Genomic DNA, 237,689 nt, shown 5'->3' on the forward strand with positions numbered 1-237,689 from the left:
TGCTGATTACCATTAGTCACCCGTCACTATGAAGACCTGTCTGGGAGACCTCGAAATGTAAAACAGAATTATTGTATGAGCCTGCATTTCCATTTTAGGTATATGCCCACGAGAACTTAAAACATGTTCACACAGACTTTTATAGGAATGTTCACAGTATTATTCGTAATATGAAAAATGTATAACAACCTAAAATGTCCAGCAACTGATAAATGGATGAACAACATGTCGCATATCCATACAATCCATGCAGTGTATCACACGCTACAACATCGATGAACCTTGAAAATATTATGCTAAATGAAAGAAGCCAGGCATAAAAAGGCACATTTCATATTATTTCATTTATATACAATGTCCAGAACAGTCAAATCTACAGACAGAAAGTAGATAAATGGTTGTCAGGGGATAGTGGGCAGAAGGGAATGGGAAACAACTGCCAATGGATATTGAGGTTTCTTTTTGGATAATGAAAAATGGTGTTTAGGGCAGCTGAGAGCTATTCCCATCAGTTCCATGTCTAGGCCACTAAGAGCTATATTTTCTCTCTCTTCTTCTTTTTTTTTTTTTCTCTCTCTCTCTCCAGAGCCCAGAAAAAAATAGAGAAATACAGTCAGGGATAAGCAGTGACCATCCAGACTTACTGATTTTCTGACCACCTCAGTGAAGACAATTCTTTCATTTTTTTTATTATGAATTTTTTTCCTTCTTTTTCTTTTTTTTTTTTTTTCACTCTTGCTGTGCTGATTAGTTACTGGATACATATACATATTTCTGTCTCTTTCTCTCATTTTTAGCATTTTTATGATAGTTATTTTTCCTTATCTTCTGAGGGTTAGGGTTTTTGGTTTGTTTGATTTTGTTGTGTTCTATTTTGTTTCTTTTCTCTCCTTTCTTCTCCTTGCATGTGTGAGGCATTGGGTTCCATCCGCAGCACAACATAAAAATAAACAAATAAAATAAAAGCATTCTATCTATCTACAACCACAAAATGCTCGTTTTCTCTTTCTCCCTTTACTTTGTTTGTCCTGTTTTTCTCCTTCTTCTTTATAACCATCACTTGTGACATCTCTTCTGCATTCTTTGTTCACATTTTAAACATTCTAAATGTTCATCTATCTTCCTATCTCATTTTCTCTTCTCCTAAAGAACTATATTTTACCATCTTTTAGAACCAATTGGTTTATGTAACTCCTGCCCCCACCATTCATGTTACTGCAGTTATTACTACTGGACATGACACAGTTGACAGCTGTTGTTTAATGCCAGGTTGAGTTCATGGTTAGCTATTGTTTTTGCTGTGGGCAATTGCTGACCCCACCATTCCTGTTTTGTGGTAATTAGTGTTATAGATGTCATAGTAGGCACCAGGTAGTTATTTTAATGCTGTATATTGTTTACTTTGGCCGTTGATCTACTGTTTGTTTCCCCATTTTCTGTGAGTTATGGGAATCTATAGGGACACCACAAGTTCACAAGGTAGAGACTGCTGCGATACTAAACCCAGACAAAAGCACACCTTCAAACTTCAGCTATACTTTAATACAAAGAATAGAAGAGGGGAAAAACCCAAACTAATGGCCAGACCCCAGATAACATTGGCTGGGGGGATGTGCCTCAGGTCCCACTAACAGACACCTGCTGGTACAGCAAAAGCAGACTGTGGGGATTATACCTACAAGGGGTCTCAATCTAGATCTCACTAGGATACTTTGGATAGAGAAGGCTGGGCCCTAAAAAGGCCCACACATGAGAGTGAAAAAGAAATCCAACTCAAGAGATGCATAAAACCTATCACAGGCCTAACGACTCCATGGCATGAAACCAAGAAAGCAGATAGGCAGCTTCTCAGAAATGGGGGTGAACAACAACAAAAAAAAGGAAGGGGGCTTTACTGGAATTTAATAGTGGATATTCAAAGCAGATTGGGACACAGAAGGTTGGATATAATAAAATAAGGAAGAAATCTCCAGCAACATAGCCATTGCCATGGCTGGAGGCCAGGGATAAGGGAATTAAAGGAACTAACATTTTTTTGAAGGCCTGAGGCATGTCTGGGTATAGAGAGTTTAGATATCAAAGACACTGTCCAACTTAACTGAAAGGCAGATTCACAATATCCTAGCACAGAAAAGAAGCCCCATTTCTCCTGGCTGTGTGCAGAGGACAGAGGAAGGAACCATTTTGTAGTCATGGTACAGGGACCAACAGCTGGGGGAGCCAATTTCTGCAAACCTCAGTTTGGCCTGAAATATAGGCCTGCAAAACCACATTGCACAACATAGTGTATGCCCAATGACCAGGAGAAAAGCAAATGTGGAGAGAGGTTTACACAGGGTATAACTGGTTGTGGAAACCCACCTAGCTCTCCCCCCTCCCCCTCCAATCTGGCTGGGAGCAGAACCAGCTGAAAAAGACATGCCTGGCCAGGAATTTGAAAAGATGCAGGCAGGAGAGACTGAGTTTGGAGACTGAACCTGAGACTAGGAAATGGGGTCCACAGGAAATAAAGTAGTTAAAGCACTGTCTCCTCCACCACATGAGTGGAACCCAGGGGAGATTCTTGGGGATGCAGTCTTCCAGTGTGGACCAGCAACTGCCTGCCCTAGAGTTGCTCTGATTTAAAATCTCCAGACTAACTGGCATTCATCAGAGAGCTTGGAGCCCACCTAAATCTAAACCCTGCCTCCAGGCGTTCCACCTAAGGTACTACCTCTCTTCACTCATGCTCTGGAGGGTGGAGCATGCTTCACACTCCACACAACCTCACCTAACTGATAAGGAGGGAAGCCGAGAATCTTTTCCTAACTCCAACAGAAACAATTCTTTACATTTTCATCAAGATTTTTTTTCTCTGTTTAATTGTGACATTAATGGTTCATGGACATTTATACATATTCATATTTTTTCTCATTTCTAACATTTTTAAAGCCAGTTATTTTTCATGGATCAGTATTTTGAGGACTAGGAGGTTTGATTAGTATATTTCAGTTTTGTTTGTATTCTTTTATTTTTAATTCTTAAAATTCTTACTTTATATATATATATATTTTTTTTTCTCTCTCTCACTTATCCGTTTCCATTGATTCTCTCTCTTTTCTTCTGCTAACAGCCAGTTTCTATTGTTCTCTCTTTCACTCTTTAATTTTTTACTTATATCTTCCCTCTTCCTCCCTCATAATTATCACATACTACACTTCTGTTCTCTCCCTGTCCACCATTTGAAATTATAAAAACTTTTGCAAACTTACTGTTTTTATTATAGGCAATAACTGATCATATCATTTCTGTTTATTGGGACAATCAACACTGTAGACATCATAGCAGGAACTATTTGGTTTAATGCAGTATATTGTTTGTGTTGGTTGTTGTTATCATTTGTTTCCCCCTAAATGGTGAGGTACTGGAAACATTCAGGGACACTGTGTGTAAGCCCAGACAGTAGATCCTCTACTGCCTCAAATCCATACTGTTAGATGGGTAGACACACAAACAACATGAAAAACTATTCCAAACAAAACAAGACACTTCAATAACAGTGACACCATAGTGGAAGAAATGTCAGAGAAGGACTTTCGAATCCATTTGACATCACACTGGAAGAAATGTCAAAGAAGGAGTTTAGAATGCATATAGTTCAACTGATCTGTGAGGCGAAATCAGAGATAAAATATAGGTTAAAGATCACTTCAATAAAGACACAGAGATTCTAAAAAAAAAAAAAAATCAAGCAGAAATCCTCAAATTGAAGGAACCAATAAATCAAAAAATTCAATGGAAAGCATCCCCAACAGATGAGACCAATTGGAAGACAGAGTTTCAGGCAATGGAGACAAAATATATAATCTTGAAAATAAAGTGGACCACAGAGAAAAGATGTTAAGAGACCATGAATAGAAATTCCAAGAAATATGGGATAAACAGAAAAGACCAAATTTAAGATTTCTCAGGATAGATGAAGGCTTGAAGACACAAACCAAAGGAATACATAATCTTTTCAATGACATAATATCAGAAAATTTCACAATCCTAGAGAATGAGGTGGAAAATAAAATACAGGAGGCTAATAGGACCCCAAGTATACAAAATTACAACGTAACCACACCAAGGCATATTATTATAAAATGACTAACATACAGAATTAAAAATAGAATTTTAAAGGCTACCAGAGAAAAATGATAGGTCAAATTTAGAGGGAAACCAATCTGGATGTCATCTGATTACTTAACCCAGACCCTCAAAGCCAAGGTCTAATATATACCAAGCTCTAAAAGAAAATGGATGCCAGCCAAGAATACTATATCCAGGCAAAAATTAAGCTTCAGAATTGAAAATGATATAAAAACCTTCCATGAGAAACAAAAGTCAAAAAATCACAACTATTAAGCCTGCACTACAAAACATTCTCAATAAAAATTTCATGAAGAAATGAAAAATAAAAGTGAAAAACAATCCAAAAAAAACTCACCAGAAAACTTCTACAATTAATAAATGAATTCAGCAAAGTAACAAGATATAAAATCAACACCCATAAATCAAATGCATTTCTATACATCAGTGATGAACCCTTAGAAAGAAATAAGGAAAACACCCCATTCACAATATCCTCAAAAAAATAAAAAATTTGGGAATCAATTTAACAAAAGAGCTGAAAGACCTATACAATGAAAACCACAGAAAACTAAAGAAAGACATTGAAGAAGACCTTAGAAGATGGAAAGATGTTCCATGTACTTGGATATGAAGAATTAATATTGTCAAAATGGCTGTACTACCAAAAGCATTACACAGATTTAATGCAATTCCAATTAAAATCCCAAAAACATTCCTCATAGAAATAGAAAAAGCAATCATGAAATTCATTTGAAAATATAAGAGATCCAGAATAGCCAAAGCAATCCTTAGCAAGAAGAGTGAAGCAGGAGGCATTATAATACAAGACCTTAAACTATACTATAGAGCTATAGTAACAAAAACAGCATGGTATTGGGACCAAAATAGACATGTATACCAATGGTACAGAACAGAAGACTAGAGACAAATCCATATAAATACAGTTATCTTATACTAGACAAAGGCACCAAAAACATATTTTAGCAAAAAGATAGCCTTTTCAACAAATAATGCTGGGAACACTGGAAACCCATATGTAGCAAAATGAAATTAAACCACTATCTCTCACCATGCACCAAGCTCAACTCAAAGTGGATCAAGAACCTAGGAATTATACCAGAGACCGTGCACCTAATAGAAGAAAAAGTAGGCCTAAATCTTTATCATGTTGGATTAGGTCCTGACTTTTTTAATCAGACTCCCAAAGCACAAGGAATTAAATCAATAATTAATAAATGGGATGGATTCAAACCAAAAAGCTTCTTCTCAGCCAAGAAAACAATCAATAATGTGAAGAGAGTGCTCACAGAGTGGGAGAAAAGCATCTTAACTACACGCACATCAGATAGAACACTAATCTCCAGGATATATATAAAGAATCAAAAAACTTACACCAAAAAAATAAATAATCCAATCAATAAATCAGCTAAGGAACTGAACAGATATTTCTCAGAAGAAGATATACAATCAATCAACAAATATATGAAAAATTAGAGAAATACAAATAGTAATTAGAGAAATACAAACCAAAACTACTCTAAGATTTCATTTCACTCCAGTCAGAATGTCAATTATCAAGAATACAAGCAATAATAATTGTGGTGAGGATGTGGAGAAAAAGGTACACTCATACATTGCTGGTGGCACTGCAAATTGGTGCAGCCAATTTGGAAAACAGTATGGAGATCCCTTAGAAAACTTGGAATGGAACCACCATTTGAGCTAGCTATCCCACTCCTCAGTCTATACCCAAAGGACTTAAAATCAGCATACTATAGTGACAAAGCTACATCAATGTTTATAGCAGCTCATTTCACAATAGCTAAATTGTTGAGCCAATCCAGATGCCCTTCAACAGATTAACAGATGATGAAACTATAGTATACATACACAATGGAATATTACTCAGCATTAAAAGAGAATAAAATTATGGCATTTGTAGGTAAATGGATGGAGCTATGGAGAATATCATTCTAAGCAAAGTAAGCCAATCAGAAAAAAAACCAAGACAATGTTCTCTCTGATAAGTGGATGCTGATCCATAATGGGGGGAACTTTGATTGAGCAAAGAAGAGGGAGGGGAAGGGTGAGATAGGGGCAGGAACAATGGTGGAATGAGATGAACATCATTCCCCTAGGTACATTCCCCTAGGTACACGTGTGGTGCAACTCTACATTGTATACAACAAGAGAAATGAAAAGTTGTACTCCATTTGTGTACAATGAATTGAAATGCCCTCTTCTATGATGTATAACTAATCAGAACAAATTTAAAAATACAAATAAAAAATTTTAAAAGTGAAAATCAGCAAATGGAGGAATTATACTAGAAGAATAGTCAATCAAAGGAGAAACAAATTCAAATTAAAAGTCAGATGGGCTGGGTTTATGGCTGGTAGTAGAGTACTTGTCTAGTATATGTGGGACACTAGATTCAATCCTCAGCACTACATAAAAATTTTTTAAAAAAAAATATTGTGTTCATCTACCACAAAAAAATATTTTTTTTAAATATTAAAAGCCAAGGGGCTGGAGTTGTGGCTCAGTGGTAGAGCACTTATATGAGGCACTGGGTGTGATCCTCAACCTCACATAAACATAAACAAAATAAAAGTAATGTGTCCATTTACAACTAAAAAACTTTAAAAAAAATTAAAAGCCAAAAATAAATCAAAATAACAGGGATAAAAATCATTTGTCAGCAATAACATTAACTGTAAAGGGCCTAAACTCATCAACAGAAAGACATAAACTTGCATACTGAATTTTAAAAAAAGACCCAACAATATGCTGTCTCTAAGAGACTCACCTCAAAGGCAAAGACATCCATAGACTGAAGATAAAAGGATGGAAAAAAAATATTGTTCATATGGATCTCATAAACAAGCAGGAGTTTCTATCCTTACATCAGAAAGTGTACTTCAGGCCAAAGGTAATCAGAATGGACAAAAAGTACATTTCAAACTGCTTAAGGGAATTACACATCAACAAGACATAACAATCATAAATATTTATGCCCCAAATTGTGGGTGACCAACCTCGCATGTGACTGAGTTAACTCCCCTGCTGGGTGATGTGGTATCAGGCACCTATGCTGCTAGACTGCCCTGCTCTTCTAGGGTTCGAGTGACTATGTCTTCATGCCTGGGCGTGGCTTCCTACAGCCCCATGGGTGGAGCTATGCTCACCTGTTCCTTTGTAATATAACCCCTTGCCCTGTTTAGGATAGAATATTCCATGGAAGTGCCTTGTGTGTGTCCCCTTATCTTACTGTGCCCTTGGGTGTGGCCTACATAGATGTCAGTCAACCTGCTGACAGTGGACATCATGAAGATAGACTCAGCCCCCTGAAACCTGACCCCTTGCCTCATTTGAATAGTTTCTCCTCAATAAAAGGGGTCAGCAATGCGCGCGTGCGCTCGCGCTCGCTCTCTCTCTCTCTCTCTCTCCCCCCTGCAGACCCTTAAGGTCAGAGGAGCTGTCACAGAGACCCCAAAGAAAAAGGTGTTTGTGTCTCTAGTGTGGTTATTTTGCTCAGCCCAGTTAGCCCAGTTTACCTGGAGTGACCCCTGAGCCTTTTAGTCGCGAAAACAGAAACCCGGCAATAAAGTGTATTTCAGATCAAAGGTAATCAGAATGGACAAAAAGGACATTTCATACTGCTTAAGGGAATTATACATAAAAAAGACATAACAATCATAAATATTTATGCCCCAAACAATGAAGCCTCTATGTACATCAAACAAACCCTTCTCAATTTCAAGAACCAAATAAACTACAACACACTAATATTGGGTGACTTTAACACAACTCTTTCACTACTGGATAAATCCTCCAAACAAAAACTAAATAAAGAAACTATAGAATTCAATAATACAAACAATAACTTAGACTTAATAGACACATATAGAATATTCATCCATCAATGAATGAATACATTTTCTTCTCAGTAGCATGCAAATCCTTCTCTAAAATAGACCATATTTAGGCCACAAAGCAAATCTTAGCAAATATAAAAAAACAGAGATAATACCTTGCATTCTATTGGATCATAATAGAATGAAATTAGAAACCAACAATAACAAAAAAACAAAAGCTACTCTAACACCTGGAGACTAAATAATACACTATTGAATGACTAATGTATAGAAGAAGAAATCAGAGATGAAATTTTTAAAAATACTTCAAGATAAATGAGAATAATGATAAAACATAAAAATCTCTGGGACACTATTAAGGGAGTGCTAAGAGGAAAGTTCATTACCATGAGCTCATTCATTAAAAGAATAGAAAGTCAACAAATAAGTAACCTAATATTACATCTCAAAGTCTGAGGAAAAGAAAAACAAATCAACACCAAAAGCAGTAGAATACAGCCAATAGTGAAAATCAGAGCTGAAATTAATCAATTAAAAAAAATCCAAAAAATCGTCAAACTAAAAGTTGGTTCTTTTTTTTAATTTTTATTTTTTTTGACACAACATCTTTATTTTATTTTTATGTGGTGCTGAGGATCTAACCCAGCGCCACGCGCATGCCAGGCAAGCATGTTACCGCTTGAGCCACATCCCCAGCCCTAAAAGTTGGTTCTTTGAATAAATAAATAAAATTGATAAACCCTTAGCCAAGATAATGAAGTGGAAGAGAGGGAAAACTCAAATTACTAAAATTCATGACAACAAAGGAAATACCACAATAGACAATATTGAAATACAGATGATCAGAAACTATTTTGGAAATTTATAATCTAATAAAATAGAAAATCTTGAAGACATCAACAAATTTCTAGAGACATATAACCTACTCAAATTGAATCAGGAGGACACAGAAATTTATACAGATCAATTTCAAGCCATTAAAAGCCAACCAACAGGGGCTGGGGATGTGGCTCAAGTGGTAGCGCGCTCGCCTGGCATGCGTGCCACCCGGGTTCGATCCTCAGCATAACATACAAACAAAGATGTTGTGTCCGCTGAAACCTAAAAAATAAATATTAAAATTCTCAAAAAAAAAATCCTCTCTCTCTCTCTCTCTTTAAAAAAAAAAAAAAAAAGCCAACCAACAAAAAAAGCCTATGGCCAGATGGATTCTCAGCTGAGTTCTACTAGACCTTCAAAGAAGAACTAACTCCAATCCTCCTCAAATTATTCCATAATAATTTATGAACCTAGTATCACCCTGATACCAAACCAGACAAAGATACATCAAATAAAGAAAACTTAAGACCAATATCCCTGATGAACATAAATGCAAAAATTCTTAATAAAATACTTCAAATCACATACAGAAACATATTAAAAAGATAGTGCACCATGATCAAGTTGGGTTCATCTCAGGGATACAAGGTGGTTTAATATTGGAAATTTAGAAAACATAATTCATCACATTAAAAGGGTTAAAGACAAGAATCATATGATTATCTCAATAGATGCAGAAAAAGGCATTTGACAAAATACAGCATCCATTCATGTTCAAAACACTAGAAAAACTAAGGATAGTAGGAACAGACCTCAATATTGTAAAAGCAATATATATTAAACCTAAGGCCAACATCATTCTAAATGAAGAATAATTGAAAGCATTGCCTCTAAAAACTGGAACAAGAATGCCCTTTTACACCATTTATATTCAACATAGTCCTTGAAACTCTAGCCAGAGCAATCAGATAGAAGAAATAAATTAAATGGATACAAATAGGAAAAGAAGAAATCAAACTATCCCTACTTGCTGATAACATGATTCTATATTTAGAAGACACAAAAAACTCAACCAGAAAACTTCTAGAACTCATAAATGAATTCAGCAAAGTAGCAGGATATAAAATTAACATTCATAAATCAATTTCATTCCTATATATCAGTGATGAATCAACTGAAAGAGAAATTAGGAAAACTACCACATTCACAATAACCTCAAAGAAAATATTTGGGAATCAATCTAACAGAAGAGGTGAAAGATCTCTGCAATGAAAACTACAGAACACTAAAGAAAGAAATTGGAGAAGACCTCAGAAGATGGAAAGATCTCCCATGTTCTTAGATAGGCAGAATTAATATTGTCAAAATGGCCATACTACCAAAAGTGCTATACAGATTTAAAGCAATTCCTATTAAAATTCCAATGACATTCTTCAAAGAAATAGAAAAAGAAGTTGTCAAATTCACTTGGAAAAATAAGAGGCCCAGAACATCCAAATACTTACCAAGAAAATTGAAGCAGGAGGCATCACAATACCAGAACTTAAATTATACTAGAGATGGGCTGCAGTTGTAGTTCAGTGGTATAGTGCTTTCCTAGCATGTGTGAGGCACTTGGTTTGATCCTCAGCTCCATATAAAATAAATAAATAACATAAAGGTATTATGTCTATCTACAACTAAAACTTAAAAAAAAAATACTACAGAGCTATATTTACAAAAATGGCATGGTATTGGCACCAAAACAGACATGAAGACCAATGGTACAGAAAAGAAGACACAGAGTAAAACCCACATAAATACAATTATCTTATACTAGATAATGGTGCCGTAAACATACACTGGAGAAAGATATCCTCTTCAACAAATCATGCTTAGAAAACTGGAAATCCAGATGTAGAAAAATGGAATTAAACCCCTATCTCTCACTCTGCATAAAACTCAACTCAAAATGGATCAAAAATCTAGGAATTAGACAAGAAACTCTGTACTACCAGAAGGAAAAGTAGGCCCAAATCTCCATTGTGTTGGTTTAGGAACTGAATTCCTGAACAAAACTCCTAAAGTGCAAGAAGTAAAATCAAGAATCAATAAACGGGACAGTATCAAACTAAAAAGCTTCTTTGTGGCAAAGGAAACAATCTTGAATCTGAAGAGAGAGTCTACAGAATAGGATAAAATCTTTGCCACCTGCACCTGAGATAGAGCATTAATCTCCAGGATATATAAGGAACTCAAAAAACTTAAACATTCAGACAGTATTACAGAAAGGGAAATACATAACTATAAACAGACTATATAAGAACTCTGGGACAACATTAAGAGGCCCAATTTAAGAATCATTGGAATTGAAGAGAGTTATAAGATTCAGGCTAATGGAATAGATAACCATATCCAGGAAATAATAACAGAAAAATTTTCAAACATTGAAAATGAGATGGATATCTGGATACAGGAATCATTCAGAACCCCAAATAAATAAGATCAAAACATAACTTTTCCATGACAAAGTATAATTGAAATGCCTAACATACAGAAAAAAGGATAGAATTTTAAAAGCCTCAAGAGAAAAATGTCAGGTCACATTTAGAGGCAAGCTAATCAGAATTATTGCTGATTTCATAGCACAAACTCTCAAATCAAAGAGGGCTTAGAATGATGTGTTCCAAGACCTGAAAGAAAATAATTGTTAACCAAGATGACTACATTCAGCAAAGCAATCCTGCAGAATTGAAAAAATTAAAACCTTCCCAGGTAAGCAAAAACTAAAAGTATTTGTGACTACTAAGCCAGTACTACAGAAAATTAAAGAATACTTCATACAGAAGAAATTCAAAATAAACTCCAGAGGCTCACAAACAAGTATCATTTGAAGAGTAGCGGGCTAGGGATATAGCTCAGTTGGTAGAGTGCTTGCCGCAATCAGTTGATAGGCTCTCTCTTCACGTTCGTGATTGTTTCCTTTGCCATGAAGAGTACTTATCTCGCATGCACAAGAACCTGGGTTCAATCCTCAGAACCACAAAAAAAAAAAAAAAAAAGAGTAGTTAAGCAAATGAGAAACAGGACCAAATTAATCATTAGAAATAAGTAAGAATGTCAGGAATCCATAAAAATATCTGAATAACAATCTTGAATGTAAATGTTCTCAACTCTCCAATTAAAAAACATAGGCTGGCAGAATTAATTTAAAAACAAGACCCTCATGATATGCTGTTTGCAAGAGTTTCACTTTATAGGCAAACACAGCCAAAGGCTGAAATTCAAAATATGGACATTTTTTATACTATGCAAATACAGCCTAAAAATAAGCAGGAGTAGTTACTCTCATTGACAAAGCAAATTTTGAGCCAAAATTAATCAGGAGAGACAAAGAAGGTCACTTCATGCTAGAAAAGAGAACAATCTCACAAAAGACATAAGGATAGTAAATATTTATGCCCCAAACATTGGTGCACCTAATTACATAAATGTTGGTGCATCTAATTACATAACTGCACCTAATTCCTTCTCTTTCAATTCTGCATGATAGCTTTACTGGATATAACAATCTTGGTCACTACTTGACTTAAAGGCTCGGACAGACCTTTGTACAATAATATTGGTTGATTTCAACACATCTCTCTCAGCAAAATATAGATCATCCAGACATAAGCTCAATAATTAAGACTCTACAGAAATAAAAAATATATCATCAATAAAATGGACTTAACAGACATCTATAGAATATTTCAACAACAACAGTTGAATACACTTTCTTCTCATCTGTTCATGAAACTATATCCAAAACAGACCATACTTTAGGTCACAAAGCACTCTTAGCAAATAAAAGAATTATGTAATTCCTTGCATCTTATTAGATCATAAAGGAATAAAATTATAAGAACACCAAAAAACCCTACCAAAAATTATACAGATGCATGAAGATTGAACAATGTACTTTCATTTTTTAATTATTTTTAATTTTTTAAAATATCTTTATTTACTTATTTTTATGTGGTGCTGAGGATTGAACCCAGGGCCTTGCATGTGCTAGGTGAACAGAGCTCTGCTGCTGAGCCACAATGTACTTTTAAATGATGGATGGATTACAAAAAAAATTGGGAGAAAATTTAAAATTCTCAGAATCAAATAAATATAGTGATACAATATACCAGAACATCTGGGACACCATGAAAATGGTTCCATAAAGAAATTTTGTAGATATGGGTGCCTACATAAGAAAAACCAGAAAAAATCCAAAATAAACAATCTAATGATGCACGTCATGGTCCTTGAAAATAGAACAAACCAATTCCCAAACCATAGAAGAAAAGAAATAATTAAGATCAGAAATGAAATCAATGAAATAGAGACTAAAAAAAACAACACAAAGGATCAATGAAACTGAGTTCTTTGGGGCTGGGGATGTGGCTCAAGCCACATAAAATAAAATAAAGATGTTGTGTCCACCGAAAACTGAAAAATAAATATTAAAAAAATTCTCTCTCACGGCTGGGGATGTGGCTCAGGCGGTGACGTGCTCGCCTGTGGCATGCGTGCGGCCGGCATGCATGCGGCCTGGGTTCGATCCTCAGCACCGCATACAAACAGGGATGTTGTGTCCGCCAATAACTAAAAAATGAATATTAAAAATTCTCTCTCTCTCACTCTCTTTAAAAAAAATTCTCTCTCTCTTTAAAAAAAAAGAAACAGTTCTTTGAAAGGCTAAACAAGATTAATAAAACCTTAACCAAACTAACCAAAATAAAAAAGAGAGACAATCAAAATTAGTAAAATTAGGGATGAAAAGGGAGACATCACCACAGACATCACAGAAATACAGAAAATCATTAGGGACTATTTTGAAAACATATATATACTCAAATAAATTGGAAAACATAGAAAAATGGATATATTTCTAGATACATATGATCTGCCAAAATTGAATCAAGAGGACATAGAAAACCTAAACAGGCCAATAAATAGCAAGGATATAAAAGCAGTAATAAAATGCCTTCCAGCAAAGAAAATCCCAGGTCCACATGGATTCTTGGCTGAATTCTAGCAGATCTTTAAATAAGAACTAATGTCTATGCTCCTCAAATTATCACATGAAATAGAAAGGGATGGAACACTTCCAAATTTATTCTATGAAGTCAGTATCACATCTGTGTCAGGCAAGGACACACCAAAAAATAAAACTACATCAATATCCCTGATGAACTTAGATTTTTAAAAAATCCTTAATAAAATATTAGTAAATCATATTCAATAACATATTCAGTAGACAGACTGTACACTATGACCACATTGCCATCATGATGTTGAGGAAGTTTCCTTCTATTCTTAGTTTCTTCAGTGTTTTGTTTTTAACATATTTTTAGTTGAAGATGGATATAATATCTTTCTTTTTTATTTTTTATTTTTTTTAAGAGAGAGAATTTTTTTAATATTTATTTTTCAGTTTTCGGCGGACGCAACATCTTTATTTGTATGTGGTGCTGAGGATTGAACCCGGGCCGCATGCATGCCAGGCGAGCACGCTACTGCTTGAGCCACATCCCCAGCCCCACATAATATCTTTCTTTCTTTATTTTTATGTGGTGCTGAGGATCAAGCCCAGTGCCTCACTCATGCAAGGCAGACGCTCTACCACTGAGCTACTCAGCCTCTCTTCAGTGTTTTTTATCATGAATGGGTGCTGAATTTTGTAAAAGCATCTATTGAAATGCCTAAGCAACTCTATTTATGTGATGAATTACATTTATTTATGTGTGTATTAAACCGTCAGTGCATCTCTGGGATAAAGGCAATGTACAAAAATCAATAGCATTCCTACACACCAATATGCTGAGAAAGGATCAGAAAAAGAATCCCATTCACAATTGCCTCAAAACAAAACAAAAAAACTTGGAATAAATCTAACCAAAGAGGTGAAAGACTTCTACAATTTGAAATAATAAATATTATAGAATACCAATGAAAGAAATTGAAGAAGACTCAAGGTGGAAAGACCTCCCATGTTCATGAAGAGGCAGAATAATGTTAAAAATTGTCATACTACCAAAATCAACATACAGTCAATGCAATCCCCATCAAAATGACATTCCTCACAGAACTTGAAAAAAGTCCTAAAATTCATCTGGAAGAATAAAAGACCAAGAATACTGTTATGATTTAGATATGAGGTGCCACCAAAGCTCATGTGTGAGACAATGCAAGAAAGTATAGAGGTAAAATGACTGGTTATGAGAGTTTTAACCTAATCAGTGCATTAATCCCCTAATAGGAATTAACTGGATGGTAACTATAAGCAGGTAGGGGGTGGCTGGAGGAGGGAAGGTCATTGGGGGATGTGCCTTTGGGGTATATATTTTATTCTTGGTGATCCAGTTGTGTGTGTGTGTCCTTCCTGGCACCATGTCCTGAGCTGCTTTCCTCCACCACACTCTTACCATGATGTTCTGCTTTACCTCAGGCCCAGAGCAAAGAAGCAGGCTTCCTATGGATTGAGACCTCTGAAACCATGAGCACCAAATAAACTTCTTCCTATAAAATTGTTCTCATCATGTCTTTTTGTCACAGCAGCAAAAAAAAAAAAAAAAACTGACTGAAACAAACAGCTAGCAATTCTAAGCCATAAGAGCAATGCTGGGGGCACCATAATACCTGACTTCAAATTATACTACAGAGCTATAGTAATAAAAAATGCATGACACTGACATAAAAACAGACACACAGACTAACCATACAGAATAGAAGACAGAGAGACACACCACACATCTAAAGTCATCTGGTCCAACAATTGACAAAGATACCAAACTCTGGAGAAAAGACAAATTTAAACAAATGCTAGGAAAACTGGTTATCCATATGTAGAATAATGAGAGTAGATACTTATCTCTTACCCTGCACAAAAGTCAATTCAAAATGGGTCAAAGAGCAGTAGTGTATACCTGTAATCCCAGCAGCTGGGGAGGCTGAGGCAGGCATCAGGAGTTCAAAGCCAGCCTCAGCAAAAGTGAGGCAATAATCAACTCAGTGAGACCCTGTCTTTAAATAAAATTAAAAAAAAAATAGGTTAGGGGGCGGGGGCGCTGGGGTTGTGGCTCAGTGGTAGAGTGCTGGCCTAGCATGTGTGAGGCACTGGGTTTGAAAATAAATATATATCAATAACTAAAAAAATAGGGTTGGGTATGTGGTTCAGTGGTTGAGTGCCCCTGAGTTCAATCCCTGGTACCTCTCCCCCCAAAAAAATGGAACAAGGACCTAAGAATTAGACCAGAAACTATAAAAATTCTAGAAGAAAGTACAAGCACAGCAATGACTTTCTCAATAGAACCCCTAAAGCTCGGAAAATAATGCCAAGAGTTGTTAATAAGTGGGATGGCATCAAATGAAAAAGCTGCTGCAGAGCAAATGAAACAATTAGGAATATGGAGAACCCACAGAATGGGAGAAGATCTTTGCTAGCTATTCTTCCTCCTTTACAGAGGATTAATATCCAGAATATATAAAGAACTCAAAAAACTTAACACCAAAAAACAAATAACCAAATTAAAGGGGAAAATGAACGGACACTTCTTAAAAGAAGAAATACAAATGGCCAACATACACTTGAAAAAAAAATGTATAGCAACTAGGGAAATGTAAACCAAAACTACACTGAATGTTATAGGGGAGATGCCTCAGAAAGCACCCTAAGTCCGAATTCAAATCAAAAGAGAGCTTTATTTACCTGGCCAGGGACTGTCACCCACCACAGAGACTCAAGTTCTGTGGGAGGACACAGCTTCCTGGTCCAGCCAAAGAGTGACAGCAGCTTCCTGGTCCAGCCACAACTTAGTGACTTGCTTATCTTCATGTAAGCTAGCCAATCATAGAAATTAAAATATTAATAGAGGGACCTGTGGGATCTAGGCAGGACTGGAATTTTCCAGTCAGCAAGCAAGCAATGAACAGAAGCAAAAAAAAGCATTAGCTTTGCAGTTCTGTTGACCTCAGTCCTGGATTCAAGCAGGTGCTAGACAGTTGTATCTGAATTTGGGCAGGGGTCAGCAAGGCAAGAATCTACTTCAAAGTCATGTAGACCCACAAGGGCAATCAAACCCAGGATGTAGTCCACCATGACCACTGCTGCATCCTAAGAAGGGTACAATTTGTGGGATACAAAGTACAGAAAGACAATTTTTTATAAGAAAACAGCTTTCATTTCAGTTTCTCAGAAACAGCTCTTGTAACAGACGGCAGCAAACTGGAGTCTTAGGCCTGTCTATGACAGTTCTTGCTTTATAATTGCCTTATCTCACTTATCAAAATCTTATACCTATAATCTATATTTTTTGCTAGTCTATAACCTATAACTTATACTCTTATTGATTGTATTATCAGTTCACACCACAACATGAGACTTCATCTTCCTACAGTCAGAATGGCAATCATCAATAAATGCTGGGCAGAATGTGGAGACAAAGGAACACTTTTCCACTGTGGATGGGACTGTAAATTATTACCACCACTATGGAAATCAGTATGGAGGTTCCTCAAAAGACTAGGAATGAAACCACTATATGACCCAGCTATACCACTCTTTGGCATTTGTCCTAAAGAATTAAAGTCAGCTTATGATAGCAACACATGCATACCTATGTTCACAGCAGCACAATTCACAACAGCCAAACTATGGAACTGGCCTAGATGTGTTTAAATGGATGAATGGACAAAGAAAATGCAATACACATACACAATGGAGTTTTATTCAGCCATAAAGAAAAATGAAATCATGTCATTTGCAGGAAAGTGAATGGAACTTAAGAACATTGTCAAGTAAAATAAGCCAAACTCAGGACAAGGGTCTTATGTTGTCTCCCATATGTGGGGGCTTGAGAAGAAAAAGAAAGGTGGGGAGCATGTCTCATGAAAATCAAAGAGAGATTGGTAGAGGAAAGACACCATGGGAGGAAGGGAGGGGGAAAGAAGAATTACTGGGGAATGATACTGGCTAAATATTGTTTGTATGTACAAAACATTTTAAACATATAATTATAATGCACCAATAAAAACATGAACAATAAAAAATAAAAAACTAACAAAAAATAGTTCTTACCTTATAGGACTGGTCCTCAGTAATTAAATGAGCTAGTTTATGTAAATCACTTAGAATGACACTTGAATAAATCAACTATCCAAGCCTGGCTCTTCTATATGGCAGGTTGTTTTGTTTTGTTTTTTGTTTCTGTTTTTGTTTGTTTTGCTTTTTTGTCTTTTCTTTTTTGGAGCTGGGGGTCAAACCCTGGGCTTCATGCATGTATATGGCAGTTTTTACCGCTAACCATAGGGGCCTTCTGGCATCTAAAAGCTGTGAGAAGTAACAGGCTCTCCTCCTAAAAGGACTTCCAATCCCTCACCACCCTTACCAATGCCATTTAAAGAGAAGTTTTAGGTCTTCTGGAAAATTGATACATATCAATTGAATACTGAATATCATACAAAGTTCCCACCTACCTCTCTCCCCACAGGCTCTTGCCACTCTTTCTACTTTATTAGCATCTTACATTAATGTTGTATATTTGTTATAATTGATCACAGTATTGATACATTACTATTAGCTAAAGTTCATAATTTACATTAGTGTTCACTCTTTGTGTTGAGCATCCATGGGTTTTAACAAATGTTTGGTTTGTATCCACTGTTAAAGTATTATGAAATAGTTTCACTGTCCTAAAAAAAAAATATCCCCTGTGCTTGTTTCACCTATTATTCTCCTTCCTCCCTGCCCAACAATAGTTTTTGCCTCTTCCACAGTGTCAGAGAGGTAGAATCGCAGAGTAAGTAGCTTTTTTCAGATTGGCTTCTTTCACTTAGCAAGATGCATTAAGGTTCTGCCGTGTGTTTTCATGGCTTGATGGCTCATTTCTTTGCAGTGCTGAATAATACCTCCTTGTATGGATGTACCATTGTTTATCCACTCAACTATTAAAGGACCTCTTTGTTGATTCCAAGTTTGGGCAATTATGAGTAAAGCTGCTTTAAATATTTGAGTGCATATTTTTATGTGGACACAGATTTCCAACTCATTTGGAAAAATGCCAAGGAGCATTATTGCTGGAACATATGGTAAGACTATGTATAGTTTTATAAGAAGCTGCCAAAAGACTTAAATCTGTCATGTTGCTATTTGTTTTCTATTTGCATTATAGCTTTTTTGGTTCCTTATTTCCTGCATTACTCTTTGTGCTCAGCTGTTTCTTTATAGTGAAATGTTTTAATTCCTTTCTCATTTTTTGTGCATATTTTACATATATTTTGTTTGTGATTACTATGGGATTTACATTAACATCCTAAAATTATAACATTTTAATTTGAATTTATACCACTCAGTTCCAATGACATACAAAAACTCTGAGGCCCCTTTAGCTCCATTTCTATATCTTTGGTTGTTGATGTCACAAATTACATCTTTATACATTGCCCCCCAAATAAAAACTAATACTTCCTTTAAATTATGTAGAAAACAAAAAGTGGAGCTCTAAACCATCCTACAACAATGCTAACTTTTATAATTGCCTCTGTATTTGCCTTTGTTGAAATCTTTATTTCTTCATGTGACATCAAGTTGCTGCTGTCTAATGTCTTCCATTTCATCCTGCAGAACTCCCTTAGCATTTCTTTCTCCTCCCCTTCCCCTCTTTTCCCTCTTCTTTATCCCTTGGCTATTTCTTGAAGGGTAGATCTAGTAGTAACAGACTCTCTCCACTTTGGTTTATCTGAAAATATCTTACTTTTCTCCTCACTCTTCAAGGAAAGTTTTGCTGGATATAGGATTCTTGGTTTGACAATTTTTTTAGCACATTGAATATGAAGGTCTACTGCCTCTGGCCTTCAAGCTTCTGATCAGTAATCTGCTGATAATTTTATTGAAGAGACTTTCTCTCCCTTCTCTGTGACTCCTACAATGCATGTTGGCCCACTTGATGGTGTCCTACAAGCCCCTTGATCTTTATTCCTGTTTCCTCAATCTTTTTTTTTTAATTTCTGTTCCTCAGATCCAATACTTTCTACTGTTCTATCTTCAAGTTCACTGATTCTTTCCTTTATCTGCTCAAATCTGCTTTTGAACCCCTGAAATTTTTCATTTCAGTTATTGTACTTTTTAGCTCTAAGTTTATTTTTGGTTTGTTTTCTCTTTATTGATATTTCCATTTTGTTCATGTTGCTTTCATGACTGTATCCACATATTCCATTAATTATGGGGGCATCATTAGACAGCTCTTTAAAGTCTTTGTCTAGTAGATCTGCCATCAGGGATAATCTATTTCAGAGACAGTCTCTGTTGATTTCCCTCCCTTTGAATGGGCCATACTTTCCTGTTTCTTTTGTATGCTTTGTGATTTTTATTGAAAACTGAACATTTGAAGCAAATACTATGGTAACTCTGAAACTCAGATTCTCCTTCCCCAGAGTTCTCTGGCTTTTGTTATTGTTTTTAATAATTTTTTGTTTGTTTTGATTGTTATAGACTCTCTCTTTGCTAAGGATCTAGGTAAAGTATAAACATAAGGCCTTCTCAGATTTTTTCTGAGCCTATACCTCTCCTAAGTTTGCATAATTTTCCTTGTATGCTCAGTTGTTTCAAATGTCCAGTCTTATACCAAAAAGGCAAAAATGAGAAAAATGAAGAGGGAAGAATAAAGACCCTTTAATCCCCTGGAAGTCACTACAGCCGTAGGAGGAGGGGCTTGCAAAAGGAGGGGGAGATACAATAATGGCCTTCTGCTCTTTGTCTGAACTTTAATGATCAGAAATAGAAATTACTAATCAGAACATGCACGTGGGCACACGCGCCACTCTATTGTTTCTCTTATTTATTATTATTGTTATTTTTATTATTTTGCAGTGCTAAGGATCAAATCCAGAGTCTCACACATGCTTAGAAAGCTCTCTACCACTGAGCCTCATCCCCAGCCCTCATTCCACTATATTCTTGTATGTTTCCTAATAAAATATGATATAATTATTGTCCTTACTTTTCTTTTTTTAAAAAAATTTGTTCTTGGGGTCTGCAGTTGTGGCTTAGCAGTAGATTGCTCGCCTAGCATGTGTGAGATATATATATATATATAATATACACATACACACACAGACATATACATACAGATATATATACACGTATATATAAATATATAGGCATATATATATATATATATACTTGTATATATATATATGCCTGCATTATATAAATATATATGTGTTGAAGGACACCTAGGTTGTTTCCATAGCTTGACTATTGTGAGTTGAGTTGCTATAAACATTGATGTGGCTATGTCATTGCCCGTATTAAGTCCTTTGGGTAAAGATCAGGGAATGGGATAATTGGGTCAAATGGTAGTTCCATTTCGAGTTTTCTAAGGAATCTCCACACTGCTTTCCATAGTGGTTGTACCAATTTTCAGTCCCACTAACAATGTATGAGAATACATTTATTGTCACTTTTATTCTTTATAATTGCCACTCTAACCCTAACCCCAGGATCAGAGGAGCAGCCTGCCCTAGGCAGACCCAAAGGCTCTTTGGCCCAATAAACTCTGGAGCCAAACTGGGCTCATGTCCTGCCTCCACCACATAGCCACTGTGGCTTGTTTGGTTTCTCACAGTTCCCAAGCTTCAGTACTCTTAGCTGTACAATAAAGATATTCACAGTGCCCATCTCACTGGACTGAGATGATAGGTTAGCATATTTCCTGGCACCCACCTATGGCAATATCACTTTCAAAGGCCTTTAAACACCAGATGAATTCCATGGGAACTCCTTGCCAACAGTGGGTTTGGCCAGGCGAACCACATAAACCATGGTTGTGACATGGGGAAAGGTGAGATATAACAAAGCCTTCAGTACTGCTCATTCAACCAGCCAGAGCAGACAGCTTCAAAATATGAAAATTTTATTTGTAATCTTTGACAGCCTGCCAGATAAAACTGCTTCTGCAAATTATGACCTTCAGAGAGTGAGGAGAAGTCAGTAGTGTATATGTGTTGTGTGTATGTGCAATAAATCACACACAATTTTTTGGTACTGGGAATTGAACCCTAGGGGCACTCTACCACTGAGCTGCATCCCCAGTCCTTTATTTCTTTCTTTCTTTTAAGATAGGGTTTTCCCTAAATTATGGAGGCTTCTTGAACTCACCATCTTCCTGCCTCAGTCTCTGGAATCAATGTGACTACAGATGTGCACCACTGTACCTGGCATGAAATATAATTTGTAACTTTTTTTCACTCAACAAATACTTAATAGACACCAACTCTGTGCCAACCCTGAGATCCCTGCACTGGGATACAGCCTCTGTTCCCCAACTGACAGATTATGGGGGAGAGAACACATAAATTATCCCTACAGGATCAGCACAGTACTTTGTCAGAAGCATACAACAGATATAAACAAGCTCAGCAGGGCTTTTACTCCAAGGAAGAGCTTAGAAAAAGCTTCTCTGAAGAAAAAAACTGTGTGATGTTTTGAAAGTTGGGCAGAGGGTAGTAAGTAAGGAGGAAGGCCCAGAAGCAAAGGCCATGCCCACAGCAGCTTCTGCTCATACTTGAGCAGAGTTGGATCACACAGCTGAGGAAGTCACTGCAGGGGCAGATGTGCCCCAAATACTAAGGAGTATAATGAGATCCTTATTTACGTGAGAACTATGATTCTACCTTTACTGTGAAAGCTGAGCGGAGCCAGTGTGTAATTTATAAGTAAGATAGAACCTGGCAAATTATTATTTTTAAATCATTCATTTCCAAAAACAGATTTTGCATGAACATAAAACAAAATTCAAAAGATTCAAAAGGGTTTACAGTAAAACACAAAGTCTCCCTTTGATCCTTTCCCCCATTCATATAGCTCTCCAACCCAGAAGCCACCACTGCTCCCACTTCCTGTGGATCCCTCCAGAGATCTGCTAGATCACTCTAGATATGGGAAAATGACAGCATAGTAAATGGTGTGAGAGCTGTGCCTTACTTTTTCTTTTTAACTGAACCCAGGGGTACTTTACCACTGAGCCACATCCCCAGCCCTCTTATTTATTTGAGACAGGGTCTCACTAAATTACCCAGGCTGGCCTTGAACTTGCAATCCTACTGCCTCAGCCTCCCTAGTCGCAGTGTACCCCTGCACCCAGCCTTACTTTTAAAATTTATTTTGGAGGTAGTTTCTTATTAGTACATTGTCACTTACTGAATTCTTTTTAATGGTCCTCCAGTATTCCAATCAGAGATATTTAGACTGTTTCAGATTATCATTTCATAAGGTGTCTCCCTTTTGGTTGGAGCCTGGAGAACATAGGGAAGCCAGACTGGAACTGGGGCACCAGTGACAATGAACAAAGTTATAAGTGAGGAAAGGAGGACGGATGGTTATACGGAGAGGAAAGAACTCTGGGAGTCAGTAAGAAGCTGAGTGGTCAGATTAATCACCTACTGAATGCTGGAGTGAAAATCAGGATACAGAATGAGCAGAAGGCACAGGAAAGAAAGTCCACAAAGGAGGAGTATAATGACCAAAGAGTAGCTACAACAAAGTATGGGCCCATTAGTAACCAAGAAGGTTCAAATTAAAACCATGAGACAGATGTCTCACTCACTAAAATCCTACAAGTGAGATTATGTCTAACTAAAAAGTTTCTTCATAACAAAGGAAATAATAAAAAGTGAAAATATAGCATAAGAATGGGAAAAGTGTTTACAAAACACATATCTGAAAAGAAGTTAATGTTCAAAATACAAAAGGAGTTCATACTTATAGGGGACAGACAGACATGAGTGGTGGGAATCCAAGGATAAGTCAATAGTTCTATATATTGGGGCCCACTGTGCTGACCCCCACAGGCTTTCACTTTAAAAATTTTTTTTAGTTGTCGATGGACCTTTATTTTTTTTATTTATTTATAATGCAGTGCTGAGAATCAAACTCAGTGCCTCACACATGCTAGACAAGTGCTCTACCACTGAGCCACAACCTCAGCCCATGCTTTCACTTTTTTTTTTTTGGTAGTTGGTCACTACCAAAATTTTTATATGGTGCTGAGGATCGAACCCAAGGCCTCGCACGTGCTTGGCGAGCACTCTACTGCTGAGCACAACCCCAGCCCCATGCTTTCATTTTTAAAAAGCAATTTACCTAAAGTCTTGCCTGGTTTAAATCTACAGGATATGTTATATTTCTCAGCAAACTACCTATCATCTGCAAAATGTTAACAATATAATGTCCCAAAATGTAATAAGAAGAGTACAAGTTACCCTGAAACGTGAGACTTTTGTGACACTACACAGACCAGATCCCAGAACTCAGGGAGATAAGGATAATTCTTTTTAACCATAAAATTTGTAAGAACAGGGCTGGGGGTGTGGCTCAAGCGGTAGCACACTCGCCTGGCATGTGTGCAGCCCAGGTTCGATCCTCAGCACCACATACAAACAAAGATGTTGTGTCTGCCGAAAACTAAAAAATAAAAAAAATATTAAAATTCTCTCTCTCTCTCTCTCTCTCTCTCTCTCTCTCTTAAAAAAAAAATTGTAAGATAGGTTCCAATTAGAAAGGGTCAGCATGGGCCAAAGTGACGTAGAGTGTCATGGCAGTGGGGACTTGAAAGTCTGATGTCATTCCACTGTCAATCAAAAGTCAAGAGATGGACCTGGGAGGGACTCTGGAAACCTCAAGGGATCCCAATAAAACCAGAGGGCAGGAGAGGAGCTCCGTCCTTCTCCTCTCTGAGAGAACCACTCTCTCCTTAAGAGCGGTCCCTTTCCCCTTTCCTACCCCCTCTAATAAACTCATTCCTGTTATTCTGAGCAACATGGCTGAAATCTTTCTGGCCTGATCACAAGAATGAGGGTTTATAGGCATGGGGGTCTCCCTATTGCTTCAGTTTTCAGAATGCCCCAGGCTTGTAACAATATAACTCAATACAAAAAGATCAATAATCCAATTCAAAATTTGGCAAAGGATCTAAATAGATACATTCAAAAGAAGAAATTCAGAATGTCAACAAGCATGTGAAAAGATGCTCAATATCTCTAATCACAGGTAAATGCATATCAAAACCACCATGAGATGGGATTTCAATTATATTATTATCATTGACAATAATAAACATTAGCAAGGATGTGGAGAAACGGTACCTTGTACAATGTTGGTGGAAATATGAATTAGTAGAGCAATTATGGAAAATAATAGGGGGATTTCAAAAAATTGAAAATAGGCTGGGCACAGTGGTGCATGCCTGTAATCCTAGCAACTCCAGGAGGCTGAGGCAGCAGGATCACAAGTTTGAGACCAGCCTCAGCAACTTATAAAGCTGTCTCAAAGTAAAAAATAAAAAGAGCCAGGAATGTAGCTCATCTGGGAAGCACCCCTGGATTCCATCCCTAGGATCACAAAAAACAAACAAACAAACAACAACAACAAAAACTAAAACTAGAACTATAATATGATTTAGCAATCTCACTTCTGGGTTACATATCCCAAGGGGACTGAAAATAGGATCAAAAAAAAGATACTTCCACTTCTATGTTCATTGCAGCATCTTCCACAAAAACCAACATATGGAAGCAATCTGAATGTCCTTTTATGAATGAATAAAGAAATACACACACACACACACACACACGAACATTAGTTCTTAAAAAGAAAAAAATTGGGCTGGGTTATGACTACAGTGGAGTACTTGCCTTGCACGAGTGAGGCACTGGGTTCGATCCTCAGCACCACATAAAAATACATAAACAAAATAAAGGTATTGTGTACAACTAAAAAATAAATATTAAAAAATACTAAAAATATGAAAAAAGAAACAAATACGTATGTATGTTCCTGAACCAATCAGCAGAGCAAGAACACACCCACACCCACACATACACACAAAAAAGAAACCAAAATGAAAAAGATTCTTAATGAAAAATGAAGGAACTATCTCTACTGGGATAGTCAGACTGGTCAACCAGAATGGCTGGTCATTTCTATGCTTATCTGTCTCTTTCTGCTTCTTCTTGAGCACTGTAGAGAGAGTGAGCAAGGGCTTGGGGTTATTAGCTCCTTTCCTCTTTTTATGTTGTTTTCTGAGCTGCCAGTTGGAAGTAGGTTGAAAATAACTCTCACCAGTATGAGGTAGGATGGGATGGGAAATACTATCAGACGCAGTTTTGTCCACACAGACCAGACTGGGCACTCCCAAGGTGGAGCTGCTGCAGAGTTCTATGAGGGCAGTTCTGGCATGTGGGGCTTAGGTCTGATCAGACCTCAGGGGCTTTGTTGTGTAGTGTCTGACCTGGAAAGATTAGATCAACACCCCCATAGAGCCTAGAGTTGCAAATCTCTGATGGGAGTCTGGAGCCTCCCAAGAATTCTACTCTTGGAACAGGGAGTCTGGATCTCAGGAGCCTCCCAAGAATTCTACTTGGGCACAGGGGAGCAAATCCTCCACCCCTTTGCTGCCCAAAAATACAGCCTTCCCAGACTTAGCCCAAGTGTATTCACACCTGCCTGTTCAGATTCCTGACCTACTTCAGCTGGTCATGGGAGCCACTAGACTTAAAGGAGAAGGGAGGTAGGCTCCCCTTTGCTTTCTTTTTTCCCCCTTGGTACTGGGGATCAGACTCAGGGACACTTAACCACTGAGCCACATCCCCAGCCCTATTTTGTATTTTATTTAGAGACAGGGTCTCACTGAGTTGCTTAGTGCCTTGCTTTTGCTGAGGCTGGCTTCAAACTCATGATCCTCCTGCCTCAGCCTCCAGAGCCACTGGGATTACAGGCGTGCACCACCACGCCCAGCTCCCCTTGGCTTTTCTGACTTGAATCCCCCTGGTACAATCTTCATTATTTCTGTTCTGCTAGGTACATCCTAGGCCACATGGTAGGTGCCTGTGAGACAGTATGGCAGTGTTTATTATGATCTTCCAGCTCCCACAGCAGCTGCAGCATGGCCATGATGCCTCCCACCTCATCTCCCCATGGCCAGTTGAGAAACACCAAGCACTTTCAAATACCAGTGCACAGTATAACTGAATCATCTAAGTTCAAGTTGCTTTTCTGATCTCAAGTTTTTTCTATACCAAATAGTTTCTGTGTTCTCCCTCCCTCTATGCTGAATCAGCGCTGCTACAGCTGCTGCTGCCATTAACCATTTTAGCTCTTCAATGCACCCAAATTTCTGAGTCTCTAAGACACTCTGACTGTCCAATATTGAATTTTAGTAAAATCCCTCTTTTACCCACCTCACTGAGAAGCAGTACTCTTGCTTCTTGAATCCCAAGCCATGGAGAAACTAGGAAAGCATCTTTCCTCTAATCCGCCATCTTGAATCCTCCCATACAAGATTTTCAAGCAAGCAGCCAGGCACCAGACAAGGAAAATCAAACCAAATGTGAAGAAAAGGGATATTAGCTTTTGTGGAAACTCAAATCCTGAGATTAGGATTAAGACCAATGCTCAAAAAGTAGAGGGGATGCAAAGAGGATAGCAGGGAAATGAAAATCTGGGAGGTGGGGGAAGGAATTATGAGTCTCTCAAGGAGTAGGCGTTGGGCTCCTGCTCCACAGTCCTCAGGGGCAACATGGCGCATAGAGTTACAACTATTCATAATCTTAGGTTACAACTCCACCCAAGATTCTGGGGTAACAAGGAAAATGCCACACTCTCTTGATGGGACTGCCAGACTAGACAGTGCTGTTTCAGAAGTATTGTGATGACTGGCAGCGCCTTCTCAGCAACTTGACACCACATAAAATCTGGATACTTTTGCATAATCTTGGAATTTGTGAGGAACCCACCAACTAGGTAGATGATGGGAGGGGTCCTGGTAACAGAATTAAATTTAAGGAAAACAGACATGAAATATTTCTTTCTTCACCTAGTGTTCTACGGATTGAAAAAAATCACACCAGCTATACATTTTCCCTGATTCCTCATTGTTGAGAAAGAAAAGTTCTGGTTAACAGGCTGGTGGTGGGCATGCACTCACTCACGGAAAGGAGTATTTGGGGGTTCATGTTTTGGGTCCACTCTAGGACTAAAATGCCTTCTTTCCATCTCTGTATTTCTAATACAAAATGAGGAGACAGAGTAGACAATAGAGCAGTTTCTGTATCACAGCCAGGGAAGAGTTAGGAAGAAGAGTGGAATCCACAAGCACAAAAATAAAGTACCCAGGGGCTGGAGTTGTGGCTCAGTGGTAGAGCGCTTGCCTAGCATATGTGAGTCACTGGACTCAATCCTCAGCACCACATAAAAATAAATAAATAAAGTAAATGTATTAAAAAAAAGAAAGAAAGAAAGTACCCAAAATATCAGTGGGTGTCATAAGGACCCAATGAGTACTTTGAGATTGTAGCAGGCCCAGCTAAATTCTCACTGAGTTTGTCCTAAACAGAACAAACAGTCCCTTTGAATACACAGGACACAAAGCACTTCTCATAAAAAATACCTCTTATAGAAAGAATCTGACTCAATCTTTTGGAAATAATTGTACCAGGCAGTGAGAGCTAACAGTAGGTATGCCACACAGCACCATGTGGAACCAAACTTGGTTCTGCTTGGTCCCAAATAGCCAGCTTGGTGGAAAAATAGCAGCTTGGTGGACCAGGTGAACGGGCACCTTTAGCAGAAGAGAACATGAAAGTAAAGTCTCCCACTCTCAGGAGACTCAGGCCTGCTACACTTTCTAGATAATCGGACCTTACCTCAAATCTACTGGAAGGAAGAGGAGTAAAGTTGAATTTTTACCTTTTTAGATTTCAAGTCCCTAAATGTTTGCAAAATATCAGTTATTTAGAGAACTATTAAGGTATAAAAGAGGTCACACCCTGTTCCCAACTCACCGTCACATTCCAGCAGACACTGAAAAGTTGAACATGGGGAACCTTATTCCTGCTCTAGTTCAAAGATTCTCTCCTTTCTTCCTCTTTTGTCATTTTTGCCCATGTACAGTGGTTTGGAAGTAAGAAGAAACATTCTTATAAGAAAAATATATCATCAATTTCCTGTAAAAACTTTGGAGAAAGAGTCAGATCTGTGGCCTGTGTTCAATATGTAGCATGGTCTGGATTCCCTGTTTGGAGCTTTGAGAAAGGGTTATAGCTATGTTTTCCCTTCTCCTCTGTCCAGTTACCTAGGCAAAGTGGCAGTCTCCATGCTATTGACATTCCAGCCGCCTAGACCCATGACTCTGTGACAATACTTTCAAAGTGATAGCAGCAGCTACTTTCCATATTACCATATGTATTCTTTTTAAAAATATTTTTTTACTTGTAGATGGACACAATACTTTTATTTATTTATTGTTTTATGGTGCTGAGGATTGAACCCAGTGCCTCCCACATGAGAGTGCTCTACCACTGAGCCACAATCCCAGTCCATCATATATCTTTTTCAAGAAGGTCTCCCATTCTCTGTAAATTGGAATTGAAGTTCTTTTTCTCTGGAATGGGAAGAAGGTCTTTAACTTCTCTTCTCTGTTAGAAAGAGCTTTAAGGTTTAGCAACTCCAGACAGCTGCAATGGATAATAAGCCATAGGGACTGTGGAACCTAAAGGCCCAACAGCCACGGACTGGGCCATGGGAAGATACAGAGAGGTGCCAGGGATGCAGCTGACATGGTAGGGAATGTGGTGGCCCCTGGGTGCACAAAGCCCGGAAGACAGAGCTCTGAGTGAGCAGGTGGAGCATCAGCACAGGGAGGAGCCTGAGGAAGATGTAAGGTCTGAGGGTGTACCAATTCCCAGGAGGCTGCACTGGGTAGGCTGGCTGCATTGGATACTAACCTTTGCTGTTCATGGTAGCAGCGGGTCCAGTTTGACTTGGTGTGGCTGACAGTTATTTTTTTTCGTCCTCTTCCTGTTCAGAGTCACTCAATATCTATAAATCTTTGGAGATTAAAATGATTTCTTATTTCAGGTTGCATTTTGCTAACACTAGTCAAGTTGAGTATCTTTGGAAATATTTTTCAGTCACATTATTGCCTTAATTGGCAATTCATCTTTTTGTCCATTTTTTCCCTTTGGGGTTGATTTGTGGTTCTTCATATATTCTGACTATAAATCATTTGTTCATTAATCTATATGTTGGAAATGGTTTTCTCCAAGTCTGCTGTTGCTGCCCCCGACCCTCGCGGGTAGCTGAACTTAAGCTCGTATGAATTTCCAGGGACACCAAATAAAACACAGACAGACACTTTACCTTTAAACAAGCTTTAGGATGTTTCTCCTCTCTCAGCCTCAGGCTCCCCAAATTGGAGAGCAAGAGAAAGTCACGAGAGGCTGGCAAGAGAGAAAGAGAGCATGGTTGGAAGTGGGCTTTTATTGGGGTGGGGGGACTCTTGTTCTTAGAAAGTTCCATTCAAAAAAGGCCAGAAAGGGCAGGGTTAAAAGGGACGAGTATAATTCAACCCAAGGGGAGTCGCCTACATCTGAAGACACGCCCTCAACTTCCTGAACCAGGACAATGCCCAGATCACTACAAAATGTAGTGGTCAAAGCCTCTGGCTTCAGGATGGAAGGCGTGAGTCATTCAGAGTGGCTCCCCACATGCTGTCTTTTTTTAAAATATTTTTTTTTAGTTGTTGATAGACCTTTGTTTTATTTATTTATGTGTGGTGCTGAGAATCTAACCCAGTGCCTCACTCATGCCAGGCAAGTGCACTACTGCTAAGCCCCAGCCCCAGCCCCAGCCCCTGCTGTCTATCTTTTAACTTTTATTACACATAAGTTTTAAATTTTGACATAGTCAAGTTTAACACTCTTTCCTTTTCTTTTTGGTCTTCTCAAAAGCTCCTTTCTCTACCTCCACACATCATTTTCAACAGCTGCATAATACTTCATTGTATAAATATATCATAATGTATAAAATTCTCTCTTATTACTGGAAATTTAGGTTATTCCATCCTTTCATTAATGTACAGAATAATGTGGAAAATAACTGTGTTCATCATGATATTCTTAGCACATGTCTCAGTGCCTATAAAGAAAGCATAATAAATGTTTCTTGAAGAGGGATAAGGAGAAAAGCAGGAAGCTTTTCCAAACTCTTATACAAAATGTTAAAAATGCAGCCCAAAGTCAACCAAATTATTGGCAATATTGGGAAAATAGCCCTGTAATGCTCCTTTAGCCCAGATAACCAAAAGATGAGTCTGCTTCTAAAATCTAGGAGGGTTGGGGGAGCAGATATATAGCTCAGTGATAGAGCGCTTACCTAGCATGTGCAAGATGTACGAGGTCCTAGATTCAATGCCCAGAACTGCAATAATAATAACAATTAAGTAATTAGTTTAAAAATATAAAATATAGGCATAGAAATAAAGCCTAGCCTTACCTTACGATTGCCCTTTCAAGGAGTATAGGCCTGTTATCAGTATACCTGCATCCTCTCCCTTATTTTGACTTCAATGTTAGGGTGCTGCTTTGCTTGATAAGTAGTCAAGGTTTACATTTTAGAAGTGAGAGAATAGGCCGCAGAAGCTGAGGTAGAGGGAGAAGAAGCTTCATGTCCAGGAGTCTGTGCTGTTATAGTTTTGGGATTCTGGACTCCAGATCCAGCAGGTGGAGCTGGGGATCTAGAAGGGGGGGGCTACAGGTCTTGAGCTTCTCGAAGATGGGTCTTCATATCCAGGAGGTGGGACTCCATATCCAGGAGGTGGGACTCCATATCCTGGAGGGGGGGCTCCATATCCTGGAGGGAGGGCTCCATATCCTGGAGGGGGGGCTCCAAATCCTGGAGGGGGAGCTCCATATCCTACAGGAATGGCTCCATATGCCATAGGAGGGGCTCCATATCCTGCAGAGGGGGCTCCATATCCTGCAGGAGGGGCTCCATACCCTGACTGGGGGCCTCCATAAACCAAAACTGGGAATGACAAAGAGAGAAAAAACAATTCAGTTATTCTGGAGACAAAGAATAAATGAGAGGAAAGAACATCAAAACAAAAACAGAAAACACTGAGGCAAACTAACAGAAGAAGAGAATTCAGGTAGAATAATGCTAAAACATTTTTTCTTCAGCCATACCAGCTAAAAGCTTTATCATTTCCTATTGTGGAGAGACGCAAAAGAACATAAAAACAATCCTATAGTTAAATTGGTACATTATTTATAGTTGTGCACAGATACATATTTTATTTAATAAAGTTTGTTTTGATTATGAATAAGGTACTACATGCTCAGTGAGGAAAATTTATTTGGACTATAGAGGGTAAAAAGTGAATAAAGAAGAAAGTCATCTATAATTTCATTATCAAAAAACAAATACTAGGGCTGGCGTTGTGGCTCGGTGGTAGAGCGCTTGCCTAGCATTTGCCAGGCCCTGGGTTCAATCCTCAGCACCACATAAAAATATATTTTTTTTTTTTAAAGAGAGAGAGAGAGAGAGAGAGGGGAGAGAGAATTTTAATATTTATTTTTTAGTTTTCGGCGGACACAACATTTGTTTGTATGTGGTGCTGAGGATTGACCCCGGGCCGCACGCATGCCAGGCGAGCACGCTACCGCTTGAGCCACATCCCCAGCCCAAAAAAATAAATTTTTTTTATTGTGTCCAACTACAACTAAAAAAAAAAAAAAAAAAAAATACTAGTTTGATGTATTTCTTCATAGAATCTTGGTGAAAATTTTTATACAATCATGATCATATTGATATGTAATTTTTACTTTTTTGTTAATATTATTTAAAATTCTTTATATCATTAATTTACTTCATACATTGAAAGCAGGATGATAATTTGTTATATGGATTGATGCTACTTAATTTCCCTGTTGTTATAAAGCCTGCTGTTTCCGGGGCTGGGGCTGGGGCTCAGTGGTAGAGCACTTGCCTAGCATGCGTGAGGCACTGGGTTCGATCCTCAGCACCACATAAAAAAATAAATAAATAAGTAAAATAAAGGTATTGTGTCCATCTACAACTAAAAATAAAATTAAAAAAAAAGAAAGCATGTTGTATCCAAATTTCCAATTACTATTATAATAAACAGGAGCTTCATTTCCTTGGGCCACATTCCCCAAAGTGACTTAAATGGGCCAAGGTGAATGAACAACTATAAAGTTATTTTGGTGTAATTCATACATATATTTAAGCTAACTGATTCTATAGTAGATGACAAATATATAGTAGATAACAAATAAATAGCATTTCATTCATTCTTCATTATGAATTCAGCTCTTCTCAACTAATGTATTTGGTCTTATAAAATCTTTTTAAAATAAATCTTTCAAGTATTGTAATAATGACTCAACCAACAATTTCAGTGACAAACTTAGTGTTAAAGCAAGTAGCTCCAAATAGATTGATGCCTAAATGAAGTGTGTCTGGTGAAAAGCCCTTTTGAACTTGCCTCTCATGTGAACATGCGTAAGGTCATCACCCATTTAAAATGTCCAGCCTGAGAGATGTTACAAGCTTAGAAGCTAGCGTTTTCATTCTCAACTGAAAATCAACGACTTTTCCTACATCCATCAAAGAACTGAGGTCACAAGGCAACTTAGCACCCCTAAACATGGAGAGAAAAGTGAATACAGAAAATCACAGTAGAGATCACCTTACCCAGAGAAGTCAGTAACTGGACTTTTTTCCTATTTGATAACAATGGAGAGAGAAATGCAACACACTTTAAGATGGAGTTCTTACAGAAAACTAAAGACAACAGAAGGCATGGAACGGGGTTGGAGAGGAAACTAAGAGGAACTTAAGCCTTTGATACTACAACCAGAGCAAACACTAAACACTGTTTAACTCCTAGCCAGACTGATTTTTAAAAACTCACATTAAAAGCCTAAATACCTTAGTTACTATAACTTAACAGATCATGTCCAACTTTTCAACAAAAAAACACAAGCCTTAATAAAAGGCAAGAAAAAAAAAGCCTAATGAGCCAAAGAAAGAATAAAAACTATTCTCAGATGTGATGCAGAGTTTGGAACTATCATATTGGGAAATTAAAATAATTATGAATAATCTAGAAAGAACTCCAAAGGAAAAAACAGATATCACATAAGAACAGATTGTAGTGTATTCAGGGTGCTATCATTTGGATCTTGAATATCCCTCAAAGGTCCATGTGTTAAAGGTTTGGTTCCCAGGGTAGCACTATTAGGAGGTATTGTGAATCTTCAGGAGAAGGAGCCTTATGGGAAGACCTTGGTCATTGAGGGTAGTCAGAAGGAGACTACAGGACTCTCATCTCTTCCTCTTTCTCTCTGCCTCTGAGGTTTTGCTCTGCCACACACTGTCATGATGATGTGCTGCCTTGCCACAGGTCCAAAACAGTAAGGTAATTATCATGGACTGGACCTCCTAAACCATGAGTCCAAAAAAATTCTTTTATTTTTTTAAGTTAATTATCTCAGGTATTATATTACAGTAACATATTAACTTTCTGTTGCTGTGACCAAATACATGAAAATTTTAGCTTAAAGAAGCAAAGATTTATTTTGGCTCACAGTTTCAGAGGTTTCAATCCATAGTCATTTGACCCCATTGCTCTTGGGCCTTTAGCAAGGCAAAACATCATAGCAGAGAGCACAACATGAAACACAGCTGCTCACCTCATGGCAGCCTGGAAGAAGAGGGGGTGGGCAAGGACAAGGTATACCCTTCAAGGACATACCCCCAGTGACCTACTTCTTCCAGCTAGGTCTCACCTCCTAAAGTTCCACCACCTCTCAATACTGCCAACAGCTGGGGACCAAGCCTTTAATACATGAGCCTTTGGGTGACATTCCAGATCCAAATTATAACATGATAAAAAACTAACATATAGGGAGATGGAAATTCTTAGAATCAAATGAAAATGCCAGAAATAAGAAACAGTAAAAGAGAAATTAAGAATGCCTTCTTTTCCCCCATTGGATCAAACTAAACAAAAATGAAAATACAGCCTATCAAAATTTGTGGGATGCAGTGAAATTAATGCTGAAAGAGGAATTGATAGCACTGAATTTATAGCACTGTGAACACACACACACACACACACACATATACATATGGAAAACTTTGGAGATATAGATATATATATGAATGAAGCAGAGCTGGGCCCAGTGATGCATGACTGTAATCCCAGCAACTCTGACCAGCCTGAGAAACCATACAAACATATGGAAATTGAACAAGACTCTCTTAAATAAAGAATGGATCAAAAAATAAAGAGAATATAGGTGCTGGGGTTGTGGCTCAGTGGTAGAGTGCTTGCCTAGCATGGGTAAGACCTGGCTCAGCACCACATAACGATAAATAAATAAAGGTATTGTGTCCATCTACAACTAAAAAATATTTTTTTTTAATTTTTTTTTTTTAGTTGTAGATGTACACATTCCTTCATTTTATTTATTTATTTTTGTGTGGTGCTGGGGATTGAACCCAGTGCCTCACATGTGGGAGGCAAGCTCTCTGCTACTGAGCCACAACCCCAGCCACCTAAAAAATATTTTTAAAATAAAATTTAAAAAATAAAAAATAAATGAGAATATAAATCAAGAAATTCTTAAAAACAAATGAGAACAGAAATACAATGTATCAAAATTTCTAGGACAGTATGAAAGCAATTCTAAGAGAAAAATTAATAGCACTGAGTGCTTCCATTTAAAAAATAAATGCCAAATAAATAAGCTATGCCCTACCTCAAGGTCTTAGAAAAAGAAGAACAAACTAACTCCAAAACCAGTAAATAAATAATTAAGATCAGAGCTGAAATCAATTGAAATTGAAAGAATAAGAAAACAATACACAGTATCAATGCAAAGAATTGGTTCTTTGAAAAGATAAGACTGATGAACCCTTAGCCAAACTAACAAAAGAAAGAATGTGACCAAATAAATATGATCAGAGATAAAAAAGGAGATATCACCACAGAACCTTCTGAAATCCACAGAATTACCAGAATTTATTTTGAAAATTTATACTACCATAAACTGAAAAACCTAGAAGACATTGACAAATTTCTAGACACCTATAACCTGTCCAAATTAAATCAGGAAGATCTAGAAAACCTAAACAGATCAATATCAAATAATGACATTAAAACATCAATTAAAAGCTTTCCAAAAGGGAAAAGCCCAGGACCGCATGGAATCTCAGCTGAATTCTAATAGACCTTTATAGAAGAAGTAACACCAGTCTTTCTCAAATTATTCCATGATATTGAAAGGGAGGGAACACGTCCAAAAACATTCTATAAAGCTAGTATAACCCAGATACAAAAACCAGACAAAGACACATCAAGGAAAGAAAACTATAGACCAAGGGCTGGGGTTGTGGCTCAGTGGTAAAGCACTTGCCTAGCATGTGTGGGGCACTGAGTTTGAGTCTTGCTGAGACTCAATTGACAACTAAAAAAATAAAGAAAACTACACTAATATCCCTGATGAACATAAATGCAAAAATTCTTATAAAACATTAGCAAACTGCAGTCAAAAACATATTAAGAGGCTGGTGTCACAGTTCAGTCATAGAGCACTCTTCTAGTATGTGTGAGGCACTGGGTTCAACTCTCAGCACCACATATAAATAAATAAATTAATTAAATAAAGGCCCACTGACAACTAAAAAAATTTTTTAAAATATTAAGATGATAATACACCATGATCAAGTAGGTTTTATCCCAAGATGCAAGGTTGGTTCAACAAACACAAATCAATAAATGTAATTCACCACATAAATAGAATTAAGAATAAGAATCATATAATTATCTCAAAAGATACAGAAAAGGCCTTTGATGAAATCCATCACCCATTCATGTTAAGAACACTGGAGAAACTAGGGATCTATGGAACTTACTTCAACATCGTAAAGGCTACTTATGGCAAACCCAAAGCCAACAGCATACTGATGGAGAAAAACTAAAAACATTTCCTCTAAAATCAGGAACAAGACAAGAATGTCTACTCTCACCAATTTTATTCAATGTAGTTCTTGAAACATTAGCCAGTATGATCAGACAACAAAAGGAAATCAAACAGATACAAATTAGAAAAGATGTCAAACTCTCTCTGCCAATGACATGACCCTACATCTAGAAGACCCAAGAAACTCCACCAGAAGACTTCTAGAGCTAATAAGTGAGTTCAGCAAAATAGGAGAATACAAGACCAAACCTCATAAATATATAGCTTTCTTATACTCCAACAGTAATTCAGCGGAGGAAGAAATCAAGAAAACAATTCCATTCATAATAACCTCCAAAAAAAAAAAAAAAACCTTGGAAATTAATTTAATCAAGGGGTACAATGAAAATCACAGAACAGTGAAGAAAGAAATTGAAGAGGACCTCAAAAGGTAGAAGAACCTTCCATGTTCTTGGATAGGTGGAATTAATATTGTCAAAATGACCACACTACCAAAAACAATATACGCATTCAATGAAATCCCCATCAGAATACCAATGACATTCTTACAGAATTATAAGCAATTCTCCCCGCCCCCCCCCACTTTTTGGTGTATTATAGTTGTACATAGTGATAGAAATTGTTGGTACATACTGATGGGATTTGTAGGTACATACCATGGAGTGGTTCCATGCCTAGTATTTTGAGGAGCTTCTACTAATTTTCATAGCAGTTGTACTAATTTACAGTCCCATCATCAGTGTGAAAGTGTTCATTTTTCTCCACATCCCCTACAGCATTTATTATTCTTTGTAATACTGATGACTGTCATTCTGACTGGTGCGAGATAAAATCTCAGTGTAGTTTTTTTTAATATTTATTTTTTAGTTTTCGGCAGATACAACATCTTTGTTTGTATGTGGTGCTGAGGATCGAAACTGGGCCGCACGCATGCCAGGGGAGCGCACTACCGCTTGAGCCACATCCCCAGCCTTCACTGTAGTTTTAATTCTCATTCCCTCCTGAGGTTTAGGATTCTATAGACAAAGTCATTACCTGTACCTAAAATCTAAAATATTGACCCTACGTTTTCTTCTAGGAGCTGCACAGTTTCTGGTCTAATTCTGAGGTCTTTGATCCATTTTGAGTTCATTGTTGTGCAGGGTAATAGATAAAGGTGTAGTTTCATCCTTCTACATATGGATAACCAGTTGTCCCAGCACCATTTGTCTAAAAGCCTGTCTTTTCTTCAATATATGTTTTTGGCACCTTTGTCAAGAATCAGATGACTGTATCTGTGTGGTTTGTCTGTGTCTTCTTTTCTGTACCATTGGTCTATGTGTCTATTTTTATGTCAGTACCATGCAGTTTTTGTTACTATAGATCTGCAGTATAATTTGAAGTCAGGTACTGTGGTGCCTTAAGCATTGTTTTTTGGCTTAAAATGACTTTGGCTATTGCAATGGTTATTTTGAATTGCCGATTTGATTGGATTAAGAAATGCCAAAGACTAAGAGGTTTCTGGGTGTGTCAATGAGGGTGTGTCTAGTAATGATTGACATGTGGGATAGCAAACAGAAGTGGAGACCCTCCCTAAGTGTGGGCAGCACTGTTTCCACAGCTTGGGTAGAATAAAGTTGGAAGAACAAGAAAGCAGCAGTAGATGCAAACTTGATTCTTCTTTAACGGGTTCCTGATTGCTACTGCAATCACCTGAGGATATCAGACTCTCACTCCTTCACTCTTCCAAAGGGAACAATGCCAGTGATTCTCCAGGGAGTTTCCAGAGCATTAGGTCTGGGACTGGGGTAGCAGCTTTGATCCCTCTTGTTCTGAGGCTTTAGCATCTTGGATTGTGCAGCTACTAGTTCCTCCAGATCTCCAGCCTGTAGACGGCCACTGTGGACTATCCAGCTTCTAGTCATATAAGTCAATCTAATAAATTCCCTTTTTATAATTATACTTCCTATTGATTCTGTTCCTCTAGAGAACCCTAATACACCTATTCTGGGTCTTTTATTTTCCTAAATGAATTTTAGGAATGGTTTTTCTAGTTCTATGAAGAATGCCCTTGGTTATTTAATGGGGATTGCCTTGAATCCGTATATTGCTTTTGGTAGCATGATCATTTTGACAATATTAATTCTGCCCATCCAAGAATGTGGGAGCTCTTTCCATCTCCTGGGGTGTGGTAAGCCATTGTTATAGATCGTGGCCGCCATTAGAAGATGGCGCCGGCTTCCACTGTGGCCTGTGGTAAACAACTCCTTTTATGGAGAGTTGGCGCGCAATCCCTTACCACCCTATGAGAGAGATCCACGTGGCGGCTTGGGATTGGGCTGCGGGGGGGGCTTTATTATGCTGTGCTTGGGTGTGTCGGGTGCGGGTCGCTAGAAGATGATACTTGAATCAAGGCCTGAATAAACTGCTGAAAGAAGAATCCTGTGTCGTGTTTTCCCTTGCCGGCGAGGGGTCGCGACACTTGGTGGCCCGCACGGGGAATTAATATTCCTCGAACCCAGGATCCAGAACTTTCAGCAGTCAGGGTGGTGCACCAGTAAGTTCCGAGGTAAGTGGGAATCCGCAAGCTAATAGCGGGACGCTCCTCTGTAGAAAAGGAGAGAGCGGGGATTTCATAGAACGGGACGCTCCTCTGTAGAAAGGGAGAGAGCGGGGATTTTTGTACTTTCACTTTCATTATATCTTTGGAGACATTATGGGCGCTACCTCTTCAAGCCCAATTTTGTTGGCCCTAGATGGGTTGCTACGTTCAAAGGGACTTAAGGTAAAGCAGAGCACTTTGCAAATGTTTTTGAGAGAAGCTGATATAGCGGCTCCTTGGTTTGCCTTTTCAGGGAGTCTTACGATTCCTAGCTGGGACAAATTAGGGAAAGATCTAGATTTCGCTCGTGAGCAAGGCACCTTAGAGGGTGGTGTTATACCACTTTGGAAGTTAGTTAGAGGATGTATAGTAGATAGTAAATGCCAAGAAGCTGTGAGTGAGGGTCAAGCTGTTCTTGAGCAACTACATGAGGAAAAATCTGAAGGATCACATAGTGAAGTGGCAGAGAGTATTAAGAGTAAGAGTAGTGAGAAGGCAAAAGAGCCTGAAAATAAAAATAGGAGAAGGCTCTACCCAGACTTGACCGAATTAAAAACGCCTGAGAACACAAGCGACTCAGAGAGTTCTGAGGACCTTGATATATTGCTACAACTACGCAAGATAAAAATGAAGAAGAAGAAAAAGGAGATACAGGGCACGCAGGCCTACTTTAAGAAGGGGAAGGGATCTAATATCGGTCAACAAAACTCTGAGGAGGAGGAGGTAGAATATCTAGAAGAAGATATGGTGCCGGTTGCCCCACCCCCGTATGTGGGGGGAAGCCAAGGTTCCGGGAGATCTTTTCATGCGCAAGTTTGGAGGACAGTTAATACAGATATGGGACTTGCATACCCTGTATTTCAGGACAATAACAGGGGAAGATATCATGAGCCTTTAGACTTTAAGATAATTAAAACCTTGGCAGAATCTGTCCGCACTTATGGCATGGATGCCGCTTTCACCCTTACTCAGGTGGAGGGACTTACTAGATTTTGCATGACTCCTTCAGATTGGGCTAGTCTAGTCCGTGCTTGTGTTTCCCCAGGGAAGTACTTGGATTGGAGAGCATTTATGCTAGAGGGTGCAGTAGAGCAAGCTGCCCAAAATCATGCAGCGGGACGCCCTGCCTGGGATAAGGATATGCTTTGGGGGCAAGGCAGGTTTACTAATCAACAAACAGGATACCCCCCCAACATTCACGCCTTGCCAAGATCATTCTTGGGAGAAACATCAGGTCGCTAAAGGTTTCTCTCTTTCCCCCTCTCTTAAAAGATACTTGTATAATTCTTCCAACAATAATTCCTCTATAGGAGCAGGTTGGTCTTGGTTTCAATGGTTGATTTCCAATGAAAAGGGAGCCACAGCTGATATTTCCGCTTTGGCTCAATTACGAGGAGTCCAAAGTTGGCTGTTTAATGTTTCTGGCATTATCCAAGACTCGGGGCGAGGTAGGAGGCTTAAAATTTCTGCAAATAATTCACAATTATCTAATGCTACATTACCCTCCGCAGCAGTCTGTCTCCAATCTCCGTTCCTGTTTATTTTGGCTAATGATACACCACAGGGGATGCTTAATTGTTCTAATGTTACCTGCTATTTGTCTGAGTGTTGGAATGGCTCCTGGACTATGGCAGTGATTATGAAAATTCCAACCTTTGTCCCGATCCCGGTTACTGCAGATCCAGAATCTTTTCCTATTGTTGAACTGATTAGAGCCCGTAGAGATTTTGGAATTACGGCAGCTATAGTGACAGCTGTGGCGGTATCTGCTGTTGCAGCGGTTACAGCTGGAGTAGCCATGGCCAGCCAGGTACAAACTGCTGCCACTATTAATCAGGCTATTCAACAAACATCCACCATACTTGAATCTCAAAGTAGAATTAATCAACACATTTTATCTGGGATTCTGGCTGCTAATCAAAGGATAGATCTGCTTCAAGCTTAGGTTGAGGAGTTGTCTAATCTAGTACATTTGGGTTGTGTCGATCAACGTGTGCATTTATGTATAACCTCTGTCAGATTTAATGATTCCAGGAATGTCTCCCGCATCATCGGGGAGTATCTATCCGGAACCTGGTCCATGGAAGCAGAAAACTTGATCCAGTCTCAACTAACGCAGATTGCTGTTTTGAATAGTACCCGTGTCGAACCAGTGACTTTGGGTCAATTCACCAGTTGGCTATCCTCTGCTTTTTCCTTCTTTAAGGAATGGGTGGGAGTGGGCATTTTTGGTGCTATTTGTTGCTTCGGTGTTGTGCTTTGTTTGTGGCTTCTCTGTCGCCTTAAAACTCGCCATGCACAAGAAAAGGCTATGATTGTACAGGCTCTTGCAGCCTTAGAAAATGGCATTTCTCCACAAATCTGGCTTGCACAGCTTAAACAGTGATTTCTGGGCAAGGCCATTGCACCCCAAGTTAGTTTCACATTGCACTGGGATTGGCTTGCCCTCTTTCTTATTCTCTCCCAGTGCTGAATAGCCTTTGCACTCTGCAGGTCTTGTTACCATTGCACGCAGATGGGTTTCAGGACTGGTACTTCTTCTCTGCTATAGAATCTATACATTTCTCTAGGGCTTGGGGATGGTGTTGCCAACTTAAATTTTGTTATTTTTACCAGGCTACCTGTGTTATCCTACTTCTTCTCGCCGTCGTCACGATGCAGGATGCGAGGCAAGGCACTGCACTTGAGTGATCCCTCAGCGGACCTCAAGGAAAGCATGTCTTATTGCATGCGGGTTTGACGTCCACGCCCCGCCCTACGAAAAAAGGCGTCGGCTGATATGGGATCAGGTCTGGGGAAGGCGCCTCCTTAGGACTGAACCATACATTGCAGCCACTTCTGCAGTGGGATAGGACCTCTACTTTCGCCTGCATTGTTATATAAAATAAAAGGGGGAACTGTGGTAAGCCATTGTTATAGATCGTGGCCGCCATTAGAAGATGGCGGCCGGCTTCCACTGTGGCCTGTGGTAAACAACTCCTTTTATGGAGAGTTGGCGCGCAATCCCTGACCGCCCTATGAGAAAGATCCACGTGGCGGCTTAAGATTGGTATGCGGGAGGCTTTATTAGGCTATGCTTGGGCGCTCGGCGGGGGGTCGCTAGAAGATGATACATGACTCAAGGCCTGAATAAACTGCTGAAAGAAGAATCCTGTGTCGTGTCTTCCTTGCTGGCGAGGGGACGCGACACTGGGGTCCTCTTCAATTGCTTTCTTCAATGTTCTATACTTTTCGAGGTCTTTCACCTCCTTTAGATTTATTCCTTGGTATTTTATTTTTTTCAAAGCTATTGTGAATGGAATTGTTTTCCTGATTTTTTTCTTAGCAGATTTATTCTTGATATATAGGAATGCTATTGATTTTGTATGTTGATTTTGTAACCTGCTACTTTGCCAAATTTGTTTATTAGCTCTAGCAGTCTTTTGGTGGAGTTGTTTGGATATTCTAGGTATAGGATCATATCATCTGCAAACAGTGAACATTTGATTTCTTCCTTTGCTATTTTTATCCCTTCTCTTGCCTAATCGTTCTGGCTAAAATTTCTAGCACTATATTAAACAGGAGTTGTGAGAATGGACATCCTTGCTTGTCTCAGATTTTAAAGAAAATGCTTTCGATTTCTCTCCTTTTACTATGAGGTTGGCTTTGGGTTTGACATATATAGCTTTTAATGTTGAGATAGGTTCCTCTTATCCCTAGTTTCTTCAATGTTTTTTATCATGAATAGTTGATGAATTTTGTCAAGGGCCTTCTCTTGCATCTACTGAGATGACTAAGTAATTTCTGTCCTTAATTCTATTAATGTGATGAATTAGATTTATTGATTTGCATATATTAAATCATCCTTGCACCTCTGGAATAAAGAAAAAACAATTCCTAAAATCATTTGGAAGAATTATAGACCTAGAATAGCCAAAGCAATACACACAAGAAAAGCAAAGCAGGAGACACTACAATACCTGATCTGAATTATACTACAGAGCTGTAGTAACAAAAACAGCATGGTATTGGCTATAGCCATGAAGAAGACCAAGGGAACAGAATAGAAGACATAGAGACAAATCTACATACTCACAGCCATTTTATACTTGGCAATGGTGCCAAAAATGTATTTTAGAGAAGAGATGGCCTTTTTAATAAATGGTTCTGGGAAACTAGATAGCTATATTTAGAAAAATAAAACTAGACCCCTATCTCTTGCCCTGCACAAAAACTCAAATAAAAATGAATCAAAGACTTAAGAATTAGACCAGATACCTTGCAAATGCTAGAAGAAAACACCTCATCATATAGATGCTGACATTAACTTCCTTAACAAAACCCCTAAAGCTCAAGAAATAAAACAAAGAATTAATAAGTGAGATGCCATAGAACTAAAAAGCTTCTACACAGCAAAGGAACCAATTAAGAACATGAAGACAGAGCCTACAGGATGGGAAAAAATCTTGGCCAACTACCTGCTGATAGGGGTTTATTATCTAGAAAACACAAAGAACTCAAAAAACTTACACCAAAAAAACCCCCAAATAACCCAATCAATATCTGAGCAAAAGAATTAAACAGAAACTTCTCAAAAGAAGAAACACAAATGGCCACAAATACATGAAAAAATATCTCTAGCAATATATGAAAAAACATGAAAATATATGAATAAACATTTCTAGAAATCAGGAAAATGCAAATCAAAATTATAGCAAAACTTCTTCTTACTCTAGTCAAGAATGGCAATGATCATGAATACAAACAATAACAAATGCTGGCAAGGTTGTGGGGAAAAGGTACACTTGTACATTGCTGGTGGGACAGCAGACTAATACAACCACTCTGGAAAGCAGTATGGAGACTCCTCAAAACACTAGGGATAGAACCATCCTATGACTCAACTATCGAAAAGAAGAAGTCAAACTATCACTGTTTGCTAATGACATAGACCTATATGTAGAAGATTGAAAAACTTCCACCAGAAGACTTTTAGAGCTGACAAATGAATTTGGCTAAGTAACAGGATATAAGATCAAAACTACCATAAGATTTCATCTTACTCCAGTCAACAATGGCAATGATCAAGAAACAAACAATATAAAAAAAAAAAGAAACAAACAATAATAAATGCTAGCGAGGATGTGGGAATAAAGATGCACTCATACATTACTGGAAGGACTGCAAATTATACCACTATGGAAAGCAGTGTGGAGATTCCTCAAAAAACTATGGATCCGGGGGCTGCAGTTGTGACTCAGTGGTAGAGCTCTCACCTAGCATGTGTGAGGCAATGGACTTGATTCTCAGCACCACATATAAATAAATAAATATCCATCAACAAGTAAAAAAAATTTTAAAAATGAATAAATTTTTAAAAACTATGGATGGAACCACTTTATGACCCAACTAGCCTTCTCTTCAGTGTTTACCTGAAAGAACTAAAATTAGCATATTATAGTGATACAGCCATTACAATGTTTGTAGCAGCACAATTCACAATAGCCAAATTATGGAAACAACTCAGATGCCTGTCAATAGATGAATGTATCAATAAAATGTGGTATATATACACAATGAAGTTTTATTCAATCATAAAGAAGAATGAGATCATGGCATTTGTTGGTAAATGGATGGAAATGGAGAAAATCATGCTAAGTGAAATAAGCCAGGCTCAGAAATCAAGGGTCAAATGTTCTCTCTCATATGTAGAAGCTAAAGCAAACTAAGGGGAGAAAGGTTATAGTGGTAGAAGGAAGATAGAGGGAGGATGAGTGGAATAGAAGGAGGAGAAGGAGGAAGGAAGGAAGAAATGAATTTAACAAAATCATTTATATACATATATAAATGTACCAAAGGTGATTCCATCTTCTTTTTTATATACTGGGGATTGAACCCAGGGGTGCTTAACCACTGAGTTATATCCCCAGCCCTTTTTTTAAAAATATATATACTTTATTTAGAAACAGGGTGTTAAGTTGCTTAGGGTCTCACTAAATTGCTGAGACTGGCTTTGAACTCTCAATCCTCCTGCCTTAACCTCCTGAGCCCACAGCCATCGGGCCTGAAAATTCCATCTTTATATACGGAATATGTTGAAAGTACCAATCAAAAATAAATAAATAGGGCTGAGATTGTAGCTCAATGGAAGAGTGCTTGCCTAGCATGTGTGAAGCACTGGGTTCGATCCTCAGCACCACATAAAAATAAATAAAAGTACTGTGTCCATCTACAACTAAAAAAAATATTATAAATAAATAGTGGCTGGGGTTGTGGCTCAACGGTAGAGCGCTCGCCTAGCATGTGTGAGGCACTGGGTTTGATCCTCAGCACCACATAAAAAAATGAATAAAATAAAAGTATTGTGTCCAACTACAACTAAAAAAAATATTTTAAAAAATAAATAAATAAAGGAATGAAAGGAAGTACACTAGAATGGAGGGAGGAGAATAAGGGGAAGGAAAAGGGGAGAAAAGATAGGGGGGATGGAGATTAAAATCAAATTCCTTGCACGTATGATTTTTTTTCAAAATGAACCCAAATACTATGTATAATTATAATGCTCTAATAAAAAATTAAGTCTGAAATGCAAGCTCAGTCATCAGCTGACTTGCCACTAGGTTTCAGTCTGGAAACAGTCACAGATTCAACCATTTTCCCAGCCCCTGAACCTCTGCTGCTCTCCTACAGTAGAGCTGGGATAAGGCTTCACTAAATAGGTCTGTGAGCCTTTAACAGGAAAACCTTTCCACCATATCTCACCTTGACAAGGTGTCTGTTGAGTGCACATGTTTCCCTCTCCAGTAATAACATAAATTCCTGGAGTGGAGATCCAGTAATTCATAATTCGAAGTGGAGTTCCCCGGGCAGCTGTGAAGACAAATATGGTAAAATAGGAACTCTTTTAATTTTTGTAAGTCAGATACATAGCAGCAATCAACTGAATAATCAACAGCATTAAACACCATTTCACATGTATGTCCCACAAGACTCTTGGGATATGAGATAAAAAATATATATGACACTATCCTGAACTATATGCTTTGAGATAGATTGTGTCTCATTTTTCTATGATTATTCAAGGTCTCTACCTATCATAGTAGAGATTGAGAAAAAAACTTCCACATGATTTATTAAGATGACCAGACATATCCATTAAAGACGAATGTACCAGCAGTGTGGCAGAGAAAAAAGCACTTCTGTCTGTCCCCTCTATATATCTTAGAAGAGCACTTGTGACTGCATTTGTGGGCTGCTAAAATAATCCAGGATGATCTTGTCATTTCATGATCCTTAAACTAATTACATCTACATACATTGTTTTTACAATTAAGTTAACAGGTTCTGAAGGATTACGATATGGATATATCTTTGGGATCTATTATCAGTTTCCCACATTGAGTTCTGGGCTAAGGCATGTGACCAGAAGTAATGTACACAAGTTCCAGGCCTGGCCCATGAAAAGTTCCCAGGTAAAATCTTAACTCTCTTTCCCTCTCTGCTGGCTGCCCCTAAGAAGCCATGGACAGCAAATGTTGAAGATGGCAGAAATCCTATTAACCTAGGTATCCAAATGACTATATGGAACAGTGCCCTCTCTTGCCCCTGCTGATTAGCCTTTCTATAAGCCATAATATCTACAGTCTGAGCACTGTTAACTTGGGGTTTATCTTTTTCAGCAGCCAGCAGCATTTATCCTAACCAATTCAATATAGAGTTAACCTCTTTATCTAAATAACCTTCCTTTTCAATGTCTTTTATAGTATTTCCTTCAACAAGTAATTATTTTATTCACTTATATGTTTGCCTATTTTAATATGACTCTCACCAGACTATAAGTTTAAAAAAGGCTGGAAACTATGTGTGCCTTGTTAACTGTCATGTTCCCAATTGTCTCATCTAGGTTTTTTAAAAAAATATTTGAGGGCTGGGGTTGTAGCTCAGTGGTTGAGCTCTTGCCTTGCATGCATGAGGCACTAGGTTCAATCTTCGGCACCATGTAAAAAAATAAAAATATTGTGTCCATCTACAACTAAAATATAAATATATGTGAAATACATGAATCAAACACCCCTTACATACTGGGTGTGGTGGCACACACCTGTAATTCCAGTGGCTCAGAAGGCTGAGGCAGGTGGATTCAAACCTAGCCTCAGTAACTTAGCTAGGCCTTAAGCAACTTAGCAAGACCCTGCCTCAAAATTTTAAAAAGTACAGCCAGGGGCTATAGCTCAGTGTAGAACATTCCTTAGCACCCCATAAAAATGAAACAAATAAAATAAAGGCATGCTGTCAATCTACAACTACAAAAAAAATTTTTTTAAGTAGAAATGGCTGAGGATGTGGCTTAGTGGTAAAGCACCCCTGGGTTCAAACCTCAGTACCAAAAAAAGAGGAAAGAAAAAGAAAAAGAAAGGAAGGGAGAGAGAGAGAAAGAAAAGGAAAAAAAAAAAAAAGAGAGTGAGCCCTGACACGTCAACTCTGCAGAGGGGAAGGGCATCCTCCTGGTCACAGAATTAGATCACAAAACATGATTAGTCGTTAACTCCAAGGGTCTCAAAGGAGTCTATCTCACAAGCCCCAACTCAGGATGGGAGGAAGGGGATGGTAGTTTCCAATACTTAAGCCATAACTTAATCAGACCCAGAGCAGTTCCAGACACTGGGCCAAGTTCGTAGAAGTTGCTTAAATTCTTTCTAAGTGGCTATACAACTGCTGAGACTCTGCACCTAGCTTTGCAGGCCAAGAAGCAGATCTTAATGAGAACACAAACAGGAGTTGAGTTGCCTGACTGTTAGCACATAATTCTAAAAAGAGGCTCTTCTCAGTACTCTGAGGCCCAAACTAAGAGTGATTTCAACACTCAGTAAACTATTTTCCTGAATTCCCCAAACACCTCCAACATACAAGGACTAGACTTCCAAGTGTCCCCTGACCCTGAATCTCCCACAATGTACTTCCTCTATCTGCCAGGCACCTTGTAATCTGATTTCAGGCTCCAGATCTTGTCTGCCCTCTGTACCACCAGGGAGCATGCAGCTGGGTATGGTTTGTGAACTCCTCAGTCCCTCTCTCTTTATCCTGCATCATTACAGTAATTGTAAAACCTGTTCTCACTCCTCTTCTGTAATGTGGCTCTTCCACCATCTCCCTTCCTCAGCATTTCAATGAAATCTATTTCCACATGCAGTGCACACTTCTTAGTCTTCATTTTACCAAACATCTCTGAAGTTGCTGATCAGCCCATATTTTTTGAAAATTTCTCCCCCTTGGCTTTCAGATAATAAACTAACTTGATTCTCCTCCTCCCTTTCACTCGGTCCTTTTTCAATCTTTTTTTTTTTTTTTTTTGCATATCACTCATTCCCTTATCTTCCATTCTCTTCTTTTCCCTTTCCATTCCTTAAATTTTGAGGACTCTTGGAATCTATCTTCAATTCTCTGAGACAGCCCACTGCACACATGGCTCCAAAGAAGATCTGTGTGAGAAGATTTCCAAATGAGTTTGTAGATACAGCTCATTTTGGGACCCCCAAGCTCCATGACCAGTGGCCTCTAGCATCCCCATATACCACACAATTAATATGACACAGAGCTTAAAAGTATAAAGTCAAAAGGACATGACATCACTTATGTAGTATACTTGCCAAAATGCATGAGCTAAATATAATCATTAGGAAAGAAACAAACCCAAACCGAGGGTCACTGTACAAAACAATAAGCTCCTTTTGAAAAAACAGTGCTGGGATTAAACTCAGGGCCTCACGTATGCTAGGCAAGCTATATCCCCAACCCAACTATGTTCTTTTTAAAATATCAATGTCATAAAAGACAAACAGACCTAAGTTCCAGATTAAACTAGACAAAGGATGTAGGGCAATTAAATTCAATATGTGACCCAGGATTTGATTCTAGAGCCGGTAGGGGGAGTTCTATTAGAATGAGGAATAGTAATGAGATAATCATTTGAATTTGAATATAAACTATTAAATAATATTATATCAATACTAAAATTTCTGAATTTGATAAACACATTGAGCTAGGATAAGAGAATGCCCCTACTCTAAGGAGCTCACACTTGAATATTTATAAATAGTTCAGCAAAAACAAATCATTCAGCAAAACAAAAAGAAAAAAGAATATTATAAAGCAAATATGAGAATATGTTAATAATGGGTAAATCTAGATAAAGGGAGTCATTGTAACATCTTGAAAATTTTCTTTAGATTTATTTTATTTATTTTATTTTTATTTTGATGCTGGTGATTGAACCCAGGACCTCATTCTTATGAGGCAAGTGCTTTACCTATGAACTATATCTCCAGCCCCTAGATCTATTTTATTTTTTATTTTTTAAATTGCCAATGGACCTTGGGGTTGGGGATGTAGCTCAGTGGTAGAGCACTTGCCTCGAATGCGTGAGGCCTGGGTTCAGTCCCCAGCACCACGTAAAAATAAACAAATAAAAAAAGAATAATAAAAATATTGTGTCCATCTACAACTAAAAAAATACTTTAAAAATTGCCAATGGACCTTTATTTATTTATGTGAGTGCTAAGAATTGAACCCAATGCCTCACAAATGCTAGGCAAGTGTTCTACCACTAAGCCATAACCCCATCCTCTAGATCTATTTTTATAATAAAAAGTTTAAAGGAGAGGGGGGTGGACAGGTTGAGCTTTGGCTAACAGTATAGTCTTGGGAAATTATGTAAGCATCATTCACTCAGTTTCCCCATCTATAAGTGTAGATAATGATAGTACCTACATCATAAGATTTTTATAAGGGTTAAATAAGTTGACACGTATAAAGGGGCTTGGAAGACTACACAATATATGATAGATATTTAATAAGCGTTAACCAATGTAATTAGGTTCTAAAATTGAACTCATTTTTTTCTCCAACTTAGATTGATTCATATTCTTTTTTCTAATAGCTTTATTTTACATTCATGTGATGCTGAGGATCAAACCCAGTGCCTCATGCATGCTAGGCGAGGACTCTACTACTGAGCCACAACCCCAGCCCTGACTCATATTCTTGACCATGGTTTATAGCATCATGATCTATTTAGCCTTCTGAAAGAAACTTCATATCATCCTTCTCTTTTAATATTTTTTGGTTATTAATGGACCTTTATTTTATTCATTTATTTTATGTGGTGCTGAGAATCCAACCCAGGGCCTCACACATGCTAGGCAAGTGCTCTACCTCTGAGCCACAACCCCAGCCCTGACTCGTATTGTTAACCATGGTTTATAGCATCATGATCTATTTAGTCTTCTGAAAGAAACTTCATATAATCCTTCTTTAAGTCTCTAATACTATATGTTCATGCCATAAAATATAATATGTATCTGCATATATCTGTCTCTAATAGATTGTGTTTGCCTCAACTAGACTGAAGTTGGGGGTGGAAGGCAAGGGAGGAAGGGAAAGTGCATTCTAGACAAAACAAAGAGTATAAAGGTTCAGAGATAAGAGAATAAGACACAAAGAAGTCTATTTTTATTGAAAGTATAAGTCTAGTATAAAAGTTGAGAGAATCCAGGCATGGTGGTACACACCTGTAATCCCATGAGTTGGGAAGCTGAGGCAGGAGTATAGCAAGTTCAAAGCCAGTCTCAGCAACTTAGCAAGACAGTGTCTCAAAATTTAAAAATAAATAAATAAATAAAGAGGACTGGAGATGTGGCTCAGTAGTTAAACCTCCTGGGTTTGACCCCTGGTACAAAAAAAAAAAAAAAAAAGTTGAGAGAGTAAGGGACCTGGAGAGAGGCTAAATTAAATAAAAATACATCACAAAAGGAATATTTGTAGTCAAAGTTTGAAAGGGTTTTCTGGTACATCTATTAAATCAGTGCTGGAGAGTAGTAAGCACCTATACTCCCCTCTCATGGAAGACAAAGACTAAAGCTGAGAGAAGCAAAGACAAGGCCACAGAGAGCAGGGAAGATCAAAAGTCATGCCAGAGGCAGAAAAGCTAAGCCACCTGGGGTTGACCAAGAGAAGAGACTACTCAAAAGGTCTGTGAAACCAGCATCTAAAGAACAAATACTATCAGGTATAATTAGGCTCTGGGGTGTCTAACTGAAAGCTCCCTCAGACAGGGAGGGACAGAATAATCTTTGTGTTCCCAACACAAATTATGGGACTTGACACACATTAGGTAGGTCCAGGAAATGCCTGCTGAATACATGTGCAAATACCAACTGCCTGATCACAGAGGCCAGCAAATTTTAGCTAACAGTCCTACTTCAATTCCTCCAAACTCCACACTGTTTAATAGCTTTATCAGCAAAGCTCACCAGCAGCGGCAGCTTGTATCAGCAACTCAGCAAATTCGATGGCACCTCCTTTTTTGAAGACTAATTTAAAAGTAGCCTGTCCTTCCCAGCCACCTGTGGGAAGAAAGGGCACACACAGTTACTAAGAGACTGACACAGCTGGCAACAGAAGGACAACCACAGTCACTGAGGAAGCAATATTCAAAGAAGCAGGGCAGTTTCATGAATTCCAACACGAACCATGGCTGAATCTTAGCCTTCTAGATCATTTAGAATCTTTCAAGGGAAAAAAGAAAAACACCTGAGGTGAAAGATTTACCATCTGGAGCTGCATGAACAGTCCCTTGAATGTAGTTGGCATTAAAGAGTGGTTGTTCAACAGTGCAGTTCTTCATCAGATCAAACGGCATCATAAAGGACAACATGGGATCACTAACTGAGCATGAAGTCACGAAAATCACCTAAGTGAGAAAAGAAACTCTGGGAAAGGATGCAGAATTCCTCCATAGATTCAGACTCCTAAGAGCAAGGTCATTCTGGCATCCAAAGAACATCACCTGTTTTCTTCCATCTCTCTTTAACATGCAAAATCTCAAAGTGCAAATGTTTGAAAACTCTATGAAAGTCACAGTTTAAGTTCCATCCAGTTTTCAAAAAACCAAACATAGAATTAATTGGCAGGTCAAAAGAGAAGTAGAAATTACCCGGTATGAACTAAGAAACAACGTTCCCCTCTTTACACCACTAAAGAGGTTGGAGTTCTGTGGATGCTGTGGGAAGGAGAGTTCCACATCTGGACTCTGCTTCAAGACACTGGAAAAAAAGCAGACAGCACACAGTTTAGGGTTCACATAAAATGACACACACAATGTTCTTAGCACATCTTCTAGTTCAGGGCAAGAACTCAATAAATGTTAGCTACTGCTGCTATTTTAATGAAATAAAAAGGAATTCAATTGATCTTATTTTTGTCAATTCATTCTTAACTTCTGCCTTTTTTTTCAAGCAGGCTCATTTTACTCATTCTTCCCAAAACAGACATATTACTGGTAACATGGACTTTTTCCAGTCCTGGTTATATAATTTTTGGATTTAGATGCCAGACTCATGTTGCTTCTTTATTGAAAAGTGCTTCTGTTTTTCTTCTCCCTCTTTATCGCCAAATTAATTTTCTTTTTCTTGTTGAACACACATCTATTCTCAATGTTTGTTCATTAATTTTTACTCTTCTTGTGCAATAAATACAAAGCACTGGGCTAATAGAAATATTTTGTTGACTCTGGGAAAGAAGGTATTATGGTTTAGACATGAGGTGTCCTTCAAAAGCTCATGTGAAACAATGCAAGAATGTTTGCCGGTACAATGATTAGGTTATGAGCTTTCACCTAATTGGTGAATTAACTGGGTGGTAACTGCACACAGGTAGAATGTGGCTGGAAGAAGTAGGTCACTGGGTTTATATTTTGTTCCTGGGGAGCAGACCTCTGTCTCTACTTCCTGTTGCCATATACTGAGCTGCCTTCCTCCAACATGCCCTTCCACCATGATGTTCTGACTCACCTTTGGCTTTGAGCAATGGAGTTGGCCAGCCATGGACTGAGCCTTTGAAACCATGAACCAAAATAAACTTTCCCTCCTCTATATTTTTTTAAAATATTTTTTAATATTTATTTTTTAGTTTTCGGCGGACACAACATCTTTGTTTGTATGTGGTGCTGAGGACTGAACCCGGGCCGCAGCGTACCAGGCAAGTGCACTACCACTTGAGCCACATCCCCAGCCCCAACTCTATATTGTTCTTGTCAAGTCTTCTGGTCACAGCAACAAAAAAATTGACTAAAACAGAAAGTAGGAATACAGACTGCCTCAGCACCCTAGGACACTTTGTTCCCTTAGCCTCTCTTATTCTCCCTTCACAGTGAACCTGGAAAATTTAGACTCAGCTTTTCTCTCTCATAAAATCCTGTTGGGAGCTGGGCATGGTAGCACATGCCTATAATCCCAGCAGCTCAGGAGGCTAAGGCAGGAGGATCGGAAGTTCAAAGCCAGTCTCAGCAACTTAGCAAGGCTCTAAGCAGCTCAGCAAGACCCTGTCTCTAAATAAAATATTAAAAGGGTTGGGAATATGGCTCAGTGGTTAAGTCCTGGGTTCAATCCCCAGTACCAAAAAAAAAAAAAAAATCCTGTTGAGGTTTTTGCTTTCTCAATAATTAAATACTTATTATATAATAATTATGTAACTATTACATACTTATTAGTATATAATAATCATATAACTATTACATAATAATTATTAATTATCAGAGATATATTGTTCAATTTTTCCTATTGGCCCTGGCAAAGACTAAGTATTACCAAATATTTACTGAAAGAAAGGGATAGGTGATAAAAACGTCATAGCAGTTTAGTGGAAGTGTTAGGAAGGAGATATACAAGGCACGGGAACGGACATAAGAGGCAAACGAGAGGACATTTACACCTACGGCCGCAGCACTACCTGAAACTCCTGAGAGGGGAAACGGATCAGCCTGAAAGGAGGAAGCCAGACAACCACAGGGCGGATAGTGAAAGTCCCGGATCTTGGGCATGCGCAGAGGATGACTAAGTAAACCTGTTGCTAATTGATACATCATTAGCATTGTGGTTTGCTCCAATTGTGTGCGTTTTCTTGCTGGAGGGGAACTGATGCATACACAGTAGAAAAAGAAATTTTGTCAGGCTCAGCTGTTAATCAACCCCAGATCACTCAAGGGAGAAATGGTAGAACTAGCACAGGAATGACCTCATAGAAACGCTTAAGTTTAAGTTGCTTCTTAAGAGATGGGTAGTGTTTCAGTAAGCAGAGGTGAGGGTAGGGGACAATCCAAATGTGGAGCAAACAGCATTAATGGAGATACATGAGTGGATAATGGAAAACAAATTGCATACTTGGGAGAAGCTAGTGGCGTGGCTTCATCAAAGTATGTGAGGTCACAAGGAACAGTGAGAAATTTGGAAAGACAGGCTAGGACTGGAGCCTGGAGACATCATTTGACACACAAGGAGGAACTGTGAGCTTTCTCAGTAGGGAAGTCACAGATTTGAAGAAGCCCTGATATACTGGAGAGGTCAGTTTAAGAGTTCCTAAAATAGACATGATGTATTAAGAACTAGAACTAGAGTGGTATTGTGCAGCTAAAAAATAGATGAATTTTTTAGGTTTATTAAAGTATAGGCTATCAAAAAACAATAAAATAGGGAATTCCAAATATCAGTCTAGTCAAAGCAATGAACAAACTGGAAAGAAAAAAAACTGTCAGGAACAACTTTTTCAGAACAACTTGAAACTAATCAAAAGCTTACTACCAGACATAATGGCCCCTGCCTGTGATCCCAGCAACTTGGGAGGCTGAGGCAGGATCACCAAAAAAAAAAGCTTACATGTTCCTGCCACTATCATCTACCATGATATGATGTACCCGAGAGGTGGTCACACCAAAGGTTAGCAAATGTCAACAGTTTCACAGAAAAATCATATGTATACCAAATGATCTTCAGAATAACAGAATGGAATGGAAATCCCTAACGGATGAGTACCATGCAAAGATGAAGGCAAATGAGGAAGCAAAAAAGCAGGAAGCAGTAAACACACTGCAAAGCTGACAAAGATTCAGGAAGTGGTTCTGGGTGTGGTGGTGTAGGCTTGTACTCCAAGCTACCCAGGAGGCTAGGGCAAGAGGGTCACAAGTTCAAGGCCAACCTTGGCAACTTAATGAGACCCTGTCTCAAAAATAAATAAATAAATAAGACTGAAGTTGTAGCTCAGTGGTAAGAGTATCCCTGGGTTCAATCCCTGGTCACACATGCACACATACACACACAAAATAAAGATTCAAGAGGTGGAAGTGATGACAAAAAATCCAGAACTTGTTTAATGTTTGAATACAATCCAACTATCTAAATTTTGAATAGCATTTAACTTTCAAAGTAAAAAAAGAGGATGCAGAAAAGCTCAAGATGTGGGCTAGAGATGCTCAGCACTAGTGTTCTTAGTTGGAAAATAAGCAACAGGTGTCTAACTGCTTGTGGAGATGAGCAGCTGTGGGTGAGCGCTGGAAATTGATGACCCAGCAAATGAAACCTGCCGACTCCAGAAACTAGTGAGAATAACAAAGCAAGAGAAGTGGAAAATCCCAATTACTGACACCTGGGATCTTCGTCAAGGGAAAAGGATCGTCCAGGGAGATAAAGGTAAAAGAGGGTCATAGCAGAAGTCTGTACCTGGCAGACAAGCAGCTTAAATCAGTACGTGACCTGGAGCCTAAACAACAAGCTAGATACAGAGAAGACATTTACTGCACCTCAGCAAACTCCCAGAGTACTCCCATCCAGTGGTCATCTTGAGAAGAGCTCTTACGTTAGGGGTTAAACTGCTCTGGGCATCAGAAAACCCAGCACAATCACATGTCAGACTCCCACACACACCTCATTGCCCTGACTGTGTTGGCAGCGGCCACACAACTCAGTGGTGGCTTTCAGTATTCTGACACAAACTTGCTCAGAAGTTTATGCAGTGGAGAGCATAAGCTAGGATGGGGAAGGACAGGGAGGCCATCGTGATTCTATAATCCTGCCCTCTGTGTTGGGAAGCAACACTATTCACGTGTGGTTTCTGGTGGGGGGGCTAGATCTGAAGGCCATGGGGCTGAGGATAGCAAATTGTTCAGCTCTTGCTCACCTGCCCCCACGCCACAGATCCCCACCCCAGCACAGAGCTCAGTGGTTCAATTGCTCCCCTCACCCTCAGAGGCATCCCAGGGCCAACTTGGCCTAGACATTGCCATGCCCCTGCGTATGCAAACTAAAATCTTCCAGAGAGAATACACACCTGGCACAGTCAACATTATCTTAACCTGTTCAACAAGAAACAAGGGGTGCAGCCTGTACTCCATCCCAACTCACTTGGTTAGAGTTGAGAGGACTTGCAAATGCTACCCACTACCCACCTGCCACATACCTGGCATATTCTTACCTTAGAAGAATCCCAGCATTTCCAAAAACACCAAGAGGAGGATTTTTTGATATTTTTCTCCATCTATTCAATCTTTTATTATTATTCTTCATTTCTCATTAATATTTTCCTTATTTTATTTTACCTTTTTTTGGGGGGGAGGCTACCAGGGATTGAACTCAACCACTGAGCCACATCCCCAGCCCTACTTTGTATTTTGTTTAGAGACAGCATCTCACCGAGTTGCTTAGTCTCGCTTTTGCTGGGGCTGGCTTTGAACTTGCAATCCTCCCGCCTCAGCCTCCCGAACTGCCGGTTTTACAGGCATGTGCCACAGTGACTGGCTTACCCTATGTTTTTATTCTTTAGTTGGATTTTTCTCTTCTTTCTCATTTTTCCCTTTTTATTTCTATTCATAATATATATTTTTATTCTTTATTTTTTTTTAGTCCTCTCTTTGTTTTTCCTTCTGGTACTGGGATTGAGCCCAGGGTCTCATGTACATTGGGCAGGTGCTCTGCCTGATTCCCAACTCAGCAGAGAGGAGTTAAGCCCAGTTTTGACCACAACCCAGTCCACTTGAACCCTGGCACACACTTCTACTGAAGGAAAATGGGGGACATAATCTTCCAGCTGTTGACCCATTCCTAGGTAAGCACATATGGGTGAGGCTGAGGTCCAGCTCCTGAGAAGATACCCACAAAACCCCAGCAAAGAGAAAAACTTAACAGTAGATGATACTTCATCTTCACAGTTTCCTTACACAGCCATACCAGGTCAGATGGCAGAGAGATGATAAGTTTGAAGGTGAGAATCATGGAGGGGAGCTGTGATTTCAGCCCTGACCTCCCCCCATGAAGCACCTGGATCTTCACCAGTCTCCAATCTGAAGGTAAGCACTTCAGGCCCTTCAGTGCAACTGGAGCAACCAGCATCTGAATCACTTCTTTTTAAAAAATTATTTATTTGTTCTTTCTAGTTATAAATGACAGTAAAATGTATTTTGACATATCATACACACACAGAGTATGACTTCCCATTTTTATGGTTGTACATGATGTGGAGTTACACTGGCCATGTATTCACATAGGAACATAGGGAAGTGACGTCCAATTCATTCTTTCTTATTTCCATCCCCCACTCGTTCTCTTCATTCCGCTTTGTCTAATCCAGTGAACCTCTATTCTCCCCCGCCCATTCCCTCCTTAATGTGAGTTAGCATCTGCATATCAGAGAGAACATTCAGCTTTTGCTTTTGGGGAATTGGCTTGTTTCACTTACCATAATAGTCTCCAGATACATCCATTTACTGGGAAATGCCATAATTTCATTCTTCTTTATGGCTAAGAAATATTCCATTGTCTGTATGTACCACATTTTATTCATCCATTCATCTGCTGAAGGGCACCTAGGTTGATTCCATACCTAAGTTATTGTGAATTGAGGGGCTATAAACATTGATGTGGTCACATTACTATAGTATGCTGGTTTTAAGTCCTTTGGCTATATGCTGAGGAGTGGTATAACTGGGTCAAATGGTGGTTCCATTCCAAGTTTTCTGAGGAAACTCCATACTGCTTTCCAGAGTGGTTGCACCAATTTGCAGTCCCACCAGCAATGTATGAGTGTAACTTTTCTCCCACATCCTCGCCAACATTTACTGTTACTTGTATTCTCGTTATGGGGGATGGGGGTACCAGGGATTGTACTCAGGGGCACTCATCCACTGAGCCACATCCCCAGCCCTATTTTGTATTTTAAAGAGAGACAGGGTCTCACTAAGTTCCTTAGTGCCTTGCCATAACTGAGTCTGGCTTTGAATTTGCAATCCTCCTGCATCAGCTTCCCAAACCTCTGGGATTTCAGGTGTGCGCCACCATACCCAGCATCACTTGTATTCTTGATAGTTGCCATTCTGACTAGAGTGAGATGGAATCTCAATGTAGTTTTAATTTGCATTTCTCTGGTTGCTAGAGATTTTTTCATATATTTGTTGACCATTCATATTTCTTCTGCTATGAATTGTCCATTCAGTTCCTTTGCCCATTTATGGATTGGTTTATTTGGTTTTGGTGTTAAGTTTTTTGAGTCCTTTTATATCCTGAAGATTAATGCTCTATTTTAGGTGCAGGTGGCAAAGATTTTCTCCCATTCTGTAGGCTCTCTGTTCACATTCTTTTTTCTTTTTAAAAAAAAATATTTATTTTTGAGTTGTAGTTGGACACAATACCTTTGTTTTATTTATTTTTATGTGGTGCTGTGGATCGAACCCAGGGCCTCATACATGCTAGGCGAGAGCTCTACCGCTGAGCCGCAACCCCAGACCCTCTCTTCACATTCTTGCTTCCTTTGCTGTGAAGAAGCTTTTTAGTTTGATACCATCCCATTTATTGATTCTTGATTTTACTTCTTGCTCTTTAGGAGTCTTGTTAAGGAAGTCAGTTCCTAAACCAATGTGATAGAGATTTGGGCCTACTTTTTCTTCTAGTAGGTACAGAGTCTCTGGTCTAATGCCTACATGCTTGATCCACTTTTTGTGCAGGATGAGAGATAGGGGTCTGATTTCATTTTACTACATAGGGATTTTCAGTTTTCCCAGCACCGTTTGTTGAAGACATTATCTTTTCTACAATGGATATTTATGGTACCTTGGTCTAGTATGAAATAACTATATTGGTTTTATCTGTGTCTTCTATTCTATACCATTGTTTTTTATGTCTGTTTTAGTGCCAATACCATGACGTTTTTGTTACTATAACTCTGTAGTATAATTTAAGTTCTGGTATTGTGATGCCTCCTGCTTCACTTTCCTCATTAAGTATTGCTTTGGCTATTTTGGGCCTCTTATTTTTCCAAATGAATCTTTTTAAAATTTTTTTAAAATTTTAGATGGACACAATATCTTTATTTATTTATTTATTATTATGTGGTTTTGAGGATCGAATCCAGTGTCTCACACATGCAAGGCAAGCACTTAACCACTGAGCTACAACCCCAGCCCCCAGCACATTCTTATACATAATGTGAATTAGAAAAAAAAAAAAAAGATCCCAAACTGTGTATATGGTAACATACCAAATATGTTAAACATGTGTATTTATGTAGAAGAGAAAATGAAAGGAAACAAAATAAGATGCAAATAAAAATTAGAAAATAATATTTTGTATTTTATAAATGTTCTATGATTAATTCATTCCTTTCTTTAATTAATTTTGAAACAAGATCTTGTTCTGTTGCACGCTAGGCTTGAATTCGAAATCCTCCTGCCTCAGCCTCCCAAGTAGCTGGAATTACCATGGTGCCCAGTTCCTTGTATTTCTCTTAAAACTAGAGGAGAATAGATTTGAAGAAGGACCACCTGCTACTATAGCAGGTGGAAAGAAAACACCAGTCAGAGGTGCTCATCCTTTTTTTTTGACCTTTCCTCTTTTTATTAAATTATTTATTTATTCTAATTTGTTATACATGATGGCAGAATGCAATTCATTTCATATTACACATATAGAGCACAATTTTTCAAGTCACTGATTGTACACAAAGTATTTTCACACCATTCGTGTCTTTATACATGTACTTAGGGTAATGATGTCTAACTCATTCCACCATCATTCCTACCCCATTACCCCCTCCTTTCCCCTCCCTCCCCTTTGCCCTATCTAAAGTTCCTCCATTCCTCCCATGCTCCCTGCGCCCCCATCACCATTATGAGTTAGCATCCTCATATAAAAGAAAACATTTGGCCTTTGTTTGGGGGGGATTGGCTTGCTCCACTTAGCATTATATTCTCAAACTTCATCCATTTACCTCAAATGCCATGATTTTATTCTCTTTTAATGCTGAGGAATGTTCCATTGTGTATATATACCAAAGTTTCCCTATCCATTCATCTACTGAAGAGCATCTAGGTTGGTTCCATAATTTAGCTATTGTGAATTGTGCCGCTATAAACATTGATATGGCTGTGTCCCTCTAATATGTTGTTTTTAAGTCCTAGAGTATAAACGGAGGAGTGGTATAGCTGGGTCAAATGGTGGTTCCATTCCAAGTTTTCCAAGGAATCTCCATACTGCTTTCCCTATTGGCTGCACCAATTTGCAGTCCCACCAGCAATGTATGAGTGTGCCTTTTCCCCCACATCCTCGCCAACACTTATTGTTGTTTGTACTCTTAATAGCTGCCATTCTGATTAGAGTGAGGTGAAATCTTAGAGTAGTTTTGATTTGCATTTCTCTAATTGCTAGAGATGTTGAACATTTTTTTCATATATGTTTGTTGATTGATTGTATACCAAATGAATTTCATGACTGCTTTTTTATTTCTATGAAGAATGTCATTGGAATTTTAATAGGAATTGCATTAAATCTGTATAGCGCTTTTGTAGTATGGCATTTTGACAATATTAATTCTGCCTATCTAAGAACATGGGAGATCTTTCCATTTTCTGAGGTCTTCTCCAATTTCTTTCTTTAGTGTTCTGTAGTTTTCATTGCAGAGATCTTTCACCTCTTCTGTTAGATTGATTCCCAAATATTTTCTTTGAGGTTATTGTGAATGTGGTAGTTTTCCTAATTTCTCTTTCAGTTGATTCATCACTGATATATAGGAATGCAATTGATTTATAAATGTTATTTTTGTATCCTGCTACTTTGCTGAATTCATTTATGAGTTCTAGAAGTTTTCTGATTGAGTTTTTATGTCTTCTAAATATAGAATCATGTTATCAGCAAATAGGGATAGTTTGATTTCGTCTTTTCATATTTGTACCCTTTAATTTATTTTTTCTATCTGATTGCTCTGGCTAGAGTTTCAAGGACTATGTTGAATAGAAATGGTGAAAAAGATCAGCCTTGTCTTGTTCCAGTTTTTAGAGGCAATGCTTTCAATTGTTCTCCATTTAGAATGATGTTGGCCTTGGGTTTAACATATATAGCTTTTAGAATGTTGAGGTCTGTTCCTACTATCCTTAGTTTTTCTAGTGTTTTGAACATGAATGGATGCTATATTTTGTCAAATGCCTTTTTCTTTTTTTTTTTTTTTTTTTGATATTTTAATTTTATTTTTCTTCTCTACAGTTCTTTTTAATTTTTATTGTTGGTTGTTCAAAACATTACATAGTTCTTGATATATCATATTTCACACTTTGATTCAAGTGGGTTATGAACTCCCATTTTTACCCCGTATACAGATTGCAGAATCACATCAGTTACACATCCATTGATTTACATATTGCCATACTAGTGTCTGTTGTGTTCTGCTGCCTTTCCTATCCTCTACTATCCCCCCTCCCCTCCCCTCCCCTCCCCTTTCTCTCTCTACCCCCTCTACTGTCATTCATTTCTCCCCCTTGTATTATTTTTCCCTTTCCCCTCACTTCCTCTTGTATGTTCTTTTGTATAACCCTGAGGGTCTCCTTCCATTTCCATGCAATTTCCCTTCTCTCTCCCTTTCCCTCCCACCTCTCATCCCTGTTTAATGTTAATCTTCTTCTCATGCTCTTCGTCCCTACTCTGTTCTTAGTTACTCTCCTTATATCAAAGAAGATATTTGGCATTTGTTTTTTAGGGATTGGCTAGCTTCACTTAGCATAATCTGCTCTAATGCATCCATTTCCCTGCAAATTCTATGATTTTGTCATTTTTTAATGCAGAGTAATACTCCATTGTGTATAAATGCCACATTTTTTTTATCCATTCGTCTATTGAAGGGCATCTAGGTTGGTTCCACAGTCTTGCTATTGTGAATTGTGCTGCTATGAACATCGATGTAGCAGTGTCCCTGTAGCATGCTCTTTTTAGGTCTTTAGGGAATAGACCGAGAAGGGGAATAGCTGGGTCAAATGGTGGTTCCATTCCCAGCTTTCCAAGAAATCTCCATACTGCTTTCCAAATTGGCTGCACCAATTTACAGTCCTACCAGCAATGTACAAGTGTACCCTTTTCCCCACATCCTCGCCAGCACTTGTTGTTGTTTGACTTCATAATGGCTGCCAATCTTATTGGAGTGAGATGGTATCTTAGGGTGGTTTTGATTTGCATTTCTCTGACTGCTAGAGATGGTGAGCATTTTTTCATGTACTTGTTGATTGATTGTATGTCCTCCTCTGAGAAGTGTCTGTTCAGGTCCTTGGCCCATTTGTTGATTGGGTTATTTGTTATCTTATTGTCTAATTTTTTGAGTTCTTTGTATACTCTGGATTTTAGGGCTCTATCTGAAGTGTGAGGAGTAAAGATTTGTTCCCAGGATGTAGGCTCCCTATTTATCTCTCTTATTGTTTCTTTTGCTGAGAAAAAACTTTTTAGTTTGAGTAAGTCCCATTTGTTGATTCTAGTTATTAACTCTTGTGCTATGGGTGTCCTATTGAGGAATTTGGAGCCCGACCCCACAGTATGTAGATCGTAGCCAACTTTTTCTTCTATCAGACGCCGTGTCTCTGATTTGATATCAAGCTCCTTGATCCATTTTGAGTTAACTTTTGTGCATGGCGAGAGAAAGGGATTCAGTTTCATTTTGTTGCATATGGATTTCCAGTTTTCCCAGCACCATTTGTTGAAGATGCTATCCTTCCTCCATTGCATGCTTTTAGCCCCTTTATCAAATATAAGATAGTTGTAGTTTTGTGGATTGGTTTCTGTGTCCTCTATTCTGTACCATTGGTCCACCCGCCTGTTTTGGTACCGGTACCATGCTGTTTTTGTTACTATTGCTCTGTAGTATAGTTTGAAGTCTGGTATCGCTATACCGCCTGATTCACACTTCCTGCTTAGCATTGTTTTTGCTATTCTGGGTCTTTTATTTTTCCATATGAATTTCATGATTGCTTTCTCTATTTCTACAAGAAATGCTGTTGGGATTTTGATTGGCATTGCATTAAACCTATAGAGAACTTTTGGTAATATCGCCATCAAATGCCTTTTTTCTGAATCTATTGAGATAATCATGTGACTCTTGTCTTTAAGTCTACTGATGTGATGAATTACGATTTTTTTATTTCAAAATATTGAGCCAACCTTGCATCTCTGGGATGAACCCCACTTGATCATGGTGAACTATCTTTTTAATATGCTTACAATTTGCCAGTATTTTATTAAGAATTTTTGTATCTATGTTCATCAGGGATATTGGTCTTAAGTTTTCTTTCCTTGATGTATCTTTGTCTGATTTTGTCTGAAAGTGATATTAGCTTCATAGAATGAATATGGAAGGGTTCCCTCCTTTTCTATTTCATGGAATAATTTGAGGAAGATTAGAACTATTTCTTTTTTGAAGGTCTAGTAGAACTCAGCTGAGAACCCATCTGATACTGGGTGTTTTTAATGGTCGGCTTTTGATGATGTTTTCAATTTTATTACTTGAAATTGATCTGTTTAAATTTTCTATGTCCTCCTGATTCAATCTGGGTAGGTCATATGTCTCTAGAAATTTGTCAATATTTGTCAAATTTGCCAAATGTGTTCAAGATTTTCTTGAATGTCGAATATTAAATTCCAGTAAAGTCCCCCTCGGCCCTTTTTCTTTTTGTTCACCCTCCTTGCTGAGAAACTGCCTAACTGCTTTCTTGGTTTCACGCCACAGAGCAGCCAGGAAAGCGACCTTCTCTATACTGCCATCTTTTTTTTTTTTTTTTTTTTTTTTTTTTTTTTAGTACCAAGGATTGAAACCAGGGACACTTAACCACTGAGCCACATCCCCATCCCTTTTTGTACTTTATTTAGAGACAAGGTCTCACTGAGTTGCTGTGAACTCACAATCCTATTTCAGCCTTCCAAGCTGGGATTACAGATTTGTGTCACCATCCTGAGTTATACCACCATCTTGAACTTCCTCTGAATCACTTTCAAATAACAGGGAGGGCCAGGTGTGATGGGCCCTGTGGAGGGCCAGGCATGATGGCACACTTCTGTAATCCCAGCCTGGGGAGGCTGAGACAGGAGGATTGAAAGTTCAAAGACAGCCTTAGCAACAGAACTCAGTGAGACCCTGTCTCTAAATAAAATATAAAATAGGGCTGGAGATGTGGCTCGGTGGTCAAGTACTCCGAGTTCAATCCCAGGTACAAAAAAAAATAGTGCCTATGGAAATCCCCAAGTCCTGATAAGGACTACCACTTCCATAATGGGAGTAACCACAGAAGGCACATCCCACATACTCTGCTGCCTACAGCACATCTACCTGAAGTACATGAGTTTCCCCTATCTTGCAAGACTTGCAGAGGAAGTAGGTTACCCTAATACAGTACACTCCAAGCCCAAACTCATAAATCACAACCAAAAAAGGTTATTACACCATGGAGTCCAGTTGAAAATGAACTCAACATTACACAACAAACCAACACCCCAAGTCACATCAGCATTATAAAGCCACATAAGGCCACCACTAAAAGAAGAGAGATTCTTCCAAAAGATATATAAATCCCAACATAGAAACACAAGAAATATGAAAAAACAAGATAATATTTCACCTCTTAAAGTTCACAACTCCATAGTAACAAATTCCAAAGATAACAAAATGTATAAAATGTCACCCAAAGAATTCAAAAGATTGATTTTTTTAAAGTTCAATGAAGTCCAAGAAATTGAAAAAATACAGTTTTATGAATGAAGGAACCAATATAGTATATGAATGAGCAATTCAATAGAGATAGGGATTTTGAAAAGAAACAAACAGAAACCTTGGAAATAAAAAGCTCAAGGTCAAATTAAAAAATCAGTTGAAAGCCTCAACAGCTGACTAGTTCAAGCAGAAGAAAGAGTATCAGAGCTTGATGATGACTCTGCCAATACAGTACTTTCAGACAACAATGAAGAAAAGAAAATGAAGAATGAAGAGAGCATGCAAGATATCTGGGACATCATTAAAAGACCAAACACCTAAATAATCATCATACAGAAGAAGAAGAATGACATGCTGAGAACATACAAAACTTATTCAGTGAAACAATAGCAGAAAAGTTCCCAAATCCTAGAAAAGGCCAGACAACCAGCACAGGAGGTATTCAGAACCAAATAGAAAGAAAAGAACCTCTCCATAACATATTATATAGTTAAAATGCCCAAAGTACAGAACAAAGGAAAATATTAAAGTCTCAAGAGAGAATCATCAAGTCATTTAAAGGCAAACTTATAAACTAATAGCATATTTCTCAACAAAAACTCTAATGACCCAGAAGGCATATTTTAAGTACCCCCCCAAAAAGTGCCAACCAAGATTACTATAACCAGCAAGATAATTCTTCAGAATTGAAGAAGAAATAGAGACCTTCCAGATAAGCATAAATTAAGGGAATTCATGACCACTAGATCAGCTTTAGAGAAAATTCTTAAAGGAGTTCTACACCCAGAGGAAGTAGTAAGACAAACATAATCAAGAGAGCATGTGAAAGAATAAATCCCTCTAAAAGGGTAAAAATACAGATGAAAAATAGGCAAGAATCAAACATTATCAATACAGTACACCATCAGATTTCTAAAATGAGTAAGTCAGTAAGAAATGAACACTGAATATTCAAAACAACAAGAAGAAAAGCAACAAAATAACAACAACAAGCACATACCTTTTAATTATAACTATGTAAGAAAATGGTCTTAATTCTCCAATTAAAAGACAGACTGGCTGAGTGAATTAAAAAACAAAACCCAAAAATATGCTACAAACAAGGAACTCGGGCTCAGGTTGTGGCTCAGAGGTAGAGTGCTCACCTAGCATGCGTGAGACACTCGGTTCGATCCTCAGCACCACATGAAAATAAAATATATTGTGTCCACCCATAACTAAAAAATAAATATTGAAAAAAAACAAGGAATTCACCTCACCTGCAAAGACATATATAGACTTAAATGAAAGGTTGAAGAAAGATATTCAAAGCAAATGGAATCTAAAAACAAGCAGAAATACCTATACTTGTTTGCCAAAATAGAGTTTAAGACAAAAGAATCAGTTAAAAAAGGACAAAAAAAGTAACTATATATTGATCAAGGGAACAATACATCAAGAAGACATAAGAGTTATAAGTATATATGTACCAAATATTGGAGCAACCAGTTTTATAAAACACTACTAGACATAAGGGGTGAGATAGATCCTACTATAACAGTGGGTGACTTCAATACCCCACTCTCACCAATAGATATATCATCCAGATTCCTCCAAAAAAAGAGAAATTTCAGAGTTAAATTACACTACAGATCAAATGAACAGACATCTACAGTCCATCCAACAGCTGCAGAATATACATACATTTTTAAAAATAAATAGCATAATGATGTATCTCAAGGTCTAAGGGAAAAAATGAACAAGACAGGTGTGGTGGTACATGCCTGTGACACCAGCTAAGGAGGCTGAGGCAGGAAGCTCACAAGTTCATGTGCAAATTAGTAAGACCCTGTCTCCAAAAAAAATTTTTTAAGGGTCAGGGATGTAGCTCAGAGGTAGAACACTTGCCTAGCATGTGTTAGGCCCTGGGTTTGATCTCTAATATTAAAACAACAATAACAGAAAAAAACAGTAAAAGAAGAAAGAAAAGAAAAAAATCAGTACAAGGAAAGAAGCAATAAACATCAGAGTAATAATAAATGATATATATAGTCTAAAAGAACAGTACAAAGGATCAATGAAACTAAGAGTTAGTTCTTTGAAAAGACAAACAAATTAACAAATCTTTAACTAAACTAACCGAGAGAGAGAGAGAGAGAGAGAGACCCAAATAAATAAAATTAGAGGCGAAAATAAAAAGACTTTATAACAGATACACTGAAATACAAATGACCATGGGGAATATTTTTTAAGGCCATATGCAAATAAATTGGAAGATCTAAAGAAATGACAAATTTCTGGACTCATATTACATAACAAAATTGAATAAAGAGGATATAAAAATCCTAAATAGATCAAGAGCAAGCAAGTATACTGAAAGAGTAATAAGAAGTTTCCCAACAAAAAAACCTAGGACCAGATCGATTCATAGCTGAATTTTATCAGACTTAAAGATTGAAACCAATGTTTCTAAAACTATTCCATAAAATAGAAAGTGAAGGAATCCTTTCAAACTCATTCATAAAGCAAGTACTATCCTGCTACCAAAAGCGACAAGGACACAACAACAAAAGAAAATGACAGACCAACATCCCTGATGAACACAGACACAAAACTCTTGCAAATTGAATTTCAAAAGCACAATAAAAAGAGCATAGACCATGATCAAATTGATTTCATTCCAGGGATGCAAGAATGGTTCAATACATGCAGATCAATAAATGTAAACAGTACAAAGACAGAATGAAGGATAAAAGGCACACGATCATTTCAGATGCAGAAGAAGTCTTTGATAAAATTCAACATTCCTTCATGAAAAAAATTCTCTGATTAAATTATATATAGAAAGGTCATATCTCTATATAATAAAGGCTATATAGTACAAGCCCCTAGCCAACATCATACTGAATGGGGAAAAATGAAGCATTTCTTCTAAGATTAGCAACAAGACAAAGGTGTCCACTGTCTCCACTTTCATTCAATAAACTAGAAATTCTAGCCAGAGCAGTCAGGAAAGAAAAAGAAATAAAAGACATATAATTAAGGAGAAAGTAAAAGAAATCCTAAAAACTTTTAGAAATAATAGACTAATTCAATAAAGTACAGAATATAAAATCAACATAAAAAAATCAGTAGTTTTTTTAATACACTAGTAATGAACTAAGAAAGAAATCAGGAAAGATATCCCACTCACAGAAACAGGAGATGGAAGAAGAGGAGGAGTGTTGTGGTTTGGATAGGTAGTATTCCCCAAAAATCTCACTTGAGACAATGAAAGAACGTTCAGATGTATGATGATTAGATTATAAGAGTTGGAACCTAATCAGTGGATTAATTAACTGATATGAATCAACTAGGTGGTGACCACAGGCAGGTAGGGTGTGGCTGGAGGAGGTAGCGGACTGGGAACATGCCTTTGGGAGTTTTACATTTTGTCCCTGTGAGCAAAGCACCCCCCTCCTTCCTCATTGCCATGTTGTGAGCTGCCTTCCTCCTCCATACCCTTCCACCATAATGTTCTGACTCACCTCTGGGTCAAAGCAATGAAGTCAGCTACTAATAGACCAAGACCTCCAAAACCATGAACCCCAAATAATTTTGCCCTCCTCTGTTTTTCTCATCAGATCTTTTGGTCACAGCCAGAAAAGACTGACTAAAACAGACATTGATACCAAGCATAGGATCTTGCTGTCTAACCTCACCATGTAGTTCAGAAGCTTTGGGACCTTTTGGAATTTGAGGGAGGCGTTTTGACAAGTTTAGAGATGCAAGCTGGAAAAGCTTGCTTTATTAATGGGTGATTCTGGTGAGAGCTTAGAAGACCAGAATGGCCATAATACTGTGGACAGTAAAGACGAGGCTCATGAGGCTTTAGAAGAGGATGACTCTCCTAGAAATTGGACTAGAAGCCATTCATATATGTTCTGTCAAAGAAGTTGTCTACATTTTACTCATGTCCTGAGACTCTCTGTGAGTCTAAATTTAAAGATGATGGACTAATTAATCTGTCAGAGGAAATTTCAAGGCAGCACAGCATTGAAATATTGGCATGGATATTGCTGGCAGCTTTAGCCAGGTTTACTGTGACAATCAGAAGAAGAAAGCAGAACTTTGAAAAACTTGGAGTTTGGCCAGAAAACACAAGTAAAACTGGGATAAGGAAGTTGTGGTTATTAAAGACATTACAGCCACTAAAAAGATGTTAAATACTTTACCCAGAGACAACAGAAAAGCTGACTGAGGGCATCTCAGGAATTGACAAGAACACACCCATCTTAGTCTCAAGGATGTAAAAGTAAAGATTCCTGTGAGAAGGGACCATGGAGGCACCCTGCTTTTCACTGCTCAGCCATCCAAGCACTCAAGGCTACTGCAGCCATAGTCTTAGAAAGCTTGGCTACACTTGAGATGGTGGCAGACCTTGGCATCAACCACATGGTGGTGGTTCTGCAGAAATGCAGGATGCTGGAGTACGGGAGTCATGGAGGCTTCCACCAAGCTTTCAAACGAAAGCCTGGGAGGGCAGGCAAAGTGGAGCAGGGTTAGAGTCTCTTCAGGCTACCCCTGAGCAGATGACGGATGAAGATGGGAGAAGGAAGCTAAAGTTCCAGCACCGTGGAACACCTGCTGAGGAAAACTGCAGGAATCAAGCAGAAACAAGCCAACAGAGAGGCCACCTGGACTGCAACTGGCAAAGGCCGAGGGGCAAGGCTACACAAGCCCTTTGAGAACATTACAATGCCGTGTGCTCAAGACGTTGAACATGGAGCTACAGGACTTGTTTGCCTAGCTAGATTTTGTTCTTGCTTTGGTCCCATCCCTGCTTTCTTTGACCCTATTTCTCCCTTATAAAATAGAAATGCTTATTCTGTGCCATTATATATTAGATATATGTAACCTGCTTTTGATCTTGGCTCACAGTCAAGAGTTTGCCTTGAGTCTCAGATGAGATTTTGGACTTGGACTCTGGATAATGCTGGAACTGTTAAGATTATGACGACTCTTGGAAATGGATTAAATGTATTTTGCATTGTGAGATGGGCATGAGCTATTAGGGGACAGGGACAGAAGGTTATGGTTTGGATATGTGGTGTCCCCCAAATCTCATGTGTGAGACAATGCAAGAATGGCATTCAGAGGTGAAATGATTATGAAAGTTGTAACCTACCTGGTGGATGAATCCATTAACATGGATTAACTGAGTAACTATAAGTTGGAAGGGTGTGGTTGGAGGACATAGGTCACTGGGGTGTGTCTCTGGGTTTTATATTTTGTCCCTATGAGCAAAGCTCTCTCTGTCTCTGCTGCCTCTGGTACTATGTCGTGATTTGCTTCCTTCCACCACTATTCAGTCTTGATGTTCTGCCTCACCTTGGGCTCAGAGCAACAGCATCACCCATCTGTGGACTGAGACCTCTGAAACCATGAGCTGCAAATAAACTTTTCCTCCTCATTTTATTCTTGCCAGGTCTTTTGGTCACAGCAGAGAAAAAAAAAACTGACTAAAACAAGGAGGAACCCCCACCACCTAGGAATAAACCTAAGGATGTGAAAAAACTCTACTGACATTCCTCACAGAGCTAGGGGGAAAAAAATCCAAAATTCACATGGAAACACAAAAGACCCCCCAAATAGCCACGGTAATCCTGAGCAAAAAGCAATGCTGGAGGCAACACAATTTCTGATTTCAACAAATATCTATACTACCTAAAGGGATCTACAGATTTAATGTAATTCCCATCAAAATCAAAGCACTTTTTGCACAAACAGAAAAATTCATCCTAAAATTCATATGGAATCCCAAGGGACCCCAAATAACTAAATGATATTGAAAAAGAAAAGAGGTGGAAGATCTACACTCCCTGATTCCAAAACTTATTACAGTAATAAAAACAGTGTGGCACTGATACAAAGATAAACAGATCAATGGAACAGAATGGAGTCCACAAACAAACCTTCACATATACTGTCAAGAGATTATCCACAAAGGTGCCAAGACCACTCTATAGGAAAAAGACAGTCTCTCCTTTTTTTTTTTTTAAATATACTTTTTAGTTGTCGATGGACCTTTATTTTATTTATTTATATGCAGTGCTGAGGAATAAACCTAGTGCCTTACACGTGCTAGGCAAGTTCTCTACCACTGAGCTACACCTCCAGCCCCCAAAGACAGTCTCTGACAGTCTCTTCTACAGATGAGGCTTTGTGGGAAACACAAATGGCCAACAAGCAGATGCAAAGGTTCTGGGGCTGGGATGAGCTCAGGACCTCAGCGGTGGTGCTCTTGCCTAGCATGCGTGAAGCCCGGGATTCGGTCCCTAGTACCCCAGAAAACAAAAAGGTCATCCCTGGAGCGGACAAATGGGAAATGAAGGCAAATCGGCGCAGAGAAAGGAGCCCATAATTCAGAACTGCTGGGCTGGGAGACAGACACGACCCAGCAAAGCCGGTGGGTGGAATGGGGAGTGGGCGCCTCGGTCTTGCGAGTCTGGCAGGGCCGGCTCCTCCCTGCTCAGAGGCCGCGGGTGCATCCCCACAGCGCCCTATGGGCGAGCCCGGGGACACCAAGCGCCTGCGAGGACAGACACAGGCGCTCCCTTCACACGCGGGAGACCACGAGCTCCGGCCGCGACCCTCCCTCAGGGAACACCAGAGGGTGCGCTCCTCACACCCCGGGCAGAGCCGTGAGTGACAATCCCAAAAACGGCGGGAAGGCCCGTGATTCGCTGAAAGCTGGCGATCCAGCAGGTCTAAACCTCATTCGTCCCCTCCCTTCTCTGACGGCAGCCCCCGTGTCCCCTCCGGCACCTTTCACCAACAGGAATGATGGCCCCACGGCGGTTCTCGGTGTGGCTCTGGTTCACCGCCATCTTGCTCCAGGCCCCCTCCCGCCGCCCCTACAGATGGAAAGGGGCGGGGCCTGGGACAAGCTGTGGGGCGGAGCCTGAGGGGGAGGGCGGAGATTATGGCGCAAAGACCGAAAAGGGCAGGGCGAGATGTCAGGTCACGTGGTGGGGCGTGGTCATGTGCTGGGCGTGGTCAGCGTTGCCTTGGCCCGGGAGAAGGGGAGGGGCCAGGGGATTTGCTCCGCCCCCAGAGCGCGGAGGGCAAGAGTGATAGGTGAGTGATCTCTCCTAAGAGGTTGCAGAATGGCTGTTCCCCTGACCACGCTTAAGATAGACTTGGGTTGGTCCTTCCAGGAATGGAAATTAAAAGCAGCCATCCCCAGAACATCAGCCAGGATGACCCCCAGCCTTCCCTGGCTGTAGCCTTTCCCAGAAAAGGGTCTGGAACTATTCCTCTCCTTTCCTGAGAACCGCAGAACTGTCTTCCATCTGAAAAGTCTTGGAATCAGAGCTGAATGTCTTGTGAGATGGCATCCAGGAAAGAGCAGGTGATATGAGTCAGGACGTGGAAGGGGAATTTTGAGCCTTGAGTCAAGAGAGCCTTTATGGGTCATCCTTCATATGGCCATGCCTCCTTCAAAGGTGTTTGTGAGGATCCGAGGGTAACACTGTACCATAATTGCTGTGAGGAGTAGAATGTTGCACATATTCTTATTTCCTTTAAACTTCACAAACAGCACCAGAGCTCTTCAAATAAATTTTTTTTAAATGATGTTATTATATTTTTATATCCTTATTTTATTCATTTATATTTATGTGGTGCTGAGGATCAAATTCAGTGCTTCCCGCATGCTAGGCAAGTGCTCTACCACTGAACTACGTACGGCCCCAGCCCCAAATAAACATCTTCTTGACCACTGTATTTTATTAAATTTAAAATGCTATCAAGTATAAAACACATCAATTATTAACATGCCAGGGAGGAAAAAAGTTGCCAGATAAACTGACACACCATCGGTTGTAGGGCATATCCTGATTTCAGGAAAAAAAAATATTTTTTAAAGTATGACTTAGTAGAACAAATAAAATACAATAAGGATGGTGAGGAACGGTAGAATAAGCATTGAGATAGTCTTTACCCTACCATGGTAACTAACTGCAACCTTGGGCTTTAGTCCAGGATTATGTTCTCTGTACTTGTTTCCATATCTGTATGATGGCACTGAGCTTTTAGATTTCCTTTAGCTGTGGTATTTGATTTCCACTAAACTTCTCTGTCACTCAAATCTCAGTGTTGTGTTGCCACTCTGCTTCCCACCCTCATCATTTTACTTGAATGATTCCAAGAGTCTGACTTGTCTTCCTCAGACTCTGACCCCACCCCAAACCACTTCCCACCATTTATCTATACCTGGAAACTTTTTAATTGAGGTCCCAGACATAATTGCATACAACTGTTACTTTTAAACTCAAAGAAATAAGACACAGGTGAGAGTTGTGTTTGCTTGCTATAAGAGTGGGTACCTCAAAGACTGGAAGGATTTGATTTAAGTACAAGAAAGACATAAACTATTGCTTAAGTTTAAATTCTTAACTCAAAACATTCCCTGGATAATAGGGAGGCTTTTAGACAACGTGAGTCCACTCCCTTCATAGACTTGGTGCCTATGTCTTTAGGGAATAGAAGGGGGGAAACTAGGAAGTAAACTGAATGAAAATAAATGTTTACACTGAGGAAGGCAAAGCATAGCATCCCTCAAGATCAAGTGTGAGAGCTTTATCATTTGGGATACAAAATCCCAGGAAATAATGACTTGAGGTCTGACCTCATGCCACCTACAGATAAACTGACTTCACAAGATATTTCCATCTCTAATATTTGTGACTACTGGGGCTGGGGTTGTGGCTCAGTGGTAGAGTGCCCGCCTAGCATGCACAAGGCACTGGGTTCGATCCTCAGCACCACATAAATGTAAAATAAAGATATTGTATCCACATAAAACTTAAGAATAAATTTTTTTTTAAATTGTGATTACTTCTTACCAAGATTATCCCCGCTCACTCTCCACACGAGTTGATCTAATAGATGATTTGATCAAGGAGCATAAATAAGGTACAGGCCAAGCGATTATTGTTCAAACATCAATGTTTAGTTGTACAACACATAAAGTCTAGCAACATTTACACAACCAGTTTGAGTGTCTGTTGGCTCGTTTTCAATTGGGAAATTTAACCAGAATGTCACCAAAAGGTTGACTGGGACTGGTATCATTTAAGAAATGGGTCGTTCTTGCATCCCCTAGGCTTGGGCCTCTTGTTCCATCAGGACTTAGTTAGAGATGAATGGCCCACAAGTCACCAGCCTTTGAGCAATTTGTGTCATGGTGGAAATTGGGAGTTGGAGGGGGAAGTAGGGTCAGGGAGGATTCTATAAAGACACTGAGTGGGGCAGTGGCAGCCGACATTCGCAAACATTCATGCATCTGATTGGGGTCTTTTCCCTCCATTGGGTATTTTCCAGAGCCTACAGTGACCACCTATGGCCAGGCTAATTCATTACTCACATTAATGAGGTGGGATGGGGCAGGGGTGGGAGTAGGGGTAAGTGGGAAAAGATCCCTCTTATTGCTAAGTGTACAGAAGGGTGCTTTTTTTTTTTCCTAGAGTGTTTAGCTTGTAGGTTTCTGAGATTTTGTGTATATTTAGCTGTTTTTGTTTTTTAGTTTGGAGATAAGGAAGTCAACTCCAGCAAATTCTCTTCAGGAAGACCACTCTTCCTAAGTGGCTGCATTATGGGGTGGGGAAGGTGTGTACCCACACTCTGGGCCACTAGCGGTGATTTTTTTTTAAAAGTGATGCTAGCCCTTGTTCCCCTGGTCACCTGCAGTGACCCACCCTTCTAAATACCTTTAAGCAATGAAGGAGACACCCTTGTCCCACAGGGGCTCACACAGCTGGTCTCAATGAATCTGACAAGCAGAAAAATTGCTTTCTTGGCCCCTTAGGGAAGCCAAGAGGAGCTCATGCAGATGAATGGAGAAGGAGCCATGCCGTTTCCCTTGGAGATGGTTACAAACAGCTGGTATGGGTTGCGAGGGCAGAAGCGGCTCTTGTGAGTTTTTTTCTCCCTAGAGATGGGCTGGGACCAGCTGACATAGACGATGGAGCAGGGCTGGCAAGGGCTCCATTCCACTGGGAGGAGAGGAGTGGTCTGGCTAAATGAAGGAAGCAACTGTCCTAAAGGGGCACCTGGCCCCTCCCACCTGCTGAGGACCAAGAGGGGCTGTGGCGGTGGGCTAGACAAGCACAGCACTGAAAAGGGTAGCCCTGCAGCAATAACAGCTGAAGGAATGGAGGGAGAAGCAGCGCTTGAAATGGCCTTCATTCAGCAGTGGGGCAGGGGGTGGCTGGCACAGGTGGAAGGACAGTGCCCAGGAGACCTTCTCCCTGCAGGAGGGTTGAGAACGGTTGAGGGTGCGGAGACCAGCAGCTGGCAGCAGACACATAAAACAGCTTCTCCAGGGAGGCTAAGACCATGGTTTGGCGATGCCAAGCACCTCTCTCCTCTGCAGCCTCGCCAATGCCCACCTCCCTCACCCCACAATCTTCCCCTACTGGTACCAGGTACCCAGTCCCATATCTCCATACAGAACCACTCGCTGTTGGAGCCTGGGAGGCCTCTTTGGTTGACGTGAAGTAAGCTCTGGGTATAACACTGCTGCTGTTCTGTCCTGACAGGCGCCTACCCTGGAGTAACTTTATGGGCAAAGGAAGACAAAGGGCAGATTGATAAATCAGCCTCCAGGAAAGACTGAGGCTGTAGGGTTGGGGTACCAGTGACCTGGTCACCCCTCCCCTTTTCCTGGTCCACCAAGCTTGGATCTTAAGTCTCTATTTTGTTTGCCTAGCACCTGAGTGATAAGGACTGAGATTGTAAATGCTGGCATTCAGAGAGAACCAGTTGAAAACCTACTTTAGACCAGGCTGTGGGACAGGAGGTTGGATAAAGTTGTAAACAGTATTACTTGGTGGTTTTTTTTCCTTTCCTAAGGCTAAATGGCTCCCTCAGCCCCAAATTTCAGCAATCTTACAGATTAAAGGAAAAAGAATAACTTATTTGTATAATAAACAGGGGGAAGTATCTGTGTTAATAAATACAGGGCTATGGGAAGGTAAGAAAAGGCTGAATGTCTGATTAGGGGTGTCACCGGGAATGTCTACAGGAGTCAGGAGGAGGAGTGTGGAGTGAGAAAGAGAAAGACAAACACAATTGCAATTCACTTTAGAACAAAAGTAAAGAACAGAGAAGAAGGAGTCAAGTAAGTCTGAGACAAAGGGAGCCACAGAGAAGCCAGCTCAACAGAGACAGAAGTCTGATGGAAAAAAGGGAAGTGTGGTCTAAAATCCATCCTGGAAGCCAAACCACTGAGAAACAGTGTACATTGTACATTTTTCTGATACTTCATTGGAATTGGTTGTTCTAGAATTTAATGCCCTCACCCCTTCCCCCACAAAAAAAAAAGCTGCTTCATTTTACCAGCACATGTGTTCCTCTAATTGTCAACTGCAGAACCCCCCCCCCCACTTCTTTCTTTGCCTTGTGCTGCCCCACAAGTTCACGGCCAATCTTGTGTCTCGACTGGGGAAACTCTTTCCCATTTCTCCCTATGGCTCTGATTCCTCCTGTAATCTCAGATTGTACTTCGAAGTGCTTTTACTTGTGATTTTACTTTAGGGTGACCTAAAGTTACTTTTTGGTACTAGACTGGGCATAAATTCTAAATATAGAAATGAAGCTAAGTGGACTCCTCTAAAAGGAAGTGAAAAATGTCAGGGACAGGCCGGAGAGGGAGGGAGAAGAGATACATGAAGAAGGGAGGGAAAGGGGGAAAGAGAGAAAGCAGAGGCAGGAAACCAGCCTGGGAACAAAAGCCAGGTAAGCAAGGAAAAGCAGCAGTCTTTGATGGTGATGTGGTAGCTTTTGAACAGTGACCTTGACACAGACCAAAGGGTGTACTCCACTTTCAGGCACCAGTTCTTTCTGCAGGAACCCAGCTCAGACACAGTTCTGTGCTCCCTGTGAACGTCCTTTTCCTTTTCCCAGGACGTCCCCACCTTACCCAGGGCCACCCCAACTCACAGGGAAGATGCCCTGAACTCCCTCCCCCCACCACCCAGTCTAGCTCAGCCACCTGTCCTTGGAGAATTTCTGCAGCCCCAGTTTGTGGACAAGGACAGAAGTAAAAAGGAGTTTACTGTCCTGTGGGTCACCTGCTCCCAGCATCTGTGTCTAACCTTCCCAGACCTCTGGAGTGAGGTGCACAGCTTTGTTCTGGGACATGAGGAAAGAAGACATTCATGAGGATCCACACTTACAAGGGACTTTTCAGGGAAGGCAATAAAAATACCTCGTCCCTGTGCACACACGTGCGTACACACACACACACACACTCATTTCCTCTCTCATACACACACATGCACACGCACACGCATACACATACACAATGTAGACAAGATGTTCCACAAATACCAGACAGGCCTGTGGGACAGAGCTGAAGGAAGAAGTGGCTGGAGGTGGTACTTGGGATGTGTGTGTATGGAGAAGTGGGTATGTGTGACGACACAGAAAGGGGGTCATCAGGGGTTACTGTCGTGGCTTTCCTCTGTGTCCACGCTCACCGGAGGGAGGCCTCCATTGTCATTGAGCCGCTTGGCCCTGTAAGTCTCATAGTGGATGTTGTGTGTCACTTCCTTGAGGTCCTGGAGGTGGGTCCTGAAGGACACAGGGTGAGAAAAAAAGGGGGATAAAATTAGGGGCAGCAAGAGGAGGAGATGACCCACCTCTGAGGTTAACACTTCACGTCAACAAACTGGACCCAGTGATTGGGACCCATTCCAGAAAGCCCCTTCTGAAGCCCCTTCTGCTTTGAGGCAGGAGCTGGAACTGGAACAGAAAGCTCTACCAGACACCTGGAGTCCCAGGAAGTAGTAAATCTGAACAGATGGCCCTGGACACCAAATAGTTAAGCTGACATCCGGGTCAAAACCTGATGACAGAGTCTTACCTGATGACAAAGTCTCGAAGCAGGGCAAACTCACAGTGGTTGAGGTTTTCCACTATGAACAAAACAAAAGAAAACAGGTGTCATTTCATGAATCCACATCCAGGAGGTAAACCTCTGTTTGGGTCACGGAGGCATTTAAAGAGAGCGTGGGGGCTGGGGTTGTGGCTCAGTGGCAGAGCGCTTGTCTAGCATGTGTGAGGTACTGGGTTTGATTCTCAGCACCACATCTAAACAAATAAAATAAAGGTCCATTGACAACTAAAAAATATTTTTAAAAAAAGAGCATAGGACAGGTTGTTTTATATTTTGCTTACTTCAGTGTCCTGGATTTTTTTTTGTGTGTGTATGTGTGGTGCTGGAGATCAAACCAGGGCCACTCTACCACTGAGCCACATCCCCAACCCAGTTCCCTGGATTTTTTTCATTGAACAGGTATTTATTAAGCATCAGGATACAACAGACAGGATACTGTTCCAGACTCTGTAGAGTAATAAGAACTGTTATTTTTCTCATTTTACAGAAGAGAAAACTAACACTCAAGGAGTCTAAGAAACTTGTCAAGGCCTAAGATACAATTCCTATCCTTGGAACTTATAATATAACTGAAAGAAAGTGATACACATAGAACAATCAAGCCATCTTTAAAAGTTGATGCTCGGTCAGGCATGGTAGCAAGCACCTATAATCCCAGCTACTCCTGAGGCTGAGGCAGGAGGATCATGAGTTTGAGGCCAGCCAGAGAAAATGAGCAAGATCCTGTCTTAAAATAAAATTAAAAGGACTGGATAATGTAGTCTGTCAGTGGTAGGGTAATTGCCTACCATGCACTCCCCCCCACAAAATTTTTAAAAATAAAATATTTAAAAAATAAAAATCCCAAAAGTGGGTTACAGGAAAACAAGAGATAATTCAAAACAAAGGGGTAAGCTTTGGTTTGGGATCACATTATCTGAAATCCAAGAATCACCACTAAGTTCTGTGATGGCATGTGCAAGGCTATGGTTCGCTCCCCAGAACCACACACACAAAAAGTTATGTGACGCCAGGCAAGGCACTTAACTTGTCTGAGACTGCAGTGCCTCAGAAGCTTTCGTTCTGAGGCAGGAACCCCTGCCCTGCTCCCCTTGTAGGGTTATCACATCAACTGAGACCCCTGAAGCCGTTCTTCGCAAACTTTCTGAATCATCATGACCTGCCTGAAGTCACATTAATTCACAACTAAATGGAAAAGGCAATATCCGGGCCGCCCTTCAGTACTCTGCCAGATCACATCCTCCTTCACATGAAACCTTCCTCTGTTTTTTCCAGTCCTTGCTAATCTGTGTTCTGAACCCCTCTGATACACCAAGTTGGTGCCCCCTGGTCAGGTACTAAATGGATCTCATTGCTTCCTACCTGTGAGCATCATCTTCTCAATTAGACTGTACACACCTTATGGACAGGATCTGATGGGCATTTGTTGTATATCACATTATCTCAGGACACAGCCCTGACCCCAGATGGCTGAACAAATGACTGGATAATTGATCAGCAGCTGGTTCTCCCAGAAAATGCATTTAATTACCTTCAATGATCCCCCAGGGAGTTTTTCTGCCGAGGACCCTCTTGCCATTCACTTGGTACTCCTTGTCACTTCCCACCACAGCGAAGGGCATGCTCTCCTGCTGGACAGGGGCAAAAACACAAACCAGACACATGTGCACAGTCATCCCCCTATGACCAGAATGTCCAAGTCAGGGCAGCAAATGGCCTTGGCTGCCTACCCTTGAGCCACACATTTATGATGCTCATTTGGTGATACTATTGATGGCAAGAGAAAGGCTCTCTCCCTTGAAAAGAGCACTGAGCTAGGAGGCAGAAGTCCTGGGTTAAACCCTGAATATACTGCATGGCTGGCTAACCTCAGGAAGTCACTTCCCGGAGTGCACTTTGTACATTTCATAGTGCTTTAAAACACATTTTGCTTGATTTGGAACAGCCTTGCAATCTAGCAACACCCACTCAAGTGTCAGCCAGACTCACTGATGCCTCATGCTGTCTCCTATGAAACCTATTGGCAGATACCCGTGTCTGCTGAACTCTCAGGCACCAGGCCCCTTCTGCTCCACCGGGTGAGTTGTACGTCTGCCAAGTGCCAGTTGTTTGTTCCCAAATGTATTTGCCTGAGGTGTACTTATTATTGTCATTGGATGAATTAACTAGTCAAGCATTGCTTAATGACAGGGTAGATTCTGAGAAATGTGTCCCTGGCTGATTGTGTTGTATAGTCGTCATAGCATGTACTTACACAAACTAAGAGACTATATCACTAGGTGATATCAATGTATGGGATGATTGTCACTTGTATCATAGTTATGCAGCACATGACTATAGGTGTAGACTGAAGTCATATGCACGTAGAGAGTTGTTTCTATAAAAATTAAGTTAAATGTTTCAGAAAGACTTTACAAATGTAAACTGCTTTGACATTAAGAGTAGACTTTGGGGGCTGGAGGTACCTCAGCTGAGGTTCAGTCCTCAGCACCTCAAGAAAAACTTCAAAAGAGTGGACTTATTCTCAGAGAAGAGGCCTTGGATCTACATGAAAAGTGTTTGATAAATATGATGTATGTTTTGTTAATTTAATTTCATAAAATATTTATTTTTAAACAGTCAAGATTTATATACCTCTTTTTAAAAAAGTGATTCCCTCATTCAAGTTGATTCTTTTTTTTCAATTAACTATCTGTTCCAACTATATCAGGTAAGGGGCTTCTGCTAGATTACCCACCCTTGATGGAGGAGGGAACTCAAAACCAAAGCAGTGAGGGTTGTGTCTCAGGTTTCAGTTGAGAATCTGAAAAAACCCAGACTAGATTCCAGGATTCTGATGCAGAATTATGGAATTGTAGAAATTTGGAATTGAGAAGAACCCTAGGAATCACACAGGCTGACAGTTTCTAAGCCAGTTCCTGAAACATGTCGTGCCCAGGGGTCTCCTTCAGGTCTTCAGCAGGTATCCTAGAAGCAGCTGGGAAGGCAGGGCTAAGTGTCAACGCAGCTTTGCTCTTAGGTTTTGTATATGGGAGTCCTGAGATTTAATTTTCTAAGAGTCAGTGGTAGAGCCCTCATCTAGCAAGTGTGAGGCACTAGGTTCGATTCTCAGTACCACATAAAAATAAATAAATAAATACATAAAATAAGGGTATCATGTTCATCTACAACTAAAAGTAATTTTTTAAAAAAGGAATTCTTCTAAGGAGTGAACAAGCCAATAAGCCACTCACCTAGTTTAGCCTCTGCATTTTACTGAGGAGGAAACCCAGGCAGCGTCTGAGTAGAACCCAGATTCCCCGTGTTTCTGTTGTTTGGTGTCCCGCCTCACCACACACGGACTTTGCCAGACTTATGGGGAAGAGGGTGCTTTTGTGTGGTCTGAGATTGGAAGGGAACCCTGGCTTTCTGGGTGCAGGGAGCCCCTCTGTGGGTTCATAGTCCTGGCCAGGACCATTGTCCTCCTTGTCCCATGTCACTTCTGGTCAGACAAGGTGGCACAGGGATATAGAGAAAAGACAGAGGAGGAAAGGTGGAAAGACAGAGGAGGCACATGACATAGGTCCCAGGGGCATTAGGAGCATCCGTGGGATGAACAGAGCCCGGATACCCACCCTGATTTTGTCGTTCTCTGTCTTATCCTCCAGATCCTCATCGAATTCCTTCTGTGGGTAGAATTCAATCCCATTTACTTCAAGCTCCTTTCGAACCTGGTGGGGAGAAGTAAGGTGGTCAAGTGTTGTAATAGGAAAAAGGGCATGTGAGTGTGAGGTAGAGGTGTGTGTGTGTGTGTGTGTGTGTGTGTGTGTGTGGTGTGTCCATGAGCACATACACGGTGTGTGTGGTGGAGTCAGAGATGCACCCAGCCTTTGATGCCAGTCCTCTCTGCACTCTGAGGCCGTGGATAGCAGGAAGATCCTACATAACGGTAATTATCACCGCCCAGCCGGAGAGGAGGAAGTCTCAGGCACACCAGTGTGCTCATCCCAGGGTCTAGGATTTGAACAAATAGCACACCTAAGTCCAAATGCCACTGGGCGGTGCTCATGGCCTGCATGCTGTATTCCTGCCCATAAGGAAGAGTGGTGAGGCTCCCGCCCCAAGCTCCTGTTTGCTTTCTTTCAAGGCCTGTTTAAGTCCCCTCCTGCAGGAGGTCATCCAGGACCTCTTCAGCATTCCGTTTGATTATAATTCTCTTAAAAGCAGCAACTATCTTTGCACTGGCTTGTACACACCCTCCTCTGCCCTCCAGGGCATCCAGCCAGTTGTAGGCGGGGTGTATAGATGATGTCACTGAGGACTAGCAGGCAGTTGACTGATTAGTCTAGTCCTTCAAGTAACCTGACTTCTCAGGAGTAAGATTTTGTGTTCGCAGACACTTGTGTATCCAGTGGTCTCCTCAGCCAGCTGTGGAGTGGAAGGCAGCAGGAGCAGCGCTGGCTTCTTGCCTTTGGTCCCCAGAACCGCCAGCCCCAGCCTTCTGAATGGTTCATTAGGTGCTGGGGGAGGAGCTGAGGGAGGACTGGTGGGGGGCGGAGAGGATGAGAGCTAGGAGATGGCTTGGACCTGGAGGAGAGCAAGGAAGTGTTGGAGGCAGGAAAAGGAGAAAGGGGGCCTTCTTACCCTCTGCTTGAATTCAGACTTCTCCTCCAGGGTCATAGTGTCAGCCTTAGCAATGACAGGGATGATGTTCACCACCTTGCTGAGGTGTTTCATGAACTCGAGATCGAGGGGTCGCAAGCTGTGGCCCAGAGAAGGCGATAGTGTCAGAACCACCTGCCATCTACCCTAGCCACTGCTACCTCTCGGGGCACCTCCTTGGGAGAGGACTGGGCTAGGAATCTGGCTGAGGCCACGAGACTGCAGCCTCTCCTCTCTGACACACCATCACTGACCATCTGCAGACTGGCCCCAATTCTTCCACCTGCACGCAGTCCCTTCCCCACCTTTCTTCCTTGTATCCATGCAAATTCTGCCTCTCCTTAGGTTGTCCCCACACACTCCTGACACCTTTTCTGACCTAAGGATTTCTTTCTCCTGGAAACATCTGTGGATGATTGTCCCCATCCATGTGTCCTTGTGTCACGGTTACTTGTGTGTCTTATTCTGCCTGTGGGACTGCTCTTATGTATGGGCCTCCTCCCAGGTCCCAAAGTTAGTTCTGCAGGGCCCAGTTGGGGGCTTTGTCCCTCCCCTAGTCTGAAGGCCTGCTCCTCCCCAACCTGAGGCTCTGGGGCCCCAACCTGGCTTTAGTTTGCAACCTGGGGTACTCATTAAGTCAGGTTTTCAGATGGTTCCCTCTGACCGCGGATCAAGGTCTAGGGAGGGATAAAGTCAACCTTTACTGAGGTCCTGCCCGGCCCAAGGTTCTTGTTTCATATCCCTCCTTCCCCATCGCTGAACTCTGCTGAGTATGTTTTCTTCAAACACTGGGGCCTATCTTGCTGGTGCTGTTCTCAAGAACTGAACTCTGCCCCAGGACTCGTAATGAGTTATGAGACACACGCTGGTCACATAAGAAGGCTGCTTGAGATACCAATAGGATCTCTGACCTCAGCCTATTCCCACACCTGACCATCTGGGGCCCACCTGCAACTCACAATCTGAGTTCCCAGCACGTTCTGCGTGCTCAGCCTTCTCTAGACTCCTAGCTCCCAGCTGGCCACCTTTTAGATGCCTCTGGCTAGGTCCCACATCCTACCAAAATATCAGCCCCAATCTAATAGCCCTGCCTCTCCCTATTTCACCCCTTTTGTTTCCCCTAGACCCCAAGCTTTATCCAAAGCAAGAATTTTTGAACTAATGAGATGCCTTCTGCTCACATATAGCAACTTCTCTGGTACAGTCATGCTGTGCTGGGATACCAGTGGGCAGTATGGAGGCAGATGATGGTCAGTTTTACCTTCCTAGTAAGAAAGTGAGACTTTCTTATGGAAATTCTGGGAAATCCCAAGGTCCTGACTGTATTCAAGTCCCTCTGGGCCCCTGAAATGGCCCTTAGCTGGTATCCAGGTATTGATTACCCAATTCAGGACAGGCTGATACAAACCAGAGTCAGGCCTAGCAGTAGAGGTGGGGGTGGTACATACGAGTGTCCAGTGGGGGAGATGAAGTAGAGGCAGCAGTGGACGCGAGTGTCAGGGATGCGCTTCTTCCTGGCGATGTTCACCTCCTCCTTCAGGAACTTCTCATACTGTTCATTGATGTACTTCTCAATGGGCTCCCAGCTGAGAGGAGAGAAAAAGTTGATGGAATGTAGCCAGGCGCAGTGGTACACACCTGTAATCCTAGTGGCTTGGGAGGCTAAGGCAGGAGGATCAAAAGTTCAAAGCCAGCCTCAGCAACAGCAAGGCCCTAAGCAACTCAGTGAGACCCTGTATCTAAATAAAATACAAAATAGGGCTGGGGATGTGGCTCAGTGGTCAAGTGCCCCTGAGTTCAATCCCTAGCACCCCCCAAAAAATAATAAATAAATGGAATGTAGCAGAAGGACAGGATCCAGGAACTCATCTTGACACAGTCAGATCACAACCCCTCACACTTACCCTGTGTCCTACCTCCCCTGGTGGGTCTAGGATATCTGCCTATTCTCCATCTGCCCACCCCCTCAAATGGCTTTCCAAGGATGATTGGCAAGGACAGAACTCCCCAGGGAACCTAGCCTCTGCCTGGACTCTAGGAACCTGCAGAACATGGAGGATGCAGATGGTTCTCAGCATGAATGAATCTGCACCATGTTCATGTCTTCCCAGCAGAGGACTTAGGGCAGAAATCTCAGAGGCAGACATATACCAGTTTTCATTGTTGATTTGGTCTCCAAAGCCCGGGGTGTCGATGACAGTCAGCTTCATTTTGACACCACCTTCCTCTATTACTGAGGGATGAATAGAAAGGCATCAGAGAAGTCAGTCCTATAGCTGACCCCAGTGCCCCGCAGCCTATGAGCCAGGCCTCTTTTCTTCAGGACTAGTTATTGGAAAAGGTAAGTTTAGGGTCTCCCCCTCCCCGTTTCTTCCTACTTCTATGTCTAAATCCCACCTGTGCTTCACCACCCAGCTCAAGGCCCCCTTCTTTCCATCCCAGGCCCTCTCTCCCTTCCCTGGACTAGCAGTCTAAGGGGTTGGCTTTGTGGAGTTTAGTGCTTAATTCTGCTCCATCATGAGGTTTCATTCCCCAATATGCCTCATTCCTTCCCCCATCATCCACCTCTGAACAAAGCCCAGAGGGGTCCCCGCCTGGTCCTCACCATGCCCAATAGCTTTGATCTCCACCGTCTTGGGGATCTTCTCCTCCCGATTCCAGCTGGAAGCCTTGCGGCTCACCTGGGATTTGAACAGCGTGTTGACCAGCGTTGACTTGCCCAGTCCACTCTGGCCTGCAGCAAGGCAGGAGGAGGAAGACAAGGTAGGGAGAGGCCACGTCCACCTCCTGAGCTCTCAGTTCTCCCAGCTTCCAGAATTCCAAGGCTATGATCCAGGCCACTCACCAAAGGATGGAGGGGCTGAGTGGGGACAGCAGGCAGATGGGAATGCCATCCTGCTTACTGGAGAGGGCCTTGGGATTCGCCACTGGATCGTATAGTCTCTCTTTCCTGGGGCCCCAGAACCACTGGGAGAGGGAACAGCATCTGCATCTGTCTAATGTGGTGGGGTTTTGTTTTGGTTTGCTCTGTTGCTTGACTCAAGCTTTCTGTCTTTAATATACTAAAAGTAAAAGCAGAATTACTTTGCATTTCTGATGCCGCCTCATAGTGCCTAAGCACTTTCACATCTGTTAGCAAAATCTGTCTTTTTGTCAGGCCTGTAAGTCACACAGCAGAGCTATCTTTATCCCCAGTAGAGAAGGCCCTAGAGAGATTAATCCTCTTCTGACACACAATGTGTGTAAGGCAACTTAACTAGTAAATGCAAGACCAGGGACTTGAACCCAAAAACCTCGTGGCTCCATATCCACTCTTTATTCTAGCGTAGTGGTTTTTAAATTGTACTAAGGCCCTGGGTTCAATCCCAGTACAACAACAACAAAAAAGTCCTGTTGGAGATCCATGCCAGAGTGGGGACCGCAAGAGAAGGGGAAGTGGGCAGGCAGGGTCTCAGTGTCCACCTCCAGCTCCTTCACTTTGGCTCTCTCTGCACCTGTATTCCCCATGCAGTCTTGCCACAGTGTGTCCTCCAAGAAGTTCTATCACTAAAACACTTTTGGGAACCATGGGTCTGAGCAGTGCTTCCCAACTCTAACATGCACGAGAATCACACCAGGGAGGCTTGCAACTGAAGAGCAGCATCAGCGCCCCGCCACAGATCCATGACTCAGAACCTGCAGCTTAGCTGGGCTTCCAGAAGAATCATATGGACACTAAAGTCCAAGAAGTTCTGGTCTGGAGTAAAAAGACCAGAATGGGAGGCAAGAGCCCCTAGGGTTTAGACCCACCTGTGCTGTTTTCCCTGAGTACCTTTGGAGTCAGGTTTGCCCCCACAGCACTGCGGGGTCTTAATTTATTTACTGATAAGATGAGGAGGGAGGGAACTGCATGAGACCAATGATGGCAAGTAAGGGGCCTTCTCTCATTCCAGCTGGTCAGGGGGCAGAAGCCCCTTAGGCCATTATGTTAAAATGGCTACAGCTGGGCTCAGTACTGGACATGACCCTGAGTGACCAGCAAGGTCTGCCATGGGGGAGGAGTGTCCCACATGTCTTGTACAGGGTGGACATCTCAAACTGAAAATCGGAAGTCCAAATGCTGCAAGATTTACAACTTTTTGAGTGCTGACATGATGCTCAAAAAGTTTTAGATTTTTGGAGCATTTCAGATTTTAGATTTTCAAATTAGAGACATTCAACTGGTAAAATGAACGAAATTAATCTAAGAATTTCTTTAAAGTCCCAAATTAGAACATAACTGGTTCTAAATATTTCAGATAAGGGATACACAACCTGCATTTGCTATTCTTGGTCTGGGATATTTTCTAGGATCATTTGTTCATTCAATATTGGAGTCTTTCTTTTTTCTTTTTCTTCCTTTTCTTTTTAGGTAGTACTACACAGATGAATTTTTTTGTTGTTGTTATTTTTTCTCTTTTTGTTGTTTGGGGGTTTGTTTGCTTATCTGTTTGTTTCTGTGCTGGGGATTGAACTCAGGGGTGCTCTACCACCAAGCTGCACCTCCAACCTATTTTATCATATTGAGACAGGTTCTCACTAAGTTGTCCAAACTGGCCTCAAACTTGCAATCCATCTGCCTCAGCCTCCCGAGTTGCTGAGATTGCAGGCATGGACCACCACAGCACCTAGCATTCATTAAGTATTCTTAAGTGTTGTCCTAGAATTGGAGGCCCAGCAGGGGAGGGCAGATGGCTTTCACAATCCCACTTAGACCTGGTTCAGACATCATCCCAATTCTCAAAGAGCCCTTTGTTGCAAGGGACCAAAACATAAGCACACAGTTACAATATGATAAGCACTATGAAAGAGAGAACCACCAGGTGTTATAACAGCATTATAAAGGGAATACAATCCAGTCTTTCTGGGATTAAGGAAGACAGACTTCTAGGAGTAAGCAACAATGAAGCTGAAACCTGAAAGGCGACTTTGAATGAGCCGTGAGAAGCGGGAAGGGAGTTCTAGATGGAGCGAATGGCACATGCAAAGGCTCAGAGGTAGAAATGAGTGTGGCAAGTCGAGGAGAATTGTTCCGCAAGAGCGAGGAGTAAGAATGCTGGGTGGGATGTGGTAAGAGATGAGTTAGAGCAGGAGTAGAATAGTGGTCTTGAGTTTCAGCAGGCCAGAATAGGAGTCTTGAGGTTAAAAGAGGGACAGTAATGGGATGTAAGTAGCATGGGTAACTTGATGATGAATTAGAGGGAGAGACAGAACCAGAAGGACTGGTGTCACTCCAAGTGTGGCCTATGGTCTGGCTTCCCGGGTCCACAAATCATTTGTTACTGGTTCTTGAGATAAGAGTTTTGTGCTACAAGGTAAATCAACTCTGTCCCTGTTTGATGTTTCACCCTGGGCCAAGTTCTTAAGCACAAACCTGAAGGTCAGCACTTTGAGCAGTACAAGTGGCCATGGCAATCCAGGTGGCAGACCTAGCTTGACTAAGGCAATAGTGGGGGATGAACAGAAGTGGGCAGACTTGGGATAGATACTTAATACAGATATATATAAATAAATAAATATATATATATATATAGATAGATAGATATATAGATATAGATATAGATATATATATATATACTCACACATATTTTAGTTATAGATGGACACAGTGCCTTTATTTTATTTATTTCTTTTTATGTGGTGCTGAGGATTAAACCCAGTGCCTCACACATGCTACTAGACAAGCGCTCTACCACTGAGCCACAGCCCAAGCCCAGACTTGGAAATATTGACCATGGAAAAGGGACAGGACTCCATGATTGATTATACTGGGGATAAGGAAGGAAAAGGGAAGAAAGATGCCTAGTTCCCTGTTTCAGCACTGAGTGACCCAATGATGCTATTTAGTGACCAAATCTCTGCAAATTCCCTTTCAATTTTAAAGCTCTATGAAAGACTCGAAATAAGACCACCTTTCACCAACCCTCCCACCAGCTCTTGGAGGTGGGGAAGGGCACTAATGATTCTCCCCTGCCACAAACCTGAAAGCAGCTTGGAGTGGTGGAGAGGCTACTTGTCTGAACCCACTTGAAGGCAGAACAGGCTGGCCACCCACCCAAGCTGCCATCCCTAATGGAAGAAGGTACCCAGGCCTTTGTGGTCAGCATGGCAATATTCTCACTCCTAGAGAGAGTTCTTCCTAGAGAAGCCAGGGCTGAGGCCATTCTGGGGAGAGAAATAGGATCCTTAGTGCTACCTGCTGCCAGGCCCTCCAATGACCCCATGGCTTCATACCAACAACCATGATGTTGAAGTCAAAACCAGTCTTCATGGTCTTCTTGCGCATCTGCTCAATGATGGTGTCTATGCCAATGTAGCCCAGCAGGTTGGAGTTGATGCTGACGGGCTTCATGGGCACTGCCGGCTTAGGCCTGGGCTCAGGCACCAGCTCTGACATGGCTGTGTCCGTCCTGGTCTCTGGGAGCCCTGCAAAGCCAAGGTGGGAGGGGCAGGTGGGGTGGGTGGGAGGAAAGCAGAGGTCACATGGAAGCCACAGTATTTTTCTCTTCATATGGAGTAGTGTGGAGTGGGACTAGAAGGGACCTTAATATTACCTAGCCTGAACCCCTCAATGCATAGATGAAGAGTCAGGCCCAGAGAGGGAAGGACTTGCTGAAGAACACAGGCCAGGTCACGTGGAAAACCTGCACCAGCACTGGGTTCTCCAGCTGCTGATCACTTTCAAACACACTCCACAGCACCAAAGCACATCTGTGCATCTAAACCCAGGGCTTCTCCACCTTGGTACTCCTGACATTTGGATAATATTTTATTGTGGGGGCTGGCCTGCGCCCTGTAGGATGCCTAGTGGTATCCCTGGTCTCTGCTCAATGCCAGTAGCCCACCATTTGTGACAATCAAAAATGTCTCTAAACAGTACCAAATGTCCCCTTGGAGGGCATTGCCCCAGTAGAGAACCACTGACCTAAGAAGTGCCTGGGGTTTTCCAGACCCAAGTCCTGTCTTGACAAATAGAGGACAAAGACTCGAGAATCCTGCAGCCCACATCTATTGACTGTCACTGACCTCAACTATTTCATGCTTCAGAAGCAAATAGGGCCACCTTTCTCTGCAGAGAGCATCTCTTTCACCTCCCAGCCTCAATGTCCCCTCTGTTCCATAAGCTGCAAAGTAGAGGTATCTGTAGGAGCCCCAGACACCCTCCTAGCTATAGTTTAGAGTCAGTGGGTCCGGTGAGCAGGGGACGATACTCTGATGAAATCCGTCATTTGCCTAAGATAACACAGCATGGGAGAAATGTGAGGCTGAGGAAACAGCCCTTCCCCCTGGGTCTGGCAGACCCTGAGTATGTTCACACACAGCAGAAATCTGTGAGTGCCCCATCAGGCCACTGTCCACCAGGGTAGGTTCTAGAACAGAGCAACTCCATTTCCCCATCCATAAAATGGATGTGTGAGTGAAGCAGAAAGACACTGGCTTTGCTACTGGTCAGCTTTGTGGACCTGAGCAGACCCCTGAGTCTGCTTCTTCCTCTGTAGAACAGCCAGATCATCACTAGGGCTGTGATGAGCATTGCATGAGATGTGATGCTCAGAAGCACTGAGCAGGTGCCTCAAAGTCCCAGACCCACTTTCCCCTGCCCCTTTCAAGGTCACCAGCTTACTTGGAGGAGAGATGAAGCAGTGCCTATGAAATCACTTGTGAAAGAAGGTGCCCCAGATGCTAATTTCACGAGCACAGTTACTAGACTCCCTGCTCTCTGGCGGATGCCTTCCCAGCTTTGCCATTCTAGAATTCTGTGGTTCAAAATCACCACCCTGCAGTCTCAGCCTTACAGGAAGGCCTGCTGGAGCAGCAGATGGGCAGGAGGGAGAGGGGACAGGAATGCCTCCCTCCCTACCCCTCAAGCCCAGTCAGGAGTCTGCTCTTGTACCCACCCCCTACCTGGTCCTTTCACTGGTACTGGCAAGACCCTCTCTCCCCACAGGAAATTGTCACTCCCCACTTTCTCCTGTCACTCCCAAACACAGCAAGATCTGACAAAGCCTTAGGACCTCCCCAGGGCTTGGCGAAGCTCCTTCTTGCTTCCCAGGAAGGTACGCCAGCCAGGCTGCTCCAGACGGCAGCAAGATTGGCTCAGCCCTGCAGCAGCTGACTCCAAGCAGCCTGGCCCTGCTCCTCTGCTCACCCACGTGGCTCATGCCCTGAACACAGCACACCTGCATGGGGGGCCAATGCCCCATTTCTCCTGCCCAGCTGCTCACACAGGCTGGCCCTTCCCATTTCCCTCCTGCGCATCAGCTGAGCCCATTTGGCCTCTACAGTCTGTATTGTGAGACCCACTTGGTGGTAAGGTGGGGCAGGGACCAGAGGTTTTACTCCAATTACAGACCTGGTAGGTGAGCCTTAGACTTATTCATGGGAGGGGTAAGGATGCCTGTAAAGCATTTGTCCTCATGGCCTGTTCAGCCCTGGCTTGTCAACTGCAGCATCCTAAGAAAGCATTCCCAAAAGACAGACCCTTATGAGAGACTGGGCTACCAGATTCCCAAATTACTTCCAGGGGTACAGCAGGCCTGCTGCAGGTCTAGACTGTGGGCACATCTCATATTTTACTCCTCTAGTGAGGACGTATTAGCACCCACTGTGCCCCATCCAGAGCACCTACTGGCAAGTCAGCCTCCTCCTGACCACATGCCAGTCCTAGACTATAAGCACCCACTGATCAGCTACAAGTCCTAAATATGTGCTACAGGTCACTGTGCCACAAACTTTGATGGAAGACCCTGTACCCTCTCCAACTCCTGGCTAACTCCTACTTTCTATTTTCCTGTCTGATGTGGGTGTCCCTCTTCTGTGCTGTCCCTCATCTGTTCACACATGACACTCATTCATTCCATCATTCCAACCCCAACCAGGCCATTTCATATGCTGTCAACTGCAGGCCTACTTCAGCCAAGCCCTACACTCAATGCCAAGGACACTTAAGTACACCAGGCAAGGTGATTGCCCCCAGGGGCCCACTTGTTTGGTGAAGGTGCCTAACAAAGCCACCAAGACCTCTGGGGCACCAAATAAATGTTGCTCTGGAGTTGGATTCTGTAGCTCCATCCTCTGCCCCATAGCTCTCCTGGTCGTACCAGGCCAGCTTCACATGGGCAGCTGACCCAGGCTTAAATTCTAGCAAGGTGACTTCTGTAAGCCTCAGTTTTCTCCTCCGAAAAGCAGGGACAGTACATGCCTTTCCAGGTTACTGAGAAGGCTATACAAAATCATAGACAAATAAATAAAAGCAAAAACAAAATCCTGAACATAAGTTCACTGGCACCAAATATATGCTGGCTTCCACACTTCTTCAGGACAGGGCAAGGGCTGTGTCTTATTGATCTTGGTGCCTAATGTACTTAGCATTCCACAGTGAGCACCCATGAATGAATGGAAACCCCAGGGCAAAGCAGGTGTCACTTCAGGACCATCACCTTTCTCCCCCCTCAGATGCTGCCCCTGAGCAGAGCAGCTGACACTCAGCCACAGTCAAGGAGGGCAGACCTGTTAAGAGAGATCTCCTTGCCCAGCGCGCTGGCTCACGCACATAATCCCAGCGGCTTGGGAGGTTGAGGTTGGAAGACCTCGAGTTCAAACCCAGACTCAGCAATAGAGAGGCCCTAAGCAATTCAGTGGGACCCTGTCTCTAATAAAATATAAAAAGGGCTGGGGATGTTGCTCAGTGGTTAAGCACCTCTGGGTTCAATCCCTGATACCAAGAGGGGAGGATATCTCCACCCTCCCCTGTAACAGAAATTGAAGGAAGACCCTCCAGGGTGGGGAAGAGCTCAGGATGGGGGTCATAAGAGGATGGAGCTCAAGTATGTCATCCTGGCTAGATGGTTCTTTGGACCCCTCCTAAGATCCCAGCTCTTCCAGGGGCCCTGGAGAGGAGGGGATCGATCTGAAGCACCTCCTGCTAGGAGCCACCTGCCCCATCAGTGCTCCAGGGAGAGGCACTCTCCACCTGACTCAGCTCTGCCCCATAGAGCAGCGCCTCCATCTCCATGGCACGCACACATGCTGGTGCTTTCTTGTACAGGAAAATGATTGGCTTTGTCTTTGTCTGGCCCAGGGACCCCACCCCTCTGTTGGGAAGGTGACAGTAGGAGGAGGGGACCTTTCCAGAATAGCACCTGCCTCCCTGACTTAGAGATGCCCCCTTTTCCCTCCCAAGCTGGGGGTCTTCCCTAGTCCCCAGCAGTCTTCAAGACCCCACCTCCACCTGCAGGGGCAAGTCCAGTCCATTGGCTCCAGCCTTGGGAGTTGGGAATCACAACAGATGCCTTAATCCTTCCCATTCGCAGAAGCAAAGGGCCTCTGGGACACCCCGTCGCCTCCCAGAACTCAGAAGGCCAACGAGTTTCCCTGGAGACCACCAGCTGGTGCCTGTCTCAGCTGTGCCTATCTGAATTGGGGGAAGGGGACTGAAGTGTCAGCGCACAGGTCTCTTATAGGCTGGAGGTGGCCCTGGTACCTGTGCATGGTGTACATGTGTGTGCGTGTCTTGGCGTGCTCCAGCGTGGGGTTTTTGTTGAGAATACGGGTCCCTGCTTGCGTGCGTGGGTCTCCGCGTTCTTTGTGCTTTTTTCCGAGACTGTCTCAGTGTGTGCGTCTGTCCATGCATATGTCACCGCGCGTGGGCTCCTCGGCGCTGCATCCCTCCCCCTGGTAGCACCTCTGGCCGCGCTCGGGAGGGGGGGGGGCCGCACCTCCTCCCGGCGGGCGCCGGTGGCCCAGCTGGCCGCCCTACCTTTGGACATGAATCCTCCTTTGTCTCTGTTCCTCCGGGAGATGCTCAGGGCGCGGGGATGCAAGGCTGAGCGGGGCGCAGGCTCCCCTGGGCCGAGCGGCCCCTGCAGCCGGGCCTCGCCTCTCCGCGCTCTCGGCCCACCCGCCTGGCCCGCCGCCCCGCCGCGCCTCCCTGCGCCCCGCGCCCGCCCGGGACCTCGCCTCGGCTCGCTCGGCGCCGCGCTGCCCTGCCCGCGCGCACCGATGCCGCCGCCGCCGCCGCTGCCACCCGCACCACGTGACCCGCGCGCCCGCCGGCCCCACCGAGGGCCCCTCCCCTTCCCGCGGCGCCCGAGCCCGCACGCGCGAGCGGCCACCGGGCCGGCTGCGGGCTGCCAGGGAGGTGCGCGGGACGCCGTGTCCCCGGACTCCCGGTGCCCGGCCGCGGAAGGTGCTCGCAGCTCAGTCCGGGTTCCTCCCGCTCGATACTGCTCCCGGCCCCTTACCCTCTAATCTGGGGCGGGGCGGGGGGACGAAGGGGACCGGTGGCAGCTGCGGGCAACCGTGCGCGCGCGTGAGTCACGCGGTGGTTGGGATATTGCGCTGGCTCACCGCGGTTCTGCCCAGGCGCGGGCGCCCTGAGAACCCTGAGTCAGGGACCCAGATTCCAGGCCCAGCTCCGGGATGATCAGCCCTATGATTTGGGCTAGTCGGAAACTTCCCTGATCCTCAGTTTACCCACCAGAAAAATCTTTCATGCATTCGGTCAAAATTAACGGACAATATATTACCAGACTCCTAGGGAAACGGGGCTGAGGATGACCGTCCTTGTCCTGAAAGGTTCTAGATCTAGTGAAGGAAACAAAATGGGAAGGAGTTTGCACAGGGTGGACCCAGGCGGGCACCCAGGGGAGAGGGGGGTTGTGGAAATCTTCTTGGAGGAGGTGAAGCCGAGAGGGAAAAGGAAATGGAAGGGGTAGAGAAACATGGAAGGGCATTTTGTACAGAGAGGGCAGTAGTGGTGAGAAAGCACAGAGGTGAGAGCTGCGGGACCCCAGAGCTCTGGGCTAGGCTAAAGCAGAGGAGACTGCAGATAGGATGTCCACCTAAGGCTGGAGGAGTCTGCAGCCTTGGAACCAGGCTAAGGAACTGAAGGGAAGGCAATGATGAGACACAGGGGAACATTAAACATGAATCCCTGTGGCAGCTGTGTGGCAAGAAGGGGGACAGAGAAGAGGCCCCACAGTAGCAGAGGGATGGAGGAGACCGACAGGGAAATGGTCAGGTTTGAATATGAGTTATGCCCCAAAAGCCCCTACATTAATGCAGGAATGTTAGGAGGTGAAATGATTAGGAGAGCTGCAACCTGATCAGCCCATCCTAGTACAAATGGACTGACAGGGTGGTAACTGTAGGCAGGTGGGGCGTGGCTGGAAAAGGAGGGTCACTGGAGGATGCCCTGCAAAGGTCCATCTTCTCTGTGGCCTCTTGCCCGCTCCCTCCTTCCCTCTCCCTCCCACCCTGAGCGAAGCAGCTTCCCCGTGCTATGCCCTCCACCATGATGTTCTGCTTCTCCTTGGGCCCAGAACAATGAACTTGGCTGACCATGGACTAAAGCTTCGAAACCATGAGCCCCAAGAAACTTTTTCTCCTCTTAAGTTGTTCTTTTCAGGTATTTTGGTCACAGTGATGCAAAGCTAACTAATTAGTACTGAGAAGGTAAATCAATAAGATGGGAAATAGACTGGATGGGATGTAGGAGAAAGAAAGATGAGGAAAGGAGGACACCCAGGTTTCTCATGAGGGGCTACAAGGCTGGTGTGTCTTTGGCTGAGAGAGAGCTCAGGGAGGGCCGGAGTCCGTTCAAGAAAAGTGCTGCCTCTGGACATGCCCAGGAGATGTCCTGGTAGAGAAGCTGAACAGGCCTCTGGCTGACCATGTCTGCGTTTCAGGAGAGAGATCTGGACTGAAGATGAGGGGACAGTTGAGGTCACACAGAGAAGAATAAATACCAGAACTTGGGGAGGTCCCCAGAAAGAGTGTGCAGGGTGAAATGAGAAGGGGGCTGACAAGCCACAGAACCAATTCAGGAACTGGACTGGATGTTTTCAAGCCTTTTTCCTGACCCAGAATCTCTTGAGCCTTTGAAATGTAGGGAATGCGACAGTCCGAAGTAGAATCCGAAGGGTCTGGGTTTCATTCAGCTTACTGATAAACTGGGAGATGTACTCAGCAATGAGCACTTGCCTAGCACGCAGGAGGCCTCAGGTTCAAACCCCAGCACCAAAAAAGAAAGGAAAACCCTACCAACCAGCCTACTGCCACAACTAATCCACTTTGGTGAGACTTTAACATGCCACAACCTCTCTGAGGGAACTTCCAGCCCTTGTGTTAACTTCCACACGTCTCCAGTGGGGCTGGGGATATAGCTAGCGTGCATGAGAACCTAGCATGATCTCCAGCTTATCTTTCAAGACTAAAGGACTGAGGGTAGGGGTGCCAAGAAAGAGACTCTCAGGCAAAGCAATTTTTTAACAACAGATATCTTCCTGAAAGGCAGAGTGTGAATAGATTTAGAAGATCTTGGGCAAGGTCATTATCTCACATACAGGAAAGCATTGCAATGACAGCTACTGTGGCAAATCGTGGGTTACTGAAGTGCAAGCCTGTATTTCCATGCAGTGGTTTGCTTTTAAAACTATACTTGGGGGGCTGAGGTTGTGGCTCAGCGGTAGAGCACTAGCCTCTCACGTGTGAGACCCTGGGTTTGATCCTCAGCACCACATAAAAATAAATGAACAAAATAATTTATTAAAAAAAAACTAGACTTGGCTATTGATGGCCTGAGTGTTCTAGCTCTTTGGAGAACAAAGAAATAACCATGGAGATGCTCACTGATGCTCAGCCTCATGGCTCCTCCACAAGTTACCTGCAAGCCTTCCTTCTGATGGCTTCCCTCAACCTGACCTCTGGCAGGCTAGTATTCAAGTCAAGGTACACCTCCTGTCGTCAGCTCCTTGATCCCTGTTCCTTTTTCACTGATTTTTTCAATTCCAACTCCTCCTTCCCTTTCCTAACCTATCCAAGCATGATATCCAACCCATCCCAGACTCATATACCTCTCACCCCCTCCAGCACCACCCAACAGAATACCTGCACTTACCTTTGAATTCTCTGACCAGATCCAGTGTGACAGGCTTGGTGGCTTGGTCTGTGACAGTCTCCATTGTGGGGTGGTCCTGGGCTGCTTCGATGCTAGGCATTAGTGGGTAGGTAGCAATGTCCAGCTCACCAGTGGCTGGGTCTGTGGCTGTGCCCAGACTGCTTGTGTCCAAAGTAGGAGAATCCATAGTTGTACCCAGCTTGGCTTTATTTGCTCTAACCAAAGCCATGGTTGTGTCTGGCCGGGCTGTGCCCAGCTTGACTGGATCTGGTATCGTCAAAACCATGGCTGGGTCCCCTGAAGTCTTATCTGGCTTGGCTTTGTCTGCTATAACCATGACTCTGCCCAGCTTCTCTGGATCTGTAGTTATCAAATCCGTGTCCTTGCCTGGCTTGGTTGTACCTGTGGTAGATAAGTCTGTGGCTATGTCCAACTTGGTATCCAGAGCAGGAAACTCTGTGCCTGTGTCCCATCTGGATGTGTTTGTTGTAGCCAAAGTAGTAGCCAAGCTAGATCTGTTGGTGGCCATTGTGGCTAAATGTCTGGCTGTGTCTGGCCTTGTTGTGCCCACAACAGCCAAATTCATAGCAGGAGTGGCCCTTTGGAGTAGCCGGGGTCTGGGAATACCCCTGGACCGGGACTTACCTCTTCCTGCAGAGGCTCTGATGTGCCCTTGGCCCACCAGCCCTGGCCCCGCAAAACTTGATGAACTCTGGGTTAGCCGAGATTGGAAAGGTAAGGCCAGGTACGAACTCATAAGGGGCTTCTCCACTGTGGGCATCCTGCTGGGTTTGAGCAGACCTGGGTTCCCTGGACCCTCAGAGTGGACTCTGCCTTCTGGCACTATAGTCATGGGTGCTGAGCTTTGAGCAGACAGCCTCCCTCCTCCATGAGTGGCAGCCTCCCTGCCCAGGGTGTGCAACTCTTCCCAGTGGGAAAGTGGGGGGTTCAGGGACCTTGCCTGGCTCTTGTGATGGATTGTTAGGGAGATGGAGCTCATCTTTCTGGGCACAAGGCTGTTGGCAGGCAGAGGGCTCAGGACAGCCCCTGGGGCAATGCCAGTGTCCTGCTGAGGCACATTTAAAGTCCTGGCTCTAAGGCCCAGTCTGCTGGAGGTCTGTGGGACATGGCTTTTGGTAAAGGCATCCAGATGGACAGTCTTTCTGACGACAGGGATGAGGGGGGATACCCCTCCAGGAAGCCGTGAGGGGTGAGGATGGCGCCCCAGCATGTTGCTGCGGGAAAAGGAGGTTCCAGAGCCTGAGGCTCCATGGGGTTGCATCTCTGGAGGAGCAGGTGCAAAGTGGTTGTCCATCAGCTTCCCCTGGGACAGTCCTGGAGTGAAGGTCCGGCGGGGTGAAGTGCTCAGGCTTGGAGGTTTCATCCCTCCCCATCCTGACCAGCAGCTGGCACTGCCCTCGGAAGGGCCCTCATTTGGGGGACTCCTTAGTGGAGTGCACACATTTCTTCCTACCTTCCTACAGCTCCCACCCACCATAGTCCTTCACATACCCACACAACACCCAGCCAGTCACCACACGGGACAGCCAATGCACACTGCCCCTGCATGAGAGAACGCAGGGTCGGGGATTCCTCTCCCTCTGCCTGAGCCTGGGTGTGGCCCCCTCTCTGTGGACAGCTCCATGGAGGTCACATGCATGTTCAGGGACTCTGGAGGAGGGCAGTGGCTTCTGAGGTCCTATCTGCCTCTTTCTTCCAGAAGGAGCCAAAGGGCTCTGGATTCCTACCCCCAGCCGCCAAAATAAGAGTTCAGGCATCCAGGCCAGAGGTCCAAGGAGGACCAGTTGGCTTGAGAACAGGGTCTCGATCTGGGGCTTCTGCCCCAAACCAGGAAAGAGCCCTGGGTTGTCCTGGTGTGGAGACAGAATCAGAGATGGAACTAGAGGGGCCCTAGAGAAGGCAGGGCTTGGGAAGTAGAGAGGTGATGAGTATTCACAGGAGACATGTCTGGTGAGCAAGCCATTGCCCCACTGCGTGGGGAGACTGCCATCCCCAACTGCCCAGCAGGGAAGTGGGCAGGGCTCTAGGGAAGTAAACATTGGGCATGCGCCCAAAGTCTGTGTCAACAGAGGGAGGTGGGGCTGGCACCAGGCAGTTCCTACAGACACCCAAAGGTGGGAAAGTGAAGGCTCCTTCTGAAAATCCAACATGGGGCTCCTAGGCTGTACCTCTGGGTGAAGAGGAGACAAAGCTGTGGATAAAACCAGGCTCCAGGCTACAAAGATGCTCAGGCCTGGAAGATCAGAACTGCTGTGGGACTGGTCACTCAGAGGCAGGGTGACAGAGGGATAAGAGGGGGACAGAATTAACTCAAGGGGCCCATGGGGACACAAATGAAAGCCTCTGTGGGCTGTGGAGGTGTCTGGGAGGGGGCTGGAGAAGGCTCCCTGGAGGGAGGGAATAGGGAGAGAGGGATGTTGAAGATGAGGCTCAGGCTACTGCCTGGTGGTCAGGGAGGTGGAACTCCCTTTCTCTAGGGTCCCCAGATGGCTGACTGGTGCCCACTCCGGGATCCATATAACTCATCCTTTGGGACAAAGTTGTTTCTGTTGCTTTCGACACTGTGAACTTGACCTGCTGCATGGGGGGGCCAGGCCCGGGTGGTAGGAAAGTTGGTTTCAAATGTGAGGGCTGGTGGGGGAGGAGAGCCGTTCTAGAGCCAGCTCTCTCAGGTCTGGAACAGGGACAGGGGAGACAGGGCAGCAGAGGGGTCCTAGTCACGTCTTAAAGTGTGTCCCCAGACACATATTTGTATCCAATACTGTCCTGCCTCAGTCCCCTCCCCATGGGCATATCCCTGAAGCTCTACCCTTCTGCCCACTTATTTACAACCACAGGCTTCTGGGCGCACTGTGTTCACTTGACACGTAACCGCAGACATCTACCCTCAGTGTGCACAGCCACACGCAGGGAGCTGGTCGGGACTTGTGAGATCTGTTCATCTGTGTTCAGATCCCCATCCCCTCACTGAGCCAGGATCCCCATGGCCCTTGGTCCTTTTCCTCCCCCTTTATCCCCATGGCACAAATACCCTCCTACCTTGATCAGCAGGTAACACAGGCTGCAGATTCTTGGCCTGAGGAGCTGGGGTGAGTGCAGGCCCTCACCTCCTCTGTACCCAGAAGCTGGCCATGGTGGCCTCCTTCCTCTGGTCCCCTTCTGGGCTCCCACTCAGCCTCCAGGCCACAACCCCAGGCCTAGGGCCCAGCTCTCTCCTGACCTGTGCCTCCAACTACATCTGGCAGCTGGGCTGGGCTCTGGGGCAGGGAGGGGCTGGTTCCTCAGGAGTGGGTGTCAGTGAATGGCTGCTCTGAGCTTCTGGAATCCTAAAGGGTCAGGGGAGGCTCACAACAGCCAGGCTCAGCTGCTGTGAACTCAAGGCCACCTGGGAGGCGGGGGTGTCCTGCTGGCTGCCCTCCTCAAATGTGCTCTGTCTCCCACAGATTGGCCCCTGGTGAGATATCTCCAGTAAGAATAGGGATACTCCAAAGATAGGGTTCCCCTGGTTATCCCCATGCCACCTTACTCTGCGTTCTGTGACCCTCAGGCACCTTGCCTACACACCTGGGGTCTTTTCTCAAGCAAGCTGGAATTCCTGGAACTTAGATCTGTCCCTCAATGACTAATCCCTAAGCCCCAGCTCGTTCCAGCTGGACTCTCTCCACTCAGATCCTGAGGGAAGGAAATGACCTGGGCCAAGGCCTGGCCGAGGAGACCCAGGAAGCCCCCCATCCTGGCAATGCAGATTTTCAGCAGACCCTGGCTGTTGGGCTGGGTGTCTTCTTCTCCATTCCCAGGTTACCTCTGTCTGAGGAATGCTCTCATAATGGTGGCAATAAGAGTCGCCACTTATGGGCACATACTGTAGGGGTGTGGAAACATCCTTATAGCTGTCCTGTGATGGGGACATCAACATCCTCTGAGCACTCACCCTGCACCAGGAACTAGGCTAAGCACCCTCCAGGCATCTTAAAAAATCTTCACCTTGCCACCTGCTTTTTGCCAATGAGGACACTGCAGCCCACACCACACTGGTCTATATCCCTACGTGCCACTCTCTTTGGCCAGTGAGCTTCTGGGCCACGCTGGCCAATAGAACTTTCTGTGATAATGGAAATGTTCTATATCTGTACTGTCCAATGCAATGGCCATTAGTTACAGTGGCTCCTGAGCACTTAAATGTGGCTACGGTAAGCAAGGAACTGGATCTTTTATTTCATTTTAATCTGTAGCTCCTGTATTAGACAGCACAGTTCTGGATTTTATTTTTCTCTGGGTCCCAGGCCTGGTAAGAATTGCCCTCAGTAAGTTTCTGTAAAATTAATGTAATAAACGAAACAGTTGGATGGTAAAATGTGTAGACCCGGTGCCCTCCCCTCTTCTCAACCATTGTCTCCCCTTCAGGCTTTAGGTTTTCCGACTTGTCTATATTCTGGTTACCAGGGCAACTGGCTAGAAGTCCCAGGGGAGGGGGAGGGGAGCTGTCTGGAGTTCCTGCCCCTCCCTCCTTTCTTTAAGGCTGGGGGGAGGAAGAAGGTGGCTGCTGGGAGGAAAGAGTACAGCTCTGCCTGGACGGATTGGGGGTGGGGGCTCTACGGCCCACCCCCGCTGGATTGCATTCTTCTGGGAGATAAAGCACCCTGCGCTGAAGTCAGCAGCCCTGGGTTCTCTTTTCACTTTGGCCAATGACTCTCTGTGTGACCTCTATCAGATCCCCCACCCTCCTGGACCGCAGTGCCTTTTCCAATAAACACCAGGTGCCCTCATGTGGTCTGTTCTAGCTTGAAGATGCAGAATTCCTCCTTCTTGTCCCTTGAAAGCGAGGTCTGAGTCTCCTCCAACTCTTCCTTCCTCTTGCCCATCTGCCCCTGAGCTCTCCTCCTTTGAGCACCTTTGCGGACACTGCCTGCCTGTTAATTACAGGCCTGGGTCCAGCTGCCCTCTAGTGGCCCTTAGTGACAATGACCTCCTTGCATTTGTACACATCCTTCTTTCCCACTGAAGAAAAGACTGACTCAAGGCCGGGAAGTGTCCTCAGAAGGCAGATATCTCCACTCAAGCACAAAATCACTGTGGTGCCCTTCCAGACAAGGGGAAAAGGCCCTGGAGTCTCATATGTGGGCTTGTTACAGCTATGCGAATTTGAACAAGTCACTTCGTCTCTCTGAGCACCAGTTTCTTCTCTGTAAAATGGGGGTTGGATCAGGCAGGATGGGGTAAGCTATGCTGCAGTAACAAACCATTCCAAAATCCCAGTGGATTTTAACCCCAAAGGCTGATTCCTCATTCATGCCTCCTGTCTACCATACTTTGGGTCAGCTATGGCTCTGCTCCATGTCACCTTCCCTTGAAGACTCGGGATGATGGAGCAATGGCCCTCCAGAGCATTGCTGGTCATCTTGGCAGAGGGAAGGAGAGACTGGTGAATTGGTGACTAGCTAGCAAATGCCAGCTAATTACAGCTCATTAACTAGACAGCCCCACCCATCACAAGGAGGCAGGGTAGAATAATTCTACCATGTGCTAAGAGCTGGGCAGCCAGAAATACTTGGTGAATGGTACTGAGCACCTGCTCACAGGTTGCTGTAAAAAAGAGGTGAGAGGTGCTGGCCCAATCCCCAGGAAGCTACCAAACCTCTCATCATGCACTGGTAGTGTGCTGTGAGCTCAATTCATGTGAGCCATGAAAACCGTCGCCTTTGGGACTTGGGTTGAAGCTCATTGGTGTTGCATGTGCTTAGTGTGTGAGGCCCTGGGTTCAATCCCTCCCCAAAATGCTTGCTGTGGAATTCCAATCTCCTTGTTTATTTTTCTCCCATGATGTCCTTTGACATCCACACCAGTTCCAGCTGTTCAGAGCCAGAGAAACAGAGAGGGACATGAACTTGCCACTGTATACAGAGTGCATTGGCAGCTGGACATCTAGGTTTCCAGGCTCCAAATTCTGAGACCCTCACCACCACTTATGGGTGGAGAAAGAGCAGCTCTGTCTACCCAGAGTCCTCTGGAAGGACTGTTGAGCTTGTCACCGTCTTGTAGGGAAGCCTACAGCCTTTGCCCTTTTCCTAAAGCTGCTCTCTTGGCCTTCCCAAGCCCTTCCCACTCGGCCAGAGTGGAGAACTGCGGAGGTGAAACAATGAGAAGCCTGTGCCTCCCTCCCAGCTAGAGTCCGAACATTGCAACCATTCCCACGCAGGGACCCTGAACATTCCTGCCTCCTGTCCTTCTGATCTGGGTGAAGCCCAGACACACCCGCCCTTCCTTACCTGACAGCTCCCAAGATTCTGCAAAACCTCCCAAAGCATAAATTAAAAACCGGCACACAGCCTGACCCCCTGATAGTTCTAAACCACTCAAAAATCTTGGCCTCTGAGTAGAATTTCAAAGAGACTAGCCCCATTCATCCAACAAGCAAGCCTTCAAGGGGACCCTGCCAAGTGCCAGGCAGGCCACAGATAGGACGACAAGCTGCGGTGGCTGCTTCTCACTGTCATGTGAACAAAGTCCCACACAAGATGGAGGCTGAAATGGAGAAAGCCTGTAGTGGGGTCAAGGAAGACTGTCTGGAAGAGGTGACAGAAGGCTCCTCAGGCCGTCCCCTTGATTCTAAGCCTTACTTGTCAAGTCACTTTCGATCTCCCTCGCCCCACTACTTGCTCACTGGCATTCTGAGCTTTAACTCACATCTCCCCGAAAAGGTTAGGCTCTGCCTAGTCCCCATGACATTGCAGTGTGGGCTCCTCTTCCTCTAACAAGGGAAACTCATGCACCCTTCAGCTGGGTAACCCCCTTCTCCAAGAAGCTTTCCTGACAACTCTTTCGCTGGGAGTCAGGCACTTCTTCGGCTCTGTTTTGGTTTCCCGCACATATTTCAATAACACTTTATGCATCCGTTTGCCCCTCCGGTTAGTGAGCTCTTTGGATTCAGGGACTACATCTTTACCTTTGCATTCTTGGAGTCATGTGGGTGGGATGGAGCTGGCATTTGACATGCTCCTGGAGAGCTTATCAGGAGAGTTATGTGATGGACAGCATTTATTGGGTGCCTTTCATCCCAAAATTTCCTTTGACATTTGCCATCACCCAGCGAGGCAGGGCAGGAGGGATAGGAAAGTAAACAGGTTTCTGTGGAGCCCCAGACCTGAGTTGAGCACAATGTTGGCACCAGTCGGGACCCTGTACCTGGACTGGAATCAGCTGTGATTTCAGGGCCTGGCATACAGAAATGTGAGGCAAGTTCAAGAAACTTGACCAAGGATGCATAATTTAACTGACTTCTAGAATTTACTATCTTTGGGCTCTGGCTTCAAGTTGCTCCCCATCCAGTCTGGCATGCCCTAGAAAATGGAAAGGTCCTGCCTCCGTGAGCACTGGTCCGTTTCTGTAGCCTCTACCCTCTGGGTCAAACCTCTCTCCAGTGCCCCCTTAGACAACACTAAAGACACAGTCAGTTATGGTTTTTGTTTATTTGTGTTGGCACTAGGTGTTGAATATGGGGCATTTCACCACTGAGCTATATCCCCAGTCCTTTTTATTTTGAGGCTGGGTCTTGTTAAGTTGCTGAAATTCTCACTAAATCTCTAAGGCTTAATAGAAAAGATAGGAGAAAGGAAAAAGGGGACACTGTCAAGGGAGAGAGCGGGTCCTCTCAGAGAGAGGAGGGATGCACGTTCCTCCTGCTCTCCAGTTTTATTGGAGGCCTCAGGGAAGTATCCAGGGAGTCCAACCCAGGTTTACCTCTTAGCTTTTGACTGACAGCAGAATTGTATCAGACTTCCAAGTCCCCATCACTAGCCTTCCCCATAGAGGGGAGACAATGTTAAAAGTCCAAGGCAACTCTGACCCAAGTTGGTTGGTTCTTATTGGAACTTGTTCTTACAGACTCTATGGTTAAGGGGCTTGCTCCTAATTATCCTATCTCTCTGAGTTCTGAAATATAATCTGTGTAAAGGTCACAAAGCACCTTGGGTAACTTGTATTCTTATCAGCAGGGAGAAGTCTTTCAGACCTGCATTTCTCCTACAGATAACAGGTTATTTGCTGAGCAACACAGTGTATCCTATTGACCTAAGCCAGGCAGGACTACAGGTAAATTTCTGCATAAAAGAAAGCATGGGGGACTGAGGTTGTAGCTCAGGGGTAGAGAGCTCGCCTCACACGTGCAAGACCCTGGGTTCGATCCTCAGCACCACATAAAAAGAAATAAGTGAAATAAAGGTATTGTGTCCAACTACAACTAAAAAAAAAAAATTAAAAAAAAAAGAAGCATGGACCAGGTGCCATGGCACACACCTGTAATCCCAGTGGCTTGGTAGGCTGAGGCAGGAGGATCATGAGTTCAAAGCCAGCCTCAGCAATGCTGAGGAACTAAGCAACTCAGTGAGACCCTGTCTCTAAACAAAATACAAAATAGGGCTGGGGATGTGGCTCAGTGGTTGAGTGCCCCTGAGTTCAATCTCGGTAACCCCATCCCCCCAATAAAAGAAAGCTTAGGGGTGGGGTGTCAGTACAGTAGGCCCAGTTTATAGAATTCTCCTCTTAACTTCATGTTCCCACCACCACATCTGTATATTACTTATTAGTAAGAAAAAAAGACTTGTGAAACCAGATCTTCAAATGTCAGATGTTTGCTCGCTGGGGGAAGGGAGCCCAGAATACATCGGGACCTGACACAGTAAGAGAAACTGAGGCAGAGCAGAATAGCTACCCAGTGAGTGGTGTTGCCCCCACCCCAATCTCGCATGGAGTGATCTGAAAGGCATTGGAAGGGCCCTACCCTCCAGTGGGTCCTTAGAGAACCCACTTTGCCCACCTACTTCTGCCACATCCTGCCTGCCCTGCACCAAACTCAGATTCTCGTGCTCCAACTCTCAACCCAGATTCTTAGGCTTACCAAACTCTAGGGATTCCTGTCCAGACACTCAGCCCCCAGACATCCAGTCTCAAACCCTGGGTGATCCTAGATGCTTTTCTCCTCCTCTCCAAGCTTGTCCCCTCCCCTGTAAAACAATGACCTCAGTTCCTCATTCAGCATCCCTTCCCCTTCCCCTACCCAATATCCCTCTCAGCCCATGGGAGGCACATGTGCATCCTACTCCACCCCTAACTCCAGGGGTGGGAACAAGCACTCTCTGGCCAATCAAAGAACCCCATTCTCAAGCACATGCACCCTGGGGGCCAATGTAAATCCACTGAGCTTTCCCACCGCTGAGAGATTAGCTGTGCTGAAATCAAGGCACTGGAGGGCTGTGGAAACCAGGGACTATTGGGGGGGGCACATAAAACCTACACAGAGGAAGGCAGGACTAAGAGAATGAGAGACAAGGACAGAGAGATGGAACACACAAGTGACATGCCCAAGCCCTGACTCCAGCCCATTTCTCTATGCCCTCAGGCAAATCCCCACTAAAATAAACTGGCAGCAGTCTCCATTATTGTCCCACTTTAGAGGTGGACTTTTTAATTGAATACACAGTCACCAAGCTAAAGGCTTCTTTGCAGCTAGGGTAGCCATGCAATTAAGTATTAACCGATGGGGAGTCATGATTACAGCCATCAGTGTCCCTCAAGGGCAGGGGCATCCTTCCCACCATCCCTCCATCCTGCTGCTCAGGATGCAGACAAATCAGCTCAGGTCGTGTAAACCAGTCAATGTTTTTTGCATGGCAAAAACAGGGGGAGGCGCTGGGGTCCCTGAACCCTGGATGAGAACTAGCCACCAAATTGGTTCTGAACAAACTCTTGTGAATTGCACCATCCATAGGAATAAAATTCTCTTTGGCTGGGCTGAGGTTGTGGCTCAGTGGTAGAGTGCTTGCCTAGCATGGATGAGGCACTGGGTTCGATTCTCAACACCACATATAAATTAATAAATGAATAAAGGTCCATCAACAACTAGAAAAAAATTTTAAAAAACTCTCTTTGGCTTTAAGGCCTGTTGTTTGGCCTCTTGGTGCCTGAATTTATATTCTAACTGTACACTATCCCCAGGGATTCCAGTTGACATTTTTTTTATTGCTCTGACAGGAGAAGGGGCGAGTGCTATTGGTTTCTAATGGGTAGAAACCCTGGATGTTCAACATCCTGCAATGCACACAACAGCCCCTTACATCCAAGAATGACCTTCTCCAGAATATCAATAATGCTGCCATTGAGAAACCCTGCTCAACCTTTACTGGGGTTTGGTGTTCCCATCCCTAAAATGGAAAGTACTGAGCTAGCATATTTTTTCACAAGGACCCAGTGGGTGAGTTGATATCCTTTCAAAAAAGGATAGTCCTGCAAAGGTAGTCATGAAGTCTTTATTATTGGGAATAAATGAAGATGGAAGCCCCAGCAAAGGATAGTGAGACAGGCTGTCAATCTACATCCAAAGGGAGGCAATGAAGACTCTGCACAGGAGGAGGGCTCCAGGGTGGGCTTGTGTTCTGGGCATCCTGGCTCAAGAGGGGCTGGGCTCAATCCTGGAAGTGCAGCATGGGATAGGGAGGGTGGGTGGCCAGGGACTCCTGTCAGCTGCCTTAGCAGGCAGAAGGAGGGAGTTGGAACCAACTGAGGACAGTCCTCACACCCACAGAGCCCTGGGACTCTCACACACGGAATACACACACACACACACTCCCCTTCCCATGGCCCTACCCTCTGCATATACCCCTACCACCCACCCTCAACCATTCCAAGCCTAAGCCCGAAGGGTGGGGCTGGGCTGGGCTGGGCAGGCAGCCTTTAACGGAGGCCCTTTCCCTGAGTCAGCTTTGAAGCCTTCCCCAAGTAGCTGCAGGGCCCATGCCTTTGTGAGGGGAGGGGAGAAAGGGAAACTGGGGATTCAGTGGGGAAAGGGGGATCCGCAGGCACAGGACAAGCAGGAGCAGCCATGTGGACTCCAGGTGGAGGGGGAGAATGCTGGGCAGCACGAAAGCCCAGGGGCCGGTGGGGGATGTCCCCAGAGCTGGGGAAGGCCGCCGCGGAGAGAGCTGGTTTGTCCCAGGGAGTCCGCAGAAGCGATCAATACCTTGGGCCTCCTCAAGACCTCCAGGCGCCCCACCTGTACGGCCAGGGGCCTCCCGGAGGACCAGGTGGCTATGCTGGAAGCCCGGGCTGCAGAGAGATAGCTGGAGGACCAAGGGGTCATCCTCCCTTTGCTTCGAGAGTCTCCAGGCTCGGCGGGTAGAGCGAGGACACCGGGTACCCTCACCTGCGAGCTGCGCACGTCGGCTCTTAGACCTCCGGGCCACCAAAGGCCAGGTTATCCCGCACCATCAGTGTCTTGCGGAGGTCCCGGTCCACCAGGGGGCGCTGCATGCGCCACTTGTGCGCCTCCTGCAGCCCCGGCTCGAAGTAGTAGATGCAAGCACCGAAACCCACCAGGATGAGCACGGAGATGACCAGGTAGACAGGCACGAACCAGTCCAGAAAGTGCGGCATCGCGGCGGCTTTGGCTGCCAAGACACGGGCCACGAGAGCTGGTGGAGGGGCCCCTTGTGGCGCCCACCCAGAGAGACCCTCAGAGACCGGGGCCCCAAGCGCCACTTTACACGTAGGGAGACTGGGGTCCGGGAGAGCGAGGGGCAGTGGCAGCCTGATTCAGACCACATGGTGCCTTAGCAGCCCAGGCCTTCTAACCACGCACTGACCTGTCCCCATCAACTGGAGACCCCCAGCTCCTACTCACCCTATAAGAGGAGGCTCAGCACAGCTCATAAGCACAGCTCTGACCCTGTCCCTGTCCAGCTGTGTGCCTTTAGGCAAGTTGCCTAACCTCTCTGGGTGTCCACTTCCTCCCCTGTAGAAGGAGAAACTAAAACAGCCCTGGCACAGGTCCCAGTGAGGATTTAGTGTGGTGACCCATCCCTGGATGAAGCCTTAGTAAAGGTGGTGAGAAGCCTCCTCTGGTCTCGCTGTGTCCCTGCGCCCAGCTCTGATTTTGCAGTTGCAATGTCTGCTGTTTGCCAGCGGCCCCCATCCCAACAGATGCATGGGTTCCTGGCCACCTACACACCTTGACCAGCTGTGGCCTTGTAAAAGCAAATACCCATCCCCAGGGGACCTGCTTCTTTGTAACAGGGTCTGAACAGGCCAAATTTCATAATTATAAGGCCATAGATACTAGAATCAAAAGTCCTGGCAAGGTCCTTAGAGCCTTGGGATGATAACAGCACCTGGCTTCTAGGGTTTTGGTGACTGCCCAGTGAGTTGATTTATATGAAATGTTGGCACATAGTAGGTTCTACATAGTAAGTTTGTTCTTCTACTCTTACCTTCAGTTTCTTTTAGCTGCAAAACAGGCACAGAAATAGGACCTGTTTCCTAAAGGCACTGTGAATTTTTAATGATTGCCCAAAGGATATCTGAAGTCATGCTGCTTGGCACAGAATCAGTGCTCAACAAATATTTGCTATTATTGTTTCCAGTGAACTAGAGGTGAAGAAAGCAGGAAAGTGGGTGGTAGCAGTGGAAGGTGCTCTGTGCAGCCTGCCTGCTCTCCACACCCTCCATTTCATTGTGGAACTGCTTGTCAGTCACCTGTGAACACTGCATGTTACGCAGTCCCCGGCTTTTTGTCTGCTTTCATTTTCCCTGGAATGTTCTTTGCGTTCTTGGTCACTGGGCAAACTCTTGTTCACACTTCAAAAGCCAGATCACAGATCATCTCCTCCAGGGAAGAAATGAGCAGGACCCATTTAAACCTCCTAAAACTTGCCCAAGGTATAAGAAAGGGGTGGACCCAGGAGCCCCTTCTGTCTGCCTGGCAGGAAGAGCACCACTAGGGCACTTCCACAGACCTCAGGCCAGGCCTGTGGGGCAGGTGTCACTGCCTGTAACTTACAGATAAAGAAACAGAAGTCCAGACAGGATCACTAACTTACCCTGGGATACCCAAATGGGAAGTAGAGGAGCTGGACCCCAAAACCCAGTGAGGTTCTATGGCTTGAGCCCTTCAGGACAGGGAAAGATACTGAGCAGGATGAAATGAGCACAGGCCCACCTGGGCTTCTGGGGAAGCAGGGATGAATGAAATGGCCCCCGAGGGCAAGTTAAGGAGCAGCCCCAGCTCCTCTGACCTCTGTCTCCAAACTCCAATTTCTCTTGTCCCCCTAATCCCAGGTGGGCCATGATCCCCCGGAGGGGGATATTGCCACATCCTGGTCCTGCATCTTTCTTGAGCTCCTCTGCCCCCTATCCAGGGCCCCTGTTGGCTATTCAGAAACACAGACATCTTAAGGTGCCCTATTCATGGAGGAATAAAATGAAGAGTGCACTAACTGTCTAAAGTCAGCAGAGGGCAGTGTGGAGGGCCCAGCACCCTCCTACCCATCTACCTTTCTGAGCAAGTTCAGAATTGCCCTATGCTGCCAGGGTTGCTGGGAAGAGGAAGAGGGGCCCTCAGGCAGGGAGGCTGACCCGAACTGGCTTGACTAAGGCCAACATGATTCATGCTCCTTCCCCATACCCAGCCCCGACTTTTGTTCCTTCCGGCTTAAGTATGAGAACGGGGGCAAGGGCAGAACAAACCACATCAGCTGCAATGTTGTAGATCTGGGGAGCAGAGTTCAGGTTCCACAAACTCTCCAGCCCTGCAGACAAAATTCTAGATATTCTGGGGCAGACAAAGGACTCCCAGACCTTTTCCTGACTTCAGGGGGGCAGGGGAGGGCTAAGTAGAGATGCAAAACACTCACAGGCCTTCTGTGTGACCTTGGACCATTCCTCACCATCTCTGGGCTCCAGGGTCTCCTGTACACAGTGACAGGGTGAGGATGGGGTTACCAGATGATCTATAAGAAATTTTCCAGGCCCATTTCAGCCACTGTTCTGTCCAGGACAGTCTGAAGGCTGCAGAGCCCTTCTCCCTGCCTCCCAAGCCACTGGTATCATTCAGTGCCCCTGCATGCCCGTGGACCCACCTCACGCCCTGCGGTTGCCTGTTCCAGGGGGCTCTGTGCTGAGCACACGGCCTCGGCCTGAGCAGCTCAGCATCGGCCTGTAGACTCAGTCGCAGCTGCTGTCCCCAGGGACATTGCCATCTGTGGCCGCTCTGGGTGCTGGAGGCAGAGATAGGGCGAGGCCAATGCCCTCCTTGGGAGACAGAGCTTCTCCGGCTCTGAGTGGGCCAAGTGGGGGCAGTCCTCAGCTGGCTTAGCACACTGGTACCTCTCCCTGCCCATCTGAGACCCTTCTCTCTACTCCCCACTCTCAGAATGGCAGGAGGTGGGACCTGTCTTAGCCAATCAGCAGCCTGGCAGAGCAAGGGCTTTATCCTCTGTTGCCTTGGCAACCAGCCTCCTTTTCTGGATCCCTGTACTGTGCACGTGGTACAGCAGATGACAAGGAGGGCAGGATTGGGAAAAGGCAGTGAGGAATGTGTTACCCAGCAGGCTGCTGGGCCCCAAGACTAGTGGCCCCAGAGAGGAGAGGACCCCAGCTCAAAACGGAGGGTTGATAGTTTGCTGATTGGGAGTCGGGAGAGATTGGGGGTCTCTGACAAGCAGGTGTGGCTGCAGAAGCAGTGACCAGTAGAGCCAATGAGGGTCACAGGTTATAGAGGGAAGAACCAAGTCTGAGACTGAAAGTCTGGACATATTAACTTAATGCAGCACTTGGTGCCAGACATTGTTTACAGGTGCTTGATTTCTATTAACTCATTTAATCCTCATCCAAGGTCATATAGCAAGAAAGTAGCAATTGGATTGGCGTCCTGGCCTGGCCCTCAGGCCCCATAAAGGGCTGCCCTCCCATTTAGGACTCACCAGCCCTGGCTGGGGTTCAACCTGTGCTAGTTGAAGCTCCCAGGCAGTGCACCCCCACCCACCAGGTCTGGCTCTTCACACTTCATTCACCCCCTGGGTGTGTTTGGGAGGTCCACAGGGGGTGAGGCAGCTGAGGTTCCAAGAGGTGAAGCTGTTTACCTTCTCCTCCAGTCAGTCAGCTGCTTGGAGACTGAGCTGGAATTCAAAGCTAAGTGGTGGGGTTGAGAGTGTAGGGTCCACCCCCAAGCCTGGATCCTCCCCCTTGGGCTACTGAGGAAGGTCGGCTAGGTACCTCGCAGCCAGTGAGCACTCTGCAAACGGCAGTGGCTGCCATGCGAGGAGGAAGAGCAGCCACTGAGGTCCACAGAGGGGGAAGAGGCTTCAAGGGACTCCCAGAGAGTTCATTCTCAAAAACCTGAGGAGAGGCACGCACAGAAGACTCTTGATGAAGCGGCTTCAGGGTCTTCAGTATTCCACCCCACAGACAGCTGATAGCTGGAACCATCTGGGGCCCCTGCAAGGGTGGTGGGTCCTCTCCAACATATGTGAGGCATGGAGGTGATTATGTTTACAGAAGGATTTTTAAATTCAAGTGTAAGGTACATGCGGTAAAATGCTCAAATTTTAAGCAATGGATTTTTGTCTGTGTATACATCTGAGCAACCACCATACATCTCCCCAGAAAGGTCCCTCCTCTTGCCAGTGAATACTCCCACCCTCAGGGGCAGGGCTGCAGCTCAGGGTAGAGCACATGCTTAACATGCAAGAGACCCTGGGTTCAATCCTCAGCCACAACTCCATCCCCAAAGGCACCCACGGTTCTGACTTCTGACGTTTGGGTTTCATGGAAATGGAATCCCACACTGGGCACTCTCTGTGCCAAGCATAATGCCTTCAGGATTCAATGTGAGTAGTTGCATGTGTCAGTCCACCACAATTTGTGTTCACTGAAGGACAGCTGGGTTGTCTCCAGGGTGGGACTATGATGACCAAAGCTGTCATAGTACTTAACAGTTTGGTGTGGGAAGGCAGTGGGGAGTCAGGGGAGGCTTACAGGGGGGATGTATTAGGAGACAGACTGGTGGGAACATGAGGTTAAAGGGATAATTATGTATATTGGGCCCACTATGCTGACCCCCACATGCTTTCATTTTTAAAAAGCAATTTACCTGAAGCCCTGCCTTAAGTCCACAGGATAGGTTACATTCCTCAGCAAACTACCTATTATTTGCAGGAGAAATACAGGCCCCAAAATGCTGATAAGAAGAAAACAAGTTACGCTGAAAGGGGAGACTTTTGTAATCCTTACACAGACCATATCCCCAAATTCAGGGAGATAAAGATAATTCCCCCTAACCATAAAATCCATAAGAACAGGTTCCAATTAGAATCAGTCAGCATGGGCTAAAGTGACCTAGAATTGTCACAGCAGTGGGGACTTGAAAGTCTGATGTCATCTTCTGTTAGTCGAAAGTCTGGACATGTGTGGGACTCTCTGGAAACTTCCTTGGGACCCCAATAAAATTTGAGGGCAAGAGAGGTACACAGTCTTTCTCTCTGAAAAGACCTACTATCTCCCTTGACAGTGTCCCCCTTTCCCCTTTCCTAATCCTTCTAATAAATTCATGCCTGTTACTTCGAATGACATGTCTGAAATCTTTCTGTCATGATTGAAAGAATCAGGGTGAGCCAGGCATGGTGGTCCATGCTTGTAATCCCAACTGCTCCCGAGGCTGAGGCAGAAAAATTGCATGTTCAAAGCCAGCTTCAGCAACTTAGTGAGGCCCTCAGCAACTTAGTGAGACCCTGTCTCAAAATAAAATATAAAAAGGGCTGGGGCCAGGTGTGGTGGCACAGGCCTTAATCACGGCAGCCGGGGAGACTGAGGCAGGAAGATCATGAGTTCAAAGCCAGCCTCAGCAATGGCAAAGCACTAAGCAACTCAGTGAGACCCTGCCTCTAAATAAACAAAATAAGGATGGGGATATGGCTCAATGGTTGAATGCTCAAGTTCAATCTCTGGCACCCCACAAAAAGGGCTGGGGATGTGGTCTCAATGGCTAAGTGCTCCTAGGTCCCAGTACCAAAAAAAAAAAAAAAAAGAATCAGGGTGAAAGGGACCTTCACATTGCCTCAATTTCCCAGAAGTCCCCAGCATTGTAACAACTGGAGGAAAAGTAACAGCAGTGGGAGATGGACATATTTTGGGGGTATTCAGCACCTTAATTGTGATAGTGGCTTTCTAGGTACATACACATATGTCAAAACATCAAATTGTACACTTTAGATATGTGACCAGTATATCTCATTTTAGAAGCTAAGCAAGGTCAGAACTGGTTAGTACTTGGATAAGAAATACATGTACAAGTTTTTTTTGTTGTTTTTTTTTTTTTTTTTTTTGGTACAGGGTCTTGCTATGTTGCCAAGACTGGACTCAAACTCCTGGGCTCAAATGATACCCCTGCCTGTCTCCTGAGTAGCTAGGACTACGGGTATCCCATCACACCTGGCTTAGACAGTATTTCTTGTATGTCAATTATACCTCAATAAATCTGTAAAAACACACAAAAAAATAAAAGGGCTAGAGTATAGCTCAGTGGTGGAGTGACCTTGGGTTCAATACCATGAATAAATAAATCTGTAAAATATGTGATCAGTGGCCTGTATGAATGTGTTCAGTGCCTTGATTGTGATAGTGGCTTCATTAATCATGCTTACAAAAATGACTTCCTGTGAACTTATCAAATTAATCAGAAGCACATGGATGCATGGGTATATCAAACTCATACTGGAAAAACCAGACCCAGGAGCTTATCGAACATTCCAGGCCACCGAATGAAACAACCCTCTTACCCATAAAAGGAGGAGTACCCCAAGATTGAGCATAGCAGTAAATTCTCCCATCACCAGGTGACCCTGCCCGCTCTGGATGTTCATGACACAAGACTCTCCAGGCCTAGGTCTGACCTTCCCAACAATCCCTATCCTTCATCAGAGCATGGGGCCTGCACACAACTGTCTACTATTCCACTGCCCATGTGACAAGTACCAACTCACCTTTGGCATTTCAGCCCAGTGAAGTGCAGTATGGGCTCCCCAGGGACACTTAATGCACCTCCATCTGGCACCTGCACCTGTTGCTCCCTGGCTGATCCCCAGATGGCTCTCATCCATTGTACTGCCATTGATTTTTTTAAATCTGCTTCTGATAATTCCCTGAGGCAAGAGGACACCTCTGTAGCCTGGGTCCCACATGCCCAGCACTGGGCCTGGCCCAAGGCAGACACTCAGCACCTGTTGTTTTGAATGGGTCTCAGATTGGCTCCTCCTAGAAAGCTCTGACCAAGTTCCAAAGTTTTTCCATGACCTTTGACTCTTTAAGGGTGTCAGTCACCCCGTTTTCGTGTCTGCTCTGACCCTGTCTCCTCCCACTTTCATGCCATCTGCCTTGCCAGTCCTCAGAAGTGTCAGGAGTGTTCCCACTGGGGTCTTTGTACTTCCTTCTGCCTAAAGTCTCTTCCACATTAAACTTACCAGGTTCCTGCTTTACTGATTCAGGCCTCTGCTCAAAATATCACCTTTGTGGAGATGTCTCCCCTGACCTGAAGTAGCTTCTTCCCATCTGTCCCTCTTCCAGGCTGTTCTACTTGATCTTCAGAGTGCTTACTGCTACCTGGCTTTCAAGAAGTCTCCACATCCCGTGCCAAGAGAAATCAAAACTCCATCTGTGCTGAGGGCAGGGGCCTGGTGAAGCCATTTACTTCCTGCTCTTTCTGAGTAAGACAACTGGTTTAATGTGCAGTAAGAAGGATTTAGGATAGACAGGGAATATGCCTCTGTTCTCTCAGATATCACATCAGTGAACACTCTGTCAGATGGTCTGTCTTCCTCATCACAGGGTTGATCAATAAGGTCTGGTTTGTCTGTTATTTCCACCATGGGTCTGGAACTAATGAACAGATGACTAACTGCTGAGAATAAATGAATGGATTGGAGTCAATCCATTCATCCAGCAAATGCTTGCTGAGCAACCACTATGTCTCCTGCACTTTTCAGGGTGCTGGGCATACAAAGTGACAGTCTCTGACCTCACACTTTAGTTGGAGACACAAGTAATTACACTGTTGAGAGAAGCAATCTGCTATGGCTCCTGAGAATCCCTGCATGTTTCTTGCTTGGTATGCCAAGAAAGCAAGATCCTGATAGTTGTTTAAATAGGTCATTTCTTAGGGTTGTGTTCGAAGAAAAGAACCCTTAAAGGATGAGGTGCTCTCCTTGGACAAAGAACAGGAATGCTTACCACTTACTGTAATGCCCTCCGTGATGGGCCCTTCCATGGGGCTTGGAGAACATGGGGAAATAACACAAACTTCAAACTGTAGCTGCTGCTTTTACAAAACAATCAAGCCCTTTGTCTCTTAGCCAGAGTTTCATGTCTTCTGTCAGAATCCATGAAATAGTAAAGCATTACTTTGTTATTGTGTAAGTGAGATAACACCTCAGCTACAGGGAAGTTTTAGACAATGACATGTGAAGTGGAGATTAGTGCTACAGAGAAAATAGAGAAGAAACAAAAAAGAGGGATTGTGGGGATGAGGATGTAATGGAGTATTTGCCTAGCATGCAAAGTAGCGAGTGGTAGAGCACTTGCCTAGTAGGTGTGAGGCCCTGGGTTCAATTCCAAACACTGAACAAAACAAAAGGAGGGGAGATAAAGAGTATGGAGGGGTGCTGTTTTGCAATTTTCTTTCTTTCAGATCTGGGGATTGAACCCACAGTCTAGTTTGCTAGGCAAGTGCTTTACCACTAATCTACAACCCAGCCCATGTGACTTACAATTTTAAATAAGGTCTTTATGAAAGGCCTTTCTGTTAAGATTAAATTGAAGCAGAAATATAAATAAAATGAGGCTGAGAAGCAAACCATGTGACTACTGGGGAAAAGGGCATTTCAGCCAAAAGGAACAGCAGAGACAATAGTCCTGAGGTAGGAGGTGACTTGGAATGTTTGAGGAACAGCATAGTGACTGGTGTGGTTGGGAAGACGTGTTGGAAGGAAAAGAGCAGAAGATGAGATCAAGGAGATTGTCAGGGACCAGAACACAATGGGCCTGGGAGGTCATTTCAGGAGTTGGCAGCACCAAGTGAGATGGGTACCATTGGTGCAAAGTTTGATCAGTGATCTGTCCATTTTAAAAGGGTGACTGCAGCTTGGAGAATAGATGGCAGCCCTGGGGATCTGAGTGAAAGCAGAATGCCTGTGAGAAGTGTTACAACAGTCCCAGCACAGACGAGGGATGAGTGACTCCGTGCTGGTCATGGCAGAAGAAGTATTGAGAAGTGGTCAATTTCAGATATATTTTAAGATTAGAATTTTTAAAAAATTGTTTTCGGATTGATCAAGGGGAGTGAAGAAGAGTCAAGAGTGACCCCAAGCTTTAGTTCTGAGCAACCACAGGAATGGAGTCAGCTGAGATGGAAAAGGCATAGGAGGAGCAGGTCTGGAAGGAATCAAGAGTGCCTTCAACAAGCACGAATGAACAAAAGTGAACAAAAGGCCTGTCCAGAGCCTTAGATACCTGGGACCAATGAGGGACCCTTAGAAAAGAAGGTAGCGCGCCAGTAATCCCAGCGGATCGCGAGTTCAAAGCCAGCCTCAGCAAAAGCGAGATGCTAAGCAACTCAGTGAGACCCTGTCGTTAAATAGAATACAAAATAGTGCTGGGGATGTGGCTCGGTGGTCGAGTGCCCCTAAATTCCATCCTAGGTACCCAAAAAAAAAAAAAAAAAAGGAGGTAGCGGTTCCTTTAAGAATGCCCCTCCCCTCCCCGCGAAGCCCCGCCCAGAGAGGACCACGTGTTTCCCCGCCACGAATTACCGGAGAATCTCAGCACGGTTTGAAAGTTCCGCGCGCAAGGCGAAAGGGGCATTTCGGCTGCGATCGAGATGTCGGTGTTAAGGCCGCTGGACAAGCTGCCCGGCCTAAACACGGCCACCATCTTGGTAGGTGTCGGCGAGGGGTACTCGCCCACCCGTTTCCACGGTGGGCCTTCCTCCCTTGACTGCCTTGAGTCCCCTGGCTTCTGCGCTCTCTGACCCGGGGCGCGCGGTATTCCTCGCTGTAGGCGGGAGAGCCGTGCTCTGAACCAATCGGAGTAGCCGCTCTCCGAGGCTGAGGGACACCTGCACCAATCGATGCGCGGCGTAGTCTTTCCCAGCTTGTGATTGGTGGGACGGGTGGGCGGAACCCGGACGCCGGGTAGAGCCCCTTGCTGGTTCTTGCTTTCACTCATCCTAGGCTCTGGCCTCAGGTAGAGGTCCGTTGGAGGGACTGTGGGAGTGGGCAGTAGGTGCGGTGCCCACAGACCTGGAGCTGGCCTAAATTTTAGACCCCCTGCAGGGACCTTCCTCTCGGGAAATGGTCCCCTCCGAGCTACCTTCGGGCTGTGGCCTGATCCCCCAGGGAGGGGTTCACCGAGCCGGGTTCTGCGGAGGAATTGTCCTGCCCAGGTCTCACCCCGATTGCTTTCTCTCCCTGGGCAGCTGGTGGGCTCGGAGGATACTCTCCTGCAACAGCTGGCGGACTCGATGCTCAAAGAGGACTGCGCGTCTGAGCTAAGGATGTAAGTAGCTGAGGCTCTGCGGGAACTCTGGCTGGGAAAGAGGGAGAGGAGAGGGAGCCTCGGAGGGGGCTCCCAGCCGCCTGTATCCTCATTGAGCCTGCCTTCCTCCCGAAGCTGGCTCCTCACGTCTTACCTCGCTTGTTCACACCTTGCACAGGACCCACTTGAGCACCCTGTCCATCACTCACTGTCGCAACACTTGTTGCTTTGCTCTTAGTACCTATCAACATAAAGGATCTCCTGGCCACCTGTTGGTTCACTTGTTTCTTGTCTGCCACCCCCATGGACCTTGAGCAGTAACTGGCACTCAATTAATAATTGCTGAATTAATCGGGTTAATTCAAGTTTCAAGAAAGATTTCCAGGGCGCGATTGTGCACACCTGTAATCCCAGCCAATCTGGAGGCTGAAGCTGGAGAATCCAAAGCTAAACACCAGTCTGAGCAACTTAGAACCTGTCTCAAATTTAAAAATTTTTTAATACAGGGAAGAGGATGTAGCTCAGTGGATTCAATCCCTAGGAGGGAGGGAGGGAGGAAGGAAGAAAATTTTGAAGGGTAGGGAATGCTACAAATGTATGAGGGTAGTGAAATAGAAGGTAAGAAGCTGAACCATAAAATTATCTTCTCCAAAAAACCTAGTGAAATGAATTGAAAAACAGCAAAAATGAGCAAACTTAACAGGCTGAAAAAAATTCTGTCATGTTTTGTCTGCTAACCCTGCTACTCCCACAACAAAATTATGAAAATTCTTTAGTACCCCAAGTTTGGAGAAAAGGTTACTAAAGAAATTCATTTTTATTTTCTTTTTCTAACTGGAAGGAAGCAGAAACAGCTGCTGTTTACATCAAGTGACTGAAAATGTGTGTCATTCTCCCTGATAGAAAGATAAGGCCCAGTGATCTGTGTTGAAGGAAAATGGTTCAGATCCAGAAGGTAATTCCTCAGTGGGAACTGGAATGTCTTTTACTGGGCAAAATAAACCCTGCAACAGCACTTTCAAAAATCTCTGATGAGGGAGTATGATCTTTTCCCTCTGAATAGATTGTTTACAGGTCTGTCTGTGCATCTCATCAAGCTTTTCACTACAGAACATTAAATACAGCAACCCACAATCTCAAATGGAAAAGGAATTTTTTTTTTTTTTTTTTTTTTTTTGTACCAGGGGTTGAACCCAGGACCACTTAACCAGTGAGCCACATTCCCAGCCCTTTTTTATATTTTATTTTGAGGCAGGGTCTCGCTAAGTTGCTTAGGGCATTGCTAAGTTGCTGAGGCTGGCTTTGAACTTGAGATCCCCCTGCCTCAGCCTCCCAAGATGCTGGGATTACTGGTGTGCAACACTGCACCTGCTGAAAAAGGATTTTTTTAAATGCATTTACCCAGAGGCTGGAGTTGTAGCTCAGTGGTAGAGTACTTGCCTAGCAGGTGTGAAGCAAGTTTGATTCTCAGCACTGCATATAAATAAATACATAAAGTAAAGGTCTATCAACAACTTAAAAATATATTTTAAAAAAATTCATTTAGCCTGGTGTGGTGATATGCACCTTTGATTCCAGCTATCTGAGAAGCTGAGGCAGGAGGATTGTTTGAGCCCAGGAATTCAAGGCCAGCCTGGGTAACATAGAGAGCTCTGAGTCTACAAAAATAAAAATCCATTTAATTATTATCAGGGTAAATGGAAAAATACAGAAAAAAGAATCTCCTACTTTTAATAAGAACAAGTGGAAAAAGGTCATGAGAATCATGGGGGAGGGGCAAGTAACATGGCATACAAATATCCATGAAGAACTCACTCTGGAAAAACAGGAAAAGGAGCTGGGCACAGTGGTGCACACCTGTAATCCTAGCAGCTCGGGAGGCTGAGGCAGGAGGATTGTGAGTTCAAAACCAGCCTCAGCAACAATGAGGAGCTAAGCAACTCAATGAGAACCTGTCTCAAAAAAATACAAAATAGTGCTGGGGATGTGGCTCAGTGATTGAGTGCCCCTGGGCTCAATCCCCAGTATACCCTTCCCCCCTCAAAAAAAAAAAAAAAAATACAAGAAAATGAAAATAAAATTCCACTTTTAGTGCTCTGGACAATTGAAAAATTTAATAATAAAATTAATTTTTTAAAGAAATATTCATTTGGGTGCTATGGCACACACCTGTAATCTCAGGACCTCAGGAGTCTAAAGCAGGAGGTTCTCAAATTCAAGGCCATCCTAGGCAACTTAGACCCTGTCTCAAAAATACAAAGAGCTGGGGATGTAGCTTAGGCATGGCCCAAGGATTGATCCTCTGAACCACCAAAAAGGAAAAAAAAGAAAAGAAAGAAACATACAAATACTAACTGGAAAAACAACAGAAAGAGGAACTGGGAAGCTGAGGATCTAAGAGTTAAAAAAGGGCCAAAAAATGATACTGTTTGAGCTAGCTAATGAATACCTGGAGACAGGATCCGAGTAGATTTACAAAGAAGAAAGGTTTGAGAAAAATAGCAAAAGCATCCAACGATATAACAGTATTTTCTGAAATGAATGAAAAGTTGAATTTGTCCAAATTGATGTATTCTTGTTACAGGTAAAATGGATGTAGAATACAGAATACTTGACGTCAAGTTATATCCTAGTTACATTATCAAACTCAAAGAGTAAATAATTCTTCAGACTTTTAGGCTAGAAAAGCAAATCACCGGGACTGGGATTGTGGCTCAGTGGCAGAGAGCTTGCCTCGCATATGTGAGGCACTGGGTTCGATCTTCAGCACCACATAAAAATAAAATAAAGATGTTTTGTCCACCGAAAACTAAAAAACAAATATTAAAAAAATTCTCTCTCTCTCTCTCTCTCAAAAAAAAAGAAAGAAAGAAAGAAAATCGTCTTTATGGTCATCTGTTCATGCTGTTGCTACATATTTCCAGTTCTCAGTGTTTGCAGCCCATGGCAGTAATTAAGATTGTACTTCTTGTCTCATGTGGTTGTGTGGAGCTATGTGACTGGTTCTGGCCAATGAGATGTGCACAAAAATGATTGTCTCTTCAATACTGCAGAATTTAATTGCTAGTACAAGAATTCCCCTGGCCCTTTGCCTCCCCATCACGACCAAAGTGGCAGCTTCATCAGCCTGGGTCCAGACTTAGAGCAAAATATAGGTGTATGTAGTAACTAATAACAGTGATATTGAGGCATAAATATGCATTCATAATGTCCAAATGGTAGGATAAGATGTAAGAATGTTAATTTTCTCACTTTCCATAATAGAGAATCAATACAATATAGATAAAATTGAAACAGTTTAAAATGGTGGCAATTAGCCCAGCACAGTGGCATTCACCTATAATCCCAGTGACCTAGGAGGCCAAGGTAGGAGGATGGCAAATGGCAAATTTGAGGCCAGCCTGGGCAACTTGGTAAGACCCTGTCTCAAAATAGAAGGGTTTGTGTTATAGCTCAGTGGTAAAGTTTCCCCGGGTTCAATCCTCAGCTGCCTCCCCCCACCTTCGCCCTGACAAATGATGTCAGCTTCTTATTTTTCTTCACAGCCTGTTTTTATTTACTTATTGTTTTATTTTGCAGCAATGGGGATGCAAGTTAGGGCCTTGCATCCTACTATGCTAGGCAAGTATTCTGCCCCTGAGCCACATCCTCTGTTGCATACTCTGATTCAGCTCTTTTAGGGAACGGTCTCTTTTGATTGAAGAAATAGCCTCACCAAAGTTCATCTACTTTTTTCATTTCTGCTTGTTTTTTGCTTCTGTTCAACTCAAGTTAAATGAATGCTATTATTCCATTTTTAGATTATATCAACACTGTTGTCTAAATGTATATACATTACGTAGACATGTTTGCCAAAATGTTCAAATACTAATTTCTAGATGACTGACTTCAGGGTATATGTGAATATTTTAAACTTGTATTTTTTGTGCTTTTTGCTTTTCTCCATTTTCTAAATTATAGTCTGGTGAAGGGTGAAATGGGTAATAGAAATCTGTGGAAATGGGCAAAAGTAGAGACTTCAAGAAAAACTTTCAGGGCAGTGGGCACCGCTTAGCGGTGGAGCACTTGCCCAGCATGCTCTTGGCCCTGAGCTCCTTCCCCAGCATCAAAAAGTAAACCCAGAGACCAAGCCCAGATGCAGATTACTTGCCCAGGGTCACATTAGCTTGGCAATTGACAGAACTAGGACTTGTGCCCACATCTGCCTCAAAAGGGGTTCAGACTTAACCTCCTAAACTTTATAGCCCAACAACCCCTTCTTCTGAGACTGGTCTCCCTCATCTCACAGTGACCTCCCAAGCCCTGCACCATGTGCCATGTAGCTCAGCAGGTCTTTTCACCATGGTGCTTACTAAACAGATCTCTTTTCTAGCATGCGGAATCAGACAGGAGGGAGGTGGGTAGAACTAGATTTATCTTCCTCTGTTCCTTCAAGAAGTCTTGCCTGGCTGGGTGTGATGATGCACCCTGTAATCCCAGCAGCTCAGGAGGCTGTGGTAGAGGATCATAAGTCTGAGGCCAGCCTCACCAACTTAGTGAAACCCTGTCTCAAGATTAAAAAATGGAAAAAAGTTTGAGGATGTGGCTCTGTGGTTGAGTGCCCCTGGGTTCAATTCCCAGTGCCAAAAAAAGAGAAGTCTTGTCTGCAGAGTGTCAGGTGAATAGGTGAGGAGCCCTTGGCATCTTCTTCCCCTATGAAGGACAGCACATGACAGTCACTATGAGTGGATATGTTTGTGTTTAATGCTCTGATTTCTTGTTTTTCAGTCACTTGGCAAAGGCCCTCCCTTTACCCTCCAATGTGAATCGGCCTCGAATCGACCTGATTGTGTTTGTGATCAACCTTCATAGCAAATACAGGTAGGAACCAGAGGACATGAGCCCTGGGGACCCAGGTTGACCTGACTGGGAGTGTGCTGGGACAGTGACCTTACTTGCGATAGGCAGGGAGGAAGCAGTGAGAGGTTGGCCAGGGTCAGCGTAGAGGGCAGAAGGGAGGAGCCAGTGGACAGTGCACAGTGTTTAACCCACAAATCCTACCATGTCCTCTGTTCATTTAACCTCTGAAAACTACTCTGTATATCCAGCGGCAGGCACAGAAACGGACAAAACAGACTGCTTTCCTCAGGTGTCCTCGTCCACTGGACTTTTGAGAGAACAGTTAGAGTTCCGGGGACATGGACTGTAAAGAGGCAGGAGCTGGGCTGTGGAGCCCACACAAGACCTCCAACGGCCAGGCCTTAGGTGTGGGAGGCCAAGGCAGACCTTTTGGTGGAGGTAATATCTAAATCGACACCTGAGAGTCAGTCAGGTAAAGATGGGAGTGAGCCCCTCCAGGGGCACGGCTGGCCGAGGTTAGGCAGGGCAGGGTCCATTACAGACACCTAGTGATGTGGGGGCTGAGGGAAGGCTGTGTTGGGGACACCTGGGAACCCAGGAGCATGAAGATGGCAGATATTCTAGCATCAGGAGGACGTCTAGACCTCGCAGCCAGCTCCTTGGAACTAGTCAGCATGGGAGAAGAGAAGGAGTTGAGAACTAGCATGGTTACCTTATAACGGGGAAGGATGGGAGGCCACCTAACTGCTCATCACTGGGAAGGTAGAACGTGGTGCGCTGTGTGCTCACGCTGAAGGACCTAGCAGTTCCATGCATTTGTATGCATCGGTGTTGTATCACTGCAGCAAACGTCCAAGACAGTTCCAGGCCCAGGGTGCACACCTGTAATCCGGGCTACTTGGGAGGCTGAGGCAAGAGAATCACAAATTCAAGGCCAAACTAGGCAATTTAGCAAGACCCTGTCATAAAATAAAAGGGCCGGGATGGAGCTCAGTGATGGAGCTCTTGGCCCTTAGTTGCATCCCCACTACTGCAGAAAGAAAGGGAGGGAGGAGGGAAAGGAGGTTTATTTTGCCTCAGTTCTGTAGGTCCAAGGTTGAGGGACCACGTCTGGTGATGGCCTTCTTGATGGCAGAGTCCCGAGGACTGGCCAGAGAAAGGGAGCACATGTGTGTCTGCCTGGTCTCTCTCACTCTTATAAAAGCCCCAGGATTCAATCTGGGGACCTCACCTGCCCACCTTGTCTAATCCTTATCCCTTCCTAAGCCTCACCTAACACCATGGCCACATGAAGTCTTAGGACGCTCTCAAACAGTATCCCAACAGTAGTACAGCAGCACTGATCGGAGTTTGATGGTGTGTGGGACCCAAAGAGTAAATGCTGGTTCATACCACCATAACGCACCTGGAGCATTCCGAAGGGATGACACCCCAGACTGATGGCAGCAGTTCCCTCCGGGGAGTTGGGATGAAGGGTAGCGCTGAGCCAGGGGACTTGACTGTCTCTGCGTGCATCCGTGTTTACCAACTGACGATTTCACAAGTGGGAGTCACTTTTTAAAAAGTAGTTATAAAAACTAAAGGACCAAGTATTCCTCCAGGCTGTTTTCCTGTCCCCCTCCTCTTGTTCTCTGACCTTAGACCAGAGAAGCAGGGGCTCTGCTGTCTCCATTGTGAAGTTTGTCCTCCTCTGGTTTGTTTTCTTGCCCTGGCCTGGCCACCCTAGTCTCCAGCACGTGGAGGAGTCGCTGCACCATGTGGACGCCAGCTTCTTCCTGGGGAGGGTGTGCTTCCTCGGCACTGGTGGTAAGTGCGCCCCTCACCTGCCACCCGCCCTGAGAGAGAGTGGGCAGTCAAGGGTCCTTGCCGGGGCAGCCCGGCTGATGACTGAGGACCTGGCTGCTGTCAGACTTTCTAACAGTGAATCTGAGCAGATAGTTCTGTGGCGCTCACAGCTGCCTGCTGGCTTCCTGCAGCTTTCAGAGTGAAATTCAGACTCCTCTAAAGTCACAAAGTATTTTGCAGTTTGGCCTCTGCCTTGTCGAGTGTCACCTCCTATTACCCTCATTCTTTGGGTCAGCTCTCATTCTCTGAAAAAGTCCTGCTGTTGCTGAGACTTTGCAATATTAACAGTGCAAATGGTCATAGCTGACCTTTATCGGGCTCTTCCCAGGCCCAAGACTGTTGTAGGTGCTTAGTTTCTTATCATTAATCTTTGAGCATTAATCGCAGTATTATCTGTTTTATAACTAAGAAAACTGGCCACGCCCAAGGTCCTGTAGCACTGTGGTGGCGGAGCTGAGAGTCACGTGGGCGACAGTCCTAGTCAGGGCCCATCCCCTCTGGCTACGTCGGGGTTCTCTCAAGTGCTTTGTTCTCCTTGTCTTATTAGTCCCTACAGATACCTCAAAACTGAGTTCTGGCGTCCCCTCTGGCACCAAGGACAAGTGTGACATGAACTGTGAGGGGAGTGCTTGGCACAGATCATTCTCAATAAACTCTGAAGAAGGAACCAGTGCCCGGCGAGCCCTGGCTCTGGGTTGCTGGCTCCACCTGACCGAGTGGCAGGGCTCTCACTACGCTCATCTCATAAGTGGGAACTGTGTGTTAATAGAACGCTCTCTCCCAGCCCTTTGAGCTAATTTGATGGTGGAACAGGTTGTCACCCACTGACCAGTTCAGAACTGACACCCGAGGGCTGGTAGCGACCGTGCCCAGGTCTTGCTGGGCACCGCCTTAGTGCTCTCTGCTTCTTTGCAGCTGGGCAGGAGCACCACTACAGCCTTCACCGGAACACGGTCCTGAAGCTGGCCCACACCTACCGCAGCCCCCTGTTCTTCTGTGACCTGGAGGTGAGGACACTTTCCACAGTGGCCAGTGTTACACTTGGTGTGGGGAAGGGGCTGTCAGGACTGCTTATTGCAGGATCAAGTCCAGGTGAGGTGGCTGCTGAGGTGTAGGGGGACATGAGTCCTGCCTTTTCTGTTCACTGGCTGTGACCTCTAGGTACAGTGTAAAATGGGTTGAATGCCGTCTCTGTGGCTTGTAGCCAGGCTTTCCCTTTTCTTAGTTTCTCTGTACTTGTCTTGTTTGTGGATTTGTGGGTCCTCATTAATATCTCGCTCTTCTGCTAATGAGAGCAGGTGCCAGATTGCTCCTTAACCACTGCATGCTTCTTGACAGTCACAATGCCCAGTGTCACCCTTGTCTCCCCTGATTGCAGACCCTGTCCAGTCCCAGTAAAGGCAGGGCACCAGCAGGCTGCAGCAGGTTTGCAGAGTGGGCGGGCGTGTGGCAGGAGGGGTACATGTGGTATCGGCTTGCTTCCATTGGGTCTCTCGCAGGAGATCCCAAGTGCGGGAGCAAGCTGCATTTCCTCTTCACTGATCCATTTGCCCTTCAGTGTAGAGTCGGTGTGCTCCCTCTGCTGGGTGTGTGTAGGGCCAGCAGGGCCTGCGCTGCCCCCGGCCCATGCGCCAAGACTGTTCTGTTGCTTTGGGGATCTCTTCCTGAGATTTGAGGTTCATTATGAAGATTCATGTCTTTTCTGTGTTCCTGGGCTGACACCTTTGGATGGGATGCAGAGAGAACCGAGTGCTCAAGCACCTTCCCCAGCATCTGGCCCAGGGGTCTGCAAACCCCTCTGCTTTGGTGGCAGAATCCAGGGGATGTGGGAACTTGGAGAGAGAGGAAAAGCTTCTTTTTCCCTCTGCTGACTTCTAAGTGAAATCGAGCCCGGTGGACGTAGGGAAGAGCGTGAGTAGGAGTAGCAAAGTCTGTGACAGCCAGTAGACGTGTCGATGTCTCCCTGTTACTTCAGGAGTGACAGACCTAGCTGTTGGGCCTGCCCCTGCTCCCCCTAGACCAGTGCAGTGACAAGGGTACATACTCCTCTCTCACAAACTTGATTTTCGTGTTTGACAACTATTTTAGGACCCTGACCAGATCAATGCTCTGATCTCACAGATGGGACCATGGCCCCTGCACACCTGCAGTCTCTCCCCTCCAGACTTCCCTCCCAGCAAAGCTCTGAGGAAGCTGAGACTGAGAACAGGCTCCTGCTCACAGTCACAGAGCTGGGAAGTTGGCAAGCCAGTTAGCACAGAGCTGTCCCTATCATAACCTGCTTTTGTGACTTGGAACCAGTCCCCTCCCCCAGGGAGCCTCAGTTTTCTTACCTCTCGTTGAGGAGGCACCTTTGACCCACAGCTCACCACAGGGATGCCCTGGGTCCGCCAACCTCTAGGCAGGTGCAGTTCTGTGTGTGGCCATGAGATGGCAGGCCACACCAGGTCTCTTCTGGCCTGAAACCAGCTGTGGCTGACTGGGCAGGAAGCAGAGGCCCCAGCCGTTTCCAGTCAGCAAGGGGGTGCAGAAGTGCCCACCGACCGCGTCCTTCAGATGAAGCCGCGGAGTTTGGTCCGCGGAGTTTTGGTCACACGCCCCTGCTGTCCTTTGGAGAGCACACTTCCCATACCGGGTCCCTTGCCATGGTGTGAGGCGTGGCAGGGATTCCCAACCCCTAAAGAGGAGGAAGCACCCAGAGAGGAGTGTGATTTGCCCAGTAGAACAAATGCCCAGGTCTGCTGGTCAGGCCTGTGCGGGTGCCTAACGCAGACGTTGGTCCTGCCCTCTTGATCTAGTAAGATGAAGATTCGCCGGGTTTTTGAAGCCTGGTGTAGAATTAAGTCATTTTTTCCTGTACGTCATGGGCAAAGTCGAGACTGTGGTCAGACTTGGGTTTGGGGTCCTTGTCTCGGTGTGATGTGTGGGTGAGAGGAGGCAGCTATGGAGCCAAGCTAGTGATGGATTTGGGGGCAAAGGCCACAGAACGTAGAGCAGGAGGATTTATTCCACAAATCCTTCTCGTGTGTACTGCTCTAGGCCCCAGGGATGCAGCATAGAACAAAATAGTAAAGATTCCCAGGACATGGGCTGGGGCCCTAGCTCAGTTGGTAGAGTGCTTGCCTCGGCTACTCAGGAGCCTGAGGCAAGAGGATGACTTGAGCCAGGTTTTTGAGACCAGCCTGGGCAACATATCAAGACCCTGTCTCAAAAAATCCTGACTCTGTTCTAGTCAAGAAAGCGGAAATGGTGAAGGGCTGGGTGTGGTGGCATACCTGTGATCCTAGTGACTCAGGAGGCAAGGCAGGAGGTTCTCAAGTTCAAGTGAGAACCTGTCTCAAAATAAATAAAAAGGGCTGGGGATGTGGTGCAGTGGTAGAGCACCTCTGGGTTCCATCCCTGCTGCCCCCTACAAAAAAATGTATGATTTTTAGAAAATGGGGGTCTGATAGGCCAGGTGGAGGTAAGGGGCAAGAGTTAGATAGAGCAACCAGCCAGGCCTCACTGCAAACGTGACTTTCAGATAGAGACTTGAAGAAAGTGAGAGGGCAGCCGTGGTGTTACCCAGTACACGAGCGACGTCCGGAGCTCGCCCCGTGTGTCCAGAGTCGGCAGGGGAGGCCAGGGTCCTACAGCTGAGAAGCAAAGGCAGGGCCGAGGGGGATAAGTCAGAGTAATGGTGGGACCAGGTCAGTGAGGCCTTGTGGTCACAGTAAAGACTGTGGCTTTTGCTCTGAGTGAAACCAGGGCCAATGGGGTCCCGGAGAAATGCAGCCTGGCTTGTGTTTTGCATGGGCCCCTCTGAGGGCTAGAAGGAGGCACGGCAGAGGAAGACAAGAACAGAAATGGGGAATTGGGTCCAGAGACTCTTTCTGGAAGAGTTCAGAGTGGCCTGGCCAGGAGAGGTGCACACCTGTAGTCTCAGTGACTCTGGGAGGCTGAGGCAGGTGAATTGCAAGTTCAAGGCCAGCCTGGGCAACTTAACAAGACCCTGTCTCAAAATAAAAAATTAAAAGGTCTGGGGATGTGGCTCCGTGGTAGAGCACCTCTGGGTTCCATCCCAAGTACCACACACACTCACACACACTCACACACACACAGTGGCCTGGACGTAGTGGTAGCTAGGGGAGAAGGGGACAGGATGGAACATGACTGGCTGTTTCCAGAGAGGAGGTGACAAGAATGTGCTCATAACCAGATGTGAGGGAAGGCGAGTGGTAGGACGGCTCTGAAATCCATGGCCTGACCGCTGGAGGGTGGCTCTGCCTTTGACTGCGATGGGCGAGACTGCAGGAGCAGGGCTTGGGGCCACCAGGGCCACTGCTGTGGACATGAGCCATCCAGGGGGAGAAGTCCAATCACTGCACACATGCATGTGACACTTAAAGATCCAGAGATGTAACTTGTGTGTCCTCAGAAACTGGGTGTTTTTTATTTTTTTTTTTAGTTATACATGGCACAATATTTTTGTTTTGTTTATTTATTTATTTTTATGTGGTGCTGAGGATTGAACCCAGGGTCTCACATGTGAGAGGCAAGCGCTCTACTGCTGAGCCCCAGCCTCAGCCCCAGCCCCAGAAATTGGGTGGTTTTAAAGCCACAGAACCAGGTGAAGTCACTTAGGGATTGAGTATGAGAGAAGGAAGTCAAGAACCAAGCCCCAGCTTTGGTGTTGGGCAAAGAGGAGGGAAGTGCGTGGACAGTAGGTGGGTGTGGGTGGGCACCATACCAACAGCAAGGTAGAAAGGCGTTTCAAGCAGGGCTGAGAGGCCCTGGCACCTTCTGGTAGCACCAGGGCAATGAGGGTAGAGAAGTTACCACTGGGTTTTGAGCCAAGATCGTGGGTGACAAAAGGGGGTTTGAGTTGCAGGAATGAGGGAACTCGTCCTGAGTCTGCAGACAGGCCTGGCCAGCACCCCTTCCACTGGCCAGAGAGGCATTTCTGAGGCCAACTGTGGGCTAGGGGAGTCAGGGAGCATCATGATTTGTTCTTCATCAAACATTTACAGACAATCTTGTACTCACCCAGCATTCACCTGGAACCCCCTCAGCTGCCCTGGGCCCACCAGCCCTGCAAAAGCTCCAATAAAGGGATTCCTTATGAATGGCACCTCCATATTTGGGGTGAGGGCCTCCCTCCCATCCCTCTGAGTGTCTTCCTCAGATGCCAGTAAGTGAGCCTTGGGGGCTTGGGCCTGGTTCAGATCCCAGCTCCGCAGTCACTGCCTATGTGACCCTGGACAGTATACTTGGCCTTGCCAACCTTGCTTGTCAAGGTTTACTTCCTCTTGAGCAGGGCTTATGGTTTCTGGGTGTCTCTGGAAGTTGTCTGAAGGGCTGGGCAAGCTGAGCAGGTGGGAAGCATGAACGAGGGTGTGGCCATGGTGGAACAAGATACCCTGAGCTGCCCCCAAGTCTCGTCCCCCAGCTCTGCCTGCACAGCTGCCCCGAGTAAGGGAGTAGGGCCTGCGGCCGAGTCTCTCACTGCTGCTCTCTGCTCCCTGCAGGTGGAAGACTTTCGAGCCACCATGGCGCAGCGTCTGGTGCGCATGCTGCTGATCTGTGCTGGCCACGTACGTGGTGTCTCAGCCCTGAATCTGCTGTCTCTGCTGAGGACCTCTGAGACCCCTCCACCAGAGGAGCTGTGACGGCCACTGGCCCCTGGCTGTCCCTCCCCGCTTTGGGCTCCGTTAGCTGTCACTGTTGGTGAAGACACAGGCTGGGTTGGGCTCCCCAAGCCCCAGCAGGGCACCGGGCAGGATGGGGAGGAAGCCCAGCTGCTGGGACTCCAGCCCCTCCAACGCCCACGCTCATCCTCTGAGGAGGTACATCTCCACTTAAGATTTCACTGGAACAAAGGGCCCTTGGCTAAAAAAAGTTTGAAGATCACTGGTCTCATCCACCACTTTGACTTTGCAAATGAGGAAAACTGACTCAGAACAATGAAGTCAGGATGTGGGAGGATAGCTTGGACGGCACATCCTGGGGCCTGCTACTCTTATGGAGCTTGGTGGTTGCTTCTGGGAGCCTCAGTTTCCCCAGCTATATATGGAGATGTTTGTACTTAACTCACACGGAGGGTTTAATGGAGTGAAGGGGAGGTGCCTGAGACTGGGCCACACCCACACTTGTTGGCTTGATAGACCTCCTGAGACCTGGTGCTCTGCACAGGCCAGGCAAGGCTCAGTGAGCAGTCCCTGTTATTTGAAATCACACAACTGAATTTAAAAATTGGTGCAAGGGGCTGGGGTTGTAGCTCAGTGCCTAATACACATGAGGCATTGGGTTTGATCCTCAGTGCCACATAAAAGTAAATAAATAAAATAAAGGTATTGTGTCCATCTACAACTAAAAAAGAAGGTTCAAATTTGCAAATTGAGAATTTGCCCCTGAGGTCAGAGGTTTATGAGAAATGAGAGTGGCCACCTGGAAGACTTTGGGCCTTCAGCAAGAGATTACGCAGTGGCAGTAGCTCTCTGTCTCCCTCTAATCTAACTGGAAATTTGTGAAGTGCTAGGATTAGACTCCAGAAATCCTGGAGCCAGGTCAGGACTTCTGCTGCTGCAGGAAGTGGGACTGATGCACAGGATCTCAAGGACCGAGGGAGGTGCCTGGCGGGAGAGATCTTGGAGAGAGAGCTGGTCCTGAGCCCTCCGGACCCTCACCAGGCCTGGCCTCAGGCAGGTTCCTGCTGATGTCCTGCTTAGAGCCAGGCTCTGCCATGTCACCCACGCAGCCATGGCCCGAGTTCTTCTGTGAAGAAGGGGCCAACTCAGAACTCCTTGTGAGTGTCCTGAGGGTGAGGCCTGCCTCCTTTCTGTAGGTACCTTCTAGAACTAGCCCAGGGCCCCACCCTAGTGCTAAGTAAGGTTTACACACCTGGCTGACTTCGTGCAGATGCAGCCCCTAGGGCCTGCTGAAGACTCAGCTGTGTAGATTCCGGTTGAGGCCCCGCATGTCACCTGACATTTGTGAGGCACTTCATGCTTCACAGAGCTCTTCTCACAAGGCGGCCGCTCCTGTCGCCCTCCCAGCAGACCCGTGGGGTTGCTGATGTTCTCTGTTTCACAGTTGGTGAAAGGAGACCTGTAATTGGAGGTGTGTCCGCTGTCACAGCCAATCAGCGGCAGAACCAGCCTGTGGTGCTTGGGTCCTCAGCTCTTCTGTGTGGCTAATCTTTGAGCCAAGGCATGGCATCTCTGCAGGAGGCCTGAGTGGGAAGCAGAGGTAGACCCGCCTGGCCTGAGAAAGAAGGCTGCAGGGCAGTCCCTAAACACTGCCTCAGGTGGAGCTAGGACCCCATTAACCCGGAGGGAAGCAGGCTAGGAAAAGGCAGGGCCCACACCACAGGAGGGGACCCAGTGGGGCTCCAGCAGGCCTCAGCCTGCTGCGAGGAAACCCTGGGTCACGTGGCCAGGGAGGCCAGCGTCTGCTGGAGGGCAGTGGGCCCAGGTCTGCAGAAGAGGGAAGAGGTGGAGGTTTGTGTTGTCTCTGAAGGCAGAGGCCCAGATGGGTCAGCCTTCGCAGAGGTCCCCAAGCATTGTCCCCAGCACCCTCTGAATCCTGGGCCATAAAGGGCGGCTTTGCTGGGGCGGGGGCTTCCTCCAGGAGAGGAAGGCAGTGAGGGCTCTGGGGACTCTCCGAGATGTCACCTTTTGCTTAAGACAGGGAGGCCTTCCCTTCCCTTCCCCTTCCCCCAGCCAGCTCACCTCTCTCCCTCAGATCCCTGTGCCACATTTTCCTTGCCACCTGGTGCCATTTAACAAGAGAAGTGGCATTGCATTCTCCAGTGAGGGCTGGGAGCCTTCCAAGTGCTGGGGAACTCGACACTGTCACTGCTGCCAGCTCCCTGCGGAGCTTGGCAGGTCCCTGGAACTGAGAGGCCGCTCTCGGGCTGGGGACTGGCCTGCCCCTGCCTCACAGCGGAGCTGAGTGACACATTTAAATGGCAGCAAGGTGTTCACAGACCAGCTGTCCCCAGAAGGCTGGGGACAAGTGGACAGGGAGTGGTTGCTTCACTGTCCGAAGGCTGTGGCAGCGTCTGGAGGAATGTGTCTGAGGGAAGGAACGGAGGCCCTGCCCCCTGCCTGCCAGCGAGGGAGTGTGTTGGGAGCTGCTGGGGTGGGGGGGGGTGGCTGCATGCTGATGGCAAAGCCTCAGGTGGGTCACTCATCTATAGGATGAGGTCAGGCTAATGAGGGGATACCAGGGATTGAACCCAGAGGCACTTGACCACTGACCACACCCCCAGCCCTATTTTGTATTTTATTAGAGACAGGATCTCACTGAGTTGCTTAGGGCCTCACGAAGTTGCTGAGGCTGGCTTTGAACTCGCGATCCTCCTATCTCAGCCTCCCTAGCCGCTGGGAATACTGGCGTGTGCCACTGCACCCGGCCTGGGAGGCAGTGTTAGAGGGTAGACAAGGACCATGGGCACAGGTCTGAGTGGGCAGCCTGAAGATCCCTCAGACGTCCCTTCATCTGGGTCTGGGAGCTGCCTGCTCCCTGCTTTCCAACACAAGGAAGGTGGGGCCTGAGCTCCTGCTGTCTGGATGAGGTGTCTGAGATTCAGGGGGCAGGGCTTGCTTAAAGCCACAGGCTCATTTGTTCTGCTGGGCAACCCTTGGCCCACCCTACCAGAGCTCACTTTCTCTGCAAGAGGTGGCCCCGACCCAAAAGTTCTGGCCTGAGCCAGGCACAGTGGCACATGCATGTGATCCCAGTCACTCTGGAGGCTGGGGCAGGAGGATCGCAAGTCCAAAGCCAGACTCAGCAGCTGAATAAGGTCCTAAGTAACAGTGAGACCCTGTCTCAAAAGAAAAAATCGAAAGGCTGGGGATGTGGCTCAGTGGTAACGCACTGTTGGGTTCATCTCTGGTTAAAAAAAGAAAGAATTCTGGCCCCAGTGTCCCCAGTCTGGTGGTATTTCCCGCCCTTGCCAAGGACGCAAGGCCTTCCTAGCAAGGGCAGGCTCTACAGCATGGCAACATGAGTCCTTCACCCCTGGGTGGGCAGAGGCCGGGCAAGTTGGCCACAAAGGAAGTGGTGCAGTGGGAAAGGGCTGGGCCTGTGGGTCCCACCACCAGGCTCTGTGACCAGCTTGCAGCGTGACCTGGGGCAGTGAATTCCCACTGCCTACTCTACCTCTTGAGGACCTCTGAGGCAGACACACCAGAGCCTACCCTGTGCTTGTCCCTTTGTTCACCCTCCCTGGAGGGCTGGCTTGTTATCCAGGGGAACAAGGGACAAGGTGAGCTTTACAGGTCCCTGAGGCAGCGCGGTCCTGGCCTGCCCCCCAGGCGAAGGGTGCTGGGCCAGGCCTGCTAGCGGGCTCCCATACACAGGGCCCTTGTCCAGAAGCACTGGCTGGCTCAGTCCTCTGTCCCTCCAGTCTCCCAGGGCCTGAAGGATGATGGCCATTATGAGAGGACTTCTCAAGACACTTGGGCTGAAAGAGATAACGTGGGTGGCCAGGCCCTACACACCTCTGTGGGCTCTGCCTGAGATGGTTCCATGGACTGGGGGCTGCTGAGGACAAGTTCCAGAAAAGAGTTTGGGGGTGGTCCCCAGTCCCCTGGACCTGGGCAGAAGCAGCCTTCCTTGAGACCACCCTCACATCAGAAGAATGCCAAAGGCATTTGGGAGTCCCAGGGGGATGGTCAGTGTTCAGAGGAGTCCCACACTTGACCCTGCTCTGAGACCAGCCTCCCTGGGAGGGAATACAGGCTCCTCGGGGCTGGACTGACCCCCACCCTCTGCTCCCCGTGGGGTCTACAGATGGACAGGCCCCACAGGCATGTGCAGGAGCTTGGCCTGCCTGGCCTGGCCCTTTCTTCTCTAGCTGTTGCAAGGTAGGGACGGCCGTTCCTCTCCCCCACAGGGTGGCTGGAGGAGTGGGTACCGAGCAGCTTGGACCAGGTGGTGGGGCTGCATGTGTCCCCGGTCACTGTAAGGTGCTACTGCTCCCCAGATGGTCCTGGGGCACACTCTCATCTCCAACAAGGTTGCCCTCTCACCAGGCCTTCTGCAACTCCCCTGTTGAAGAGTGCACCCCAATCCCCTGAAACCCTCCCATTCTGAGTTTTCCTCCCCAGTGATCCTTTCTCCCCCTGCTCTCCCGTGGTGGGGGATACTAGAGACTGAACCCAGGGATGCATTACCACTGAGCCACATCCCCAGCCCTTTTGATTTTTCATCCGGCTTCTCCCCATTGCTTCTCATCCCTTACCTACTATACTGCTTCCCTGCCTGTGCTTGGCTCTGCGGTTCCCTGCTGCTGCCCCAGAACCTGGAACAGTGCCTGGTATATAGTAGGTGCTAGTAAGTACATAGTAGGTGTTAGCATTTGGTGGATACAAGGTACCCGCACATGGTATTGGCCTGGGTATTCATAGAGGGTCAGAAGCCTGCAGGAGGCCCAGAGTCCTACAGCTCCTGGTCCCTGCTGTGTGGTGCCAAGAGAAGCCCGGAGGGGAACCCCTAGGAGGTTCCTGCTCCTCCCCTCCCAGCCTCCCACCTTGGCCTCACACAGACGGGCTGGCCCCAGGAAGTGGGGACTCCACTCCGTGTGGCTGGGACACTGAGGGGCTGTGGTCTCCTGTCTGACCTCAAATGGAGGGCCCCCTGTCCCCAACCCATGCTGAGAGAATGACTGGGGCTGGCCAGGCGGGAACCTGTGGCGTGCTGATGTGTGCATAGGGGGAGAGGAGAGGGGTGGGTTTGAGGCTGAGAGCTGGGCTGAGAGGCCCCGGACAGGGTTCTGTACTGCTCTGGAGAGTGTGACTGGCCCCCGCCCTGCTCTGGTTCAGCCGGGACAGAGTTCCAGCCTCCCTGGTCGCCACACCGGCTCAGCATCCTGCTGCTCAGCCTTGCCACATGTATGAGTCCCACCACTCTTGCCGAACCCAACAATGTCCAGAGGCCCGACCCTGCTGTCCCCGCTGAAGGGGGCTTCCCAGCAGCATCCCTTTTTGTTGGAGCGGCCAAAATTCATGAGGTGGCCAAAGAAATTCCCAGGATGGAGATCCAGGTGCTCATAAAATGAGGGGAGCCAAGAGCGGACCTAGCCTCTGGGACCTGCCCTGCCAAGGGTGACGGGAGGCCAGCAGGGCAGTCACACCGTGTGGCCCAAGTGTGAAACACCAAGAATCCTTTGTCAACCTGTGTGATGCACCTATGGGATGTGAAGTCCCAAACAGTCCAGAGAGAGAGGCTGTGGGGTGCAGAGGCTGCCCCTGGGGAACCTAGGGAAATGCCCGCTTCCTACTCAGAGACTTCTGTGGGTCTGGGGGCCTATTCGTGGGAACGTGTTCAGGTATTGCCGGCATAATTACGGCTACAACTAATCTTGAAGTTCAGAGTGGATTCCAGGTCTCAGAGCAGTTTCACATACAGTTCTGGGGGCTGGGCATCTCTGCCCCAGGGACTGCTCCCCTACGCCTCTGGGCTTGTCCCATAGGCACAGAGTGGCCTCACTTCCCCCCACCGTGTTCCCAAAGCATGAAGGGCACAGGCCATGCTTCACAGTCAGGTGGGCACAGACCCCATCCAGGCCCCTCATACCTGCTGGTCATCCTGGGAAGACCCTCTGGCCTTGATCTGTTTCCTCATCTTCAGGGTGTTTGGGGGGAATTTTAGGAGCAAAAATGAAAGGAGACAACCTTCTCCCTGACAGACCCCAAATTAATCATCTTTTCAAAAAGGCGATTCAATGAATGAAAAGTCAAGAATGTTAAGTCAGATTCAGTTCAAGTTGAAAGGGTTCAGGAACAAAGTCCCTTCTTTTCTTTTTTTCCCTTCTCTCTCTCTCTCTCTCTCTCTCTCTCTCTCTCTCTCTCTCTCTCTCTCTTTCTTTCTTTTCTTTTTTTTTATACTAGAGATTGAACCCAGGGGCACTTAACCACTGAATGACATCCCCAGACCATTTTTAATTTTTTTTATTTTGAGACAGATTCTTGATAAGTTGTTTAGGGCCTCACTAAGTTGCTGAGGCTGGCGATCCTCCTGCCTCAGCCTCTTGAGCCACTGTGATTACAAGCAAATACAATAAATAAATAAAAAGGTTTGGTGATGCAGCTCAGTGGTATAGTGCCCCTGAGTTCAATCCCCAGTACCAAAAAAAAAAAAAAAAAGATATGAGGGGCTGGGGTTGTGGCTCAGCTGTAGAGCGCTCACCTAGCACGGGTGAGGCCCTGCGTTCAATCCTCAGCACCACATAAAAATGAATAAATAAATTAAAGATATTGTGTTCAACTACAACTAAAAAATAAATATTAAGAAAAGATATGAACTCAGTGCTGGGGTTGTGGCTCAATGGTACAGCGCGTGCCTAGCAAGCGCAAGGCCCTGGGTTCGATCCTCAGCACCACATAAAAAATAATTAAATTGTGTACAACTAAGAAATAAATTGTGTACAACTAAAAAATAAATTTAAAAAAAGAAAAGATATGAACTCATAATATCAAATTATTTAAGGTAAAAACTGTTTTTAAAACAGTGGGGAGACGGCTGGGCTTGTGGCTCAGTGGTAGAACACTTGCCCAGCACATGTAAGTCACTGGGTTTGATCCTCAGCACCACATAAAAATAGACAAATAAAATAAAGGTATTGTGTCCATCTACAACTTATTTTTTTTTTTTTATGGGGGGCTGGCATGGTAGCACTTGCCTGTAGTCCCAGCTATCCAGGAGGCCAAGGGAAAATCATTTGAGTCACAGTTCAGGCCAGCCTGAGCAACACTGTAAGACCCTGTCTCAAAATAAAAACTAACAAGGGTCAGGGGTGTAACTCAGTGACAACGTATCCGGGTTCAATCGCTAGAGGGCCAATAGGCCCCAGTAGGCCCCATACAGCAAAAAAGCAAAACTTGGCACAGTGAGAGGATCATTTGAACTCATAAATCTGAGACCCAGCTAGGCAACACAGCAAGACCCAAGCTGTTAAAGGAACAATGAAAATTTGTAAGAACTACACTGACTTCAGAAACTTTAACTCTTTGTGTCATCTCTCAATCAAAAAGTAACAGAGAGGTGGAGGTAGTGGGTGCAGTGGTGCATACCTGGAATCCCCATTACTCATTACTCAGGAGGCTGAGGCAGGATTGTAAGTTCAATGCCAGCCTCAGAAATTTAGGGAGGCCCTCTCTCAAAAAAAAAAAAAATGCTGGAGATGTGGCTCAGTGGTTAATCACTCCTGGGTATCTTCAGTACAGAAAGAAAGAGAGAAGGAGAGAAAGAAAGAAAGAAAGAAAAAGTGACACAGAGCTAAGCACTCTGGTGCACACCTGCAATCCCAGTTAGTCAGGAGGCTGAGGCAGAAGAATGCAAGTTTGAGGCCAGTTTTGGTGAAGCCCTTGGCAACTCAGTGAGACCCTGTGTCAAAATAAAAATATAAATTAAAAAAAAAAAAGCTGGGGATGTGGCTAAGTGGTTAAGCACGCCTGGGTTCAATCCCTCATACCACTAAATAAATTATAAAAAAATAAATTTCAAAAACTGAGGATGAATGCCCCTGGGTCCAATTCCCAGTACTGCAAAGAAAAAAGGAAATTGGTAAACTTGACTTAGGAGCTATGAAAAGAAAAAAAATTGAGGTGTAACCTATATTTCCCACATTGATGAAATTTCTCTTCTTAACCACTCAGTCATCCAAGCCGAGATTCAGGGCCTGCCACAACCCCCACCCCCAACCCATTTAGGAAGCTCAAGTGAAAAGGTTCAGCCAAGGTCAGGCACAGAGACACTAATCCCACAGGCCTTTTGCTGTTCCTTGCCTTGTCCCCCACCCCCAGCTCAGTGTGGGCGCGAAGGAAGCGCCCAGTAAACATTAATGTCAAATGAGTAATTCTGCTTTGTCCCTCTAGGCGGCTGGCCTCCCTCTCCAGCCAAGGTAAGGGACCTTGTAATTGTGGCAGCGAGGCTGCAGGGTGGCCTCCCTGTCTCTGCTGCAGGGGTAAGCGCGATTCTTACCCCTGCGGGAATGGAGGCCCAGCGCAGGCTTGCATCCTTGGCTTGGCTCATGTGAATTATCCCAGCCCTGGCCCCGCTGGGACACCCTCTCCCATAGAGGGTGCTCCTGGGTTCCCACAGTCTCAGATAGCCCTGCCCCAGTGTTTGGCTAAAAGGCCAGGTGAGGTGCCTGGTATGTAGACAGAGCTCTGTGTCCCTAAAGATAACAAGTTATTACAGTGGCACCAACAGTGACAGGTGAGAGTGGCCTTGCCCCATCCCTCTGTACCACAAGAAGGGCTGTGCTGGCCTGGCTCCTCTCCAGATCTCTGGCCTCGCCATCCACCCACTCACACCCACAACCACCTCCCAGACCCACTTCTCCTTTGCAGCTGCCCCACCGCCTACACCTTCCTGCCACGGAGTTGCTGGCCCATGGGCAGGGGACAGAGAGGCAGTGGGCCAGGGCCCCTCAAGGCGGGCCCCCTGGGAGTTCTCTCCTGAGCTAGAAACCCAGGGACCAGCCTTGCTCCCCTCACACTAGGCTCATCCCCAGCCTGGACCATGACCCCTGGTCTCCTTGCTGCTCTGTCTACCTCCAACTCCAGCAGCCAGAGGAGAGGAGGGTCCTTCTAAATAGAGCACAGCCCTGAGAGGCCCCTACCCAACCCTCCTGCTCCTCATTGCAGGCCTGGTGCTGGGGGTCAGCCCATCCGTCCGCAGCCCAGGCCCTCCCTCCTTTCTCCCAGGGTTCCCCATAGCAGTACCATGCCTGTCTCCAGAACCCATGTCCCCTTAACCTCTCCAGGCCTTTCCCGTGCCATGGTCCCCATCTGCCAAGCTCGTTTCCCTCTCCCTTGTAGCTGCTACAGGTTTCCCTCCCCCACAAGCTCCCTCCTGGCCCCTGGAGAGAGACTCCTCCTTGTGCACTCTGTGCCCACCCCAGCCTGAGTGCTTGGGATCTGAATGGCACACCTGAACCTTGTGCTCCAGGTGAGCTGGGACCTCTCCAGGTACTCTCCAGCCCTTGCCTGGGGGAGGGAGCTCTTTGGGCTTGGTGGGGCACAAAGGTGAGAGCCTCCAGTCTGGGGAAGAGGAGTCAGGGTGGCCACAGGTTCCTCACTACCATGCAGATCTTACTGGGACACTCTGTGTGGCTCTCCGGTGTCCTCCAGCTGGGTCCAAGCAAGGCCCCTGCCTGGCTGTCTGGGCCGGGCACTCCTGGCCTTCCTGTTAGGCTTCCAGACCTTTGTTCACACCAGTCTCCAGTCTCCACACTGCCGCACTCCCTAGACCTCACTCGGTCTGCCACACCTCTCATCATCACCTCCCCCGCAAACCTTCCTGTTCCCTTCCATGGTAACCTGTGCTGGTGACCCTTGGGCCTGGCCCTGCACCCACTAACTCCTGCGCTGTCCTGGGCACCTGGTTGCTGGATCCCCGCTGCGGGCAAAGCCTCCAGAGAAGGCAGGGGACTGCGGGGGGTGGGGGTGGAGAACCAAGCCTGGCAGTTTGGACGTGCTTTGAGGCATGGTCTGTCTCCCTCCATCTCCCCCAAGTGGGAGCGCCACACAGCTGACTGGGGCCTGGTACAAGGTAGTCACTCCGGAGGGTTTGATGTCCCGGGAAGGGCAGAAGAGCAGTCAGGAGGGGGTGGTGGGAGCATCTGTGGCACCCGCTGGCTGACAGCAGGAGTCCCTTCCCTGGGCTGCCAAGGGCGAGCTTTGGTGTGACCCCCCGTGCCCGGCAGAGGGCCCACCCAGCTGGCGTCTGGGGTGATGGTTGAGTGGCTGACCGGAGGAAGCGCAGGTGAACGAGAAGGTTAGGGCGCGGGCCCTGGGGCCCCGGGGGCACGGTCCCACCACAGCCGTCCCACTCCAGCAGGCAGGGGCGGGCCGGAGGGTGGGGCCTCGGGTTTCCTCCCCAGGGGAGGGCCTGGCGGCCGAGCAGGGGACCCGTCCCTGCAGCTGGCGGAGGCCGGGCACCATGCGGCGCGGGGCCAGGAGCGTGCGGGGCAGGGACGGGCCGGCGCCCACGCCCTGCGTGCAGGCCCAGTGCTTCGACCCGCTGGTCCGCCTCTGCGTGGCCTGCCGGCTCTTCCGCACGCCCGAGCCTGGACGCGGTAAGGGGCGACCCCCGCAGCTCGCCTCGGGCACCCGGGGAGGGTCCGGGGGAGGGTCCCGCCGCAGGGCCCCCCACCCGGCCAGGCCCGGGGCGACGCGTCGAGGGCCCCGCGGGACCAGCGCGCACCGCGAGGCGCTCACCGCCCCTCTCTCTCCCGCCCCGTGTGCCCCAGCCTCGCCTCCCTCCGGCCTGCGCTCCCTCCCCTCGTTCCCCCGTCCTCTCTCCCCGTCCCCTCCGCACGCGCCAGCAGCCGGCCTGAGCAGCCAGGCGCCCGGGACGGCGCTGCAGCCGCAGGAGTCCGTGGGCGCCGGGGCCGAGGCCGTGCTGCCCCTGCCCGGGCTGCTCTTCGGCGCCCCCGCGCTGCTGGGCCTGGCGCTCGCCCTGGCCCTGGCCCTGGTGGCCCTGATGAGCTGGAGGTGGCAGCGGCGGCGCAGGACGGCCTCCCTAGAGGCCCCAGACGGAGGCCAGGAAGGTGAGTCCCATGTCTGGGAGAAGGGAAGGTACCGTCCTATGGAGCGGGTTACATGGGCTGGGGTGGGGCCTGTCTCTGGGTCATGGACCTTGGGAGCAGAGGAGGTGTGAACCCGTAGACAGTACTGTGACGGGTGTCCCAGACTGAGGGAGGGGAAGAGTTTGCTCCTGAGCAGGGACGGGCCCCAGCCCTGATCCAAGCAGGGGACAGCACTGCCCTGCAGACCCAAGGAGAAAGTCTCCCGGTGCAGGCCCGGTTCCTGGGAGCCTAGGGGGGCCCTGGGCCCATGTGAGGCTCTGTGGGCTGACCAGTCGGGGTTTCCCACCCATCACCCTCAGTCTGCATCCCACAGCTGGCCAGACCTCTGGACTCAGCCCTTCCTGTTCTGAGGGCCTGTCATGTGCCACCCCTCCAGGCCACAGTGGTGCTTCATCTACAGCGGGCTATCTCTCTGGGGACCGCTGTGACCCAATCCTGACACTCCATATCCCCTTGCTCCTGCCCACCCCAGAGGCCCTGGACAATGTCATCATCCCCTCGACAGAAACCCTGGATGCTTCAGCTCCCATCTGGTCTCCACCCAGAGAAGACCCAGGCAGCACCCCACCTGGCCACAGTGTCCCTGTGCCAGCCACAGAGCTGGGCTCCACTGAGCTGGTGACCACCAAGACCACTGGCCCTGAGCAACAATAGCAGTGGAGAGGACAGGAGGGGCCCCTGTCCTGCATCAGTGTCCCCCCGCCACAAGGGTTCAGAACTGAATTCAGCTCTTCACTCCAGCACCCACCTGACCTTTTCCTGGGAGCCAGACTGCTCCCCGCTGAACCTTAGAGACACTACAGTACAAAGTGTGTAGCCATTTGGAATTGTTTGTGTTTACTTTTTGCTTAAGACCATGCCAACTTTGACTGTTCTTAAAGGTCCTCTCTGCTCCAGTGCTTTTGAATGACTAGCTCTGCTGGTTTTGGATATGGTTTGAATGTGTCCCCCAAAGCTCCATGTGTTGAAATTTAATTCCCATCATGAGATATTATTAAGGGGATGAAAACTTAATCTGATTGTGGCATTTAGAGGTGGGGCCTTTGGGACGTGATTAGGATTAGACAAGGTCATCTGGGTGACCATCATGATTGAACTTTCATGGCTTTATAAGAGAGAGACTAGAAGAAACACACAATATATACTTCTTGTCCTTTGCCTTGTGATGCCCTCTGCCACCTTGTATTTCAGCCAGCAAGAAGGTCATCATTAGATATGATTAGGCCTCCAGAACTGTGAGCTAAATAACCCATTTTCTTAAAGTTTCCTAGCTTCAGGTATTTTGTTATAATAATGCAAATCCAACAAATACAGGTACTATGAATAAGAGATCTTTTCCTTTACAATAGGGAAGGGACCATTAAGCCAAATGAATCTGAAGAGAAGACCCAAGTGGGAGGATGCTTAATTTGTAGCCAGGGTTGTATTTCTTTAACACTTGCTCTCAGAATTATTCTGCTTTTAAACTGACGCAAGTGGCAGCAATGAGTAACCAGCTGATGGTTTCACTTTGGGATTTAGTGCAAGATTATTTTTAATTTTTTTTTGGTGTGTGTATGTGTGGTATTGGGGTTGGAACCCAGACCTCACGCATACTAGGTAAATGCTGTACCACTGAGCTACAGCCCGCTCTCAAGATTATTTTTTAGAAATAACCAGGAAGCTGGGCGCGTGACACACAGCTGTAATCCCAGCGGCTTGGGAGGCTGAGGCAGGAGAATCACGAGTTCACAGCCAGTCTCAGCAATGGCGAGGCACTAAGCAACTCAGCACCCTGTCTCTAAATAAAATTCAAAATAGAGCTGGGATGTGGCTCAGTGGTTGAGCGTCCCTGGCTTTAATCCCTAGTACCCCCCCCAAAAAAAATTGTGCATAATTGTGCTGATTCTTGAGTATCTACATCCCAGCATCAACCCAGGCTTGGCCTAATCTGCTAGAACCTAAGTTACCATTTCTACCATGGTGGCAGCTTCTAGAGCTACAGCCCACACCCAGGAGGGTCTACAGCCTCCAGAACTAGACTCCAAGATCAAGCTGAGGGACACCGTGTCAGGAAGCTCTCTCTGGCTGCCCAGGACCCAGCTGACTCCCAAGTAAGGCATAGTCAGCTTGCTCAGGGCCCAGCCCAGGGCCTACAGGAGACACCTTCATACACAGGTCAGGGCAGTCCTGTGGCTTTGAACCAGATGGATGGACCTGAGATCCCTAGAATGCCTTTCCCTCTATGGCCTGTCCTCCCTTCTCGCTCTGGTCCAGGCCCAAGAGCTGGGCTCATCTTGTGGGCTCCTGGACCACATTGTACACTCACAGCTAGCCATCTCCTCTCCTGCCTGCCCTCCTACAAGAGAGTGAACCTGAACATCACCCCTGCCCGGGAAAACTACCTGGGAACTTGTTGCAACTTAGCACTTTTGGAAGGAGCACTGGACTAGGAGTCAGAAGGTGGAGTCCTGGGTGTTTTTGCCTTTGTAGGACCCTGGCCATTTTCTTTTCCATGCACCAGAGGTTTGCTGCCTGCCTGCCCCTGAACTGCCCACCAGAGCTGCCTTGCAGACCCTGCCCCTCCCACCCACTGCTTTCCCAGCTCAGAAGACAATGGATAGTGGCATTTGGAGCCCCAGGACCTGGACATTCATATCCTAATCTCTGCCCAGTATTCCCTCCCTGAACCCATTTTAGATACCAGTACTCCTAGGAAGTCAGGTGACTGGAGACATCAGATGGCAAACAGTGAGTGGCAGAGTGTGGGCCAAGCCATTACACTCCCCTCCATCCAGGGCCTGGGGAGTCTGAGCTGTTCCTGGCCACCCCGTTCTCCCACCCCACCTTCACCACTACAGTCAGGGTCTAGGCTCTGAAGGTGAAAAGGGTGAGTGAATCCCCCCTGGGGCCCAGACATGCAAACCTTTGGCACCTCTGAGTCCCAGTTGAACCCCAGCTAGTGTGTAGTTTCCCCTCAGATCTCAGTTTCCTCTAATGAGACACGAGGGACTGGGTACAACATTCTCTTCCCAGCCTGTGTTCCCAGAGGACTGGAAGGAATCGTAAGAGAATTCTCACATATATCCCCATTTCGTAGATAAGAAAACTGAGGTCCAGAGAGAGTCATTGTCATTAGCACCTAATAGAAGGGAAGTTCCTTGGGGAAGAAATAGGAGAGACCAGTGGAGGGGCAAACAAGACGGGCATAGTGTCACCGCCCTGAAAGGGCCTAGACAAGGAGATCAGCCTCCTGACCTCTGGGGGGGAGAGTCCCAGAGGACAATCCAGGGTGGGGTCTATGGAGAACTGACCTGTATCCAGCAACACCAGCCTTTATATGACATATTGTTCTACATAACTGCAGTCATTTTATACATAAACAATCGCATCTTGTTCCATCATATGTAGTAAGTTTCTCTGTCATGAAACACTTCCCAATAAGGCTTTCAACACTTGTCAAGTTTTCCACCTGAGTATTTCTTTATTTTCTGGTTTTGCTATTGTAACTGAGGCACTGAGCACCTTCTTGTGCATAAATCTTTGCATTAGTCTGACTTTTCCAGGACAGTGGAATAAAGGCCTTGACCTTTTAAAGGCCTCTGTTGGCGGAGTTGCTTCCTGAAAAATCTGAACCATTTCACAATCCAAGAGTGAGGATTGTGCTGTCTGTTTTGCAGGTAGGAAAAAGAGAGGCTCAGAGGGGTAAAGGATTGGTCCAAGATGAAAACTGCAATTAGATGAGTGTGGTGGTGCTACTTGGGAGGCTGAGGCAGGAATCAAAAATTGGAAGACAGTCTTGGAAATTTATGGAGACCTCTTCTCAAAACAAAACAAAAGTTAGAAAAGGGGCTGAGGGTGTAGCTCAGTGGTTGAGTGTTTTCCTAGCATGTGGGTACAATCCCTTGTACCACACACACACACACACACACACACACAAAGCAACAATAACACACACACAAATAATCAAAGCAAACAACTCCCCACCCCACCCCCTACAATTTTGGTGGGCTGGGTTAGAACAGAGCTGAAGGTAACCAGACCCAGGCTCCCTCCTTAGGAGTGACCAGTTCCAGATTTTGACACCAGGTCTCACCTCTTGTTTTTATAACTATTCAAAGACTTTTCTCCCTCATTTTGCAGTAAGAGGGATCCAAGATACACTCTGGAAAGACCACTAGTTGAGGTGGGAACACAGAAGCAGTCTGGCCACCCTAGCCTGTTTCTGGCCATTTTTTCCTAAAGGGGGCCTGGTTTCCACAAGGCCTTCAGGGTCTAGCAAGTGCGGGCAGGGCAGGCTTAAGTCTCGGTTCCTCCTGGGGCTTCCTGCAGGCCCCTTTCACTTCCTGCCTGGCAGCCAAGGGCTGGGGGCTTAAGGTGGGGGTAGGGAAGCCCAGCTGGTGCAGCCATAGAGGAAGGTCTGACCCCTCACCTCGTGCCTCATTAGTGATGGCCCAACATAGCACTGTCCTTAGAAGCTAGTGCCATCTTTCTGGGCCTGTCTCTGCATCTACAAAATGAGACTCCTGAGGACCACCTGGCTCAAAAAGAGGAAATGTTGCATGTAGGCCAGGGTCAGGGAATGCCACCAGCTTGGGGAAAGGAAGAATTGGAGTTCAACAGGAACAAATGCCCAGGGTCGCGGGGAGAATCCGGGAGGGCCTTGGAGGAAATGTCCTCAGCCTATGCGGTTTCCTCGTGGGACTCTGCAGAAGGCAGCGCTGAGGAGTGGCGGTGACTGATGGTTGTACAGGAGTCCCCCAACCCAGGGGAGCCCTGAGCATCTCCTCCACTTTCATAAACTGCAGAGAATCTGGGATCCAACCCCTGACCCAGGACGGTGCAGCGAATCTAGGGCAGGCGAAAGTCTATCTGTACGGCTCCTGCGGTCAGCTTCACGGGTGGCACTTTGACCACCATCCGCGGTCACCGGAAGGGGGTTTAGAACAGGGTGGGTGGGGCCAGAACCAGCCGGGCGGCTGGGGCCGGAGTCAAGAATAGGCTGTGCAGCAGGACTCTCGCTTCAAGGTAGCCGGAAATGGGCGGGGTCAAGGCCCAGGGCCGAGAAAAAAGGGAGGGACCGATGATGGGCAGGACCAAGACTGCAGGCACCTGCTTGTAGCCCTTGACCTCTGACTACGCAGGGTCAGAGTCTTAGCGTAGAGAACTGCAGCGGGAGTCGGGAGGTCCCGGATGCGGCCACTACCCCAAACTTTCGGGCCAGGTGTGGGGGAGGGGGCGAACGACGCTGGTGACCTGGGGGTTGTGCCCCAGCAGGAGGGCTGGCGTGGGGAGGGCGCCAGTGACTTGGTGGACGCGCGGCGCGACCTCGCCGAGCCCCGTCCAGTCTGCATTCCCGCGCCGAGGTCCTGATGGCCAGCTCCAGCCCTGCCCGCTCACTGGGAACTTTAGAGGAGCCTTATGGAGAGTGACGGGGTGGGGGCGGCCCAGGGATTTCCTGGGACTCCCAAGGCAGGGTGGATTGTGGCCGGGAGAGGTGCCTGGGAATGCGACGGGAGGCTGAGACTCCGCTCCCAGCCCCCCAATCCCGCCGCTCTCTCGAGACCTCAGGAGCTCGGGCGCCCCTCCCTCCCTCCCACGGGCAGCTGGAGCCTGAGTCACGAACTGCCTCTCAGGAGACAAAGGCAACCGTGGGCCCTCCCGCCAGACCCACTCCTGGTGCCTGCATTTGCTCTAGCAGGGCGTCTTGGTCCCCAGAGTCCCAGCTTCTTGGGTAAGCCTCCATCACAGAGGAAATGGAAGAAAGTGAGTTGAGGAATGAGGCCCTTCTTGCATCCCAGTGGCATCCACTGTCACAATCTCATCTTCTGCATTGGGGGTTCTCTTAAGGCCATGTTTACCCGGGTGTTTCCCTGTCTAGTGTCCATTGCCCTCTCCCTGCAGCCCTGCCAAAGGGTCACTAGCAGCCCATCTTGCAGATGAGAAAGCTGAGACCTAGAAAGGTGGTAAGGCCCTAGTGGAGCAAAAATCCCAACCTGGTCAGTCAGGCTCCACCATGAAGGATGAGCAGCTCTCAGTGTGAGGGTCTGGAGGGGCATTTCAGGAAGAGAACAGCTGCTCAAAAAGCCAGGGGCCTCCTGCGGTGGCCAAGGCCTGTGCACTGGGGGTGTGGGAAACACTCCTCTGGTGCAGTCAGGGCCCTCCAGCTGCTATCTTTTACCAAACTGGCCAGAAAGTAGGATTGGGACTCAGTGCAGGTCACAGGCCAGATTCTGGCTCTTCCTGGCTGTGTGCCAGTCCCAACAAGTCACTTCCCCTCTCTGGTTCTTGGGTTTCTCTCTAGGAAATCCCAAACCTTCTCCCCCAGGGCTGGGAAGAACTGGCAGACTGGACCTCGGAATGGGCTTTCCCTACTGTCCCTAATGTCAGGACCCCCTCTCTCAGGACTCCCAGTACCCCACAACCAGAGCCAGGCAGGGAGGGAAGAACACGTGTGCCCGGGCACATTCACATGAACACACAGGTGCACATGTGTGTTGATGGTGCAAGGAAGGCCTTCGGGTAGTCACACCAGCCCCCTCCCCACATACTTTCATCCATGAGCACACTCAGACACCCGCACAGTCAAGCTGCCAGCACTGGGAGCTGGGGGCGGGGCAGGTGCCCTTCAGGCGCAGAAACTCAGCTCCTCTGCCCGCCCCGCGGGGCTCACTGCAGATGCCAGGGGTTATTTTAAGCTTGGATCAATGGACGATTTTTGGTGACACAGGCTTGGGGGGGCTGGCAAAAGAGACAAGGGGCAGGTGCCCTTAAGTTGTGCCATGATCCCTGAGTCCAGGGCAAAGGGGTCACTCCTCAGTTGGGCTGCACCATCTCTAGATCCCCTTGCTTGGCCCATGGCCTGGTACCTGAGGGGGCAGCATCAGCTGCCTGCAGGTTCTGCCTTAAGGATAGTGACGGGGTGGGGGCCGGCCCAGGGATTTCCTGGGACTCCCAAGGCAGGGTAGGTTGTGGACGGGGAGAAGTGCCTGGGAATGTGATGGGAGGCTGAGACTCCGCTCCCAGCCCCCCAAGAACTCTGCCAGTCAACCAGGCAATGTCTTTGGGGTTTGACCTTCCTGCTCCCCCCTGACTCCCCAAGGCACTGAAGAGGGAGGGCACTAAGTGCCTGGCACAGACCTGGTTAGATGTGGGCACCTGTAGTTGATGACTGACCACAGAATCCAGAGAATCAGATTAGGATGGGGAGAAAGCTGTGTGTATGTGTGTTGGGGTGGGGTCAGACTTCAGTCCCTGGGTGGCTGGAGGGCAGGAATCCAGCTCCTTCATCAGACAAGTGGCTGTCACTATATACAGATATTTGCAGAACCTGATCAGAGTCAACATCGGGTGGATGCTAAGAAGATCCAGTGCTAGGACAATGGGGGCAAGAGGGATCCATGAGATGACAGGGAGAGCCTTGGGATATTTTCTCTAGACCCAATAGGGTCACCCTTCCTAGAAAGAGCCAAAGTTCCAAGGGGCAGAGACAAGCCTCTTCAAACCCAGTGCCCAGCAATGCGGGAGCAGGGGCAGCATTGTCCCCAGAGCCTCTGCAACCTGGAGGGCAGCTCAGTAGCATGTGGCAGGAGCGTTAATACAGAGCAATTAGTGCCACTGTTCCCATTTCTAGGAAAACCCTGTAAGAAAAGGATGCTCTAGAAAGCACAGCTACGAAGTTCTGAACAGAATAACAAAAAGTTGAAGGACAGTAAAGAGCAAACTAAAAAGCAGTTACAAAATAGGATGTAAAGTGTGACATATTTTAGCTGTTTTTCTGGTGATGGGATTAAAGCAGGTTTGCTTCATTTCTTGCTCCTCTGTTTTGTTTCTTCTAAAATTATAATAAGGAAAGTCTTAATGAGGGTGGGGTCTCTAGGGCTGAGTAGGATGTGTGTGTGGTGTGGAGGGAGGGGGCAGTTGTCTTCAGCCTGGGCAGAAGGAGACATTCTGAGCACAAGGCCACCCTCCTTCCTGCCTTAGCCCACTAATACCTGAAATTAGCCTGTCAGACCCTCATCTCAGGCAGCAGAAGGATGATCCTCCTTAAAATGTAAATCCTTCCTCCTCTTCCCCACCTTCTTCACTTTCATAAGCTGATCCTGGCCATGAAGGGAGATGGAAAGGAGAGCAGAATGGACCCTCAGATGCCCAAATTCTTCATCTTACTGAAACAAGAGGGTAGAGACATTTCTTCCCGCATTCAGTCATTCAGCAAATACTGACAGAGGCCTGAGCTGTGTGGGGCACACAGGGTGAGTTGCACACCCAGTCCTTGTCCTCTCTGTGTTTCAGAATGTCTTCCAGGAAGAATTGTTTTTGGTTTTGTTGTTTTGCTTTTGAGGCTGGGTCCCCTTCCTGATGCTTCCCCCTCCATCCTTCCCCTGGCCTGGGAAAGGACCTGAGAGTCCTACTGGAGTTGCCAGGTTCCACTGGCTCTGACTCCCAGTGGGCCCAGCCCTCCTCTCCCAAGGCAGAGGTTGGCCCAGTGTCTTCCCCATCCCACCTCGGAAGCGGGGAAGACCACAGGAGGACTCTAGGCAGGCCATCCCCAACACTGAGGAACCCAGCCAAGCATCCAGCAGGTTCTGGAACCGGGGCCACAGAGGAGACCCAGACATGCCCCTCCGCCGCAGTTCGCTGGGATATTCCTTCCCTTTGTATTGAGGGCGGGGGGATCAAGGCTTACAGAGGGGAAGGGACCTTCTTCCTGTCACAATTAGAACTGACAGAGGGGGACCGAAAGGAGGCGGTGTCGTGCACCGACCCTCCCGGGGCTCTTCAGGGCTGCTCTGATCTCTGCCTCAGTCCCCGCACCTGTAAAATCGAGTCGGCGGTCGCGGGCGCGATGTCCGAGGTAACAGTCCTGGGAGCCTTAAGCTGAGCCTCTTCGGGCACCCGAATATCCGAGGAATATTTTTGGGAGGTCTTGGGAAGGGGCCCGGTGGGAGCCCGGGTGCGCGGCCCCGCCGCGCCCTTCCCTCGGGTCGCAGCGGCCGCGCTCCGCCCCCGGCTCGCGCTGCCCCCGCCCTCCGCCCGCGCTCGCTCCCCCGCCCGCCCGAGCCCGCGCCGAGCGGGAGCCGGAGCCCGAGCCAGAGCGCGGGCAGCGCGGAGCGGGCGGCGGGCAGGCAGCAGTGTCCGGCGGTCCGCAGTCCCCGCTCGCTCCAGGACCCGCACAGCCACAGGGCAGGGGACAAGTCGCAGCCCGCGCGCAGGGGAGCGCCCGCCGCCCCGCCCGGGGGCCGGAATCCCAGGGCGCGCCCTGGCCGGCTCGGGTCCGAGGTGAGCCCGGAGAAGGACGCGCCCACTGGAGGTACATCCCGCGAGCTCCGGACTGAGCCCACCTGGCCCTGGGTCCTTAGAGGACGCCGACAGCCGGGGAGGCGTCCGCTCGGAGCCAGCGCGGGAACAGCGGCGCGGCGCTATCCCGAGGGTCGGAGGAGCCCGGCTGGAGGGAGCCGCGGCGCCCGGCCATGCGCTGGGCGCAGTAGCAGGAGACGCGGACCCAATGGAGCGGGCCGGGGCGCGGGGACTGCCTGGAGGCCGCCGTCCAGCCGGGCTGCGGCTCGCGCTCGCGCTCTGGCTGGCCCTACTACTAGCGCGGACGCCGTCGAGCCGCGCTGGGGCCCCCGAGGCGCAGGAGCCCGTGGCTCCGAGCGCAGCGGCCCCGACTGGCGGCGACCGCTGCCGCGGCTACTACGACGTGATGGGCCAGTGGGACCCGCCGTTCAACTGCAGCTCCGGCGCCTACAGCTTCTGCTGCGGCACGTGCGGCTACCGCTTCTGCTGCCACGACGGGCCGCGGCGTCTTGACCAGAGCCGCTGCTCCAACTACGACACACCAGCCTGGGTGCAGACTGGCCGGCCGCCTGCTCGCGCCCGCGATACCGCGGCGCCCCGGGACCCGGCCCGCGAGCGCAGCCACACGGCTGTCTACGCTGTGTGCGGTGTCGCCGCGCTGCTAGTGCTGGCCGGCATCGGGGCGCGCCTGGGCCTGGAGAGGGCGCACAGCCCGCGCGCACGGCGCACGGTGACCAGGTGAGCGCGCCGGCCACCCCTCCCCAGCCCATTCTGCCCGGAGGCCACTCCCTGGCGCCTCCATCCTTTTTGCCCCTCTGGTCCTCTCAACAGCGCCCTTCTTCTGGCTTATTCCCTTCTCTCTCTCCCCATGCCCCCACGTCACTGAGGAGATAACCTGATACTGCTCTGCCTCCCCTTGACCTTCCTGTCTGTGCCAGGCCCTGGGTTGCCCTTCCCGCAGTTCCAGCCTCTGGAGAGGGCATAAGACCCATACCCAGCGAGGTGGCAGGGAGCCAAACCTCACTTGCCGGGCAGGGGACAGGATTGTAGTTCTATTGAGAGTCTTGGCAGAGGGAAGAGAAGGGGAGCTTGGCTTCTTCCTTCCTGCTTCTCCCATTTTCCCTCTCTTTTTCCACTTCTCATCCATCTCTCCACCCCCCAGCTGGGACTCAGGCCTAACCTTCCTGGGGTTTAGAAGCCTCAGCTTGCCCCTTTCGCTAGCCCCTAGATGAACGTCAAGGTCTCCCTCAATATAAAAAGGAGACCGAAGGCCAGGCATGGTGGCTCAGTTCTGTAGTCCCAGCACCTCAGGAAGCTGAGGCAGGGGATTGCAAGTTGGCCTTCACAATTTAGCAAGACCCTGTCTCAAAATTTAAAAAATAAAATAAAAAGGACTGGGGGTGTAACTCAGAGGGGATGTAGCTCAGAGGTAGAGCCCTGCTTGGCTAACTCCTTGGTACAGTTCAGAAAAACAAGAGACAGAAGAAGGGAACAGACTTGTGTTTGGAGGACAGGCCAGATGGTGAGTTCTGAGCTTAGTTGGGGTGGGGCCTACTGCACCCAGGTTCTCTTCCTCACTGGATGGTATCAATGGGAATCTCAGTGTCCTGACCCTGGAATTTCCCACTCCACCCCTCACTTTTTTTTTTTTTTTTTTTTGGTCGGGTACCAGGAATTGAACTCAGGGGCACTTGACCACTGAGCCACATCCCCAGCCCTATTTTGTATCTTATTTAGAGACAGCATCTCACTAAGTTGCTTAGTGCCTCGCCATTGCTGAGGCTGGGTTTGAACTTGCAACCCTCCTGTCTCAGCCTCCTGAGCTGCTAGAATTATAGGCATGTGCCATCGCGCCTGGCTTCCACCCCTCACTTATACTCACCTGAACCTAGCAGCCTCCACTGCCTGCCTGTGCCCTCATCCATCCAAGTCCCAGTTAGGCATGTGGACTGCTCACATCATACAACAGGCTAGAATTCAGAAGTGACAATAGAGAGAATACCCCATGATCTGATGGGACTGATGTGGATGCCTCACCTCCTGGGCCTCAGGCAGGGTATGAGGCCTTTCTTGCTGCTGCCCAGGCCACTTAATCCACGCACTCCTAGACAGCTATAGGGCACAACTGGGACTGGGGCCTTGGCCTTCCTCCTCAACTATTGTGCTGCCTTGGGGATGTGGTCTTTGGCTGGATCCTGTATGTTGCAGGGTCTGGAGCTTGGCCTCCTGAGTTTGGTGTCCCTCATGCTGGGCAAAGGTAGCAGCAGAGAGGACAGGGCATGTCCTTGAGGAGGGACAGTGGAAGCTGAGGGCCATGATGGCGTAGGAGGGTGCTGGGGCAGCCTCACTGACATGTTCACCTGGAATTTTTTCATCTGCAGGTTTGGTTAGCCTCAGCCAAGCCCCTTCCCTTCTGTGGGTGCCCTGACTCTCTTTTTTTTTTCCCTTGGGGAGTCCTTGAATAGGACTTGGGCTCATGAGTGCTTGTGTTCTGAACCTGTGTCAAAGCCTCACCCTTAATTCTGCCTTGGTGGGGCTGATGGCTGGGAAAGGCTTCTCATAGAGCTTGGAGGGGTACTGGAACCATCCCTTGGAGAAAGTTTATGCAAAGGCCAGGAGGCAGGATGAGTGCTTGGTTGCAGGGAGAGCTGGATTAGAGGTTCTTGCACAGAGATGACCCCACAGAAGTGAGGCACTGAGGAGAGGGCAGGGCAGGAAGTTTGGTCCAGGCTGGTACTAGACACTTTCAGGCCCTGCCACACTGCAGTCAACCCTTGGTCACCCCAGGTGTCCTCATGTGCCTCTTCATGAATCAACTATAGCCCCAGTCCCAGAAGGAGGGTGGGGCGGAGTGGGAGAAAATCATGGGTTCGGGTGCTTGCAGGCAGCTGGGCTGAAGCTGGCTGTGGGGAAGGCTGTCAGACACTGTCACAGCTGGGTGGGGGCTGGGTGTCTTGGGTACCCAGGGAGATGCCTGCCCAAGGTCACAGAGCCTTTGGGTGCCAGGCTGCCAATGGAGGCTCTCCTGACTCCCCCTACCACCGTCATGATCTTTCCTCCCCTGTGCTGACCACTGAGCCTCATGTCCTGGCAGAAGCCCCTGCTGCAGGAGGGGAGGTGGGCAGGTAAAGAAGGTCTCTTGGAGCAGGAGGGACTCATGGGGCTTGAAGAATGAATAGGTGTTTAACAGGAGGAGATGGAGAAAAGGATATTGCAGGCAGAAGGAACTTGTGTTGGGACAGTGGGCTCAACTGGGGAGGGTCTTAGAAAGCAGGCTCCAGGGAGGGGAAAGAAGGGAGCCTCTGAAAACAAGATGGCCCTGGTTACAGTGACCCCGTCAGAGTTTTTTGACCCCTGGGGGGTGGTCATCTTGGGGGCATAAGTGAGGCAAACAGGTAGTGCCTGGTTGGCATTTGAGGTCAGTCATAGGAGAAAGGGAGGGAGGCCCAGGGAAGTTGAACAAACTGCCCAAGGCCACACAGTGAGACTGTGGTTGCCAGGGCTGGCTTTTCATAGGTCAGAATCTGGCTGACTGGGGGATTGAGAGGGCCACCCCTCACTACCTTGTCCCTACAGGACACTGACAGAACTTCTGAAGCAACCCGGCCCCCAGGAACCACTGCCTCCACCTTTGGGCCCACCCCTGGGTAGCTGTGTCCAGGTGCAGATGGGAGATGGCCTTCCCCGAGGGTCCCCCCACAACAGCACAGGTGAGTAGGCTGTGGGCCAGTACTGGCTAATTTCCAGGGGGCATCGGTGCGGTGGGTGTGGTCGGGAAGGGATATACAGAGGGGCAGGAGCTGGGCGCTTGACTGGGGAAGGGAGGCTCCTAGTTGCTGCTTCCCCTTGGAAAGAGCTGCCTGCCTCTGCAGGTGTGTGAGTGCTGCTGGACAGGCCAGTCACCTGCCCTTGGTGGAGAGGGACCCTCCTACAACTTAAGTCTCAGAGACTCTGATTCTGTGATGAAGGCTCCAGATTGAGGATTTGCTGGCTGGGGCTGTGGTTCTCAGGCTCTGGCTCTGTGCCCTGGGGTCTGGAGCCTCTCTCAGCCTCTCACTAGGGAGGCAGCACTTGGCAGGCCCCGCTACCCCAAGTAGGTTCCATCTCCGCGGGGAGCTGGTCCTGGGACTCAGCACCTGGCTCTAGCCTAACGTGCTGGCGAGTCGTCCATTAGGGTAGCACCCTTCGGGGCTGGCTGCCATTGATGGCTTTCTGAGTCAGGCCCCGTTCCAGGAGCTGGACATTCTGCTGGGAAGGGAAGACAGGCTCCGATTGCCCGGAGAGCGATTCCCAGGGTTCTACTGAGCTGCATTTGGGGAGGGGGCCCGAGAAGCGGCGGTGGCGCAGGTGGAGCGCGCGGGTTGGCGCAGAGCCTCGCCTTACTTCCCCGGCCCTTTCCCAGACAAGAAACGCCTCAACAACGCCGCCCTGGGGTCCGCCACGCCCGCGCCCCCGCGCCGACCCCGGTTGCAAGGAGGCGGCAACTTGACGCTGCAGCCCGACTACGCCAAGTACGCCACGCTCAAGGCGGCCGCGCTCAAGGCGGCAGGTGAGTGGCCCGATGCTTGCGGCGGCCGCCAGAGCCCCGGGTTCCCCGAGTTTCTTTACCGCAAGACTCGGCTCCCCGCGCAGAGTTGCGGGGTTCCCAGCCAGTCTGGCTCGGCCAATCCGCGCTCGGGACGCCCCCACGCAGCCAATCGGCTGCCCCCTCGGCCTATCACTGACCCCGCCCCTGGCCAGCCACGGGGCTGGGACCCCTTACGCCGGCCGGATTCCCGGGCTCCCGGAGCCCGCGCCGCGCAGCCTGACGGGTCCCGCACTGTCCCCGCAGAGGCCGCCCCCCAGGACTTCTACCAGCGTTTTCCCACCGCCGAGTCCGCCCCGCGGACCCTCCCGGCGCGGGCCCCGAGGCCTCCCGAGGACTTGCCCGCGCTGCTCGAGGCCTGCCCCTGGGCCCCCCCGGGCTACGCGGCCCCTACCGGCCCCGCTCCGCCGGGGCCCTACGCAGCCTGGACCGCCGGGCGCCCGGCCAGGCCCGCCCCCCGCGGCCACCTAGCGGCCCATGCCTCTCCTGCACCCCGGAGGCCCAGCCACGCGCCGCGGCGCCAGTTCAGCGTGGAGAAGCTGCCCGAGGCCTTCAGCGTGCAGCACCCAGGCCTTTACTGTAGTGCGGGCCGCGGACCCCGGCACCTGAGCACCAACAGCAAAACCGAGGTCACCGTGTGAAGCTGGGCCACCCAACGGAGGCAGAGCCGGAAGCCCTCGACTGCTTGGTCCAGGGCCCCAGGGCACGGAGGAGCCCAACGCGGGCATCCACCGAGACTAGGCTGGGGGCCTTGGAGCCTGCGGGGCTGAAAAAAGACCTACTGGTATGACCGGTGGTTCCATCCTTGGGTCCACAGGCCCCGGATTCCTCGTGTAAATAAATCCTTTAATGTGGTTCCTGCTGATGGCAGCATCAGTCATTGAATAGACAGCAGTGTTGGCAAAGGGCAGAGCAGAGGATCACTGGTAGACTGGTGGGCAGCTGTGCTGGGAGCCAGGGAGAAGTGGCTGGAGAGGGTGGCCAGGGCTGAATGCCAGGCTTAAGACCCACACCAGTCAGAGTCATGGGAGGGAGGCAGTTACACCTCAGTCATCTTAAGTTCCGGGCACAGGGAGAGAGCTGTTGGGCTCTCTGGGGAATCTGTGCCTTTTACTGGAGGTGAGCCCCCCAGCTGGTCACCTGCTCTAACAGCTTGACTTGGCAAAACTTGGCTGATCCTCACTGACATTGTCTGGCTCTGGGCCAGCCCCTGGCCTGAGAGCTGCTTGACAAGATTGGCCTAGGGCCACTCCGGTAATGGTGGCGGGCCATGCCTACATCTGGTATTCAGGATAGAGGTGCCTTCTCCCAGGAGCTGCTCTGGGATAGATGCTGGAGCAGGAGACTGGCAATGCCCCCCCCCCCCCTCAAAGGGCACATGCTTGGCACTGCCAGCTCTCCTCCTTCCTGCCAGGAGGGCTCCTCGTACCTGGCTATGGCCCAGGCGTTGCTAGCAGCCTGTGTGTATCTTTCCCAAGTTCCTTGGTGCCAGGTACTGTTTTAGGGGTAGTACTGCACTACAGCCAGTTGAGGTGTGTGATCCCTACAGACACCCAGTTGAGTATTTCCCTCCTGTATTCCCCGGGGGTATACTGTTTGAGCCCCATAGGGGTGTATTTTTACAGACAAGGAAATTGAGGTCTTGGGACCTAAATAAGGTTTGCCACGGTGGTCTGCTGGTGGGAAGGCAAGTGCAGGCAGTGTGGGGAACATGTGTATTAGAGGTGAGGGGCGCCTGCCCCAGGGCCTAGAAGTTCCAGGACAGAGTCCAGAGCCCATGGTCCTGCCAGCAGTAAGGATCTCCAGGCCTGTGGGGGGCGGGGGGGGGGGCAGGTGCTGAGTCATGGAACCTGCTGAGACTCACAAAAGGCTCAGGTTCCTGAGCACACAGGCCACCCACCATGGTGACACAGGCCCTGGCTGGGCTGTGCTGGGAGGCAGGCACAATCCTTCCCCCTCATTCTCAGTCTCAAGGAGCCTCTATCTCCATCCTGCTAGAGTCAGGCTACAGCTGTTGGCAGTGACCACTACTGGATATGCTGACCCTGTAACTCTGGACAGGACCTGCTGCAGCTGGACCCTCCTGGCTGCTGTACTCCTTTAGACAGTGTGGCTTGCTGCGACTGCCCTTCAGGAAGGGTGTGGCTCATAGCTGTTTCTTAGGTCAGGGGAACAGGGCCCAGCTGTGGACTGCAGTTCAGCTCCAGGCTCATTTCCACGACTTCCCTGACTCCACCTTCAAGATCCAATCCATCTATCCCAATGCTTCTCGTGGCCTTGGCCCTGGCCTCTCACTGGTCTGGCACAAGGTATGATGTGTTATGTCATTCAAACCTGGCCCACAAGCTTATGGGACTACTGAAGGCAGGGATGGGCAACCCTTTTCTCTACCCATGGAAGTGGAGGTTGAGAGGCCAGTTCCCTCCTTAGGTGGACCCACTACTGGACCCAGCTGAGAAGTGCAGGAGCTGGACTCAGGTCTGACTTGCAGGCCAGTGAGCCATTTCAGAGGGCCACTGCCTTCAGGGAAGGGCAAACAAAGGAGGGGCCTATTCATTGGGAACCCCCCGCCTCCAGGTCCCAAAGAACTGTTGTCAGCCAACCCAGCTGTACATCCAGGGTACCTGGATACAGTGACCCCAGCAATACTTCCCAGAACCCTTTTATCCCAGGCCTTGGACCATTCTTAGAGCATATACCAGGCTCTGGAAGAAAGGGGACAGGCATGCTGGCAGGCAAGGAAGGCTGTCGACTGGAGATACCAAGCTGGCCTTCTTCCCTGGCCCACTGTCAGCCGAGCTATGCAGCCACTTGGCAGTCATTAAGCAGTCACACTACAGACCCTCACACACCTTGTGCTAGGTGGTACCAATCTGTGTTTATTGAATAACCTAGGTCCAGGACATGGTGAATGATTTGACATCAAGGAAGCCATAGGTGTATCCCCCTTTTCAGTGAAAAACAAACCCCTCCCACCCCTAACAATGAGAAAAGGCACAGTATATACACATGACACAAAGGCCCAGCTGCCCAAGTGGGCAGGGTCCATAAATTATAGTGACAGTGGGGGAAGGGCAGGAGATAGAAAGGGGGCTGGGGTCCAAGCATATGAGGGGCCCTGCTGTGTGCACTCCCTAGCTGTGTTGGGCTCCTGCCTATCCTGCCCCAACCAGCTTGAAGGGATGAGAAGCAAGGGAGGGGTCCGCTCAGTCTCTCAGGAGGCCCTGGGGAAATAGTGTCTCCAGGGACACCCTAAGCCAGGGGATCTAGAAAAGGACTTTTCCTCCTAGGAGCCCCATCAAGGCAAGGGACCTTGTTCCTAATAGCCACCCCCAAAGGAGGAGCTTGCCACTGGGGCTTGGGGCTGGTCCCTGCCACCCTGGCTTATTTTCAAGACAAGAATTAGGGATAAAAATATACTATGGAGGTAGGAGTTAGGGTGGGGGTAGGAAGGAACTGAGGAATCATGTTGAAGACCCCTGGTCCCCAGGCCTAATAGGCGGCTTTGTCCCTTCCAGTCCTCTGGGCCCACCCTGAACTTGGGCTGGCATCCCAGGGGGTAAGGGAGTGGGAAGGAACAGGACAATTAAATAAGATACCATTTATTTTTTAAAAAATTAAAAAATAATGCCAACATTATTTCATCCATACCCAGGCCAACCCCTGCCTCCCACCCACCTCCCCAGGGCTGGGTTCCCCTCCTTCCCTGGCTGTCCCGCATAATGACGAGAAAACAATGAACTGGCTTAGTCAGGCACAGGGGAGGGAATGCAAACCCAGGGAAAGAAATAAAAGATGCCACAGCAACTTTGCCCTGCATCACCGCAGCCCCAAGCACAAAGATATAAAAACATTCGTATAAAAAGGGGGAGGGGCATGCTGGGCACTATGCTGAGGGCAAAGTGCTCTCTGGTGCCCAGAGACCTCGTCCCCTAGAGAGAAAGCCTGATAAAAAACAAGGAAGCAGAAAGGGGAGATGTTCGGAGAGTCTTGGGACTGGAGGCGTGGGTTTGGCAGTGTCCCCTGCTGCTTTCAACTGAGGGGACACCCCCATTTCTGCCTCACAGCCTCTCCTCTCAGCCTGCTAGGGCCTGGACCACAGGTGTCTATTGACAGCAGCCCAGGGGCTCTCTGGCCTGAGGTGGTCCAAAAGCCTCAGCAGGTAGACAGCTCAGAGGACAAGGCTCACCTCCAGCTCAGAGGGAGGAGGGCAAAGGACAGAGGGAGGAGGAAGACAGGGCCTGAGAGAGAGGGATGAGCCTGGGAGAAAGAGACTGAGAGAAGTGGAGGGAGGTGGGCTGAGCCTGTGGTCAGGAGGCAGCAATGGCAGTGCCGCCTCCCAGCTTGACAATCATCTGCTGGCAGTCACTGCAGGAGCGCCGGTCGCCCACCTTCTCCAGCGTGCGGGCAGCCTCAGCCAGCAGCACAGCCCGCTGGCCCGGGGAGGAGAGGAAGGAGAGGGGAAGGTGGCGGCAAGCCAGAAGGATGGCGGTAGCCCGCTCTCGCTGGCCAGGCCAGGTGTCCACCTCTCCTGTGGGAACGAGGAGAACATGTAGGTGCTGTTCAGTGGGACTTCCGCACTCACTGATTGAACCCCCATGCTCATGTGAGGTGAGCATGCTCCCTAGCTCACACATGGGGAGTTAACCTGCCTGGTGCTGTGGAGCTAAGGCCTGCGGGGACAGAACCTGTGGTCTCCCACCTCTGCTCCTGTGCTGGAACTCCATGCCCAGCCTCCCTCAAGGGCGGACCCACTCAACTACTGCCCATGCCCCCAGTATACCCAGTCCAGTCTGGGGATCCTTTCATTCTCACACCACCGATGGGGCTCAGAGGTGTCAGAGTGCACCCTGCCAGGTGCTGGAACTGGGCTGCCCAACATCCAGGGCAGGGCAGCGCAGCTCAGGGCAGGGCCAGGGATGGGCCGCCCCCCCTCCCCCCCCCCCCCCCCCCCCCCCCGCAGGACTCACCGTGCTTGGTGTTCTGAGTGGTGCGCCGCCGCAGGCTGTGCTCCAGCAGCTGGTGGGTGCGGGTAGGGCTGGCTCCTGCCATTAAGCGCACAGTGGCTTCATGCAAGAACACCTGAAGAGTAAGGAGGGACACACAGTCAAGCCCTGGGTTCTTGCTTCTCCAGGCCCTAGTGGACACCTCTCCCTGAGCCATTTCATCTGGCACCTGATGATCCTTCCCTCTCCTCTCCATGCCACCCTATCTTGCTCACCCCTGAAAGCAACCTCTCTTGTCCCCAAGCTAAATCAGAAACTTGGATGAACAGCAGGAAAGAGGAACAGAGCAAAAGCAAAAGTAGGAATAAAGAGATAAGCAAGAGGAACAGGGCCCGGACACTCCCTCTGGGGCTCTAAGAACAAGCAGCCTGGGTGAAGCCTCAAAGTCCCCAGATGCTGCCTCCAGCCTGACAGACAAAAGGACAAGGCAGGTGGGGATGGAAGGGGTGAAGGGGATAGCTGAGCTGGTAACAAGTTTGTGTCCTGTTTCCTTCTATTTCTTCAGAAAGGAAGAGACCAGAGATTTCCAGGTATAAGTTTGCATCACTTAGATAAATAGGAACACTACACAAGGAGGGCAAGTCTAGGTCTCTGATTTCTTTCTTTCTTTTTGAACACAGAGTATCTTTATTATTTATTTAATGTGTGCTGAGGATCGAACCCGTGCCTCACACATGAAATAGCAAGTGCTTTACCACGGAGCCACACAAACTTGATACCAGCTCAAACTTGAACCCAGCCCTTGGTCTCTAATTTCTTAAAATCCCAGCTTTTCTTTTATGCCTCATATCTCATCTCTGGAGCTGCTAGGTGGCAATGGGGAGCCACTGAAGTCTCCTCAGCATGAAGAGGTGAATAGACAGAATATTCAAGACGAGGCCTTTGATGCCAGCCATGCTGTGAGCAGACCAGAGGGTTGGCCAGAATGAGTCCCACAAGGCACTTTGGGTGTCATCCAAATCCCGGGGCCACTTCTCTTTTCCACAGTAAGAACTGGTTCTCTGGTGTTTATATTTTGTCTGCTGTGTCTGTCTTGGTTTGCTACACACAGTGGCCAATGTGACCCTGTAAGGGTGTCCCAGCACCTTAGGGTAAGGAGTACCCTTCATGGCTGCAGCCTCATCTGGAGACCTTCTCCTTGTCTGCGCTCTTCTAACAAAGTACATTCCCCTGTCCCTGACACTTCAGGGTCTCTCTTTAAAAAAAAAAAAAGAAAAGAAAAAAGGGGTTTTTTTGGTGCTACTGGTGATTGAACCAGGAGTGTTCTATCTCACTGAGCTATATCTCCAACCTTTTTATTTTTTATTTTGAGACAGAGACTCACTAAATTGCTAAGGCTGGCCTCAAATTTGCAATCCTCCTGCCTCAGCCTCTTGTATTGCTGGGATTACAGGTGTGAGTCACCATACCTAACTTGTCACTCAGATTTTTAGAAAATAATTCAGTTGAGAGGCTGTCCTTGCCCATTTGTATATGAACATGCATATGTGTGAGACAGAAAGTGTGAGTAAGTGGGGGACTCACTGTGAGAGACAAAAAGAAAATTTCTCTTGCCTTACAACTTCTTTTCAGGTGGTCTATGCCAATTTCATTTCTTATCAAAATAAACAATTCCTTGTTTTTTCCCCCCTGCCATTTCCCTCCCTGCCAAAAAAAGTATTCAGGTAAAAATATGTTGATTCCAACATAAAGAATGTTTGAGGTGAGGAATATGCCAATTACCTTGGTCTGATTATTACATATTAAACAGATGTACTGAAATATCATTCTATGCCCAGTAAATATCTACAGTTACTATGTGTTAATTAAAATATATTTTTAAAATGTTTAATATAAGCCAGGTGTGGTGGCATGTGACTGTAGTACTAGCTACTTAGAAGGCTGAGGCAGGCAGTTGCTTGAACCCAGGAGATTGAAGTCAGCCTGGGCAACATAGTGAGACCCCATCTCTGAAAACCAAGAACAAAAAAATGTCTAATACTTTACTCTAATTAGCAATAAAAATCAACAAGGAAATGACTCGAGTCCAGCAAGCTCAGTTATACAACTGTCCTCAGAGACTCCTCTCAGAGCGGGTAGTCAGTGCCAAGCGGGGATCACATGGAGAAAGTTAGGCAGCAGAAATGAAGCCCCCAGTGGCTCGGAAAAAAAGGATTAAAGTGAACTTCTTTTTAAATGTGGTTCTAGGGAGATTCTATCACTCTGACAACCAGTTATGAAAGTCGAGGCAGACCCCATGTGGCCAGGACCAGGAGCCCCCCACCTGCTTCCCTGCTCTCTTAAGTCCTCCCACCTGGTGTCTAACTGGTGAGGTATGGCTCCATGGGCTGCCCCTGTCCAGGGATAAGAGTGTGGTTGCTCCATGCTGCGTTTCAGGGCTGGGCACAGTAGGTACTCAACAGTGAGTGCTGAACAAAGGAACACAGGGCACCCAGCCCACCCCAGTCTGCCCACCACCCCCAGCTTCTGTGCCTTACCTTGCGGTACGCTGGGCGGAAGCTGTGCGCCAACCTGCGCAGGCTTCCTAGGTCCCTCTGGAAGCCAGCCAGCTCAGCACCTGAAGCATGGTAGGTCTCACCCAGGGCCTGGCTGACGCCTGCTTGCTTTTGCCAGAGTGCTGTCCGCAGTGACAGTAATAGGTCGCAGGTCAGCAGCTGGACCACCTGTGGAATGAGCATAGAGAGAGGAGATGGGTAACTGGCTTATGCCTAACACAAGGATCCTGGTACCAATTGGGCCTGCCCTTAGTCTGGCACTCAGCACAATGCAGGGGATCACATGGAGAAAATTAGTTAGGCAGCAGAAATGAAGCCCCCAATGGCTCAGAAAAAAGGATTAAAGTGAACTTCTTTTAAAATGTGGTTCTAAGGAGATTCTGTCACTCTGACAACCAGTTATGAAAGCCAGAACAGCCCCCATGTGGGAGAGAAGAGCTGGTGGCAGCCTTAGTCCTGAGGTAGATCTTTCTCTCTATTCTTCAAGTGGGAAAGCTGAGTCTTTGAAAGGGGAAGTGGCTGGTGCAAGGGACAACACAGCACAGGCAGGTGATAGGGGCAGGAATAAAACCCTGTGGGTCTGAGGGCACAGGTCCTCCACCTCAAGGAAGCCCCCATGGCTGGCCTGGAGGCTGAGAGGCCAGGGTGCCAAGGTCTTCCATCTCCAGAGGAATCCAGAGTCCATCTGAAATGGCAGCAGAGTCCCAGAGTGGACTCTGCTTGGCTGAGACTGGTTCTCTCAGGAAGACATATACTAAGGGAGACCAACAGAGAGCCCAGCAGTGCCTCCTGATTCCGCCTTTGGTCTTGGGTCCTTTGTGCACAATGCCTGTCTCTGTCGGGCTCACACTGTCCTGGCTTCACCCCAATGCCCAGGCCCACTGGAAACCTTTAACTTGAGGTGCTAGCCAAGCCACCTGGAACCAACCCCCAGTTGGCAGCTGCTGACCCTCCAGGATGCTCCTCATTGTGCCACACGTTTCCCAGGGGAGCAGATGATGTCAGCTGCTGCCACACTCCTACCCTCCTCTGTGTCCCAGGATGGCTGTGCCTTCCACAAGTCTTCTAACAAGGATCCCTTCCCCAAGTAACAGGGCCTTGTCAGGGCACGTGGGAGTCTCTCGCGGGCCGAGCAGGCCTCTGGGATGCACTGTGGAAACATTGCACGAGTACCGCCAGAACATGCAATGCAACTACAATGCACCACAGCTGCCCGCCAGGAGGTGTGCGGCCACCGCAGAGGCGCAGGGTGGTCAGCTGGCTCAGGGTGCTGGCCTGAGGGTAGGGGCCCGCTCAAAGGCTGTCAGCAGAGCTGGGAAGTAGCACAAGCTGCCTGGAGCAAGTGCGGAGCCCTGGCCAGATGCAGTTCACCTGGGGCTTACAGAGACGTGTGGGCCAGCAGGATCTGGGGTTTGGGGAACCTAGGGAGAGGTGCAGGTGCAAACATGCTTGTCCCAGCAATCAAAAATGGCATTCACCCAGGACAACAGGCCACATTTTGGGAAATGGGGCTGCTAGTATGGTTTCTGTCTCTTGGGACAGCCCAATATACTGGGCAAGCTTGGAGTGGGGGGAAGCATTCATATAGACCTCTGGGCGCCTCCCAGAGGCCAGCTAAGCTCCTACTCACGTGGTTGAGGGCAGGGTCAGCAGTGGCCCCACTGACATTGAGGCTGCTCCACAGGTGGCCACTGGCCCTCTCGCAATGACAGAAGGAATTCTGCTGCCCATCTGCCTTCCCAGAGAGTGAGGCGTGCATGGCTCTGCAGGTGTGGAAGATGGCCTTCACCAGGGGGCTCCTGCAGCAGTGACAGGGAGGAGAGAGGCAGGTCAGGGTGGTACCTGGGGAACAGGCAGAGTTCAGGCTGATGACTACCACACCCCATATCACTATGACACATGGGTTTGTCACTGCAATGCTGCCATACAGTTCCTGCCAGCTTTAGATCTGAAACGCCAGCTCTGAACTAGGTCAGCCCCTCCCCACCAAAATCTGATGCTGGAAGATTCTGGAGGCCTAGGTGTGACTGCCAGATGCTGCCACTAAGAAGCTACCTAAGAAAGGAATGCAAGTAACCTGTGCCTAGTTTCCTTATCCATAAAGTGGCCATAATACTGCTTGCCACTACCTATGGTGACACACGGTACTGGCCCCATTATTTTGTACCTGTTCTCTAAGGACAGTTCCTCCCAAAGGCTGGTATTAAAGTATCAGGAGAAACCTAGCAGGCTGGGGAGAGGGTGGAGAGTGGGAAGCTCCCCACAGTATCACTGCTCCAAAGAAGAGCACAGGGAGCCAGGGGGACTTGTCAGGATGCCCGCAGGGGCAAGGATGCCCACGAAGGTGCCTTAGCTCTCTGCTGAAGCTCTGCAGTTTATAAGTAAAGTAATGAGACAACCTATCTGGTGAGCTGACCAGAGGCACACTGTGGATGTGCTAATGTAGGCTGGTGTGGGGTTGGGTGCTTACTTCCCAGGGGGCTTCAAATGGGGCCACACAACAAAACTGGGGTGTTAAACCTACTTTAGGGAATACAGGGCTCAACCCTGCTCATCCCACTTTTTTCAACTCCTTCCTGTGCTCTTGGTTGAGTCTGCTTGGCAGGAAATGTGCCAGCCTTGGTTCTCCAGTCAGGACCCCACGGGGCTTTTCTGTCTTGGAGCATTTTACAGTCACTCTCAGGAGCACTCAGATCTAATCAGAAACAGCTGGAGCATCGGCAAGCAGGGCTGCCCATCACTAAGGGCCAAATGACCCCAAGGTGCAGACATGAGTTTCAGAGGAATGTCAAAAGCTCTCTGGTTGTGCTATAGGCCTTTTAGTTATAGAAGGCTGACAGGGCTGATGGGGGTGAAGAGGGCTGAAAGGAACCTGGAAATAATGTCGGAGCCCACACGAGCTTCAGCGAGATGCTGGCTTCCCCGCAGTGGCCACAGCCACACAGCACTGCTGTTCCCACTACGCAGTTTCTGATTTTGCCAGGAAGCAGTCTGCTTTCTCTCCTCCAGCCTGTGGCAGCAGGGAGGTGGTCCCAGAAACAGTACTAGTAGCTGTTGGGACAGCCACTGAGCTGTGCAGAGCACAACACTCACACAGAAGGCCTTGCTGGGACAGCCGCCTCTCTGAGGTGCTCTGCCCCTTCTGCAGCTTCCCGTCTATCATAGTTCTGATCGCTCAGCTCACTGTGGCCTCCTGGAACTGCTCCCTCCTACTAACCCACACAAGATCCTCCTGGAGAAAAGCAGGTGAGTAGCCAAGTAGCCTTACGTACTCAGTCACTTCCAGGGCCTTGGGGACATGCTCTACTTCAGTAAAATGCGCACGCACAGCTGCATCGTCTCCCTGGAGCCAGCTAATAGCCATAGTGATTGCGGACGTCCACCACCGGCAGATGATGTCTGGACCTAGAGGGAGCAGCAGGAAACACTCCAGTGCCCACAGGAGCTCGGCACAGCTCAGTGGCTGTTCCTACATGGTGCATAGCATCTTTACCTTCTGCGATGGATAGGGGCCCCAGGGCTGCCCTTGCCCATGATTCTGGCGTGAGTGTTAATCAGCACTCCTAGTAACAATAGTATTCCCATTTTTGGCAATCTCTCAAGAAAACTGGCTTAGCGAAGTTTAACAAAGATTTTCACTATTGTATTATTTTTAAATAAAGAGTTGGACACAACCTAAACTTCCAAGAGCCATAAAGACTGGTGTCTTCGAATCAACCAAGAGTAGCAGGTTTACTTTAGAATATTTTATATCTTTTCCTCTCTGAGCTTCAGTGTTTTCAATTGCAAAATTATGATACCAGTGATTTTACAAAGCCAAAAGAGGTGTCGCGTCAGAGAAAAGGTGTAAAAACACACCTTCTTCTAAACTCTAAAGTACAGAAAGGCTGCAGGTCAGTAGTCATGCTACTTGTGGTGGCTACTTTTCTGGGATTCTTCCCTCCCTAGGGAGAGTGGGCAGGGGATAGTTTGGTACCTCCATCCCCCAGTGGTCACAGAAGTCTGAGAGGTGGCAATAATGTACTAGCATCCACATGGCAGTTTAGGGAAAGAAGAATGCCCTGTGTCAATTCTGTCAGTTAGGCTGCTCTCCTACACTCAAGGCAACGGGAAGCCAGAGTGATGGAGATGTCAGCATGGAGTGTAAGGAGCAGCTTCGGGGCTACTGTGCACCCTGGTGCCTGGACCACTTGCTGCTTATTCCGCATCTGGGAATCACCCAGCCAGGGCTTGAGATAAAAACCTGGGACCAGAGAAGACACTTGAGTGTACACTCATACTAACCCCGGGCACAGAGAAAAGGGATGGGCAGGAATGAATTAAGTACCCACAGGACTTTAGAGCCACCTGCAGATGCTCACCAAGGGCTGACTTGAGCACAGAGCTGCTGGAGAATGGAGGGGTCACAAACCCCACAGAGTCCACGAAAGAATGAAGCAATTTCAGGTATTCTAGAGCGCTTGAGAATTCACTAAAAAGAAAAGAAAGGGTCCCATGTACATCAAAACATACACAGAGACCACTCCTGACCTGGCTGTTCAGCTCTACAGCTCTAAGACCCAGGGGCTCTTTCTGGCCCCTCCTCCCCACCATTATGGGCACTTTGTGCTCTGCCATGGATGCCCTTTCCTATTCCACAGGCCAGCCTTCCTCTTTCTCCCCTCCCCAGCAACCCTGACTCCTCCCCTCAAGGCCTGATTCCACTGTCTTGTCCTCCCTGAAGTTTTGTCTCTCCCTGGCAGCTCTGTCCCCTCCCTCCCTCCTCAAATACACTTGGTCAGGACCTGGACTTTGTATCAGAGTGACTTTGGCACCTCTCTGCCTCCCAGGTCTTATTCTATAAAGGAAAAGCTGTGCTCAGTAACTAAGTAAGAGCTAAAAATTGCCAAGCACGATCACTGAGGGGCTGAGTCCCCAAGATGTCCATCTAGTGGCGTCTGCCTTCTGCTAAGCTCTGCACATACCAGTTCTATTCCCTCTCAATAGGCCACTGCCTTGATTAACTTGCTCCAACAAACTGGCTCCACTTGGTAAAGGGGTGGGTAAGAGGAGCAAAAGGGATGGATGTACTTGGTCTAGAAAAAAGGCAAGTCAGCTCACAGAGGCCTCCATTTTTGAAAAATAAAGACAAAGAATCATTCTATTTCCTGGCCTGTCAGCAGGGGGTGGCCTAAGGACTTTACCAGGTCTCCTCTTCCTGGTCTCCAGCTTTCTTCTTGGCCTGAGGTTTCACCAAGGACTCCACAGCTTGCTCTAGTAGGTTCTTGCAGAAGGCCTGATGGACCTGGGCAATGGGGTCAGCTGAATAAAAGCAAGAAGGGTTAAATGGGTCTCATGTAGGAACCTTTTTGGTGCCAAGAGTTTTGCTGGCTGGCAGAGGATACAAGTGCATGTTTAGCATGTGCGAGAACCTGGGTTCTATCCCAGCATCCCCCACCACACCAAAAAGGGTCTTATTTAGGAGCACTTTGTTTTTATAGAGGAGAGGACAGGGAGAGGACCCCAAGAAACAGCTGTGTCCTTTACTAGGGATCAAATCCTTCTTCCCAACCAAACCCAAAAACTACCCTGCTAAATAGCCACAAGGTAGGGAAGGAAGTCAACCCAGACTGAAGAGCCCAAGACTACACGTAGAAACTATATGTTTATAGTTTATGAGGGGAGGACCTGGAAGGTGGCTGTGTGTGTGTGTGTGTGTGTGTGTGTGTGTGTGCGCGCGCGCGCGCTATATCTCTTAGTACTGTTCTCAGAACTTCAAAGTTGGATCCATAAGGGGACAGCTGCAAGCCTTGTCAAAAAACAATAAAAAAAGGAAAGGCAGACACTACCTAAGAGGCGGTCTCTTCTTGTGGTTTGAGAGAACAGCTAGCCAAGGAATAAAAGGTGGTGGCAGTGGCTGCAGTGCTCCTGACAATGAGGAACACACTCTTGTTTTCCCAGAGCCTTGTCATGGAAACTGTGACTAGTAATGTTCTGGTCAAGCTCACTAGACAAGGGACCTTGCAATGCTCGCTTTAGCTGAATGTCACCGATAAGCCCCTTTACTGGAAAGCTCAAATCATGGCATCATTGGCCTCTCCTCCCCTCATAAGTGGCAAACAGGGGCCCTGATCTGACCAAGGAAAAGGAACATTTATGATCATTTTCTGGGTGACAAGGCCAAGGACTAAAAGAGGACAGAAACCTGTGCAAAGTCTTTGCTAAACAGTCATCAGTGGGAAGGGGGTTGGAAGACTTAGAATTGCTTTTGCTTTTATCCTTCACTCTTTGGTGTTGAGCATAATTCTTATATTGAGCAATTTAAAAAAAAAAAAAGGACGGCAAACACCTCCAAATATTTGACAGCCCTCCTATACCTGCAGAGCATGCCTCCACTCCTCACAGGCCCCATTCAGAGGGGAAAGTGCAACAGAAAGCAGAAAGCCACCAAGCACTCAAGGTCTGAGCACATCCCAAAGAGCCTCTGCAGCTCCAAGGCCAGGCGAGTCAACTCCAATCACTATCAAATGCCAGAGACAGAAAGCCTGCATCTCCTTTCAATGCCTGGAGCCCTGTTCCTGTCACCACTCTGAGCACTTGATGACTGCCTGCTGCCTATTGTTCCCCAACTGCTCCATATATGTCTGTCTGCTTTCCCAATGGGACAGAAGACCCGGAGGCCAGGGAACTGCAAGCCCCAAACATCCTTTGTATCTCCAAAGTGCCCAGGACAAGGCTAAGAAAACAGTTGGTGCTTAATCAAAACTTATCATATGTGACATTGTAATGTGAGGACAACAGGCTTTGACTGAGAAAGCAGAGCTGTACACCCGGCTCAGTCATAGACGGGCTCTGAACAGGCGTGGAACCTCAGAAAGGTACTTAACCCCCCTGAGCCTCAATTAAAAAACAAAACAAAACAAAAAAACAACAACACTGTATAAGACTGAGACCAACGCTGCACAGGAACCTGCAGTAGGGGTTGCTCCCACGGCCATCTCCAATTCTGATGGCACTGAAGGCACTCTTACCTGGGTTCCTCTCAGCACAGTACAGACTCTCCTTGGCTGCTGCCTTCACTGACCAGCTGCGCTCCATGAAAAACTTCTGGCCCAGTGGGTGGCAGAGCCAGCGCAGGGAGTCAGGGACAGCGCTGCGCTCAGGGCCACACAGATTCTGGGCACGACTGAGGAAGTAGTTCTATGGAAGAACAAAAAGCAGGGGTGACGCCAAGGTAGTAGAATGCTGTCTGCAGCCATTATGCGATCATCTGGAATCCTGATAGTGGAGGATGGCTAAGGGGAATGTCAGGAAAGGGTATCATGAGTACCTAGAAGTGAAGCCCACCATGGAAACTAGGGCAAGTGACAATTCTGGGGAGCTTGCCAGCATAGGCAGGAGGGAATGGCCCAAGGCACACAAGGCACCCGCTGCATCCTGTCCTGCAGGGCCTGTCTAACCCTTATGGAACATAGTTTTTTCCTGCTAGCACTCAATCTGTAGAGCAGCGTGTGGGGGTTGTTTACTGAAGGGTCTCAGAGGTCACCTGCCTGTACTCACTCTCTGCCCTTGGAGTACCTGGCTTGGTACTCCAAGCTCCCATGATCCTAGGACTTTTTCTCATGTCATTTTAATTATATATCTTTTAGAGTATTTTAAGGCAAAATCATATTCTGCTTTGACTAATTTTTCATCTCTTTTACCTTTGAGTATAAAGGGTATGAACAATACCAGGCCCAGATCCAGCTGTCACTATCACAGCACACAGCTCTGGAGTGAAGGGACAGTGCAGGTTCATCCAGGACCTTGCAGACATGTGTGTACTATAAGGACAGCTCCTTTAGAAAGCCCCAGGCCTTCCTTGCATGAGGCCCAGCCAGCAAGAGACTTTGAAAACCTCTTTGCTGGGTAATTCAAACTGCTAGCGTCCCAGTCTCCTTTTCTACTTGCCAGATAATAGCATTTCAGAGCCCCAGTGACCAAACTGCAGGGATAATGCTGCCTGTCACAGGTTTTTGAAAGTTCTGTCATTTTTGGTGTGAGGATATCTTTAGTCTGTATGTGTGTGGCACTGGGGGTTGAGCCCAAGGATGCTCTACCACTGAGCTGCATCTCAGTCCTCTTTATTTTGGGACAGGTCTAAGTTGCCAGGCTGTCCTTGAGCTTGTGATCTTCTTGACTAAGGCTCCCGAGTAGCTGGAATTACAGGCGTGCACCATGACTGGCAGGTGATGACATCTTTACTTAAACTCTTATGATTTCCGACCTGTAAAACTACTTAACACAGGCCAAAGCACAGGCAGATCCAGGAGCCCAGAGTGGGGGCTGCTGGGACATAGCCCCAGGACTTCCCCATTCCACTTCAGTCGCTGACTCCACCAAGAAGCCAGTGGCCTCATGGTCTGGTTTAGTCTGATGGCTCTGACCTTTACTGGGCTCTAAGCAGCCATCAGCTAATGCAAGAACTTCAGAAGACTTGAATGCCAGGGTCAGAAATAGCATGGCCAAAGTGCAGCCACTCAAGGACACAGATGGAAAAGACTGCCTCTCTCAGGGGAACTTGGAGATGGCTGCGTGTATCAGCCATCTCATAGCAACTTATGGGATGAGGGGAATATGTCACTTAAATTTCTAAAACAGAGGGCCAGTGGTATTGTCTTTCTTCCTCTGTGCTGAACAGTTTTAAGCAGAGAATATTGGAGAGAAAATGTAGAGGAATCTTCTGTGACCCTCAACAAAGTGCCAACTGAATCTCAGCTGGTAACTGAACAGTGGGAGAACTGCAGCTGAGCAGTGACAACACTGGACAGGGTGAGACTCCAGTGCCTCTTACGTCCCAATGTCTTCTAACAGTTGACCCCAATCTCTCCCAAGAACAGCTTGTTCCAAGGCCCAATCAGGAAGGGAATGTGGTGCTTGCTTCAGGGGAAATCAAGGTCCACCTGATCCCTCAGAAGGGCCCCAATGTCACACATTGAAGCAAAAAAACGAAGCCTGGTCAGGTTGTATGGCAAGAGGAACCCACAGAGACCATTAAGAAACTCATTCAGTTGAAATATACTTTAAAACTGAATTATTAAAAAAGAAAAACTTATAACAAATCTCAGTGGAGGGGGAGCTTGATTTTAGTGGTTTGAAGTAATAAGAAATATAAATCTGGGATAGGCACCCACAGTCTGGCTTCTGTAAGGGAAATTGAGGAAATAACTTGTTACTCTTTTAATTTTCTTGGCATTATAGTTCTATGATGATTTTCCTAAAAAAATCTTTTAAAATTTTTCCTATATTTTATAGACATTGGAACTCTTTCCTAAGCAGAGACCCAGGAGTCCCAAACTGTTTAGGTCCTCGGCACTACCCAGACTCCTAGGCCAGTCCCAATTCCAGGTGTTTGTGCCTCATCACCCCATGTGGCTAACCATGCAGTTCTCAAATTGTGTGTCATGACATTCTGAAGAGACACAGCAAAGGCTCAAGGGAGCCAAGTTAATTTTTTTTTTTTTTTTTTTTTAGAGAGAGAGAGAGAGAGAGAGAATTTTTTAATATTTAGTTTTTAGTTTTCGGTGGACACAACATCTTTATTTTATTTTTGTGGAGGATCGAACCCAGCGCCCTGCACATGCCAGGCGAGTGCGCTACCGCTTGAGCCACATCCCCAGCCCCCAAGTGAAATTTTTGAGGGAAATAACAATGCTCAACATCAGTTGGATACTGGGTAAACTACTAGATTGAGGTAGTTCACCGTGTCAAAGTGAGACTATATTACCTTCCTTTAAATGACATCATATTTTGGTGAAACTGAAGTTTTAGAGGTTACTGTGATAAAGAAGCAAGAATTAGAGCTGGGGTTGTGGCTCAGTGGTAGAGCACTTGCCTAAGTATGTGTGAAGCACTGGGTTCGAAGAAAGAAAGAGAGAAAGAAAGGAAGGAAAAGAAAAGAAAAGAAACAAGAACTGCCTGGGAACAGTGGTTCATGCCTGTAATCCCAATTACTTGAGAGGCTGAGGCAGAAGGATCACAAGTTCAAGGCCAACCCAGCAACTTGTGCATGCAAAGCAAGCATTCTACCAACAGAGCTATAACCCCAGCCCCAACCTCAGCAACTTAGGGAGACCCTGTCTCAAAATAAAAAATTAAAAGGGTTGGGATGTAGCTCAGTGGTAAAGTGCTCCAGGGCTCAATCTCTAGTATTTAAGGATAAAAAGAAAAAATACAGAAAACCAGTGTGAAACAGAAAATGCAGGTGGTGGTGCCTAATCTGATTCTGAGGATTCAGAGATGGCAAGGCTCAATTTACAAAGGCATCCTATTATAAGTAATCATGATTATTAAGAATCAAAAACAGGGCTGGGGTTGTGGCTCAGTGGTAGAGTGCTTGCCTAGCATGCATGAGGCATTGAGTTTGATCCTCGGCACCACATAAAAATAAAATAAAGATATTGTGTCCACCTAAAACTAAAAACTAAATATTAAAATAAAGAATCAAAAATAATATTTCTTCTTTTAATTTCATGTGTGAATTTTTTTTTTTTTTTCAAATGGGTACTGACCTATTAAGACATAAATACCTATTTAGGATGTTCCAACTATTGATAACAGAACTAAACTACTACCACTGTATTAAAAAAAAAAAAAAAAATCAGACACATGATGCCATGAATCTAAACCTCTGGTCTAAACATTTTCAGAGGCTGGCTAGCCCTCCACCTGCCCCCAGTGCCTGGCTCATTTGTTAGCTGATTCTATCTCACCAACTCAAACTGTCTTCCTTCTGGATCTTTATTTTAAGAAAGTATCTGGGTCTCTTTAATTTACCCCTCCCAAAGGAACTAAACAGAAAGGGCCAGTTACCTTAGAAATAGATGGCAGTTGTTCTCCTTCCCCATCTTACTGAATATATGCAAATTGGGCAACACTACTAAAGTTCCAAATACTTATCCTTTGACCCATCATCATCATCATCATCATCTTTAGAGATTCAGTCTGAGGAAGCTCTCATAGAGGTGGGTGAAGACAATATAATGAGATGTTCCCTGAAACCCAGTGCGTAACAACAAATGCAGGAAATGATCCAAATGTCCTTTAGCAGCACCAAGTATCTCTGCAGAAGAAGACCACTATAAAGAAAGATGACCAAGCTGGGTGCAGTGGCACATGCCTATAATCCCAGCAGCTCAGGAGGCTGAAGCCTTAAGCAACTCAGTGAGACCCTATCTCTAAATAAAAAATAAAAAGGACTGAGAATGTGACTCAGTGGTTAAATGCCCCTGGGTTCCATCCCCAGTACCAAAAAAAAAAAAAGACCAAGATCTATCATTAGGTTGAAAAAAAGCAAGTGGCAAAACAAGGTTATGGTATAATTACATTAAATAAATCACAACGTATAGACACATTAGTATGTGCAGTGAAAAAATTCTGAGAAAATATACACTAAATTATTCACTGCTTGTCAGGCATACAGAATGTTTTCTGGGGGCTCATGGTCAGGGGCATTTTTCTTTATTTGAGATAGGGTCTTGCTATATTGCCCAAGCTGGTCTTGAACTCCTGGGCTCAAGTAATCCTCCTGCCTTGGCACATACCATTGTACCTGGCTTTTAGGGATAATCTGTATGGGATTTTTGAGATGACTAGTTAATTGTAAAATTTATATGGCCAAAAGAAGAGCAAAAAATTGTCACTAAAGCTGGAGGACTGATACGTCTAGATAATAAGACCAACTAGGAAACCAAGCCTTTAGGGCTGTTTGGTGGATTCATATTTCCCAGAAAGCTGTCCCGAAACTGACCCACCGCTTTTGGATACTAGATTTATGAAAAAAAGGCGTTGTACTCACTGCAAGAGAGAGAGAGAGAGAGAGAGAGAGAGAGAGAGAGAGAGAGAAAGAGAGAGAGAATTTTTTAATATTTATTTTTCAGTTTTCGGTGGACACAACATCTTTATTTTTATGGGGTACTGAGGATCAAACCCAGCGCCCCGCACATGCCAGGTAAGTGCGCTTCCACTTGAGCCATATCCCCAGCCCTGCAGTGGAGTTTTGGGTTTTTTTTTTTTTTTGGTGGTGCTGGGGGTTGAATCCACAGCCCTATGCATGCAAGACTTGCACTCTACCAACTGACCTATATTCCCCAGCCTGATTTTTTTTTTTTTAAATAACAACAACAAATAATATATGTATTGGGTCAGATAGACATCCATATAAAAAAATCAATTCCAGTGGATCAGGGATTTGTAATGTGAAAAGCAAAAAACACAGCTTATAGTAGACGCCACGGGAGAACATTTTCATGACTCTGACACAGCAAAGATTGGCTGAACAAAACAAAGCATCTAACTATAAAAGAAGACTAATAATCTAGATTTCAGAATACGCAAATAAGTCAAAGTGGGAGAAAACATCTGCAGAAGCATATATCCAAAAAAGGATCACATCTAGAATAAAGAAGTCCCATATCAACGAAAAGACAAATAGCACAAGTGAAAAAACAGGTAAGACTCAGTTGAATAGGGTTTTCACAAAGAGACTCTGTAATGAGATACACTAAAAGGACTAAGGAAGCCCCCCGCCGACACTACCATGTATTTGGTGAGAGTGTGAAGGTGGAATTCAGGCATACCACTGGCACCATTTTAGAAATATGCATAATGTACGGCCCTGCAATACCTTTGCTCACAGCAGCACTATTCAAAAAACCTCAAATAGGAAGCAACTAAAAAATCCATCCACAATGAACAATCAGTGTTAACAGTGTAAAGCAGTGAGAATGAAAACCTGTAACTCCATGCAACAACATGCATGACTCATACACCTGACAGGGAGCAAAGAAGCCAGACACAAAACAGTATGCCCTGCCTGCTCTCCTAATGCAAAGTTTACAAAGAGGCAAAACATCTGAGTGATCGGACATTTATCCTGGGCTGGGGGACTTGGAATGACTACAAGGGGAACTTTTGAGATTGTTTCTTTGCCTTTTCCTTTTTTTTGCAAATATGCGTTTAGTTGTAGATGGACCCAGTACCTTTGTTTTACTTGTTTATGTGGTGCTGGAGATTGAATCCAGTGCCTCATGCATGCTAGGCAAGTGCTCTACCACTGGGCCACTGAGCCACAACCCCAGCCCTTGAGGTTGTTTCTTGATCTGTCTGCTGGTTAAGTGGGTTACTCTGTAAAATCACAATGGTGTACTTATGATTTGTGTACTTATCTACTTTCATATATTCCTCAATAAAAAATTTACAGAAGGCCTGGGGATAAGCTCAGTGGTAGAGCACTTGCCTAGCAAGCTTAAGGCCATGTATTCAATGCCAAGTAATACCCCCCCTGCCGAAAAAAAAAAAAAAAAGCACAAAACCCAAAAACAATAGATTAAACTATGGTGGTAGAATTTACAATAGTGGTTAGCTTGAATGGGGTCAGGGAAATAGGAGAGGGCTTTGAAGGAAGCTTCTGAGGAAGCTGGGAACATTCTTTTTCATGATCTGGGTGGGTGGTTTTACACAGGTGAGTTCCTTTTGTGAAAATTCCTCAAGTTCAACTGTGTGCATTTTTCTCCAGGTATGTTGAACTTCACTAAAATAAATGTCTTCAAAATATTTTGGGGGGTGAGGGCCTAAAAATTACATGTGTAATTCGGCCCAGAGCATAAAGACAAACAAACTGCATAGGGGAGAGGCCTTGCCAATGCCTCCTACTCTTAGCCTGGATTCATATTTCCCAGAAAGCTCACTTTGACCTCCCCTAAGATCCAGTCAGGAGACCAGCATGCTCTTTAGGCAGCAGGTTAGTAATACCCCCCTCCAAAAAAAGCACAAAAAACAAAAACAATAGATAAACTATGGTGGTGGGATTCACAATAGTGGTTAGCTTGAATGGGGGCAGTACTCATCCTTGCACCGTTCTGAAGGCCTGACCCCTGTCAGATTGTATGCTCCCCAAGGACAGGGTAAAGGCTCTGCTCACTGTGATATGTCTACTCTGGAAGTGCCCAACCCAGAGCAAGTGCCCAGTAAAGATTGCTAAATGAAGGATGTCTTAACAATGGTCACAGAAACAGGGCCAAAACATGGAAAAGACCAAGTTTCTCTGTGCCCTTGTCACCTAGACTATAGGTGTGAACTTCAGGAAACAGTGTTACCATAGGACATATGCCTGTTCATTCTTAGCTTATTGCCTCCATTACTGAGATATGGAAACGTGATAATTCTGTTTTGAACATAACTGAATGTGTTCAGCAGTCTACCCAAAGTGGGGCACTGTGTAAAATAAGGCTAAAAGAAAGTCTGAGGTCAGCAGATGCTGTGAACTAGCTGATAACAAGGATCGGGAATTAGCCAGCTGTGAATGCCCATGCTGGCACCTTGCCAGGCATATTGGGAGACACTTGATAACCTCAGTTCCCACCCTAGTTCTGACATGAGCTCTTTGCAGACAAGCACTGCTTTTCGTTTCTGGACTCATAGTGCTGTGATCAATAAATGCCTTTTGCGTGCAGAAAATACCAAAAAATATAACCAGAAGATTTCAAGTATGAGGAGTTGAATGTTAATCCCTGAGTACAGGCCACACAGGGTCTCTGAAACAGTCTTCTTCCCTCAGGACACCAGAATGTCCTGCTTATATGGCATATGCCTATAAGGGCCAGGAGTGGAGGAATCTTGGTCTGTTTCATTTACTGCTATAAGTATTTGTGGAATGCGTGAGTCAATGAATACCTCTCCTTCAGATGGTAGATACCAGAGTGTTGGCCCATACTGCTTTTTAGCTACTGGTTGGGGAAAGTGCTCAGCAGAGTTTTGTAGAAGGAAATGAAGGGTACTCACAGCCAGGAAGCCGAGCTTGCCTCCATACCGCGTCTTGAGTCCCATGGCAGCTGTCAGATGGATCTCAACCAGCATGCTTGGTGGGATTTTCTCCTCTGCACACTCAGCCAAGTTCACAGCACACAAAGCCATGTGTACATCTGAACAGGCAGATCCTGCAGGAAGCTTCCCTAGGGCAGGCAGAAACAGACACTAATGTTGACAGATTTCCCAAACCAAACATTTCCCTACGTTCTGTAGCACAATCAGAGCAACAGTGGTTCCCGAGGAGAAAGGAGTTGAGTTTTGTGATCAAACAGGTCTGGACGGGACACCAGGCTCTGTGACTTACTAGCTGTGTGCTCCTGTCTACCTCACAGGGTGGCTGGGCACCTGGCTCTGTAAAATGTGAGTTGTCATGATTGCTGGTCATTTTATAGGACTCAGAGGCAATATTTTCCAAAACAATGTCAACGGCATGGCTACATTCTGCTGATATAGTACTGAGTCTCCTAACATTTCAGTGGAGGTAATGAATACTTAAACCAAACAAGAGCCCAAAGTTGATTTGAATTATAATATATAAGCACATATCCCACTGAAGAAATAACAAAACTGAGCAATGATGGCCAGACGTGTGTGAGGTTGGCAGGTGGGAGGCCAGGAAAGGTCCACCTATGAAAGCTGCACAACAACCCTCCTAGGGGCAGCCCTGAGGCTCGCTCATTTTTGCTTGAGTTGGTTTTCAAAGGCTGGGAAGAGGCAAAGTCAGGCCTCTGGACCTCACTTAGTTGTGTTCTTCCCACTTAAATCAGCACAGGAAACCTTCAGCCCTGTGATTCATAAAAATGTGTATTGACCTGGGGTGTCTGTCTCCCCCAATAGGCATTAAGCTTTCTCTTCAAGGGGAGAAGGGTAGAGTACAGTGGCAGCGTTCTGGAAACCATACGGTAGTCACCTGTCCCCTCAGTGCCTCCCACAGGCCCTAGTCTGGAGAATGCTCAGTGAATGTGGAGGGAATGAGTGATGTGAGGTTCCCCAGCTGAAATTCTCTAGAATTTGACAGCTAGTACAACACAGTCTCCTGATCAGAAACCTGGGTGAGGGGTTTGTCTGTTCCAAAGACACTTGAAAGGCAAAGAAAAGAAGCAGGGGAGCTTTGCAAATAGGGATTTCTTAAAAACTGTATAACTGACTCCACTCCTGGCCAGCCCTCTAGCCTAAGTGCCCAAGTCTGTTCCACTTCTGGCTAAAGCTCCTTGAAGTCAGCAGTGATTTCCAGCACCTTCCAAAATCTACAATTACTTTCTGGCCCTCACCTTACTACTGGTGTAAGTCCCAGCAATAACTCACCCTCCTCTACCATCTCTGTCTTCGCTCCCGAAGCCACACTTCTCAATCTTCCTCTGACCTGTGACTGCCCTTCGCAGGCAGTGTCCACTCGGACTCCCATGCTCTGCCTGTCTTACTGAGGATTCCTTCCACATGTCTTTTCTCATCAGCTCCCTTGTTTTCACTCTCCCCTGCAGGCCCAGAGTCCACTTTCTGTCCCAGGATGCAGGTCCTGCAGGTCCAGCTACCTATAGTATAATTCCTGCCCATGTCTCACAGGCAAGTGTTCAAAACAAACGGCATCGCCTCTTCCTGGGAAAACTGCTCTTCCTCTGGTTCCCTTCACCTTCATCAGTGGCATCACCATTCACCCAAACTCCAGAGCAACAAGCCAAGGAAACATCCTGGCTGGCTCCTTTCTGTATCTGTCACATCCACTGAATCCCCAAGCCCAGTGAATTCTACCTGCTAATTTTTTCTCCATCTGTGCTTTCAGCATTTCTCATCTTCAAGCTGCCTCAGTTCCTATTTGGCCTCTGTCTCCAGCCTTAATCCTCTCAGACCCAACCTCTCTCTGTCACCAGGGAGAACTACTTCTACACAAGAAGCACCGATCGGACTGGGTCGTTATTTTCCAAATGCCCTTCAATGGATCCTACGGATACACTACAAGATTCCCCCACCTGCTGGAATTCAGATTCTTCCCATGCGGGCAGTGCCCTGCCCTCATGTCCTGGCTTTAGGACTACTGGAATATTGTCCTTAAGAGCTGACCTAGTGTGGGGCTTGGTGACTTCCCTCTGCCTGAAAGGCACACCTCCTGCAGAGCTGCTGACCTAGGCATTCTTCCTGTAGAAGCCAAGGCTTTATAGCCATCCCCCACCCCACTAAGTCTTTCTTAATCCCCTCCTTGTGCTAAGTCTACACTGAATTATCATCCATCTGCAGGGCTGACTGTGTCTCTATTAGAGCAGGAGCTTAATGAATAAAATAAATGATCATATTTCATTGATTCTAAGATACCATTAATTTTAAGTCACATATTAATTTAAGTATCACTACCAGCTAATCCACAATGTGTCATTATTTATAGGATACATCAAAAGTATAAAGATGTTTAAAAAAGGGGGGGAGGAAGTATAGAGAAGTTACTAGGAACAAAATGTGCAGCTTAGAGATGATAAACTATAGCTATGAATGAGGTGGAAAGTGAGTCTAAAAAAGCAATGTAAAGGGGGCTTCACTCAGGGTGGAGACCTGGCAAAGTGGAGGAGATGGCACGGGGCACCTTGCAGCAAGCCATGCAGTAGTAGCTGGTCACTCACCTGTGATGTGCAGCTGGTGCAGCCTATGATAGGCCAAGGCTGCATCACGCGCGCTGCTCTTAGCTTCATCCTCAAAGCCAGCTGCAGTGGCAGGGGTGGCCCGCCAGCGCTGGAAAACTTTCTTGAGCAGCCAACGTACCAGGCGCAGCTTCTGCAGGCTATAGCGGATCACGTTCCAGGAGAGGCTACAGGCCAGGTCCAGGCGGGAGGTGGGTAATGCCCGGCCCAAAACCGAAAGGCAGGTTTGTAAGTTGGCGGCAGCAGCTGCAAAATCTCCCTACAAAGCAGCAAGAGGGTGTATGGTGACTGGCTTTGCTGTGGATTTTTTGTTTTAATAGACTCCTATTCTCCCAACTCCATTATTAGAATCTGTCCTCATTAAGGAAAATCTGGGAAACTTCGGAAAGCTACAAAAAAATTTATATGTGTATACACACACACATACAAAGGCACACACACGTGGCTAAATAAATAAATATATGCACACATATATACGTATAAGTAAAAAGAAACTACCTGTAATCTCATTCCATATGGGGAAAAAAATCGCTGCTAACTTCTGAGATACTTCCTAGCCTTTTTACTAAACTGGACTGCAGTGTGTTCATCTTTTGAGTAAATGCTGGTCAGAGTTCCCCACACTAGCTTTTACATACAAGATGGTAACTCAAATTTAGATGAACGGCATTGCTCCTTTAGGCTTTTGGGATCTCAAAAGCTACTGGTCCTCGGAGGCCAATAGCAGCAGGCCCAGGGAGTCCGTGAGAAATGCAGACACTGGGACCCTGCCCCAGACCTACTAAATCACAACCTCTGGTGTTGAGATGTCCAAGAGATTCTTACACTGGTTGAAGTTTGAGACCCATGGTTTTAGGCAAACTCACAGCTGAACTACCCTAACCTGGGATCTCTTTGACAACCTGAGAGGGTCTAATGGAGAGTTCATGGTGCTATATTAACATTGACGACCTCTCTCTACCCTCTCTCGGCCACGAGAAGCATTAGCGCAGAAGGTTTTTATAGGAAGCAGGATCCCCCACTTCTTCTGCTCTCTTTACCTAGAAAGTTGATTGTTCCTCAGACTCAGTTTTTGGTTCTTGCCCTTTCTGTCTCACTAATCCAGTTCTCCCCAAGCACCCTCTCGCAGCAGATGTGCAACTTCCCAAATACTTGGATCCTGACCCTTCTCAACCCCCACAGCCTGCCTCCTGGTCACTACTCACTCTACAAAGAACTTTCTCATATTTCCAAGCAACAAGGCCTAGAAAAAAAACACACATCTTCTAGCCTCTCCCATCTTTTGAGTTAACCCCACTACCACTTCCTTTCCATTTTACGTCTTGCCTATTTTTCAAGAGTCCCCTAATTTGTTTCTTCAGTTCTGCTTTTCCTTTAAACTCTAGGCTCTTGTCTTCATTTCTTGCCTGGCCTATTTTTCAAGAGTCCCCTAATTTGTTTCTGTACATTTCATTTTTCCCTCCTCCAACTTACCCTTCATATAGCTGCCAGAACGACATCTGTCAAACACAAACCTGAATCTGCCTCTAGGATATCCATCTTGGGAAATGGCTCCTCAAATCACATCTATATTTTAGGACCCACAGCCATGCCGTGATTGACAGATCCAGGCTGGCCAATCAGATTCTCAATTGAAGGCACTGCAGCTTGCAGAAGTTTACAGGCTCAGTCAGGGTTTACTACCTGCTGAGGAATGTTTTGGTTCACATACCTCCTGAGAAGTTTAACTCTCCCTTCAATGCTTTGAGTTGCCACTGAATCCTTCCCCTAAACACCCTTTATTTATTTCAAATGAAAACTTTCAGCTAATTTTCCTGCTCAAAAACCTTCCCTGGTTTTCCAGAGAATTGGATATAAAGCCCTAAATCAGTTACTGGTCAAAGTTCTAATTTGGGCTTAAAATTAACCACAGTACTGGTTTTTGTCCTCATTCTCTGATACTCTGTACTCCAGACACACCCATAGAACTTGCCAATTTCCAAGTAGCCTGTGTATTCATGCTGCTATCAGCTGAGAAGGTCCTTCTGCCATGCCCGCCTATCCTTCTAGCCCTGGTCAGCCCCACCCACACCTCAGGTCCCCTCAGGCAGAACTCATCTCTTCATCCCCAGATGTACTTTATTCTTCCTGTCATACCACAGACATCTTGTGTCCACAGCATGATCTACACATAGGTACCCTTTCCTCTGAGTTACCACAGCAGCTGCCACAGGTCTTCATCTATGCTGGGGACTCAATATCAATCCCTGAATTCTTTGCCCAGCCGTGGGGATGAAGAGAAAAGGTGGATAATAGAACTCACTCTGGCAAGGTCCAGGTCCGCCTGCTTCCGATGCCTCCAGAAGGTGATTGAGGAACGGGAATGTGGCCGGATCACCGGCTCCCCATGGACCAGCAGTTTCACAAAGACACTCAGGACAATGACACCATTCACTAGCCACAGGAGGAGCGTTGGCATCATCCAGTCAAACCAGCCTCCAGAACCTAAAGAGGGGTATCTCAGCGGGCTCCTCATGGAACAGCCAGGCAACTAACAGACCCCAGCAGTATGACATCCAAGAAAGAGCCTTCTACCTCATTTTCAGAAGAAAGGGCAGACAATTTTATAGTCTAAATAGAAATCCTGTAGCCCTTGTCACCATGGAGCCACAAAAATCTTAGCCCAAGGGGTTAGGACATTGGTTTCAAAACCCAGATTAAAAAAAAAAACAGGGCTGGGGATGTGGCTCAAGCGGTAGCGTGCTCGTCTGGCATGCGTAGGGCACTGGGTTCGATCCTCAGCACCACATAAAAATAAAATAAAGATGTTGTGTCCCCCGAAAACTGAAAAATAAATATTAAAAAAAATTCTCTCTCTAAAAACAAAAAAACACCACCAACTCCCCCAAATAGGCACTATCCCTGCCCTCCCACCTGCCCAACCCCAGGGTAATTAGTGCAGTACAAGTTTCTGGTTTGTTTTGCTCTTTCTGACTGAACTTGGGTGTGCCTTGTTATCTCCACAGTATAGTTTATGCCAGTCCCTGTCAGAAGCAAGGAGCCCCCCACTCCTTCACAGTCTGGTAGATATGTTATGTGGTTTATACACAGGACCCTTCTCTTGCCATAGCAGTACACTACACCCAGGTGGCATGAGGGGCCCCCTACCTACCTGATTCAAATGACAGTACACTACGGCCAGAGCCTGTGTACGGGTGCTGATCGGAATCATGGGCCCCTCCCCATTGTAGGAGGGAAGTCAGCGGGTTAAAGGAGAGGCCCAGGAAAGTGAGGACACACAGCAGAATTCGAGAGCGGTCCACCATGCCAATCGCTACAGGAGGAGAGTCCGGTTCATCTTTGACCTTTAAAACAGGGCTTCAGGGTTAGAATACTGCATGGGCTTTTATAGCACTTTACTTTTATATATCATACAAGAGGGATCATACTGTGAGGTTTAAATTCAAGACCATTAAGTCAGACAGGAATAAAAATAGGAGGGAGTTAAGAAGTCCACAATTCACAAATGATTTCTCAAATATTGGAGCACTCTTCCTCTCACCCACCAAGAAAAGAATGTTTCAAAGAACAAAGGCAGAGAGATTTTCTTTTAAAATAGTTATTTCCACAAAAGAGAACACACTGCATGATTCCATTTCTGTATAATTTCAGAGGAATCAAAACAAATCTAAATGACAGGAAGCTGGTGGATCAGTAGTAGCTGCCTGAGGCTGAAGAGTATGAACTGTCTGCACACGTGCGAAAAGAGAGCTTGAGGGCTGATGGAAGGACGCTTTACATTTTGATTACAATGTGCGCATGTGTTAAAACTCCTGGCCCTGTACATTTAAAATAGGTAATATGTTGCTGGGTGCAGTGGCAGATGCTTGAATCCTAGCAACTTGGAAGCCAAGGCAGGAGCATCACAAGTATGAGGCCAACCTACCTTAGCAAGACCCTGTCTTAAAGTAAAAGATAAAAAGCACTGGGGGTCTGAGGTTATGGCTCAGTGGTAGAGCACTTGCCTAGCATGTGTGAGGCACTGAGTTCGATCCTCAATGCTACCTAAAAATAAACAAATAAAATCAAGGCATATAAAAAACAAAAACAAAACAAGAACTGGGAATGTAGCTCTGTGGTAAAGCAACCCTGGGTTCAATCCCCAGTACATTAAAAGAAAAAAAAAAAAAAAAGTACATTTTATAGCATTTAAATTTTATCTCAGTAAAGATGATAAAAGACCATGCTTCAGCATGATTCTACCTAAAGGACTGAGCCTGTTTTAAAACCAGACCATTACTTCCCCTCACTTCCCCATTTTATAGAAGGACTGGAGACAGAGGATCTGGTAGCCAATGAGGTCCATAGTGACGGAGGGAAGAAGGCCGGAGTCAGATTTCCCAAGTCCTCCCCTGAGTCCTGAAGTGTACATATCATGTCACTCCCTTTTAATATTTTAAAAACCATTTGAAAAATTTTGATGAGTCAGAAGCCTATTTAATTCAATTTATATGTCATAAGGTTTGTTGTTATCAAACAGAATTACATTTACAAAATATTTCAAAAATAAAACTTCCTTAATAAAAGTAAGATATATAAAAAAATAGATTAGTCAAAAATGTACACTAGAATGAAACTTTGTGCTTTTGGAGTCAGAAACTGCTAAAGTCAAAATATAGTACAGGACCCAGTGGTCTCCCTCTATAGTTTCCCAAGAAGATCATTAGGCTCAGAGTCTCTTTTAACTAATTCCATTAAACTTCAATTGCCAGGGGCTTTTATTGAGAATTAAAAGCCTTGGTTGGAAAGTTATCTGTTAGATTGCAAACTGTAGTCATTTCCGGAAAGAGGACCCAGAGGTAGCCTCATCCTAAACCGACTGATCAGCCTCACAAAGTGGTCTTGCCAGGACCATTAAGGTAAAGAGAAGTAATGAGGCGCCTCTAGCAACTCCCAGAGCCCACCCCACCAATAGCTGCTCTGTGTCCTGGTTCTAGATCTGGCATTCACTCATTCCTTTCCCGGGGCTTTTCAGAAGATCAGTTAAACCCGAGGGGACTGTCCCCTGCCACCTGTGTCAGTTTTCTCTTCTTTATTCTTCACGACTTAAGCTAATTTCACAGAATTCCTGTTTCTCTATGGCTTGTGCGCTCTTAACAGTTGGACTCACTCTCTGAGGCCTTCTCACAATTTTCTTAGTGGGGATATGGAAGAAATTCCAAGGGTCTGGGGATTTCAAAAATGTGTACCTTTGCATCATCCAACAGAGGACTTCCTGGCTCAGAGTCAATGGAATAGGGGGAGAAGCCAGCCTGGGACCCTGAGTCGGAGGCCGGGGGAGACATCAGAAGGACATTCTGATTAAAGTCATCAATCTTCAGGTCCACATCATTGTCTACCAGACTGCCCAGGTCAATGCCCTTCAGAAGCTCTGCAAAGAAAACCCCATAGGGAAAATTATCTGTTTTTATAGAGCTCCACCTAGGTTAGAACTGGGCTGGGTGGGGCTTCTTGAATAAAGGAAGCCTGATTCCCCTTTCTCAATGGGCACACTTACTGTTTTTCTGATTTGCCAGCTTTAGCACCATGTTCTCTTGGCGCAATTTATGATTGACCTGCTGTAAGTATTTGATGTAATCAATAGCCTTTCTCAGAACACCGGACTTGTGCATCTGGGAAAGAGAACCAGTAAAACACAATGAAGCCAGGGCAGACCAGAGTGGAGAAAGCAGAGCTTTAGAGCTTGTAGGTGGGCATGCAAGATGCTGGTTCAGCTGCTGGTTACCTGGAACAAGATTCTCCGCATCTCTGAACCTCACTTTCCTTTTCCTTAACATGGGGGTAATAATAGCATGTGAGTCATAGGTTGGCAGTGAGGGCTAAGTGAGACAGTATATGTAGAGCTTAGCCTTGAGCCTAGCATGTCATCAACACATAATATATACTAGCAATTATTCCTACTCCTTATACTATCCCTAGCACAAAAACAAACTTTAAGGAAAACAAATGTCCAACAAAAGACCAGAGAACTGGGCTGGGAATGTAGCTCAGTGGTAGAACACTTGCATAGTATCATAAAGCCCTGGGTTAGATCTCCAACACTGCAAGCAAACAGACTAACAAAAACCAGAGTACTGGGGCTAGGGCTGTAGCTCAGTGGCAGAGCACCTGCCTAGCATGTGTGAGGCACTGGGTTCGATCCTCAGCATTGCATAAAAATAAATAAAATAAACGCATGCTGTCCATACACAACTACCAAAAACAAAACAAACAAAAAACCCAGAGCATTGGGACAGTTATCTTAAGTAAAGGTACACAAGGAAAAATAATGAAATTTTCTTTCAAAATACCAGTGAAAGTAAACAGATAATAGGTTTTTTAAAAATCTCCTATTGTTGGGAGATACATTCATCACAATAGATTATATGAAAAATGAATTTCTTCTATTTGCTATTGGTCATAAACCCAATCTCTCCTCTCTCTTCCCTAAAAGGTAAAAATATTATAGCTACCCTGAACACAGCTAAGGATATGCCAGCAATGCCCTCCGCTGCCTCCAACCTGCACACAGCCTGTATCTGGCCACTGGTGAATGGCAGGTATCTCTGCTTCCGCTGCTGGGGTCCATGGTCCCAGAAGAGCACAGGTGAAGGAGTAAAAAGTGCCCGCAAATCACTGCCTTATCAACCCTCATTAATCCCCTTATGTTAGTTAATATTTTATATGCTGACAAACACCAAGATGCATTAAGAACACATCTCTAACTCATTCTTTGCAGACACTCAACCAAGCCTGGGACTTCCCTAACTCCCATAGCAAAGAAAAGTGCAGGGGAGGTGATGGGCATGAAATGCCATTTTGTTTGGCACCTACCTTGGCATCTGTCCCCATAACCAGGTCCTTCAACTCGATGATTTTGTCGTTGATGGAGGAGCGATATCGCTTCTCGATGATATTGTGTGTTGTCCTCCTTTCTCCTTCTTTGGGAGGCTCAAGCTGCTTGACTCCCCCGGGTACCTGCTTAATGGGCACTTTCTCCTGCCCCATCATCACGGGCATTGTGGTGAGAATGGTCCCATTGCTGCCCACCAGGGTCTAGAGTAGGGGTAGAATTATCTCTTCATTAGTCTTATGTAAAGCAACCTTACAACACAGAGCTGCTTGCTGGCCAAGTCACATCATCTGGCAACGTGTCATGTGATCGGAGACCCTTCTTGGGTTAATTAAGGTAGGTCCCCAAAGGCCTTAAAGCCATGGCACCTCAGTTACTATCTCTCTTTCATGATAAATTATACCACCAGAGGATTAAGATGGCTAAACATATCTTGACTTTTGATCTAGGGGTTCCAGAAACAAGTTATATAATTTTGCTTTGCTTTCAAACTGTTAACCTCCTCTGAATCCTCCAACTATTAACCACCTCTCAGTGAACCACATTAGTTGGTAACAGAGAAAACTTTCTCTGGTTATATGACACATTTTTTTCTCTCCCATATGACAATTTAATAAATTACTGCATTTCTTTCTACAATTTGGCCCTCAAAGAGCTCAAGGGCAGAACAGGCATTCTCAATCTGAGTCATTTTATTAAAAAAATAGGCTGACCAAAAGGGCTTCTCTCTTCTATTCTTCATCTCTGCTTTCCCCTCTTATTTTGGTGATGTTTACAAATGTTTTATTTTCTACAATAAATGGCTCCAATCAAGTGGCCAATAAACAAATAAAAAGCTTCTTTAGTCATTAACAAATAATTTACACATAATAAAAGTCAGAAATTTTAAGTTTAGACCTCAATAAGGTTTTACATAAATACAATATATATAACAACCCAGGCCAAGATGTAGACCTCTCCTCTGGGCAAGTTCCCTCCTGCCCCCCCTTATAATCACTGTTCTGACTTTATCACCATAGCTGTCCTTTGTCTCTTCTTGAACTTCATGTTAGTGGAATTATTTGTGATAGGCTTCTTTGGCTCCATACTATTTTTGAGGTTTAGTCATGTGGTTCTATGCATTAATAGTTACTTTTCTCATTGATTGGCACACTCACTTTCATTGTATGAATATAAGTTGTTTATTTGTTCTCCTGTGGACATTTGGGTTGTTTCTAGTTCTTGGCTTTTATGAATAAAGCTAATGCGTCCACATTTTAATTCACCATTTACTCAATCCGACTTTTCTGTCACAGGATGCTGAAAGTGGCTGAGACCCCTCAGCTGAAGGATGAATGCTTTTCATGCTCCCCACCTTTGTGCCCCTTCCTGCCTGGCGCCCCTAGGGAGCTTCAGAAGCCAACCTCCACAAGCAGCAGGACCTAAGAGGTAATGGTCCTGTGTAGAGTAGCTGCCCAGGAACAGGTGCTGCTCTAGTGCTCTTTGCCACCCCTTGAAGATGCCAGGATTCTTATTTAACACTGGTGGAACTTTTTCAAGGGAAAACAAAATTAAAACAAGGTGAGGGCTGGGGATGTGGGTCAAGCGGTAACACGCTCGCCTGGCATGCGCAGGGTGCTGGTTCGATCCTCAACACCACATAAAAATAAAATAAAGATGTGTCCACCGAAAACTGAAAAATAAATATTAAAATATTCTCTCTCTCTCTCCAAAAAAAAAAATTTCTCTCTAAAAAAAGAAACAAGGTGATATTTACAATTTGACCAAAATATTCTATAGAGCTTCTAACATCTACTCAGCATGTGGTTTCACATCTCTGAAGCCTAACACTTCCAAGAAAGGAGAAGGAGGGAGGAGGGCAGGGAAGGAGGAATCTCTTACTGGTACTTGAAGGGCAGCCGTCTGGATAGGGGTGGTGAGGGCTGTGAGGGCTGGGTTCTGGACTGCAGCCATGACAGGGCTGCCATCTGTCTTCAGTGTGGTTAAAACAAGGGAATCTGTCTTGATGATCTGAGGCTGGACCAGGACCTAGATGGGGAAGGAAGATAAGGAAAAGGAAGGTGATATTACTTTTCTTATTTCACATTTATTTCTAACTGCATAGATACTCCAAGAAAGAAAAAGAAAATATGCTTTTCATGAAACTGAGAATCAAAAAATTACAGGAAATCTCATAGAAATCATTCAAAAGCTGGCTATTTTGTATAGCCTGAACACTGGCTGACAGGGAGAGAGGGGACAGTTAAAGAGGACCCTGTGTCTTAAGGCTTCCTTAAGCTTTGAGGAAGGCAGTGTTAGCAGCCTGGTAGGAGCAGAACAGGGTCCAGTCAAGGTGGACAGTAGAGGGAGACAGTTCTGACTTTGTAAAGACAGGAAAGCCAGGATGGCTGAGATGCAAAAATGATAAACCTGATTTTTTTTTTTTAAAAGATAAATTAGTTTGTTAGTAAAAAAAATAGGGTTTACTATAGCACATGACATAAAAACAACATGCTTTTCTATAAAGATAATACACATTCCTCCCCTAGAAAGAAAAACATGTTCAGTATTCATTGCAGAAAATAGGGGAGATTTCCCAGCTACTTGAGAGTCTGAGACAAGAGGATTGCAAGTTCTTGGTCAGCCTGGGCAACTTAAGGAGACTCTGTCTCAAAATAATAATAATAATAATATTAGATAAATAAAAAGGGACTAGGGGTATAGCTCAGTGGTACAGTGCTTTGCCTAGCATGTGTGAGGTTCTGGGTTTAATACCTAGTACTAGAAAAAAAAAAAAGAAGAAGAAGAAGAAGAAAAAGAAGAAGGTAGGGAAGAAAAATTTTTCAAGAAAATCATCTGGGCTGGGGATGTGGCTCAAGTGGTAGCACGCTCGCCTGACATGCGTGCAGCCCGGGTTCGATCCTCAGCACCACATACAAACAAAGATGTTATGTCCGCCGAAAACTAAAAAATAAATATTAAAATTCTCTCTCTCTTAAAAAAAAAAAAAAGAAAATAATCTGAGAGATACCAATCTGGTATATTTCTTTCCAGGTTTATACCTATTATATGTGTCAATAATCACTATACCAGCCTTTCTGAAGGGTAGGGTGAGCCACTGTAGCTCTACAGATGCAGTCTTAGCTAGGACTCTGTACACTTCTCACAGATACATCCTGGGGCCCAAGTGCCCCTACCAACTGTGCCAGCTGTTCCTTGTATATCTGACTGGTCCTTCCTAATATACAGACTACATCTTCAACCAAAGACCAGGCAACAGTCCCAACCTCCTTGAGCCCTTTTCAACCACCTACCGGGACCTGCTGCACCTGGGGTGCAGCAACTGTCTGCACTGTGGCTGGAGCAAGGGTCTGCAGTGTGCCATTGGCTGTTTGTGTCAGCACCCGCTGCGCCTGTACCGTCTGCACCTGCTGCTGGATAGTGACTGGCTGTACCTGAGAGGATGTCACCAGGCTTTGGACTTGAGGCTGAAGGACTTGGAGGAAAAGGAGGAAAAAGTCACATGGATGAGAAATGCAAGCTGTCACTGTAGCTGCAGCACTAACCCAAGGATGGAGTATCTCATAATGACTCCAACTTCCCACCTGCTGCTGAAAAAGATGTGCACAGCCATTTACAAGCTGGTTTAGAGCATAAGAACATCCCATAAGGGTTGCATCAATTTCTGAGAGAACGAGTACAAATTGTTTTATTACTCTGGGTGCTGGGGTGGAGGTAAAGGAAGCTAACTGGCAAATGACTGCACCCAGCAAGAGAGTTAATAGATGTTGAGAATCAACAACTCCCAGGGGCTTCATTTCCTCTCATCCCTTCTGGATGGAAAATGTGCTCTGGGACGATGATCTCAGCTTTTTGCCTTTATTCCACCCCCTCCCCAATTCTCCAAACCCATTAAACAACTATCAGGGTCTTTCAAATTCAGAGCAGTACTCATCACACCCAGAGCTCCCCACGGTCACTGGGATGCAGTGCACCACACAGAAAGAACAAGCACTTCAGTCACTCATTCACTCATCACATACAGAGGACATGCAACTCAGAAACAGCACCTATTTTAAAAGTCATACTCATCTCTGCAGTGGATGTTCAGGAGTTGTTTGCTGAATTGATCATTCCCACCTGTGGGTGCGAAGGCCTGGCTGCTGCCTAGCCAAGATTGAGACCTAACTTTATTCACGACTGTGTGTCTCTAGTTACTATGATGGCCTTGTGTCTACCATGCCTGTTGGACTCTTTGACCAAGTACCCTTGAACTAGGCCTAACAGATATTAAGGTCTTTGAGGAAGCAGAATGTAAAACATTCCTGCACCAGTTCATGGGGCCAGTGACCTGACGCTCATCCAGACAGGGCCATACTCAAAGAGGATAGAATTATCTGCATGGGCAGAAAACTGACACAAGAACTCTGGAGCTACCCAGCAGCCCCACATCCAACATCTGAATCACCTTGAAAGCTGGTGGCTGCATTCTGGTAGATCAGGGGCTGCTGGATGATCCTCGTCTGTGGAGCGGTGCTGAATGTTGGGGTGATCATTACTGTCTGCTGTTGCAGCTGAGTTGCCGGTTGAGCCTGGGGCTGGGGCCGGGGCTGGAGAATAGGGGTTGCCCTTGGTGGGGTAGGAACTGCAGTAGAAGGGACCTTGACCTGTAGGGCTGGAGCCTGGGGGGAGGCAGCTGAGGGAGAGAAGGAAGATAACGGGACCTGGCTGAATGACCGCTGTATAGAGGGGTCCACGGCTCCGCCACTGCTGCCCCTGCCATTGCCGCTGCTGCCGCCACTACTGCTGCTGCTACTACCACCACTGCCAGGGAAGGAGCCACACAGCTGTTCTGAAAACAAGTCAGGGAACTCTCCCACTTGATTGCTGACGAACTGCAGCATCTCTGTGAACAAAAAGAAAAGGAGTAATGTTATTGCTACCCCAAATACTAACTTTCAGACTTCTCAGAAACTGAAGCATAGGGGGCTGGGGTATAGCTCAGTGGTGGAGTGCTTGCTTAGCAAGCTTCAGGCCCCAGGTTACATCCCCAGCACGAAAGAAAAGAAGGGAGGGCAGGAAAGAAAAGGAAAGAAAGAAAAGAAACTGAGGCATGAAAATCCAATGCCTTTTCTAAAAAGCAGAAATGGGTCAGGAGACAATGAGGCAGAGGGTGGGTAGTTACTGTCCTAAGGCTTTGAAGCGCAGCCGTTTTGGTCTATGAGGCTACTTCCTATCTCAGTAGTGGTTTTTTTTGGGTACTGAGGATTGAATCCGGGGGCGCTTAACCCCTAAGCCACATCCCCAGCCCGTTTTATATTTTTTTTATTTAGAGATAGGGTCTTACTAAGTTGCTAAGGTTGGCTTTGAACTTGCAATCCTCCTGCCTCGGCCTCTGAGCTGCTGGGATTACAGGCGTGCGCCACTGCACCCCTGCTGCAGTGTGCCAGACCCCACCTCTCCCTAACCCTTTACTCCTCAGCAGGCAAGCTCTGGGGCCTCCTCTCCATTGGTGCCCTTGGAAATGCTCAGGGACAGTGAAGCCGAAGACGCCAAAGTCAGGGATCTTTAGGGGCAGAAAGAATGGAAAGATCATAATGCGAAGTCCAGAGCAGGGAAATAACTTGACAACACAACTTGTTGGAGCACAGCTAGGAGTAGAACCAGTTCTCTGACTCTACTTTGTTCTCCTATTGCACCACAGAGCACTGCCAGAAAGCCCAGGCAAAAGCAACCTGCCCTTGCCCTGGACTCCATGCTCTACAGGCCCGCTCTAGCCTTCCTCTGGCTATACCCTTTCCCTGTGGGCAAGGAGTCTGTGGGACCAGAAGGATGTGTTCACCTGGAGATCGTGTTCCCCCTTCTAGATCATGTTCTAAGTACCTGCAACTCCTGAATTCCCAGTCCAAAAGGATTCAAGCCTTCTTCCAGGGCTTCTTCCCTAGTCCTTCCAAAGGCTTACCCAAATCCAACTTGTTCCACGACTAATAATTTATCTTTCACAACTTCTTCCCTAAAACCGCTCCCTACTTACTAGGAGTCTGGGGGCCTGAGTTTTTTTTCACTTATTTTCAGCTGTAATTCTCTACACTATACAAATTCCTTTTCTTTTCCTCATGCTAATACATCCCCCCCCAAGAAGCTACTGCTTGTTCTTGAACAGTGGGTGGTCCCTTCTCTCCAAATTCTCAAGGCCACAGGATGCTCTGATTTGGACACCAAACCAACCACCATCACCACAATAACAAAAAAAAGCACCATTTCCATTCATTCCCCCAAGTCTCCACCAGCAAGTCCCTCCCAAGTCTTTGATACTATGTGTGGAACGGGTGTCTGGAGTATGAAGAATTATGAGAAGAGCAAGCAGAACACTGCGGGGGGGTGGGGGGGGGAATGGGCGTGAGAGGGTGGGTTTCTAGAGTGGTCTCCATACGGGTAACTCGAGCTTAGCATTTCAAGTTCAGCACCATAAGCATTCAGTCAGTTTAACCTGCTAGGTAAAACAGCATTTCAGCAGACTAAATCCTTACAGTGGTACTACTTACCAATACCTAGATACTCTGCTCTGTCCTCAACCTGTTATGTGTGGGAAGAAGTGGGCAGATTGCCACAGATACTGCAACTCATACCAACCAAGTCCAATTTTCTTGTACACAATTCAACTAAGAAATGTTCTCAAATTCAGCACAAAATCTAAACAAAACACAAACTAGTGCTCACACAAGTACAACAAAAGATTATAAAAAGCTTTAAGAAAATGATCAAGAGAAACCTGTTTGTTGAGCCTTCCAGAATGCCCTAAAATCCTGGCTTTCTGGGAAATCAACACAGAGGCCTATTTTCAGAGGCTCTCACTGGCTACCTGTTTTCCCCTGAGGAAGACAGAAGGCTGGGGCAGCCTGGTGGTTAGGCACGGGCTTTGGTGTCACATGGGCTTTGGTGTGCATCTCAAGAAGCTAGCCCAACTAGCTGTGTCAATGTGGACAAGCTACTCCTCTCTATTCTCAACTTCCCAACCACAAAAGGCAGCTGAGAAAACACCACTTTGCTTCTTTGCTCTGAGAATTAATAAGATAATTTATGCAAAGTGCTTGGTGAGGGGCAGGCCCTGGGGAAGCTCCCTACTTTGATACATCTAGAGTACCCACTACACAGGCACTTAGGCCCGCTTATCTCATCTCATCAAGTGCTCTCAAAACCCTTTTGTGGGGGAAGACAAGCTGGTGTACAAAGGTCACAGGCTTAGTTCACAAAACAGGTTAAGAATACGTAGGCAGATGAAATGAGATTGCTTAAATTTAAAAAAATATCCCTTTCAGGGCTGGGGCTGTGTCTCAGTGGTGGAGCGCTTGCCTAGCATGCATGAGGCCCTGGGTTCGATCCTCAGCACCACATATAAATAAATAAATAAATAAAGGTATTGTGTCCATCTACAACTAAAAATTATTTAAAACAAAAATTTCCCTTTCAATCGTCACACAGAAAGATCCAGTGGAGACATTTCTAGGCAGCCAGGTCAGGACAGAGTGGTGTGGGGGGGCTGTTAAGAAGAGCAATGGGGGGGACTGGGGTTGTGGCTCAGGGGTAGAGCGCTCGCCTAGCATGTGCGAGGCGCTGGGTTCGATCCTCAGCACCACATAAAAATAAATAAAATAAAGGTATTGTGTCCAACTTAAAAAAAAAAAAAAACTTAAAATAAATAAAATAAAGTTAAAAAAAAAAAAGCAATGGGCTGGGGCTGTGTCTCCGTTGTTAGATTGCTTGCCTAGCACGTGTGAGGCACTAGGTTCAATCCTCAGCACCATGTAAAAATAAGTAAATAAAATAAAGGTATTGTGTCCATCTACTATAAGAAAAGACGAACATTTACACAGAGGATCCACAAGAGCCTCTGGAGCATCTCCAGGGTGGGGAGCACGCACCCTGCAGTGCCAGAGAACGGGAGGCCTGGAGAACCAGGGCGCAGGCCCCAGGAGCAGGCCCACTCTGTGACTCTAAGCTGCGTCCTGTGGGCACATCCTAATGTCTTCTCGCTACTCCCTGCTCTGATCATTTGTGCTTTGCGATTACACAGGCTCTCATTTCCACAGAGGGTGGTCATGAAACCCAGAGAAGGGAGGCCTGGGAGAACATTTACGGAATTTTAAAAATAAAGTTCAGTTTCTTGCTGCAGCCCACGGGGCCCAGGGCCAGAGACAGGCTTCCCAGGAGCTGGGTAGGCACACCCAAGCTCACCCCATTCCTCTCTAAGCCACATTTCTGTTTTAGGCTGCTTCTTAAACTTAGGGCTACATTGCTTAAAAAAGTATGCAGGGACCCATGAAACTATTTCTGGGTTCTGGTCTCTTTAAAAGCATGTAACCAAAATTAGAGGTTGTGGTTGTTAACCATGCATTGCAGGCAGCCCTGTGTCTCATCTACAAGTGTCTCAAATTCATCTGTACTTTATGGAGCTTGTGACTTAGAGGTAGCAAGTTACTTTGCCCAGCTCAGCCCCGTTGCATCTATTTAGAGTAAGATAACCCGAAATATGGTCAGACTAATTTGGTTAGAAATAAGGAATCCAAATCTCCTAGATGGGGCAACAGTCTCTCCAAACTGCAGTGAGTCAACAATTCTTCAGTAGGTATTTGTTACCTAGCCCTGTTAGATACGCAGTGTGTTGGTTTACAAGAGCCCCACCTTCCTCTCTCTTTTTTTTGTGATATTGGGGATTGAGCCCACAGCCTTGCACATGCCAGGCAAGCACTGAGCTACATCTTGGTCCTTTTTTTTTTTTTTTAAGTTGTAGTTGAACACAATACCTTTATTTTACTTATTTATTTTTATGTGGTGCTGAGAATCGAACCCAGGGCCTCACATGTGCTAGGCAAGCGCTCTACCGTGGAGCCACAACCCTAGCCCATCCCCAGTACTTTTTATTTTATTTTGAGACAGAGTCTCACTAAAATGCCGTGGCTGGCCTCAAGCTTGCCACCCTCTAGCCTCAGCCTCCCAAGCAGCCACGATTATAGTCACGTGTCACCAGCCCCACTCATTATTCTTTTTTGTTTTGCTCATTTATTTTTATATTTTGTATTTATTATGCACCTTGTGTTAGACAATGTCTTAATTTTTTAAAATCATAAAACAAATTACTGAAAAATTTAGAAAAGTTAAATGAAGAGAACAAAAATTTAAAATCCAGCAATTCTACTACCCTGAGACATCCACTGACAATATTTTGATGTGTGTATTCTTTCAGGCTTCTTCCTACAGGAGACCGGCTTGTACACACAAACATACACATACATGCAAATGGTTTTGCAAAGATGAGATTCCACTCAAAATGCTAATGCTCTGTTTGCTTAATAAAACATGAAGAGCATTTACTGTCAACCATTATAAATATAATATTTTTTGAAAAGTCATACAATACTAAATTGTATTGGTCCACTGGATCTATTTAGTCACTTAGTGATAATAGTTGCTTTCATTTTTTTTTTCAGGATTATTAACAATTCTTAGAAATGTACAAAAATCATTTCCCAGGGGCTGGAGTTGTGGCTCAGTGGTAAAACACTTGCCTTTCATGCTTGGGGCACTGGGTTCGATTCTCAGCATCACATAAATAAATAATAAAGGTATTGGTTCCATCTAAAAATTAAAAAAAAAATCATTTCCCACTTATCATTCATTTGGGATGAATCCTTAGAAATTAGATGGTTGGGATGTGTGCTTTGGGAGGGCTACGATAATCTGTGCTTTCACCACTGTCTCCCTACAGCTATCTGAAATAGTGGATAAAACCAACATGTCATCGTTTTGTTTTGCATGGTTAAATGCTAAATGAAGGAAAATCTTTTTCTATCTCAATTTTAATGACCATTTGTATTTCTTTCATTATAAATTGCCTATTCTTGACCTTTATTTTTCTGAGTTGTTTCTTTTTACTAGTTTGAATTTTTTCATAAATTATAGAAATTTGCTCTTTCTTATATGTTTCCAAATATTTCACCCATTGTTATTTCTTTTTAAATTTGTTCATGAAAAAAAAAAGACAAGGATTCAGAGTCATCACATCTAAGCCTTGGATCTTGGAGTTAGCTTTACTTCACTGAGCTGCAGTTTTCTCATCTGCAAAACAAGGTTTATAATTATAGATAACTCATGGAGTTACTAATTCATGTAGAATCTAAAGCAGAGCACTGATTTAACTGTTGTTTTGAAAAAGTCAATTTGTTCCAATATCAGGAACAATTTGAGCATAGCATGAAGTTGGCATTTGTTAATACATGAAAGAAACACTAGAAAAATATTCAGCTGACATGAGCCATGGGGAGATGCACAAAACACAAACGCACCTCTCAAAATATCCACCAGCGCCATCAGGTCACTGCCTATGTTATGAACCACATCCATTTACAATGGTGCCAGAACTTTCCATCAAACTTCAGATAACCCTCCCCTTCTGCCATTTCACAATAACTCACACATTATCATCTAATGATACCCACACTTCCGCAAGCAAACCTCAGGTCTTTTTCAAGACGAAACGTCTAATTTGTGGTGGTATTTATATATTTCTAGGCCAATTACTTGTAAAGCCATGATATTTTATTAGCTTCCTGGTTTTTTTTTTTTTAAATGATTTTTTTCTTTCCCCTTTTTCACTTAGGGTATTTTTTGAGTATCCTGATTCTAACCCCTTTGCAAGATTTTGTATAGCACAGTGATTAAGGGAATATATGTGTTGCTCTAGTACAAATTTGTATACAGAACTATATATATATGAATTTTAATATTACATAGTGAAATTACATGGCTTTTGTGTTATTCTTTAAAAAATCTCATCACCGCTGGGCCCAGAGGCCTGTAATCCTAGAGACTCAGGAGGCTGAGGCAGGAGGATCTCAAATTCAAAGCCAGCCTCAACAATGGAGAGGTGCTAAGCAATTCAGTGGTTGAATAAAATACAAAATAGGGCTGGGATGTGGCTCAGTGGTTCAGTGGTTGAATGCCCGAGTTCAATCTCTGGTACCCCCCCCCCCCCAAAAAAAAAAAAGGTCTCATCCCCAAGGTTATAGGGACATTCATCTAAGCTTTCACTTTTTTTTTTTTTTTTTTTGTTGTTGTTGTTCATTTAATCTCTGATATTATAGCTGCTCCACAAGCACAAGAACATAGGAATAAATAAGTACAGTGTGATGTGTGTGTACAGGATGCTTGGGAATGAGATGGAACACAACCAGTGATCCAGAAAGAGGGAGGTAAATGCAAAATCCAATGCCCAGTAGGAACTACCTGAAGCATTCAGAACTCTCCCACGCTGATAATCCTATCTCCTTTCCTAGGATGGTTTTCTAATAATTACCAGAAAAATCAAATAGTTGTAGACTAGTATCAAACCCAAGGTCAACTGTGAGGTAACTTTTCATTCTTCACCATTTTGCTATTTGTAGTCATCACTGTTTTCTCCATGACCATTCAAGTCACCCAGAGTTAAAGGCAGTTAAAGACCTCAGTTCAGTAACCACACCTTTCCACACAGAAGTCCTTAAATGCAAGCAGTAATACAGGGAATAATCTTAACAGGCAAATTGCCATCTCCACTCCACTCAAACACTAGGTGTGTTGCCATCTCAACACACCAGCTCAAAATACAGGAACAATACTGACAGGGACAGCATCGTTACTTAAAAAGGGTTCTTTCTGGGTCATGTTCCTAGGAAAAGGGAGTCTGGAGAAGGCGTGGAATGACAAAGGATGGCAAAGTAGTGATTCAAACATCCTATATTTTAAGTGACAGATGAGTGAACCTCTTTACTGGCAAAGAAACCACAAAGGAAAACCGGGTGGGGAGGCGGAGATTCTCAAATGCTCACGTTTTGTAACACACATAAATGTATCACATTTGTATATACCAAATTTTATATTTTGTATATACCAAATTTTATTATTGATATATTTATTTGGTCTCATGAATTGAACAACTGAGCCACATCCAGCCCTTTTTATTTTGAGACAGGGTCTCTCTAAGTTGTTTAGGGCCTCACCAAATTATTGAGGCTAGCCTTGAACTTGTGATCCTCTTGCCTCTGCCTCCTGAGTCACTGGGATTACAGGCATATGCCACCACACCTGGCTGTACATACCAAATATTAAATAAAATACAACTGTTAGAAATTAGGACAGTAAAAAAGCCCATAGGAACCCAAAGCAATTCATAAATTCATATTCTCTCTCTCTCTCTCTCTCTCTCTCTCCCCCCTAGGGAATGAGCCCAGGGCACTGTCTGTGCTAGGCAAATGCTCTACCACTGAGCTACACCCCAGACCTAAAGCAATTTTTATAAGGTGTTCTGATCTGCCGTATATATGGCTCCCTCCTTTTCAATCAGGCAGCCCCAGCCCAGCTCTACATAGAAAAGGAAAGTGGGCAAAGAATGAAGAAAAGTCTAGGCTTTCCTAGACACCATAGCATGGGACCTGAGCCAGATCCCAGTAGTTTCATCCAGGTGAGCGATCATCAGCACCACCTTCACTTTGCTGCTCTTTCCCTCTGCCATAAATTTACTCTAAATTTGTTAGGTCTTCCTCCAAAGTATCACAGACTTAACTCTTTGCTCCACTTCCATAGCCTTGCTTGATTTCAGCCTCAGCCTCCTACCCTCAGATAATCATCTTTGAGTATCTTATTAGTCCAACAGCTTTTCAAATCAAATTTCTTAAACACAAGCTTCAGAGCTTCTACCCAATGCTCCCTCCTACTCCAAGGGTTTCACTTCCTACTCACCTGAGTTCCTCATCTACCCAAGAAAAATACCTACTTCCTTTTCAGCACATGCCTTTGTGGGTGGGGCAATCAGACTATGACTGCCTAGCCTGGCCTTTTCTGCTTGTGAATACCTTCCTCTTTTGTACAAGCTCTAAACTGCACAATTCCACTTCAAAATGACTTACAATTACTTTTACCAAGAACTCGTTTCCATTTCAGACCCAGTAGTGTTAGCCCATGAACCCAACTGTGATCTATTTTGTTAAGAAAAATTATCTAGGGGCTGTAGCTGTAGCTCAGTGGTAAAGCATCTGCCACGCATGTGTAGGCACTGGGTTCGATCCTCAGTACCACACAAAAATAAATAAAGATATTGTGTGTCCATCTACAACTATTAAAATATTAAAAAAAGAAAAAATTATCTAAAACTTGGAAATAAAGCCAATAAATAAATAAATAAAAGTTCTCTGTATCCTTTTGTTTTCCCCCACTTTGGTACTGGGCTCTGAACCCATATGTTAGGTAAGTGCTCTATCACCAAGCTACATCCCCAGTCCTTTTTATTTTTTATTTTGAGACAGGGTCTCATTAAGTTGCCCAGGCTAGCCTCAAACTTGCAATCCTCCTGCCTTCAGCCTCTGGAGTTACTGGATTACTGGTATGCACACTGTATCTGGCTCCCTTTAAGGTTATACTACTGCACTGTCTCCCCTGCCTACCTAAAAGTCATCTGATGCGCTAAGAAAACACAACTTTATTGACTTTATATTTACTACTGATTAAGACCCATGTTCTGATAAGTTAGATATTAACTTGCAGAAAATCGCTAAGTTGCAAATAATTTAATAGGAAAGATAACCTCCAAGGTTTTGTTTTTATTGCCTTGTAGGACATTAACCAGTTGTGCACCTAAACTTGCAATCTTATTTCTGCATTCTTCTTGTCCTACTATGTAAATAGGAGTTTCTTCTCCTTTGATTCAGTTCTGTCATCTTGCTAGTTTCCTCCCTAATAGTGCTAATAACCTTTTGATATTTGCTCATGATAGATTAGTGTGTTTTTACCTTTAAAAAAAAAAAAGCATGTTGCCACATTTAAAACTCACAAGTTGTAGTTTTAAATGTTTTGCTTATGTCTTGTGCTCTACAAGTACATGGTTAGACTCCTCCACTCCTTTATACCTCTCTAAGCACTAAGGATCCTGGTAACTTAAAACAAAAACAAAACAAACAGGCATTGAGCCACTGAAATGCCCCCAAAAGCAACTTTCATGCCACCTATAAAAACAATGATCATGCATTGAAAAATAGAAGGAAATATATTGCTTCATAATGACACCAAGATATTTTTAAATATTAAATTATCCTGGAAAATCTGGACAGGTATATGCAATTTCTGCAATGCTCTCACTTTAGAGGAAGTAGATCTATAAATTCAAAATGATTATAATATGTTGAGCACCCAATGAGCACCAGCCTACAGAGGTGATGTATCAGTCCTTGACCTCAAGGAATTAGTGAAAGTATCACAATACAGCCTTGGAGAAATGTCACAGCAGACAGGTGTATCTACAAGACATCAAGGAGGATACAAGGAGCACAACAAAATCACAGGTTCAACAGGTCCAGCAGCTCCCTGAAAGCTGATCAGGATGCAAGTTGCATTCTATTCTGGGGAGCCTCATGAGCTAAGCTGGGAAAAATGCAGCTGTGGTGGGCTGCACTAATCTGGCAGGTAGCCAGGAGCCAAAGCACAAGGGGTCCCACAACTAATGGTAGTGGGCTTGGCTACTCTCCTTATTAAAAATGAAGACAACCCACAGGCAAGCTGTTTTATGCTCTAGGAAAGAGAGACCCTACCGCTTAGCAGTTTTTCTTTCTGGTTTGTACAAGGGGGCTGCTCCCTTACCCAGAGCCCCATGACAACATAAACTAATTAAACTTATAGCTAGATTCTGACTAGAGCAGATAATAATCAGAATGGCTGAAACAACAACAACAAAACCTGAGATAACTTTCTCCACTGATGAAAATTTTTCTGAAAATTGGCTATAGATTAAAAATTGCCTAGCATGAGTGAGGCACTGGGTTCGATCCTCAGCACCACATAAAAATAAACAAATAAAATAAAGGCATCCTGTCCATCTACAACTCAAAAAATAAAATTAAAAAAAAAGTTCTGGTTATGAAAATGGCTCTAAAAATTGATCAACATTCAGAAACAGGTTGGCTCCTGGGAAGTATGTAAAGAAAGGGTGACAAGGAAACCTATTTAGAGAGAAAAGCAGGATGTAAAAAAACCAAACCAAGGCTCATTTTGCAAGATCAAATTGAATATAGATTTCACGTTTAGATGCAAAGAGAAGCTGAGTGTGGTGACACCTGCAATCCCAGCCACTTAGGAGGCTGAGGCAGAATGATCACAAGTTTGAGGCCAGCCTGGGCAATTTAAGAAAACCCTTAGCAACTTATTGAGAAACTGTCTCAAAAATTAAAAGAAAAAAAAGACTTAGGGAGGTAGCTTAGAGGTAAAACACCCTTGGTTCAATCCCCAGTACCAAAGGAGTGAAAAAAAAAATCAGAACTGGCTGTGAATCCAGAAATGTAATTACCGTGCTATCTTTGGAAGATTAATTTCCTTGAGATTTGTTTTCTTTACTTGTGTATATAGGAACAATACAATCTCTGATATATATATTTATATATAGGAGTATGTCAAGCATACAATAAAATATATTTGATTCTTTCAGTTTTTTAAATATCACACTGAAAAAGGAAATATTTCCAGGTTAGATTTTAGTTTATCCTTTGGATAAAAGTTAATGGTATGCTATTGAATTTAAAAGCAAAACCAACTCAGTGAAGATAATAAACTTATTTTCTGATTAAAAACAGTATTTATATTTTATTTAAATGTACAGAAGGTGATTATAGCTGAAATTAAATTCACTCATACAGATTCTATGAGACAACATATTAATAGTTAACAATGACAGCTATTATTACTTTAGTAAACTCTGAGACCAGTATTATTATTATTCTGTTTTAAAAGTGAGGAAACCAAGGCTCAAAGAAATTAGATAATCTGTTCAAGTCTCCCACATACACTACAAAGTGGCTGAGCTGAGATTTGAATTTGGATCTGTATTTAGGTTTTTCTGTTTCTCTTCCACCTACAATCTCCTACCCTACAAAACAAGCATTTCTTATATTTTACATTTACGTTCATCACAATTCGGGAGTAAGATGTAAGAGAGACCTGGAGTAACAACAAAGGAGAATTCAGGGTGTGAGTGGAGGGGCATTTAGGAAATCCACATCATTGCTTTCCATATCAATTTCCTTCTCTCCCTCATTTTCTTTTTCTTTTTTTTTTTTTTTTTGTGTGTGTGTATGTGTGGTACTGGGAATAGAACCCAGGGACGCTCTACCACTGAGCCTCCAGTCTTTTTAATTTTGAGATAGGGTCTTGGTAAGTTGCCGAGGCTGACCTACTTGTGATCTTCCTGCCTCATCTTCCCAAGTGTCTGTGATTATAAGCATGTACCACTGTGCCCAGCTCAGTGTTCCAGTGTTAATGGAAAACATCAGTCTCAGGGCAACATGTAACTCACACTCATCAAGGGAAATGGGGAAGAGATATTTTTGCCTGTTTGCATTAAAGTATACCTTTCTACCCAAATTATTACATTATCATCCAAATGAGACGTTCTACTTTAACAAGTGCTCCTTGCTAAAAGAGTCTCTAACCGAGACTAAGGAGGCTGAAGCAGGATGATCACAAGTTTGAGGCCAGCCTCAGCAACTTAGTAAGACCTGTTTGAAAACAGAAATAGAACTGGGGATATAGCTCAGTGAGTGATAAAGTGCCCTGGGTTCAATCCCCAGTACTAAAAACATAAATAAACAAATTAATTAATTTTAAAAGAACAGTTTTTCTTTTAATAAAGAACAAATTTATAAAGACACATCCCTTAATACATGCATTTAACAAACATTAACTAAGATGCCACCAGATACAAAAATAAATGTCTGCCAGAGGCATATGTTCCTGTAGAGAACCCTGTGTAAATATCTGCCAGGGCTGGTACAAAGCACTGGTATAAAAAGAGCGGCATGGTACAGCAGGTACCTGTTGGGGGATGTTGCCTAAACAGCTGTTGTTTTTACTGTAATTTACTTTGTGTTTGCATGTGAGCATGTGTACATTTACTTACAAAGTTTAAATGTGATTTTTATTTTACTAGAAAATTACCTGGTTAGCACTGATACTACATTGTTTTTGACTTTAACACCTTGCTAGGAACTTTCACACATACTCTGTTACATAATGTGAAGAAATCATCTTGTGAGGTAGCTACTTCAAGATAGATAGGGGCTGTACCTCAGTGGCAGATTGCTTGCCTAGCACGTGTGAGGCACTGGGTTTGACCCTTAGCACCACAAAAAAAATAAATAAACAAACAAATGCATTAAAAAATATTGATTGATTGATTTGGTATGTGCAGTACTTGGGATTGAACCCGGGTGTTCTCAATGAACTACACCTGCAGTTCCTTTCATTTTCAATTTTTATTTATTTATTTTTAAATTTTTTAGAAGTAGTTGGACATAATACCTTTATTTTATTTATTTTTATTTGGTGCTGAGGATCGAACCCAGGGCCTCGAACATGCTAGATGAGCGCTCTACCACTGAGCCACAACCACAGCCCCTCATTTTTAATTTTGAGACAGGGTCTCACAAAGCTGCCCAGGTTGGCCTCAAACCTGATATCCTCCTGCTTCAGCCTCCCAAGTAGTGGGGTTACAGATGTGCACCACCATATCTGGCTCAAGCACTCTTTTGCATGAGGTATTGTGTGTGAAGCACTTTGGATAGTGCCTGGCACTTAAGTGCTTGAATATTGAGACTGACAAAGGTTCTTGCACATGAAAAAAAAAACAAATCTAAGTCCAAAGAGGGTAAGAACTTCACATGGTCTCAGGCACGTGATGAACAAAAGATAGACAGGGGCAGAAGCTTTTCTACCTCTCCAGAGTCTTATGCTCTTTCTCCAGCATCTTGCTGTAGAAGTCAACCCAACCCTGCCACCATGTTGCCTTCTCTCTGGCATCTCATGCAGCTGCCCTACCTCATGGTGGCTGTGCTCCAGATTGCTGCACAGGAGTCCCCACCCATGCAAGAGCCCCACCCAGAAACTCCAACCCTTACCTAATGCTAAATTACAGGCATCTCGGTACCTCATATCTGAAAGGCTATCCATTTCATTCCATTTATTACTTTGAAATGCCTGCTTTTAGAAAGAGATTAAGATGAGACTCTGAGTACAACAAGAAGAAAGAACCCAGAGCCAATTAGTAATAATAAAAATAGTATAGTAATAGTTAACATTCACTGAGGTCTTGTGTCAGCAATCACATTAAACACTTCATATTTCTTCATATAATTTCCACAATACTTTCAGGTAGGTGCCATGCTATCTCCACTTTACAGATAAGGAAAATAAGGCACAGAGGTTAAGCAACTGTTCAATGTCATATAGTCAGCTGGGATTTGAAGTCAAGGGCTTAGCCACAACATAATGTGGATGCTTTGGTTCCATTTTTGTATGGCTACCACCAAACATGCCCAGTCAATGCTTCATTCATTCATGAGTAAACACCCCAAGCTCAGGAAGGGAAAGATGTGTCATCCCAGGTCTTTCCCAGATCTTCATCTGCCCCCACCCTGGCATCACACTGTTTTCTTTTTCACTCTCTTGAAAGCAGGAGACAAAGTTGAGCAAGATGCAGAGAGTGAGAGAGACGCTAAGGAATTGATCCTACATGGTCCTGTTCTGCAAGAGGAGGGCCTTAGGTTTCACAATGACAGATGACCCACTGTCAACAAAGTCAGGTACAAACCAATTCCCCTGAACTGTCCTTCTGGGGGCAGAGTCTACAAAACAAGGAATCTCGTCCTTTTTCAGTACTTTAAACCATTTGGCAAAAATGAAAGAGTCCAAGAACCCACCATCCTACCCTTCTATGCATTATTACACCCCCAAATATTCCTAAGAAGAAAATAATACCTGTAAAGCCATTATTAATTAAATCATGCACAAATATCCACTCGACGTTTGTGTGTGCTATGCGCTATGTTCTAGGAGCTGGAGGATCGATCCTAAGTGCCTTGCATGGGACCCAGCAAAGAGCAAGAATTGAAAAAGACTATTTTTTCCCCTCTCTACCTCTCAATCTTACAGAGAAGACAGAAATCTAACCAACTCCATACACTGTGAGAAGGGTGAGAACAGACAAGTACCTCCCAAAGAAAGGGCTGTCAGAGAGTAAAGAAAAGACTGATCCATCTTGGCAGACAGTGAAAGCTGAGTCTAGATGGATGAAAAGGGTTTTATGAGGAGGGGGGTGGATTCAGGCAAAGGAAACAGTTTTAGCAAAACCACAGCACCAGGAACTGTTCTGCAAGTTGCTGAAGCAGAGAGAGCATAAAACAAAGTAGACAGATGGAGCTGCCTGTAGATAAACTGTGAAAGGCCTAAGTGCCATCATAGACATTTGGCTTTTATTTTGGAGGCAAAGAGAAGAGGCACAGAAAATGCAGTGGACATTCGTCACTTGTGCTTCATTTTTCCACCATCAGGCCTGACCCTCCCATTAGCACCCTGACATTCCTTTTAGAGAATGCCCATCAGGCAGTCTCACAGGGAAGTAAGGTCATTAGCTATGGTTAATGACTGCTCCTGCCAGGAACATGACTCTTGAGGGATGACCCAGGAAAGCAAGGACAACACACAAATCATCAAGCAGCGGAGTCCTCATCAGGTTGCTCTGGGCTCAGCCTCTGCTGTGGCTGAGTCTCCCTTGATTCTGGCCCATTTCCCTGGTCCAGCTCTCTAGCTTGTCTGGTCAGTCCAGCCTTTCCAAAAAGTCCTTTTCTTTTCATGCCCTTATCACCAAGAATCATGACTATAAAGAACACACTGAAGCAAGAAGGCGTCTGATCAAAACAACATGGTTATCAAGAGCGTGTCTGTAAAACAGGAACACTGGCCAAGCCCTCCAAAAAGGTTGTTCGCTGGGCCTGGGACATGCTTCTTTTCTCCTTAAGGCCTCGGCTCACAAGGCTCCTACCAAGCATTCTCTGATGTTGTCTCCTTCAATAGTTAGGTCCCTGTTGGGTGACATCCTAGATCTTCCTGATTCAGATCTTTGGATATGTACACTGGGGTTCAAAGGCTCACTTAAGTTTGAGAACTGTTCTACACTGTACTCTAACCACATTAAATCACAAGTTTCTAGAATATGCCAAATTACTACAACTTTGTTCCAATTTTGCCCCTTCTTCTAAAATTGTTTTCACTTACTCTTCACAACTCAATCCAATGCTAAAGTCCCTGTGAAGACTTTCCTAATACTTCAAAAACTTGAAATCTATTCCTCTGTTAGGGCCCCTGTTGCATCATACTAAGATTAGATGTTTAGATGTCAGCTTCCTGAAAATTGTGACTGTGAATATATGGACACTTACTCATGCTGAAATGGAATGAAATGATGATGATGATGTGAGTGCGTGTGTGCGTGTGTGTGTGTGTGTGTGCATGGCACACGTATTATGTACCAAGGATTGAACTCACGGACACTCTACCACTGAGCTATATCCCCAGCCCTTATTATTTTTTATTTTGAGACAGGGTTTTGCTAAGTTGCTGAGGCTGGCCTCCAACTTGTAAGTCTCTTGCATTATTAGCCTCAAGAATAGCTGGGATTACGAGTGTGCCACTCACACCTGGCTTGAGCAATGATTTTTATTTTTATTTTTTTAATTCAAAAACACAACTTCTGACTAGAGAAGGGACGGCTAGACAATCATGCTGCCTGAATCAAGGTATCTCCCAACTCATTTCCACAAGGCAGGGAAAAGGAGGGATCCCATGTCAGAAGACCCAAGTTCGCCTCTACTTCCTCAGCAGCATGGGAAACCTCAAACTAATCATTTTGATTCTGTGCTTCATCTATGCCCATGGAAAATGGGCACAAAAATCAAGCTTCAACCTCACAGCACTGTTGGAAAGAAATAGCAGGAGGCTTTCTGTAAAGGGCAAGGCCTGACAGGAATGGTAGCATGCAGAAAGCAGCATTATTTCTCCTGAGGCTGTTAGATGGCCAGGCCCTGGGCAGCAAGGCAGCTCCACATGTGGTTCAGCAGCTCAGAATTTCATCACTCCAAACCAGACCCTGAGCCCTGTTCTGTGGGGCGAGATGGAGGAGCAAGATTGTAAAGGGCATTTAGACACATACTCATTAGCAATCCCCAAGGCCTGAAATATGCAGAAAGGGCTCTGTTTTCCCCGTTTGCAAGCCTTTCAATGGTTTAGGATTAAGTTTCTAAATAAGTTCCCCAGGTAGCCTTACCTTGAAGCCCAGGTTGTGGAATTCTGCTACTCTAAATAATTCCATCGTGTCAATAAAGTTTAACCCTTGAGTCTTGTTTTAAAGAAACGGAACACTTTATATCACATTCTGTGGCTGCTCCTCTGCACCCCACCCAAACTTACAAAAACCTTTTCAAAAGGGAAAAATAAACATTCCAAAACTGTATTCTAAAAAAGGCCCTTTGGTCCAGAGTCAACTTGTAAACTGAAGTTCATTCAGGTCCCCATTCATTCCCACAGCCAAAAAAGAATGTCTGCCTGCTTCCATTTATGTACTTTATCTCACTTAATTCTTGCAACAGCCCTGTCTTAGATATCCCCAATCTCCACCTCTCACAGGAATCTAAGAAAAGTCACTGGACCCAGGGAAAGTTACTTTAAGTGCCCACTGATAAACATACGTCCCCTGAATATATAATTAAGCAGAGGATTTCATGTCTAGCTTCAAAGCCCATCACACCACCTTGTATTTGCAATTTAGAAGCTTTCTTAAATCAGACAGGGAGATGGCATGGGGTAGAGAAAAAGAACATGTATTTTAGAGCTGGACACATCTAGATTTAAGCTACCACCCTACCACTTACTAAATGTGTGATCTGGGCCTCAGTTCTTTAATCGAAAGCATACTGTAGAAATGGAGAAAGGATTAAAAGCAAAAACATTATGAGACAAAAAATGGTTAAGGGCATAGAATAGTGCCTGGCCTCAAGGGCCATCACCCTCTATGAGGGCAATGACCCTGTTTACCTTACCAGTGCTAAACCCAGAACCCAGGACAAAACAGACCCTGTATAAAGGTCTGAGCAGATACAGTGTTAGGAACATAATGGGTGCTGCCTACAAGTGATTTCAAAACGTGGAGAAGGATTAAAAAAGTAGAGTTGATTGCAGAGACAGTAAATAATAATATACAACAAGATGAGCCAGGCATGGTGGTGCACACTTATAATCCTAATGACTGAGGACGGTGAGACAGGAGGATACCAAGTTCAAGAGCAGCCTTGGCAACTCAGTGAGACCCTAGCTAAATACTTAAAAAAAGGGTTGGGGGGTGTAGCTCAGTGGTAGAGCACTCCTGGGTTCAATCCCCAATACAGGGGTGGGGGATACTTTTTAAATTATGAATTTAAAGAGAGATCTAATTGAAATAAAAGCAAAAGTATACTTTAATGCCAATATCTGAGCTGAGTAAAAGACTGTTTAGAGGCAGGCAGAACTCAAGAACATTAGGCCAAAGGCCTGGGTGTGAATGTGGAGAATGTTTGTCAAGGGTGAAGCCAAACAAGAAGGAAGGAGGAAAAACCCAAGGGGACTCTGGTCAGGTGGTCTGAGCAATCCCAGGAAACATAACTGGATGAGACCAGGAGCTAAAAATTGGTGGAAAATAAACAAGCTGTAGACAACAGCAGCTCTTTCAACCCAAACATTAGCAACATCGGTAAATATTCAAGTGTCAAAACAACACTTGATTATGTCTTTAAAAGGTATATAGGTGCTGAGAGTGTGGCTCAATGGTAGAGGACTTGCTTTGCATATATAAGGTCCTGGGTTCACCCCCCCAGGGAAAAAAATAAATCTAAGAGGTAATACAACAGGGGTAAAAAGTAGACCTGTGTTTCTTCTTACTAAGCTGCTTGTCAAACCAGCACTTATTGGAGAAATAGGAAATCAGTTTCTGCCCCTTCGCCTCACATCTCCTTTACCATAGTCACATTTTTATAGGGTACCTATTCAGTGTCCTCTACCAAAGATGAAACTGAGGTCTGCAGGAAGAAGCTAGAGGAAAAAAAAAAAAAAGAAGCTAGAGGCTTGGGAACTGTAAATTCTTCTGCAGATTGAGGTACAGAATGGGCTAACAGCAGGAGGACTGCACAAATCAGATATCAGACATAGCTCTCCAGAGCCCCACTAAGTAGGGCCAGTGACTGAGCCCAGTTCAAGGACAAGAAACCAAGGATAAGGACAAGATCCTAAAAGTTTCCAGAGGAGAAAAGACATACAATCTCTCAACTACTAGAAGCTGGAAGACAATGAAGCAATTCCTTTAAAATTCTAATATAAAATATGTCTCACCCATTCATATTGGAATGGGTTAGAATGAAGGTATTTTTAGATAGCCAAGGCCTCAAAAAACTTACCTCTGGAAGGAGCTACTGGAGAAACGTGTTCCACCAAAACAAAAGGGTTAAACAACTAAAAAAACGTAGAAAAAGGAACTATGACATCACTCTACAAGGTAGTCTCAAGATAAGTTAGGGAGAGCAGATTTAACAATTATCAAAGGGCAAAAAGAGGGAGAGCTCCTGGAAAGAAAGGAACCTACCACCATATAGGTAGTTTCTATCACGAGGGCTGAATTAATTACAGGAACACAGAAACTAAGCAGGAGAAAAAATGGGACTATTATAAGCCCTGGGGAAACTCGAACAACAAAAATGTAGATCTACCTAAGAGAAATTAACATTTATGTTCATATAAAAACTTGTATACAAATATTCAGGGCAGCTTCACTCATAATAGCTGCAAAGTGGAAACTGCCCAAATATCTACCAACTAAAGAGTAGATAAACAAAATGTAGTGTATATAATGGAATACACCTGCAACATGGATGAATCTGAATATTAACTAAGAAACCATATATCCTGATTCCATTAACATGAAATGTCTAGAATGGACAAAACCATAAAGACAGAAAGTAATTAGTTCATTGAAACAATCCTAAACCTTTTCCAAGGAGAACAGCGCCTCTGTTTGCCTCTCTCCATTCACTCCTGACTCCTGCCTGGTTACCTAGCCTTGGAGCCCTCCTCTTTGTTCTGTCAAAGGCGGGCCTCCTGACTGCCAAATCCCATAACTCCTTCCATGGCCTTGTCATCCTTACTAACCTTTGCAGCACTGTCCCAACATCCACTAACCACTTCTTTAAAAGCTCACCTCGACTTAGTAATTACACTTCCCTCACTTCAAACCTCCCAGTTCTTTTATCTCTATCCTCAACTCATCAACAGTCACTATACATCAAAACCTCAATAGCCTGTTTTAACCTCCTGAGTATCGGCCTCCTATTTCCTATTAGATGATAGCTTCCCACCTCAATTCCAGTCCATTTAAGACAAATTTTCATCCATGTTCCCAACCAGCCCTTCCTGCTTTCTGAACTCTCCAACTACCCCAGGCTCAAAGCCTTGATGGAATCTTAGAATTCCACCATGCCCTGCCTTCAGGGCTAACCCTTCAGAGGCCTTCATTTCAAATGGGAAGGTTACTCTTTCCTCAGCATAGCTGAATTTTCTTACAGCCCATGATTAATTAGTCCGTCCCTCTCTACTTGAAAATGTTCAACAATTCCCTCCCTACGTTCCACAAAACATCTGCGCCTGGAACATAATTTGGCTCCAACTCACCTCTCAGACCTCATCTTGTTTCCTTACACACACTGTATGTTCCAGGAAATGTCCAGCAATCTTGTATTTCTAAGGCAGCCTAGTCCTCCTCCTTTGATATGCTTGTCATGCTGCTCCTCCACCCATTCCCCTGGACCTAGCAAAAATGTCACCTCCTTGCTTCTGACTTTTCTGATCCCCAGTGGAGGAAGAGTCCACCTCTCTGTCCTTCCAGGAGATCTGGCTCATAATAACAAAAGGAAGCAGTGTAGCTATTTCATCACAAGTGAGACCTGGCAATCCTGTGGGGACTCTTAGGGACTCTATTTTTGTCTTTAGCACATTTCTTTTTTTTTTTTTTTTTTTAATTTTTATTAGTTATCGATGGACCTGTATTTATTTATTTGTTTAAATGTGGTGCTGGGACAACAGAACATTCTGCAGCAGAACAAGGCCCTGGAAATCGACTAGTATACATGCTTTGCTGTGTATCTACAGTGTGTTTACTTCATTCTTTTTTTTTTTTTTTTTGGTACCAGGAATTGAACCCAGGAATGCTTACGCACTGAGCCACATCGCCAGCCCATTTTATTTTCGGAGACAGGATCTCCTTAAGTTGCTCAGGGCCTCGCTAAGTTGCTGAAGTTGGCTTTGAACTGCTAGGATTACAGACATACGCCACTGTGCCTGGCTATAGCTTTTCTAGATAGATAGATAGATAGATAGATAGATAGATAGATAGATAATAGATAAATCCAACGTTTAAAAATCCAGAGCTTTCGTATAAAAATCCAGAGTTGGGCATTTTTTGAAAAAGAGATATTAAGCTGGGTATGGTAACACAAGTTTATAATCCCAGATACCTGAAAGGAGGAAGCAGGAAGACTGCAAGCTTAGGCAATTTAGTGAGACCCTGTTTCAAATTTTAAAAGGCCTGTTGACGTAACTCAGCAGTAGAGTGCCCCAATACAGGATGGGTGTTAATACTTTCCAAGATGTCTCCATAGACTACCTCATCTAAGTAGACTACCCCAGTTGTTCTCATATTACAGTCCCATTTTATTTTCATAGTATCTTGCTAAAATGGCTCATTTATTTTATTTAATGTGTGTTTTCATTAAGAATTTAAGTCACTGAGAGAGATCTCATCTATCTTGTTCAAAGATATCCTCAGTACTGTGTACATGATGGGAGTACTTAGAAACCACTTAAGAAATACTGAATGAGTGAATGGATGTAGCCACTTTGGGCTCATAGCCCAAAAGGACATCAATGAATTAGAGCAGGCGGGAGGATTTCTACCAGTCTGCCCACCCCTCCTGGAGGCAAGCAGGAGCCCTCCAGGTTGCAAAGACCCCTTATCACCATCATACACACAGAAAAGAAGTAATGTACTTCAATAATCTCTCCCCTTCCTTATCTGACTGGCTCCTAAAGCACCTGGGCTGGCCAACCCTGACCTAATCAAACCCCAAAGATTAGGGATGGGATATAGCTCAGCAGTAAAATGCTTGCTTCACATGCATGAAGCCCTGGGTTCGATCTCCAGTTCCAAAAAGAAAAGGAGAAAAAAACAAAACAAAACAAAACAAAAACCCCAACCAACTCCAAAGACTATGTTCTAGTACAATTTAGTATTCTGCCCAGGCCAAGGTCATTCATTCAGGTATTCTACAAATATTTGGTGGACACGCTCGCTATTCTGGTACAAAGAATTCAAGGTAAATGACAGGAAGGTCCTTGCCCTCACTGCACTAACATTCTGGAGAAGGAACATATGGGTGAATATCAAGGGATACTTCTAACTGCAGAACTCTGGCCATCAGCCTGCCCAACCCTTCTTGTCCTCCAAGGCCCGGGTCAAAGACTACCTCCTTGGTGTTGTACTCTGGTAAACCAGCTTTGAAGGTTTGGATGTAGAATGTCCCCCATGTGTTCATGTGTTGAAGACTAGGTCCCTGGTGCAGCAATGAGGTTTTAACTTTATCAATGAATTAATTCAAACTTGCATAGCTGAATGGGCTATTGGGAGATAGTAGAAACTGTAGGAGGTAGGATCTAGTTGAAGGGAGTGGGTCCTTTGGCGACTCTTAGGGACTCTATTTTTGTCTTTAGCACCTTTAGTTTTTTTTTTTTAATTTTTATTAGTTATTGATGGACCTGCATTTATTTATTTATTTGTTTATATGTAGTGCAGAGAATCGAACTCAGGGCCTCACACATGCTAGGCAAGAACTCTACCACTGAGCCACAACTCCAACCCAATACCTTTATTTTATTATTGATGAACCTGTATTTATTTATTTATTTGTTTGTTTATATGTGGTGCTGAGGATCGAACCCAGCACCTCCCACGGGCTAGGCCAGCGCTCTAGCGCTGAGCTACAACCCCAGACCTCCAACACCTTTCTAACAGCTTTCACACCCTCCCTGCCATGATGTTCTGCCTTACCACAGGCCCAGAATCCAATGGAGTTAAGTGACTATAGACTGAAACCATGAGCCAAAATCTTTACTTCTCTAAATTGATTCTTTCAGTTATTTTGTCATAGCAACAGAAAGCTGACAAACACAACAGCCTTTACCAAGTTCCCTCACCAATGATTTTCACTTACTGTCCTGTGCAGTATTTATAAGCTGTTCTACATTCAGCACTATGGTTTGTTTCTCATCGCAAAGTCCTTTCAACCATAAAATTCAATCTTTCCTGTCTTTCATTGTTCCCTACAGCACAGACACCCCAGCCAGCACTTAAATACCTGCTGACCAAATGAAGAAGGGGAATATTTGCCAAACTTGGTATGGGAGCCTGTGAAGTCACTGAACATCTGTAGTAGTTTCTAGAGTACTTATTTTATTCAGTCATCTACGGGGATAAAGTTAATATTAACCACTACGTAATTTAATAAATTACAAATTCAAACAAATAAAGATCAATTAAAGAATAGAAGTACAAAATGAATTTCTGTTTGTGCCCTTGCTAGAAGGCAGCTTTGGGCATACTTCTGTGTAACACTCGGTGAGTCAATGAACAGAAGGAGAAGACTAATAATGGTCAACTGCATCTGACAGTTGTTAAGAGGATTGAGAATATTAGTGTGTATAAGTGCTTAACACAACACCTGGCACATGAGTGCTCAAAACATGTTAGCTACCCTTATGATATTCCCAAAACTCTTCCATCCCTGATCTCCCATTAAGGAGCACTTAGTGGAAGGGTCTGTGGTTCAAAGTGGGGCTTTCATTAAAGGTCTTGCTATAATGCCTGGGTGACCAAAACAAAGTAAGGACAAACCAAGAGAGAAAATGTTACAAAAGCAAAATGGGAAAATGGAAATCATATTTTTCAAATAGCTGCTACTACTTATCTCTTCCTCCAGAAGAGAATATTTTGCAGTTTCTTCATCTGCAAAATGGGACTGCAGCCATAATACCTGCCTACCACAAGGCTGTAGTGAAATCCTACATGTAAAAGCATTTAGTAAACTGAAAAGCAACAATGTTCCTGAGTTATTGCTTAAAGAGCAAGGGTTCTGGACTAAGGTGAGTGATCTCAGACAACATCTCCTGTAAAAGAGGCAATAAATCTTCTTCACAGGATTGCTGTGAGCATTAAGTAACATAATGCAAAATATTTGGGGCCTAGAACATGGGAAGAGCTCCATTCTTGAAAGTCATTAAGATTAGTAGCCTATTCTTTGAATTCCAAATCCCCAAAGGTAGAATGGCAAGAAACCAACAGCTCAGGAACTGGGAGAACTGGATTCTGTAACTAGCAGGGTGACCTTGGGCAAGTCGTGGACCCTCTCCAAACATCGGTTCCCATGGTCGAAAAATGAGAACATTGCAAGAGCGGCTTCCTGGGCTCCTACCAGCTCTTCCACTCCTCTGTTAAAGACGACAGAACCACGGCCACCCTCTCCCAGTTTGTACCCGAGAGGTCACAACTCAGAATTCCTGCTGCTTAACTCCCTTTGCAGCGCAACAGCACGAGCGCCCGGGTCTCCCTCCCTGGAGAGAGGCGTCCACGCTCCGCCGCCACTGCTCGCTTCATCAGCAACTTGCTTCTGCAGCTGATGCCCAAAGTTTCCCGGAGTGTCCGACGACCCAGCCGTCTGTCAATTCCCAGAAAACCAGGAGTTTAGAACGCCAACTTTAGGGGCGCAGTCCGAGGAATCCGTAGCCCCTCCTGTGGTCGGGCTGGGAGTGACAGGTGCGACGCGGAGCCGCGGAAAGCCAGACGACCCACAGCGCGTGTGGGCGCGAGAGGAAGGCGGTGGCCCCACGCTCTCCTCAGATGTCGCTCCCCGAGACGCCCCCGTCCCCACGCTCCTCGATCCGCTTTGGGCCCAGCTCTCGGGATTCCACCGCCTCCCGGAGCCGAGCGCCCCGACCCCGGGGCTCACACCCGTCGTGCCGGAAGGGTTGGGGACCGCTGGGGCCACCGGGCACGCAGGGTTCTTCCCGCGCGAGCCGGGGCTGTGGGGTGGGCGCACGCGCACCCGCGCGCCGCCGTAACCCCTTCCTCCCCGCGCGATCCCCCTACTCCCCCCACCCACCCACTCACTACTCACCGTCGATGTCCCCCAGGGTCAGCTCGTCGCCCAGCTCCGTGAGGGTCTCCATGGTCTCCAGGCCGCCCAGCTCGCCACTCTCGTCCATCGCCCGGCTCGGCGCAGAGGCCCCCCTGCCGTCCCGCTCAGGGAGACGCGGGGGCGGTGCTGCCGCCACCGCCCATGACACCCGACAGCCCCCGCCCGGTACCGCCTCACCGGCCCGTGCCAGCCGCCGCCATGTTTGTGCTGCGCCCCGGCACCGCGCGGAAGGGGCGGGGCGGGAACCTCCCGCCCCTGCCCGCGCCCTCGTGGCTCCGCCCCCGGGCCGCGCGCCCCCTTGTTTGTTGTCAATGGGGCCAGGCTCCTCTTAGCCAACGGGCGCGCGAAGCTGCGCGTGGGGTGATGGCGCGTCATCGATCAGCAGCTCAGATTAGCATAGGTAGGCTCCGCCCCTCGCGGCCTTAGAGCCAATAAAGAGAGTAGCCCCCGGGTCCTCCGCCCAACCTCCTTCCCCTTGCTTAAAGGAGCCTCTCCCTTTCCTCCGGGATCTGTTCTTCTAGCAGGTGCGTCTACCCGCCTGGGATTAAAGGGTTAACGTTCACAGGTCCAGTCGCGACCGCCGGCCGCCACAAGCGCAGACTGTGAGCACATTACGTCATCTTCCCAGCTGCCTCTCCTCTACCCACGCCCTGCCCTGTCCTGCCCTGCCCAGTCCGCCTGGGAGAGCCTGCGGAATGAAACTTAGCCCCCAACGCTGGGGGACAGAGTCAAGATCTTCCAAGTCATGCTTTTCCCACCCCTCTTTAAAAGGCAGAAATGCTGGCTTGGCAGGGCCGCAGACTGTCCAAGAGCAGTTAACACTACAACTTGGCGCCTCAGCGCCTGCTGTGACCTCGCGCTGGTGCTACTGGTCCTTAATCCCAGGTACCTTAACACTGAAGGCCTTTAAACAATGTCAGTACCCAGTGCCCCACCAGCCTCCACGGATTCCCACTCCTGCAGGCACCTCGCTGTCCCATCTTGCAGCTGGTCACGTGTACACAAAGGTGCAAACTTCCAAGAACTCATCCTAAGGAATAAAAGTGCCCAAAGGATGCTGAAATAAATGTGTATGTTCCGAGAGGTTCACCACAAGCTTCTCTATAACTGGAAAATATTATGAAACCCAGTAAGACATTGGATAAATCACAGTACCATGGTGTTATAAAGATCAATGTGTATTTATTGAAAAGAAAAGGCTTTCATAATCTACTGAAGGGAAAGTAAGAGGCAGCTGCTGTTTAGGGGTCAGGACTTAAGAGCACCAGGCTGTGAAGTCAGATGCGTGGATCTGCTAATTCACTGCCTGAACTTTAACTGGTTAAATAATTGTCTAAGCCTCAGTTTTGTCATCTCTAAAATGGGGCTAAAATAGTACTTATAATTGTGAAAATAATTTGCACATTCTTTTGACAACATTTATTGATTATCTCTGGCAGGCAAATAGTTCCTGCTAAGAGCTTCCAGTCTAGTGAAGAGAGAAAAAGAAAAGGCAGTAAACAATAATAGATGATGGTAGTACAAGTGATGGGACATAACTTGCCATGTCAAGAAGACTGGCTGGTGGTGTGGCTGAGTGGTAGAGCATTTGCCTAGCCTGCATGAGGCCCTGAGTTCCATCCTTAACACTGGAAAGAAAAATACACACCAAATTCTTAAGTGGTATTTAAGACAAAACTTAAAATTGAGAGGCCAGCTCTGCCTCTGGTATACCCAGGGGGAACAGATGACATGGACAAACACTTGAGGCTGGAGGAGCTGCTGCCAGTCAGCACATGTGGTAAGTCCTGGCATATAGCAAGCTCTCATACAAGGTAGCAATTGTAATTGAAAAAATAAGGCCAACAGCTGGCTGAGTGGGGTGATCTGGGGTGAGTCTTACTTTCTTCCTGGTATTTTTTGTATTGTCTAAATTACTTTTTATGATGAACATGCATAATTATTGAGAAATAAGTAGTGTCTTATTTGGGGGGTAAGTAAAACAAGAATGCTCTCTTTTATTGTTTACACACAGAAATAGAAAGCTGACCCAAACCCAGCTGCCCTGCTCTGGATCTGGCATTGAGCTGGATGGTGCCATCTTCAGTAGTACTTCTCAGTGGTGCTGCTGGGGCTCCTCACAGGGATGGTTTTTGGTTTCTGCAGTTCTGGGGATTGAGCCCAGCAGTGCTCTACCACTGAGATATATCCCCAGATCTTTTTATTTTTAATTTTGAGACAGGGTCTCATTAAATTGCCCAGGCTGACCTCCAGCTTGTGATCATCCTGCCTCAGCCTCTGGGATTACAGGCATGTGCCACTGTAGCTGGCAAACTGATGGTTGCTGTCTGCTAAACTGACATGGTAAAGACCCTCATAAAATATGCTTTGTTCTAGTGTCCTCTGCCCCAGCACCTCAGTAATTCCCCAAGAGCTGCCTTAAGCAACAGGTCAGGAAGGTGGGCAAAGCACTGTCACTCTGTAGCTCTCCCAGTGGGACCTGCCCAGAGGATCTGGTGCTTGACCAAGTCTGAGGAAACCCAAATAAACGCTCCAGTACAAGTGGTCAAAGACGACTGGCTGTACTAGATCCATATCCCAGCAAAATCCTGCCGTGCTCCCCTGACCCTGCTCTGGCTGGGAGGTCAGAGGCTGGCTCTGAGGGGTGAAGCAGCTTTTGACAAGTTACTCTTCAGGAACTGTGTTCTTCATCTGGAAACAGAGGGGCTGGACTAGGTGACCACTATGTTGAGATATTTATCCTGGATAGGCACCTGCCACAGGTCACGGTAGGGAACCAGGCATATTCTTTGCCATTTACTCTCTCTTGATGCCTGCCCTTTCAGGCGTTTGCTCCTAGTACCTGTTCTCCGCTCCATCTTCCTCCAGTCTCTCAGAATTAGTTCAAATATCACTTCTTCCATGAGGCCTTCCAGCAGGATCAACCAAGAATTTGACATAGAGGTGGGTTTAGAAGGTGGGAAACAAGTTTGGTTTAGGACAAACTGAAACATAAGCAATGAGGATTATCAGATGGTGACAGAGAAGGTGCCATCAACTTTGAGGTCTTAGAGGGTGTGTCTGCCCAAGAAGCAGAGAGCGCTAAACCAAAAAATCCTTCATTTAAAGGATCAAGTGAAGAAAGAGGAGCCAGGAAGAGAGAGTGCAGGCTCAGACCAAGGGCAAAGCACAGGACAAGCAGCCCAGGAGGATCGCCTCAAGAAATGGCAGCCATCCACAGTCTCCCTCTGAGGGCAATGACTGGGGAGGGCTGAGGATGATGGGGGCAGGGAGAGGGGCTGTAGACCAGGGAGGTTCTGCTCCCCATGGGGAGATCTGGTGATGCCTGGAGACATTTTCAGTTTCCTAACTGAGGGACTGCCGCTGGTACGTGGTAGGCAGAGGCCAGGGATGGATGCTGCTAAATAACCCTCACACTCAGGACAGCGCTCCCCCACCACACACAACCAAGAATCACCTGGTGCCAAATTTTAATAGTGCCACTGCTGAGAAACCCTGCCTTGAAAGATGTTAGGGGGCTCTCAGCCTCTCCGGGGGTGCCACAAACAGGGCATGGAAGCTCAGCAGACTACACCATATCACTGTTGCCACCATTGGGCATTCCTGGCACTGGTCACTGGACTGGCTAGCAACAGTTCCCCCTCCACTACACCCCCCACACACACACACACACACTGATGTCCCTGGTACTTGCAGCCACCGGTAGGAATCCTACACCAGCTGGGTGCATCCAGTTGGTGCAAGTCCAGGTAAGTGAATCCCAGCTCCTGGGAAAGGCTGGATAAAAAAGTGCCCTGGGACTTTACATCTGGGGGGACTCTCTCTGCCTGCATAAGTCTCAGAAAGTTGAGTTCCCAGAACAAGTGGCCACAACAGTCAACAATGGCACAAAAAGCTGAGAGAAGGGGCAAATAGGAGCGGAGATATATATATATATATATTTTTTTTTATATATATATAAAATATTTTTTTTTCTTTTTTGGAAGGCAGATGGGACACCTTGGGCCCATTTGAGGTAAAAGATGGGATTCCCCAAGAGGAGAAGAGGTGAAGAGGGAAGAGTCCAGAGTCAGAGAGGAAGGAGGTGCCAGATGGGGCAGATGTGAAGAGAGATAAAATTAGGCCCCTTCCTTATGCCCTCCATGGAGTAAGTGCTCAGCAAATCAATGTGATAAAGAACCATCAGAGAAGGGCACATGTCACTAAGAAGTCAGTTAAATTTCCAACCACCTTCTGCTTTTTCTACAGCTTATCCTCCCAAACCCTGGAGCATTCTGAGATAGGGGACCCAAGGACCTGAGAGAAGGGCCTGGTTCTGATGACAATGGTTGGCAAGGGACAGAGCCCAAGGCTAGTTCCAAGGTGCTCAGGCCTTCCCAGCATACTGGGCTGCCTCATCACTCTGCAGTTGCTAAGTTCTGCTTCAAATTATAAAAAGTCCTGCTGATGACAGAGACCCTAGAAGTCACTTGGTAGGACCCCCAGCCAAAGCTGGAACTACCTTTGCACTGTCCTGAGGTAGGACCACCCCTATGGACCTGAAAAGGCTAGGTCCATAGCCAGGCAGGCCTGATTCCCAGAAAAGTCTTCCTCCAGTTAAGGGAGGAAACACCTTCCATGCAAATCAGCAACCACCGCCTCTCAGCAAGAGGACAGGAAGAACCTGGGGCTGCACCAGGACACGGTGAACAGCTGATCATGGGGTCCCACACTTTCTCTAGTCCTCTAGTTCACAAACTCCAGCAATCACCATCTGCCGTAATCCTCAAAGATAGCTGGAGCAGGGGGGCAGAGCTGGGGATGGAGCACCCAGGTTCTGATGTCAAGCCAGTGATGGGGAGCAGGTAATTGGTAGGAAAGTTCAGATGGAAAGACTTCTCCATCATACCTCCAGCTCCTGCTACTTCTTATCCTCTTCTTTTCTGATTGATTACAGGATACTCTGGGCCCACCCTTGGGACCTACTTAAGGTTTAGCTTTCCTTTACTGCCCTGTCCAGGAAGGAGTCCTGCCTCAAGGAAGCAGGTCAGGGCAGGACAGAGGGTTCTGATATCAACATACCCATTTTGCCATTGAAGCACAGGGAAGGGAAAGAGTAGTCCAGGATCAGTAAGTCTGATGGCTGATTCAAGTTTTGCTTGGATGCTATCAGCGATAAGGCCAGATGTGGGGGGCTTTGATGATGGTTGTGTGTCTCTGCCCCAGTAAAAGGCAGACCCCAGCTCATCCAGGTCAAAGAGGAAGAGGTAGAATTCCCCTCCCTCTTGTGCTTGGGAGGGGCAGGAGTGGAGTAAAGGGCAGCCATCTCCACTGGGGGCCAGAGAAAGCAGGAGGGCCATTCAGGGCCTAACTCCCTCTGCAGCTCCTCTGCCCTGTGGCCAAGGGAACTTCCTTGCACACCTCCTGAGACGGAGAGTTTGCACTCTGACCAAACTGGATCACTGCAAAGCAGCCTCCTGCTGGTGCCCTACAGCCCCCACCCACAGGCTGTAGGTCCTCCAGCATAGCCAGAGACAGCACATGGACTATTCCCAGCATCTGCTCAATGACTGTCCCTAGGTTATCTGAATACAGAGATCATATTGCTCCCAGGTCTCCTTGGATCAAATACTCTCTCTCTTCCAGTTCCCCTTCTGACAATGAACTCTCATCAAGGGCAGTGCTGAGGATGGCACAGGAAGCCTGAGCCAAGCCTCTGCTTCTTTGCTCCATCAGGCCTGAGACTCTTCTTGATGAGGTGGGAACATCCTCTAAGCTGGCCTTGACATCCCTGAGGGCCCCTGATTCCTCACAGTCCCCTCACCAGCCTCAGTGGGTCCAGTGAATTTTCTGGCTTTTATTGTGTCTCTGGAGAGGAGCTGGGACCTGGGCTGGGACACAATGGGACAAGAAACAGGCATCACACCTTTTCCAGTGACTCAGACCCTGGTTTTGATGCTTCCCTGCAGACTGCAGCAGCCAGCCAGCCAGGACCTTCACCTACCAAGAGTCCAGCCAGGAGGCCCTCCTGCCTCCCTGGCAGTCTCCACAGTGTTCTCTAAAGGCCTCCTGGACACCCTCTCTAGAGGTCCTGGGAGAAAATTCAGCCCCCTGATGTACAGTCCCTTCAGCTCCTGAGGACCCAGTAAACGTGGTGTCGCCATCTGGAAGGGGCCGGTGCTCACCACCATGGTGGAGGCCGCCATGCCACAGCCACGTAGCTGCCTCCCCGTCCTCTTGAGAGGCCTCCTGCTGGCCCCTTGATCCCTGCGCTGCTCCAGGGTTACAACTCAGACTGGGATCGGGAGATCCTTGGGCCTTTTCGGATCTCTTTCCGCTTCTCTTCTTTCTTCCTTCGTTTCTCTTCTTCCCTCAGGGCCTTCTGGAAAGGGTCAGTGCTGGGAATAAACTGAGAAGAGCAGAGTGGTCTGATTTAGTCAGCCAGCAGCAAAGAGCCCTCTAGGCCACAGGTTATGGAGACAGAAAGTTTGCCTGGACACAGTCCTGACCTCGTTAAAATGGGCTTGGGCAACTGCTGATCAGTTCTTGAAAAATAAGCAGGAGATTGCCAAGCAAACAGGGAAGATAAGGGCATTCCTGGCAGGGGGGCAGATGCTGAGGTATGAACTGAGAATAAACAGGCTCCTCCAGGGAGAGGGACAGAGTGGCCTGGAGTCCCCCATCACACCCTCCAGAAGGAGGGGAGGAGGCAGCAAATCCTAGACAAGGGGCACTGCTGCCTGTGGGCAAGGAGCAGCCCCTGTAGGGGGTACAAGGGAGCAGAGGGGAGGAAGGCTAAACTGGCAAGAGGGAGAAGAGAGGGAGCACAGGGCCAGCAGGGTTGGGGCATCTTCAACTACAATCCCAAGCAGGCCATTGGCTCCTCCCTGCACGCTCCAGAAGTCTCCCCAGCCCACAGCTTCTGCTAGTCTATTTGGTCAATTACCCCTCAAACCATGTCTAATTGCTGCCCAATACCCCCAGAGTGCACGTTTCCCAGCTTGACAAGGCTGCATTTTCCCAAAGCCCCATCCTCTTCAAGCATCCCTGTCCTGAAGGACAGTGGTGCCCATGCCTCCTGCAGGGAGCAGAGCAGAATGAGGAACCCCAGCTTCCCTCAACTCACTCCCCCACTGAGTCTGTCCCAAGGCCTGGCTCATTTTAACCCCAAAGTCTTTCTCAAATACATTTACTTCCCTACAACTGCCTCCCACATCACCACCCCTCTCGGAATCTGCCCACTTCCACTTTGGTCCCTCTCAAGCTATGCTTACTACAGCTAGATTTTTCCAAAATGCGGATCTTACCTCATCACTCTCCTGCTTACCACCCCTGCATGACTCTGCATGACTCTCAGGACAAAGATCCCGGGAACCACTCACCCACCTCTCCGTCCTACAGTGCACCCATCTTGCCATTCCAAGGCCTTGGCACACGCTGTGGCTGAGGTCCAGGACGCTCTTCCTGGCCCCCATCTGATTTACCATATTGGCTCCAGCTTGGCCATCGCGGCCCTTAGGACCTCCTCTGGGATGCCTCCTCGGGCACACTCTATCACTCTGTACTGATTCCTTCCTTATTTTCCCCTGATTTCTTTTTAGCACTTCTACCTATGAGCACTCGTGTGGTGCTGTCACTTGCCAGGCAGCGTATTTCACCAGGTCATGAGGATGGTCTCAGGAGCTGCTCATCACTATGCCCTGAGCCCCCCAGCACAGTGTCTGCCTGCTTCTCAGTAGCACTCCATGTGTCTTCCAAGTGAATGAATGAGTCAGTTAGAATGACATACAAAACTATCCCAAACTCAGGCTATAAAATATGCCCCTTTTATATGTTCTTAGGGCAAATTTGACAAATGTTTGTTCAAGGCAGACATTGAAAACAAACTAAGAGCTCCATCTTGTGGAGCAATCTATCTACCAACTTAGATTGAGCAGTGCCTTTGGAAGATGGGGAAATCATAAGTGTGGCCCAGAGAGGGTAAGTGATATGCTGAAGTCACACAGCAAGTGGGAGGCCTAACTAGGATTAATCTACCAGGTCTCCCATGCACTTTCTGTGTGACCTGAACTTATCACTTGTGCACCACTGATAGGCCAGGTACTGTGATGGACGCTGTAATCCCAGTGACTTGAGAGGCTGAGGTGGAAGGATCACAAATTCAAGATCAGCCTCAGCAACTTTGTGACACCCTGCCTCAAAATAAAAAATAAAGCGGGTCTGGGGCTGTGGCTCAGCGGTAGTGCGCTAACCTCACATGTGCAGGACCCTGGGTTCGATCCTCAGCACCACATAAAAATGGATGAATGAAATGAGGGTATTGTGTCCAACTACAACTAAAAAATAAATATTAAAAAATAAAAATAAAAGGAGATGTGGCTAGGTGGTAAAGTACCCCTGGGTAAAGAAACAAACCCACCCCTGATGGCCTCCAGTTGTCAGTCCTAAATCCAGTATTGATTCCACCATCCTCCTCTCCCTTGATCTGCAGCAGCAGCTGGCAAGCCACTCTCTTCACAGTGACTGCTCCTTCTGGGGTTCTGTGGGTCCTCTGCATTCCCCAGCCTCTCATGGCAGCTCCGTCCCGTCCCGGGAGGCTTCTCCTTCTGGCCCCCAGGTGAGCACTCCTGTCCCAGGGTTTTCAGTGCCTCCTACATAGGCATGCTCTCATTTGTAGCTCCAGCTTTGTCTCTTCCCCGAGTCTACAGCCCCATATCCAATCGCCTCCTCTGTGTATTTTCAGATGTTCCCCAGGTGCAGAAACACAGTTCCCTCCCCAGTCACTGGAGAAAACCCAGCCCCCTTCATCCAGATGCTCAGCTCGTGGCCTTCCAGCTTCCAGTCTCTCTTAGCGCTTCTTCCACGCTCTCGCCCTCTGTTTCCTCTGCAAATCCTATGGGCTCTATTTCCAGGAGAGACCCTGAGCCTGACCATTGCTCACTGGCTCCACTGTTGCTCCCTGGTTCTAGCCACCTCAGCTGTCTTCAGCTCCCTAAGGGACGAACACAGAAGCCTCCTCCCTCCATGGTCCTAAGACCATTCTCTACCCACTCTCTACCCAGAAGCCATGTTGACACTTTTTTTTTTTTAAGTTATAGGTGAACACAATATCTTTATTTTATTTTTATGTGTGCTGAGGATTGAACCCAGTGCCTCAGGCATGCTAAGCGAGTGCTCTACCCCAGCCCCATGTTGACACTTTTTTTTTAATAACATTTTTATTTTATTTTATTGAGATGTAGATGGACACAACACAATGCCTTTATTTTTATGTGGTGCTGAGGATCAAACCCGGGTCCTGCCTGTGCTAGGCGAACGCTCTACTGCTGAGCCACAATCCCAGCCCCCATGTTGACACTTTTAAAGTGGCACATCAGTGCCCATCAGCCTGGCCTCCATATCTCTCAGGACAAATGCCAAAGCCCCTGGTGAGACCTCTGAAGGTCTTGAGATCTGTCCTACAACACTGTCCACCTCCCACCCCCAAAGATGCTCCCAGCACAGCCTGTGCACTTAGTGCCCCTTCAGCCTGCAAAGGTCTCTGCCAGAGGCTCCTACACTGCCTTCAGATCCTGCAACAGGACCGTGTTCACTCCATGGGAAACAGCAACCGTTTCCCCACCTGATGCTGCTCCACAGCCTTTGTCACCACTTACCATATATATATATATAGTTTCTTGGCCATCCATCTCCTCCAACAAAAATGCCACTTCTGAGAGAGCAGGGTTCATCTGTCTCCCCACTGGCTTAGAGTCAACAAATGTCCAATAAATGAAATGAACATGCTATGCATCTAGGCCTCTGTACAAGCACATGCTTCCACCAGGAAGGGCCCCTGCCACTGGTCCACATAGCAACTCCTACTTCCCCCACAGCCTGTACCACCTCCTGCCACTACTGGGGCAGACTCCCCCCTCATTACGCTCCCCTCCACCACTGATACAGGGATCATGCTGGACTGGGACTGTTATTTCCTTGCTGCCTTCTCCAGCATACTGTGAGCATCAGAAGAGCAGGGACAGCTCCAGCTCCCGGGATAGAGACAGTGACCAACCTGGTTCTAGTGATGATACATAAGATGAAAAAGAAAACTCTCAGAACACGCCCCACCAAGCCAGGCATGGTGGCGCACACCTGTAATCTCAGCAATTCTGGAGGCTGAGGCAGGATGATTGTAAGTTTTAGGCCAGCCTCAGCAACTTAGCAAGGCCCTAAGCAACCTGTCTCAAAATAAAAAATAAAATGGGTTAGGGATATGGCTCAGTGGTTAAGCACCCCTGGGTTCAATCCCTGACACACACACACACACACACACACACACACACACAAAAGAACACTTAGCACAAAGGACACGTATGAGGAATAAGAGAAGATAAGCAAACCCGTGACTGCTGCAGATGTACCTGTCCATCAAAAAGGGGGCAGGCTGGGGGTATAGCTCAGTAGTAGAGCTCTTGCCTAGTATGCACGGCCCTGGGTTTGATCCACAGGATAGCAAACAAACAAACAAAAAAGTAAATCTCAGGACTATCCCCAGATAATGAAGAATAGAAATATACACTGCTGCTATGGTTATGTCCAGGAGCTCGTTATGCAGATACAAGTCCAAACCTAACCTGGCATTCATTCTCTCTATGGCCCATGTGCTCACCTTCCTCCATTAGAGAGGGGAATCTATGACTGCTGGGTGAGAAAAGCCCACTTCACAGCAATAAAGCATCTCCATAGGTATAAACCACCATGGCTGTGTACACCAAGAGTATCCGGTCCTCACTGTTCTTGACCAGGGCTGATTATCAGAGTTATGACTGCAGAAAGCAGCTTTGAGGAATATGTCATCTTGGTTTTACCTGAAGGCATGATAGTTACTTCTGCAAGGGAAAAACCATATCCCCTACTCTGCTGCAGAAAGCAAAGCCAATGGCTCAAGAAGGCCTTTGATTCAGAGGTTCCTCTAAATATTCTAGGCCTGGTCCACTGTAGCTCAGCTAAGTTAAAAGCCAAGGTGTAGTACAGAAGCAAATTAACATTTCAGGCCTGACTGCTATTCTTCAAAATGTCTGTTTCCAGTTGGGCATGGTAGCTCATGCCTCTAATACCAGCAACTTGGGAGGTTGAGGCAGGAGGATCACAAGCCAGCCTCAATAACTCAGCAAGACCCTCAGCAACTTAGGGAGACCCTGTCTCAAAATTAAAAAATAAAAGGGACTAGAGATATAGCAAAAATAAAAGGAACTGAGGTACCCCTGGATTCAATCCCAGTTCCAAAAATAATAAATAAATAAATAAATAAATACCCTGTTTCAAGGCAGACCTTTGACTATCATCTGGGAACATAAATTTTATACACACACACATATATATTTTAGTTGTTGATAGAGCTTTATTTTATTAGTTTATTTATATGTGGTACTGAGGATTGAAGCCAGTGCCTCACACATGCTAGGCAAGTGCTCTACCACTGAGCCAGAACCCCAATCACAAATATTTCAAGAAGGTTCCCACCATCCTAACCAATAAGAGTAGTTTACTAGCCAGGTGTGGTGGTGTACACCTGTAATCCCAGCAACTCAGGAGGTTGAGGCAGGAAGATTGCAAGTTCAAAGCCAACCTCAGCAACTTAGCAGGCCCCTAAGTAACTTAGCGAGACCCTGTCTCAAAATAAAATATAAAAAAAGTGCTGGGGATGTGACTCAGTGATTAAGTATCCCTGGGTTCAATCCCTGATACCAAAAACAAAAAGAGTAGTTCACTGTGCCTAAACTGTTTGTGCAAACAGTATGGTTTATGCTGATCACTTGCTTTCCTTCAGGGCTGGAATTTTTGCACAAGTTAGGCAAAGGATAACCATGTAAGTGGTTCCCAATAAAACCTGGGCACTATGTCTCCACGAGCTTTGCTGGTAGACAGCATTTTACATGTGTTGTCACAACTTGTGCTGGGGAAATTGGGCACATCACATGTGACTACTGGTAGAGGACTGTGTAAGCTGGGTTCCTTGAACTCTGCCCCATGTGCCTTTTCCCTTTGCTGATGGTTCTTTCTCTGGAGTAAATCACAGCCATGAGTATGACTATTTGCTGAATGCTGTGTACCCTCTAATGATCTGAATTAAAAGTTGTCACCCTTGCCTGAGACAACACTCCGAGCAACTGGGCATGGTATGTTCTTAGTGACTTTCCTCGGTGTCTGGTCTGCTACTCAGAAGACTCCATAGAGACTGGCAGATCAAAGACCCCCATTCCTCTATGGGGCCACAAACTGTGGAAACACTTGGTGGTTGCTAACTAGCCCATTTGGGTCACTTTTCTGGATGACCATGGTAAAGCCCATTCTCTGATAAAGCTAACTAGAATCAAACTGCTAATCAAATTTACAATGCCATTGTCCCTAAATGCATCACTGTCCTTGACATAGCAGCACAACCACTACCATAAACAAGCACAAAGCAGAAGGTGCTGTAGTTTAGATTTGACTACCTATCTAAATCTTGGGTTGGAATGGTCTGACCCGAGGCCACTGGGATTATAACCACTTGGATTACGTGCTTACTCTCCTGTAGTAGCCAATGTGAGCACAGATGGAAGACATAAAAGGTCTCTATAAATTTGTTAAAATTCCCTTGTCCCACTCATACCTGATCCTTCTGAAAGAAAAGGTCTAGGTGAGAGGAAAGGATGATCAGAGAAAAGTAAAATTATAAGTACTGGATGGGACACATGGATTTCATAGCAATAATACAAGCAACTAGGGAGGGAATGCCTTGGACTCTGTTGAGTACAAGGAACAATTTATGCTGTCTTTGTCCCTTAGATCCAGCACTACCATCTGGCAAAACAATCCTAGGTTCTGCCTGAGCTCAGTGGCAGCTGCCACTTACAGTCTAACCATCTGCTGGGTGTGTCTTTTCCATCCACATGATGAGAAACTCACATGGACAAAGTCAGTACTAAACTATTCTACTGTGCTTGACACCACTGAAGGTAGCCTCTGAAAGTGACCCTGTGCAGACACACAGGACAATACAATCTTGTTTCAACAGTACAGATACAACAGTATCTGCTTCTCCTAATATCTGAGCAGCTTTGGATTATAACATATAGGGCAACTGAGGCTAAAACTGCAGTGACACTGCCCTCAGGCTCAGGTGAATTGGGTACTGGTGACTCAGAGTGCAAGGTGAGAGAATGGGCCACAGAATGTCTCTTTGTAGGGGACAAGAGCTGCTTTGGTCCCATCAATTGCCTTCTGTAATTACTAATAACATTCATGGCCAGGTGTGGTGGCACATGCCTATAATCCCAGTTACATTCAAGGCCAGCCTAGGCTATTTAGTGAGACCCTGTCTCAAAACAAAAACAAAAAATTAATATAGGGATTGGGGATGAAGTTCAGTGGTAAAGCACCCCTGAATTCAATCCCCAGTACAGAAAACAACAACAATAACACCCATGAAAATCGGCAGGTAAGTCTAAACTCTTTTTTTTTAAATATTTTTTTAGACGTTGATGGACTTTTATTTTATTCATTTATTTATATGCAGTGCTGAGAATAAAACCCAGTGCCTCACACACGCTGGGCAAGCAGTCTACCACTGAGCCACAGCCCCTAAACTCTCTTAAGTGAATAGTAATGGATAATAGATTGGTCTTAGCTGGGGGCGGTAGCACACACCTGTAATCACAGCAGCTTGGGAGGCTGAAGCAGAAGGATCATGAGTTCAAAGCCAGCCTCAGCAATTTAGTAAGGCCCTAAGCAACTCAGTGATACTTTCTCTAAATAAAATATATAAAGGGCTGGAGATGTGTTTAAATGCACTGAGTTCAATCCCCAGTATTTAAAAAAAAAAAAAAAAAAAGATTGGTCTTAGATTATATCCTGACTGTTCAAAATGAGACCTACTAGTCCCCTCAGGATTTAATCACAGTTGGTTGAGTCAGGGATCCTGGAGAATATGGTTGAGAGAGAGCTGGTTGGCTTCACTTCCTATTTAAAACACATCTGAAGCCAGGATAGTGGCAAATGCCTATAATCCCAGAGACTCAGAAGGCTGAAGCAGGAGGATTTCAAGTTTGAGGCCAACCTCAGCAATTTATCAAAACCCTGTCTCAAAATAAAACTTTAAATATATAATATAAAAAGAGCTATGGATGTAGTTCAGTGATAAAAGTACCCCCTGGGTTCAATCCCTAGTATTAATAAATAAATAAATAAATACAAAAAAAGGACAGAAGATGTAGCTCAGTAGTAAAGCATCCTTGGGTTCAATTCCCAGTATAAAAAAACAAAACAAAACAAAAATAAAAAACTTACAATCAACCAACCAAACAAAAATTACATCTGATAGATATTTTTTTTGGGGGGGAGGGGTTGCCAGAGATTGAACTCAAAGGCGCTCAACCACTAAGCCATATTCCCAGCCCAATTTCGTATTTTAGAGATAGGGTCTCACTGAGTTGCTTAGTGCCTCGCCATTGCTGATGCTGGCTTTGAACTCACAATCCTATCTCAGCCTCCAGAGCCGCTGGGATTACAGATGTACACCACTGTACCCAACTCTGACAGACATCTTAATAAATGAAGTATGAGACAAATTGAATAGATTTGATCATGGCCTCTTGGTCAGATTAACAGGACATTTATGTAAATATTTGAGTTAAACCAAGAATATAGGGCTTGGGGAGACTACTGGATGAGGCAATTCACCATGTCCCTGAGCACCCCTGCATGTTCTTGCTGGTACACCAAGAATGCAAAATTCTGGCCGCTACCGGGCCACTTTTCCCAACTGCGTTTCAACAGAGCAATCCTGAAGGATAAGGTAATATCTCCCCCAAAACAAAGAGCAAATTTGCTTTCATTCACTATACAAGTGGTCAATTTCCTAAGCTCAGTGGTCCTCAGCTATAATGCAAACCTACTGCATGCACAGCATTTACCTGGCCCCTCATGTCCACCCCATGGGACTTGGGGCACAAGGGGAACCAAGATGTCCAGGCCAAGTCTGGCTACTGCTGCTTTTGCTATAATAAAGTCTAGGTCTCTGATCTGTTAGTGTCCATGCAATAGTAGCTGGCAAGCTTGTTAGCCTGTGAGCAGGGTAAAATCCTAGACCCCTCACAGACCACACTCTTCCCTATACCATGGGCCAACCTGGAATTTGATGAGTCCAGTCTTCTAGCCACCTATGAAGCCCTTCCTTCATGGCCCTCCAGGCCCTGCCCTGCCCTTCTCTGATCTCCTCCTCCAACTATGGTATATATGATATATATGGAATATATTGATATCCCAACTATGGATATATATATGGTATATATATTGTTATCCCAAACTGTAGCTTCCAGTACTCAGAGCTCACCTCACCCCCTGGGGGAAAAATCGTTTGTAGGAGTGCAGGATCAGAAGCTGAGATGGAGGCTCAAGGGCTGGGAAGAACACGGCCTGACTTCACCTGGCTGCCCTGACACTGACCTACCATGGGAGCCTCCTGTGCATTGAGATGGGTGTGTTCCCAGCTTTAGGACAGGACCCAGCCCCCTGAGGGTCCAGCCTCCCACAATGGACAAAGGCAAAGAAGACATGGCCATAGGCCCTCGCAGCTCACCTCTGGGTGGTCTATTTTAAATGGGTTCTGGAAGTCGGAGTCTTTCTCGCTGACCCCCAACTCCTGGGCCATCTGCAGATGAGAAAAAAGCAGTCATCCTCTGACTTCTGCCTCTTCCTCACCAAAGAACAACTCCTGCCATGCAGGGATCCAGGGCCCAGGTCTGGGCAGATGTGGGCCAAGTGACAACCCCTAGGAACCCAAGTCGGCACAGAAATGGGACTTCCATGGCCCAAGGTACCGAGGCTCATCACAGAAAATACAGCCAAGCACTGACACTCAGGTTCAACTGCAAGCTAATACAAGGCTCCTGGCCTACCACCAGACAGAAGACTCCCAGACCTCCTCCACCCCAATCCTTACCAAGCTAAGGATGCGTGAGTGGGTCCCCTGGTCAAAAACACCTGTCTGGTTGCAGAAGCTGATGCCCCAGCGGATGAGGAGGTTCCAGTTGGAGTTGTGGTCAAAGTAGTGGTGCACGATCCTCGGGAAGCGTAGTACCACATCACCGAAGAAGGCCGTGTTCTCTACCACATGGGAGAAGGCTGGCAAGAGGACCTTAGTGAGTGAACAGGGTAGGGCCTCTTATTCCCTCCTGGCTGACCCCAAGGCTTGGCATCCATGAAACCCACCAATCAGAGAAGGTAATGACACCCACTGGCGATAGGCCGTCCATCACATGTGCAATGTGTGTGGTAGGGTCCTTATGTCCCCCAGGTCACTGAATTCCTGTAACCACCATTAGAGGGATATGTGGCTGCTGTTCCCATTTTACAGTTGGGGAACTCAGTTTCAACAAATAATGAGTGGCAAATCTGATCTGCAAAGCCAGGTCTGTCTGTCCAAAGGCACATCTTGATGTTTAGAAGTCTCATTTACTGCGGGGAACTCAAAAGTGGGTACTACTGTGTATACAAAGGCTAATGCATCACATGAGGCTTTCCTGGGCAGAGTCCCCCAACATATCACATGACTAGAGCAGGGCCCTGATATTTACACAACTACAGTGTTTTTGGTGGGTCAGTTCCATTAGGATGGCCAGGGAAGAGGTCAGAGTTGTAGGGTTTCAGGATTTCTTAAATGTTCTTTCTATTTTATTTTATTTTAAATGTTTCTTATTTTGAAATTGTTCTAGTCTTACATAATATAAAATTCTTTATCCATTACCCAAATAGCCAAACCAGGAAATTAATAGCAACACAAAATTAACCACCCTACTTATTTTCACATTAATGTCCTTCCTCTGAACAATAGGTCAGTTTAGACTAAGGTTAGTGAGTCCACCATAGTGGCAAGTCCCCAAACCCAGGTGAGTAGAGGCAGAGAGGACACATTCAGAGCCAGTCAGCCCTCCCCAGCACAGGCCAGGCACCCAGGGGAGGTAAACAGACTCCAAAGATATGCCAGGTTGGGTCTGAGACATATGGGCAGAGATCACTGGGCTTCAGAATCATCTTGAACCTCAGGGATCTCAGGATCCAGCTTGGTATGGGGAAAAAGGCAAATCACTTATCCTTTCCCATCTAGAAAATGGAGGAAATTGTGCTTGCCTCATAGTCGAGATTAGGGTGATGTCTGTATAGTGTCCACCACTCAATATCAAGGGCTGCTTCAATCCTCTCTCAGACAGTATAATCTAAGAAATGTTATTGTTAAAATGTAATCAACCAGGGGCATTTTACTTTTGAGCTACATTTCCAGTCCTTTTTATTTTTTAGTTTGAGACAGGGTCTTACTAAGTTGCTCAGGGCCTCACTAAATTATTGAGACTGGCTTTGAACTTGTGATCCTCCTGCCTCAGTCTCCAGAGCCGCTGGTATTACAGGTATGTGTCATGTGCCTGGCTTTTTTCTCCTTTATATTGGTACAAATCTCACCTTCCTTTCCAGAAGAGTCAGGAAGGTAAGCAACTGATCCTGTCCTAACCCCTGGAGTGGCGGTGGACAGAGGGTCCTCCCTGGTTCCCCTGTACCAAGCATAGGACAGCATGAAAAAATACATCTTTGTCAGCCCAGAACTGCTCAGATTAGGCCTCATCCACACAAGGGGGCCACTGAGAAGGTACTCCAGGGAGAAAAAAAAGAATGACCAGAAAAGAGAGCATCTACAGAAGACCAAAGAAGTGGAGAGGGAAGTAGAGGGCCAGGGAGACCATACCATCCTTCAGCTTCTCATCCTGGGGGAAGGGCCCATCTGGGAGCACGTTGGCAGCAATGAGCACTGTCCGGGAGTCCTCCAGCACCTGAGGGAACCCCACCTGGGCTGAGTGACTTTTTTTTTTTTTTTAATATTTATTTATGTATCTTTAGTTTTAGGTGGATACATTAGTTTGTTTTTACCTGGTGTAGAGGATCGTGGTGCTGAGGATCGAACCCAGTGCCTCATGCATGCTAGGCGAGTACTCTACCACTGAGGCACCACCCCAGCCCCCTGGGCTGTGACTTTGCAGAGCCCTTCACAACCTGGGTCCAGCCCCACTTATTTGAACGCCACTTTGTCTCCTATGTGCATGCAGCTTCTGCCTCACTGAACACCATCCCCTTAGGGAACTGCTACTCATCCATCAGTGTCCAAATCAAAGTCTTGACCTGCCATGAGCTGCCCTAGCCCACACAAACCTTAAAGAGCCCCTTGAGCATAACATCAAGGATCTTGTACTGCTGGTAGACATCATTCAACTGTGCCAAGTTCTTCAGTGCTAATAGCTGCTCCCGCCGTTTCACCTCAAACATCTTCTTGTCTGGACAGCACTAAGTTAAAGGACTAATACCAACAGCCCTGCCTAAACAGCTATCCTGAACCAGAGGGCCCATTCCTGACCAGCAAGTATATGTAAGGGGCATGAATGCCTATGGCTGGGACTCCCCAAGGGAAGGAGCAAACCGTCTGAGAAGCACACATACCCCATGATGTATCCTTGATCCAGTTCTCTGAGGACTCCACATTCAACAGCCTGAATCCAACCCTCCAGGACCTGGATCCTGTCCTCCCTTCCCTGTGGTTTTCTTGCCAACTCTCATAATCATTCATTATTCCTGAACCTCCATTATTCTGCTCATGCTGTAACTTCTGCCTAGGATTCCCCCATCCCCTTCTCTAGAAGTTTCTATTTTTTCAAGACCCAGCTTAGAATCCACAGCACAATGTTTCCCAATCCCTCTTGTATCTACCAGAGCACTGATCACAGCATACAATAACCATCTGTTTAGATACTCCCCCTATGCCTGTGGATGCCTCAAAACCAGGGACTGGTCCTGACTTATCTTTGTGTTCCCAAGGCCTGGCCCAGAGGAGGTGGTTCAGTACACTAGGGTCAAGATGAGCTAGTAATCCAGAGTTCCTGAGTTGTCCACCTAGGGTCTTGCCCACAAGGTATTAGATACAGAAAAAGTCAAAGCCTTTGCAGCTGTGAGATGTACCTGCCTTCTTCATTTAACATAAGGAGAAGTGGGTTCAGAAGAGAATCAACTTGCTCAAGGTCTGGCTAGAGCACCTTACCTTTTCTTCCCTGTTCCCACCAGCTGGGTTTGCTCATCTCAGGAATCCCCCAAGGGACTGCGGGTATAGAGAAGCTTCATATATTGACCACTCAGAGACAGGTCATTAACCCTACCCTGAACTCCAACAAAAGATACAAATCTCCAGGCTTGGGTCCATTGAGGTCCTCAGGGTACCTGTGGCCCCCACACCAGACAGCAGCAGGACAAAGAAGGCGGCCAAGAACTGAAGAAAGTCCATCTCCAAGACCCTGGAGCTAGAGGAGTAACCCAAAGAGAGGGAGTGAGACCCAGAGGTTGGCATTAAATAAAATACAGAGTACAGTGAATAGCAACTTCCCCTGATGTGGCACAGCCTCTAAATACCAAGAATCAGCTTTAGGAAGCCCTGAAGCCCAGGCAGTGAGAGGGGTTATGAAACTTACAACTTTTGTCTGAGAAAGGAAGAAAGAAGAGAAACCAGACACAGTTGCACACAGCTGGAATCCCAGCTCCTCAGGGGTTGGGGGTGGAGGGTGCTGAGGTAGGAGGATTGCAACTTTGAGCATAGTCTGGGCAACCCAGAGAGACCATCTCAAAGTAAAACTAAAAGGGCTGAAGATCTAGCTCAGTGGTAGAGTGCTTGCCTATCATGGGTTCAACCCCTAGTACCACAGAAAAAAAGAAAAAGAAGGGGCACAGGGTGGGAAGGGAAGCAAGCCTGCGTTAAGAGCCTTGTGGGCTCCCGAAGAAGAAAGAGGAGTGTAATGACCAAAAGTCATTATGTGCAACACCTGTTACTATTCAGCACCATCCTGATTGAGTACCTACCAATCTAGGCATGGTTCTAGTGCTGAGAATATAATAAGTAAAACGAAAAAAAAAAAAAAAAAACAACTTGCACTCATAGTACTTATGTCCTAGTTAAGCAACAAAAAATCGACAAACACATAAAATAAGCACAGAAGGATGACAGGAAGTAGGTCAGGTGAGACATTAAATAAGTGGTCAGTGGAGGCCTGGCACTCAGATGACAGTTACCCAGTTTCACCAAATAAGGAAACCAAGGCACTGAAAAGTGAGGTATCTGCTCAAAGTCACACAGCTCTTTCCAGGCTGAACCTGGAGTATATAAGCTACCTCAGATCACAATGGCCAATAATCACCAGGAAACCTGCCCCAGGGGAGATGCTCAGTGACACTAAGAGGCCTTCAGAGGTCATCAGGAAAACCCCTTCCCTCACACAGAAGAGATAACTGAAGCCTAGAGAAAGAAACCAAGTTCATTTGGGCACGTCCACTGTCCACCAGCACCAGACCCAAGGGAACCAGAACCAGGCTACAGCAAAACTTGGGGGAACAAGGAGGGTATCAGAGAAAAAGGAAACCAGAAAACGCAGATTGCGGGGGGGGGGGGGGCAGAACCTGCTTTCTCTACTGTTATTCCCAGTTTTTCCGCCACTCAGTCCTGTTGCCTTCCTGCGCGTCCCAGGAACTCCTCACGGACTGGAGTGAGACTCCAGACCCATCTAAGAGGTGACCCAGTGGTGGCGGGAGCTGAGCCGGCTTCCCCGGGGTGGCAGGCCCAGGCTGCTGTCCCGAGCCTTGTGGGCTCCCGAAGAAGAAAGCGAGTCTTCCCAAGGAGAGCCGCCAGATCTCGAGATTCCCTCTCCACCCTTGCAGCCAATTCGGGGCTCTGGGGACCAGCAGGGCCCTCCCCAAGAACCTGCCGCCCGGCGCCCCCGCCCCACCTACCAGGCAGAAGTGGCGCTGCGGAACTCTGTGGACCCACAGCCCCTGGACGTGAAGCTCTGCTCGAGGGTCTACTAGACTACACAGCACACCCAACTCCGGAGAACCCGGCAAGCGGCGTGTAGGCACCGTGGAACACAGTCCCGCCCGCCGCGCTGCTCGCGGCCAATGAGTGAGGGCCGCGACTGCCGCGCTCCGGTGACCTAACTTCCGGCCCCGCCCCTGCCTTACCCGGGCGAAGGTGCCGGGACGTGTCAGCTGGAGGGGGTCCTGACCTACCCGCGTCCCGCCCCTGCTTCACTGCATCTTGGATGGGTACCCTGGGCGCTCTCGATTAAAGCTGTTAGTTGGAGGAAGTTAAGCTGCAGGTGGGGTCTGTGCCCAACTTAAAGCGCGTGTCAGCAAACTGGTGCCTAACACCTGAGAGCCGGGAGACTTATGCGCGTTTCCCGAAACTGTTTCCTCATCTGTGACCTTTTTTTTTTTTTTAATATATTTTAGTTGTAGATGGACACAATACCTTTATTTTACTTACTTTTATGTGGTGCTGAGGATCGAACCCAGCGCCTCGCACATGCTAGGTGAGCGCTCTACCGCTGAGCCACAATCCCAGACCCTGTGACCTTATTTTTAAACTGCCAGTCGCAAGATCAATTTAATGGTTTGTAATTAGCACTTTTTTTTTTTCTTCTTTTTCAAGCAACTAGCAGAACCTGGTCACCTCTCTAGACCACCAACCTCTAAACCACGTTCTGCGTCGGTCCATTTAGGACGGAGTTAAGCCCGTTTTGCGTGTGATCCCTGCGCTGGGGCTCTCGCCTGGGGGAAGGGAACCGGAGGCCCAGGCTGGGCTGAGTTCAAAACAGAA

At 45.9% G+C, this 237,689-nt stretch overlaps 8 protein-coding genes across 20 annotated transcripts; 3 read left to right on the forward strand and 5 right to left on the reverse strand.

Annotated features, from left to right (window-relative positions):
* Positions 1-31,260: 31,260 nt before the first annotated feature.
* Wbp2nl (WBP2 N-terminal like) lies at positions 31,261-71,903 on the reverse strand. The gene is given in 7 exon segments (XM_071609137.1): positions 31,261-31,405; positions 31,407-31,680; positions 45,991-46,098; positions 51,537-51,629; positions 51,835-51,976; positions 52,220-52,328; positions 71,842-71,903. Coding segments are annotated over 7 exon segments (933 nt in total).
* A 2,104-nt stretch (positions 71,904-74,007) lies between these two features.
* Positions 74,008-97,851, reverse strand: Septin3 (septin 3). Of its 7 annotated transcripts, none has more exons than XM_027927916.2 (11): positions 96,537-97,851; positions 88,871-89,062; positions 85,224-85,352; positions 84,770-84,851; positions 84,067-84,204; positions 82,601-82,718; positions 81,592-81,687; positions 79,509-79,608; positions 77,945-77,996; positions 77,559-77,652; positions 74,008-75,326 (listed from the first exon to the last, which is right to left on the reverse strand). In XM_027927916.2, exons 1-11 carry the CDS (start codon positions 97,849-97,851, stop codon positions 75,261-75,263), a joined length of 2,382 nt encoding a protein of 793 aa, XP_027783717.2. In that variant the 3' UTR covers positions 74,008-75,260. The 7 variants fall into 7 exon arrangements, with proteins under 7 accessions (XP_027783717.2, XP_027783735.1, XP_027783725.1 ...); XM_027927934.3 differs by lacking the exon at positions 96,537-97,851 and adding an exon at positions 93,396-93,458 and having other exon boundaries at positions 79,509-79,605; XM_027927924.3 differs by lacking the exon at positions 96,537-97,851 and adding an exon at positions 93,396-93,458.
* Positions 97,852-106,840: 8,989 nt separating this feature from the next.
* Positions 106,841-117,361, reverse strand: Smim45 (small integral membrane protein 45). Of its 3 annotated transcripts, XM_071609436.1 has the most exons (4): positions 117,182-117,361; positions 110,462-111,719; positions 110,237-110,291; positions 106,841-107,995 (listed from the first exon to the last, which is right to left on the reverse strand). In XM_071609436.1, exon 4 carries the CDS (start codon positions 107,979-107,981, stop codon positions 107,775-107,777), a length of 207 nt encoding a protein of 68 aa, XP_071465537.1. In that variant the 5' UTR covers positions 107,982-107,995; positions 110,237-110,291; positions 110,462-111,719; positions 117,182-117,361; the 3' UTR covers positions 106,841-107,774. The 3 variants fall into 3 exon arrangements, with proteins under 3 accessions (XP_071465537.1, XP_071465536.1, XP_071465538.1); XM_071609435.1 differs by lacking the exon at positions 117,182-117,361 and having other exon boundaries at positions 110,462-112,988; XM_071609437.1 differs by lacking the exons at positions 110,237-110,291; positions 110,462-111,719; positions 117,182-117,361 and adding an exon at positions 109,080-110,230.
* On the forward strand, positions 117,188-130,921 carry Cenpm (centromere protein M). Of its 5 annotated transcripts, none has more exons than XM_027942376.2 (6): positions 117,188-117,306; positions 117,847-117,926; positions 122,673-122,765; positions 124,471-124,550; positions 125,505-125,596; positions 130,097-130,921. In XM_027942376.2, exons 1-6 carry the CDS (start codon positions 117,250-117,252, stop codon positions 130,235-130,237), a joined length of 543 nt encoding a protein of 180 aa, XP_027798177.1. In that variant the 5' UTR covers positions 117,188-117,249; the 3' UTR covers positions 130,238-130,921. The 5 variants fall into 5 exon arrangements, with proteins under 5 accessions (XP_027798177.1, XP_027800957.1, XP_027798844.1 ...); XM_027943043.2 differs by lacking the exon at positions 117,188-117,306 and adding an exon at positions 117,560-117,620; XM_027943701.2 differs by lacking the exon at positions 117,188-117,306 and adding an exon at positions 117,572-117,653.
* Positions 130,922-140,499: 9,578 nt separating this feature from the next.
* Positions 140,500-142,330, forward strand: Tnfrsf13c (TNF receptor superfamily member 13C). The gene is made up of 3 exons (XM_027947306.2): positions 140,500-140,658; positions 140,833-141,132; positions 141,644-142,330. Exons 1-3 carry the CDS (start codon positions 140,523-140,525, stop codon positions 141,823-141,825), a joined length of 618 nt encoding a protein of 205 aa, XP_027803107.1. The 5' UTR covers positions 140,500-140,522; the 3' UTR covers positions 141,826-142,330.
* A 7,906-nt stretch (positions 142,331-150,236) lies between these two features.
* Positions 150,237-155,900, forward strand: Shisa8 (shisa family member 8). The gene is made up of 4 exons (XM_027948337.2): positions 150,237-151,188; positions 154,027-154,160; positions 154,853-154,999; positions 155,282-155,900. Exons 1-4 carry the CDS (start codon positions 150,659-150,661, stop codon positions 155,674-155,676), a joined length of 1,206 nt encoding a protein of 401 aa, XP_027804138.2. The 5' UTR covers positions 150,237-150,658; the 3' UTR covers positions 155,677-155,900.
* Positions 155,901-157,894: 1,994 nt separating this feature from the next.
* Srebf2 (sterol regulatory element binding transcription factor 2) lies at positions 157,895-216,236 on the reverse strand. The gene is made up of 19 exons (XM_027950513.2): positions 215,990-216,236; positions 191,308-191,745; positions 190,154-190,335; positions 188,742-188,888; positions 186,842-187,063; positions 185,526-185,640; positions 185,218-185,399; positions 183,141-183,333; positions 182,292-182,473; positions 179,972-180,248; positions 177,336-177,505; positions 169,547-169,715; positions 167,720-167,837; positions 166,898-167,007; positions 165,809-165,941; positions 164,167-164,335; positions 162,519-162,704; positions 160,006-160,117; positions 157,895-159,566 (listed from the first exon to the last, which is right to left on the reverse strand). Exons 1-19 carry the CDS (start codon positions 216,075-216,077, stop codon positions 159,346-159,348), a joined length of 3,414 nt encoding a protein of 1,137 aa, XP_027806314.2. The 5' UTR covers positions 216,078-216,236; the 3' UTR covers positions 157,895-159,345.
* Positions 216,237-217,971: 1,735 nt separating this feature from the next.
* Positions 217,972-236,913, reverse strand: Ccdc134 (coiled-coil domain containing 134). The gene is made up of 7 exons (XM_027951571.2): positions 236,825-236,913; positions 235,229-235,347; positions 234,212-234,333; positions 233,751-233,835; positions 231,957-232,138; positions 231,594-231,665; positions 217,972-222,398 (listed from the first exon to the last, which is right to left on the reverse strand). The coding sequence occupies exons 2-7, from the start codon at positions 235,329-235,331 to the stop codon at positions 222,273-222,275; spliced, it is 690 nt and encodes a 229-aa protein (XP_027807372.1). The 5' UTR covers positions 235,332-235,347; positions 236,825-236,913; the 3' UTR covers positions 217,972-222,272.
* Positions 236,914-237,689: the final 776 nt, after the last annotated feature.

The sequence above is a fragment of the Marmota flaviventris genome, chromosome 3, assembly GCF_047511675.1.
Source record: "Marmota flaviventris isolate mMarFla1 chromosome 3, mMarFla1.hap1, whole genome shotgun sequence".
NCBI classification, from domain to species: domain Eukaryota; kingdom Metazoa; phylum Chordata; class Mammalia; order Rodentia; family Sciuridae; genus Marmota; species Marmota flaviventris.

Excerpts from the sequence above, each read along its gene's own strand:
- Cenpm (XM_027942376.2), top strand. The coding sequence starts at position 117,250 with ATGTCGGTGTTAAGGCCGCTGGACAAGCTGCCCGGCCTAAACACGGCC. Across the intron at positions 122,766-124,470 it reads AACCTTCATAGCAAATACAG|TCTCCAGCACGTGGAGGAGT; the intron begins GTAGGAACCAGA and ends TGGCCACCCTAG. Across the intron at positions 124,551-125,504 it reads GTGCTTCCTCGGCACTGGTG|CTGGGCAGGAGCACCACTAC; the intron begins GTAAGTGCGCCC and ends GCTTCTTTGCAG.
- Shisa8 (XM_027948337.2), top strand. The coding sequence starts at position 150,659 with ATGGAGCGGGCCGGGGCGCGGGGACTGCCTGGAGGCCGCCGTCCAGCC. Across the intron at positions 154,161-154,852 it reads GTCCCCCCACAACAGCACAG|ACAAGAAACGCCTCAACAAC; the intron begins GTGAGTAGGCTG and ends GCCCTTTCCCAG. Across the intron at positions 155,000-155,281 it reads GGCCGCGCTCAAGGCGGCAG|AGGCCGCCCCCCAGGACTTC; the intron begins GTGAGTGGCCCG and ends CTGTCCCCGCAG.
- Septin3 (XM_027927916.2), bottom strand. The coding sequence starts at position 97,851 with ATGGACAACCACTTTGCACCTGCTCCTCCAGAGATGCAACCCCATGGA. Across the intron at positions 79,609-81,591 it reads CAGAGAACGACAAAATCAGG|CAGGAGAGCATGCCCTTCGC; the intron begins GTGGGTATCCGG and ends GCCCCTGTCCAG. Across the intron at positions 77,653-77,944 it reads CTTCGAGACTTTGTCATCAG|GACCCACCTCCAGGACCTCA; the intron begins GTAAGACTCTGT and ends TGTGTCCTTCAG.
- Srebf2 (XM_027950513.2), bottom strand. The coding sequence starts at position 216,077 with ATGGACGAGAGTGGCGAGCTGGGCGGCCTGGAGACCATGGAGACCCTC. Across the intron at positions 191,746-215,989 it reads GACCCTGGGGGACATCGACG|AGATGCTGCAGTTCGTCAGC; the intron begins GTGAGTAGTGAG and ends TTTTGTTCACAG. Across the intron at positions 187,064-188,741 it reads CGGCTGCCCTTCAAGTACCA|ACCCTGGTGGGCAGCAATGG; the intron begins GTAAGAGATTCC and ends CCCCTACTCTAG.
- Ccdc134 (XM_027951571.2), bottom strand. The coding sequence starts at position 235,331 with ATGGACTTTCTTCAGTTCTTGGCCGCCTTCTTTGTCCTGCTGCTGTCT. Across the intron at positions 233,836-234,211 it reads TGCTCAAGGGGCTCTTTAAG|GTGCTGGAGGACTCCCGGAC; the intron begins GTTTGTGTGGGC and ends GGGTTCCCTCAG. Across the intron at positions 231,666-231,956 it reads ACTCACGCATCCTTAGCTTG|ATGGCCCAGGAGTTGGGGGT; the intron begins GTAAGGATTGGG and ends TCTCATCTGCAG.
- Tnfrsf13c (XM_027947306.2), top strand. The coding sequence starts at position 140,523 with ATGCGGCGCGGGGCCAGGAGCGTGCGGGGCAGGGACGGGCCGGCGCCC. Across the intron at positions 140,659-140,832 it reads CACGCCCGAGCCTGGACGCG|CCTCGCCTCCCTCCGGCCTG; the intron begins GTAAGGGGCGAC and ends CGTGTGCCCCAG. Across the intron at positions 141,133-141,643 it reads CCCAGACGGAGGCCAGGAAG|AGGCCCTGGACAATGTCATC; the intron begins GTGAGTCCCATG and ends TGCCCACCCCAG.
- Smim45 (XM_071609436.1), bottom strand. The coding sequence starts at position 107,981 with ATGCCGCACTTTCTGGACTGGTTCGTGCCTGTCTACCTGGTCATCTCC.